At 41.5% G+C, this 250,662-nt stretch overlaps 4 protein-coding genes and 2 long non-coding RNA genes across 45 annotated transcripts; 4 read left to right on the top strand and 2 right to left on the bottom strand.

Annotated features, from left to right (window-relative positions):
* The first annotated feature begins 14,030 nt into the window (after window positions 1-14,030).
* Window positions 14,031-46,096, top strand: LOC306983499 (uncharacterized protein). 8 transcript variants are annotated; one of them, XM_079583961.1, is made up of 13 exons: window positions 26,541-26,835; window positions 27,346-27,568; window positions 28,401-29,149; window positions 36,723-36,837; window positions 40,119-40,314; window positions 40,437-40,713; window positions 42,907-43,087; window positions 43,180-43,256; window positions 43,452-43,632; window positions 43,825-44,073; window positions 44,289-44,460; window positions 44,551-44,699; window positions 45,395-46,096. In XM_079583961.1, the coding sequence occupies exons 3-13, from the start codon at window positions 28,868-28,870 to the stop codon at window positions 45,571-45,573; spliced, it is 2,058 nt and encodes a 685-aa protein (XP_079440087.1). In that variant the 5' UTR covers window positions 26,541-26,835; window positions 27,346-27,568; window positions 28,401-28,867; the 3' UTR covers window positions 45,574-46,096. The 8 variants fall into 8 exon arrangements, with proteins under 8 accessions (XP_079440086.1, XP_079440088.1, XP_079440084.1 ...); XM_079583962.1 differs by lacking the exons at window positions 26,541-26,835; window positions 27,346-27,568; window positions 28,401-29,149 and adding exons at window positions 21,095-21,130; window positions 21,302-21,406; XM_079583964.1 differs by lacking the exon at window positions 28,401-29,149 and having other exon boundaries at window positions 26,500-26,835.
* On the top strand, window positions 22,410-24,448 carry LOC306983500. The gene is made up of 4 exons (XR_013794372.1): window positions 22,410-22,475; window positions 22,852-23,455; window positions 24,027-24,187; window positions 24,300-24,448. It is a non-coding gene; the product is annotated as an uncharacterized lncRNA (long non-coding RNA).
* Window positions 46,097-52,856: 6,760 nt separating the features above from the next.
* LOC306983550 (uncharacterized protein) lies at window positions 52,857-64,354 on the top strand. Its single transcript, XM_079584056.1, has 10 exons — window positions 52,857-53,198; window positions 53,731-53,926; window positions 54,049-54,325; window positions 60,818-60,998; window positions 61,091-61,167; window positions 61,405-61,585; window positions 61,853-62,101; window positions 62,317-62,488; window positions 62,577-62,725; window positions 63,418-64,354. The coding sequence occupies exons 1-10, from the start codon at window positions 52,877-52,879 to the stop codon at window positions 63,594-63,596; spliced, it is 1,983 nt and encodes a 660-aa protein (XP_079440182.1). The 5' UTR covers window positions 52,857-52,876; the 3' UTR covers window positions 63,597-64,354.
* A 19,967-nt stretch (window positions 64,355-84,321) lies between these two features.
* Window positions 84,322-172,818, bottom strand: epb41l2 (erythrocyte membrane protein band 4.1 like 2). Of its 23 annotated transcripts, none has more exons than XM_079638947.1 (25): window positions 172,660-172,818; window positions 144,142-144,307; window positions 143,054-143,419; window positions 140,349-140,534; window positions 126,430-126,534; window positions 125,137-125,179; window positions 115,664-115,739; window positions 115,335-115,553; window positions 113,863-113,950; window positions 110,422-110,574; window positions 110,226-110,323; window positions 109,557-109,729; window positions 104,632-104,735; window positions 101,217-101,291; window positions 101,060-101,098; window positions 100,268-100,327; window positions 98,458-98,616; window positions 96,808-96,900; window positions 94,840-94,893; window positions 93,310-93,849; window positions 92,476-92,604; window positions 91,969-92,067; window positions 89,956-90,036; window positions 88,910-89,021; window positions 84,322-85,316 (listed from the first exon to the last, which is right to left on the bottom strand). In XM_079638947.1, the coding sequence occupies exons 2-24, from the start codon at window positions 144,292-144,294 to the stop codon at window positions 88,917-88,919; spliced, it is 3,198 nt and encodes a 1,065-aa protein (XP_079495073.1). In that variant the 5' UTR covers window positions 144,295-144,307; window positions 172,660-172,818; the 3' UTR covers window positions 84,322-85,316; window positions 88,910-88,916. The 23 variants fall into 23 exon arrangements, with proteins under 23 accessions (XP_079495073.1, XP_079495084.1, XP_079495085.1 ...); XM_079638958.1 differs by having other exon boundaries at window positions 101,060-101,095; XM_079638959.1 differs by lacking the exon at window positions 93,310-93,849.
* Window positions 172,819-175,579: 2,761 nt separating this feature from the next.
* LOC307012386 lies at window positions 175,580-185,688 on the bottom strand. Its single transcript, XR_013800610.1, has 3 exons — window positions 185,582-185,688; window positions 177,075-177,147; window positions 175,580-175,691 (listed from the first exon to the last, which is right to left on the bottom strand). It is a non-coding gene; the product is annotated as an uncharacterized lncRNA (long non-coding RNA).
* On the top strand, window positions 185,598-230,476 carry akap7 (A-kinase anchoring protein 7). 11 transcript variants are annotated; one of them, XM_079638974.1, is made up of 10 exons: window positions 185,941-186,430; window positions 188,509-188,640; window positions 189,636-189,784; window positions 189,981-190,117; window positions 192,740-192,900; window positions 195,171-195,283; window positions 201,654-201,755; window positions 201,911-202,058; window positions 226,508-226,543; window positions 228,942-230,476. In XM_079638974.1, exons 1-10 carry the CDS (start codon window positions 186,145-186,147, stop codon window positions 229,109-229,111), a joined length of 1,434 nt encoding a protein of 477 aa, XP_079495100.1. In that variant the 5' UTR covers window positions 185,941-186,144; the 3' UTR covers window positions 229,112-230,476. The 11 variants fall into 11 exon arrangements, with proteins under 11 accessions (XP_079495107.1, XP_079495105.1, XP_079495098.1 ...); XM_079638971.1 differs by having other exon boundaries at window positions 186,023-186,430; window positions 188,506-188,640; XM_079638979.1 differs by lacking the exon at window positions 201,654-201,755 and having other exon boundaries at window positions 185,839-186,430.
* The last annotated feature ends 20,186 nt before the right edge of the window (window positions 230,477-250,662 follow it).

Raw genomic sequence — 250,662 nt, 5'->3', positions numbered from 1 at the left:
CAGAAGTCAGACTGGACCAGAACAATCAGAATATTATCCAGTTCCATCTGGTTGAAGATCGGAGTCATCACGCCTGTATGGAGACGGGTTTGTTGAGGATCAGTGCCGATGGCTGTCGTGTCGATGAGGCCTTCTCGGGGGAGAGTTTAGTTGACACAATCTCTGCTGACACTTCAGGGATGCGTTATGGTCCTGTCTAGGCACAGGTCCTCCATCTGATCTGGATCAGGATATTCAGTTGTTATTAAGCAGCCAGATGGTAATTTGTGGGTTTCACATATCAAGCATATGTTCATTCAAATAAATTATGTAAGCACATACAGTATTTAGAGACAGTTAAAAGTAAACGTAAAAAAAAATGTTTGGAAACAATTACTGAGGCATAAACTCTTTCGTACTGACATGTTTTGTTTTGTTTTAGTTTCAGTTTCCTAGGACGTTAAGTTTGTTTTCCCTGTTCTGTATTCCGTTCCTGTTTCCTTTGTTCCCGTTTCGCACTTCGATCCTGTATTCTTCAACATGTACGCTGATGTACGGCAAAAAGCACAAATCTGCTGTGCCTTTGGACGTAAATGTGTTATGCCAGTAATCATCTCCGTTACATATCAGACATGGACCAATTAGAATCGAGATATTACTGGACATTTGCGCAGCTAATGTCATTACACCACAGCTAGCCTAACATGCCTAATACCCGCCAAATTCAAAGTCAAAATGACAGCACCGGCCGATATCACAGAGTTAAGAATTTTTTCCAAGCTCGCTTTTAATTCAAAATCTGAGTAAGAGGGAGGTCTACGGCAGCCTTATGGAGTAGAGCAGCAAAAGGGCACAAAAATTGTCCGATCGTTTCAGACTGGTATGGAAGAAAAGATTGGCTATATGGCTGTGCTAACAAATCAGCGGCTGTAACGTTACTGCTATTAAGACGAGTTTTAACGTTACAAAACTGTGATCGACGTCTTCGCGAGGAAAGAGCGGCAGATGGATTCTATGAACAAATAATTACCGATTGGTGAATCAAAAACTATTTTGTGCTTAGCCTAATATTGAATTGATAAATGTGGTTGAATTAATGCAAGCCATTTGCCTTCATATGTGCTTCATACGTGTGATTTTACTTTTGCTGACTGATTGGCCGCTGTGCAACAATTAAGGATTAAGAATGGTTGCATCTGATGCTGGAGTGGACACTACCGGTGTGTGTCTGTGCCGCGCTTGTGTGTGTGTGCGTGCGTGCGTGTATGTGTGTGTGCGTGTGTCAAGTCAAGTCAAGAATATTTGTATAGCGCTCACAATACAGATTGTATCAAAGCAGCTTCACAGTATTAAATTAAAATAATAGTAAAACGTCCATGTTTGGTAATGCTAATCAATAGTATTATTCATTGATTAATTAAATTGAATATCCCCAACTGAGCAAGCCAAAGGCAACAGTGGCAAGGAAACGAAAAACTCCATCAGGTGACCTAATGGTGACCTAAAACTCCACCAGGTGACCTAAAACTCCATCAGGTGACCTAATGGTGACCTAAAACTCCATCAGGTGACCTAATGGAGAAAAACCAGGTGATAAACATTTCGTAGTCCATCTAAAATCTCTGGGGGAATGTCTATCTGTCCAGAAAAGGATTCAAGTAGCCTATAACAAGCTCATGGTGGCTCATGAACTCCAAGTAATCAAGGTTAAGTGGTTGCTGACTTATTGCAGATTGCAATTTGTTCAAAAGTCTCTCCAAAAACTGCTTTTTCAGAATATCCTGTGGAATAAAGGTCAAATTGTGTTTCTGTCAAATTACATTTGCCTTGTCATATGTAAAGGTGGACCGTTTTGCATGTATTATGTATATTAGTCTACTGTAAAAATATAGATTATTAGTAATCTTAACTACTATTTAGGATGGATTGTATTTGGGATGCAGGCTTATTTTCCCTCACAACAAAAAAAATTTAAATTACCCCTCAGTAATGTTAATTAGCCTACATAACTTGCAGTAAGAAGTTAGAACTACCACTTGAGGTGTAGGAAACACTGGGACATGCCACTATACATTATACAGTAATAGTACGATTACATTTTGATTAAAAATAAGCTTACGTGTGGTCTTCGAATGGTAGACATTTGAACTTAAATTGAATTGATAAAAGTTATTAAACAAACATATCTTCGTTCCACCCTTCTTAGGCCTACTGCTTCCACCGCTCACGGCTGGTATGAAAGGAGCAATAAAGTGAAACTTTGCACACGCGAGAACGTCCGTGCACATCCAAATACTTATTTTAAATGCAAAATTGATTTTTCGTTCGCTCGCAATATTTTCTTATCTGCGAGACGAACATTTTTCCGCAAAGTCGGTTCACGCGCGTGCGAAATGCCCTTTTGCACGCTCAAAATGTGATCTTGCGCGCGCAGAATTGTGACCGAACTCTTACCCCATACAAATGCATGTTGATGTTGCTATTGTTTAAATCCAGAGTGTAGGTTAGCAGTAATGATTTTTCCTGGCATTGCTGTCTGCTTAACCCTTGTGCATTGTTCAAATTCCCATCCTTTCGTTATGTTCGTGGCTGAAAACAGCCACTACTTTAAACTGCTGTAAAAATTGATCAGATAAATATTTTTTTGCCATTTTTTTTGCATAAATCTATTAATCAACCTCAGTCCTGTTCAAAACTACTAAATGTTTTTAAAAAAATCAAGATTTTGACTCTTTAATTGCCAAATTCATAAATTATGTCACTGATTTGGGAGGGAAAAAAACACAAAATTACTTATTTTCAATATAAAATGTGATTGTGGACTGGATTTTTTTTTACCTTTTATCACAGTCTTGGACATGTCAAAGATTAGAAACAACATTGGTTTTGATGCATTGTTAGTTTTTGTGCAGCATCAGATTTTAACTTTTTCTCCCTCATTTACTGTTCGTGGCTGTTTTTGCCCCATTGACTTCCATTATAACCACATTTTTTGATTGCAAAGCCATGACACCATAAAATCATGCATTTTTGATTGTTGGTGGTTTTCCCTGTTGGGAAGAGGTAAAATTTGTAATTTTTACTGTTGATAACCAGGTGGCACAATTAACCCTTTATATAGGCCTGTGCAAAAAAAAGCTTAGTTTCTGGCTTTTACATGGAGTCATATGGAGTATAATAGCATAATAAAGTGTGTGTGTGTGTGTGTGTGTGTGTGTGTGTGTGTGTGTGTGTGTGTGTGTGTGTGTGTGTGTGTGTGTGTGTGTGTGTGTGTGTGTGTGTGTGTGTGTGTGTGTGTGTGTGTGTGTGTGTGTGTGTGTGTGTGTGTGTGTGAGAGAGAACTTGATGCGTCTGAGAAAATCAAAATATGCACCTCAGCTCTCAGAACTACATGGAGTAAACAAAAACAAAGTAAGTGTATTTATGCATCTGCCTTTTGATGGTGAGAAATGCAGACTAAACAAAAACTAAGCAAGTGGATTTGAACACTTGCATGCAAGCCTGCTGGTCATTTGATGGTGAGAAGAGCAGCAAGCAACATGAGAAAGGGCTTGACTTGTAGTGAAGTTCTAGAGATGATCATGCAGCCTGACCCCTCCAGCGAGCTGCAGGATGTATTGTCTTCTCCCTCTGACACCACAGACTCAGGAGAGTCAGACCATGATTTGGATGTGGCACCCTCATCATCCTCTCTAGCTTCCACTGAAGGCGAGGAGGATTCGGAAGATGTCTGGGTGGATTGTGAGAAACGGTGAAGTTTGGTTTTCCACCAACGCGGAGACAACTCCCTTTCTTCAGCCTGCCAGAGGCGTGACTTCATGGCCGACGCGCTATGCCATCGCAAGGGTCCAGAACATTGATTCTGTGTTCAATCTGTTTTTTACGGGTGCCGCACAATGAGAAACTGGACCGGGGTGGACTCCACAGATCTCCGTGCCTACATGGGGCTACTGATTTTGGCCGGTGTCTACAGGTCCAGAGGGGAGTCCACACGTTGCCTGTGGGATGATCACAGTGGTCGTGCGATTTTTAGAGCCACCATGTCCCTCTCAAGATTCAAGAAATCAGCAGAGCTCTGCGTTTTGGAGGTTGGTCATGCTGACAATGAGGTCAATCATCTCGTTGGCCCTGGAGTCACGCCTCTGGCAGGCTGAAGAAAGGGAGTTGTCTCCGCGTTGGTGGAAAACCACACTTCGCCGTTTCTCCCAATCCACCCAGACCCAGGATCTTCCGAATCCCCCTCGCCTTCAGTGGAAGCTAGAGAGGATGATGAGGGTGCCACATCCAAATCAGGATCTGCCTCTCCTGAGTCTGTGGTGTCAGAGGGAGAAGACAATACATCCTGCAGCTCGCTGGAGGGGTCAGGCTGCATGATCATCTCTAGAACTTCACTGCAAGTCAAGCCCTTTCTCATGTTGCTTGCTGCTCTTCTCACCATCAAATGACCAGCAGGCTTGCATGCAAGTGTTCAAATCCACTTGCTTAGTTTTTGTTTAGTCTGCATTTCTCACCATCAAAAGGCAGATGCATAAATACACTTACTTTGTTTTTGTTTACTCCATGTAGTTCTGAGAGCTGAGGTGCATATTTTGATTTTCTCAGACGCATCAAGGTGAGTTCTCTCTCTCTCACACACACACACACACACACACACACACACACACACACACACACACACACACACACACACACACACACACACACACACACACACACACACACACACACACACACACACACACACACACACACAATTATGCTATTATACTCCATATAACTCCATGTAAAAGCCAGAAACTAAGCTTTTTTTTGCACAGGCCTATATAAAGGGTTAATTGTGCCACCTGGTTATCAACAGTAAAAATTTAAATTTTTACCTCTTCCCAACAGGGAAAACCACCAACAATCAAAAATGCATGATTTTATGGTGTCATGGCTTTGCAATCAAAAAATTTGGTTATAATGGAAGTCAATGGGGCAAAAACAGCCACGAACAGTAAATGAGGGAGAAAAAGTTAAAATCTGATGCTGCACAAAAACTAACAATGCATCAAAACCAATGTTGTTTCTAATCTTTGACATGTCCAAGACTGTGATAAAAGGTAAAAAAAAATCCAGTCCACAATCACATTTTATATTGAAAATAAGTAATTTTGTGTTTTTTCCCCTCCCAAATCAGTCACATAATTTATGAATTTGGCAATTAAAGAGTTAAAATCTTGATTTTTTTAAAAACATTTAGTAGTTTTGAACAGGACTGAGGTTGATTAATAGATTTATGCAAAAAAAATGGCAAAAAAATATTTATCTGATCAATTTTTACAGCAGTTTAAAGTAGTGGCTGTTTTCAGCCACGAACATAACGAAAGGGTAGTGAATTTGCCCAGAGTGTACTGTTGAGTTTTTGAAAATTTTCAAAGCATTTTCCTAAAATATGTGTAAAAATAAGCTTTGTCACCAAAAATCATTCCATTTGCTGAAACACGGAAAAAGTTATGGCCAAAATAAGACTCAAAAATACCCCATAGTGGCTGAAAACAGCCACAACAGCACATAAGGGTTAAACGCTCGAATGTGAATATTATGTATTGTAGACTCTGGACTCTGTTCAAAACTACTAAATGTTTTTAAAAAAATCAAGATTTTAACTCTTTAATTGCCAAATTCATAAATTATGTCACTGATTTGGGAGGGAAAAAAACACAAAATTACTTATTTTCAATATAAAATGTGATTGTGGACTGGATTTTTTTTTACCTTTTATCACAGTCTTGGACATGTCAAAGATTAGAAACAACATTGGTTTTGATGCATTGTTAGTTTTTGTGCAGCATCAGATTTTAACTTTTTCTCCCTCATTTACTGTTCGTGGCTGTTTTTGCCCCATTGACTTCCATTATAACCACATTTTTTGATTGCAAAGCCATGACACCATAAAATCATGCATTTTTGATTGATGGTGGTTTTCCCTGTTGGGAAGAGGTAAAATTTGTAATTTTTACTGTTGATAACCAGGTGGCACAATTAACCCTTTATATAGGCCTGTGCAAAAAAAAGCTTAGTTTCTGGCTTTTACATGGAGTCATATGGAGTATAATAGCATAATAAAGTGTGTGTGTGTGTGTGTGTGTGTGTGTGTGTGTGTGTGTGTGTGTGTGTGTGTGTGTGTGTGTGTGTGTGTGTGTGTGTGTGTGTGTGTGTGTGTGTGTGTGTGTGTGTGTGTGTGTGTGTGTGTGTGTGTGTGTGTGTGTGTGTGTGTGTGAGAGAACTTGATGCGTCTGAGAAAATCAAAATATGCACCTCAGCTCTCAGAACTACATGGAGTAAACAAAAACAAAGTAAGTGTATTTATGCATCTGCCTTTTGATGGTGAGAAATGCAGACTAAACAAAAACTAAGCAAGTGGATTTGAACACTTGCATGCAAGCCTGCTGGTCATTTGATGGTGAGAAGAGCAGCAAGCAACATGAGAAAGGGCTTGACTTGTAGTGAAGTTCTAGAGATGATCATGCAGCCTGACCCCTCCAGCGAGCTGCAGGATGTATTGTCTTCTCCCTCTGACACCACAGACTCAGGAGAGTCAGACCATGATTTGGATGTGGCACCCTCATCATCCTCTCTAGCTTCCACTGAAGGCGAGGAGGATTCGGAAGATCCTGGGTCTGGGTGGATTGTGAGAAACGGTGAAGTTTGGTTTTCCACCAACGCGGAGACAACTCCCTTTCTTCAGCCTGCCAGAGGCGTGACTTCATGGCCGACGCGCTATGCCATCGCAAGGGTCCAGAACATTGATTCTGTGTTCAATCTGTTTTTTACGGGTGCCGCACAATGAGAAACTGGACCGGGGTGGACTCCACAGATCTCCGTGCCTACATGGGGCTACTGATTTTGGCCGGTGTCTACAGGTCCAGAGGGGAGTCCACACGTTGCCTGTGGGATGATCTCAGTGGTCGTGCGATTTTTAGAGCCACCATGTCCCTCTCAAGATTCAAGAAATCAGCAGAGCTCTGCGTTTTGGAGGTTGGTCATGCTGACAATGAGGTCAATCATCTCGTTGGCCCTGGAGTCACGCCTCTGGCAGGCTAAAGAAAGGGAGTTGTCTCCGCGTTGGTGGAAAACCACACTTCGCCGTTTCTCACAATCCACCCAGACCCAGGATCTTCCGAATCCCCCTCGCCTTCAGTGGAAGCTAGAGAGGATGATGAGGGTGCCACATCCAAATCAGGATCTGCCTCTCCTGAGTCTGTGGTGTCAGAGGGAGAAGACAATACATCCTGCAGCTCGCTGGAGGGGTCAGGCTGCATGATCATCTCTAGAACTTCACTGCAAGTCAAGCCCTTTCTCATGTTGCTTGCTGCTCTTCTCACCATCAAATGACCAGCAGGCTTGCATGCAAGTGTTCAAATCCACTTGCTTAGTTTTTGTTTAGTCTGCATTTCTCACCATCAAAAGGCAGATGCATAAATACACTTACTTTGTTTTTGTTTACTCCATGTAGTTCTGAGAGCTGAGGTGCATATTTTGATTTTCTCAGACGCATCAAGGTGAGTTCTCTCTCTCTCACACACACACACACACACACACACACACACACACACACACACACACACACACACACACACACACACACACACACACACACACACACACACACAATTATGCTATTATACTCCATATAACTCCATGTAAAAGACAGAAACTAAGCTTTTTTTTGCACAGGCCTATATAAAGGGTTAATTGTGCCACCTGGTTATCAACAGTAAAAATTTAAATTTTTACCTCTTCCCAACAGGGAAAACCACCAACAATCAAAAATGCATGATTTTATGGTGTCATGGCTTTGCAATCAAAAAATTTGGTTATAATGGAAGTCAATGGGGCAAAAACAGCCACGAACAGTAAATGAGGGAGAAAAAGTTAAAATCTGATGCTGCACAAAAACTAACAATGCATCAAAACCAATGTTGTTTCTAATCTTTGACATGTCCAAGACTGTGATAAAAGGTAAAAAAAAATCCAGTCCACAATCACATTTTATATTGAAAATAAGTAATTTTGTGTTTTTTCCCCTCCCAAATCAGTTACATAATTTATGAATTTGGCAATTAAAGAGTTAAAATCTTGATTTTTTTTAAAACATTTAGTAGTTTTGAACAGGACTGAGGTTGATTAATAGATTTATGCAAAAAAAATGGCAAAAAAATATTTATCTGATCAATTTTTACAGCAGTTTAAAGTAGTGGCTGTTTTCAGCCACGAACATAACGAAAGGGTAGTGAATTTGCCCAGAGTGTACTGTTGAGTTTTTGAAAATTTTCAAAGCATTTTCCTAAAATATGTGTAAAAATAAGCTTTGTCACCAAAAATCATTCCATTTGCTGAAACACGGAAAAAGTTATGGCCAAAATAAGACTCAAAAATACCCCATAGTGGCTGAAAACAGCCACAACAGCACATAAGGGTTAAACGCTCGAATGTGAATATTATGTATTGTAGACTCTGGACTCTGGGGACTGACATTGGAGAAGAGCTCTAATGTCCTGTCTTCAGTTCATCATTGACAGGGGGAAACTTACTCTATTAAATCAATAATTTAGAATTTTGTCTGAATAGCATAGACCAGGTAGTCCCTGTTGGTAGTCATAATTATAGCCTATATGAATGATTATATTATTGCAGATGTTTTGGATTTTTTTTTTAAAACACTAGTGCAAATGTGATAAAAATAGAATAAAAACCTCACTAATAACTACTACTATATACTTGACAAGCTCTAGATCAATAATGAAAACATAATAGGTAAAAAAGGCACAAGAGCAGTAATGTCTGACAGGTCGATTTTATCTCATTTGGTAAGAAAGTCAGGCATGTAATGGCAAGCGAGCTAATCAAGTCAACCTGGACACATCTCAGGCTACCATTGAAATAATTTACACACACTGCTGCCATGACAACTGAAAAGCAAATCCGTGTGGAAAACAATCCAATCCATTTGTAATGCGGAGTGTTTCAGAAATGAGGAAGAGGAGAATCTAAAGTGCAGTATAGCAGTTTATTAACACAACAAGAAACCAGAGTAAATCCAAAAGAGAACTGAAAACAACTCACATGATACATCTACTAAGGATAACACCAGACAAGAACACGAGAAACACATGTATACACAAGGGGGATTGGCAAGCAAGACACACCTGGGAACAATCAGGAACAGAGTTGGACAAGTTACTTCCAAAATATATTACATTATATATTACTAGTTACTGTCATTTGAAGGTATTTAGTTACATTACAATATTGCTGTCTCTGAATTGTAATGCGTTACATTACTTTTGCGTCACTTTCACCAAAATAGCCACAGAAGTATGACCAGGTATTCAAAAATGCAAAAATGTAGTTTATTGCCGCTGATTATACATACATACAGTGGAGGGCGATGTGGTATAGCCTAATGACTGTGCAGGCCTCGTGATTCCTTATTATTATTATTTTTAAACAGACCACTTAATTTCGGGTTAAAATGCGTTGTTGTAATGTGTTACTGAGATTGTAACGGATATAATATGACCCAAATTGTATTAGCAATATGTTATATTACTGCATTAAAGCAAAAAGTTGTATATTACTATGATATAATTACTTTTGTAATGCTTTACTCCTAACACTGATCAGGAACTAATCAACAAGAAAACTGCTCAGCGGATGATAAGTCTGCACTGAATAGGGTGGTTAGGACAGCATCAAGAATAATTGGGCTGGACCTTCCTAAGATCTGTGATATATACAACACCGTCTACTCAAAACTGGACTGAAAATACTTAAAGATTCATCGCACCGAGCTAATTCCCTTTTTACCCCTCTACCATCTGGCAGAAGGCTAGGAAGAAGTATCAGATCCAGAACCACTCGTTTTTCTTATAGTACTTACCCGCAGGCTGTGAGGGCCCTCAACTCACACCAACAATCCTTATCTGTTCTGCTTACACAGCTACGTCCTCATCCATAGGGTCACTAAATGCACTAGCACTTTGTCTGATCTGTTTGATTATTTACTATTCACTCATTTGTAGCAACTCAAGTATCTGTCTCTTTTATTTATTTATTTTATTTTATTTTTTATTGCATATGTCATGTTTGATGATGTGTCATTCTTGTCCAATACTGTCTTGTATTGTCTTGTGTGTGAGCCAAATCACCAAAATGAATTCCAGGCGATTTGTGTCGTTTTGGCAAAATAAAGACTTGACTTGATGGAACGTTGTTTTGAGCTCCTTGTCGAGGGCCAGCAAGAGGACTGCGAGAGGTTCCAGAGCTGGATGGGCCAGGAGGTTCAGACCGAAGCCACGTCGCCACTGGTCGAGGTCCCCCTGTCCATGAACAAGATGGGGTCCCAGAATGACCTGGAGGTCTTCGTGGACCTCTTCGAGAAAGCAGGTGGGTGGCCGAAGGAGCATTGGCCGGTGCGCCTCATCCCACTGCTGTCCTGGGAGGGGCAAGCGGCCACCCAACAACTGCCGGTCCAGAACCTCCTGGTCTTCGACGACCTCAAGAGGTCCATCCTGCAGCGGGTCGGACAGAGTACAGAATAACACCGCCAGCGATTTCAGTCGCTGATCTGGGCGACAACAGCCAGCCCTTCGTGATGGCCTTCGTGAACAGCTCCAGGACTCCTGCCGCAAGTGGTTACTGGCCGAGGGAAGCGATCCATCTGGCGGAGGATCAGCTGGTGCCGTGCTTCAGGGTCGGCGATACCCTCCCTAATGTCTCTCTCTCTTCTTCTTTTTCAGTTTCCCCCTCCTCTACCACCCTCCCCTTGACCTATCCCTCTCCCCAGGTCCCAACCGCCAGGACCCTTTAGAGGCTGGGGTGGGATGGCGCCGGACCAGGCAGGGGACGTACGGGGGCAACCCAGGGGATTCGCATCCGCCGGAGCGGAAGCCTCTCCTCATGCTTCCTCGCCCTCTCCACGCCAATCCCTTAGCCCACTTCCTGCCACTAGGGTGGCGGGGAGGTCTGGGCCGGCCTGCTGGCGTTGTGGGGACCCTGATCATTTCATTGATAGATGTCCCATGATGAATATAGGGACAATGATCCGGATCCCAGACGTCCAGCAGGCTGCCCACGATCAGGCTGGCCGGTACCAAATACCTGTGAGTATTAAGGGGGGTACCTATCAGGCTCTGGTGGATTCAGGCTGTAACCAAACCTCGATCCACCGAAGCCTGATTCAACCTGAGGCATTGGATATGAGCCGCATGGTTTGGGTAAGGTGTGTGCATGGGGATGTGGTTGAATTATCCGTTAATGTCAGCTGTGATTCAATTTAGGGGTCAAAAGCATAGGATAGAGGTGGCAGTTAACCCGCACCTCCGGCATCCGCTGATCCTGGGAACAAATTGGCCAGCTTTTAGTGAATTACTGAGGGGTTTATGTGCGGATGTCTCTTGTGTCCAGAAATCGCAGGATAGAGGGGCGGTGGTGCGGATGGGAGAGGCTGAACCGGGACTATCGAAACTGGATTCAGGGGAACCGAGCGCAATCGAGAGACAGATTCTGTATCATCGACGGTCAGTCTCTCCAACCAGACCGTCCGCTCACCTATCCTTATTTTGCGATTATTAAAGATAGGTTGTATCGAGTGACGCAAGACACTCACTCAAAGCAGATTACAACCCAATTATTGGTACCAAAAATAAGTTGGGAAATGCTTTTCCAGGCGGCTCATTCTAATCCCACGGCGGGAGATTTAGGACAAGGTACTACACTTAATCGTCTCATGGCCCATTTCTTTTGACCGGGCATTCACGAGAACGTGCGCAGGTGGTGCGCGTCTTATTGTGAATGTATGGTAATCCGCCGGCGCCCCAAAAGCGCCATTGCCGCCGCTTCCTTTAATGCAGGTCCCCTTCGAATGAATTGTGATGGACCTCATCGGGCCATGAGAACGATCCGCACGTGGACATCGGTTTGCATTAGTGATAGTGGACTATGCACTATGCATGAGTGGACTATATCCCGAGGCAGTGGCCCTCCGCACCATCTCGGCTAAGAGTGTTGTAGATACACTGTTTCGTTTAATCTCCCGAGTGGGGATACCGAAAGAGATCCTCGCTGACCAGGTCACGATGTTGAGCCAGCATCGCATTGTTATTGCTGCTTCCATAGACACTATTGTGTATTTTACATACTATAAATGTATTGTTTTGCTATAAATGAAATGTATTTAAATGTCTGAAACCCAAAATAAACATTATGTGGTTAAAGTACCTGTACCAGTAAAATACCAGTAAGTACCTGGTTAAGTCAGCACCTCCCTGGCCTCCTGCACTGCTGGCGCCACCCACACCCACGCTATGTTTGATCACGTTTTGTAAATAAACTGCACTTGGGTTCTCTACAAACTTGCCTCCAGTGGATGATTGTTACAATTGTTGTCTTTCAATGCTCATAAAGCATTTAAAATAAATGAAATGCTCAAAGCATTTATGATTCATACTCATAAAGTAGAACTGAAATGACATTCATTAAAAGATTATTAGTTAAAACGCACCTACAGACTATTTTTCCAGTTATGAATTTTGTCGTTGAGGATTTCTATAAAAATCTAGTCTCATCTCGTTCTTGTGAACCCTCGTGTCTCGTCTCTTGAGATAAGTGTCTCGTCACACCCCTAAATAATACTATTTTATTGTAAACCGATATGTATAGCCTTGTTAAAAATAATTTTCTATAAAATATAAGATGTAAGATGTATAAATATAAAATATAATATATTATTATGTAAAATATAACCTGTTCAATATTATTATTTTGCAACAATAACCAATAAAAAAAAACAAGACAATAATACACAATACTAAACAGTAGAGAGGGTTACATTACAAAAAAAAAGAATATTAAACTAGCTTAAATGATTTACACCATTGCAGAGTCTTACATGCAGTAGAGTTTTTAGAGTTCCTCAAAGAATTTATATCAAAATCTTTCTTAAAAAGAAAAAAAATGAGTTTTCTTTGAAATGTACATTTGTGAATGTAAAATTTGGCAAGAAAAAGTAGCAAGTTAAGAATAAATTTAAAATGATAAGGGTCTAATTTCAGAGAGTCACCAAAAAACAAAATTTTCTGGCTTATATAGAAGTTTAAAGATGGATATCTTTTAACAAAGTTTGAAAAGTCAAGCCAATTTTTTTTACAATACATACATTCCCAAAATAAATGAATTTGTCTCATCAAACTGATGACAGAATGAGCACAAAGGGGAAATACTATTATTAAATTTAGCAAATGTATAATTAACTGGGTAGCAATTGTGAATAATTTTAACAGAGACTTCAACCACTTTATTAGTTTAAACAAAATTCTGCTAAAGAAACCAGAAATCTTCCCATACTATATCATCAAATTTGTTATTCCAAAAGCTTACACAAGCAAGCAAAGAAATCTGATCTCTGTTTAGAATTGAGCGAATTTTCTTGTTTGGCAAGCTGCTTAGAGGACATTGATCAACAAATATATTAGTGCTGTCAAAAAAAGGTGGAGCGCATAAAGGACCTTTAGGGCCAGGTTTGACTAAAGGTTTCACACTATCAGGAATTGCACCAAAAACAATGGCATACTCTCTTGGGGTGACTGGAAAAAAAGAGATTTTTGCATAAAGTGTTCATAAGAGAGCAAGACATATCATCTAAAAGTTGACTCACTAAAAGTATATTTTTATCAAACCAATTATTTAAAAAAAGAGATTTATTTTTATATTTAATATTTTGGTTGTTCCAGATAAAATATCTATGAGGAGAAAAATTATAATTATATATTAAAGACCAGCATATTAAAGCCTGTTATGAAAACTAGAAAGAGTTAAAGGTATTTTAGAAATGTTACAGTTGCAATAAATAAATGCAATAAAAAAATGCAATGTTTTCCCCTGTCGCATATCGAGCTGTATGACCGTGTGACGTCACTCGGTCGGACGCCCCTCCCACGATTGTATTCAACACAGACCCGCCCTGAGCGAGCTGTCTGTGTCTGTCATCATAGTCCGCCATTGTTGATACGCTGGAGCAGAATGGCGTCTAAGCGATTGTGGTGTTCCGTTCTTGGGTGTAATAACGAACACAGCAGTCATTTTGATGTTCCTAAATCCGAAACGCTGAAGACGCAGTGGCTGAGTTTTGTTTTTAATGGGAATATTCCCCACGATCAACGTCAATACTTTCATGTTTGCGCGAATCATTTCTCACCAGACTGCTTTATAAACGCGGGTCAGTATAAAGCTGGTTTTGCTAAGAAGCTGCTCCTGAAAAAAGAATCGGTACCAACTATTCGTGTTCCTGCTGCACCTGCAGAAGAAGTGAGTGTAAAGTTTAATTAACCTTTACAGTGGTGTAGTCTAGTTTTTTGTAGTGAGTATACTGTTAGTGATATGGTAAGGGCGCGTGCTTGGCCATAATGTAGCGTGTGAACGCGCATCCACTTTGATTCTCTAATAATTATAAACAGACGCAGCAGTTTTCATTTTTGCAAATCATACATTATTACAAGGAAAAATATTAACACACGAGGGAAATAATTGTTGTGTCCGTGAAGATGTGAAAAAGATCTATCTAGATTACACATTTACCCAAATTATACGCCTGTTTAACCGAAGCTGATTTGTGTGTTTCTCCATCATCCCCAATGTCACTTCTCTGTGTTTTACGGCCCTGACGAGAACGTCGGTCTCCTCGGCTGTGAACCGCTCCTGGCGTGCGCTGGCAAACCCGCCGTTATAATAGCAATCCGCCGTTATAATAGCAATCCGCCGTTATAATAGCGATCCGCCGTTATAATAGCAATCCGCCGTTATAATAGCGATCCGCCGTTATAATAGCGATCCGCCGTTATAATAGCAATCCGCCGTTATAATATCAATCCGCCGTTATAATATCAATCCGCCGTTATAATAGCAATCCGCCGTTATAATATCAATCCGCCGTTATAATAGCAATCCGCCGTTATAATAGCAATCCGCCGTTATAATAGCAATCCGCCGTTATAATAGCGATCCGCCGTTATAATAGCAATCCGCCGTTATAATAGCGATCCGCCGTTATAATAGCGATCCGCCGTTATAATAGCGATCCGCCGTTATAATAGCGATCCGCCATTATAATAGCAATCCGCCGTTATAATAGCAATCCGCCGTTATAATAGCAATCCGCCGTTATAATAGCGATCCGCCGTTATAATAGCGATCCGCCGTTATAATAGCGATCCGCCGTTATAATAGCAATCCGCCGTTATAATAGCGATCCGCCGTTATAATAGCGATCTGCCGTTATAATAGCGATCTGCAGTTATAATAGCAATCCGCCGTTATAATAGCAATCCGCCGTTATAATAGCAATCCGCCGTTATAATAGCAATCCGCCGTTATAATAGCGATCCGCCGTTATAATAGCGATCCGCCGTTATAATAGCGATCCGCCGTTATAATAGCAATCCGCCGTTATAATAGCGATCCGCCGTTATAATAACGATCCGCCGTTATAATAGCGATCCACCGTTATAATAGCGATCCGCCGTTATAATAGCAATCCGCCGTTATAATAGCAATCCACCGTGGAACAAGCGCGCCGGCTCTTAAAGGGAATGTGAGAGGACGCTCTGATTGGTTTATTTCACGTTACGCCCAAACCACACCTATGAATAATGAAGCGACTTCAGACCAACACATTTTAGATTTGCGTCGGGCGCAAGAGTCGTTTATCCCGCCGGGAAAATAGCAACAGCGCCGGGATCCGCCCACAGAGTTACTTGCGCTTTGACACTTGCGTTTCAGAGCGCTACAATAGGGCCCCTTGTGTTATCAACATGTCAATTTATTATAAGCAACACAAAACTTTAACAGCCAATGACATTTATAGCTGAGGAGACTGGACTGATTTTCTACATTTAGCCTTAGATGTTATATGAATATGGTCCCTGAAGCACAGGTTTTATAGCTGACAATAAAATAAATAAAAATAAAACATTATAGGCACAAATACAAATTTACTTTTAGAAATGGTGCTTTTGAAAGAAAATTGTGTTATTGTTTTGGCAAGTTTACTGTTTAAATTAAAACATGTATGAAAACTTGTGTGATAGGCTATTCCTTTTTTTAAATAAGTTTTAATAGATTTCATCATTATTATTATTTTGCAGTACATTTTACTGTGCAATTTCTTTCATAATTTCTTTGAGTTTATACCGAACTTTTATTTTGACAGGTTGTCGTAAAGACATTACAGTTTCTGTGTGTGTATGATACGAATGAATGGCGATAGTTTTATCAAATCAAATGGTGAAATTCTCATGAAGTGATCGACTCTCATAGCAGCTCTGTGATGAAGTGCACATGTGTAGCCTACATCATGTCCTCATAGCTACAGTGAAGCGCTGACACAAGCACGCGCTTGCTTCAGTGTGTGTGTAGTAGAGCACACATTGAGCGCTCATTCCCAGAGACGCGTTGAGCAACTGCAGTCTCTTTGAGTTTTTAATATTCACGCGATTTGATCTGTGTTCACTGCAAACACAGACGCGGTGAATTTATGAATGAAAGTGTGAAAGTTCTGTCACAAAACGAAGTTGTTACGTATCCTCACGCTTTTTTAGTGGGTATACGGAAATACTTGGCATTTCCTAGTGGGTATACGGCGTATACCTGCGCGCATCACGTAGACTACACCACTGCCTTTATATTAAACTTTGCAAATCGCTGGCACGCTTCACGATGAATGCGGCTAAGGTTTACACTCAGGGTACATTACGGCATAATTTCTATACGACGTTCTCAGTATAATTCATAATACCACGTTTATAATGAACAACGCGTTATGGTTATTGTGTTATTACAAACTGTGTATGCAGGTGTTAAAGTTAACGTGGTAACACTACACTAAGCTTACTTTTGTAGATGGTTTATAACGGTGTCTGTACGTTTGCACAGATGTGTCCTCGGAGACTCCCGCTACCATTCTTTCTCCAAAATATACCCTCAAGTGTTGTCAAGCCAACACTCCACGTGTGTTGTGTCAAAACGCACCACAGAACAGAGGGGCGGGGTGAGCAAAGCTCATTATCATTTAGACACATGCACTTAGAGGGATAGTTCACCCAAAAATGAAAAAAACTGTCAGTAATTACTCTCCCTCATGTTGTTCAACTCCGTTCATCTTCGGAACACAAATTAAGATATTTTTGATGAAATCTGAGAGCTGTCTCACTCCTCCATAGGCTTCTTAAGGGATTGAAATTTGCCTGCCCATAAAGTCATTAAAGACAACGTTAAAATAGTCCAAGTGACTACAGTGGCTCAACCATATGTTTATCAAGTGACGAGAATAATTTGTGCGCAAAAAACGAACAAACCTAACGACTTTATTCCACTTTTCATTATATTATCTGTGGGCCTGAGTGTGTTTCGTAGTAGGCCCATAACTGCACAGCGCGTCTGTGTTGCATGTCACACGCATCACACATACTGTATGACCAGCGTCGGCCAATAGTGAGCCTACGTGGTGACGTGCAACACAGACGCACTACGCAGATATGCTATTACTACGTAAACACACACTCCGCCCCACACTGAAGATAATGAATAGTGGAATAAAGTCGTTAGTTTTGTTTGTTTTTTTGCGCACAAAAAGTATTCTCGTCGCTTGATATGGTTGAGCCGCTGTAGTCACTTGGACTATTTTAAAGTCCGCGTGAACCGGAAGTTGCAAACTACTTTTCTCAAGTGTTGTGACGCATTTCCGAGTGAAACGGAATATTGAACAGAGGGCAGGGTTTTACTTTAGCGCTCCTCCTCTCCATCTCTCGCCCATAGCAGAGTAACGGTTTGAGGGGAGTGGTTAAGCGATTGACCAACCCAAGCCGTCAAGCCTATGTCATCAGAAAAAGAACCATTCCAGACCCGGAAGTAACTTTTCAGACTATGATTAAAGATAACTTCGGCAAACTATTTTTTTCCGTGTATTAACTTGCACGGATTAATTGTTCACCACAAGACTAGTAATATCCGCTAACAAAGTAAATAGGGTCAATTTTGATTTCATGCCGACTTTAACAATGTCTTTACTAACTTTCTGGGCCGGCAAGTTTTTTAGTCCCTTAAGAAGCTTATGGAGGAGTGAGACAGTTCTCAGATTTCATCAAAAATATCTTAATTTGTGTTCCGAAGATGAACGAAAGTCTCGCGGGGTTGGGGCAACATGAGGGTGAGTAATTACTGACAGAATTTTCATTTTTGGGTGAACCCTTTAAATGGCGTGCTGAAAACAGAGCTGTTTTTGACCAGGTAAAATTTGTGTATTCTTATAATAACAATGAGAATTTTAAATTTTAATTAAAGTATATTACAAACTTTTCATTTAGACCCTAAATAATCACATTAACTTTTACAAAAATGGCATTATATGACCCCTTTAAACAAATTACTACTTCAACTTCATGAATATTTTGTAAATTTGTCAGATGCTAAGTTTAACCTAACCTTGTGAGGACTAGCTGGTCTTCATGAATTTATTTGATGGGCCATTAAGATGACACTACTTGAAATATTTATCCACTGGAGAGAAGGGATACTATTTTAATGCAGTCAAACATCTAGAATGAAAAACATCAGACAGGACAGAACAGAAGATGACAGAGGGAAATAGAGACTGGAGCGTTTGGCTGGTTTGCACTGCCCCATTAGCCCCTGCTGGTAGAGGCTGGAACTTCAACATTATGCGGAGGCAAATACAGGATAATAATCCATTTGTTTGGATTCGGAAGTAACTCAAGCAATTTTTGTGATCCCTCTTATTTCTGCAAGGTGTATGTAAACTTGACCTCAACTGCACTGTACCAGTAGGTGATGTATTTCAAAACTCCCGAGAGACTCGACACTATATATTTTTAAAGTTTATTCTCACACTGCTGTCTTTGAGTTTTTAGTTAAACGAGATTCAACAAAAAAATGTAAGTCAGTTTAATGTAATTTAAGTTTAAATGACTTGTGCAGCCAATTTGATTATACGTAAAAGGCAGCAACTGAACTTTTTTTTAACATAATTTTTTTTACAGTGTAGGCCTATGTGCAGCTTCGTCTAATATCTCTTTCATATTAGACTACTTTATATATATTTATATATCCATATACCTGTAACTCTCCATGTTTCTCTGTTCCCGTTTAATCTTGTGTGCTGTGTTGTCTTCATTTAGAGATAAATAAATGTTTTTATCTCAGTATTTTTAAAGTCACAGTATGATGTCATGAGCAGTTGTTTTCCATTGCCTTTGCTTTGCTATAAAAACTTCTTGATATAGTGCTGGTCAGATGAAGTCTGACTTAGCATCAAGAAAGAGGCAACTAAGATTATCAAATAAACTCATTTTTACCATCACTTCGTCTCATGTTTCCTGCTCTTCTCTGCCTCATGGTGTTGATTATACTTGATAACAAACCAACAGTGTGAGTAACATCAGCGTTCTCGATATCTAATGAGACACTCTCCACTGTCTGCAACCTCTAAACAAATATTTGCTGAAGAGCTGTCATCATGCTAAATTATGCTGTGATCCTATCCAACGCTGTTTCCATGGCAACTCATTCCCGCAACACCATCCCCACTACGGAGATATTTCAGTCTGCTTCATGAGAAGGTTAACATTCATTATACTACAGGGCCGTTGAATGCTTGAATCTGATTGGTTGACGAACGTTCTGAGGTGTGCAATTATTTTCAGGGAACTGCACGGCTAAAGTAGTTCCAGGCAGGTCTTGACCTCATTACAGTTCCATATCACTGCGCGTAGTCAACTGTAATAACGGAAAAGAGGATACAATTCATAACAAGAGACACTGCAGCCCCATGCGCTTGATCTGCAATTTTCAATGTCTAACTTCACAATCAATGGAAACATGCAGTTTAATTTTAATAAATAAAGTAGGCTATACAGTCCTATACATAATCAATAAAAAAATAAACTGAATATTTAAATAAATTGATAGTCCTGTTGCACGGGTTTTCGTAATTAGCCTATTGAAGATAATATAACAAATAAATAAAATTGATAGGCCTATAGCCTACTTGTTAAAAGGGCTTTGTGTTTCATTTATTAGTCTAGTCTACTGTCACTAATAGAAAAAAAGAATGAACGAATTAATTAAAACGAATTGAATTAATAAATAAATAATAATATTGACGCACATGCTTCTCTCTAAGGCCGGTTATGAATGTAATTTGATACTTATGACTGATCATGCACGCGTTTTCAGCGCGTTCAGTCTGTGTTCACAGCGGTGTTTAACATCTGCTGCATTCACAGTCAGAGAATGTTTCTAGTGGTTAAGTGTGTGCCCAGCATTACTCTGCTATCAGCGGCTCAAACCCCCGTTACTAACTCTACAATGACGTTTTGGAATTAGCAACGGAGCATGGGTTTAGATGCGCAAGGAATTAGTCCTACATACAAGAGCGTTTTAATGACAAAAACTTTACAAACGTCTTGAAATACATCATCTGAACAATATTTCGAGGTGTGGTAACTGTAGTATAAGCGGAATAATTGACTCCAGGCCGTTGAATTATTATAAAAATAATGCACACCCGAGGTGTAACGGCCACTCCGCTTCGCGTCGTGACCGCATTACCACCTCGGGTGTGCATTATTTTTATAATAATTCAACGGCCTGTCGTCAATTATTCCTTACGTATTCAATACACTGTACTAAACAAAACAACCACAAAAGTAACAACTATGATATAAACTATACAACCAAAAAGGAATGTTTGCAAAATTGTTCATTTTGTCATTTTAATAGTGACATTTTGTTAAAGGAGTCATGACCTGTGATTTTCACTTTTCCACGAGAATCAATATATGTTATGATGATTGCCTAACGATTATACACTGGCCGGGAAGCCGATATTTAAAAGTGAAGCGTTTGTTTACCCCAGGGTTCGTAAACCAGCGCACGTGCACGCGCACTCAAATACGAGATTTAAATTTCTGCCCCGACTTGACGTCAAGACGGGGCAGGATATACCATATATGGACATCGCAGACCTATGCTGCAGGAAGCCCGCCCTGCTGCCCCTCATATTCAGTCGAGAAAGATGCAGAAACGTAGTGCACACGTGAGTTGCTCTGTGGTTGACTGCCAGAATCAACATGTCAATGTGTTTTCTCTACCAAAAACGGACCAAACTATCAGGGACCAGTGGATGAAATTCATTTTTAATGACGCTGTTCCAACAACCCTTTCAACTGGCTTAACGTTAGGTGTCTGCGCTAAACATTTTACACAGGAATCATTCACAAATTTGGGGCAATATCAGGCGAAGTTGGCCTCGAAGCTCCGTTTGGAAAAAGGTGCCATTCCAACAATCAGGAACTTGCCTGAAATTGAAACGGTAAGACTGTTTTTATTGCTCTACTGTGTGTAACAAACAGCAGCTAACTGCTAATGCTGCTATTGTATGTAACGTTAGCTTCGAGGTAAACACGGGGAATGGACTAGGAATGCTAGCCACATCTTTCCACTTTGTTTTACACTACAGTAGTGACGGTACAGGAGTCCATCAGTGCCTAAAACTGTTTGCTCATTTGCATTATTAAAATGACCGTCCACGACAGCCAAAATATCGCATCAGATCTCGCGAGCCAATAATGCATTCAGAAATAAGGGTCAGAGTGTTTATTTATTTTTTCACTTTTCTTTTTTTATAAGGTCCTGCAAAACTATAATAGAGCGTGGGTATCCAAGGTAATATTAGGTTATGACTCCTACACTGTAAAATATCGCCAAACATTTCAAATATTTAGCAGTAGTTTGAAATCTGATTATTATTGGAATGATTCTTGGAGACTGTTATTTTTGGTCGTACCTGAATAAATCATAGTAAAAGAAAATGAATGCTTGACTATAGGCCTTATTTACTTATGCTTTTACATCGTTTACACTGGTATATTTTACAATACAGTTGGACAAAAAAAGTTCCAATTTCAGAAATGCAAAGCACTAAAAATAACAAGCTAATTGAAACAGGGTTTCCAAAATTCACAAAATCTGATAAAGTCCTGGAAATGTTTATTCAACTCTAAATTTTTTCATTGGCTAGAAATCTGTCAGTGCAATCTATATAAAAGGATTTTAAAAATCGTTATCCAGTAATCATAAAGGATTGGAAAAATATGGCAAATGTTTAGAAACGATAGTGTCAGGCTAAATGATTAAAGGGAAAACAGTGTACATCATGCCTTTTAGGAGCTGTGCTGTCTTAATGAACTGATCTAACTGTGTGTGCTGTGTTATTGCACGGACGTCTAATCTGATCAGCGTTCGTCAGTTATGAAGCAGCACCTGAGGACAGGTGTCGTGCCAATGTACTTACCCCTGAAAGAAAGTGTATCCCGGTGTATCTCCGGTCGCGGGAGCGCGCACGCATTCAGCAGTGAAGGTGGGCCGTTTGTTTGACCAAGGTAAATTAAACTATAACACGTAAATTATTTAAGTTATCGTTTTACTATTGTTGTTTTTTTCAATGAGGTTTAGCAAAGACAGCTATCACGTGGCACATCTATCAAAATAATTGCTTTTATTCTATAGGCTAACGATCGGACAAAATTTGCAATGAATTGACAATGTCTGTGAATACACAAAGCGAGTGTAGCTAACGTTACAGATGATGGCCTATCATCAAGTGTTTTATTTTGTGAATAATTCACATCATGTATAATAACAGCAGTGAATATGGACAAGTTTATTGTTTCCTGACAAAAGTTATAGTGGGATACAGATTTTTTCAGACTGTTTTTAAACATGTTATAAAAAGTATCTCCTCTCCATAATGCACAGATGATGGCCTATCAACGTCTCGACTTCCTGTGGCGCCTGAAGAAAGCAAGGAAAGTACCCCCCCACCCCACCACACCACATAGAGAGCGTTTCATTCAGCTGCATCACTTTCTGGCGTGGGAATTGTCGGGCCTCCGACCACAGCGGATAGTGCTCAAGCTAATATGAATTGTTCAGTTAAGACTGTTACCCTTAAATTATGAAGTTATTCACTGACAGCAGATTTATGTCTCTGTAACATGATTTTTTTAATGTAATCATAAAATGTCTTTTTCAGTTAAGAAGTTTTGAAAAACGATACTGTAGATTTTCCTGCTACGAAAGAGGCTATCATAAAACACAGGCTGCAAATCGCTGTCACTCTTCTCCTAGAGACTGGTAAAGTAATTTAGGGGATGTTTTGGGAATCCAAATAATTGTCCTTATAATTGCTGTAAAACATCTTATGCAGCTATCAGAATTATTCCATACTTACCTAAAAAGTATTAGTGTGAAAAATGAAGAATTATAGATGCATGCTCTGCATTTGTTTTGTTTCGAAGATGACTTGACTGACATATGTCACTTCTGTGGGTCAGAAGGGCCTGAGACAGACCTGAGTTGGGTAAATCAAACTTAAGAAATTAAATATGTTTTGTTATAAACAAACACTTTATTATTATTTTATCTCCACGTGAATTACTGTATGCTAAAAATATATCAATTACACAAGTGTAGTGGTGATTTTAATCTTTTATTTCTTATTTTGTTTTCTCAATGATAAAATTGAATGACATGTGCTCTGTATTTTGAGCTTTATGTTGTAACGTTGATACAGCTGTGGGTGTGACACTAAGACAGAGGTGAAAAGACCCTAGGCTAGGGAGGGGTTTGCTGCAACCATGGGGGTCCTTAGTCCCTGCCCTCTGGGGTGGGTGTTTAGAGAATGCTTTGATGAGAACAATAATAAAACTACCAGTAAAGCACCTATCTGGTCTAGCTGGCCTGTGTGGCTAGAATGGGAACTATTCTTGCAAGAATAAAAATATATTTTTCTTTTAAATACAATTTGGATCTTGACGTCTCTTTTGCCTGGGAATGCTGTGATTTGTAAAATATTGTTTTTGCCACAACAAGAAGTCAAGAATGAAAATTTGCAGCCTCTTACCCAAAAATCCAAATAATTTGTTTTCCAGATTCAGTGTGACATTTGTTTGCGGTAGTTCCACCATATGTACGTTCAAGGCCCACCAACAGAGGAGGCCTTCCTGTGTACTGCTTGTACTCCTTAGTTTTCTGTACATTATTGTTCTGGAGGACCAGTACAATACACCTAGTATTACATTACACCTTCCAGGTTTGTGTCTTCTTATCTTAAATAAAATTATTTATTTTGCTTGAAAAATGGCTTACAATATATTGATTAATAAAATAATTGCACAATTGCCAACTTTCCTTGCTTTCTTCAGGCGCCACAGGAAGTCGAGACGTTGATAGGCCATCATCTGTGCATTATGGAGAGGAGATACTTTTTATAACATGTTTAAAAACAGTCTGAAAAAATCTGTATCCCACTATAACTTTTGTCAGGAAACAATAAACTTGTCCATATTCACTGCTGTTATTAGACATGATGTTAATTATTCACAAAATTAAACACTTGATGATAGGCCATCATCTGTAGATTTTTTTGGGGGGATACATATTTTGTCTGGTCGAAAATACGGTCTGAAAAAATCTGTATCCCACTATAACTTTTGTCAGGAAACAATAAACTTGTCCATATTCACTGCTGTTATTAGACATGATGTGAATTATTCACAAAATAAAACACTTGATGATAGGCCATCATCTGTAACGTTAGCTACACTCGCTTTGTGTATTCACAGACATTGTCAATTCATTGCAAATTTAGTCCGATCGTTAGCCTATAGAATAAAAGCAATTATTTTGATAGATGTGCCACGTGATAGCTGTCTTTGCTAAACCTCATTGAAAAAACAACAATAGTAAAACGATAACTTAAATAATTTACGTGTTATAGTTTAATTTACCTTGGTCAAACAAACGGCCCACCTTCACTGCTGAATGCGTGCGCGCTCCCGCGACCGGGGATACACTTTCTTTCAGGGGTAAGTACATTGGCACGACAATATAATAATGATAACCATTGTGATTCTACAGAACAAAGCTGAAAAAGTCCTGGGAAGGCATCAAGCTTTAAATCTGGTGTCTTAATAATGAGCCCCTCAGGGATGAAGATACTTCGGAAACGCATGTCAGAAAGACACACACACACACACACACACTTTCCCTTTATTCCTCACTCTCACTCAATTAAGACAAACTTTATTTTAGGCTTCAATAGCTGTTTTCACTGTGAAAGGCCCGGCCAAAAGTGTGTGTGTGTTAAACACCACTGAAGACAATGTTAACATCTGTTAGATTTAATAGTAGGGCGAAAATGGTTACATTTTAAGATTTGTTCCGCTATTTTCGTCGTCTGGGTTTAAAATCTTCATCGTGTCCGCGCTGACCAGTGACAGTACTTTGATGACTCATCGGTGTCTCATAATTATTCATAAGACTGAGTATTCTTATCCTATGAGAAGACATTGTCTCTTAATTAGTAATGACAGCACGTGGATCTTTCCAATGACAGACATGTCAAACTGATCTCGCGACGCGTAATGGACAAGAGGGGCAATCATGGGACGCAAGTGTTTGTTTTCGTGGTGCAAAAGTTCCAGTGCGTTGCATATGTTTCCCCGCGATGCTACCAGGGCTAGACTCTGGCTCCGGGCGGTTGGTTGGCCATCAACCACGGACACATCTAAACTATGTGTGTGTAGCAAGCATTTTTGTCGAGAGAGCTTCGAGAACTGGAGAATGGTGGACTTCGGCATTGTTCACCAGTGCAGGTTGCGTCTTGCGAGTGATGCGGTACCGAGTCCCGAGGACTTTTCTATCCCTTCAGAGGTATGTGTGTGTGTGTGGGGATTCAGGAGGAGAGTCCTTCTCCCCCTCCACAGAGCCCATAGGCTTCTGCTGCCACTACACATTTCTGTGTCACTGTCCATCTTTATTATGAGGGTTCAGGGGGCGCGTACGTAGTAGCCTACTGATCTTTTTCTTTTTTTTCTTTTTTTGCGGAAAATTTATTATTTTCAAATATATGTATTTATAGTGTGTATAGTAGGCTAACCAAATATATAATGACATTATAATTATACATGTACTTTTTTAACAAAAACATTTATACTAATATAGAAAGTATTCTTAGAGATTATATACTTTCCACATTTATACAAATATATAGGCTATACATTTATTAACCAAACGTATGATTATTCCCCACACTTTATACTGGTCAACTTATCTAGTGATTGTATTTCGTTTCCTTTGTAACTGACTGACCTGTTTCTAGTTAGTTGATTATTTTCCTGTGCGTTGTGCTGCTATTGAGGGTTGGAGAGGTTTGGTGGGAATGGGATTTTCCGTGTTTAAGTGCCATCGGGTCCCCGCACTCCCCGGTCCATCTAGCAACCCAGAAAACCTTTTTTTGGTCAACCTTTCTCTGCAACTTGCAAGCATGTCAAAAAAAATAAACCGATTACTGGCGTAGGAAGAGGATCTTATTATAATATTAATCTGCACGTTTCGCACACGGAGCCGCCATTTGGTTTCGCAAGCGAGTAGCCAGTCTAAACAATGGCAAAAGTGCGAGCAAAGCATGCGAACTGCTCTGTCGTTGGCTGCACAGACGAGCACAGGACACTGTTTAGAGTCCCAGCCTCGGAGAAGACAAGAGAGCTCTGGGTTTATTTTATTTTCAGCGGGAATACCCCAGAAACAGTCAGCAAAAACCTGCTTGTGTGCGCGAATCACTTCAAGCCGGAGTGCTTTCGCAACCTGGGACAGTATAAAGCAGGATTTGCTTCAAAGTTGTTCCTGAACGAGGGGGTGATACCAACTGAACGAGGCAAAGCTGCAGACGAGGAAAATGTAAGTATTTTAAAAGGAACACGCCATTTTTTTTAAAAATGGGGGTTATTCACCGCCTCCCCTACATTTAGATGGGCAAACGCATTTTTGTCTCCGTGCATAACTTGCATTGTCTCTTTAGTCTGACAGCGCTGCCGCTAGCTTAGCTTAGCATAATTCATGGAATCCTTTATTGTTGCCGGATAGCATGTCGTGAGTAAAAGTGATCAAAAAATAAAAAGAATTACTTATTGTGGCCTGCGTATTCACAACGAGTGTACAAATAGCAATGCAGATATTGACTTGTGACTGTATTGGGGTGAAGCGCTGCTAACTTACTTGAGCGCAGAAATCACGCAACACCTGAAATCCCACTTCCGTCAACATAACGTTACCGGCTTGACCTGCACCGAGTATCTTCGCTTTTGGATTGTGTCGAGTTTGAGAAGTTACAGCAAACATGGTAATTACATGCATAGCAAAAGGTTGTGAGAACAAGCCAAGGACATACACAAATGTAATGTTTCACAGAATTCCATCGAATGTGGAACTGAGAAATCAATGGCTAGCTGCTCTGGATATCTGTACTTCAACACCGCTCGACAAAATTAACCAGTGTCGTGTTTGCGAAGAGCATTTTGCACCGGAGGACTACGTTGAAAAAATGCGATATGTGCCCAGAAAGACGGTACTACGTCTGAAGGATACGGCCGTCCCATCCATTTTCAAAGCACAGGCAGAACAAAGTGCACATGTAAGTTGTCTTTTATTACTCTTCCTTACATGAATCTGTGTCTTTATTAAGTTGTAAGATAGATGCTGAGAAGCTGCATAGAGTACGGTTCAAACTGCCTCCTCTAGCATAACCTCATGTTGAGTTCAACCTGTTTAGAATGAACTAAACCCTAAAACAACTTTTTTTAGTTAATGAGCTGTAAGACTGGGGCTTTATTAGTGCTGTTCGTTGATTCGAGTAAATCTTTTGACATTTGTGTATAAATTGTTTTAATTCTACAATATATGGTATAAGAACATCTTGTTCCTTCAAAACCACTGTAGTGTCAAATAAGGTTGTGATTTATTCAGATTCAGTGGCATCACTTACCAGTCTTCAAACATTTCAAACCGTTAGATGTATTTTAATTGCAATATTGAATGTATTGAATAAATTAAGTCTAGCTGGAAATAGTACATTTTGTCTGGGTACCAGCACATGTTGATATACCAGGAAATAAAAAATCTGATAAGATGGCTAAAGAGTTAGAACATTCATACTATAACAGTTTCTTTAGGTAGGAAGGAGGGAAAGCTATAATAAAAGAAGCTTGCAATCGGATATGGCAAGGAAATTGGAGTAACTGTGAAAACGGAAGACATTTTTTATAATAATATACAAAACATGGTAAGACAAAGTAAAACGATACAAAACTTAAGTAGAGAAGATCAGATACTTTTATTAGGACTAAGGATGGGCCATACAAAACGTAATTCTACACTGAACATAATAGGAAAACACTGTACAGGATTATGTGAAATGTGCCAAGTGATGGAAACAGTTGATCGATCATGTTGTTATTTTGTCCTAGGTATAAACAGGAAAGGAATGAACTACAAAGAGAACTACAGAACAGGATGCAATGAATTTACAATCTGCAGCTTATTAAACAAAACAAGGATCTGGCCAGATAATAAAGACGATTGAAAAATTCATTAAGAATAGTGAACTTAAGAATAGAATACAGATCTCATAATATACGCCTAGACTGAAATTTCTTTACACTCCAGTACAGGAGGTGGTGGTATACACCTTAAAAGCTGGTATGCGACCCGCCAATAAATCCACAGAAGAAGAATAAGATGAAAACCACTGTAGCCAGTTGGTATTGAAAACCGTCAGAATAGCGTATATTAGCATCTAGTTAGCATAGCATTTATATAATTATTTAGATTATTTCGTTGTTAGAAGTAGTTAGTTGGTAGCATATGGTATTGCATCAGTTAGGATAGCTTAAGTTTTAGCATTAGCTTTATCTGTATTAGTACAGTGGTTAGGATGGGACGTAGGTGTAGTGTTGCTGGTTGCAACAGCTCTGCTGGACTGCATAGCTTTCCGGCAGACTTGCACATCAGGCGCCAGTGGTTGCATGCACTTGGCCTGGAAGACCGTGAGTTCCCACCTAGAGCTGGAGTGTGCAACCTGCATTTCACGCGGGATTGCTTCTCCAACGCTATGGAGGTGGAAATGGGCTTTTCCACACTGCTTGCGCTGAAAAGCAACGCAGTGCCAATCACAGTTCCTCCTGCACGGACTCCACCACCGCAGCGGCGTCTTGTTGTGAGTGAGCATATATTTTTAATCACAATTTATGTTCCTTCCTATTAGGCTAAAGTTAACCCTCTGGGGTCTTGCTGGATTTTTTCACATAGCGGCAAAATAGACTTAAAATTTTCTGATTCAAAACGAAAACAAATATTCTTTATGTAATCTGTATGAAAAGATAGAGATGTCTAGCCTGACTTCGTCATACTCATATTGTAGGCAGAATGTGAGTCTGGTGCTGCTCCATAGGGCTTTGATTATGAGGCGTGTCTTAACCGAACCAGGAAAAAAAAAAACTGCACTCAATTGGATAGACCTACAACCAATCAGAGCAACGCAGTAACTGACGTATGTTGAGCGACGCATAGTTGTCAACAAAGCTCAACTGCACGCACGCTGGAAGAAGTAGCCTAGTAAATGAATGTGTAAACAATCTTTGCCATTGTTGTAAAAAGAATTTAAGAATTTGCGGAGTACTTACAAGCACGAATAGCATTTTTGTGAGAAATACAAAAGGTGTATGTGTATACGAACAAGTTCTCCGTTTAGGATTAGATCTCGACAATAAAGCAAATAAATCTTCTCGCATTTGTCAGCCCTGTCAACTTTATAACACGGTTTATAGCGACTTGATTGATTTAAAAAAATAGAAAGACGACGAAAGAGACCAGGCTGAAGAAGCGTGTTCATCTGAGGCTTCAGAGTAAAGAGATCGTGAGCCCATCCCTTCCATTGGTTTTCATTGCGTCCCATCTTCTTAGCGACCATCGGAGCCAGCTGATAAATTAAACTTTTGCCGAAACGCATCTTTCCGATCGACAAATGCCTTGATTGCGGTTCTCTGATCGTCTTTTAAAATTAATGCACTGTCGATTTCTTTTATAACAGACGCGATAGCGGAATCTAAACATCTAAATTCTCCAGCTGCAATCATCTTTGTTGAAAACCAATTCAACCCAACCGCTATTTGATGACATGGTGATTACGTAACGCAGATCATCTGTCCATCATCGATTAAAGCCCGCCCTGGCAATTTGATTGGCTCGGCCTTCTGGGAGCCGAGCATAATACTCCTCAACGGATAGAGTCCAGACCGAACTTCCCGACCAAAAAATTTTGTGGGCGGGGTTCGGGCTGGCACCCAGGCTAAGAGATGTCAGTCGTTCTCATGGCAACTCATTATCTGCTAATGTGAACACATCTACGTAGAGTGCGCGGCCGCGCGCTATTGAAACGCTAACCTGTGAACACCCACATCAGCTCGATAAAACTCAAGTTTAGAATCATGTACTTTACGTCGTCTTGCGACGCTGTGAGGAATAATAATAACGTAATAGTAATATAATCCTGGAAAAAATTACTATTTCAAATATAAAAAAAGATTATTTTGTGATGGTAACTCAGTTTGTCATGTTGCTAAGTTAGGCAAAATAATGAATTATTAGTTCATTAACTAATAGTATTTATAAACATTTTAAAATCTCTAAAATGACTGAATATAAGACTGTAATTGTAAACGATAACATTGTTTTTTTTTGCCTACGATGACCAGATAAATTGGGTGCCAGACTGAACCAGTCACTAGGACTAATCAGTAGGAGCTCGAGTCCCGAACGATTTAAATCTAGCCCCGAATGTTTTCGGCCTGGAACAGGCCCCTGAGTTTGGGGGAAATTTGATACGAAGTAAATATTGGTTGTTTAATCTTAGTTCGGAGCTGTCGATGACTGGTGGTGGTGATTGTTGAGATCTGTCTCTCCCGAGTCCCCCGCACAGGGGCAACACACACACACGCAGAGAGAGATACGTCACGTACCACGTGAGTGATTTCAGCCTATCCGAGAAGGGTCTGACTGCAGAGCCACAGGCTTGTTCGACTTGAACCGGCACTGCATAGCTATGTTTCCATCCACAGGTTTTTTTCGAATTAAGTGATATCGAATGAAAAATGCTTTATGGAAACAGTAAAATTCGATTGAATTTCATGAATATCGACTCAAATGAAATGCGTTCGGTCTCATCGGATTTTATCTTGATCGATATACGGCTTATGCGATAAACTCTGATGGAAACGTTATTTGCAGAATAAATAATGAATTGCATTTTGTCTAGCAAAACTTTGTTCGCAAAATGTTGGCTTGAATGTTGTGCGATTCAGTGCGAAAATGAATGGAAACACTTTAAAATGTCTTAAATCAATTCGATATACCAATTTGATCGCAAAACAGCATGTGACGTCATTACGCACAGGTTTTTATTCTTTAAAGTTTAAAGCCATTGGATGGAAACACTAGCCTAGAAATCTAGATGCACCCTAGCGGCAGCAAAATGTATTTTGCAGCCAGGGCAGTCTAGCAACTCTCCATAGACCTTCTAGCTGCAAAAACCTAAATTGGGTCAGGCCAATCACGTCGTGTATAGAGTAGGCGGGGGCGGGCTTAACATATGACGACAGAGTTGCGACGGCTGCCACTTGAAAATTCTTTCGAATCGGCTTTGGCCGCGACTCTGGAGGACTTGGAGTTAAGTTTTTCTTTAAGAAAAGAGCAAAGAACGGCACTTAAGTCATTCTTAAAAAAGGAAGAAGTGTTCGGAGTTTTGCTGGACCGGATCTTTGCCGCTCTGACTACGTCACCTTCTTCGTTGCTCTGGTTGGTTGTTGTAGCGCTATCCTATTGCGTGCAGAGGGATTTTGAAAGACAACCGTTTATCCCGGCCCTCGGATTAAGCCGCGTCTATGGAGAGTTGCCAGACTAAACATCTTGATGTAAGTCTGGCTTGCCAGGCTATGGAAACACACTTTCACCAGCTTTATTCGCATGCGTTTTTTTTACCGAACTTCAGATAATTCGATTGACAAGTGGATGTAAACTTGGCTACTGACAGACCGATCGGTTTGTGACATCAAAGTAACGCGAGAGCAATTCAAAAGCATAAGGAGCGTCAGCTCTCTAATCGCTCTCGCTGTACTTTGATGTCATTCACCGATCGGTCTGTGCAGTGCCGGTTCAAGTCGAACAAGCCTACAGTTTTACCCTTTCTTTTACTGTCTATGGTTTTACCCCACAGCAGTTTTGCCCGCGCATGTGCATTTCGTCGTGAGAGCGTGCACAATCACATCGTGACATTCAAAAACAAAGAGGACATGCACTTATTAATGTCAGAGGTTAGGGACAACAAAACGCTAGACTAGAGTGTCATCCTTTTACAACCCTGAAATTTGATTTTTTTTTTTTTTTTTACTTCATGGTGTAATTGCGCTTGTATAATTCTATAGTGAATGATTAATGGTAATATGGTAATGGTATGTCTGAACTGAGAGGTAAATGTAAATCAAATTGTATTCTTGGTTATGTCTCCAACAAATTAATAATATGCTCACACTTTCAGCCTGTTTGAAATGAAGTTTTATTGGTGTTCCAGTTTACGCATTAACCCCAGGCAGAATTAATTAACTTAAGGAATTAGAGTTATCTTGACTTTAGACTAATAATTACCCTTTGAATGTCTATTCGAAAGTTTGTTTGTTATACATATTCATGTATTCTCTCATTCACCGTTATAAAAGTTTACCCAACTATGGCGACTTCTGCTTGTGAGAAACCCGTAAATGTGAAAAGGGTCTATTGACATTTTGTGACTTTTAAATGGCCAGGAATCGGGTTTCCTGACATTTATATTTGCCTGATATAAACATTGGTAATGTGTATTCTTTCTTTAGTGTTTCAGTAGTCAATCATTGTGACACACACACACAGGCACAACTGGGTTTAGAAAACAGTGAATTTGTCCAGCTCTGTAAAACTAGATGGGGATGCCAGCTCGATGCCAGAAAATCTAACTGCTTTAAGTTGCCTGGAAAAAGTTGCCAAACCCATAGCAGTTGGACTGTTGTCAAAACTGTCCAGGTCTTCAAGTGTTTACATGCTTGTGATATTCAAGAGTTTGCTATCTGCACAAATATCTCCAGAAAGAATCTGTGTGTGCACAAGCATGTGTGTGTGTGTGTGTGTGTGTGTGTGTGTGTGTGTAGCTCAAAATATCCCACAGATATTTTTATATAGCATGTTAGAGTTGTCGCTTCCTCCAGGGTGAGCAGAAACGCACGGTTTTGTGTTTGGCCCTTTAAATGCAAATGAGCTGCTGCTCCCGACGTGTGTTCCCGGGGTTTATGTAAATTTTAGGGTTGGTGATGTCACTAACACATGAGGAATGTCGTGTAGTCCCTACCAGCTGTTTGTTGTAGTCCTTAAATTATTTCTTTAAAAGCAAATATCTTCCTTTGCTTTGAACTTTGAGTTTTGTAACTTTGCAGATGTTGTTTATTCTCAAACAGCAACATTACACACTAACTAAAGTTAGAAAAGTGAAATCATACTTAACCACCCCTTTAATGCGGAGCGATGAAGAAACCGCAGAACAGCTCTACAAGGAGACAAAGATCATCCGTGAGTCCAATATATCTCAGAGACCCTGTCTGGTCCCCGGCGTGGAAACAAATCATTACAGTGGTAAAGGGCAGTTTCTTTCATCTGAGATTGGCTGCAAAATTAAAAAGTTTCTACCTCCGAAAGATTTGGAGACCGTAATCCACGCTCTCATAACATCACATCTGGACTACTGTGATTCCCTGTACTGTGGCCTCCCTCAAACTGCGATCTCGTGCCTGCAAACTGTCCAAAATGCTGCAGCGAGACTTCTTCAAAAAAGAGGGATCACGGTTCTCCCATTTTAGCGACTTTACATTGGGTTCCTGTAAAGTTCAGAATTGATTTTAAAATGGCTGTTGCACCAAAACACATTAGTGACCTTCTGGTCTCTTACTCTCCCTAAAGAACACTTAGGTCTGGTAATCAGCTTTTCTTACCTGTCCCGCGTTCTTGCTGTACAGCTAAGCCTGGTCGAGCTTTCTCTTCTGCAAACTCTGGAACAGTCTGCCCTTAAATGTGCTCCCTCATTAGCCAGTTTCAAATCAGCTCTTAAATCGTGTTTGTTCTCTCTGGCTTTTGATTAGATTAGTTAAAGGTTTTTATTTTTACTTTTTATTAAAACATTTTAATGTTTATATTTTGTATGCTGCATGGTTTCTTTTTGTATGCTCAATGTTTTATTGTACAGCACTTTGGTGCAACTCTGTTGCTTTTAAATTTGCTATAGAAATACATTTTGATTTGACGTAAGCAGAGGCGGATGGATGATTACACAGTGGACTCAACTCTGGGTGCAAGGGCTTCATGTGATTATTGTGATACTGGCAACCTTTAACATCTTTTGTACCCATGTCTTGACTGCATAAGTGAGCTGAGCAAAATATTTTCTGGTGTTGGAGAAAAGTTCATTAAGGGCATTCAGGCTTGTAATCCAGCAACTGATGACTTTCTCATTAGGCATGTTTCCATTACAGATTTGCACAACTTGAAAGATTTTTCTAAATGTCATCAAAAAACTTGTGAAATGGCGCCGTTTCCATTAACCGATGTTATGCGAATAAACGTAATTTTTTTCATCTCGCGATGAATCATTACAAAAATCATGGCGACGGACATTGGTAGGTTTATGTATATCCCAGCCGCTGCACTGGCCATTATTATTAATGGAAGAAGACGTGTGTGTGTGTGTTATCCAATCTTTAATGGTGAGGAAAGACTGTTATACTGTGAGCAGCACATATGAGGAGTGGTGTTTCTCACTCGTATCTGCTTCAAGGTCTTGTTTGTGGCATTTTTTTTTTTTATGTTTAGAATCCAGTATTCCTGTAATTATTTTGTCTTTTATTAATTTAATTAATAACTCTGTCTCGTAATCTGTCCAAACACACCGCATCCTCTGCGTCAGGTGACTGTAAATGCGCAAAAGCTGTTTCCATTGCAGCTTTGCAAAATATTTATTTTTCGAATTGCCTGAAAAACCACCTCATGCGAGCGTAAAAACTTTTTGCGATACAATTCGCAATTCCAATTTGCGCAACTTGAAGGGTAATGGAAACGCGGCTAGTTATCATTTTCTCAATGACTTTCTCAACATTTGACTTTGTAAAGAGGAGATGCTGGTAGCAAAACAGTTCCTGGCATAAAATAAGAAAGAGGGTGCTATCTAACAATTGCCAGTGTTTACAGACTCCTTGATCCCGACATGTTTCCCACCCTGAGCTTGGTTCTTCAAGCAGCACTTACAATACCTGTCAGCAGTTCCCGTTGTGAGCGATCATTTAGTGCATTGCTCCGTCTACATACATGGGTTAGGCCGTAAAAGACTCAATCATTTGGCTGTTCTGTCAATAGAAAAAGAGGTTCTCAGCAGCATAGACACTAGCATGGTAATTGACCGTTTTGTTAAAGTCTCGGAGATACTCTCAGATGATTCCACCTTCAAAGAAATGGAGGATGAGGACAGAAAGATGGATAAGAAGTAGGGCTGGGTATCGATTCAGATGTTCCAATTCGATTTCGATTCACAAGCTCTTAATTCGATTCGGATTTCGATTATAAATTGTTTTCGATTTCAATTCCCGATTCGACTCAATGAATATAGATTTAATACAAATCTTTATCTATAAAAAAAGAACAGTGAACATAAGTTTACAAGTGGTTGATTAATATACAGGGTTGTGGCTCTTTATTTCTTTTTTATTAAACTCTTTATTTTAGGTACACTTGGGTACTTTAAAACAGAAGCCAACTTTAAATTTCAAATGCATACAATGGACAGGATTTTGATGCAAGATGAAACATTTATGCTGAAGATTTGACAATTTATCAAACAGGATAAGGTTATTTTATGTCTAAGATAAAACAAACATAAAATCTCTCAGCATTAGCTGTAACATGGAGGCTGCAAGCCTATGAACAATGTAGGAAAACTAATACTGGCTTTTGAGTGATGGATATAAATAAAAATAAAAAATATGGGGGGAAAAAAATCAATTTGTGGTCTTTGAGAATCGATTTTGAATCGACCACATTAAAAAATAAAAACGATTAATCGAAAAATCTAGTTTTTTGCACAGCCCTAATAAGAAAGATGAGAAACGTCAGCGACAACAATGACAGAGCAGATGAGAGACTAGTAAAGAACTGCACTGTTAATATATGTTACCTGGAGTAACTGATTGTGAATATTTTTTTTTACCTCCAACACTGAAATGATAGAGGGGTTAGAAACATGAGGCAAAACTGAATTAATTTAATTGAGAGATGTAAATAAAGTTACATACTGTATGATTAATTTGTGTTACTTTTTGTTTAACAATATTGCACTAAAAAAATTGTTCTTGCACATCATGTGATCTTACCACCAGCCCTTGATGTTTCGGGCTCAAGATTTTTAAAACCTAGAAACGACGCTGTTTTTAAGTAAAGCAATATGTCGGTTCAGGTTCAGCTCCACTTTCCCTTACGTTAGCCTCCACACGCTCTGTCTATTACTTTATGCTTGCACAAACAGACCTTGTGATATGTGAATGAAAATGTAAGAACTATATTGGTAAAAAAAAAAAAAAAAAAGGACTCTGTTATAAATACTTATAATTATGTATGCACTGTGTAGTGTGATAGAACATGTATTGATTATTGTTTGCATTGGGGTTTAGGCAAGCACATCTGTGCGGTTTGCTGATGTGGCCTGCCAGACGGATCAACCAATCACCCGCTCATGTGGCACACAGCACTCTATGAAGACTCACAGACCTCCTTTCAGAAGCACAGGTTTGATTTACATCTACATTCAGTCATTTAGCAGACGCTGATCTACCCTGACGTCGTCAAACGCAGGTTCTAGTCAGAATACGAGTCTGATACGAGTTCCGGCTAAGATGGCGGGCTGAACGTGTGTTGGTGCCGAGCTGCCTTGTTAATCTCCCAAAGTCTCATTTACACCTACCTAAAATATAATTGAAACACTCCGCGTGTATTTTGTGTCCTCAAAATGCGGGAATCTTCTCAGCAAGCTCCAGCTCTTCTCAGTCGATTCAATGGAGGTACAGACCGATCCTACAGTTAAACATCGTGACTCGTCTCATTTAACCCCTTCTAAAGCAAACACCTTGAAAAAATTACGGTCCTACGATGATGACATCACTAATGCAACTCTGCTACAAGCCATCACTTCATTGACCGCTCGTTTTGACTCACGAAAAATGAGATGAAATGGCAGCTCAAATGCAGAGGAACAGTGTCATGAATCATGATCGCAGAGATTTCCAAGGCTGTAGAGATCAGTGCCGCTGAAATTAAAGAATGCAAAGAAAAGTGCCTAGAGACGAGCAAATCGCTCCTGAATTGAACATCGCACAAAGACCTGGCGAGCAGAACATTATTTCAATAATAAAAGGTGAAACTAATATATTATATAGACTCATTACATGCAAAGTGAGATATTTCAAGCCTTTATTTGTTATAATTTTGATGCAGCATTATAATAATATCATTATAATAAAATCAGTATTAATGAACTCGTATGAAAATGGTGGTCTCAATTTCCTGAACTTTGGTACATTAAACAATACATTTAAAATCAAGTGGATTAGACAACTTGTTACGTATCCAGTCTCTATTTGGAATATAATTCCCCTCCATATTTTATCTGGTCTGGGTGGCATAAATTTGTTCCTTGTTTCCAATTTTGATATTAACAAAATACCTGTGAAACTTTCTGCATTTCATCGTCAAGCTTTTCTAGCATGGAGTTTAATTTACAAACACAACTTTTCACCACACAAATACTTTATCTGGAATAATAAGGACATTCTTTTCAAACATAAAACTATTTTCTTTGAAAATTGGTTTCGAAATAATATTGTTTTGGTAGACCAATTATTTAATTCAGATGGCCTTCTTTTTACTTATGAGGAATTCATGTTCAAATATAATATTCCTATACCACCAAGGGAATTTGCAGCTGTTTTTGGAGCAATTTCTTCTAAAATATGTATGTTATTTAAACAACAAAAAAGATTAATTACCAGCAATTTCCACCCCTCTCACCAAATCAATCCCTTGTAGGTAAAATATGTTTCTCCTGTCATTATAATTGTAATGGGTCAATAAGAGCCCTTTTCCAGAAAGATGTTGTTTCAAGACCAAATGTTATTGCGTACTGGAGTCAGTTTGTGAGTGATGTTGACTGGAAAAAAGTCTGGCTTCTACCCAATCACTATCTCTTAACAAACTAGGTTAAAGAAGTAACTTTTAAACTCCTTCATAGAATACACCATGCTAAACACTATTTAACCACATTTTAAAAGATATTGATGAAAGTTGTAGTTTTTGCAAAAAGAAGCCAGAGACAGCTGGTCATTTATTTTGGCACTGCCCTTATGCGTCTCTTTTTTTGGCAAAATGTACTTTATTTCATTGTTGGAAATGTTGATGAAAATTTTACATTACTGTGGAAAGTTGTTCTACTAGGTATTGTAAACTCAAAAGATAAACAACCCCGCACTTATTTTATTAATTTTTTATTTTGATGGCTAAATTTCACATTCATAAATGCAAATTTTCAGGGGAAAAGCCATGTTTTGTTGCATTTAAAAATGAAGTGAAGCTTTATATTGAGTCAATATTGCCCTCGAAGAAACAAAAAGCTATTAAGCATGTACACTCTTTAAAGTATTCCTATAATACTGTCTGTACCTCCCCCTAGCATTTGAAATGTATTGTATTTCTATTGTTTGTTTTGATTTTTTCTTGAATAAAAAATTTAATTAAAAAAATCGTATAAAGCCCGCCCTGACAATTTTATTGGTCCGAACAGCTCTGGTTCGAGCATAGTTGCTCCACAACGGATCAGTCCAGACCGAACTTCACAACATCAAATGTAGGCAACACACGCCTGCCGCCTTAACTACGTCATCAAAAAAATGTATATGAGCGATATCCGCCGTGTCACTCTGTCCTGTTTAGAGCTCAGATTCTTTGCCCGAGCCCGATATTTCCTGCCGCTATACTCGGGCCGGGCCCGTGATCTAGAGACGTGGGGCGTGGGACTAGATTTGATGGCTGAGTGCGAGCGCGGGCGGTAGCCTAATGCACGCAATCTGTGTGTGCGGGCTGTGGGAGAATAAAACTATTAAATAGAAATATCTATGAATAAAACATATAAAAACTAATAAATTGTTATTCATCTGTTGCAGAAAAGCAACAAGAAGAACAAAAACAAAATAGAAACGATTTACAGGCCAGAGTTTCTATTTGTAACATGTTTGCAGCGTTGAGCGATGTAGCCAATCACAGACATATGTGTTGATTTCTTGATCGCAATGGCCAATCAGAAGCATTTAAGATAGAATCCCCTCACCGCTCAAAACTGACTTTTTGTTCAGTGCTGAATTCTGCATGCTGGCAAATCCTCGGATTATAAAAGATATTATGAAAGATTCATTATGCAGTCAGCTTCATTGATAATAACATTGATGTATGAGATTGCGATGAACTGATGTCAGCTTTTTAGGAATTATTAAGGGAGCGCGCATTCAGTCATGGCAAACCATGCACGCAGCCTGCTTGCTTTTATGTAAAATTAACAGTGGATTGTGAATGTTAATGCTTTAATAACAAATCATTTATCAGGAGCATTTATGCTGATGTGTATGGCGACACATAGGCTAACACAAAGTTAAGTTAAGTTACACAGTTACACCTTAATTAACACATTTTCTGCGGGAGACCCTACACAATATAGCATAAAAAGCATATACCTGGGAGCCTGAATAGGCTAAATTAACAAAAGCCAGCGAGTCCAACAAGTTACCGGTCAGCAAGTTCACCAAGCTCCCGCGATCTCATTCCACATCTCATTCCACAGTCGCAGGACCAGCCAAACTATGAAAAAAAGGTGTGACTTATAGTCCGGAAAATACAGTGTGTGTGTATAATATATATATTATAGAGAGAGAGAGAGAGAATAGTAAGTGTTAATATTGAGTCAAATGTTGGCAAAATAGATGCGTCATAAGATGACACTGAATGCCTGTTTTGAACGATCAAAGGTGGCGCTGTGTCCTGCACCGATGTTGGCGGCGACACCTCAGCGGGCAGAGCTTCAGGACCGTCACGCAAGAGACCCCGCTTGGACCTGGATGAGGAGGACGAGCTTTCTGAACGGGGCTCGTCTATGATCGTTGAAGATCCACATGATGTCACTTATGATCCTCTACACTCGCTCACTTCAACCACAGATGTGATGTGAGTTACATGATATTTGTCATAATCATTTAGGATAAAAATCCTACAAATCTTCTATTAATTTCAGCTCGAGCACAGTGTGAATTGATTATTTTCCTGTGAAATGTTTTCTGTTCTGATAGAACTGAACCGTCCAGTCCGATCCACAAGATATCAAAGTACATTGTGTATGAGAAGTGTCTACTGGAGCTGTTCGAGGTGTGCCCGAGGTGTGGGCGCGCTTCGAGCCCAAAGACCAGGACCATGGGCACGTTCCTCAGAGTGGAGCAGAACTGCACACATTGTGCTTTCTCCCGGACGTGGAGCAGTCAACCGATCATTGGGTCCATTCCTGCCGGGAACCTCCAGCTCACTGCCGCAGTTTACACTTCAGGTGCCTCTTTCTTCACACTCCAAAAGGTAATGACAAACACTCAACTGTGTATTGAATATTACAATGCACCATATAAGTGGAGAAAATGTTTGTGTTTTATAAAAGCAATAAGCCCCTTGAAGCCGTGTTTTACAGTGGATGTAGAACAGCTAAGGGGCATTCTTTCATTTCATCTACCTTCAAACCGAAGCATTGAGAACTTTGACAGTGTCCAGACAGTTTAATAAGAAGATATTTTATACATAGTCAACTTTGCGTATACAGGCAGAAGCCATCTTTGAAAAACAGTCTCTATCAGTCGATCTCTGAACGCCGATACAAATGCGCTGGACCATATGAGATTCAACACAGTTCAGCGCATTTGGATCGGCGTTCGGAGATCGACTGATAGAGACTGTTTTTCAAAGATGGCTTCTGCCTGTATACACGAAGTTGACTGTATGTATAAAATATCTTCTTATTAAACTGTCTGGACACTGTCAAAGTTCTCAATGCTTCGGTTTGAAGGTAGGGACCCTCATTATGCTACCGTGTTAGTGTGGGGCTATTTTGAGCCTTGTTAGTGGTATTAACAAGCGATTTTTATTTGTCATTACTCAATGCCCCATATACTAGCGTTATACTAGCGTTATAGGCTAAACTGTATTTAGAGATAAAACTATTTACATTCGATAATCATGAAAACAAATCTCAGATAACGGTTGACTAGGTAACAATGTGTAATTAGACCAAAGGTTCATTTTGCGCCGGAGTTCTCCTTTAAATGTGAACCTTGACATTTATTTAGTTTTTCTTCCCGTTTTAGTCAACCCAATATTATAAAACAAATGTCCTTTAAGCTGACTACAATCATATCACACGGTCTTCTGTAATAAAGCTTTTATTTTTTATATATTAAAAATTGAAACAAAGAAGCAAATTACAAACAATAGGACAAATACAATAGAAAAAAATAAACAAATTAAATAAACTTTAGGTTTTTCAGGTACCGTAGCATAGGTTTATTTAACTGCCCTACTACCAACATTGAATAATGAAATGTAAAAAAATTAAAGGGGTGGTGTAATGCCCTTTTCAAAATATGTAAAATAAGTCTCTGATGTCCCCAGAGTGTGTGTGTGAAGTTTTAGCTCAAAATACCCCACAGATATTTTTATATCGCATGTTAAAATTGTCATTTTTTGAGGGTGAGCAAAAACGCACCGTTTTTGTGTCCGTCCCTTTAAATGCAAATGAGCTGCTGCTCCTGGCACAGGGGGCGGAGCTTCAAGAGGTTGTGTCCTTTTACCTCACACACACATGCAGTGGAAATTTCAAAAACTTTTAGCCAGACATGAGTCAGACAAAGATGGAGAGACTCAAGAAGAAGTGGAAACATATAGAATGCAACAGGACATTTCTGAACGGTTAGTTGATGAATTTATGTAGCTTATGTGTAGTTATCTTCTAGTCCTTGATTATTATATTCTGTCATGATAATCTATAAATCACATTCCCGGGGGCGGGGTTTATGTAAATTTTAGGGTTTGTGATGTCATTAACCTGGGAGGAATGTCGTGTAGTTCCTACCAGCCGTTTGTTGTAGTCCTTAAAAAACGATTTCTTTAAAAGCAAATATCTCCCTTTGCTTTGAACTTTGAGCGTTGTAACTTTGCATATGTTGTTTATGATCAAACAGAAACATTACACACTAACTACAGTTAGAAAAGTGAAATCATAATCAACCACCCCTTTAACATAATGTATAATCTTCACTGTGTTAATTCAATATAAATTGATTCATAGTGAAGATGAGAATTTTTTTTATTAAAATTAATGAAACGTATGGCAACAGTTTATGAGGCTGCTGTCACTTTAAAAATTAATGCACAGATATAGTTACACATCCTTTTCTCTCCCATTTGTTTTTGTTTTCGTAGGACATAACCTTAGGACATAACAGACTCTGTTTACATCGAATAGCTACTCCACAGTCCACGATGTGCATTTTGACATAATTCCACGGCTTATTGTGATTAACCTTAATAATTGTAAGTAACTTAAAGTAGTACTGCGAAGTTAAAGAAGTGCAACACTTTAGAAAAGCGATTTTTGAAATTTGTGAATAGAAAATGAATTGCGAATCATATATGAATAGATTTTTTCCCGCACCACTAATATTTTATACAGATCATGGTGTTGATGAATATATCTTATCCTCTTCTCCTGTCTGACCTCAGATCTTCCAGGCAATGAATCTGCAGCTGTACAAGTACACCACCTTTCGCAGACTTGCGCGGAGATTCGTCGAGCCTGCCGTCGTGTACAGGTGGAGGACGATGCAGGATGGCGCGCTGGAGCAGCTCATTCGCCAACAGCAGAACGGCATCCTAGCTGGTCACATGAGGCCTGACTCGCCAGGTGTGTATTTCTGAGTGTGTGTGTCAGTGTATAATAACGGGAAAGCAGCTCTTTACACTTGTAAAATTAACAGATTTATTTTATTTGCAAAGGTCATTCTGCAAAATATGGCAGCTATACGATGATGGACCTGCGGAACAACATGATCATTGATCTTCAGCTGGTTCAGGTGAGCGGAGGGTCAGCAGGGAGGAATATAAGAGGAGAAATAGCGGTGCCGTTGGTAGTAAGGGGGAGCAGTTCGGGTGTGCATGGGAGTTGCTTCTATCAAAACTGAATACACTGAGATGGGTAAAAATGTCATGAATGAAATAATGTTTTGCTAACATGGCGAACTACGCTATTTTTCTTTCTTTTATATCAGAGAAATGAAGTTGCTGGGAGGTGCCATATGGAGATGGAGGGTCTGAAGAGAAGCCTTGCTCTGTTGGAGGAACGTGGTGTTACTTTGAATAGTATTGTGACCGACCGTCATCCTCAGATTCAGAAATTCCTGAAGGAGACCCGGATCAAGCACTACTGCGATGTTTGGCGTATAGAAAAGGGTATGCTGTCCTCTTCTTTTTTTTAATAAGGGGAACAACACCCGTACAAGAGGGTCCCTGTTCACCTGTGAAAAATTTGTTTGGTTGATGACATTGTATCGTTTACAATATTAGAGGGACTTTGGTAATTAAAATTGTATTTCATATACAATGTATATTTGCATAACTGAAATACACTTTTTGTATTGTTAGGACTGTCAAAAAAGTTGGTTCTGATATCAAAGAACAAGGACTGTGACACACTGAAGAAGTGGATTCATAGTATAAAAAACCATATGTACTGGACCGCAGCTTCATCAACATCTGGGCCAGAGAGGCTGGCAAAGTGGACATCTATCCTAAACCATATCCGAGATGTCCACGTCCACGAAGACCCTGCTTTCCCCCAGTGTTTGCACGCACCACGGACATCAAGGGACAAAAGCAAATGGTTGAAAGCAGGTGCGTTTGCCCAATTACTAGTTGAAATATAAAGGTTGAGTGGACCCTCTTCATACAGAGACTATACACACTATCATAATTTTCCAAACTTTTGTCTGGTTGTGCATGTAGATTTCTAGATGATGGGAACGTTTTTAACCATTACCACTTACTCATATTTACAGTGATTCTGTGTTCAACACATTTAATATGTGGTATTACTGATGTTTTCATAGGAACAGAGGCCTTCATCAAAGTAGAGAAGGCCTTGACCAATAAGAGGATCTTAAAAGATGTGGAGAAGATGAGCCCTCACCACCTGACCTCGTCGCTGGAGGATTTTCACAGCAGTATTTTACACTTTGTGCCTAAGAACGCAATATTTCCTTTTCTTGGAACGTTGTGCAGGTATATACACCATCATTTTTGCCGGACTGAAATGAATTCAATTCATACACATTGTATTCAAGTTACACGAGTATTATTTTTCTTCCTAAGACTCTACCTGGCTGCCATGCACTTCAACGAAAATGCTGGGCGCCCCCAAGCAACATCATCAACCGGTGAGCTGCTATACAGATTGAACTTACCCAAGTCCAAGGAGGGGGAATTTTCCATGAAGCCAGTGAAAGTAGATCCAACGTACGGTAAGTTTTACAAGCTGTTATTGTAAAAACCAAACCAAGCCAAGAAAACGTGCAAAGAGACCTTGTACAACATGTGAATAATATAAAATGCACTATTTAAATGTACAAAAGGCCTACTTGGGCATTAACCAAATGATCGTTTGCAAAGACCTGCCCCCCTAGTTACTGTTGCTATGTCCGACAAGCTACGCCACCCTCATGCCACACCATGTTCTCACGCAGTGAAAAACACATCGCGGAGCAGAGAGGACACTGACACGCGCTGACAGACAGGACAGACCAGGTTACTTTTGATATCAAACAAAGTCTCAACTTTCAAATTTGGTAATTTTTTGAAAGAAATAAACAATAAATACTGTTTTGTGGCTCTTTAATGTGTCTGACAGATCGCTGTAGAGCCTCAGTTAAAACTGCTCGTGAACCGATCATCTCTTCCTTCTAGTTCATTTATAGCATCAAATAAACATGAATGAACATCAGAAGGAATGTTGTTTTAACCGCGGAAAGGCGTCAGTGCACTCCGTTTTTCAAGTTCAAATCCTCCAACGTTAATCTACTAACTCTCCTGACTGCTTTGTCGGACAAAATGGCGGTTTGGGCGGATGATGATTGGTCAGATCGCCTGTCAATCAAACTCCCTGCGAAGGGTCAATTGCAAGAAGTATGTAGTCACGTTTTTTTATTTTTTATTACAGATTATGTGGATGAACTGATGGACCTCATCTTTGAGAAGGTGTCTGAGGACCCTGGTCCATATGAGGCCGAGGTGCAGAAGATCCCCATCCCTGACGATCTCTCTGCCCAATTTGAAAAGCCAGACAAGATGGAAGTGATAGCCTCATATGTGTCAAGGTTCAATCAAGAGCTGGTCTGAATCCTGAGCGTCAGGAACTCCCGGCGTACACGTAGCACTACCAAACCCAGCTTACTAAGCTTCTGTTGGCCAGATATCTGTAACGGCTGAGCACAGTGAAGACCTAATCAGGACTGCTGGTTTGGTCAATTCTAACGTTGTTAATAAACGTGCATACAAGACTTTATGACGATTAAAGTTTTTTTTTTTTAAAGATGGTTTTTGTGTACTTTCAGTGTTTCATATACATGTTAACATTCATAAAGCTGTTCCCGTCTTGTTACACCTGTACAACTTACGCTAACGTTGTTAGTAACCCAGGGTGCGAGTTGCCTTCAGAAACCTTATGTAAAACACACATTGGTAGTGTGTGAGAAACACACACACTAACGTATTTTCCGGACTATAAGGCGCACTTTTTTCATAGTTTGGCTGGTCCTGCGACTTATAGTCCGGAAAATACGTTAGTTTGTGTAATGGATCACTGAATCCATTGAATTCTTCCTCTGTGTCACTTCTGAACAACTCCGCTAACTAGAGCGCTCTCTCAGTAATGTTTTCTCTTGGTTCATCTCAGTCAGTATGAATTAATTTTGATATATAAGTCGCACTTTTTTTTCATAGTTTGTCTTTGGGATCAGGCTTTCTTAGGTCTTTCTCAGGCTTTCACAGACACAATGGCCACCAAAGCTTTGCATATTGCCTCACATTCACCCATTCATACACTGACGGCGGTGTCAGCCATGCAAGGCGCCATCCAGCTTGTCGGGAGCATCTGGGGTTAGGTGTCTTGCTCATCACCTCGACACTTGGTCAGGTGGAACTGGGGATTGAACCACCAACCTTCCGGTTTGTAGACAACCTACATGAACCACTGAGCCACTGCCGCCCCAGTCATGCACAGCTTGGCATTTAAAGTGCAGGATAAACACAGGCTATGAGAAAAGGCACAGGATGTATGATTACTGATGCATTTAAGCACATAAGTTTATTTTATTATTCATACCACAACACCAAATAAGAGTGTTTTACAGAAATGTACATATAAAAACTATGTACAGTGAGGAGAACAAGTATTTGATACACTGCCGATTTTGCAGGTTTTCCCACTTACAAAGCATGTAGAGGTCTGTAATTTTTATCATAGACATTTTATTGCATGACATAAGTATTTGATACATCAGAAAAGCAAACTTAATATTTCGTACAGAAACCTTTGTTTGCAATTACAGAGATCATATGTTTTCTGTAGTTCTTGACCAGGTTTGCACACACTGCAGCAGGGATTTTGGCCCACTCCTCCATACAGACCTTCTTCAGGTTTCGGTGCTGTTGCTGGGCAATACGGACCTTCAGCTCCCTCCAAAGATTTTCTATTGGGTTCAGGTCTGGAGACTGGCTTGGCCACTCCAGGACCTTGAGATACTTCTTACGGAGCCACTTCTTAGTTGCCCAGTGGTTCATGTAGGTTGTCTACAAACCGGAAGGTTGGTGGTTCTTTCCCCGGTTCCACCTGACCCAAGTGTCGAGGTGTCCATGAGCAAGACACCTAACCCCAGCTGCTCCCGACGAGCTAGATGGCGCTTTGCATGGCTGACACTGCCGTCGGTGTATGAATGAGTGAATGAATGGGTGAATGTGAGGCAATATGTAAAGCGCTTTGGTGGCCATGGGTCTGTTAAAGCGCTATATAAATGAAGTCCTTTTACCATTTAACAATGCTCTTACTGAGAGAAGGAGGTTGGTGGCCAAGATCTCGCCGATACATGGCCCCATCCATCTTTAGTTTAGACCAAAAAGCTCTATTTTTGTCTCATCAGACCACATGACCTTCTTCCATTCCTCCTCTGGATCAGGTTACTAATGGTTTTCTTTGAGACTATGGTCCCAGCTCTCTTCAGGTCATTGACCAGGTCCTGCCGTGTAGTTCTGGGCTGATCCCTCATCTTCCTCATGATCATTGATGCCCCACGAGGTGAGATCTTGCATGGTGCCCCAGACCGAGGGAGATGGACCGTCATCTTGAACTTCCATTTTCTAATGCTGCCCTCACACCAAATGCGAATAGAGCGTCAATTTCACATCTATCACGTGTAGTTTGACGCTTGGACATTTTGAATGCATTCAAAAGTAAAAGTAAAAAGCAAGCGTTTGAAGCTAAATTGACGCGCGTCCGAGGCGAAATCCGCTTCTTGTGGGAAGGGCAAGTGCTAGGCGGTGTTCTGTTTGCAAGAAAGGCTGCGAAATTTTAAAATACTACTATTATTGTGTCACAAAATGAAGTTTTAAGAGTTGTTCAGTCGAGAATGTAGTTGTTTAAAGCTCAAATCTGTGGTTTATTTATAAAGATAGCGCCTATTTAAAAATTTTATCTGATGTTTACGGTTTGTGAGATCCAGGCGATCACCGGGCGCTCAGTACTCATGTAACCCGCCTGGAACAGCCTTGCCTCGGCTGGTCCTCCTCACGATTGCCGCTGGAAAACGAGAAATGTTTAAATTCACAATCTATAGCTTCGGTTTATATGAAAAATAGGTTAAAATACATTAATAACTCGTTATAACGTAGGTTAAACGACTTCTTTAATTATGTGAGTTTTTCTTCATCTTGTTCAGAAATGTACGACTGCAAGTGTACAGTGTCACATTCATATTTAACATAGCTGAACAATGTCATTCCTTCTTTCACGCAGGCATTTAGTCGTATTACAAAATAATTTATTGAGGCCAAACATATAAAATAAGTTATGTTACAAATTACAATATATTATTACAAACTAAAAAGCGGCCTGCCCCCGTTTATCACGAATTGACGGCAAAGTTCAAATTTTTCAACTCAGGTGTCAGACGTGAATTCGCGTCAAACGCGTGAATGCACAAAGCACCACTCGCGCTTAGACAACTCTGCTACAAGCCATCACTTAATTGACTGCTCGTTTTGACTCACAAGACGAAAAATTTGATGAAATGGCAGCTCAAATGCGGAGGAACAGTGTCATGATCACAAAGATTTCCAAGGCTATAGAGATCAATGCCGCTGAAATTAAGGAATGCAAAAAAAAGTGCCTAGAGACGAGCAAATCGCTCCTGAATTTAACAATATCGCACAAAGACCAGGGGCCTATACCATAAAGCCGGTTTAGGTGATCTATTATACACGGGTTTCTGTGCAACGTCATCACGTAGATGCGCGCGCATAGTTGGACAATTTCATACTAGTCAACTAACTAACTTTTTACATAATGTTATATTAATATGCAAATGAAACACAAGCAAACAGATCCAACTCTGAAATTGCAGTTTATTATTGAGTCAACAAGAATTTACAAACAATGCGAAATCTACGTTAATTACAATGTTCTTTTACAGAACTCGGCATAACATATAGCGGTCTTGCCTCTTGGATGCGCGCGCATCCGGTATTGTTTGTATACAAGAAACCTATGTATATGTTTCAGTTTAGTTTCTGCCAACCCTGGGTTTTAGGTACTATGAAAGTAGCTCAGCTTCAATCGTGTTCGTCGCCATGGTATCTTACGCTGCACGGCTAACCTGCTCCGGGGCAGGTTATGTTCTGGATTCAAGATCTCAGACTGAAGTTTGACCAATCAGCTGTGAGCAAAGAAACAAAGAAATAGGTGACGTAACTAATTCCCAGTGTCTGTTGCAATCAAGGGGGTAATCCATCCGCCGGAAACTGAAGCCTCCGCGGGCGCCGCCATTGTAGCAGAACTTCACCTGCTGTTAGCATTCCATTGACTCCCATTCATTTTTGCGTCACTTTGACAGCGAATAACTTTACATCTGAGGCGTCCAAAGACTCCATTTGTCCATTATTTATTTCTAAAGAAACTCGACAATGTATAAAAGGCTCCATTACCTTGTATCTTACGTTATGGCCCCGTAGAAGCCGTTTTTGTAAAAATAGGCTAACGATTGCGTCATAACTCACGCGACTCTCTGTCGCACTGTAGAGAAATTACCGTATAGACCGGCGTAGAAGCTCGCAGGCAATCGGGGGAACGTGGAGGCATTAAGTCCGATAAAGTGAAGGGAGAAGCCCACAGAGAGTGATAAAGTTGATCCTGCTGCTAGCTCATGGACAGCTAATGCTCACGCTCTCCGTCTCTGCGAGATTCGGAAGGGAATGATTCAGATTTCTCTCCGCACAGCTACTAGAAGACTGAAAACTGTCAGACACGTTGCTCACGTGACCAAGCTCAGTTTGAGCCTGCGCAGTTCGCCTGGCGATCAGGAAGTGAGTGCTTCAAATGGGCTTCACTTTTCTCCGTTGAAGTCTATGGGGTCGCTGTGTCCATCTTATATACTGTCTATGGTTGCAATGGCTTCACATTTTCTTCCAAATCCTGTGGACATCTCAGCGCAAATCGTTAGACGAGTACTTCATAGAGAAAAAGTTTTTAGGGACAAACAAAATCCCCTTGCCTTTCCTGATAGTTACTTGTATGAAAGATACAGATTTTCCGCGGAAGGTATATCTTATCTTTGCGAACTTCTTGAGCCGCACATGAAGTATTTGACATGTCGAATCCATGCTCCTGCTGTACCGCAAGTGGTATTGCATTGCGTTTTTTTGCAATTGGTACACACTTGCACGGTCGGTGATGCACAGAATCTAGGGGAAAACATGGTTTGTCGAACCATTCGCAAGGTGGTCCTAGTGTTTCCTGGACATATATCGACCATGTCCATAAAAGAGGGCTTTTATAAAATTGCCGGTAAGATATATTGATAGGGTGACATGAACACTTTTTTTTTTTTTTTTTTAAAGCAAATTTCACAAATGTACTATACAATACAGTACATGTTAAGAATTATAAAAAAATATATATATATATTATTCTGTTAATCTTATGATAGGATTCCATATAGAGTCATTGGAGCAATAGATAGCACACATGTTGCAATCTCCACTTCTCTAGGAGAACATGATGCAGATTATGTTAATAGAAAGTCCTTTCACAGCCTTAATGTTCAGGTAGAAATGATGAGAACATGTGAAATTATTATTTTCTGTGAGATGAATCTTTAAATTAATAGTAACATTAACAGATATAACAATTATCTACTTTCTGTGAGTCTGTGTTGTGTCAGCACTTTGAGGAAAGCAAGTTAAATTTGGGACAGTTCATTTTGAATTGGGACAGCAAAACCTACAGCATAACCCCCTATCATGACCCTCAGACAGGGCCACAGAACCGCTTCAATGTGGCCCTCAGTAAAACCAGAGTGAAGTTAGAGATGACCTTTGGCATCCTAAAGGCACGTTTCAACTGTCTTCAGTGCTGAAGAGTCACCGGAGCAGGCATCACAGATAGTGTCTGCATGTGCCATTCTGCACAATATAGCCTCCATTAGAAAGGAGCGAGAACCAACACAAAACCAGCTTCTCCCCGATGAAACTGAATGAAACATATATACTTCCAATAAATGTCTGAATTTAAAATGTAATTTTGAAAATATGCCTTGTCATCTTTGTAAATGTCTCTCTGAAGATACAGAGCATGTATTTTTTACACGTAACTTCGGTAACACTTTAAAATACGGATCCTTCGTTAATGAATAACTACACAGGAACAAATGAGTAACACAATGTTAACAATCTAGTAACTACAGTTAACTAACAAGTAACTCTGATTAACGAATTAGTAATTAATAGCACACAGATTTAAGTGGTAGTTCACTATTAACTAATCAATAACTACTATTTTTTTTAATACTTCCCAGAGAACTACTGAATTTTTTACAGATTTAAGTGGTAGAAGTATGTAGTAACACTTGAGTCATTACTAGTTAGTTAACATGATCTTCACTTTAGAATACGGATCCAAATAATTAATAATTCCTATAGAAGTATGCATTAACAATTAAGTCATTACTAGTTATCATGATTCCATGCTGTAGTTACTAATGAAGAGCCAGCCCAAAAGGGTAGAATCATCTAATCATTCACAGGATATACACACACATATTTATATATATATCTACATATGAGCAAAGAGACATACATAAAAACACTTTTGAGAAGTAGGTTAAATAATAAAATAACTGGTATTTGGATGGCTGATGACTCAGTATGTTCCAGTACTCACCATGATGAGTCTAGTTATTCAAAGCCAGTCCAGAGGAATGCCGGAAAATCGGCCACAGGATAAGTGTTCCAGACAAGTGCATTTATAAAAACAATTCTTAAAAAGTATTTAGTTTATGAATAGTTCTCTAAAAGACAGCAGTGCATAGGCTAATTATTGACAGCTTTCCCAAATCATAAGTCTGCTACGCTATTACATATTTATAATTAGTGTACAGTATCTAGCAGTAATGTTAATCTAGTGCTAGTAATTTTTCCTGCATTAGTTAAGTTTAGCATGAATTGTGCATTTTTTTCATTATTTCTCTGGGAAGTATTGAAAAATAGTAGTTATTGATTAGTTATTAGTGAACTACCACTTAAATCTGTAAAAAATTCAGTAGTTCTCTGGGAAGTATTAAAAAAAATAGTAGTTATTGATTAGTTAATAGTGAAATACCATTTAAATCTGTGTGCTATTAATGACTAATTCGTTAATCAGAGTTACTTGTTAGTCAACTGTAGTTACTAGATTGTTAACATTGTGTTACTCATTTGTTCCTGTGTAGTTATTCATTAACGAAGGATCCGTAGTTTAAAGTGTTACCGTAACTTCTCTAAATCCTTGTGGAGAACATTACAGGACTGGCTGACAGAAAAAGATGTGGTGGCTGACGGTTTCACCTTCACCTTACAAAATATAATGAATGGGATAACCAATGATTGTTGTAGGTTACTTTATACATAAATGTAGATTTTTTTAAATCCCCTCCTTTGTTTATTGTATTCAGAAACTAGTTAAAATACTTTTCAGATGCCCTCTCTGAAATGGAAAATCGAGGTGCAATAAAATAGTATAATTTGTTAGTATTGTATAACCTGTTTTAATGTATTTTTCTTATCTATTATTTTTTTATTTTTTTATTCTTTACTAGTGTTGAGCCTTCCACTCCTGCATTTTCTTTGTATAATAACTGTTTTGTGCCATTTTGTTGTATTCAGATTGTGTATTCAATAAAAAAAAATATAATAAATATATTATATATATAAAAATATGAGTCTGATACTGCTCTGCGATTATGGGGCGTGTTTCAACCGAACCTGGAAAGAAGACGCCTCTGCACTCAATTGGATAGACCTACAACCAATCAGAGCAACGGAGTAAGTGACGTGTGTTGAGCGACGTATAGTTGTCAACAAAACTCAACTGCACGCACGCTGGAAGAAGAAGAAGATGATAATGAGTGTAAACGATCTTTGCCGGTGTTGTAAAAAGAATTTAAGGTTACACAGAGTACTTTCCAACACGATCGTCATTTTTGAGAGAAATAGTAAAGGTGAAAGCACATACGAACAAGTTCTCCGTTTAGGATTAGACCTCGACAATACAGCAAACAAATCTTATCGCATTTGTCGGTCCTGTCAGAACTTGATAACACGGCTGGAACGCGACATGCCCGTGTTTAAAAAGTGGGCAGACGACGAAGGAGCCCAGGCTAAAGAAGCGCGCGCATCTGAGGAAAGACACCGGGAGGATTCGACCCAAGCGCTCTTCGGTGACGTGATGATTACGTTACTGTTGATCTGTCCATCATCGTATAAAGCCCGCCCTGACAATTTGATTGGTCCGAACAGCTCTGGTTCGAGCATAGTTGCTCCACAACGGATCAGTCCAGACCGAACTTCCCTACCGCAAATGTTGTGGGCTTATTTATCCATCTTATCTAACGCTTATCCTAAGCGACTTACTAATGAGGAGAGCAATAAAAGCAGTCAAAGCAACAATACAAATTATGTATTTGTGTGTGCATATATATATATATATATATAGAGAGAGAGAGAGAGAATAGTAAGTGTTAATATTGAGTCAAATGATGGCAAAATAGATGCGTCTTTTTTAGTTTTTAAAAACATTTTTTATTGTATTATAAATTCAATGTATTATTATGTTTTCCTGCAGTTAGTTTATGTATGCGATTACTGTTGTCATTCTTTATGAGTCAGCTGTAGTAAGTTGAAATGGCTCCTCCTTTATTTTAATTTGCAATTCCTAAGATGACACTGAATGCCTGTTTTGAACGATCAAAGGTGGCGCTGTGTCCTGCACCGATGTTGGCGGCGACACCTCAGCGGGCAGAGCTTCAGGACCGTCACGCAAGAGACCCCGCTTGGACCTGGACGAGGAGGACGAGCTTTCTGAACGGGGCTCGTCTATGATCGTTGAAGATCCACATGATGTCACTTATGATCCTCTACACTCGCTCACTTCAACCACAGATGTGACGTGAGTTACATGATATTTGTCATAATCATTTAGGATAAAAATCCTACAAATCTTCTATTAATTTCAGCTCGAGCAGAGTGTGAATTGATTATTTTCCTGTGAAATGTTTTCTGTTCTGATAGAACGGAACCGTCCAGTCCGATCCACAAGATATCAAAGTACATTGTGTATGAGAAGTGTCTACTGGAGCTGTTCGAGGTGTGCCCGAGGTGTGGGCGCGCTTCGAGCCCAAAGACCAGGACCATGGGCACGTTCCTCAGAGTGGAGCAGAACTGCACACATTGTGCTTTCTCCCGGACGTGGAGCAGTCAACCGATCATTGGGTCCATTCCTGCCGGGAACCTCCAGCTCACTGCCGCAGTTTACACTTCAGGTGCCTCTTTCTTCACACTCCAAAAGGTAATGACAAACACTCAACTGTGTATTGAATATTTCAATGCACCGTAAGTGCAGAAATTTTTTGTGTTTTATAAAAGCAATAAGCCCTTTGAAGCCGTGTTTTACAGTGGATGTAAAACAGCTAAGGGGCGTTGTTAGAGCGGAGCGGAGTGCCTAAAACCCCCTTACTTTTCTACATCTACTGTAAAACACGGCTTCAAGGGGCTTATTGCTTTTATAAAATGGTTACTCCATAAAAATATTACATTTAATATTTATTTTATTCATAAAATAAACACCAGCAACAAAAAAAAAAACATTTATTCCTCCGCCAAGCAATATAGTTCCAAAGAGGTTGCTAAGCAACACATGCAGAAACCAAGCATCACAAACAGCAGTTGCGCAGTTAGGCCGTGTGACCGCTATGGGCGCTTGGGAGCGTTTTGGCAGCACAGCATTTTTTCAGTTGAGACACTTTGCTTATTAAACAGAATATCTGCGAAAGTGTTACTAGGATCTAATTTCACACATTTTGTTTCTGTGTTGATTCTATATTAAAATGTTGATACAATGTAACGTATTTTCTCTGGCTCTTGTTTTAAATTATTTTGTTCCGTTATTATGCTTTATTGTTGTCATCTGTTGACTTTGTACAAGCAGAATGTGGTGGTTGGTCGGTGTGGTATTAGTCCCGCCCCTCCTCCACTGTGATTGGACGGTTGGGTAAAAAGTGACTGTGATGAGCGCTGCGTTTTACCCAAAGTTGAACATTCTTCAACTCAAGACGATTTGTAAAAAAGGTGAACGCTTAGCGCTTCAGCGTGAAAAAGACGCTCAGCGCCTCGTTACGCTCATGCCGTTTTAAAAATGCGGCGCTCCCATTGAAAAAAAAAGAGGCGTGAAAAAAAACCCGCTTTGGTGGACACACGGCCTAACACTAATGTAATATGCTCACAGGTGTGTTTGTTGAGTAATTTACAATGGCTTCGAACGCGGCTCAACCAATCAGAGTCAAGGACCGGAACTATCCGTTGTATAATTTGTATTTGCCGCGTACCAGGTGGTTTGGTCACAGGGGTACAGGTGGGTATTTACTTGGTAGTGTTTCCTGTTTTGTTCACATTGTGTAGAGAGGGGGTGAGTAGCGAGGAGTGCTCACTCTCTGTTGACCGTTTAAACGTTTTGTACATTGATACAGTAGGCTACTTTCTCATCATCAATTGTTTTGCGTGTGGATTGTCTGTTACATCATGTCAATAAACGTTCTTGAATTTTAAATGCATGGAAACACGTCACGGATCTTTCCTGCTGCTTAGCCTCTCAGCGGCCACAGGTTGCCGCTACATACCGAATACTCAACTCAACTCAGATTTATTTATATAGCACCACTAAAAACAACAATTGTTGACCAATGTGCTGTACATCAGACATCATCAGCATTCCACATTCCGTACAATGTAGATTACAAACGAAATACAAAACAGACCAAACACAGCACAAATCAACTACAGTTATAAGCCAAAGAAAAAAAATATGTTTTAAGTTTTGCTTTAAACTCAAGCAGTGAAGAAGCAGTTCTAATGGGGACAGGGAGGCTGTTCCGAAGTTTTGGTGCAGCGACGGCAAAAGGTCGATCTCCTCTCTCCTCCCCGCGACTCCGCGGAACAGTTAACAGTCTCTGGTTGGATGACCTAAGAGACCTTCCGGAGTTGTGACTGGATAGAAGATCAGTCATATATACAAGGGCCAATCCATTCAAGGATTTAAAAACCAACATCACTACTTTAAAATCAATTCTGTAACAAATAGGGAGCCAGTGCAGAGACTTCAGAACCTGAGTAATATGATTCAGTTTGCAGACTTTGCACACCCCAGTAAGGAGCCTAGCAGCTGCATTCTGTACCATTTGCAAGCAGATAAGTGGTGCACGGTTAATGCCCAAATACAGAGAATTGCAGTAATCGAGCCTTGTTGAAATAAAGGCATGTATCACCTTTTCAAGATCTTTGAAAGAGAGAAATGGTTTAACTTTGGCTAGGACTCTCAGATGAAAAAACTGGTCTTGACTACTATATTAATCTGTTTGTCAAATTTAAGGGCTTTATCGAACGTCACGCCCAAATTCTTCACAAATGGTTTAACACATGGAGACAGAGAGCCAAGATTTAAGCAACGAAGACTTGCAGCATATTGCAGCAGAATAATGTTGCTGTATTTTATAGGGGTGGGAATCTTTTGGTACCTCAGGATTCGTTTCAAATTCTCGATTCTTGAGGTCACGACTCGATATGTGCATAGATTTGATTGTAGTTTACTGTTTGTGTTACTTTTCTTATTTGACTGCGGTAGACAGTTTAATAGTTCTAGAAGAAAGAAATCCCACTGAATTAAATGTGAACCTTGACATTTATTTAGTTTTTCTTCCCGTTTTAGTCAACCCAATATTATAAAACAAATGTCCTTTAAGCTGACTACAATCATATCACACGGTCTTCTGTAATAAAGCTTTTATTTTTATATATTAAAAATTGAAACAAAGAAGCAAATTACAAACAATAGGACAAATACAATAGAAAAAAATAAACTAATTAAATAAACTTTAGGTTTTTCAGGTACCGTAGCATAGGTTTATTTAACTGCACTACTACCAACATTGAATAATCAAATGTAAAAAATTAAACATAATGTATAATCTTCACTGTATTAATTCAATATAAATTGATTCATAGTGAAGATTAAAACATTTTTTTTAATTAAAGTGAATGAAACGTATGGCAACAGTTTATGAGGCTGCTGTCACTTTAAAAATGAATGCACAGATATAGTTACACATCCTTTTCTCTCCCATTTGTTTTTGTTTTCGTAGGACATAACCTTAGGACATAACAGACTCTGTTTACATCGAATACTCCACAGTCCACGATGTGCATTTTGACATAATTCCACGGCTTATTGTGATTAACCTTAATAATTGTAAAGTAACTTAAAGTAGTACTGCGAAGTTAAAGAAGTGCAACACTTTAGAAAAGCGATTTTTGAAATTTGTGAATAGAAAATTAATTGCGAATCATATATGAATAGATTTTTTCCATCCATCCATCCATCCATCTTCTTCCGCTTATCCGGGGCCGGGTCGCGGGGGCAGCAGTCTAAGCAGAGATGCCCAGACTTCCCTTTCCCTAGCCACTTCCTCTAGCTCTTCCGGGGGGACACCGAGGCGTTCCCAGGCCAGCCGAGAGACATAATCTCTCCAGCGTGTCCTAGGTCTTCCCCGGGGTCTCCTCCCGGTGGGACGTGCCTGGAACACCTTCCAGGGAAGGCGTCCAGGAGGCATCCGGAACAGATGCCCGAGCCACCTCAGCTGACCCCTCTCGATGTGGAGGAGCAGCGGCTCTACTCTGAGCTCCTCCCGAGTGACCGAGCTCCTCACCCTATCTCTAAGGGATCGCCCAGCCACCCTGCGGAGAAAGCTCATTTCGGCCGCCTGTATCCGGGATCTTGTCCTTTCGGTCATGACCCAAAGCTCATGACCATAGGTGAGAGTAGGAACGTAGATTGACCGGTAAATCGAGAGCTTCGCCTTGCGGCTCAGCTCTTTCTTCACCACGACAGACCGGTACATCGACCGCATTACTGCTGAAGCTGCACCGATCCGTCTGTCAATCTCCCGTTCCATCCTTCCCTCACTCGTGAACAAGACCCCAAGATACTTGAACTCCTCCACTTGAGGCAGGAACTCTCCACCAACCTGAAGTAGGCAAGCCATGGCCTCGGATTTGGAGGTGCTGATTCTCATCCCAGCCGCTTCACACTCGGCTGCAAACCGTCCCAGTGCATGCTGAAGGTCCTGGTCTGATGTGGCCAACACGACAACATCATCTGCAAAGAGCAGAGACGAAATCGTGTTGTTCCCAAACCAGACACCCTCCGGCCCCTGGCTGCGCCTAGAAATTGTGTCCATAAAAATTATGAACAGAACCGGCGACAAAGGGCAGCACTGCCGGAGTCCAACATGCACCGGGAAGAAGTCTGACTTACTGCCGGCAATGCGAACCAAGCTCCTGCTTCGATCGTACAGGGACCGGACAGCCCTTAGCAAAGGACCCCGGACCCCATACTCCCGGAGCACCCTCCACAGGCCGCCACGAGGGACACAGTCGAATGCCTTCTCCAAATCCACAAAGCACATGTGGATTGGTTGGGCAAACTCCCATGAACCCTCCAGCACCCGGTAGAGGGTATAGAGCTGGTCCAGTGTTCCACGGCCCGGATGAAAACCGCACTGTTCCTCCTGAATCCGAGGTTCTACTATCGGCCGTATTCTCCTCTCCAGTACCCTGGCATAGACTTTCTGGGGAGGCTGAGAAGTGTGATCCCCCTGTAGTTGGAACACACCCTCCGGTCCCCCTTCTTAAAAAGAGGGACCACCACCCCGGTCTGCCATCCCAGAGGCACTGTCCCCGACTGCCACGCGATGCTGCAGAGGCGTGTCAGCCAAGACAGCCCCGCAACATCCAGAGACGTGAGGTACTCAGGGCGGATCTCATCCACCCCCGGTGCCTTGCCACCGAGGAGTTTTTTGACTACCCCGGTGACTTCAGCTTGGGTGATGGACGAGTCCACCTCTGAGACCTCAGCCTCTGCTTCCTCCATGGAAGACGTGACAGCAGGATTGAGGAGATCGTCGAAGTATTCCTTCCACCGTCCGACAACATCCCCAGTTGAGGTCAACAGCTGCCCACCTCCACTGTAAACAGCGTTGGTGGGGCACTGCTTCCCTCTCCTGAGTCGCCGGACGGTTTGCCAGAATCTCTTCGAGGCCAGCCGATAGTCCTTTTCCATGGCCTCACCGAACTCCTCCCAGGCCCGAGTTTTTTCCTCCACAACCACCCGGGCTGCAGTTCGCTTGGCCTGCCGGTACCCGTCAGCTGCCTCAGGAGTCCCACAAGCCAACCAGGCCAGATAGGACTCCTTCTTCAGCTTGACGGTATCCTTTACTTCCGGTGTCCACCACCGGGTTCGGGGATTGCCGCCTCGACAGGCACCGGAGACCTTACGGCCACAGCTCCGAGCGGCCGCTTCGACAATGGAGGTGGAGAACATGGTCCACTCGGACTCAATATCTCCAGCCTCCCTCGGGATCCGGTCGAAGCTCCGCCGGAGGTGGGAGTTGAAGATCTCTCTGACAGGAGACTCGGCCAAACGTTCCCAGCAGACCCTTACAGTACGCTTGGGTCTGCCGAGTCTGTCCAGCTTCCTCTTCCGCCATCGGATCCAACTCACCACCAGGTGGTGATCAGTTGACAGCTCCGCCCCTCTCTTTACCCGAGTGTCCAAGACATACGGCCGCAGGTCAGATGAAACGACCACAAAGTCGATCATCGACCTACGGCCTAGGGTGTCCTGGTGCCACGTGTACTGATGGACACCCTTATGCTTGAACATGGTGTTCGTTATGGACAAACTGTGATTAGCACAGAAGTCCAATAACTGAACACCGCTCGGGTTCAGATCAGGGGGGCCGTTCATCCCAATCACGCCCCTCCAGGTAACACTGTCGTTGCCCACGTGGGCGTTGAAGTCCCCCAGTAGAACGACGGAGTCCCCAGTCGGAGCACTTTCCAGCACCCCTCCCAGAGACTCCAAGAAGGCCGGGTACTCTGCACTGCCGTTTGGCCCGTAGGCACACACGACAGTGAGAGACCTATCCCCAACCCGTAGGCGCAGGGAAACGACCCTCTCGTTCACCGGGGTAAACTCCAACACATGGCGGCTGAGTCGGGGGGCTATGAGCAAACCCACACCAGCCCGCCGCCTCTCACCATGGGCAACTCCAGAGTGGTGAAGAGTCCATCCTCTCTCAAGGAGTGTGGTTCCAGAGCCTAAGCCATGCGTAGAGGTGATTCCAACTATCTCTAGTTGGAACCTCTCAACCTCACGCACGATCTCAGGCTCCTTCCCCACCAGCGAGGTGACGTTCCACGTCCCTAGAGCTAGTTTCCGTGTCCAGGGGTCGGGTTGTCGAGGCCCCCGCCTTCGACTGCCGCCCGATCCTCTAAGCACCGGCCCCTTACGGCCCCTCCTGCAGGTGGTGACCCCACGGGAAGGCGGCCCCACGTCGCTCCTTCGGGCTGAGCCCGGCCGGACCCCGTGGGGGGAGGCCCGGCCACCAGGCGCTCGCATACGAGCCCCAACCCCGGGCCTGGCTCCAGGGTGGGACCCCGGCTGCGCCATACCGGGCGACGTCACGTTCCTCGATGTATTTTTCTTCATAAAGGGTTTTTGAACTGCTCTTAGTCTGACCCGTCGCCTAGGACCTGTTTGCCTTGGGAGACCCTACCAGGGGCATATAGCCCCGGACAACATAGCTCCTAGGGTCATTCGGGTACTCAAACCCCTCCACCACGTTAAGGTGGCAGTTCAAGGAGGGGATTTTTTCCCGCACCACTAATATTTTATACAGATCATGGTGTTGATGAATATATCTTATCCTCTTCTCCTGTCTGACCTCAGATCTTCCAGGCAATGAATCTGCAGCTGTACAAGTACACCACCTTTCGCAGACTTACGCGGAGATTCGTCGAGCCTGCCGTCGTGTACAGGTGGAGGACGATGCAGGATGGCGCGCTGGAGCAGCTCATTCGCCAACAGCAGAACGTCATCCTAGCTGGTCACATGAGGCCTGACTCGCCAGGTGTGTATTTCTGAGTGTGTGTGTCAGTGTATAATAACGGGAAAGCAGCTCTTTACACTTGTAAAATTAACAGATTTATTTTATTTGCAAAGGTCATTCTGCAAAATATGGCAGCTACACGATGATGGACCTGCGGAACAACATGATCATTGATCTTCAGCTGGTTCAGGTGAGCGGAGGGTCAGCAGGGAGGGATATAAGAGGAGAAATAGCGGTGCCGTTGGTAGTAAGGGGGAGCAGTTCGGGTGTGCATGGGAGTTGCTTCTATCAAAACTGAATACATTGAGATGGGTAAAAATGTCATGAATTAAATAATTGAAAGAATGTAATTGAAGAGATGGCACTGAAATTCCTGACTGTTTTGCTAACATGGCGAACTACGCTTTTCTTCTTTCTTTTATATCAGAGAAATGAAGTTGCTGGGAGGTGCCATATGGAGATGGAGGGTCTGAAGAGAAGCCTTGCTCTGTTGGAGGAACGTGGTGTTACTTTGAATAGTATTGTGACCGACCGTCATCCTCAGATTCAGAAATTCCTGAAGGAGACCCGGATCAAGCACTACTGCGATGTTTGGCGTATAGAAAAGGGTATGCTGTCCTCTTTCTTTTTTTTTTAATAAGGGGAACAACACCCGTACAAGAGGGTCCCTGTTCACCTGTGAAAAATTTGTTTGGTTGATGACATAGTATCGTAAATGATCACAGACGTGTGTTGTCCATTATTATCAAAACAGAAACATGTAATGAGTGGTAAATGTACATTTTTTACAATATTAGAGGAACTTTGGTAATTAAAATTGTATTTCATATACAATGTATATTTGCATAACTGAAATACACTTTTTGTATTGTTAGGACTGTCCAAAAAGTTGGTTCTGATATCAAAGAACAAGGACTGTGACACACTGAAGAAGTGGATTCATAGTATAAAAAACCATATGTACTGGACCGCAGCTTCATCAACATCTGGGCCAGAGAGGCTGGCAAAGTGGACATCTATCCTAAACCATATCCGAGATGTCCACGTCCACGAAGACCCTGCTTTCCCCCAGTGTTTGCACGCACCACGGACATCAAGGGACAAAAGCAAATGGTTGAAAGCAGGTGCGTTTGCCCAATTACTAGTTGAAATGTAAAGGTTGAGTGGACCCTCTTCATACAGAGACTATACACACTATCATAATTTTCCAAACTTTTGTCTGGTTGTGCATGTAGATTTCTAGATGATGGGAACGTTTTTAACCATTACCACTTACTCATATTTACAGTGATTCTGTGTTCAACACATTTAATATGTGGTATTACTGATGTTTTCATAGGAACAGAGGCCTTCATCAAAGTAGAGAAGGCTTTGACCAATAAGAGGATCTTAAAAGATGTGGAGAAGATGAGCCCTCACCACCTGACCTCGTCGCTGGAGGATTTTCACAGCAGTATTTTACACTTTGTGCCTAAGAACGCAATATTTCCTTTTCTTGGAACGTTGTGCAGGTACATACACCATCATTGTTGCCGGACTGAAATGAATTCAATTCATACATTGTATTCAAGTTACACGAGTATTATTTTTCTTCCTAAGACTCTACCTGGCTGCCATGCACTTCAACGAAAATGCTGGGCGCCCCCAAGCAACATCATCAACCGGTGAGCTGCTATACAGATTGAACTTACCCAAGTCCAAGAAGGGGGAATTTTCCATGAAGCCAGTGAAAGTAGATCCAACGTACGGTAAGTTTTACAAGCTGTTATTGTAAAAACCAAACCAAGCCAAGAAAACGTGCAAAGAGACCTTGTACAACATGTGAATAATATAAAATGCACTGTATTTAAATGTACAAAAGGCCTACTTGGGCATTAACCAAATGATCGTTTGCAAAGACCTGCCCCCCTAGTTACTGTTGCTATGTCCGACCAGCTACTCCGCCCTCATGCCACACCATGTTCTCACGCAGTGAAAAACACATCGCGGAGCAGAGAGGACACTGACAATGCGCTGACAGACATCCAAAGGAACCTGGTCTGTCCTATCAAACAAAGTCTCAACTTTCAATTTTTTTTAAAGAAATTTAAACAATAAATACTGTTTTGTGGCTCTTTAATGTGTCTGACAGATCGCTGTAGAGCCTCAGTTAAAACTGCTCGTGAACTGATCATCTCTTCCTTCTAGTTAATTTATAGCATCAAATAAACATGAATGAACATCAGAAGGAATGTTGTTTTAACCGCGGAAAGGCGTCAGTACACTCCACTTTTCAAGTTCAAATCCTCCAACGTTAATCTACTAACTCTCCTGACTGCTTTGTCGGACAAAATGGCGGTTTGGGCGGATGATGATTGGTCAGATCGCCTGTCAATCAAACTCCCTGCGAAGGGTCAATTGCAAGAAGTATGTAGTCACGTTTTTTTATTTTTTATTACAGATTATGTGGATGAACTGATGGACCTCATCTTTGAGAAGGTGTCTGAGGACCCTGGTCCATATGAGGCCGAGGTGCAGAAGATCCCCATCCCTGACGATCTCTCTGCCCAATCTGAAAAGCCAGACAAGATGGAAGTGATAGCCTCATATGTGTCAAGGTTCAATCAAGGGCTGGTCTGAATCCTGAGCGTCAGGAACTCCCGGCGTACACGTAGCACTACCAAACCCAGCTTACTAAGCTTCTGTTGGCCAGATATCTGTAACGGCTGAGCACAGTGAAGACAGAATCAGGACTGCTGGTTTGGTCAATTCTAACGTTGTTAAAAAACGTGCATACAAGACTTTATGACGATTAAAGTTTTTTTTTTTTAAAGATGGTTTTGTGTACTTTCAGTGTTTCATATACATGTTAACATTCATAAAGCTGTTCCCGTCTTGTTACACCTGTACAACTTATGCTAACGTTGTTAGTAACCCAGGGTGCTAGGGTGCTAGCCTTCAGAAAGAAACCTTCTTATGTAAAACACACATTGGTAGTGTGTGAGAAACACACACTAGTTTAGTGGCCCGGCGTTCAGTGCTCTATGGGATCAGGCTTTCTTTGGTCATTACAGTAGAGAAGATGCAGTCATGCACAGCTTGGCATTTAAAGTGCAGGATAAACACAGGCTATGAGAAGAGGCACAGGAAACAAGCGACAGTTGTGTGAGAATAAACTTGACAAAATATACTGTCAGAGTCTCAGGATAAAAGCATCTGCTAAATAATTGAGAGCAATTGTAAATGTCATTCTAGCCTGCAAACATGTGCTGTCTGTATGATTACTGATGCAGTTAAGCGCATAAGTTTCTTTTATTATTCATACCACAACACCAAATAAGAGTGTTTTACAGAAATTGTATATGTATAATCTTTAAAAGAGAGATTCTAAAATATTCTATAAAATGTCTCTTCATTTCATTCTAAATTGACAGCAATATATTATTTAATGTCTGGAAACTTTAAATGGACTGTGCTGACTACTATCCCTCAGGTGAGAATCGAGGACAAACAAAGCATACCAGTCTTTTTCAGTCAGTCTCACAAGTGCATCATAATGATCATCCAGCTTCCTCGGTCGAATGTGCTTCACCAGTAGTGATCGTCTTACGTGTGCGTCTCCTGAAGACAAAGGTTGATGATGTGTACTTAATTTTCTGCCAATGATTTATTGGTGTGTTTACACCCGTGCTTCAGACACCGGTCACGCTGATTATGCCGTTCCCCATAGCGTCAATCCAAAATGCAGTGTTGATTTCCACTATGAAAGGGAACTCCGTACCGCCTCAAGACTGTTTTTTCATTGTTTACAGGTGCTGGTCATATAATTAGAATATCATGAAAAAGTTGATTTAATTCTGTAATTCCATTCAAAAAATTTAACTTGTATATTATATTAATTCATTACACACAGACTGATATATTTCAAATGTTTATTTCTTTTAATTTTGATGATTATAATTGACAACTAATGAAAATCCCAAATTCAGTATCTCAGAAAATTAGAATATTACTTAAAACCAATACAAAAAAAGGATTTTTAGAAATGAAAAGTGCCAACTGAAAAGTATGAGCATGTACAGCACTCAATACTTAGTTGCGGCTCCTTTTGCCTGAATTACTGCAGCAATGCGGCGTGATGGAGTCGGTCAGTCTGTGGCGCTGCTCAGGTGTTATGAGAGCCCAGGTTGCTCTGATAGCGGCCTTCAGCTCTTCTGCATTGTTGGGTCTGGCGTATCACATCTTCCTCTTCACAATACCCCAGAGATTTTCTATAGGGTTAAGGTCAGGCGAGTTTGCTGGCCAATTAAGAACAGGGATACCATGGTCCTTAAACCAGGTACTGGTAGCTTTGGCTCTGTGTGCAGGAGCCAAGTCCTGTTGGAAAATGAAATCTGCATCTCAATAAAGTTGGTCAGCAGCAGGAAGTATAAGGTGCTCTAAAACTTCCTGGTAGACGGCTGTGTTGACCTTGGACCTCAGAAAACACAGTGGACCAACACCAGCAGATGACATGGCACCCCAAACCATCACTGACTGGAAACTTTACACTGGACTTCAAGCAAAATGGATTCTGTGCCTCTCCTCTCTTCCTCCAGATGATGGGACCGCGATTTCCAAATGAGATGCAAAATTTGCTCTCATCAGAAAAGAGGACTTTGGTCCACTGTGCTTTATTAAATCCAGAGTCAACGCAGCTGTCTACCAGGACACTTCAGAGCACTTCATGCTTCCTTCATTTTCCAGCAGGATTTGCACCTGCCCACACTGCCAAAAGAACCAAAACCTGGTTCAATGACCATGGTATTACTGTGTAATTACTGTGAGATTTCATGTAATATTCTAATTCTCAGTTGGATTTTGTGGGTTTCATAAGCTGTAAGACATAATCATCAAAATTATAACAAATAAAGGCTTGAAATATCTCACTTTGCATGTAATGAGTCTATATAATATATTAGTTTCACCTGTTAAGTTGAATTATTGAAATAAATCAACTTTTTGATGATATTGTAATTATATGACAAGCACCTGTATAGTCAATTATATATAAAAAAAAATATTTTATTAAATGTTTCATTAAACAAAGTTCGGGAGGAGCACGTTCAAATAATGAATCCAATTAACTTGTCATCAACAATCATGTCTATCCCATCAGCATGAGAGGAAGCATATATATATATATATATAGGCACTCCGTCAACTCCCAGACATTCCTTGACAGTTTTCAGCATCCCGGCATAGGTCCCCCTATAGGACATGGGGGGGTACTCTGGGTTCGGGCCAATACCGAGCCCAGAGCGTCTCCTTTGACAGCACGGCAAATATGCACACCATTTATTCTATCTGACTTATTTGTAAGTGTGAATGGTGAATTGCATTGATTAGTATTATGGCAAATATACAGATCTGTTGTTACATTTATTTTAAAAAGCTTAGTGAATAAAAAGAGTTTATTGTGAGGACCACATTAGATTACAGTAATTACCTTGAGACAATGAATTTCCGCAAATTATTTTAGCATGTTAAACCCAGATGCATCTACACAATGAAACATTTTTTTTTTTTGTCAAATCATAAAGCAGGGCACACAAATGAGAATACACATAAGAATGCTCATTAAATCTCTTCCACTGACATTTATCTGGGGAAACTAATAATCTACTGCCAGCTGTGCTCTTCATCTAGTCTGCGAGCAGTGAAGACGTGGGTCTGTGTGTTCCTCAGGCTACGGGACACTGAAGACGGCCAGAGCTGATGTTCTGTCTTACACACAACTAACAGAGATCTGGAGGCTTAGAGTTGGCAAAAAGGATCTCCAAACACCAATAAAAACAGTATGAGAAAAGGTAAAATGCTGAATTCTGTTTTTCTGATCACCTACATGCATGTCACACTCAAACTGTGAAGAGAAACTGCCATGAAGGATGTAAAATCATTTTCATCTTGAAAATGCATGCAGAGAAAATAACCTGACATTGTATGGGATATGGAAGTGTAGAATCAACAAGAGAGGAGAAAACAGAAATCACATCTGTCCTCTTCCCAGTAATTACAGCTACAGCATTTTTTGTGCATGATTTTACTTGGATGACGTATTTATGAATGAGCTGGTTTAGTTGGAACATTTATGTCCTGATATTTCAGATGGGCCTTTTGTTTGGCTCAAATGCTTTTCTGACCCACTGATAATTATAATAAAGAACTGAATGTGGAAAAATGTACGTCATTCAGTTCTTACTGCTGGCAATTGCATTAGCATGCATGTCTTTTTTTGGTTTGTTTTTGAAGGCTGAGGCATTTTTCCAAATAAGCCTTGATAAAATTTCCATTTATAGAGGGGCAGTGGCTGCTAATTAAAGTCAAATCTCTTTTTTCTCTTGTTTGAAAGCTAAGCCAGTGCCTCCAGCAAAATAAATGCTTCAACCCCCTAACCACCTCTAATAAATATTTATTCAGAGAAAGCTGTAATTATGCTTTTCAGAACGCTTTTATGAGGGTTTTTTATTTTTGTTCATAATGAACCATTATCTCCACATAATTTTGTCTAAAATGGGGTCATAATGGAATCAAAGTGTTAATGAAGATAACGTTACAGATTATGTTTGTCATAGAATTTTATGTATAAATAGTTTTAATTGGAAAAAGGACTGTGCTGAACACTAGAGATATATTCCCACTGAGTGATTTCCACAATTATTAGTTTTACTAAATTTTAAATTTTCTCCTTCCATGAAATAGTAATCTGAGGTTAAACTGTCTGTGGATAATACAATCCCGGCTGTTTCTCATCCTAATAATGTCCACCCATGAACCTGTTAAAGTGGGCATTCTGGTGAACTGTAACTGCTGTCACATCATAAAAGTAGCTCATTCTCTTCGTCTTTATAAACTAATTTAAGTGGGGGGGGAAAGCGCTATATAAATGTCAGAGATGACTCACTGTATCACAAATGGCTTTTGTTCATCTGTGAGCTCCAGAAAACATACCAAAATGATGATGACACTAGACTAGACACCTCATAGTTACAAAAATACACTCTAAATTTACACTAGTCACATTTCCCGTCTTGTTTCTACCTGTCTTAGTCCCCTTGCTCATTGATCACTTTCAGTTCTGCTTTAGTTACTGATCACCTGCACCTGTCCTTCATTACCACACCAATATAAAGACACTCTCAGTCATTGTCTGTTCTCCAATACGCAATACAGACTCATCTTCACTAAACACTTTGGAATACCTACCTGTACTCCTGTGATCCACTGTGCTACTTACCTGGTCTGTGGTCTCCATCACAGTTATCCTGTTCACCAGCCTCATCTATATTCCCACTTTATGTGTGTGCGCGCTCACTCCCCTATACATCTTTATATTGCTACTCAACTGTTGCTGTTCTTAACCTCATTAATCTCATCTGGGTTTCCATGACAGAAGACTAGACCAACTCAGCAGGCAAAGAGATGGCTCCATTTCACCAGACGAACAGCTGCTCTTACTCTCCCAAGATGGCCGCCCTGTGGCAGAGTATTGAAATTCTGTGGATTATGAGCTATGGTGAATTTCAGTGAGGTTGCTTTAAAGGACTGTTTTCCTGCAGGTTTGGATGAGCCAGTCCAGTGGTCCCTAGGTCCTGGTAGTCCCTAAGTCTGTTTGTCCTGGGTTTGGTGGTCTCCAAGGTCCTGGGTTTGGTGGTCCCTAAGGTCCTGGGCTTGGTGGTCCCCAAGTCTGGTTGTCTTGGGTCCGGTGGTCCCGGAGTCTGATTGTCCTGGGTCCGGTGGTCCCCGAGTCTGGTTGTCCTGGGTCCGGTAGTCCCCAAGTCGGCTGTCCTGGGTTTGGTGGTCCCCAAGTCGGCTGTCCTGGTGCCGGTTGTCCCCAAGTCTGGTTTTCCAGGGTCCGGTGGTCCCCAAGTCTGGTTTTCCAGGGTACGGTGGTCCCCAAGTCTGGTTGTCCCTAGTCTCAGACATCACGCCCATGGACCGTTGGCTGAATGCCTGATGCATATGGCACACTTTAATGGAACCACTTCAGGAGTTTTGAAGTCGGAATCTGATTTGTTGAATTCTACAGGATGTCTGGGAGATGTGTGTCGCGTTCTTTATCGGTCCGCCTGGAAACAAATGCCATGATACCAAAACCCCTCGTGGAAGAAGAAAGCCATTGTGTTTTCAACTGTGACAATGATCGCTTACCAGGATCAACTAAACGCTGGATTTTCAAAAGTATGTGAAGTTCAATTGTTGCAGTAAACTTGCACAACTTTCTTGAATTAATAATTTATTGGATGCATGCCGGTCTGTTATTGAAGGGACATCTGCATTATATTGTCACGCCCCTAAAAATGACGTGAAACAAAACGAACTGTGGTTGGTTGCGTTACATGTCAGTCAAACGTCCTCTTGGCCAAGAAAAGCTGTGATAGAGTCCAGACCTTCTGCCGTCAGTCTGAATGTCTGGATACATGAGACTAGGTTGTCCTTGGTCCGGTGGTCCCCAAGTCTGGTTGTCCTGGTTCCGGTTCCCAAGTTTGGTTGTCTTGGGTCCGGTGGTCCCCAAGTCTGGTTGTCCTGGATCCGGTGGTCCCAGTGGTCTAATGTTCTTCTAGTCTCAGCCACGGAGGCCGTTCCATTCTCCCTCGCCATGGGAAAGGAGGCGGTCCCAACCTCCTTTGGCTCGGCCAAGAAAGCCACTTCATGCTCCCTGATCTCAACCAGAGAGGCTGTCCCATGTGCTTTTGTTTCAGCCACTGAGAACATCCCAAGCTCTATCGACTTGGCCAAGAATGCTACTTTAAACACCCACAACATGACCAGAAAGGCCATCGTCAGAATCCTCTAGCCCCCTGGTCCTGCATTACCGGCACAGATCACAGATCATTGGTGGACAAATGCATTTTGCATTTGCATTTTGCAACTAGCAACACGCTGCTAGTTTCTGGGTGTGACTATATAAAATAAATGAGCACATTGGTGAAACTGTTCTGTTCAGATCAGTAATGAAAAGACACAGGATGTTAATTTAAACCCGTCAACCATTCAGTGAAAGCATAAGAGAGAGTAGTAGTTAAAACACTAAACCAGTCATCTGAGCACTTCAGAAATCCGTGTTGATTTTCTGGCATTAGAGTTTGTTAGGGTGAATGAACAGTGCCATCACCAGTGAGGTAAATTTCCCCGTTCCCCAATTTCTTTGGCAGTTATTAAACTTTTGTTTGGCAACCAAAACTTTTATCCTTCAGTTCGTTTAGAAATTTGGAGCCAAATCAAAGTAGTTGAAAAGCAGTCGCTCAGTTATAGGTCATTCTGCGCTGACTGATGAATCACTGGAGTCAGACGCTTGGAAGCAGGTCTCAGTATATTTCAGTCCACAGCACAAATCCTCTTCCAGTCTGGAGGAAACACACCAAACACACTCCATGATGAAAAGCTGGAGCCACCAACTGCATAGCTGAGTGAAGGGAACATACAGACACATAAAAGCCATTTCATTTGCACATTCATTGCCGTCTTTCCTTCATTTTTCCCTCAAATAATTTCCTTCAATAATTCTAATAATTGCATGAATAGAAATATGGTAATTGTCTAAATCCAATTCAGGGACTGTCCTTCCAACTTTTACTGTGACGTTTACCAAGTCAAACCCATACGATTTTTGTTCTTTTTAAAAAAATATATTTTTAATGAAACATGCTTCACAGCAGAGACACGTGAAGCTCGAGCTGAAGGAGGACGTTTGTACAGTTACACTGAAAGACTTTTACTGGATAAAAGAGTCTGAACTATCAATCAGAGACAGAAGAACTGCAGGAGATCGAGTGACAGAAAAGTCTTGACCATGTTCATCAATCAAAAATTTGTGCATAACAATGTTAACACAAGGTCAAGGAAAATGAGATATTTTATTCTATGACCCTTGTCTGTCAGTCTATCAGGGCTGATTTGAGTTTTTACCTAGACCTCAAATTATAGTAAGTGCATGAGAAAGCAAAGCAAAAAAGCTACATTTAGAGAACAGAGTGTGATAGTCTATATATAAAAAACAATTAGTTTAATCGGAGCGGTTGGACTGATGTATAATCAGCGGAGACGCTCTGATCTCTGTGGAGAGTCAAGAAAATTCATTGATCTCTGCAGAGGAAAAGACACCAGAAGAAATGAGAGAGAGAGAGAGAGAGAGAGAGAGAGAGAGAGAGAGAGAGAGAGAGAGAGAGAGAGAGAGAGAGAGAGAGAGAGAGAGAGAGAGAGAGAGGGAGAGATCAAAGCTGCATTGGGCCGGTTTATCAAATGCCACCATATGTAAATTAAGCCGTCAAGAGCACAAAACACACAGACATGATCAAGGGTTTTTAATCCTCATGGAAACGAAGGTGCGCATCTAAATAACTGAAGACACACAGTCTTTAGAGAAAAACAACAGTGTTGTGGCGAACAGAAACATGTCAGACGCTGAGATACTGGATGATAAACCATTTCAAAATCTCATCTGATTCATCTGATGCTCCTCAGCTCAATGTCAGGATGACCTGAATGCTGCTTTCCACTAAAACCCATCCAGTTAAAGCGTTTGCAAGCAATCATACGGACAAGCGGCACGGGAAAACTCAACCTGAACAGCGGCTATTCTCCAGAAATCTTCTACTGTTAGTATTTCTGGTACCTCTGGTCTCCATTCCCTGCACAAGAGCACTGCTCAACATGTGTGTTTTACAGAATAATAAAATCACAGCAGTTCAGAATACAGTCATTAATGAACTTCTGCTAGTGTGTTTGTCTTCTCTGTTGATGTAATCTGTACTTCTGATAACAACACAGAACACACAGAGAAAGGCAGCAGCTCTTGAGTTCAGAGGTCAGTCGGTGAAGCATTAACCAGCCGCTGTAAATCCCTCTAAATCATCACGGGTTTCAGCTTTACCTCGAAGCCCAAAGCCCTGATCCCGAGCCGAGGATGTCCTCTCCGGCTGCGTTCCTGAACGAGGTCCCGGGATGGTTTCTGTGGACGGGGATCTTCTTGCCCGTGTCGGCGCTCCTGCTGCTGATCATCGCTTACCTGAGCTGGAGGCTACGCCAGAGTAAGAGCCGCAGATCTCTTACACACACACACACACACACACACACACACAGAATAGTTTTCTATGTGAATAGTTAAACAGTAATTTATTCCTGTGATCAAAGCTGAATTTTCAGCATCATTACTCCAGTCTTCAGTGTCACATGATCCTTCAGAAATCATTCTAATATGATGATTTGATGCTCAAGAAACATTTATGATTATTATCAATGATGAAAATAACAGTTGTGCTGCTTCTTATTTCTGTGGAAACCGTCATATATTTGTATTTTTCAGATTCTTTGATGAATAGAGTTAACACTTTACAATAAGGTTTAATTTGTTAACATTAGCTGTATATGCATATTTACATGTATATTTACTAACATGAACTAACCAGAGCAATACATTTGTTATTTATTAATCTTCGTTAACAGTTAAATCCAGCTGTTCATTGTTTGTTCATGTTAGTTCACAGTACATTAACTAATGTTAATAAATACAACATTTGATTTGAATAATGTATTAGTAAATGTTGAAATTAACTGAGATTAATAAATGCTGTATACGTGCAGTTCATTATTATTTTATGTTAACTAATGAAACCTTATAGTAAAGTGCTTCCAAAGCATCCTTGATGAATAAAAGTATACATTTCTTTCAAAAGTTTGGGGTCAGTAAGATGTTTTTGAATGTATACATATTATAAAGAGCCAAACATGACATAATAATTAATAATTATATGAAATCTCAATATAATTATAAGTCAGAATATATAAATGTAAATCATGAATATAACATACTATAGAGTTAGGTTTGGCTTAGGGTTATTAAAATGTTATTATGCATAATTTACAGTTAGCTCTATATGTAACGTAACAAAACACTGTAAAATAGAGTGTTACCAATTTTGGACACACACAAATAAATTATACTGTATCTTTCTAACAAAGTGAAACCATTTCTTTTTCTTCTTCCCACGATCAAAGAGAAAACCTCATGTTTTCTCATCCCTCTTATTTGTAATTAAAAATGAAAAAGTAAATGATATGTGACGGATGTGAATAATAAAGTTAAAGACACCCGACAAGCTAATATCCTCAGTGTGTGTATGACGTTAGAGAGGCTGTTTGATCACGCTACTGAACAATGAAAGAGTGTGTCTGAAGCATAAAGCTCACGTAATACACAGAAACTAGCGGAGAGCTGGTCTGATGGGAGAGCTCCTCAACCCCTGAACCATAGAAGAAGAGATCAGCCTGAGCTGGGGGTGGAGTGTACAGGGGTTTTGCACACGTTTTTATTGGTTTTAACTGGAGACCAGCAGCTAAACCCTCCAATAGCCTAGGCTGGTTTCAGCACCTCAGTGTTTAGTTTGCGACGGTGAGAACAGATGAGAAGCTGAGGGTTTCTGCAGGTCTTCTGTGGAGTGTGTTCGACAGCTCATGTGTGTGTGTGTGTGTTGATCGTGTCTTCCAGCAGAGGAAGAGCTGGCCATGACCACAGACCCGAGAGAAACCGCATCTCAGCTCAGTCACAGCAGGCCTCGATACACACCCCGGACAGAGACGAGGAGACGCACCTGACACACACACACACACACACACACCTGTGCTGAGAGAACCCGAGAGACACAGCGTCTCAGCTCAGTCACAGCAGGCCTCGATACACACCCCGGACAGAGACGCACCTGACACACACACACACACACACACACACACACGTACACACACACCTGTGCTGAGAGAACCCGAGAGAAACAGTGTCTCAGCTCAGTCACAGCAGGCCTCGATACACACCCCGGACAGAGACGCACCTGACACACACACACACACACACACACGTACACACACACCTGTGCTGAGAGAACCCGAGAGAAACAGCGTTTCAGCTCAGTCACAGCAGGCCTCGATACACACCCCGGACAGAGACGCACCTGACACACACACACACACACACACGTACACACACACCTGTGCTGAGAGAACCCGAGAGAAACAGCGTTTCAGCTCAGTCACAGCAGGCCTCGATACACACCCCGGACAGAGACGCACCTGACACACACACACACACACACACGTACACACACACCTGTGCTGAGAGAACCCGAGAGACACAGCGTTTCAGCTCAGTCACAGCAGGCCTTGATACACACCCCGGACAGAGACGAGGAGACGCACCTGACACACACACCTGTGCTGAGAGAACCCGAGAGACACAGCGTCTCAGCTCAGTCACAGCAGGCCTCGATACACACCCCAGACAGAGACGAGGAGACGCACATGACACACACACACACAGTCTCTCGATATGTTTGTTCGTCTAATGTAAAGTCATAGAAACACTATTGTGGATTTTGCCATTGGAGCAAAAGTGAACTCAAAAACAGCAGGCTAACAGAACGAGACCTTTCGACCTGGCGTGTGGGAAAGCTTCAGTTCAGTGTGATGGAGTTTCTGTGGACCACAAACAGACTCTCTTACCCTCAGATAACAAGAGGATAATAATCAGCAGAAACCAGGAGCTGCTGTGTGAAGACACGTGTGTGTGTGTGAAGACAGAGAGAGGACAGATCTTCAGACAGTTAGCCAGATCCTCTCCATATCCATTAACAACTGTATCCACTGACTTAATGAGTGCTGTTTGTGACAAGCTGGGCCCGAATGTATACAACTTCTAAGAAATGCTCTTAAGAATAGTCTTAAGCTTTGACTTAAGTGTCAAAAAATACTTAGTAAAAAGTAGGACTTCTCTAAGAGTAGGAGACTTTTATAAAGCAACTTTCAGTAAAGTATAAGACTGATTCTTAAAGGTTGTGTAGAATTGTCTAAAGAACTTTTTTTCAAATTGGCTTAAACTGTCTTTATATACCAATACATAATTAAAATGTAAGTACTTTGAAAAAGAGAGTATAAAAATTGAGTGACTCTAGTGTATTTAATCTTCAAAAAACACAGCTCATTAATTCCATTCGGGACGAAACAAGTGATTGGCTTGCGCGACTGTCACTCTCCGTCGCCATAGGTGGGAGTGAATGGAATTAATGAGCTGTGTTTATTGAAGATTAAATACACTAGAGTCACTCAGTTTTTTATACTCTCTGTTTCAGAGTACTTGCATTTTAATTATGTATTGGTATATAAAGACAGTTTAAACAAATTTGAATAAAAGTTTTTTTAGACAATTCTGACCTACCCTACCTTTAAGTGCTGACTGAAGTGGGACTTCAGTGCTGTGAACTAAGGACTACAATTATGTGAACCCAAAATGGCCGCCCTCAACCTCTGAATCAGCCAATAGTGAGCCCTGCAAGGGTGAGATCACAGCAGCATGACACCAATCATTTAATGTAATTATAATAATTGAATTAACTTTAATATTTAAATGTATTTTTTTAATTGCTTTGCATTGTGCAAAATTATCACAAATTAGTATTGATGCTGTGGAATCCCCTGTGGAAAAGTGAAGCAAAGGAAATTTGTCAGATTCACCCTTTATTCAAATAGTATTAAAAATGTGTTAAAGATTTTGTAAGCGCATTGTGTAGTTGTGCCTGGTGTCAATTGTTTATTTGTGATAACACAATGAAACATTCCAAATTGTACAGACATCATCATTTTTAGCCAGGCTGTCATACAAAGAAATCATGAACACATGAAAAAACAAGAGAAGACAATGAAATATTAATAAATGACTATGCTGCAGACAATGTATGATTTTTTTTTTCTCCTGTGAGCTTTTTAGTTTTTCTAAAACCTGTAGCTGTAGTTTGCCCTTTTTGTCACTTAATATTCAACAATATTACTGATCTGCCTACATTGACACCATTATATGAGAACTGAACTGAGCTGGACGATGAAAACACTGTTTTCTCTAGAGCGGCTGTATAAATGAACTAAATAGATAACTAATGCTTTTTACAATGGAAATGAAAGCTTTAGCTTAAGTTTCTGCAGGAAGACTAAATTGTCACGTCACTTAAGTCCGCTCGGGAACGTTACAAAGCGGACCTAGTGCGGACCTAAGGGGATGTTCGAAAAGTCCGGGGGACATCCCTTGTTTGCTGGGTTATTACCTTCTCATCTATCCAATCGTGTTCTAATACTTCTAGTATAAAAGATCGGTACTTACACACGTCTCAGATGCTGACGCCTACATTCCCCTCCATCCTCCCCACCACCACCAGGATGGTCCTTCCCCATACCTCCCGGGGGTCCTTCATCTGTCCATACCTCATACCTCCCGGGGGTCCTTCACTTGTCCATACCTCATACCTCCCGGGGGTCCTTCATCTGTCCATACCCCATACCTCATACCTCCCGGGGATCCTTCATCTGTCCATACCTCATACCTCCCAGGGGTCCTTCACTTGTCCATACCTCATACCTCCCGGGGGTCCTTCATCTGTCCATACCCCATACCTCATACCTCCCGGGGATCCTTCATCTGTCCATACCTCATACCTTCCAGGGGTCCTTCATCTGTCCATACCTCATACCTCCCAGGGGTCCTTCATCTGTCCATACCTCATACCTCCCGGGTATCCTTCATCTGTCCATACCTCATACCTCCCGGGGGTCCTTCATCTGTCCATACCTCATACCTCCCGGGGGTCCTTCATCTGTCCATACCTCATACCTCCCGGGGGTCCTTCATCTGTCCATACCTCATACCTCCCGGGGGTCCTTCATCTGTCCATACCTCATACCTCCCGGGTATCCATCATCTGTCCATACCTCATACCTTCCAGGGGTCCTTCATCTGTCCATACCTCATACCTCCCAGGGGTCCTTCATCTGTCCATACCTCATACCTCCCGGGTATCCTTCATCTGTCCATACCTCATACCTCCCGGGGGTCCTTCATCTGTCCATACCTCATACCTCCCGGGGGTCCTTCATCTGTCCATACCTCATACCTCCCGGGGGTCCTTCATCTGTCCATACCTCATACCTCCCGGGGGTCCTTCATCTGTCCATACCTCATACCTCCCGGGTATCCATCATCTGTCCATACCTCATACCTCCCGGGGGTCCTTCATCTGTCCATACCCCATACCTCCTGGCGGTCCTTCATCTGTCCATACCCCATACCTCCCCGGGGGTCGGCTGCGCCCCTGCCTTCATCTTCAGGCAGGAAATGCAGATTCCGTTACCCTCAGATTGTGAGCTACGGACGGGCCTACGCCAAAGAACTTTATAACACAATACTTGCTTGCGGGGCTGTTAATAAATTGATACTTTGTCACGTCATTTTGCCTCCCGAGTCTTTCTGGTAGAAATTAATCAACACTAAATTTACTTAAGCAGGACAATGACACTATTTTCTTCTAGAGCTGCTGTACAGCCAAGACTAACTTTGTTGCATTATTTTCCTGTAATCTGTGTAAAGCTGCTTTGAAACAATCTGTATTGTAAAAAGCACTGTAGAAATAAAGGTGACTTGAAATAATTTTGTCAGACAAATACCTTCACTAAGTTTAGTGTTTTGTTCTTCCCTCATTTATAAAAATATTTTCCTCATAATTTGATGGTTTAAGTTTAAGCAAACCTGTAGGGTAATTTAAGAAAAAAAACTTTGCACATCACTTTTGGCCACCACTGTATATTTGGTGTGGTCACCAATAGCACAATAGTGCTATTCAAGAGCCTGCTAACTGTGGACTGAAGGGTTCGAGTCATCACCGGTGCACTGCTGCATTTTTCCAGTCGCCAAAAATATAATTATTACTTTCATTTCATTGCTATAAAATTTCTTAAAGGTAAGTTACAAAAAGAATACCTTGATGATTCAACTTTTTATCATTTGATCAACTCATTTAACTACAATAAATCATATTTTCGTTGAAAAGTGCATGGCTGCGTCCTGTCTGCTGCCATCTTGTTACTCCTAACTAGGTTAGGAGACCTCTCCAGCTCTCTTAAATAATTTAACACTTAGGAACCTTTATGAATCACACTTATTCTTAAGTTTAGGAATAAGAGTAAAATGTCATTCTTAGAATTTTTACAGACTTGTAAAATTTGTAAGTTACCGGCCATTCAGAACTTCTACTAGCCGAAAAAAATTATAAAATAAAATAAAATACACACATACACACACTAAAGTTTTGGATTTCATCAATTCATTTCTTATTCAAACAAAATCCTGTCATCAGCATCTCCTCCATTCCTCTTTCATCAAAAAGGTATTTTAGGAGGAAAGATCAATACAATCAAAGAACATTAAAAAATGTAGGACATTGGAAAATAACAATGTCTTTTTAATCTTCGCTATTGCTTCATTGCTCATAAACAAGCGTGCCATTATTTGTTGCGTAGTGACGTGTGTGTTTAGTCAGATATGAGCAGATTCTGCGCAATACGCTGTATTTAAGATATAATGATCTCACAAGTTGAGTATTTGTGCTAAATCTGCGCAGATTTGTTTTACATGAACGTTTCCCACCACAGCTGATTTTTTCCTGCATTTGGCGGGTGTTCATTTCAAACCCTGTATACAAGGTATACAAACCTATTGAGGTATACTTGAATGCATAGGTGAAAATTCAACATCACACACTCATGTTTGGACACTGTGTTCAGCAAAATGCCTAGGAAAAACCTTAAATACACTGTTATGTGAACTTTAAACCGATAACCCTCATTATAGAGGACATTGTAGATCCTCTGACCACAGCAGCCAATCACAGCGAGGCAACAATCTGCACATTCGTCAGGAGTGACCACAGCAACCAATCACAGCAAGGCAACAATCTGCACATTCCTCAGGAAGGATTAAAAGGTTAGTTGCTAACCAACACCAGCAGAGCAGGCATAGCATGTACATAGTCTGAAGTTAGCTGACATGGCTAAGGAAACAGAAACCAACAGGTCTAGGGGGTCCATACTGTATATAAAATGTATAATTTATTATCTATACTAACTCTTATTCCTACATATATTTATGTTAATCTATAATAGTCCTACTGCATAACCATATTCCTTTAGGCAATATCAGTAAAAATGTTTTTTTCTATATGCTTAGTAAAATGTTTTGATTATTAAAAATAACTACAAGTCCAACGCATACTCAAATCCTTGATATTCGGCTGAGGGGGAAAGATCCCTGATGTAGTTCACTGCACAGGATAGGATCGGAATCCTATTCCTCCTTCTCAAATGTCTCCTCGCCCAAAGAATGAACTGCCGGTACGCTGTTAACCTAAACAGTCTGAGAAAAGGATATTATAACAAGTTAGCCTAGCCCAGTCGCCAATTCGTAAAATACACTGTTACATACCTGCTACTTATGGGGCGCTCCAGCGTCTCAGCTCGGACATCCCTTAGCATGATGGCAGCCACCTCCAACATATCTCTCTCACCGCACAGCATCCGAAATGAACGGTGCATGGTGATGCGATTTTCCCCTTTCAATAATTGTTCCAGGTTGACCTCTCTGAAAGATCCCGGTGCAGTGTCCATGCTCCGGCCGCGCCCACACCAGTCACTTCCCCCCAAACTCATTTTCATGTGTATATAGGACCTGCAGCTGCAGCTGCCTATATACCTTCGCAGGTCCTACCATGCCAGTGAAGTCATCAAAATTGCCAGCGTTCTTATAACAAACACAATTTTTGTGTTGCTTAAAAAAAAGCTATATTGATATTTTTCATACAATTTTTTTTGTGTAATTTACTTTTAATTGTCATAATTATGATCACGTTATCAACGTTGATTTTTTCAGTACAGTTTATCTTTAATGTTGTATCAAGAATCTAAGTTGTTGAAGTTCTGAAAAAAGGGAATTTTTTGGAAACCGCATGACGACTAGCAGGAGCCGCTGGTTTCCTACACGCTTCTGCATCTCCTCTCCTCGGGATCTTCTGCATCTCCTCTCCTCGGGATCTTCTGCATCTCCTCTCCTCGGGATCTTCTGCATCTCCTCTCCTCGGGATCTTCTGCATCTCCTCTCCTCGGGATCTTCTGCATCTCCTCTCCTCGGGATCTTCTGCATCTCCTCTCCTCGGGATCTTCTGCATCTCCTCTCCTCGGGATCTTCTGCATCTCCTCTCCTCGGGATCTTCTGCATCTCCTCTCCTCGGGATCTTCTGCATCTCCTCTCCTCGGGATCTTCTGCATCTCCTCTCCTCGGGATCTTCTGCATCTCCTCTCCTCGGGATCTTCTGCATCTCCTCTCCTCGGGATCTTCTGCATTTCCTCTCCTCGGGATCTTCTTCATGTCCTCAGGATCTTCTGCATCTCCTCTCCTCGGGATCTTCTGCATCTCCTCTCCTCGGGATCTTCTGCATCTCCTCTCCTCGGGATCTTCTGCATCTCCTCTCCTCGGGATCTTCTGCATCTCCTCTCCTCGGGATCTTCTGCATCTCCTCTCCTCGGGATCTTCTGCATCTCCTCTCCTCGGGATCTTCTGCATTTCCTCTCCTCGGGATCTTCTTCATGTCCTCAGGATCTTCTGCATCTCCTCTCCTCGGGATCTTCTGCATCTCCTCTCCTCGGGATCTTCTGCATCTCCTCTCCTCAGGATCTTCTCAGACCTCAGGCTTCTGTCTCAGCGCTTCATGTTCACACAGACTCCAGTGGAAGAACTCACCGTCACCAGCCTGATCCCTGAAGATCACTCCACCAAACCTCTTCCAGAGACCTTGGCATCAGTGTGCACTATCAGTTTATGTTTTTTAATTTGAAGTAGATACTGCATAGCTGATATTCAACAATCTTTTTGATTGCTCTTAATGGTCCAGGTGAAATTGCTCAGCTGGTGCCCAGTACAATTGACCGTTCGCAAAGACCCGCCCCCCTTAGTTACTGTTGCTATGTCTGACAAGCTACACCGCTCTCACACACACACACCATGTTCTCACGCAGTGAAAAGAAATTTAAACAATAAATACCGTTTTGTGGCTCTTTAATGTGTCTGACAGATCGCTGTAGAGCCTCAGTTAAAGCTGCTCGTGAACCGATAATTTCTTCCTTCTAGTTCATTTATAGCATCAAATAAACATGAATGAACATCAGAAGGAATGTTGTTTTAACCGTGTTAAGGCGTCAGTACACTCCGCTTTTCAAGTTTTAGGGCCGCAACTAACGATTATTTTAATAATCGATTAATCTGTCGATTATTTTTTTCGATTAATCGGATAAAAATAAAAAAGCATTCATTTCCAACCCTTTATTCAAAAACAGAACTGACAAATCTTTAGAAAGTGCTCAAACAGATTGCTCCTTGAACATCCCTGAGCTGTTAAAGTAATACATTTTTTTTAATTGACTAACACAAAAAACATACACATGTGCTTTACATCTGCCAAATATATAGGACTTTTTTTTTAAATAAAGTGCACAAAAAGATGTATATTTTTGTTTAAGGGACCTGAGCTGTCAGAACAATAAATAATTTTTAAAAAATAAAGAAAAATACAAATCAGAAAACTTAACAGGATTTGTTTAAACGTCAGAACTTGTTCTCCACACTACACTCACAGACGCACACACTCACAGACGCACACACTCACAAATTCTCACACTCACAAAAAAATACAATGGATTGACCACCTCGTATGGTGTGTATTTTGCAGCTCATCCTTTCCGAGCATATAATGAAGTTTCTCTGAGTCATTTAGACTTAGAGAGTAAAGAATGAAAAATTCAGTGCTGCTCGGACACACTCGGTCTCTATCGTGGCTCTCAGATGCACTCGGACGGTCTCTATCGCGGCTCTCAGATGCACTCGGTCTCAATCGCGGCTCTCAGATGCACTCGGTCTCTATCGCGGCTCTCAGATGCACTCGGTCTCTCTCTCGCGCGCGCGCAAACACACTCTATATCGCGCGCTCTCGGACACACTCGGTCTCGCGCGTGCAGACACACTCACGCGCAAACACACGTGTCTCAATCGCAGTGTCGCCTCATAGCTCTGCGCTCAACTAAATTATTATTATTATTTTAACATCTCCGCGTCGCGCGACACAACGAATCGATAATGAAATTCGTTGCCAACTATTTTGATAATCGATTTTTATCGATTCATTGTTGCAGCCCAAGAATCCTCCCATGTTAATCTACTTTAATTAACTCTCCTGACTGCTTTGTCGGACAAAATGGCGGATGGCGAAATATGATTGGTCAGATCACCTGTCAATCAAGCTCCCTGCGAAGGGTCAATTGGAAAGAACCATCCGACACACTCATTTACCTTAAATTACATCTCCTCCAAACCTCACGATATTAATTTGGTACCATAGACTGTAAAAAAAGATGGACGACGGCCCTTCGCTCTTTTCCATTGGTGAGAACTGAAGCCGCCAGTGTCCCGATATGGCGCTGACATCTTGGTACTCGAGTCTGCGCAGTAGCGGTCTCGGGACCAGATCAAGGGGGTAATCCATCCGCCGGAAACTGAAGCTTCCCCAGGTGCCGCCATTGGCTAGCGGACCCCCACCTGCTGTTAGGATTCCATTGACTCACATTCATTTTCAGCGAATAACTACATCTGAGGCATTTAAAGACTCCATTTGTCCATTGTTTATTTCTAAAGAAACATGAAAAAGTATAAAAAGGCTCCATTACCTTCTATCTTACGTTATAGCCCCGTAGAAGCAGTTTTTGTAAAAATAGGCTAACGATTGCGTCAACCACGCGACTCTCGCACAAGTCGAGAAATTACCGTGTAGACATGCAGAGAAGCTCGCAAGCAATCGGGGGGACGTGGAGGCATAAAGTCAAGGGAGAAGCCCATAGAGAGTGATAAAGTTGATCCTGCTGCTAGCTCATGGACAGCTAATGCTCACGCTCTCAGTCTCTGCGAGATTCGGAAGGGAATGATTCAGATTTCTCTCGGCACAGCTACTAGAAGACCTACAGGTTGCTCACGTCACATCTACGTCGTCAAGCTCAGTTTGAGCCCGCGCAGTTCGCCCAGCCATCAGGAAGTGCTTCTAATTGACTTCACTTTTCTCCGTTGAAATGGTCGCTTCAGTTTATACTGTCTATGCCAGACCTGCGCAGTAGTGAGCAGGAAGTAAAGCCGCGAAATCAACGCCCCGCCCTCACTCTCGCAGAATGCACTCTCCCTGCACTTTTTTAAGTGGCCTTTGTCTGCTCCAATTTTGATGTCTGTTGATTGCAGTACGACAAGAGGCTTGTTAAAATAAAGTAAATGCAATCAGTCCTCCGAAGATCCCCTCAAAAAGTCTGTTGGTGCTTCAGTGACTACTTTGCTCAGAGAACCTGTGAATCACAGCTGCCAATCATGACGTTACACCACCGTTTTTATAGCATCACGTAACGAACAAATTTATTTAAAAAACAGACACTTGAACTTACATCAGCGTGATAAAAACGACAGCAAATTACAAAAACCACCTTTGCAAAAAAGATATTTGAGGTGTAATTGAATTGTTTAGTTGGTCTCATGTCCCGTTGAATAACATGGGGAGGCGGGGTTTATGACCTATACTAGGACCAGCCACCGGGGGGCGATCGAGACGCTTTGGCTTCACTTTTCAAGACTTGTGCGGCACGCTTGTTTGGTACAGGTTGCGAAAAGGTTAAAATATATTTATTGTCCACCAGGTTGAAAAACGTGTCTTTGGAAACTGCTAAAGGGCTCCTGTAAAGTTTGGGTTGATGAGTAATTTCCAGGTCTGGATAAGAATGAAAAAAAAAAAAAAGTCCTGCACACTATCAATACTTGGGAAAGTATCAAAATTACCAAAAGAAACAAAGTTTTGGTCACATGACCTTCATCAGCCATTTCCATATGCCAATAAAGTCATTTTGATACTTTGGCAAATAATTGATAGTGTGCAGGACTTTCTTGTTTCTGGTCCTTTCTCCTACGCACCTCTTCATTACCTGTAGGTGTGCGAGGGTAAGTGTTAATTGAATGGATAAGAAAGGACAAATATTTGTGCTTCTAGACTATTGATGCTATGGGTCTGTTTTCAAATGATAATGTGTCAAACTAGGCAGACTTACACTGAAACAAAACCTTACAATCTGTTAGACTGTTTTCCACTATAGAAGTTTACCCGCAAATGTGAAAAGGGTCAATCCAACACTTATTATCGTGAACCCCACCTGTACATGCGAAAAAGTTGAAAAGCCAGATAAAGACAAAACACAAGCATAAACATCAGTAGGCTACAGCAAACACATAGGGAAAGATTAGATGGAGACAACCCTGAGAATTAAAACGCTCTCTGAAACTTACTAGTGTCTGTCATTCACAGAAATCTCAGAACAGCAATGCTAATGCTAAAGAGCTACTGACATCAAACATAAACCAATCACAGAAGATCAACTACACAGAGCAGGATTATTAGAGAATAAACAAACTTTATTTTGAAGAGTGTTACACAATGGGTTGGGTGGGGCATAAAAACATGACAGATCATTCAAAGCTGCTTAAAAAAAGAACGAGAGAGTCAATTCTACAATGAACTGCTATACACAGGGTCCATGAGGCAGACAGGAGGGGAGAGAGAGAGAGAGAGAGAGAGAGAGGGGGAGATAGAGAGGGGCGCTGGCAGTTTTGGTCGCGTTTGATCATTTCATCAAAAGTATCAGAAATCGGAAAGAGATTAAAAAGATTTAAAAGGGCAAACAGGCCGACTTCCTCAAAATCATCGGATTTAAAAACAAAACAAAAAAACATGTTTCTACAAATATATATGAAGATTGGTGCCAGGAAAGGGCTGGAAATCCCAAACTTTCCAAAGAGCTGCCTAGGTTTGAAGTTTTCTGGAGTTTGTAAGGTTTCGACTTGTTGCTCAGAGAGGTAGAAGGCGTTCCTCCTCCCCTCGATGGAATGTGTGTGTGTGTGTGTGTGTGCTTGACTGCATAGAGGAAAGATTGGCACTGCCGTCCACCAATGAGAAATCACACAGTGCCACTGTCCTGTGCTGCTGGTCCCTTATAAAACACATCATGAAAACCAATCAATCAATCTTTAGCCCCGCCCCCATCGCCCCCCCACCCCCTAAAGGTTCAGTATCACCTTCATATGCTCACGCTCCTCATATTATTATTATTATTACACTGTACTCCTCCACGACGTGATTCTCCTCCAAATCCAGACTAGGAATGTGAATTACTAATTAACAATAAAAATAACAGAAATCTAGCCTTCGCAGATGGTCAAGACAATCTTTTGAGGGAAAGAGATAAAACAAACACTAAAAAATTAAATGCTACAGATGTTAGCGAAGTGGTTCTGAATGATAGACGATGAAGCCGTTTCTGTACAGGACCAGAGCTGCTCTTCTCCTCAGATGACCTCTGACCCCTGGAGGAACGTGCTGGACTTCAGCTCTGGGGAAGAGCAAACACAGTTATTACACACACATCCAGACGCTCAGGGTAAATGAGATCAAACTAATGCCTGCATGTTCACCACACCATTACACTGCGTCATGTCCAGGGAATCATTGAGGAACACGCATTACATTTCAATTAAAATGGCAAAAAAGGCACTTTTCCTGACCTCAATCTCACATATTTACATTTTCATAAAGCAGCCAGGAACAATCAAATCGTGAATAATGGTCAACATTTCCCTGGCACATCTTACCCCGACGCTCCTGACACACTTCCATTCGTTTCACACACTGAAGTGTTGTAGTGCTGGATTAATCTGGACTCATTTGTCCTGCCATCATTCACTGACTGTAGTGTTTCACTAATTATGCACTTATTTTATTACTTGATACTGCCTGAGATTTTAAGTTATCCAATATTTTAATGACACATTCGCAGGTTCACGGTTCTCCGATGTCGATAATAATAATTATTAATAGTGGTATGTTCCAACGTTAACTATAAAAATGAAGACAGAAGTACATTACTGTGGTAAATTACTATTGCAAATGTGAAATTTTTTTTTTTAAAGAGTATCTGATAATGAAACACTGTGTGCTTCACTCTGAAACACACAGCACATCAGACTATACAGTTATTTAACTAAACAGCAGCCTTTGATGTGATAATCTCGCCAAGCTATATCACGATTATTGTGTTTAATTGATATACTCATTTCCTTCTCCAACTCACTAACCTCCATTTGGGAAAGCTTGCAGTGAACGAGGACACTTCTAAATACACGAAATCACGCAGTTTGTTAGATTAAGGTGATGACACATCTAAAGGTCTTTGCGCACTGAGTCCGGAATTTTCTCGTATTCGTCATCCTAAAAACGCACAGAAACTGCGCATTAATGAATCTGTTGCGATAAAATTCACAAAACAATAAAATGGAGTCTTGAAGCAGTGAGAATGATTTTGTTTTCCTTTCTCTTTTTAAAAAGACCACCAATTTCCGTGAACCAATTGATCCTGAACAGTTCTGGATTTGGCGTTCACTTGTACGGTGGCTCTGAATTGTCAAAACACCTCAAAATGCTTACTACGGGTTAAATTTTCGGTGTTTTTCGCATCCAAACATCCGAATGCCGAAAGTTTCGGAGGCGGAGTGTAAACGTGATTGACAACGTGAGGTCGTATTTATTTTTTAACGTGCAAAATTTCGGACTCTGTGTGCAAGGAGCTTTACCCCGTCTATCTTCTTGAACTAGTGCACTAGAACAGTGTGCAAACAGCAAAAAGTGGCGGGAGTGTTTAGTTGAGTTGTTCTGAGTGTTTCGGTGGAGGCGGATGCTAACCCACGCTAATCTTCCACTGCAGATGAAGCTACATACAGTCAGGCTCGCTCTACGTGACGTGCTGTTAAACAATCTGACACTGAGAAACACTGAAAGCTCAGCTTTACTTTATAATGAACGAAATCAGTGGCAGAGCTGTGATGTTTCTAATCCCAGTCTCCCACTGGTGACACATGCGGAGGGAAGCGTATCAGGGAACGCTTTCATCTCTCAGACGCTCCGCTCACAGAACTTCATTGTGTCTTCAGGGCAGAGGTCAGCTGGAGACGTGACAGCGCTTCCCCTCAGAGCTGCGCTGGTAAATGATACGACAGCTTCAGCAAAACCCAACTAATCTAAAGGGCTTCAAAACTATGTCTCCAGTCATAGCTGCAAATAGAAGAATTGGAATATTGCATAAAACGGTTGCGAATAAAGCAGCATTTCCATCTCACGTGTTGAGAACAAAATCATCACTTCCTGGGAAATTGGTGCAAAATATCAGTTCTGTCATGACAGCTCTCGGGAGATCGGTATGGTAATAGAGATTGGTATGGTAATAGAGATTGGTATGGTAATAGAGATTGGTATGGTGATGGATATGGCAATGTTAATGTATGTGGTCTTGGCAGACTAGATATGCACCGCAAGTACCAAGACTTTCTACTGCGAATATATTCAGAGATTACTGTGAGCCTGTAAGACACGCTGCTGCACATGTAACAGACATGATTTAACCCCGTAGCAGAACTATACAGGTGGAGCTGGGGAAGAGGTAGGGCTTCTGAAAGAGAGCTGCACTGCTAACAGCAACACACCGGACAAAAAAAAAGAAAAGAAAAATCACTCACTGCTCTTGACTGATTAACTTGTCTAACTTTGTATAAATTAAACAGATTAATCCTGATCAGTGAACATTATGCAGTGTTATTTTACATTTGATTACTTTAAGCTTTCAGTACCTGAAAATTACTGTTATGGCGCTTTTCCACTACACAGTACCAGCTCGCCTCGACTCGTCTTTGTTTGGCTTTCCACTGTGTAAAAGTTGTACCGGTACCTGCTTCCGTATCACCTTCGGCGAGGTTCTAAGCGAGCTGAGGCGATACTAAAATGTCACGTGACACACGGCAGACTGCTGATTGGTCAGAGAGAATCGTCACTATTCACTGCGCCATCATTGCACGCGCCAGGCGGAGTATCCTGAATAACCCCGGCATTTTTAAATAGTTTTGCCAGAGACTGCGTGATATACCCATTACTAATATTATGTAAAACAGCATACACTCGATGTCCTCCATTGTTCTGTGTGTGTGGGTAGCGGGTGTGTGTCGCGTCACTATGACGACCAGGTACTAGTCAAGTCAAGTCATCTTTATTTATATAGCGCTTTTTACAATACAGATTGTATCAAAGCAGCTTCACAGTGATAAAATCAAAATAATACAAAAAAAAACAATTTCATCATCATCCACCTTTAAGGCAGATCTATAATATTGTTGAATATTAAAAGTCCCCAACTAAGCAAGCCAGAAGGTAAGGCAACAGCGGCAAGGAACCAAAACTCCATCAGGTGACAGAATGGAGAAAAAAACCTTGGGAGAACCCAGGCTCAGTCGGGGGCCAGTTCTCCTCTGGCCAATGAGTGAACAGTGTATGAAGTTCAGAATGAATCAGAGTGGTGTACTATTGTGGTGTGTGTGGGTAGCGGGTGTGTGTCGTGTCACTATGACGACCAGGTACTATTGTGGAGGTACTATCTGCAATGGAAAACGGAGCGAAACGAGTCGAGTTGAGTTGGTACTGGTAATGGAAAAGCGTCATTAGACCTACCTGAAAAACCTGATCATTTAATTTGCATCTTTGTTCTATTGCTTGTAATTTCAATTATTTGTTCTTATTTTATTACTGATTGTTTACTTATATTTAATCATGTTTTAAATGTATATTAGGCTAGTAGTTTTAGCTGTGGTACTGCTTTACTGGTATACGAGTCATACGAGGAACCTCTAAAATAATGTAATTTTATGGTAAAATTAATACAGATCCAGTTTGTTCAGAAAGGAAGCCCTGAGTGAGATAAAGCCCTGCTTTAACATGAGAAACACTGAGCAGCTGGCAGATCCAGGACAGAGGAAATAAAGAGACAAACACAAGAAAAAGACACAAAGAAAAGGGGAGAAGCGAGAGGCTCTGGGCGCAGGAGGAAGAGGAGGAGCCAGTCGTCAAGAGCGCTGCTGTTGCCATGGTGAGTTGCCATGAGCTTACCTGTCCTTCAGTCCTCGTCCTCAGCCAGCTCAGTCTCTTTGTGGACCACCACGCGAGTGACCGACATGTCAGGGTGCTGCTCTTTGGCCTCCTTTATAGCCTGGGCCAACGCCTGACCCAGAGACACACACCAAACACACACACACAAACCAAACAAAAGATTCAACTGAAAAAATGAACTCAACTCAACACAAGAATGAAAACTCAACTGAATGACACACAGATGACGGGGGAACATGCATCCGCAACGCTGGACCTGCGAGAACCACGTCTCAGTCTGTGAGGATGGCGAATGTCTGATCGCTATGGTAACCGGTGTATCAGGGCAGTGTGTGTGCGTCACAGAAACAGCCCAGGGTTATAATGAGCAGCTACTCTACAACTGTTGCCCGTTACACTGAACACCGTGAGCCCAGCGAGAGACAGACTGTACAGTGATCACGCCATCTGCGGTTAGAGATATTACAGTATCATATATGATAAGTTCAGCTGCGGTCGTCATTAATGCTCAAACTGAGGAAATCACTAGAGATTAATCTACAATCAACTCATACAGTGAAGAAAGACCATGCCAGGTTTTATTTTTACATTTGATTATGACATTTTGTATTTAAGTGCTGCTGATAAATAGACCTACTATTTAAAAAAGCACTGTTTATTTATTTTGTATCTTATATTGTATTTTGTCCTATTATTTGTATTTGACTTATTTGATCTTATTAATAACAAAAATAAATAAAACAAAATAAGATTTTGGTCTTATCGCCCACCACTACTTTGGCCTCAATGGTCAGTCAATCTTTTTTGTTTTGTTCTTTAAAAAAAATACAGATGAGAGTGTGTGTGTGTGTGTGTGAGTGAGTGAGAGAGAGAGAGAGTGTGTGTGTGTGTGAGAGAGAGAGTGTGTGTGTGTGAGAGAGAGTGAGTGTGATTGTGAGAGTGTGTGATTGTGTGTGTGAGACAGAGAGAGAGAGAGAGAGAGAGAGAGTGAGTGAGTGTGTGTGTGTGTATATGAGAGAGTGACTGTGTGTGTGTGTGTATCTCACCTGATCGTGATCAATATCAGAGTCTCCCGTGATGACGATGCGCTTCTCAATGCGAGTTTCTGACAGCCCGCCCTTTAGTGTCTGTCAATCATTAAAGAGACACAGACATCATGTGACACATCTGAGTCAAACACAACATTCAGCAGGAAATAATGGAGGACAGAACATGATTGGATTAAGATAAAAAATATATAGTAGTTTTAGAGGATCAGGAATATGAATTAAAGTGCAACTTTGACCAAAATAATTTTAACAGTGTAACGGTGTTGCTTCAAAGTTTAATGTTGCTATATTTAAATTATTTAATGAGTTTACTAGCAATTTCTGAGTGAAAATTGTTCAAGTAAATCTCATGTTTTTAAACACTGGCCCTAGATTAAACCCACTCGTGACATGAAGGAACACAGAGGAAACTACAGTACAAGGAACAGAAAAGAAGACTGCGTTCTGTCAGTTCTGCATCAGAGTGCAGCAGTTGCTTCTGGAAGTAAAAATGTTGTACTCATTTTGTCCATAACATAAGGAAGCTGATTTTTAACGGTAGCTACTAAACCTTTATTAAAGTCAGCTCTACTGTGAGCTACGAGGATGTTAACCGATGGCATTTGCTTCTGTTGAAGTCCGCATTATTTTAAAATAATCATGTTTAACAGTGGAACTTGTGGTGAAAAACTACATTACCCATAATGCTGTGGAGAAAAATCCACCAATCAGTAACAAGCAAATGCACCAAACAATCTCTTTAGCTCCACCCACACATGAAGCACTGCAGGTTACGCAATTAAGTCAATGTCCTCACACTCTCAAAATACTTTTATATATGCATATTTTGCAATAAACTTAAAATATACTAATATATATATACATCTTCTTGTAAGTGATGTGTGTGGTGGTGGTGCAGAGTGACTCAGTGGTGATGTGTGTAGTGGTGGTGCAGAGTGACTCAGTGGTGATGTGTGTAGTGGTGGTGCAGAGTGACTCAGAGGTGGTATGTGTGTGACCTTGGTGATGTGTGGTGGTGCAGAGTGACTCAGAGGTAGTGTGTGTGTGTGTTACCTTGGTGATGTGTGTGGTGGTGCAGAGTGACTCACAGAGGTGGTGTGTGTGTTACCTTGGTGATTTGTGTGGTGGTGGTGCAGAGTGACTCAGAGGTGGTGTGTGTGTGTGGTGGTGGTGGTGCAGAGTGACTCAGAGGTGGTGCGTGTGTGTGTGGTGGTGTGTGTGTGTGTTACCTTGGTGATTTGTGTGGTGGTGGTGCAGAGTGACTCAGAGGTGATGTGTGTGGTGGTGTGTGTGTTACCTTGGTGATGTGTGTGGTGGTGCAGAGTGACAGAGGTGATGTGTGTGGTGGTGGTGCAGAGTGACAGAGGTGATGTGTGTGTAGTGGTGGTGCAGAGTGACTCAGAGGTGGTGTGTTACCTTGGTGATGTGTGTGGTGGTGGTGCAGAGTGACTCAGAGGTGGTGTGTGTGGTGGTGGTGGTGCAGAGTGACTCAGAGGTGGTGTGTGTGTTACCTTGGTGATGTGTGTGGTGGTGGTGCAGAGTGACTCAGAGGTGTGTGTGTGTTACCTTGGTGATGTGTGTAGTGGTGGTGGTGCAGAGTGACTCAGAGGTGGTGTGTGTGTTACCTTGGTGATGTGTGTAGTGGTGGTGGTGCAGAGTGACTCAGAGGTGGTGTGTGTGTTACCTTGGTGATGTGTGTAGTGGTGGTGGTGGTGGTGCAGAGTGACTCAGAGGTGATGTGTGTGTGTTACCTTGGTGATGTGTGTGGTGGTGGTGCAGAGTGACTCAGAGGTGGTGTGTGTGTTACCTTGGTGATGTGTGTAGTGGTGGTGCAGAGTGACTCAGAGGTGGTGTGTGTGTTACCTTGGTGATGTGTGTAGTGGTGGTGGTGCAGAGTGACAGAGGTGATGTGTGTGTAGTGATGGTGCAGAGTGACTCAGAGGTGGTGTGTTACCTTGGTGATGTGTGTAGTGGTGGTGCAGAGTGACTCAGAGGTGGTGTGTGTGTTACCTTGGTGATGTGTGTAGTGGTGGTGGTGCAGAGTGACTCAGAGGTGATGGTTTGAGCTGTCATAAGCACTCCTGGCTCCCCGTCTCCATTACCATCCAACTGTCAATCACACAGAACAAACACACACATTCAGCACTCAACAAAACTCTCAACACAGACGCATGAGTCCGCATTAATGGCAAAGATGAAGCTACGTCAAAATTATGGTTACAGTTCCAAAGCAGTTCAATGACAGTCAAGCTGCTCTTTTGAAAACATACTGAGCTAAACTACAAGATACTGACAAACCACATCAAAGAGTCCGCAGGGGGCAAATATAGATTTATCAGATAACAATGTATATATAGAAATAAAGATCAGATCAGTTTTTTTTTGGCAAACAACAATCAGAACCTCATCCCTTCAAAAGCCCTACTTTCATTGTTTTAATATGACAATAAAAGTGGGTTGGTTTGTTTCAAATACGTCTGTAATATAGTGCTGTAATACCAGGATCATGTGACTTACCTGTGCGGCCTCGTAGGTGATGGTCTTGGTCTCCGTGTGGACAATGGGCACCTCCTTCGTGGAGATCTCAGTCTTCTGAGCAGCGAACGTGTCTGAAATCGTGACCATCTCGGTCTTCACCACAGGAGGCTAAGGAGAGACAGAGGCCGTGAGTGTGAGGAACACACACTGCTCTGACGTCACTACACACTAACACCACGCAGAGATCAGGCTCATGCGATTTAAACAAACACACCACTATAAACTACATGTCTTTGGGTATAGCGCATGCAGCAAAACCCAGATACTAAAAGCCAAACAGTGTGACGGTACATGAGTGCAGTTTTGGTTTCAGTGATCTTTGGCAGTGTTGGTAGGACCGCTCACACATGCAAAAGCACTATCTCTCAAAAATCACGACTCTATTCCTATCAATGAGATCAAATCATTTCAGTAACATTACTGAAGTTACAGAATCTCTACTAGCAGAGTGAAGAATCAACGTAAGCTAACTTATAATTAGCATATCAAGTATGAAACATGCGACGATACACATGCAGCACACAAAATATAAGCTCCCGCATGCAACTGTGTGTATGTGTGTGTGTGTGTGTGTGTAGTAGAGTAGGATGGAATATAAAATCAACTTAAAAGGCGAGAGAATGGAATGACTGACGTTAAAGCGGACAGAACCACTTTCATTTATACTGATTCTCTTCCTTAAGCGAGTGTTAGAGAGACGGATGCGCAGATCGAGCGGGATCTTCCTCCAGGACGAGGGAGGAGTGGGAAATGGAAGAGGAGATGAGGAGAAGAGCAGGGAAAGCGTCTCCGCTAGCTCACGACGTCAATTACCTCCGAGCAACAGATAACCTGCGGCAGGAGCTCTGCCTCCACGCGAGAGACGCTGCCGTTGACGACGGGAGGCTCCTCCTCCACGGCTCTGAGAGGGGGCGGTGCTTCGGCTGCGTGTCCATTAGGAGCGTCGTCCTTGTCTGTACGCTCTTCCTCTTCAGGCTGTGCGGTTGCTTGCTCTTCCTCTGCACTAGGGGCGGAGTCAGCTGGTTCTGCTTCTGTGATTGGCTGCGACTCTACCACAGAGGGCAGGGCTTGCGGTATAAGCCCCGCCTCCTGTTCTTCCTCGGGCTCTTCCTCGATCTGCTGAACGGAGATGCTCGCACTGGGTGTCTGAGCGTGATACTCCGCCTCTTCTTCTTCGCTCTCACTGTCCGAGGATAAACTCCTCTCCTCCTTGACCTCTGTCTCCACGGTAACTGGGGTCTCTGGGGCGGAGCTTTTGGGCTTGGCTTTGATGACCTCCTCGATGACGACGGTCTCTTCCACGACCTCTACGACCTCTGGCTGGCCGTTCACTTCAGGTTTGACCTCTGTGCTCTACACCAGACAACGACAGACACACACGAGGGATGGAGAGAAAAGCAAAAAACATAAACGATGACCACAGAAAAAAAACTGAAGGAAACAAACTTCCTGCAGACCTTAGTCAAAGTCAATGCCATTTCGATGCAAGTCAGAGACGTACAGTCTGTTCAGTGTGTGAAAACACATTAAATTGTGCGATGTGTGCTTGAGAATCAGCAAAATGATAAATAATATTTTAATCCTAACTTTCCTAGACTGATACCCAAAATAAGAAATAAAACAACAGATAACAATAGACCTTTCACATTTGAAGGGTGTGTCACAGTTAAACTTGTGTAGTGTTGAATGGGAGATGACAGCAAACATAATTTCCAAATATAAAATTCCATGATAGTGTATCTATATCAGAAGAAAAAACGGATTACGTTTGTCAGACTAGGGAAAGATGTCAAATTTGAAGTTGTGTTAGAAACTCTCAGCAGATGTAACTAGTTTACTGTCATATTAAGCAAAGGTAACAAACAAAGTAGTGTTTTTTTTTTAATTTCTCAAAAATTTTACTCTAGATTTATGATGTTAATAACTCATGTGAAAAGGGTCCAGTCAGGATTTATTCTCTGGAAACAAACCTAACAACTGTATTTCACACAGTATTGTCTCTCAGTTAAATCTGTCTTGGCGTAAGGATGTTTAGATACTGTATATAAATCTCACTGAGCACACTGTACATCGTCTATCGCTCACAGCGAATAAAACATGGCATCCGCTCCAACTAAGGTCCATAAACACTGCAACACCACACATATATAACCAAACAAGCAACATAAGGAGGAGAGAGACAGTCATAAGCTGAAGATGAAGAAAGCATGGCTGGACAGACAGATGATGATCTCTGAAGGTGGAGTCATGATGTCTGCAATGGAAAAGGGATGAGATGTGTGTGTGTGTGTGCAGTGTTAGGTATGTGTTTGCTCAGGTGATGTTAGGTGGCTGAGCGAGGACCTTGCTGACGTCTCTGCTGTCGGTCTCGGGGTGAGGAGGGCTGTTCTGAGGAACCTGAAGGCAACCATAGGACACAGTCACTCAAACACACACTCTCTGAGGAACTGCTGACACCTGCCACTCACGGTGATCTGATCTCAAGAGGTCTCCGGGTCTACAGTCTCAACCCCACACTTGTGATTGGATCGCCTGAGACAGCAGGTGTAAACAGGGTCTGAGCGGGAAAAGGTTCGGGAAGGTGAACAGGACGGCAGTTAGAAGATCTTGTACACACACACACACAGGACGGCAGAGGTGAAAATGACTGGCCAATGAGTGGAAGTTGATGTAGAGTCTGGCAGTAAAATAACCTCTAGAGCTGCTCTCATGGACATGAACTCAGACACTATACTGATGTGTGCTATTCTGATCTTATTACACGGCTCTGGAGAATGCTGGATTCTGATTGGTCAATCACACCATCCAGCGGTGTTATATCCACCGATTACAACCAGTAACAACTCATTACACAGGCTCATCCGGGTCACTGTAACTAAAGATGGCGCTATAGGAATGCTAGGAACAGTTTTTCCTCGTGGAAGTTTTGCATTTGGTGCGGTAATAAAATATTAAAACTCAAATAAATGTTTGTGTACAGCTATTTAAGTCATCGCAGACTCACTCTCGTTTTGTAAAAACGCAGCTGCTGCCATTTTGCGATGATTATTTTGTACATGGTTGGATTATAAGATACAAACAGGTACGATTTTAAAACCGTTTAATCTCAAATCAATATGTCTCATCTCCATAATTATTTATGAGCCGAAATGCTGTGTAATAAGTGGTATGACTGTATACCGTAACTCTGAACTTGCCGCACTAGCAACTGCTTTCTCCACGGAAGCTTTGCGTTTAAAGACCTAATAAAATATTTCAACTCAGATCAATATTTCATGTCTAATTATTTATTTATGTGGGAAGTAGCCGTGTAATAAGTGTGTAGAGCGTACTAATCTGCGATAACAACCGGCAAGATGTACATTATCCCTTCCTCACTACAGCACAAAGGGATCATTTAGAAGGTTGAGAATAGTAATGTGTATATATATGGCACATAATGGCATGATTGTTTCTCGATTTAGACGTTAAATTGTACATTTTGTTACTTTTGTTTAGCATTTCTGAATGTTTATTTAAAACCCTGTAACTGCTGTGAACTAAACACAGTTTGCATGGTTTGTAGCTCTTTGTCTTTTGTTCTTAATGACAGACAGCAGCAGGTTTATTAGGCTGCTGCCACTTTAAGACCTGACGGACATGACATTTCTGAAACATTCAGAAATGTGCATCAGACATGTAAGACTTCATTTAACTAATTTAAGACCGTGCTTGCAAAGGTACTCAATCAAAATGGACATTTGATCCATGCAAGCGCTGTCCGAAGCTAACTTTCTGTGCGCATAAGTGTGTGTGTGGGTCTCTGCGTCTTCTCACTTACATGGTTTAAGATATTTACATGAATAAAAGCATGATCATATAAAATGTAATGCTAGCCAAAGGATTACGGAATAAAAGGATACTGCATTAATTGCAATAAATATTGTTAATGCATTAAAGTAAAAAAATTATCTTAACGCTTTAATTTTGACAGCAGTAATATATAAACTTGTAAATCAGTTTATTTGATTGCACATTGATTTCTGCTTTGGTATTGAAATTGGTATCAAGAATTGTGAAATTTCTATTTGCTATAGTTATCGACAAGTAAAATAAATGTTTAAATACCAAGAAAACCATTATTTTAGCTTATGCCGTTTTTTGAGTTGATGAGTAAACAAAACTTGACTAAACAGTATATGTAGCGCAGTATATGTGAGCATGAACTGGGTTTGTTTGAAAGAGAAGGCAGAGCCATGAGCAGTGGCACAGAGACAGCGAGCAGAAGCAGACGGAGAGCAGCAGATTTGTGAATGCTGAGACTCTACTGGCCTCTGCTGGAGCAGCAGTGGTACTGCAGGAGCCCGCCAGCCCCGAGAAGCACGCCTTACTCAGAAAGAGAGAGGTGAGCTCCTCTTCCAAACTCTACAGGCGTCATGAAAACACACCGAAGGGACAGGAATGAAACGAGAGGGTGCGAGGACAGAACAGACACAGAAACAGAAGAAACAAGAGAGAGAGAGAAACAGAAAAGCACTTCAGTGTGACTAGAACAGCTACTAACATGCACACACACACCCACACACAACAGAAATGGCAGTAAAAGCATTTAAAATGAACACAGAGAGCATATGCAGAGAGGAGCGTTTCTAAACCAGAGATTTAGAGAATCACACGGTGACAGCATCAAGAATGTCAAACGGTGCAAATAAAACGCAAAAAAACACACATCACGCATGTCAAAAGTCTTTGGCAGGAGCTCATCATTTACATTGACTGATAAAAGCATGATTTAAAAACGCATACAAATAAACAGAAGGAGCATGTGCGCAGCTGTAAGAGACACAACGTGATTGAAAACTGCAACTGAGATCAGCAAACCTAAACAATGAGAGAAGCTTTCTGCTAGAAAACACAAGAGTTCAGTCGCAGTAAGGAAAACACAACACAATATACATGAGCAGTGATGAAGAAACCAAAGGACAGAAAGAGCCATGAACAACAGAACTCAAAGAACCAGACATACTGAACTGATGCACCGAGCTGCCCTGCCATTGGCCAGTGTAGAGGACAGGAGGAGTGTGTGCGTGAGACAGTTGGGATTATGAGGCTTTTTAAATCTACTTAAGACTCGATAAGACAATAGCACATTATGACGTCAGGAGTGACGGGTGTCAGCAAGACGTCTCACGCTGGGAATGCGATCTTCTACAGGATTTCATTAGGAGACCCAAAGGCATTGAAGGCACTTCTAATCATATCAGTCCCGCTCTGCTCACACATGCATGTTTTTAGAGGACAGTGTGGATGTGGATACCTTAGAGAGCATGACTCAATGATAGTAATTTATATGCACGGGTGTAAATCTTCGGGTACACAGTGATTAGATTCATGACTCATAAGTTGTCACCTTGATTCAGGAATGATTTTTGCAAATTCAGAATGATTTGATTCGACCCGATTCTGTATTTTGCATTCATAGGATTATGTAAATGCTTCCAATGTGCATTTAAAAAAAAAAAAAGCTAGGTAGTTTTTTTCTGGTTTTTATCTAAAACAACGTGAAAGCAAGCACATTAAATGCATGTAAATGCTACTTGGAATATAACAAAGTCCAATGTGATGATAAAATATTTTAGAGTCGATCACACCTAGGAAAGTATTCTATTATATTACAAAAAAAAAATTATTCTTAAAGGCCGAAACAAACGATTCACCAAAAATCCACGTTTCTAAATCGTCGCATTGGCAGGATTTGTAATAGATGCATCTACAGGAAACGTTCCTACATGATCAGGAAACGATTGAATGGATACACACCTAATTTACTGAGATAAAAATGAACACTTATTGTGAATATGTTCCCAACTGTCCCACCGTACAGCAGAAAGCCCCCACAGTAAACCAGCGGAGGAGGAGAGCAGGAGGTGAAGAACAGCGAGGGCATGCCGGCGTCTGAACCCCGAGCACAAGCACACGTACCCCTTGAGCCTGCAAGCGCAGGGTGGTGGCAGGGCTGCCCGTCAGGCGTTTGTCCCACTGACTGGGCCTGGGCTCGGGCGTAGCCTCCATAAAACTGCGTTTTAGCTCGCTAATGCTAGCCTGATGCTTCAATACATCCTCCTGGGTCTTATCCAAGTCCTGAAGGGCCCACCGCACCAGGGAGAGGCAGGCAGGGGGAGGACAAAGGGACAACCAACAACCAGCACATTAGTCATGGAGAGACCTGAACCCCGTTAACAGTCCAACCTCACTGCTCGCCAGCGGCCTATTGAGCCCTGAGCTCTGGGCAAACACCCGATCGCACCGCAGCACTCCTGACAGCAGGGTGGCTCGAGGTCTGCAAGTATACCTCAGTGCACTCATGATCACAGAGGGGCCGATGCCCATGTAGACAGTACATTTGGTACATCTATAATAACTAACCACTGGAACAATAACTTGGGAAGCTATGAGGTTGTGAGGGACAGAAATACAGACTGTGAAATTCTTCAAGTGAACTCAAAAAAGGAACAGGTGTGAATGAAACTTGGCAAATTCAAAATCATGTCACACCCATTATTTTTTTGGGCTGTTTCGAAACCACCGAAACAAACTCCAAACGAACTTCGTTTTAGCCTATGCCACACCCAATCAAACTGAAGAATGAATGGGTGTGATGTAATATCTAATAAAATATGGCTAAAACAAAGTTCGTTTGGAGTTTGTTTCGGTGGTTCGAAACAGCCAGTGAAGACTTTACCAGGCCTTTACATGTTGTACAATGATAATGTCTTTTCACAAATGTTCTGCGATCAAAAAATGAGCTTAAAGCTGTCTAGTAACTGCAGGAAGTCCTGAATAATATAAATCAGTCTTCCACATTTGAAGGACCCTGTTAATCCCACTGATGGATTAAATGGTCATATAATGAGGGTCAGGTGAGGTCAGAGGTCAGAAGCTGTGGGGAGCAGTGAGACAGGACTTGTTTAAATACTGAGGACTGGAGCGGTGCAGTGATTCACTGCCTCAATGCCAAAGACACACAACCAGATATCCACTGAGCAGGTGAGCAAACCTGGAGAACATCACTTCAATTAAAGCTGAAGTGCGCCATAATGAGAAAACTTACTCTTATTACGGTTTCATTTGTAGAGAAAATTATGGGTACTTTCACACTGGCAATTTAGATTGAAACAGGGCATGGTTCGCAATAAAAATGGTTAATGTGCCCAAACTTTAGCCATTTTTACACCAAAAGGAATAAAAAATGCCTAATAATGTATCTAATACTAGACAATGATTTCAGCTTTAAACTTTTAGGCCACAAATTTTATTGTCAGCCATTGTCAAGCGATTTGGCAAGTGATCATGAGTCGGGTGTCTTTAGCACTGACAGGGTCACCCCAGGATGAGTAACTTCATTTAGTTATAAAGTCAGATGTAAACAATCACCACAACCAAAGCAGAAAGTAACCTGTCTGGTTAGGGAAATGCTATTAGTGTTGTTATAAAAACCATTCCCAAAAGACATTTACACAAATGTTACAATCACCACGCATCACGTACATTCAGTTCACCTGCAGACATGCACCCGGTGTAACATGCAGCCTATGCATGGGTGTACACACATACATACACACACACACACACACACTAATGCATGCACACAAAGCCTGAGAGAGGAAGAGTGAGAGGCAGCCCAGGACAGTAGCCAGAGAGGGGACACAGGTCCACCATCCATTATGCTTTTGCTCTTTCTTTTGTTTTCTTAAAAAAAATAATAATAATAATGTTTTTATCACATACGAACCTCCAACATTAAATTGCTATGTCTGACATATATATTTTCCCCCTGCACTCTCAACTTGCTCTGTGGATTAAAAATGAGAACACATTTCAACAAAACGGAAAAAGACAGATGGTAATGAACTGTAGTGTTAACAGGCTCAAATCTGATGAGCATCAGAAAATTTTCTGTAATGGGAAAATTATTACAGTACATGTACAAAAGGCTCCAAAAGTCTGAGAGCACCAATGGAAATGCTTCTAATGGGCATTTGTATCATTGAATACCATTTTCATTACAAATTATATTATCAGCATATCAATTTGAGTGAAATGTTGAATTGAAAACCGCAGCATCTAGGTTTAAATTGGACCTTGAATATTAGATTCTCAATGTGCTCTCAGTCTTTCTTGATCCAGTTTCGTTCATGTACGACACTTCAGATTTCCTGCATGTTGATTTGTACCAGGGTTCTTCTAAGTAACCAACCAACAGGAAAATCAGCATTTGATTATGATGACAAGTCATCAAACAAGCACTGCTTAGCCAATCAATCAGCAAATATATGGCCTTTTGATCACTCAAGAGAGCTCACGTGATTTGTGCCTCATTCGCAATCGAAATAAACAAACGTCACATTACAGAAAAAGCACAGAAAAACCAGAACAAAAGCAAATAAAATGAATCAACCAATAGCACAGTAAATAAAGCAAAGATTTAACATCAAACAACCATGATGCAAGAACCCCATCACTTTCATTTGGACATAAAAAAAGACATTGAATTACAACAATCGTCATCTCAAAAGTGAAAGACCTTTCTCTCAGGAGCGCCAGTGCCACCTTTATCCGTCTGCTAATGCCATCAGAGATAAGAGATGAAGATTAGTTCAAAACATGTCCTACAATACCTTTAGATTGTGTGCTATTTATATGAATATGATAACAGATGCATGCTGGGAAGGTTAGCAGACCTCAATGGCCGATTCATAGGTGACGGATGTGGCCACGTCCATGTCTGGCTTCTCCACGACCTCCACCTGTGGACTCTAATTGGTGGAATAATGGACAAAATTGTCGGAAAGGTGAAATGGATGATGGGAAGGCCTGAATCCCCAATCAAAGTGCACACAGGGTGTGTGACGTCATAGTCTGAGTGTGATGCAATGCCCATTCTGCTTTTCTGATATCCAGACTTTTTATTAACCTTAGAAAACACCTGAAGGACTACGATGAATTCTCATCTAAGAGGAGAGGGAAATCGATCCAAATGCGTATAAATCTGAAATATAGTATAAGTTTAGAGCTGGTCGAGTGATTCGGTTTCAGGTCTAATAAATGAGGGGAGTTTTGAGACAGGATGTAGACTATAAATAGGTTCCCACTGGAATCTGGCAACAAGCTGCGAGCAGGAACATATTCTGCATTTTACACTAAAACTCTGGCACTGGAAGGTGAAGCGGAACCGTTGAAGGCGGCAAACTGCAACGAAATGCACATGGTAGCATTTTATGGGCAGACATGTGCCTCTAGTGCTGATCTGTCAAGTTTTGGTAGTAAAATCAATGGCTTTAGGGAATTCTGGGAGGTCATAAGTCATCAGTATTCGATTCTTTATGTTGGGAACCACATTCGAATCCATTTGGGTCCGGTTCATATGGACTCCAGTACAGCGGGACAGATAAAAGGGCTACAGGACGGGGGGAAACAGCAACAAAATGCACATGGTAGCATTTGAGGAGGCGGCAGACATGAGAAAGGAACAGGGGGGGGGGGGGGGGGGGGTTAGGGGTCGGGTTAGGCGGCGGGGTCACACTGCATTTCCTCTGAAGAGGTGGTCTCAGCCATGGCCTCCGCCGGCCTGAAGTGAGCCAGCGCTTTGGGCTCCAGGTAGCAGAGGGACATGGCCAGAGGCAGCGCCAGCAGCAGAGACAGCACCAGCGACTGGCAGGCGGAGAGGAACACGGCGAAGATGAGGAGGAAGGAGGGCAGGAGGGAAGGGTACGAGAGGGGCAGGTCCTCGGGAAGACCCTCACAGAGCCGGAGCAGGGACACACCCAGCCAGGGCGGGGGGTCCTCGGACCCCGAGACACACTCCACGGGCAAGGACGACAGGGCTTTAGATGAAGCAGCCTCTCCGTCTAAAGAGACACCACTGGCGCCTTCGGGCACCCAGGTCAAAGGGTCAGGGTCAGGCTCATGCTCGAGGTGAAGGTCGGGCTCGTCCTCGGAGATGTCGGACAGCACGTCCAGCTCAGAGATGGTGTCGAGTGTGGGTGGGAGTGAGGAGAGGGTGGAGGAGGACGGGGAGAATGGGAACATGAAGAGAGACTGCATGGGTGCACGGACACGAAACAGGAATGTGCATGGAGAAAAAGAGCAAGAACACATGGTGGAATGCGCAGGGAAAGAGAAAGGGAGAAAGAAACACAACATTAGTCAGTGAGCCGAGTCGAGGTCAGGTCAGCAGTGACTGGGTGTGAGGGATGACACATTAGGAGAGACTTGGTGTGTGTGTGTGTGTGTGTGTGTGTGTTTGAGGGTGGGCAAGCATTAGACAACATCACAACTAAAGCTGGCAGTGTTGGGGCAGAAGCTCAGGGGAAGAGAGGAGGGCGTTTTCACACCAGGCTGAGGAGTTCGCTTCATTTCACAATTCGTTTTCTTCAGTGGGCATGAAACTGCTTCTCTCAACAAGTGTGCATGCCATGTACTAGTGATCAGACTCTCGGGTACGGCCGTTTAAAAGCAATACGGGATAACTTGTGAAAGTTATTGACCATTTATGGTGTATTGTTTTAGTTAAACAGTTAATATTCAGAATATTATCGACTTAACTGCACTGCTACCATCAGATAACAAAATGTGTACTGAGCTTAGCTGGATAATGACACCAACTTTGCAACATTTGCACTGTTTTTTAACTGAATCCACACTGAACTGACTTCTGTAGAGCTGCTTTATAATTATGAACTTGTTTCATAATTGATGCACTTTGCACTGGTATTAAACTGAATCAACTGACTTGATCTGAATATAATATAAAAATTATTGATGAATTTTAAAACAATACTTAATGTAATAAGGTAATACATAATGATATGTTTTGATTGAATGAATGATATTTAATTAATGTGAAGGAAGTTTGAATGAATCTGTATTGTATAAAGCGCTATATAAATTGTCTCCAAAAAACTGCCATTATTGAGCATTTGATGCATGTTTTGCAACAAGTCCACAAGTGCCGATCTGCGTCAAGTTTTGGTAGTAAAATCAATGGCTTTAGGGAATTCTGGGAGGTTATAAGTCGTCAGGATTCCATTATTTTAACCACATTCGAGTCTATTTGGGTCTGGTTCATACGGACTCCAGTACACTTCAGTCGTTATAAAAGTAATCTGGCTTAATTTGAAAAGGTGAACTGCAGAAATAATCATGACCTGATTATGTGATTTTCTTATCTGTGATCATCTTATGCTATACATCCGTGGCAAACAGATGCCAGTTTTGGTAGTGAAACCCATTAAGTCATTACCTTGCTACATTGGTGAACCGCTGCCGCTAATGCTCACAGCGGGATTAACGTGGGCAGCGTGATCAAGAGTTGAGGGGAGAACGTGAACTCTGGTTCATGCAGAGTGTGAAAACGCCCTGAGAAAAACACAGAGGCATCTGTCGGGACTCAATCAGGGGTGGTCCTACATCATTATAATGAACAGGCCAGTGACGGGACGGGGGGTGGAATGTCTTTCGCCATGGAAACAGGCAATATCTGGCTAGATAACGCGGTTATTGTCACAAAGATGGTTTGTGGGCAGTTAGACAGACAGGATGAAGTTCTCAAAGCACTTCCATCCTCCATTGGTGTGTGTATAGGGTGTCTGTGAAAGACTCCCTTCATGTGAGAGCTGTAGGTTACGGCAAGAATGCCAGCGCTCCTTCAGGGCTCGTGGACCGCATGAATACAGGCCTTTGACGGACAGGGAAATGTCACGTCTGGGAGGCAGACAGTCGGGTCAGCTGGGGATGGAGGTCCCTCCGGGTATTGCTCAAGAACTGGACTCAGCAGTGTGAGCCGTGTGTGTGTGTGTTTCCAAACACTAGTGGATCCAAGTGTATTAACATTTAACTAGCATGATTCAAGGGTTAGCTTGAGTTATCAGAACCAATCAAACCAGAACCAATATTCTCATGTCAAAATATGAAATCAATGGGGAAGTAGGATACCCCAAAAACAAATGCATTTCCAAATACTAAATACAAATGTATTTTCATAAAACACTCGTTGTTGAAGTACGAATAAAAACATCGGAGATGGGGGTAATAAGCAGTTGTTATTGTTCCTGTAAGTCTGAGGCCTGTGATGAAGATCATAAAGAGGTTTCTCACCTTTGAGTCAGAGTTGAGCTCCAGGGCCGGTCCGTTCTCCCCAGCGCCGGCAGTCAGAGCAGAGTCCACAGCATGACTGTAATCGCTCACGTTCACCATAGGAGCTGCCGCCACACACACACACACACATACATACTGTTGGCCCAGCAGTTCATATCTTTACCCACATTACGCATATGTTCATATTTTTAAACAGTGGTGTCTGAGACCACACAGGAAATCTGAGACTTATTTTTTAAACCTGGAAATGAAAGTTTGTAGGATTTTTGAAGGGGAAAAAAGATTTATAATGAGACTGTGCACTATTTCCAAGTGACCAATAAAATGTCTCAAATTCAGGTTAAAAATTTAAATTAAACTTTTCCCTTAAATTGGTGTGCTGATAAATTCTGGGTCACACTTTATATTAGGCGTCTTTAACTAGGCACCTAGATTAAAAAACAAAAACAATTGTCAGGTAGAATATACTTAGTGTTGACGTTGTATTGTAAAACACTTTGTAATGCTGCTATTGAGGTGTGTACGGGTAAGATGGGTCAGGCTTGGTGGGATGAGTAGGTTTAAGGGTGGGTCAGGGAGTAAAGGAAGTGTCAACAGTATAATTATAGTACATTTTAAAAACAGACACAATAACGGCATTGTATAAATTATTAATTTAAATGCTAGTACATGGTAGTTAAAGACACTTAATATAAAGTGAGACTGAATTTTGTATTCAAATAAAAATAATCTGCAGTAGAAACACTTGGTGGTCTCAGACTTGTGGACTCCACTGTATGCCTAAACATTTATATCTTTCATTAAACATCAGGCTTATTCGAATTCATATACATATTTCATATTCATATTTATTCAAAGCAAATTCATGAACACATATGGCATATGTTGTAATATGTATGCGCACACTTATTTTGCAGTAAGCAGTTATTTCTGAGCAGGGAGTGCATGCAGAAGTGCAACCAGACTGCTTACTGCATTTGCCATAATATGTAGTGGACTAATGAGAGCACACTATGATGACTGAGGGCGTTTTCACACTTGCCTCGTTTTATAATTTGGTTGGGCTGAATGTTGTGGTTGAGTGTGTGTCGGTGTCCCGATGCTGGCTCTTGTCAGTCATGTTAGTTTGTTTTTGCAGCTTCAGGACCATCTGAATCAGGGCGCTTTTTTCCAATGTTCGTTTCATTGCTTTGAAGAGCTTTACAATTATAAGAGTTGGGGTCACTCATTTTTAGATGCTTCTACCCCAGTTTCATATACTACAAAGATAGTATGGATTACGTAGTATGCTAGCATTTCCTTTCAAACGCGGCCTCAGCTGGGACTCTAAAACCCCTGAGGTCAAATGTCATTTACATCCAAAGACACCAATCTACGCAACTCCTACAAAGCAAACAGGATTCGGACCTGGTTTATGCAAGCGTTATCATGGGAGTGTGTTACGCTACACACTTCTGAAAATGGAGTAAAAACCCGATCACTGTAAGATTCAGCAGTTCTCAGTGGCGCTGCTCTCCATCAGGAAGAGGTGAATAATGAATGCGACAGCATAGAGGAGCGGGACATCAGCATCGGCATGACCTGGTTTGAGCTGTGGGAAAGTAGGCTAATGTGGCCAGTGCTGCTGGGACGTCCATGTCATCATGAGTCTCGGAGACGGCAGCAGATCTGGGGCACTGGCAGCGCCTCACGCGTCCACCAGGGGGCGACCGCAGCGTTATTAAAACTACGCGGCCCTGTGACTGTGAGAGGCAGGATTCCCAGCAGCAAGAGGAAAAATGGGGTCATTTAATGGAGAGGAGCTGGGAAAGCAGATTCTAGGAAGCTTTCATACCGACTGTACATGAGTCGATGCATGCGTTTACATCCTGCACTTCACCGGTGGCAGGGGTGATGGATTCTGTGTGTTATAATGGATTATTGAGTGTCAGTCGTATGAGAGATGCATAATTCAGCACGTCTAAGAGCGCCACTGCCGGAGGGCGTTTACACACTGGCCTCTGAACAAGGTGAACGCTGAAGACCGTTAAACAGTCAAGATATAAAGAAGCCGACGCACCACGGTCACATCCTCAGACTTCGAAAACACAGCTGATGTTGTGTTCTCCCGTCACAAATCTCATGCAACAGAAAAGCAGCTTCAGTGTTCAAAGATTTGGGTTTGGAATGATAAGAGGGCGAGAAATTGATGACAGAACTAACTTTTCTTTTTTACAAAGACGCATGCAAAAAAAGAAGGGCTGGGCAACAATTAATAGCATCCAATATAAAAGTTTGGTTTACACATTATTTATGTGTGTGTACTGTGTATAATTATTTTATGTGTGTATAATGTGTGTGTATATATATATATATATATATATATATATATATATATATATATATATATATATATATACATGCATGTATATATTTAAGAAAAATATGTTTATTTAATATTAAATATTTCTATTACTATGTAATATAATTTATGTATAAATATATACAGTACATACACATGCAAATATTTCTAAGTACACTGTGATGTGATTATAAGTACACACACATATTATGTAAACAACGATTAATCGCATCCAAAATAAAAGTTTATAAGTAAAATCTAACAGTCCAGAAGGTATAAAGTGTGAAGCTCATAATTTAATACATTAAAAAAATGATGATGATGATGTGACATCTGCAGTGTCATGAGCTTCATCAGCCTGACGCTGATGGTTTCTGTGCAGTATCAAAGCTCTCTGCCTATAAAACCCTCATTTCCTCCCGCACACACACACACACTGAGCTCATCTCTCCTGCTCGCTCCACAGACAGGAAACAGATGTTCCTCATTTCCTGTGTCTGTGCAGAGAGCCGGGACAATGTGGCTACATCCATCCACAACAATACAACACAAGATCACCGCTCCGTGGAAAACATATCTGGAAACCAGAACGACAGCGACGGACAAACCGCAGAAAAACAGACCTGGGTTCATTGATATGGAGAGAGAGAATGAAATCATGATAAACGAGAGATGAACAAACGAGCGTAATAAAGCCCCGCTCACACGTGCAGTGATTCACTAGACTGCACTGACCTCAAGCTAATTCATCTGCTTTTAAGGATGTTTAGATTGGAAAACAAGACAGAAGTAGCAGTGATGTTGATAAAACACTATTGATGCAGTGTTTGTGTGTGAACTGCAGTGAACTGCACTCACTTCATGGACAACAGGAGAAGCATACACCCGTGTCTTAATTCTGCTGCATTGCATCACTGCTCATTTGCATAAAGGCAAACTTTGACGAGCGCTGTCACTCATGTCACATGGAATCATCAGAACGAGGTTGATTTGTAGCTGCAAACGGATGTCAGTAGATATGTTTCCTTCACCCTGATTTATTGCGCATTTTGAAGCATCGCATCAGAAAAAAAAAAAAAATCTGTTTTTGCGAACTTGGAAAAGATTTGCTTCACGTTTGGATGGAAACCCAGCTAGTGTGAACGTCACTCAACATATGAGCCATAAATACCACAGGTATTCATTTAACAAAGTCTTTCCATTGACTTCCATTGTTTTTATACTGAGCTAGTAAAGTTTCCTTTTGTCTAAACCCTCACAAAAACCTTTCAGCATTTTTATAGGATTTAACACATTTAGTGTGTTCAGTAATCCGTCTTGCTCAGGTGAAGCCCACAATGTAGCCGATTTAAGTTTTTACTATCCTAGTGGGGACATTTGAACCCCAGAATGTGTGTTAATCTTGTGTACACACACTGCTAGACCTCAGATGACTGGCCTCATTTACCACTGGGAGATTTCCTGCAGATAAAGAGTTCATAACCTGGAAGTCCACAAGAGTTCAGTGATAAACATGCTGCTTCTCGTCTTCGGCCGTCACGCTTGTGTTCTGCTCCTCTGATGGAGGACAGATGAGATTTGGGCAGAAAAACAGACGCTCTGCCTCAGTGCGTTTGTAAGTGCCGACGCGATAAGACTTCCTGTGTGTGTGTGTATATGAGGGCAGTGAAGGACGCCAGAGCGCTCAACATCACATGCTCACAAGCAATTCACACACAAACACAGATCATTTCAACACCTGGCTTTGGCCAAGAGTATTTACAATAGGCATACATTGAATATTAGCAATAATTCTGCTGACAATATTAAATTAGGGAATATTGTGTATATCATGATAAAGTTTAGCTTATAAAGAGTAAACCAAAGTTCTTTCTTATCTCACGAGTAGCGGCTGCTTTCAAACGCGCCCGTGTGTTTGTGCTCTGTGAAGAGTCTCCCAGGTTTTCACAACCTGTTTTTGCAGCGTTGAGCCAATCACAGACATGTCACGTTGTGAGCACTGAATGCAATGTCCAATCAGAAGAGCTTAAAGGGATAGTTCACCCAAAAATGAAAATTACCCCAAGATTTACTCGCCCTCAGCCGGAAGCTAGTTATTTTACTTTATGAAGTTTTAAATATGGATATCTTTCTTACACGAACGCATGGCTTCACTTCAGAAGGCCTTAACCCTTTGAGCTTTGATGGACTTCAAAACAAAAACCGGCTATTCACTAAAGCTTGGAAGAGCCAGGACATTTTTTTATATAACTTCGTCTGAAAGAAGAAAGTCATACACCTAGGATGACTTCATGGGCTAATTTTCATTTTTGGGTGAACTATCCCTTTAAGTTAATCAGTGGCACATCCACTCAAAAGTTTTCATTCAGCACACTTGTGCTCTACAAGTTTAAACACTATTTGATGTCATTGTGAAGTGTAGACAATTTAATTGATTAAAACGAGTGTTTTCACTGAACTCTACAGCGACGGACGGTTTCAGTGATTATTGAGGATCAGGGACGGGCGTCTCTTCAGCTAGAAATAAGAAGAAGTGTTACTGTGACCCAGACCACACACACACGGAGCACATGCAGAGCGGTACCTCCGTCGAGACTGCGTGAGATGCGTTTGCTGGAGGTGCGCTGGAAGTAGGGCGCGGGCCGGTCGATGAGGGAACTGGCCTGTCGCGTCTGCGCTTGCGTTCGCCCGCTGTAGCGAAACTTGGAGCCCAGGGTCAGGAACTTGCTCTTGGTGGGGTTTTCAGGAGACATCAGCCTGTGAACAGAGCAGTGAACAACAGCGCTCAGAGGACACACACTACACACACAGACACCAACATATGCTCAGATGTCAAACCATTTGCTCTTTCTCTCCAAAACACAAATAATGTTGCTGACATTAAACCACAAAAACAAGGCAACTGATGCAATGATCTATGACAGCTGGTGGTAAAAACAGAAGGAAAGGAGGAAGGTTGAGCTGAGATAATCCACATCATGTGTTTCGAGAGTGTGATGTGAAACGCAGAGGAAACACAAGACTCTTTGACATAGACTCTCAGCTCGAGGTTTTTAGCCTATTGCCCTCTCTCTTCCCAGCCTTGCCTGTCTGATCTGTACGGTCCTATCCATTACGCATATTTATTATCTTGATAACTCCAGAAGCAGTTCAAATTAACAAAGTCCAGTCACCTCACATACAGACACACACCTAAAGCCTCTCAACTCATCTAAACATACGTTAACATGGGCTGATAAAGATGTGTGTTCACCTGAAGAAGGTGTGGTGTTCAACACACACTTTCCAAACTCTTTTGGCAGCCCGATGGTTGGGCAGCTTGAAGCCGACGGTGCTCTCGAACTGCTCCGCCTGGAAGACAGAGAAACGACAATATCAGTATTACAGACACAGTGATCATTCCCATCCATCTCAGACACGCGGTGTGTGTGGGGTTTGCTCAGTCGTACCTCTCCTGGCCTGATCTTGATGTAGAAGTTACTGCGTTTGTAGGAGATCTTGAGGATTTTGGGCCAAGCGAAGCGATTTATCCGCAGACGATCCTTATAGATTAACAAACCGTTTGCACACACTCCCAACATGATGTCCACTCCCTCAGAGTCCTGAGAAAAGAAAAGACCACCAGTCTCTATCGGCATCCAAAAACATTTCATATCCACTTCCAGCACAAGATCTGCTCATATTCAGGTACATAACAGTGTAACAGCAATAACTCAACCCGAAGAACTACAGGGAGTATTTGCTAGAACAGCCACTCACAGCCCTGTACATGTGCATTAAAGCCTTGGAAAAAGTCTTGATATTGGCTACATACACACTACAGTTAATACACTTGTCAATTTACATTTTAGTGCTTAATCCTGTTCTGTACACATACAATTCATTTATGGTACTGTAAACCACATAAAAAAATTCTGCTCAGTGTGTACTGAACTGAACAATTAATGGAGTAAAATGAGAGATGACAGACGAGAGATTCTAGTCTCTATGAAGCCCCTCCTTCTGAAAAGCACACTGTGCTCTGATTGGTCGGCTGGAGCAGTGTGTTGTGACTGGTCTAGCACTTCGAGTGTGTTTGGGAAATGTCCTGCCCCTTACCATAACCGCCAGTTTAACACACTACTAACTCAACCAGGCCCCGACCCTTTATTCTGCGTATTAATTATTATAATGAGGAATATTGTGACGTGTTCGTTCCCAGAAGAAACTCAAGACTACAATGGAGGCGTTTTAGGAGTTCAGAAACATTGACAAACAGACACTGATATAGAGAAGAACTCCTGTTTTCATGCTCAAACAGCAACATTATACACTATAGACAGATGAACATGGAGAAAAGCAGAATATGTGCTCTTAAACATATTTTTAGACAAAGGGAATATGCATTTCAAAATGTTTTCCCTGTCACATGCAAATAAATAAAAACTAAAAAGGGCACGAATGGTTATATGTGATTGTGTTGTGTTTTGAAAGCTGGTTTGGTGTGTTTTAAAGGAATGTTCTGGTTAATCATTACTATTTCTGTTAATAATGTCCATTAACCTATGAAAATAATTTGGTTTCGTCCCTCAATTTTACAGGAATACTTTACAATGGTATAAATAAAGCAGGTCAGCGCTCCCGAGAGTTTGACAGGAGAAAAGGGAAGCTGGTATTCTTTTGTTAAAGCACACAAACTCAGTGCTCACCTGTCAGTTTATCCTTGTGAATATCATATGAACGTTACCAGCATATGTTGAAAGGTTAGACGTAAGTTTGTACATATAGGGTTAGAAAGTTTACTTTAATTGTAACTGTACATGCAGCTCAACTTGAACCAAGAACATTCCTTTATGGCAAAACTTGAAAACAAGTCATTTTATAATCTCTCTGAACACAAACAGTTAAAAGATACACAGATTGAAAAAAGAATGCGCACACACTCATATATAATAACAATGGATCATTTCAAACTCAAACTCTTTCAATGTCTTAATGTAATTACAAAGCGCATCCATCACAGCATCCACTCCGCCTCTCAAGCACTTATCTGAATGCTTTTAAATGGATCTTGATTGCCGGGGCTTTTGGGACGTCGAGCACTGGTTATTGATCTGTCTGTTAACTGTAGAGCTCTTGCTCTGAGAGGAATCAATAGCACTGATAAACAGATTGAACTCAGACTATCTGTCGCCACAAGAGGCTTTTAACAGTACGCAGCTCTCACACATCAGCGAGAGCTCGAACCCGCAGCTCCAGTGAAGAGACTGAAGAGTGCTGGCCCTCGGGACATTCATAACGCCTTTCTGTCCAGTGAAGCTCTCTACAATATTGGATTTGAGTTCAAGTTTTTATTGTTTTAGCAAACTATTTTAATACGGCACCATTTGTCAGTCCTTAAAGGTCATGAGATGAAGAAAACTGAACATCACAAGCTTCACCTTCAGTCTTCAGAGAGATAAAGACACACAGTTTGGACAAGAGACTTCCATCGTTCCCACTGGGGAAAGTGCCGGAGAGCTGGTTTTCCTGTGAGGGTTTAAAAATGGCAACAACATCGTTTTCCCAGTTTTGAGCATGCTCTCTCTCTCTCTCTCTCACACACACACACACTCTGAGTGTTTGTTCAGCTGGAGTCTTCCTCTGCTGCTCTTGTCGGGTCTAGAGGTCACAGGTCACAGATCTTACTGATAACCATAACGCACTCAAATAAAATGGCTGATCCATGTAAGCAGCCGAATGTGTGATTAATGTGAAAGCAGATCATGCTGGAACTGGACTGCTATAGACTATGAACTCTTGTACATTCATTCAATTTCATCAAAAACAGCAAAGGACTGAAAAATATAGACTTCCTGAAAAATAATCTGCAAACAGCGTCCAATCCTGCTCCTAAAGGGCCACCGTCCTGCAGAGTTCAGATGCAAACACAGTTAACACACCTGAACCAGCTCAGCTGATCAAGCTCTATAGCCCTATTCACACACTAATGGTTTCTCATGTGGACGTCTGTAAAAATACATTTGCATGATTACAAAACTCATGCATTCGGTCGGATGGCGACTTATTAACGGCTGAGGAGCGAGTTTTGTAATCCCACGAACCTGTGAACGCGCTGCTCACGTGGCATAAATAAAATGTCATATGCTTGGAATAATACGAATAAATTATTATTTAATTTAATAATTGGAAAAATTATGTTCTAATTATTTAATTCTCATTTTTAAAAATAGGAAGCTAGACGCATGTATGCTATATATACGAAATGATTCTTATATTCTTGCATTTTATCTAAAAAGGATGAAATATGGAAATTAGCAGAAACAAGTAAATGCAGCCTCTTATTTACATGAGGTAAAAATTAAGCTGCATGGTTTGTATTTTTAATCTCGTGCATCAGGGCATAATAGCCTACATATTTCTCTTTTTTCTTTTGTATTTTGTGTTCGCTGAGGTGGAGCGATGATGAAATATTGTTCTTGTAAAAAATGTCCCAGAATTTCAGTAAAAAAAACTACATCTTTTAAAATGCATGCAAATTACGGTTAAGCGCACCAGTTATCGTACGGTGCTCGGCAGTGGTCAAAAGGGTTTAAACAGTGATTTTTTTTATTGATCTCTTCTTGTAAACTCGGATATGTGAATTCAGACGGCAAATAAACCCCTGCAAGACCTTGGTTTTTGTAAAAAAAAAAACAGGGATTTTTCCGGGGAAAATCACAGACTAACCCCTGTAAATGCTGAAAATACCTTGCGACCCCATGAGAAACAATTAGTGTCCGAATAGGGCTTCACTAGGCATGCTAGAAGCTTCCAGACAGGTATGTCGAGGCGAGTCGTATCTGAACTCTGCAGGACCGTGAGAGAGCATTAGAACAGGAGAGAGCATCATACATCTGGAGATCGTCTACCTTGGCGTGATGCAGGTCTACACCGTACATGGACAGCTTCTTCGCATTTTCCAAAAACTGGGCATCTGCTTGGGCTGGAGTCATTCCCCTGAAAAAACAGGTGGAGACACCAGATATCTGTCATTAGCGCAGATTTACACCTGATGATCCTGACACACATGATTGTCTCCTCAACATTCAGCTCTTTTCATGTAGGAACTACATCACTATTTAATATAAGAACACCAGTGTAGTGAATGAAAAAGATACTCCAACACTGTAGGAGGACAAATATTCCTGCTGTCCAGCCAGATCAGAGTCTAATCATTGGATCTGGGCTGCCAGCAGGAGCATGATGCCATTAGTGACGTCACAGTCAATCAGTTTACAGGCATTATTTCAACATTTAAATATTAGACTTTTTGAGATCCGTTTTAAGGCACCGTACGTCTATTGAGAACAAACTCATACAATCTTTTACAATGCAGCACACACTCGATTGCATACAGGGTAACTGCACATTTAAAACACCTCAGACATGTTTTATTCAGTATATGAATTGAAATTAGTTTATTTTGTATGCGATGATAAAATAGGTTAAGTGATATGGGATTCTGCTAACATATTAATAAGAAAGTATGAAGAAATGCAATAAACAGGTGATTGTGTAGTAAATCTCTATATAAAATGTTTAAAAAAAATCGTATTCATTCCTGTGACAGGGTGGAAGTAAATGCCAAACAGTTTATTGTGTAACCAAAATACCAATAATATCCAGGAAAAAAGGCAGACTATATTATTTAATTATAAAGAAGCCTGAAATACACAGGACTCTTATTTTGAAATCCCCTGCTCATTAAAACAGATGAGTAAGATCAAATACACACTCTTTCAATCATCTACAACATATTACAATGGTCACAGTTCATCAACAGCAGATCATAAGCAATCGTTTGGCATAAATATGTGGTATTCAGTGATTCTGAAATGTTCGTAGAAGCAGCAACAGTGCATTAATTTAATTATATCATAATTTTGAAGTTTAATAATCACATTAAACCATGCTCAAATTTAGGAGCTCTTAGAAATGATTAAGATTACTATACCGCTTAAGATATTTATGACCTTAAAGGGGAATTATTATGCAAAATTCACTTTTACATAGTTTTTTTAAACATAATTATGCATCTGCAGTGTGTGTACACAACCAGGCTATTGTGGTAAAAGTCCATAGGTTTATTTTCACCATAAATCAGAAACGGTCTCAAACTGAGCCGTTCAGGAATGCCCCGCCCACGACGGGCCCTATTAGCTTAGCTCCTCCCCCGAGTGAGTCGTACACCATCCGCCATGTTTATGCCCTCGCTACAGCATCGAACAACAGCATTCAAGAAAGTAATTGATGCAATTGTACAATATCTTGTAATAAGGGGCATAACAGATCCCCTTAAACTCGAACTGAATGAGACATTTTAAAGAAGCCGCCGTCAGACCTGTGAGACTTGTGTAGCTCCACCACCTTCTCCTCCAGCTCCTTGGTCTGGTTCGGGGCGAACTGGAAGTCGGAGATGTAATCCAGGCGATGCTCTTCCGGGTCGTAGTCGCCCAGCTCGGCCTGCAGGGAGTACGAGCCCAGCAGCGCGTGTGTGACGAACGAGCACGGCAGACGTCCCGATGCAATGTCCTGCCTCAGCTGAAGGCATAGCAGATACCTGGAGAGAGAGGACCACACGTCACACTCCTATTGGACACCTTCTCCAACCAAACTAAATATTATTGACCACAATTAACAAGCATGCAACTGGTGGGAGATTTCATCTACCTGGTGATGTCCTCAGTCAGCTGGGACGGGTCAGGAGGGTAAAACTTCACACTGAACGCAAACTGCCACTGAGAGTCTAGAGCCACACACAGAGAGAGAACACGAGTCGATTAAAACAACATCACTTCCTCCAGTAGAACGTCTCTGGCTTCAGTCCTTCCTGACAACTACACTAAATATTATATCACAAGTGTGTGTGTGAGTTCTCTTTCAAGCATACGTTTCGGTGTCTCACTATGGGATACGCCCCTTCCGCGTATTCCTCAGAAGCCCTATTACATTACGCCAGCCCCAATTGGCTGGCAGACGTGACGTAGTGTCTGGGAGGGGCTACCCCACTCCTCGGTATAAGAGGAGCAGCACAACGTCATACGACATTCAAAAACCTCTTCTCGCTTCACACCAGAAGCCTAGAAGCCTACAAACCTTAACGAACTTCTGGACGGATTACTGGCCACCACGCCATTTTTCGCCTGGCTCCTTTAATCAGCATTCCAGCCGATTGTAAGGACTGTTCGACACCAAGATGGCTGCAGCAATGCAGACTACCCCGGCTGGGGAGGGAGATTCTGTGCGACTCTGTTCATGCGGGAACAAAATTTCATGCAAAGACACACACCAGGTCTGCTCTGCATGTCTCGGGCTGAAACACGCTCAATTGGCGATCGAAAATCCCGGCACATGTGAACACTGCGCACGCTTCACCACGAAGAGCCTTCGTCGCAGGCTAGCACGCCAAGCTAGCCTGTCGGGTCAGGATCCCCTTATGACACCTAGCCCCTCGCCAGCTGCCACTCCACAGGTATCCATTCCTGTAGAGTTGCCCACCATGGCAGCTCTATCCTGGAGCGAGCAGCTCGACGTGTGCATGCCTCTGCCCGGTGTGCTCAGCACAGACGAGGAAGAGGACGCACTCGATCTCGAGGAAGAGGGACAATCGGATTTTCTTCTCTCTGATGAGGAGGAAGACTTCGAGGACTCCCCTTTCCTCCCCCCCGCGCACCCGGCACAACTCCTCGCTGCGGCGGGATCCACGGAAGAGGCGGGCGGGGCACCATCCCCCCCGCTTCTCAGTGTTGACCTGCAAGATGTGTGCAAACGCGCTGCAGGGAAACTGAACATTCCGTGGCCGACCGTGGTAGCAGAGACTGCGAAGTCTCGCTATGAGGGCAAGAGGCTGCCGAGTGCAAAACGGGCAGCACGACAGCTCCTTCCTGTTTTCCCAGAGCTCCTCGAGGAGGTCGCGGTTACATGGAAGGACAAGCCGTTTACCAGCAAAATGCCCGTGCAGGGTGGCTCCGTTCTCGACGTAGAGGGGATGGAAAAGGAAGGCCTTCTCCGAATGCCCCCCATGGAGCCATTAGTTGCCGCGCACTTGCAACCGAGACGCACGGCGGCCGCAAATCCGACGTTGCCATCAAAAGCTGACCGTTTCCAGTCGAGCATGACGGAGCGCGCCTATAAAGCGGTTGCGCTCTCTGTCAGGGCTATGAACGCGATCTCTCTGCTGACCGCATACCAAGCGGAGCTGCAGGACGAAGTGTCCACCATGCCAGGTCAGGCACACTGGGAAGAGATCTGTGTCGTCACGGATCTCTCTCTGCGTCTTCAGAGATGCGCGGTTCAAGCCGCTGGGAAAGCCATGGCCACAATGGTGATCCAAGAGAGAGGACGGTGGCTTAATCTGGCGAATCTCTCCGACAGGGAAAAAGAAGCCATCCTGGACGCACCGGTCGTCGCGGAGGGCATTTTTGGCTCAGCTTTGACGCTGATGCAAAGGAGATGCGAGGAGAAAAAGAGGGATGATGAGGCGCTGCAACTCTGTATGCCGAGAAAGACGCAGACTGCACCACCTCCGCCACCCCGACAGACCTTCGCACAAGCGGCGGCTCGCCCACCCCCCACCTTTCGCATTCCGAAACGGCAGAGACCTTACGTGAATGCAGCGGGTCAGAGTGGAGCGCAGGAACAGAGATCTGTCTGGCCTAAGAAGAACTATCCGCCTGCAGCAGCTCAGACGGCCCAGCCAGCTTCTCAACCTCTTCCTAATCCCCATCTTCAGGGAGCGAGGAGGAAGAAGAAGACTGTTTGACAGGGTAATCCCCGGGGAAGGGAGTCAACAGCCCCCCAGTTCGCTAGCTCCCGACCCTCGGTCGTTCAGCGTTCGACAAATCAAGAGTTCCACTGTTCACGGATGTTCTGTGGGGAAAGCAGCGCCCGGTTGGGCCAGGGGAAGCAGAGCGGTGAAACGGAAAAGATACGGTGCAGTGGTGCACACCCACCCACTAGTCACAAGCACTTTTCATGTTCAAAACTCAATAAAGTTTTCACTGTACCCCCAGAAAATGTTGCAAAACACAATGCCCCAAAAAATGTTGAAAAACATATGCACAGAACAAACTATAACATCACCTCGGGGAGATTTCGGTCCCTTAGAGGTGATGAGCCACTCGGACTCTGTCCAAACGCTAAGTACCCACGCATGCGCAGTAGAGACCACAAACTCGTTCATGACTCAGCCACACGATGGCGCCAGAGCGCTGCGAATAAACAATTGGCGAGAGTGCACACAGTCCCGATGGGTATTAAAGACAATACAATACGGGTACAGACTGCAGTTTGCCACTTCCCCTCCGCATTTCAAAGGGATAATTCATTCTCAGGTGCGGGGAGAGTTAAAACATGTTCTTCAGGACGAAATTTACTCCCTATTGAAGAAAAGGGCGATAAGAGTGGTCCCGCCCGAGCAAAGCCACAGTGGGTTTTACTCGAGATACTTTCTAGTCCCAAAGAAAGGGACTCGTGCTCTTCGTCCCATATTAGACCTACGTGCACTGAACAAATACTTAAGGAAGTACAAGTTCAGAATGCTCACTCATTCTACACTCCTAAAACTGGTGCGCCCAGGCGATTGGTTCACATCGATCGACCTGAAAGACGCATATTTCCACATAAAGATATACCCGCCCCACAGGAAATTCCTGAGATTTGCTTTCCTTGGAGTGACATACGAATACCTGGTTCTACCGTTCGGCATGTCTCTCAGTCCAAGAGTATTTATAAAATGTACAGAAGCGGCCTTGACCCCGCTCAGGGAAAAAGGCATTCGTCTCGCTACTTACATAGACGACTGGTTGGTGACAGCTCAGTCAGAGCGAGAAGTGAGAAATCACACGATCATGCTTCTGGAACACATACAGAAACTGGGCTTAAAACTAAACACCGAAAAGAGTGTTTTGATTCCCGCACAGTCTATAACGTATCTGGGGTTGTCACTGGACTCAGTGACATTCAAAGCACGACTGTCAGAAGACAGGGTGGGGAAATTCACCAGATGCCTGGCCGAATTTCAGAACGGAAGAATTGTCTCTTTCCGCACATGCCTCAGGTTATTGGGACTGATGGCCTCAGCCCTAATAGTTATTCCCCTGGGCAGACTGTTTATGAGAGAATTTCAACGTTGGGTAGCGTCTCTGAGGCTGGACCCATTAAGGCACTCCCGGAGGAGAGTGAGAGTGACGTCAGAGACAGTCTTGGCACTACGAGAATGGAGGCACCAAACCTTTCTGGTTCAAGGGGTACCCATGGGCGTGGTTCAAGCCAGGAAAGTCATAACGACGGACGCGTCGTTGTCCGGTTGGGGGGGCGTTCACGAGGGCAGGATAGTGAATGGAAGATGGGGTCAGCATCTGACCAATCTTCACATAAACTATCTGGAAATGCTGGCCGTGTTTCTAACGATAAAGCATTTTCTCCCTTTTCTGAAAGGGCATCATGTTCTCGTGAGGACGGACAACACTACAGTTGTGGCATATATAAATCGACAGGGAGGTCTCAGATCACTTCCTTTGCACATGCTGGCGCGCAAACTGATTTTGTGGAGCAATGCCAATCTGTCATCCCTGAGAGCGACGCACGTACAGGGTATCATGAACCGGGGTGCGGATCTGCTGTCCAGGGGCAATCCACTTTACGGGGAGTGGAAATTGAACAGGGAAGTGGTCGAACAGATCTGGGAGATATACGGCAGAGCGACAGTGGATCTGTTCGCGTCCCACGACAATGCTCAGTGTCCTCTGTTTTTCTCAATGAAAGATCAGAGCGCGCCTCTTGGGATAGATGCGCTGGCACACGACTGGCCCCGCACTCTACTGTATGCGTTCCCTCCGATAGCGTTGATATCCCCGACACTCTACAGAGTGAGAGAGGAGGGACTGAAGCTGATATTAATAGCTCCGAGGTGGCCAGGGAAATACTGGCTGGCGGAGATCATACATATGCTGTACGAAGACCCGTGGTCTCTCCCGATACGCAGAGATCTACTGTCACAAGCAGGGGGGGAAATCTTTCACCCCCACCCAGAGCGCCTAGCACTATGGGCTTGGCCAGTGAGTGGTTCAATCTGAATACAGCTGGTCTGTCTGAAAGTGTTATCAGAACCATACAGAATGCTAGAGCGTCGTCAACTAGGTCTCTCTATGAATGCAAGTGGGGCGTGTTTGAGCGCTGGTGCGCGGCTAAGCACGAGATTCCCTTTCAGTGTTCGGTGGCAGTCGTTCTAACATTTCTCCAGGATTTGATAGAACAAAGAAAGGCATTTTCAACCATAAAAGTGTATTTGGCCGCTATATCTGCTTGTCACATAGGTTTTGATAATAAAACCGTCGGGCAGCATCCCTTGGTATGCAGGTTCATGAAGGGCGCGCGTCGCGCTTTGCCAGTTTCAAAACAGCTTTCCCCTTCATGGGATTTAGCACTGGTACTCGATGCTCTCTCAATGTCCCCGTTTGAGCCACTGGACAAGATTGATCTAAAAATATTGTCGTTTAAAACAGCGCTGCTGTTAGCATTGGCCTCGGCGAAGCGCGTAAGTGAGATTCACGCACTTTCTGTGCATTCAGCATGTACACAGTTCATGCCAGGGGATGCAGGGGTAGTTCTGAAGCCTAATCCTGCATTTATGCCCAAGATAGTTAATTCTATCACTCCTTTTGAGTTAAGAGCTTTCTATCCACCACCTTTTGCTTCATCAAAACAGCAAAAGCTAAATGAGCTGTGCCCAGTACGTGCTTTACGCATTTACATGGAGAGAACCAGAGGGTTCAGGGCAAGTGATCAGCTGTTCGTATCTTGGATGAAGCCACGTACGGGAAAGCCGATTACGAAGCAGCGGTTGTCGCACTGGATAGTGGAGGCGATTTCATTAGCATATTCCAGTAAGGGCCATGCGCCCCCAGCTGGTTTACGTGCACACTCAACAAGGGGAATGTCAACTTCGTGGGCTCTCTTTAAAGGAGTCACGATACAGGATATTTGCGATGCGGCGAGTTGGTCTTCGCCGCATACATTTGCTAGGTTTTATAAACTGGATGTTACAGCTCAAACTTTAGCACATGCAGTATTGAGCGTTGGAACTGAGTCATGACTCATGACTCGTCTGGCCCCGGAGGCGGTGCTGTGGTTGGCAGGAGACTTCGAGACAGGCTATCTGGCAATACGGGAGTTAGGATATCCCATAGTGAGACACCGAAACGTATGCTTGAAAGAGAACAATAGGTTACTTGCGTAACCCCGGTTCTCTGATAGCATTAAGTGAGGTGTCTCACCAGATCACCCTCCTTGCTGTGTGAAGCGAGGAAGAGGTGTGCTTGTTTTGAATGTCGTATGACGTTGTGCTGCTCCTCTTATACCGAGGAGTGGGGTAGCCCCTCCCAGACACTACGTCACGTCTGCCAGCCAATTGGGGCTGGCGTAATGTAATAGGGCTTCTGAGGAATACGCGGAAGGGGCGTATCCCATAGTGAGACACCTCACTTAATGCTATCAGAGAACCGGGGTTACGCAAGTAACCTATTGTTTCTTTTCCCTTTGCACTTGGTTTTCAATAAGGGACACAGGAAAACAAGCAGATGTGCAATAAAGCTCTAGGCTGGAGCGATTGTGGGATACAGCAGCGGGTGTCTGTTCAGTCCATTAGCAAACCAACACTTCACTAGTTGATCACTCAGAAATGAGAGTTTTAAAGGCTGAGCCACACTAGTGATGAAGATGAGGATCTCGAGACTGCATTAGATCAGTGGCTGCTGCTGCTTCACATTGACTCAGATATGGTTAGTTGCCTTAGTCTTTCGGTTTCTAGAAGTCTCTGAATGTCAGTGGTTCATGCTTTTGGCAGCCATTCACAGCATAAAACACACTGATGTCAACATAACACTACCTGTATTTAACTGTATGCTGTGTAGTTTTGTTGAGGTTTTTTGAAGATGAGGAGTTTGCCACAGAACCTGTTCATGTTGACATCCAAGCATGATCGGGGGAAAAAATCATATGAGAAATTATGCAACACTAGACAGATGAGAAAGATGATGTGAATTATGTTGCAAAACCGACGGATTGCTCATTATTAGTGATGCGACCAAAAATAAAAAAATCTATACATTCTGGGCACACAGGGGCAAAATGCTCATTTAATCTGTCTAGAGTAATTCTATTCATGTTATCAATCTGGGTTATTACACTGACTTCCTTCAATAAGTTTGACTTTATAAGAACACAGAATCCAACAATGTTTGGACAAATTGCCAACAGTATAGATAACACTATAGTTTTACATTTAAAGGACATTTCCTGTGAATCAAACAGGTGAAAAGTTTCTGTTATCAGATCTGATGTAAATGTTCCTATTTATACTGTATTTCCAGGCAATTGATAATGCCATTTCATATAATTGATAACTTTTCTCTCATGAATCAGTCTGCAATGATTGATCTCGAGCTGGTTGGTTTGTATCATGGCTGAACCGAATGCCAGCGCGAACACACTGAACAGAGAATAAGGTAGCAAAAGTGCAGAAGCGGGACGGCTGACGCTCCCGGTGATGCTCTGCTGTGCCAGTGGAAGGAAATGAGGTTATTATAATCCATGAGCGCATTTACAGAACAGACATAAAATAATAAATGCAAGAATGAGTGGAATGAACTCTCGGCATGTATGCTGGCTCACTGATCATTCTGCTGTGGCTGACTCGGGGTCAGAGATCAGAAGAACGCAGCTAAACAAAGTCAACCTCATTCTTTCTGAGACTGTCTTTGGAAACGAGGACACAGCTGCCATTTTTATAGACGTGTCCTTCAGAAGGAGAGCCTCTCTCTGTCTCTCTCCCCCTGTCCTGTTTTTCTATTTTCAGCTCTCCTCCAGACGCTCTACAGACTGAGTCATAAAAGCAGATAAGACATCTGATTCACCTGTGTGTGTGTGTGTGTGTGTGTGTGTGTGTGTGTGTGTGTGTGTGTGTGTCAGATATACAGCACCTGACTGGATGTCAAACAATGGCTCAGTTTATAGTGTAAGAGGAAGTGTTCTGCACACATTAATCTTCAGTGCTGTAAAAGCAGATTTTAACCCTTTAAAGCTACAGTATTATGTTTGATTCACATATTTCTAAGGCCTCTAAATGATCAAGACTTTTGTGTGTCACTCGATCTCCTGCAGTTCTTCTGTCTCTGATTGATAGTTTAGACTCTTATCCAGTAAAAGTCTTTCAGTGTAACTGTTCAAACGTCCTCCAGCTCGAGCTTCACGTGTCTTTGTGTCAAATCTGTCCTGATTTATCAAGGAAACGCAACAATAACTTTGTAACATTTCACCTGAGATAGCCACCTCAATATTGCGCCTGAGGTTTACTTGCTCATCCAGACATCATTTATTAGAAAAATCATGAGTTTCAAATATGATCATCAGCCTTTTGAGGAAGGCGTATTTGTTTCAGTCAATCATCATTGTATTATCATCATTATATGATTTAAAGGGGTCATGATCTGCATTTTTTTAATTATTCCTGAGGTGCATTTATAATGCACTCAGAAATCTCACACAGACACACCCCTTCAAACAGTGTAAACGCCCACTGCTGTGATTGGCTGTCACCTTTGCATATGGAATAAGTATAATATGTTAGAATTCACTATTATAGCTCTCAAGGTTTACTAATCGTGAAGTGTTGATTATGGCATTATATTTAGACCTACTCCCGTGGCATGAAAGGTTGCAATGATGAGCTTGTAGCCAATGACAGACGTGACTGTTGAGCACATGCATGCAGTGATCTCATCATTGCAACTCGATTTCTGCACTCTCACGAATCCTATCATCAACTAATAGTGTAAATAAGAGATTTATTGGGCAGTGTAGACAGCGTCAGATTATAACAGGAGTTTTGGCGAGGGCCCAGAACTCAGTCACTGATAAACTCACACTGTTTGATTAACAGCTCCAGCAATTATGATAGACTTTGGTCACTTTCTGTATAGAATTTAATCACTATTTAAAGACATTATTTTCATGCTACTAAGAGAAACAATGTGAAGTTGATCGTTTAGTCACTGACTTTTTTTACTGACGCATGATTTGAGACTTGTATGAATCATTACATATCAGAAATCACTGGTCACAGATCAGGCATTAGAATTAACAGTTACTTACTTACTGTTGTGGCGTTACTGTTGCCTGTTTGTAAAGCTAGCGTAAAAGATCCTTTGGGAGTGGCAGGGCTAAAGAAGTAGGCGTAATGTAGAAGTAGGCGTAGATGTAGATTCTGCAGAGTCATAATGTGACAAAATCCAAAACGAGTCCAAAACTAACCCTTTTAATGAAAGCTGTTTTTGGAAAAACGAGGACATTGAGTTCTGAAACTTACAAGATGTTTTTTTGTGCAATGACCTCTTACATGACAAAAGATCAAGGAAAATTTATGACCCCTTTAAAACTACAGAGCTTCGATCATAAAACTAATCATTTAAATATCATCCAAGACATATCATTGGTATTTATATGCATTTTATGCAAGTATTTGCTATACTGTTATAAAGATTTCATGTACTCTTTATCTTGTCCATATTTATATAGACAATTTACTCTTTTTGTTCATATAAACATTAGCATCTGCAGCAAATTGCTTATTTTTGTAATAAAATGTAAGCGTTTTTCCGCCATATTCTAACTTTATCAGACTATATGAAGCCTGGTGTATCAAAAATGATACACAAAAACACATGCAAACTTAAAAAAGTATGTGGTTTTTTTTGGACAGTGATTAGATATGTCAGGCTCCACAGGGTTAAAGGCTTTAAAGCAGCACAGCTCAACTGAAGTGTGATCGATCCCTTTAAGGACAGCAGTTTGAACAGACTTCTGCATGTGCAGTATGCCTTTCTGAACACATCAGTCAGCTGACAGCACGCATCAGTATTGTCATGGTTTTGCTTGTGTTTCTGAGTGCGGTGAGAATGAGGAATCCTCTCTCACTCCACCCTGTGTGCGTCATTCCAGGGCTCTGATCATTACAGCTGTTGAATCTGCAGATGTGTGAGAAGACGACGGAGCCAGAGACTAAATCACACAAACCCACCCAGACCAAACCCCCATCATCCGCCTGACTGATCACATGTAGAGAAAGAGAAAGAGACGGCACGTACTGCGGATCTGACGCTTGATTTCCTTGGTAGGGTCCAGCCAGCACTGCAACAGGAAAACACAGAGTCAATAAAGCAGCTGCACTGTATGATCAAGATTTGAACAAAATAAGCCATTCTGTGACTGTGAGCTCATTCCCTGCAGAAACGGACAGTGTTTGTCTTTAAGAGAGTCCACGATCTGACATCTGGGTCCCTAAAGAAAGCCGACTGAAAGTTCACCATTGCACCTGATCTTGACAGTGGACTCTTCTGTCTACTTTGTGACGGCATCTCAACCTATTTTTTCCTTCTTTTTTTATCAACCCAGACCATTGTGAATATTAGAATTATATAATTTAATACTACCGGTAGTATTTCTCTTATTAATTTTGACAGCTTCATTATTATATAATAGATTATATCACATTACATTTCCACTGCACATGCACACGTGGCTTTGTATGGCAAGTCTGTGTAAACAGCCTTAAAAGATTTTGGTTAATGAATCTCTTTGCTATTTGCATAGATATAGCTGAACTAGGGTCCTATGATTTCAGTCACGCAGCAAACAGGCGGAATCACGAAACCCAGTCATAAAATGGAAATTGAATCAACCGTGTAACGCTGAATATCATCAATATTCAAGTGACTCAAAGACATGCGTCTAAAACATAAGGTCTCTATTATTGGCTCAATCAGCTGCACAGAGACTGATGACTGAACAGATCGAGAAAACAACATGCCTGACCAATCCCATGATGCACCTCACAAGAACATGTATACTAATGCTTTTAGCATCAACTTCATCACCAATGGCCGTTAAAGGACTGCTACTGATCACAGCTAATCAATATCAGTGTTTGTTCAGCATCAGTGCTTTGGATTCGAGCTGAATCAGAGAGTCACATGAGCTATTCGTTTAAAAAGTAGAAAAACACTGTAGGACAGATACCTTTTTATTTTTCAGTTTGTGCTTGTTAGACTTGGTAAGGCATGTTCTTTGTGTAGTGCGTTTCACACACACCGTTAATTTATTTTCGCTTTGAAGATGAAATGTTTCAGCTGCTTTTGCTAATGTTTTATTTAATATTTAACCACCACACCACCAGCAGTAGTTGGTCCGTTACCACCGCGGTGGTAAAAACGGCCACTGTGACGACCCTAGTGCCAATGTGACCTCACAGGATAGACCGTTTAAATCTGTCTCTGTTCCTCATAAAGCATCACAGGAACACAGTGCTCGAGTCACATGGACTGCTGTCCCCATACTGGTACTGTGTGTTTGTTTTATCCATGTCTTGTGTGTAAACTCACCCTCTGCTCAGCGTTGTCTTTAAAGCTCAGGCCGAAGTAATCCTTCTCTACCAGATTCAGTTGCTCGCAGACTTGAAAAAACAGGTACTGGCCTTTCGCCCGTTTCTGAAAACACAGAGGAACAAAAATGAGTGGAATATTTGGACATTGTTTATAGACAATGCTGTGGTGCTCATCCAAGTCGCTTCGTTAGTTGTAGAACCATTTATCATGAAGGAACAGTTCACCCAAAAACTATCATTCTGTCAATCATCACTCGCATTCACGTCGTTCCAAACCTGTGATATTTTGAGGAATGTCTTAAGTTTTAGTGCATAAACAATCCAAAACAATTTTATAGAAAACAAAAGGCAATCCAGTTTGGAACAACATGATGGTAAGTAAATGAGGGCAGCGTGGTTTTTGTGTGGCACTTGAAGTATTCCCGTAAATGCCAGTGCTGGCGCTGTAATGAGTCTGAATGGAGACTGTGTGGAGTCTGAAGCGCCGGCTCATAATGGGCCTGTTTGAGCCGCTCCTCACATTCTGTTGATTCATCTCGATAGCGTGAGTGTTGGTGTGACTCCTGAGGAATGAGAGGCCTGGTTGGAGCTCAACAGTCCCTCTCTCCTCTCCAGACACCAGGAGCTTCCAGCATTAGTCATTGAGGAAGATCTGCATTCTTCAATCTGCTCGGGCTTCAGCCCACCCATACTGCTCATGCATTTTATACATCAGTCAAGGTTTCTTGCACCAAAAAACTGTTAAAAGTGTCTATCCACATTTATCCTACGTCCCATAAAGCTCTGCGCAAATTATGGGAGTCACATAAAAAGGAAGCATGAAAACCTACACAAAGTAATTCCGTAGCATTACAGACATGTTAAATATTACTATACAAGTCAATATTATGTAACGTGTTTGTATGATGCAAAAATTAAAAATGTTCCGTCATTATCTGGAACATGCTTGTGTAATTTTGACAGACAAACAAACTATTTTCCTACTTTAAGACTGGTTAACACCAAGGATGATAACAATAAAGTTTATTCTAAATAAGAAAGAATAGCAGCATCCACGCCAAAAACAACAGTGTTACGGCAAAGAGGAACGATACGATTTCATTTGAATCACTTTCAGAACTATTTTTTCCAGCTGATGAACGATAAAAACATTGCAATCAGCCAATCAGAATCCATCTTGCTTTAAAGAGCTCGAGCATTTAAAGCGCGAGCAGACGACAAAACTGCAACTCGCTTTTAATAAGCAAAACAATATTGTGTTGGAGTGGATGCTAATATAGTTCCTGTTCTTGGTGTGAAGAGAACATTTTTAATGCGGTGTGTGAAAACCAGGATGGGAATGAAATTTTGGGAGAACATTAGAAATTCTTACTGCAAGTAAATTATTTGTATAATATGTTCATTAATCAGGATCGTAGACTACGATCAGTAGTATCTAAGAGAGCAGTATATGTTGTCTTATACATATTTTTAGAGCAAATATTTCAGATAGAAATATTCCAGAGGAACAAAAGACAGCTAGCGTACTTAAAAGAGCTCATCACAGATATTCTTATGAAACCAACAACACGTTAAAATACCAAACGTTACTTTATTTTCCCCATGGATAAAATGGAGCATGACGGAAAACGTACAGCTCATTCAGTCAAACTGAAAAATAAGGATGACTTATAATGCAACCTATAATTTGAAATGATTCGTTTCAGTAATTTTGAAAACGGTTTGGGACGTTTCCCAACCATAGGCTCCAACAATAATTTGAATGGAACGCAGTAAAGCATTCAAAATAAGGTGGATATGACCATGTCAATTAAACTGACTGCTTGTGCTACTGTACCTTTAAGACTTGGACTGTATTTTTAAAAGATGATTTTATGATTGTTGTAATATCATAAACATGATAAATGTCCTTGTTCTTCAGTTCGGTCTCAGTAAATGGTTTGGATGGATTGGAGAGGAAGCGTTGAGTTGTGAATGGTTCAAGTACTTAATACGCGTCTTACAAAACAGCAGGGAATTTTTGTCCCATTTCTACAGTACAAGTCTAAGTCTCAACTAGACAGAAAACAAAAACCAAAAGAGTGCTTGTTTAAGGTTTTAATGTGTCTTGTTATGACATGACACAAAACCCCATAAGCTGCTGTTATGGATGCAATTACACCGACTAATTCATTCAGAGCGTCCATTCGCACTAGATTTAGATTTACACACACACACACACACTTTCCAGTGGATCAATACTGGACAACAGCAGGCCTGCATTAGTGAAAAGTGCATTAGGGGAAGGACGAGTGCAAACAAACACCGACACTCATCTCACTGCACAGCTGTCTGATGATAATGTGTTAATGGCTGAAAAAAAAGCCACAGGTGGAGACATGTTCTCTTGGTGTCGGAACAACAAACCAGAGAGATTTACAGCTACTGGTGAATCTATGAGCCACAAGGAAGAGTGAAGCATCAATTCTGCAGCTCAAAACACACGAATGTCAGCTGATCTAGAGCAGATCACAGAATTTAGTCATTACTTCCTCTCCTCTAGATGTAGATCTAAGAACTAAATTCACCACTGCTGTCAGGCATCAAAGAGAGACAACTACGAGGATAAAGACACATGGATGAATGAGAAAATGGAGCAGGAGATGCTTGATATTTAAAAGAGATACACACTCTCCTGAGGAGAATTCAAAACTCAACTTTCACACACATGTAGCACACGCAGATAGTCCGAAACCGTTCTCTTTCATGGCATGAAGAGTCAAATACACACAGAAAAATGTCAAATTCACATAAACAGTCCGTTACGTCTCAAGTGGACATCAACCGTTGAATGGATCTTTGATTAATTGTTTTTGTGACTGATTAACTCCAAATAAATCTCAGCTGTTCTTGTAAGACATTTCTGACATCTTGGTTGCTGCTACTACAAGAGCCATGCCCATGAGCTTACGAAGCATCAACAGGATCTCATTCAGTACATTTAGATGAACAACAATATTCTGATATTGAGCCGATTAAGACAATACTCTGATTAAGAAAATACCATGTAAACAGGGATTTATGATTGCCTTCATTCGTCAAGTCATACTCGAAGTAAACAAATCGAATTAAGATATGGAGAATTCCTATTATAGTCGCATTATGCACACCTTAAATCACACTAGTAAAGTCGTGTGGGAGTTCTCGCCGCATTTTGTGACCGCACACATACACGCACACAGCAGGGGTCACCCGTTTGACGGGAACCAGAATTTGTATCCGCCCTCGTGTATTTGCACGTATAGCATGACAAACTATTAACTGCACTTGAAGCTTTTGTACAATTAAAAACGAAACACCCAGAACTGTATATGGTGCCATAAGGAAGACGGACTGTGTGTTGATACGGAGGGAACGTCGACCTGCGTGGCATGGTGACGTAATGACGTGTGCCATTAATCGATCCATGTTCTATTACATGTGAAACGGGAACATGAAAGAAATATTCTAAAAGCAACTCATGTAAACCCCTTAATCAGAAGAAGATTGTCTTATTCAGAATAAGGTCAATAATTAGATCACTGCTGTCCATTTAATCAGTTATTGTTGAATGGTAACGCTCAGGTCAGGGCTACAAAAACACATCCAAGGCATTAGATAGTTGAAGAGAAGACCGAGAAAACCGGTCAGAGAGGCTGTCAAGAGGCCGACAGCAACATGACAAGAGCCATTACAAACATCCAAGCCAGATCTCTAGAACCGTCTGCAAGAAAGCTGAACGAAGAGGACTTTCACCTTCCAACAGGACACTGATCCAAAGCAAACGTCAAAATCAACAAAACAATGGCTTCAGCAAAGAAAGATGAATGTCTTGAGTAGCCCCAAACAAAATCATATAGAAAATCTGTGAAGGACCTTAAGACAGCTGTTCACATTAGATGCCCTCGCAATTTAACTACTGCTAAGCATATACAAGACATTCTTACGCTAGTTTTATAAAAATCTGTGCAGATTTCACTGATTTCCGAAGGTGAATGTTTTTACAGTAATACTAAAAGGCCTTTTGCTTGCTGAACTACAGATTCATTCAGTAGATTGTGTGTGATAGAAAGACTAGGTCTGTATGAAAGAAACTAATGGATCAGAGAGTAAATGAACGACAGTGAAAGCCTAAAAGAACATGATGAAAGAAAGAGCAACATGAATGAGAACAAAAGGAGCTCCAACTGCAGCCTGAACAATAAGATGCATAATTGAGTTGTAAAGTCACAGAGAATCACTGATGGGATGTTTGAAGAGGGTTTATTCAGGATCAGCGACGTACAGGAGGAATCACAGAGCGTCATTGTGAAGGAGCGTCCGGAAGCATTAGCGTCAAGCGCACACACACACACTCGTGAGAGCTATGCTGTGGCCTCGTGTGTCCCTCGACTAGAGACCGACCCTGATCAGGAGAGTCTCATGATGACCAGGATTTTCAAGAGAACTCACACGCGCTTAAACACATCCGGATTCTGCTTCCAGGAAAACACACAGCTAGATCTCTGCACTTATGGCATTAAAAACACAGCGCTTCTGTTATATAGGTCACTGCGCTGTGATTGGCTGAAGGTGCGTGCGCTGTGATTGGCTGAGTGTTTGTGTGGATCATCCATACGCTCTCGTCTCAGCCAGAGAGCAGAATTAATCCTGGCATCGGAACAGAAACACAAAGCAGAAAAGCAGTAAGGATGGACAGAACATCCATGAGGGGTCGTCCAGCAGTCATGAGCCCCTCTTTGTCCAGATAAAGCGTCCCGTCTGGAATGCTTTGTTTGGAGCTTCGGCTTATGCGTACGGGTGACCCGGAGACAGTCGCGCTCATCTCTGAGCAAACATGCCACCGTCTCGTGCATGAACACACCAGGACAATAGCGCTTAGTGATGCCTCAGCACTTTCCGGTGACGGGACAAAGACGAGCCTGTTGAAAGCTCTCAGAGCGGCCAGTAATGAGATCCCAGAACATCATATCCCAACACTCACCTGCATTCCAGCATCTGCAGATAACTCCTCCTGTTCACTCCATTAGACAAACTGTTAAAGACATCAGTGCAGGTGTTCTCGTCGTGGTTTAAGTATATTTACATGCATATCAATTAAGGGAGTCACAATCTCGAACTTCGAATTAAAAAAAATGGAATCGTCGATGCTGCCACGCCCCCATGTCACGTCCGGTCGGCTTGCCAAGCAGAAAAAAAAACACGCATGTTGAAGTGCAGCGAGTCAACCTCCTCAGCTACAGCCAAGATAGCATGGCAACTGCAGATGGAGGAGACCCATTGACAGAACTTGAACCCCCTCCTCCTTCACTGAAGTCGCCGGTGTGGAAGTATTTTGGATTTCCAGAGAGTTATGTTGACAAAGTTCACGCTTCAAAAAAGCCACAGTTTGCAAGCTCTGCTATGTGCGTGTGTACCATATTCTTCCACTGGCAGCACGACTAAAGGGGGTCGCAAACCGGACGAGAAGCGCAGCGCCGCGTCTAGGACAACTCGAGGTATCGCACACCGGACGCACACTTCCTAAAGCCCCGATCACACCTGACGCGTTTTTCAGGTTCGAAAACTCGAGGTGCACAGCACTGGCCAATCACACAGAATGAGCAGTGCGCTGCATTTTTGGCAGGGCATTTTTGGCCTAATATGGCAGGGCATCTCCGCAGGCACCACAAAAACTTAGATTTATCTGTTAAATCTGTTTGTTTGTTTTTGTTGTGAACTTGAATGTCATCTTCTGTGAAGACTGCAGTTACAAAAGAGAAACTAGATGGCAGGCTATTTTGCTTAAGTTTCCAATTGACTGAAGATATACGTTATTGTTCCATTATGTTATTAATAAATGTTTTAAATTTGACAATGTAGTGTGGTACATTGCGAACAAAGGTCAGATATTATATTGCATAAAAGTCTAGTCTAAAAATGGCACAGCAACATGTGCTTTAAAAAAACAATGTAAAAATCGAATCGAACCGTGACCTTAGAATCGAAAATTGAATTGAATCGAGGATTTGGAGAATCGTGACACCCCTAATATAAATGTTTAAAAAAAAAAAAATCTATTTATTAAAATATTGTGTAATCTAGATTTTATTGCAGCAACTGAAGAGTCAAAGGTTTCTATTTACGTGTGTGGGCTTGTGTGTTTTTTCAAGCATTGTTCACTGTAGCCAATCACAGACATGCTGAGTTGAGTGTGTGAAAGCAATGACCGATCAGAGGCGTTTAAGTTAGCCCGAATCCACTCAATACCACACTACACAAAGCTTTTGTTCTCCATGCTTGGGATTATAACCAACAAACTGTAAACACAATGTAATAAAGACCTTGTTTGTGCAGCTTCATTGATTATAACAGGAGATTTGGAAGAGTGAGCTTGCGCTGAACTGATTGTAAAGAGAGTGCTCTTTGCTTGAGATCTGAATATGATCCATTCAAAATAATGATGTCATATTTTCATGGTGCTACGTACACAATGGAAAGTTGCAGGGGTGAAACCCATATTAAAATACATGAATGAATCGTAAACAGTCATAACTGAGTGATAACCAGGGATGGACATTAACTTTTTTGCTCACCAGTCACAGTGGCTAGCGGTTTTCCAAAGTTACTAGCCACTCAGCATTTTCACTGGACACAATTATGACATCGATACCATGGGGAAAACTGCAATATAGATATTTTCAATAGCATCTCATAATTTGGCAGCGAGTACATTAGGCTGCTGTCACTTTAAAGGAGTCATGACCTGTAATTTTCACTTTTCCACGAGAATCAATGTATGTTATGATTGCCTAACGATTATACAATGGCCGGGAAGCCGATATTTAAAAGTGAAGCGTTTGTTTACCCCAGGGTTCGTAAACCAGCCCACGTGCACGCGCACTCAAACACGAAATTTTATCTTGACGTCAAGACGGGGCCGGATACACCATATATGGACACCGCAGACCTATGCTGCAGGAAGCCCGCCCTGCCCCTGTCCCCCTCATATTCAGTCGCGAAAGATGCAGAAACGTAGAGCACACGTGAGTTACTCTGTTGTTGACTGCCAGAATCAACATGTAACTTAAATGTGTTTTCTCTCCCAAGTAGGCTACGGACCAAGCTGTCAGGGACCAGTGGATTAAATTCATTTTTAATGACGCGGTTCCTACAACCCTTCCCACTGGCTTAACGTTAGGTGTCTGTGCTAATCATTTTACGCCGGAATCATTCACAAATTTGAATGTCTAAAAAACCCACAACGTGAAACAAGGCAAAAACACCACATGATAGCAAACGTTGATCTCAATAACTACTGTAAGCTGATAAAAAAAAGTAGACTACATCTCCGTTAATGTAATCTACATTAAATAAAAGGTAGCCTATAATGTATGTCTCAGTCAAAATTATTGTCTTTACCATTCAGAGACATCTTGATCTAGACGTCCTTCCATCGACTCTACATCTTCCCTTTCCAGCTCAGGTTCAGAGTCCGGCTCGTGCATATACGGTTGAATCCCGTAGGTCGCTGCCAGGTCGGGTTCATTCACAACTTGCGCCATGATGTCATTTTGGAATGATATGCTGATTATCTGCGGTGTCAACCTTCTTTTGTTTATGTTTTGTTTATGTTAAAACACCTGCAATTTTGGAAACTGCACAATATGTTATTGTTATAATGGGGATGAAAGTTCCTGTAAACTGTGCAATTGTTGAATAAAAACAAACAAAAAAAAAACCTGCGGTGTCAACCCCCCTCCTTCCTGCCACCAATCAACGCGCCCCTCATTTGCATTATTAAAATCACCGTCCACGACAGCCAAAATATCGCATCAGATCTCGCGAGACAATAATGCCTTCAGAAATAAGGGTCAGAGGAGCTCTGTGTTTATTTTTTTTCCACTTTTCTTTTTTAGAAGGGCCTGAAAGACTATAATAGAGCGTGGGTATCCAAGGTAATACTAGGTTATGACTCCTTTAAGGCCTGACACACGGATCCATTACTGTTTTATATAGCCAATATACTTGTCTTTACATTTCCAAAATCAACGTATCTACAGTGCGTTGACGGTTAGTGTGAGTGAGTGAGTGAGTGAGTGAGAGTGAGTGAGCGAGCGAGCGAGCGCACATGTGTCCGAGTGTGTGTCTGGAACCCAGCAGCAGACGCACACATTGGTGATTGAACACTGACAGCAGGCCCCCAATTATCTGTCCTCCGAAACACTTCACACACCCACCAAATCACTGCAGGGTCAGAGGTCATCATGCATTTAAATGCTCCTGTCAGCACAATGACTGATCCTATTACAGCTACTGAACACACACACACACACACACTTCTGCACCACCACCCACAAAACTAAATAATTTCATATACATAAGATATCCATATATATATATATATATATATATATATATATATATATATATATATATATATATATATATATATATATAAAATGTATATACAGTGAGGAGAACAAGTATTTGATACACTGCCGATTTTGCAGGTTTTCCTACTTGCAAAGCATGTAGAGGTCTGTAATTTTTATCATAGGTACTCTTCAACTTTGAGAGACGGAATCTAAAACAAAAAGCCAGAAAATCACATTGTATGATTTTTAAATAATTAATTAGCATTTTATTGCATGATATAAGTATTTGATCACCTACCAACCAGTAAGAATTCCGGCTCTCACAGACCTGTTCGTTTTTCTTTAAGAAGCGCTCCTGTTCTCCACTCATTACCTGTATTAACTGCACCTGTTTGAACTCGTTACCTGTATAAAAGACACCTGTCCACACACTCAATCAAACAGACTCCAACCTCTCCACAATGGCCAAGACCAGAGAGCTGTGTGAGGACATCAGGGATAAAATTGTAGATCTGCACAAGGCTGGGATGGGCTACAGGACAATAGGCAACCATCTTGGTGAGAAGGCAACAAATGTTGGCGCAATTATTCGAAAATGGAAGAAATGACGGTCAATCTCCCTCGATCTGGGGCACCATGCAAGATCTCACCTCGTGGGGCATCAATGATCATGAGGAAGGTGAGGGATCAGCCCAGAACTACACGGCAGGACCTGGTCAATGACCTGAAGAGAGCTGGGACCACAGTCTCAAAGAAAACCATTAGTAACACACTACGCCGTCATGGATTAAAATCCTGCAGCGCACGCAAGGTCCCCCTGCTCAAGCCAGCGCATGTCCAGGCCCGTCTGAAGTTTGCCAATGACCATCTGGATGATCCAGAGAAGGAATGGGAGAAGATCATGTGGTATGATGAGACAAAAATAGTTTTTTTTTTTATTGAAGATGGGCCGTGGCTGGGTCTTCCAGCATGACAACGACCCGAAACCCACAGCCAGGGCAACTAAGAAGTGGCTCCGTAAGAAGCATCTCAAGGTCCTGGAGTGGCCTAGCCAGTCTCCAGACCTGAACCCAATAGAAAATCTTTGGAGGGAGCTGAAAGTCCGTATTGCCCAGCGACAGCACCGAAACCTGAAGGATCTGGAGAAGGTCTGTATGGAGGAGTGGGCCAAAATCCCTGCTGCAGTGTGTGCAAACCTGGTCAAGAACTACAGGAAACATATGATCTCTGTAATTGCAAACAAAGGTTTCTGTACCAAATATTAAGTTCTGCTTTTTTGATGTATCAAATACTTATGTCATGCAATAAAATTCAAATGAATTACTTAAAAATCATACAATTTGATTTTCTGGATTTTTGTTTTAGATTACATCACTCATAGTTGAAGAGTACTACCTATGATAAAAATTACAGACTTCTACATGCTTTGTAAGTGGAAAAACCTGCAAAAAATTTTTAACACACGCTTTTTTTTAAACACGCGATTAACGCGCCGCGTATTTTCATTTTGACCCGTGACCCAACCCCTAGTTGGAGAAATGGAGATACAGTGTTGCCAACTTACCGACATTGCAGACCCCTTTAGCGATATTTATTTATTTTTTCAAAAAAGCGCCAAAACCTTATTTAATCTCTCTCTTTCTCTCTCTCCGCTCTCTCTCTCCTCTCTCTGTGTAGATTAACATCTTGGAAGGGAGAGCTGGTTATGACTTAATGTCGTGTTTCAGTCACTATTTCATATTCCGTTGTTTAACAACAAAAACAGTAAAATATACCAATGCAAACAGTAAAATATACCAATGCAAACAGTTTTGTTGAGAATTTAGCTTCATCAAAATGGTCACAGAGAGAGACAAATTAATGTAATAATAAATGTACATTTAGCATATTCAGAAGAGCTGCCCTGTCATGCAAAAATCTAAACGTGTGTTTTAGTAGATTGCTCAGTGCAAAGAGAGAGAAGTAATATAATGGGAACCTGTTATTTCTTTGTTCTTTCTTCATGTGTCATTAACAAGTTCTTTGAAAAACATCTATGACCTTTGAAACATGTCTCGTCTTCATGCTCTATGTTGACTATGGTTTCAATAATAAACATACATTTGCATAAAGCATCCATATTTATCCATGCCCATAATGATTAGAGTATTACAAACTTGAAAAGTATTAATTAAAGGTACATTTAGAACAAATAAAAAAATGAATATGAATATATATATATATTCATATTCTTTTTTTTTCTTTTTTTTAATATATATATATATACACAAATAAAATACAATTTGGATTTCATAAATTAATTTCTTGTTCAAACAAAATCCTGTCATCCAGCATCTCCTCCATTCCTCTTTCACCAAAAATGTGTTTCATGTGGATAGATCAATACAGTCAAAGAACATAAAAAAAATGTAGGATTTTGGAAAATAACAAAGTCTTTTCTGTTAACTAAATGCTTTTTAGGGCCCAAGCCCTAAAAAGCCCTTTTTTTCCAAGGTTTTTGCCACTTTTGGGGGCCTTAACGTGCTCAAAAACTCTTGAAACTTTGCACACGGGTCAGAACCCACGGCCATTAGAGCCGGACTGAAGCTGGTACCCGGGTGTGGCAGGGGGGCTCGACAGCGCCCCCTGGAACGGGGTCCAAAAACTTGGTCCATAAATCAAACACGCTTGCATGTAATAATATGAAACTCGGTACACTTATAGATCTCATCGGTTCATATATCCTTCATGCTCTGACTTTTTACCCCAGCCCAACAGGAAGTCGGCTATTTGGGGTAGTTTAAAAAACACATGCAATGGAATTTAAAATACTCCTCCTAGACGATTCAACCAATCGCCACGAAACTCGGTGTGCATGAAGTCAAGACATGGAGGATGATAAATTGCGAGGGGATTTTTGATATCTCGAACGGTTTGGCCGTGGCGAGGAAACGAATTTATGGCGAATATTGGAAACAGGAAGTGTGTTATAACTTCTGCATACATTAACTGATCTTGATGAAACTTCAGCAGTGTGTTCGCTGTAAGAGGCCGATCACATGGATGCGACTATTGTGAGTCAAAGTTATAGCGCCACCAACTGGCAGCAGGAAGTGTGTCACTTTCGAAATGCTTTGAAATCACCCTCTTATTTTTACCCGATTTGCTTCAAACTTCATCTGTATAATGTAAACACAGGGCAGATGTAGACCTGGGAAAGGATTATTGATATCTTTAATACTGTCGCCATGGCAACGCTTTAAACTTTTATATTCTTTTTGGATGCATTTGAGGCTCTTAACATGCTTCAAATTGCATGAAACTCAACATGCATTTGACATTTATTGTGTAATAGACATGTGCGAAGTTTCAGAAACGGGCGTGGTAAGGGGCTCAGTAGCGCCACCTTTAGTCAAAAATGGGGTATTAGTTTTACCTACAGTAACCAAACTCGGTACGTATATTCTTCTCTTCGATCCGGACAACTTTCTAATTTACAGTCATTAGCTCCGACCAACAGGAAGTCAGATATTTTGGTTTGAATGTGTACTTTTTGGAGCATTTTCCCTCTGCCCCTCTATGTGTGTGTGTGTGTGTGTGAGGAGGGGGGCTAGTTTAGTTTAACCCTTTCTCTGCTGTGTGCAAAATCTCTGGCACTTTTGAGGGCCTTAACATGCTCGAAAACTCTTGAAATTTTGCACACAGGTCAGAACCCGAGGCCATCAGGGCCAGGCTGAAGCTGGTACCCGGGCGTGGCAAGGGGGCTCGACAGCGCCCCCTGGAATGGGATTCGAACACTTGTCCGTATATCAAACACGCTTGCATGAATTAATATGAAACTCGGTACACATATAGATTTAATCGGGCCGAACAACTTACCCTGGGTCAAGTTTTACGCCAGCCCAACAGGAAGTCGGCTATTACGGGTTGATTGGAGAACGCTTGCTCTCGCATTTGAAACACTTCTCCTAGAGAATTCATCCGATGACCACGAAACTCGGTCAGCATGAAGTCAAGACATGGAAGATGATAAATTGCCAGGGGATTTTTGATATCTCGAACGGTTTGGCCATGGCGAGGAAACACATTTATGATTAAAAAAGGATGCATAAAGTGTGTTATAACTTGGTTATAGTTTTACCTACAGTTACAAAACTCAGCGTGTATATTGATCTTATCAAGCCGAACAACTTTCTAATTTACAGTCATTAGCTCCGACCAACAGAAAGCCAGATATTGTGGTTTGAATGTGGATTGTGTCTCTCTCTGTCATTCTGTGTGTGTGTGTGTGTGTGTGTGTGATATTTTGGTTGGGTGACAGTTGTAGGTTACAGTTTGACAAGAGTTTATAGTTTAACAAAAGCACAATTTTGTCCTTTATTGCGAGTGTACACAAATATAGAGAAACACTTTGAATGATGTCCTGTGTGAACAAAATGACGGAGTATGTTTTTATGTCTCCATTCGATCGAGCCACACACACACACACACACACACACACACACACACACACACCACACAGCATTCCAATCTTGACATCGCAGCATGTTCATTATAGCCTTAATAAAATTTAGTAATAAAATAGTAAACCTAACATAAAAAAATTACACTGCTCTGTTTAAATAGTCAGTTGTACAGTTTGTACCGATCACAGTAAGCAACGCTCCACTGTGATGTTTCCAAGCATATATATATATATATATAATTAAAGCTGCAAGCAGCGATGGAGGGCCCAAGCCGGTAGCACCGCCACCCGGTGCCTTTAGTGCAATGAAAAAGCGTGCCATAATATGAATGAAAAAGCGTGCCATAATATGTTGCGGAGTGACGTGTGTTCAAGTAAGCCAGATATGAGCAGATTCTGCGCAATACGCTGTATTTAACATATCATGATCTCACGAGTTGAGTATTTGTGAAATCTGTGCAGATTTGGTTTTCACAAACTTCCAGCAAAGTGAGTAAACATAATAAGTAACACCAGATTGGCTAGTGATTTGACAACGTTAACCGCCACAGTTGATTTTTACCCACATTTGGTTAGTTGGCGGGTGTTCATTTCAAACCCTGATTATATTATATTATATGAATTTCTAGTTCCTCCACTGAAGGGTTGTCATATATTTATAAGAAACATGTGTATGGGGCTGGTGGACACGCACCATATACATGAGCTTCATTAACAACGCATGCTGCTCAGACTAGTGCACACACACACACACTCACGCGCACTGCTGACAGATACAGTTATGATGAGTTGTTTTGCCATGGCACCCATGAGGGAAGATGATGCGTACATGTCAGATTTCACCGGCACTGCTGGAGATTATCAGAGTATATATAGACACAAATCCAAGCGACACACTTATCTCCATCCACAAAACAGGATTATTGTCATCCTGAGTTATCATAAAATAAAGAAGAGTGAAACACAGACAGACAGTATTAGAGCAGTACACTGAACGACCAGTCAGCTGACCCCTCACATACTGTCAACAGTGATGATGCGACACCAAAAACTTCAAACACCACAAAAACAACACACCGATAGAGGGACGGGTCTCACCTCCACCTCGCAGGAGAACTGGGTGCCGTCCAGTAGAGTCACGTGACACACAACCATCTTCATCTTCTTGTTGAGTCTGAGGGGCGACAGCACACTCGTCTCCTGCTGAATCACTTGCTCTTCCTCTTTCTTCTCTTCCTCACGCTCCTTCACTTCCGATTCTGCCTCTTTCTCCTCCCTCACAGGCTACACACACACACACACAGAATGAGAGAGAGTTAACACACACACACACACACACACACACACACACACACACACACACACACACACACGTGCGAGCGCCCTCATGTTTTCCAGCTGAGCGGATGGCTGCTTGATGATGTCAGCGGGCGGATGCTGATGTTTTCTGCCAGAAGCATGTGGTTCAGTCTGACAGCGTCCACATCTGACCTGGATTAGAGTCCGATCACACACAGGTTTATCTGAGCTGATCCCAGTCATACACTAGAAGCTGCTGCAGGAAATCAGCTCACACACCACGACTCCAGGTGCGGCTTGATGTCTTTTATTTTGAAATTCTCACTTCCAGTTTGTTGTCACTTGGTATGGTCCACACATTACCTGTTAGTTTGCGTGTGGACAGCATGTAGGATGTGGGCGAGTAGCTGGGACGCTCACTCTTGACCATTTTCATTTCATTCAGTTTAATTCATTTCATTGCATTTTATCGTCATCTTCAATCATGCTTCTGTTCTCTTTGATATAACAATAAAGCACCTGGATTTGCAGCGTCATCTTTTACTCCCTCTACTCAGCCTCTTAGCAGACACTGGCTGTCACTACAACGACATCATGACCCTGTTTCCAGCGTCAGTGAATGAGGAAGACACACAGATGAGCTGAAGCATCAGTGTAATAAAGGCCGTGAGTTTAGACTGCTGAGGTCACTTTGATGCGATCCGTTCGGTTAAATAATAATACTTATGACTTCATTCCTTCACTTGCCAGTTCAACCAAACTGCAGGAAGACCGTTAAGTGTCTGTGAGCGCAGGTTAACAAACACTTCTTATTATAAATCTGTGGCTGAATCTGAAATCGCCCCCTAAACCCTCAATCACTAGTCCCTACATTAGTCCACTAAAACACTTTCATTCACTCCTTCAAGTGAACCAAGTCAGTGAATTTGGACAGCCATTGAGCTTACATTGGCTGTACAAACGTTATTGCGGTGCATTGTGGGATTGAATGAGTGCACTCGATAACATCCACTATGGTTTCAGACACCACTACAAATGGCTGTTGCCACAAATAACGCCCTGTTTAAGGGTATGGGGGCGATTTCGGATTCAGCCTGTGTGAAACCGGAGACGACAGAGCGAGGAGGTCACCTGACTGGGGTCAAGGGTGACAGGCTTTCAGGTGTGAGGGCACTGTCTGAAGAGTAAAGCTGTGCTGCAGTGATCTACACAGAGTCTCTTCACTGCTTTGAATTGATCAAACGAGCACTTCATGATGATAATGATTAGGGATGCTCCGATCCACCTTTTTTGTTTCCGATACCGATTCCGATACCTGCAATTCAATATCGGCCGATACCGAGTACCGATCCGATACAAAGGTAAAATGTTAAAAGAGCTAAATTACTTAATAAGCTGTATGCATTACTTTGCAAGATATCATGCTCAACTTAAACAATATTTTTTTAGCCTTGTAAAACAAAATGACAAACAATGTATTCACAAGTTTAGTGATTTATTAAACCAGCACCAGAGCAACAAGTGCAAAATAAAATCTAAAAAAGTTCAGTAGCTTAAACTTGTTGACATTCAAAATTAAAGTGCAAAATTTGCACAGGATGTTTAATGGATGCTATTTGCACTGCAAATAGGAATGAAACATCCAAAACAAAAGCAGCTGAATAAAACTACAGCTTCACTAGCTTGGTAAATGGATACAAATAAATAGAATCAAAATCTCTTTAACTGTTTAGTTAGTGCAAATATATGCGGATATGTGTTTGCATATTTTTTTGTACAATTCAGGTAAAGCAGTCTCGGATAAATATTTCCGTTTCACCATATCGTACCGTGGCTCTAGATGGTTTATTAGGAGTCGGAAGCCCTTGTTCTCAACGACGGACAGCGGTTGCCCATCCATAACAATGAAATTCAGTATGCTTTCAGTGATTTTTGTTGCTTTCACACTACCGTGTGGAAATGTCTGCTTTCTTTCCGTTGTCTCCTCCAAAGTTAACTGCTTGCCGTCGCGTTTTTGGTTTTTTTAGCTCGTTGAACTCTGCGTGCTCTTTGGGATGAAATCTCTGTAAATGCTTAATTAAATTTGTAGTATTAAAATTTGAAGTTTTATCACCACCCCTCGGAACATTCACTTGGCATATACTGCAAACCGCATTGGAACTCGTTGGGATAACTATTGTGAAATACCTCCAAATCGCAGATGTTTTGGCTCGCTCCATGCTGTTCGCTGTTAGCTTGTTAATGTGCTGCGTACAGTGCACGTTGCTATGATGTCACGCAGTGCGCACAGCGGCGGCGCGAAATCCTTAAAGCGCCGGCATCTCCATAAACTTTTATATCGACTAGCAGATCGGGGCAATTGTCGCCGATACCCAATCTAGAATTTTATTCAGTATCGACCCCGATACCCGATACAAATATCGGATCGGCGCATCCCTAATAATGATTGTTGATGAAAACGACAGGAATAAAAGTGGCCCGTGTGTATGAGCAGTGGCTCTCACCTGTGTGTCAGCACTGCCGACTGACTTCTCCTCCTCTTTCTCGTTCTCCTCCAGCTGCACCTCCTCTGGCCTGCTCTCCTCCTTCACCTCCTCGGTTTTCTCTGTGTTTGGGGCGGCTCCTGCTCCGTCCGGCTGGTCTTTCGGCTCACTCTCCTCCTCCTCCTCCTTCAGGCTCTGGGGCTTCTCTGCGCTCTCCGCACTCTCCGAGGCTTGGTCTTGACTCTGTGACTTCTGCCGTTTAAGCCATGGAGGCAGGAAGCGAGAGATGCCCTTCTCCTTCTTCTGTCCGCCGATGGCAGGAGGGCTACTGGGATCGGGAGACGAGGACTCCTCCTGTGGGCTCTCCGGCTCCACGCTCCGGCTCTCCTGCAGGACCGACACATGCAACACTGAAGACACTAGTGTCAAATCAGTTCAGACACTTGTGTCATTATTACCGCACATGGCTTTTAAATTGCTAATTTAAAAGCAAAGTAAAATGCGCACGTCCGAAAATGCCCGCATTTTCAATTAATTTCTATGGAAGTAGGAATTAACTAAAAACGCTCGCTCGGTTCTGCTTGCTCCGCGCCCGTGGACACACCGCTATGAATGCAGGTGCAGATTTTAGTTTCACTTTCAAATTAGCACCAATTAAGGGGCGGATTGCTTAAATTGTGTAGAGTTCATTAGCCTATTATTCTTAACGAAAAACACAACAACAAAACAGTAGGCTATGACAAATTCGCTTAAATAGGAGCTTTTACATTTCACTTTGACATCAAATATTGCGCCATTAGCTTGTTAGTCAGCGCGTCACTCTCAATAAATTAAATCTGACTCCTGTTGCTGATCTGTGACTCTCCTTCGGCTCACGATTTATTAACCAGACACGTTAAGTTTTTAATTCTAGTGTCTGTTCTCTAACTGAACTAAATTATTTTATTACAAAAAAAAAGACGGTGGGGGGCGGTGGGCAAGTGATGTAACCGGTGTTGCTTCTGAACACCAGTAACACCGGCAACACAGACTATCATAGCAAGCCTGACGCATACAGTATTTATTCAAAACATTGTGCTGTCGTATGCACTGAATGATCTCAGCACTACCTCTGGTTGGGCGACACTGGCCACAGGCTGGGGGTCGCTGTCGGCGGGTTTGTCGGGCTGGTCTGTTTGCACAGGGTCCGTCTGATGCTGAACTTCAGGAACCTTCTCTGGTTCCTTCTTCACATCTGTCTCTGATCCCACCTCTGTCGTCATCACGCCCGGCACACTGACACACAAGAGTCGAGAAGACAGAGGTTAAGAGTCATATCATGAGCAATCACATCTGCCTTCATCTTCTGAGATCAAGCAGACACGACTCGTTCCTGACGTCACAGATGAATATCAACACGCAAGTAGGGCTGGGCAATAAAACGATAATGATAATTATCGCGATATAATTTCTCGATAAAACGATATCAAGAGCTCGATAAATGTTCGATAATGTTTTTGCGCCAAAAGCGGAACGAATCTCATTTGTCAAAGATTTCTCAGTCCAAACGGCAGCGCAGCGCGAGTTCACTAGAGCAGACCAGACGGGCTCTGAGCAGACGCGTTTACTCTGATCGGCCTCGGTCACGAGATCCAGTGAGAAGCGCTTGTATTCAGCGAGGAACACAAATGTCTCAGTGATTTAAACCAGTTTAAAGGCAGATGAAACAGCGCAGACGAACAGGAGAAACACTGTGCGCAACGATACAGTCAGAAGCTTCTCCGTCTACACATTCCCATCATTCACCACGGATTTAACGTTACTGTAACGTTAGCCTAGTAATATTAACTGCACCATGAAATGTGGGATATATTGAATTGTAAAATATTATTAATGTAGACAATGTATTAAAGGACTAATGGAATATAATTACAGTTTTTAATAATGTATTTAGGCTACTGGTTTTCATAAATACCATAGAAACCATAAAGTTACATTTTATCTGTGGTTATCATGATCTAAATGCATGATGCTGGATGACCAATGGTTAATTTTAATAAAACTAAAGAATATTACATTTTACCAAATAAAAATAATGTTGTTATTTTTTTTAACAGATTTTACTGTTTTTGTTAATGAACATAAATTGTATAAAGTAAATCTGCATCCTAACTCAAGCTAATACTACTGAAATAAAGATATTTATTTTGTTAAGGAAAAATGTCAAATGTTTGAATGTTCTACCTCGGATTTGTGAAATGTTCACCTGTTTGGCAAGTGTTTGTCATGATATGTTCTGACAATAAAGAGTAGTTTAAAAACACAACTCTCTGGTTTCTACAGCTTTCACTTAGGAGTAGGGGTGTGCGATATTACGATTTTTGATCGTGGACGATTAAAATTTCTCCACGATCTGCTTTTGAAGAAATATCGTAGGATCGTGCATTTTATCAGTTTGCAGTTCTGGCGCCTCGGTCTCAACATACTGTACAGCGCGACGTATATTCACATGAAATGCAGAGGAACGGGACACTGTAGTTCATAATTAATTATTTGCATGTGCTTTAAAGCCTTGCCGGTTAAACATGTCATTCGCTGCTGATGCGCTGTTCTAATGTGCGCTTTTCTGAGCGCAAACACCCGACGCGCACATGCACTAAACCTGTCTAACAGCGCCTGGTTACTGGACTAAGTTATCTTTCGAGTCTTATTGCGCTAATACTGTAAAATACACACAAGGTTTACATAAAGTTGGTTATGTCTAAAGTGAAAGAACAATAGAAAAAATTAAGAAAAAAATCTGCCTTTCAAATGCGTGTAGACTCGTTGCGCGCAGATCTTAAAGTGACAGTAGCCCTAATAGTAAACATGCTGCCGCTTGTCCTTAAAGGGACAGTTACCCCCCCCCAAAAAATTGTCATTATTTACTCACTCTTTAATGTTGTTCCAAACCTGTATTAATTTCTTTCTTATGCTGAACACAAAAGAAGATATTTTGAGGAGTGTGGCTAACCGGGCGGTTGTTGGTCCCCATTGACCATAGTAAAAAAACTATTATGGAAGTCACTGGAGTACATCAACTGTTTGGTTACCCACATTCCTCCAAATAACTTTTTTTTTTCAACAGAAGAGGGAGACTTATTCAGGTTTAAAACGGCTTGAGAGAATTTAAATTTTTGGGAGAACTATCCCTGTTAATAAAACAACAAAATACAAAGAGCATCTCACTCACTCTTGACTGAGAACTTTAATAGTAGCTTTAATAAGAATCAATGTACAATTTATACAGTGAAGTCTATGTTGTGTTTTATTTTCATATTTGTTCATTTAATTACTTTCTTCAATGCTGTTAAATACACCTGTAGCTGAAAAAATAAAGCACTGTTTATTTAATTTGTATATTAAGTTGTGTATGTGTATCTTTGTTCTTAATTTTTAATAACAAATAAATTTTTTATCTTCGCCACTTTGGCCTTAATGTCTGCCATTATTTTTTATTTTATATTTTGTTACCTAAGGCTTTGTTTTTTAAATAGGGACATTAGTTTGGCTGTGATGCTCAGTCACTTGCAAAATAGTAAAACCAACATGAAAAGGAATCGTGATAAAATCGTGAATCCTGATTTTCCTGAAAAAAATCGTGATATGATATTTTTGCCATATCGCCCACCCCTACTTAGGAGTACAAATCTGTCTTTAACTTGAAATAAATAAAGATTTGACATTTATCGATAATTATCGATATCGACTGATATAAAAAAAAATATCGTGATATTTTTTTTGGCCCATATCGCCCAGCCCTACACGCAAGTGTCCACATTTACTCCATAATACCTCAGAAGTGTCCATTTCTGATGCCTTATTTAAAGCCCATACATACGATCACACAATTTATTTTAAAGACAATAAATAAAACATGCATAGCATTTTTTATAAATGTTAATAAATCAATATATTATTTAAGTATGAATTCAATTGATTAGATATTATTTTTGAGTATTAATTTAAACCTTAATTAAACCATTAATTTTACAGAATCTAGAAAAAAACAAGGATATAAGATTTTTAGGATAAAAATCAAAAAGGATTTCATAAAAATGTAATTTATGCTAAACTTCTAATTGTTGTTAAATTGTTTGCAATTTCGTGATATCAATTGGTTAAGGCATGGCTGATTACTAAAATGTTATTAGTGCAGATAAAGCCATATGAAATCTGTTTGAGGCACATTCACACCTCAATGGAGAGTTTATGAAGGCGCAGCAAAAAAAAAAAAAAAAAAAAAACGTTTATTATTTCAGCAGACCTGGTTGTGAAAAACTAATCAGCAATACTCATATCTTTCATCATCATGGGGGGTCTTTTTCACCACAGTGAGTCTGATACCGTGAGAGACAGAGAATCACTGACTGAAGATTGAAAAGCATCAAAACGCTCTTTCATGTTATCAGAGCATCAGAACAAAGCCTGTATGAGTGAATCGTCAAACCCCACCAAGAGCAAACACACACTCAACACACACACATGCTCAAAGCAGCGCTCATGCCACTTGGGACGTACCAATCAGCTGAGAGTTTGATGACATCGGCAACAGTCAAATGAGTGAATAACTCAATCCTGCACAGTTTACCAGGTTTAAATCCAGAATTCTGCAGGTATTGATTTTGACTGATATGAGAAATATCATCAGGGCTCAAGACCTAATTGTTTTACATGGAGCACTGTAACCCCTTACTGAAAATGTTAGGAGCACAAGCAGAAAATTGATGCACACCTTAATTCGTCCTGGACCTGCAATAAAATTATTCACATTTAGAGCTTTGAAATGCTGGGAAAAGTTGTGTGAAGCACTCCAAAGTCCTTAAAAAGTGCTTGCATTTCACTCTCAAAAGGTTGTACGCACCCTGAAATTAATCATAAAACATTCTACTATTTCGGCCACAATACCATGATTACAGTTAGCGTTACTAAATCTACTAGTGCCATCAAAAGTAAAAAATTATGGCATTGTTTTCACGCACTAAACATATGTCTGTGATTGGCTAGTGGCTACAATGATCAACCCTTCAATCTTTGACGCTCTTCACGGAGCGCTTCGGGAGCGTTTGAAAGCAGGCATCTATCAGCGGATCCGTCTGGCAGTGAATATGTTAGGGAATCCGCTGATAGACGCCTGTTTTCAAACGCCCACGAAGCGCTCGGTGAAGAGCGTCAAAGATGTCTATCTATTTACAACATATTTGTGCCATCAATAGTATAAAACCCAAAGTGGGTCCAGAATTTGGACTTAAACGTGGTTCGGACATCTATTATTTTACTCCCACTGCTGTCCGCCATCCCATTATAAACTCTTTTTCTTAGGCTAGTTAACTTATATTTCACGTTTATGTGTTGATACTTGAGAGCCACCTTGAGGAGCCATGAAGTAGCAACGCTGGGAGCAGGGAAATCTAGGCCTATATAGAACGCCTTACTTTATTAATTAAAATATCGATATTTGGTGCCAGCGTATCGATTCTTGTATCACACGGACAACTAAAAATTGCCCTATGGATATTTTGTCCCACCCCTAGTTATTAGCGACTCAAACTCCGTGCTTTCAGGTGGAGCAGCATTTACTACTGATAATAGAGCTGTACGTCACTGACAAGCTGCGCATTCAAAATTTCATAATCGCACTAAGCCAAATCGGTTTATGCGTGATTTCATGTCACTTGCGATTAATCGAGCAGCCCTAAGCCCTAGTGACTATAGAGCTTGATCAGGGTAGACGTCATATTGAATGCTATGTGGATGAAAACGTAGTCCTCTTCCAGTCTCTACAATGGCATGAGATGTATAAGGCTCCTCCTAGTACATACGCCATTTTCACAACATGGTTTCATGAAAGAAAGAAAAAAAACAGTACAACTGTTTTGTCCACTGAACACATTGTACTTCAATCCCTCTCAGCCTTGTTTTCATTCCTGTCCAAAAATGTATTATGCCCCTCCGACTAAGATCTCTCACACACACACACACACACACACACACACGCTGGGAGTTTCAGAGAGCACACAGCTGTCACAACACACACACACCAGAGACGTCCAGCTGACCCACGGCCAGGGGAAAACCACTGATGAAAGACAACAGCAAATATGCTGTGAGAAAGAAAGCATGCATGACATCATCATCATCATCACGTGTGGGGCACGCCCTCAAACGCACATGTGATGCGTGTACAGAAGTATGGAAGTAAAATAATGGCAAATATTTTTTAACTAAAAAAAAGCCTGTTGAATTGCACTACTTAAAAAAAAATGCATTGCATTAACCATGCTTGCATTTTAATGCATTGTATTTTTAGGGCTTGCATTTTTATGGGCTGAAATTCAACATGGTTGTATATTTAAGCTGTGAATATTTCAATTCAAAACATTTCAAACACATTTTCATTAATAAAAAAAAAATCAATAATCAATAATTTAAAATGACGAATAAAACACGACAGAAACTGTATTTCGCAACACTTTTTGTTTCTGGAACATCAACTAACATCACTAATCACTCGGTGAGTTGCACAGTTTTGAAAACTAATGTTAAAGGTTGTTTTAATTACATTTTCGGACATGCCCATTGACTCAAATGTTAAATGGGTCCATGGCCAATTCTTTTATAGTCAAAAACTCGAGAGAGGAACCATTGTCAAAAAAATGTTGTCCACCACTCTTGTTTATCCAAAACAAACTACAATATAGACTCAAGGTGTTAAATACCGGAATTATCCTTTAATGCAATGCATATTTTTTTCCAGTATTGCAATTCAAAAGGCTTTTTTAGTTCAAAAACGTTTGGCATTATTTTACTTCCATACAGGAGCATCAGAGCAACGGCCCTCTGGGTAAAAGCATCAATGTAAATGTATAACATTAGACAAACACTACCTAGAGTTCAGGATCAGGAAGACTTTTGTTCTTTTGAAAGAAAAAACTTTTATTCAGCCTGATGCAGACTTGATTGCGCGCGCACGTGTGTGTGTGTGTGTGTGTAATACACTAATCCCCAAACTGCAATGCTTGCAGATAACAATCAACAAGCTGTCAAAACTAATCAGGATCCAGAGCTACACAACACCCGTGTGTGTGTGTCAGTCTGTCAGTCTCCAACACACACTACACGCGAGTATGAGGCCGACGGGTTTGGCCACAATATATCTGAGTGCAATATGGGGTGCAACAATATAGGCCATCACAATACAAAAATGCAACAATATGTCTCATGGATAGTGACAATCTGTAGGCTATTGTGTACAGTTCACCCAAAGTGAAAAAAAAAATCAAGTTTTAGTGTCAGTACTACATAAACTAGTATAACATTAGATATTATGTACAATACAGCAACGGGGGAATATTTGTGGGTCCTCCTGATAATGCCAAATGTCTGATATTAGCAGTAAAAAGTGGCCTACATTATTTTAAATACATCTAGCCAGTGAAAGAGTGCAAGTTCATCTAAAATAGTTCAGTATTTTCAGCTTCAGAATCATGAATATTGTTATTTGGTGTCTTTATTGTCCTGTGCTTTGGGTTTCAGTACCAAGTCCAGCCTATTCATTTACACACACAATGTAATATTAAAAATCTAGCATTTACATCAGTAGATTTTTTTTGTTAACCTTTTATCATATGTCTTGGAGTAGGCCTATCCCAATAATATGGTATCGTGAGTTCAGTGTGGTGATGTATCAAATTGTGACATGAGGGTATCGTTACACCGCTAGAGCAATCACATAGCAGATAATGTTGAGCATGTCAGACACAACACATGAAACACTGCAGCCTCATGTGTTCTGATAGTTATCTATATCCGCTTTTTCAGACGGGCCAGTGCAAGTCAGGGCTGCCCTAAAACACACCTCCACAGACCGACAACACACAACCACACCATTTCACCAGCTGACTGAAATAACTAGATTGGGCTTGCACATCAAACAACAAGCTGAATCAAACTATCATTATTTCAGATATAAAGAAAACACTAATTCAGTTGTGCCTGTTTGATCACAGCATTGCACAAAAAAAGTCCAAAGACTTACACATTTAGAAAAATACTATTACAATATCATATTGTAGCCTACAATATGATATTGTAATAGTATTCTAAGTGTGTAGCCTAAGTCTTTGGACTTGTTTTGTTGCTCACTCTTTCTAAAGAAATGTGACCTACAATTTGTAGGTCAAGGTCACATTTCTTTAGAAAGAGTGAGCAGCATTTCTTTTAATTTTCAGTCAGAGCATCTGGAGGCTCACCAGAAGAAAACAGGAGTTAGGCTATGAGTTAGCCGGAGAATGTGTCATTTATGACATACAGGGATGCAGAAGAAACAAAGGCGCAGAGGAGATAGATGAAACATATACAAATAAATACACAATTATAATCATATATGTTAAAGTTCTTCAGGCAGCCTCGTGTATTTTCTATAATCATATGTTTATCATGACTCCCTATTCTAGCATGATGATACTCGAAGCAATGTCTGAAACTTTGTATTTTGAGCACTTGTGTTTATTTGCCTCTTCACGATGAACGCTTGCTGTATTCCTCATTGTAAGTCGCAAAATTAATAAAAGTAATGTAAATGTATGCATTTATGGTTATTTAGCATGGCATATAAATATATTTCTGCATCATACTGCGATCATAATCCCCATCAGATCGCAGATAAGTTATTTCAAAAACTCTGGTTTCGGAAAGAGAGTTTTGAGCTGAAAATGGCTTAAAATGTCTTAAATGTTGAGGTTAGCTGGTAGGCTGGTGTGATAAATTAGGAAATGAGCAGCGGTGTCGAGCGTCTCCTGACTCAGAGGAACTCCTCAAGCCCCAGGGGACACTTTCGGTAGGGATTCATAGGGCCAAACCCCCCCCCCCCCCCCCAGAAATGTAAAAGCCCCAGACATGACAGAAGAAACAAGACGTGCCCTGACATGCACTACCACACTTGCTTTTGGCCCGACAGAGTGTGTGAGTGTGTGTGTGAGAGTGTGTGAGTGTGTGAGAGAGTGTGTGTGTGAGTGTGAGTGTGTGTGTGTGTGAGTGTGAGTGTGTGTGTGAGTGTGAGTGTGTGTGTGTGTGTGTGAGTGTGAGTGTGAGTGTGAGTGTGAGTGTGAGTGTGTGTGTGTGTGTGTGTGTGTGTGTGTGTGTGTGGGGCAGGTGTCCTGGATTTGCATCTATTGTGTGATTGTGATAGCTTTATGAATGACATTTAAAGCACTGGATGCCGTGTGTGTGTGTGTGACTAAAGCTTTTAAAGCAAACATTTCCCATCTCCATGAGTAAACACCGTCAGAACGCTTGTTTGTGAGAGACCGCGCTGTGAAACTCACCATCAGGAAACTCATAAAGGGACATTTTCATAAAAGGAAAAGCAAGTTGTGTGTTGGAAAGAAGCCAGATGAGATCTACACAATGTTCATCATATGTGACCCTGGATCACAAAACCAGTCTCGAGTCGCGCGGGTATATCTGTGGCAATAGCCAACAATACATTGTATGGGTCAAAATGATAGATTTTTCTTTTATGCCAAAAATCATTAGGACATTAAGATCATGCTCCATGAAGATATTTTGTAAATTTCCTACCGTAAATATATAAAACATTTATTTTTATGAGTGAATGCAGCACAATCGTCTCTACTATATAGCCTAGTGGGTGAAAACCTTACGCCAACACAGTAGTTCATTCCAATACAGTATTCATAAAACAGCAGGTGAAAAATCCCATGATGACCCGCTGCTTCCACTGAGATACTGGAGTGTGCATTTGATGGACACTTTACTGTGCCACGAGGCCACAGCAGTGGATTTGTGATCGACAGTGAAACAACTGACGCTGGTAGGTCATGTGACAGTAACAACATGACAGATGAAGTATGTCTTTCATACTTTTAAAAATGCAAATCAAACATACTTTAACACTTGCCAAATAAGTTGCAACTTGCAAACCAAATGTAGTGTCAACTATAGTAGGGATGGTCCGATCGATCGGCAGATCTCATGAACCAATCGCAATTTGATGATGTTAAACCTTCAAACGTTGCAACCGACACACTTCCAAACAGTATACAGATGAGGTTTTTGAGCCACGTTCTGCTTTGTAACGTCATAAACACAAGTAAACTATAGTAAATCGCACATTGTCGATTCAAATGAGCCCACACACACAACATAACATGATGCGTAATTCTTGAGAAAATCCTCACGAAGGGAGTCAAGGGACATTGACATGCTGTTTGGCTAAAGCTATCAAATAAATCCCCTTGAACATCACAAGACAATGTCTCTTGAGCAATAATGCACGGCACATAACCCAGTGCTCCGGTCAGCTGATGTCCTCTCTCATCTGATCTGAATCATCACAGCACTCGGACAGATGGTGATGGTGTGTGTGTGTGTGTGTGTGTGTGTGTTACTGCCGGACATCCACACAGGAATGTGATCTGAAGGATTCCAGCGGTTTCATTTCAAACACACACTCACTGAATCTGTGAGCAGTCAGTGAAAACCCTCTGAATATGAAACTACACTCACAACACATTAAACTTCTCTATGTTAAAGCTTCATACATCCAGTTACATTGACTGATATTTTACTGGTCACACGGTTTCTAGTTTTGTGGCTAGCCCCGAACACAGCAAAACATAATTGGTCCAAAATAAGGTTAAATGTTAAACCACCAGCCGCTTTCTTAAGCCATCATAAGGTCAGACTACAGCACGTCAGTAACTGCATTACCATTTCATCACTTGTCCAGCTCATTTCATCAGAAAATCTGAGTCTTGTGACGGCAATAACAGAAGTGATTAAAGTCATCTGACGGCAGCTAGAGAGATGGGTGAAGAGAGGCTCCCATCGTACTGGGCTTCACTGTCTACACAGACACAGACACCCCAAGTGAAGCAGTCATGAGCACTTCATACCCATTTCAGTCACTGGGCCCTATTATAACGATATTCATGATCTGAAATGCAAGTATCAAACGCATATCAAAGTAACTTTATGGGCGGATCCCGGGCGCTGATGCAATTATATTGGCGGGAAAAATGACTCTTGCGCCCGACTCAAATCTAAAATGGGTTGGTCTGAAGTAGGTTCATTATTCATAGGTGTGGTGTGGGCGTAACGTGGAATAAACCAATCAGAGCGTCCTCTCACATTCCCTTTAAGAGCAGGCGGGCTTGTTCCATGGCGGATTGCTATTATAACGGCGGATTTGCCAGCGCACGCCAGGAGCAGTTCACAGCCGAGGAGACCGACGTTCTCGTCAGGACTGTAAAAGACAGAGAAGAGCCATTGAATGGGGATGGGAGAAACCCACCCAAATTAGCTTCGGTTAAACAGGCGTATAATAATTTGGGTAAATGTGTAAGCTAAATTTATGCCTATTTTTTTCACATCTTCATGGACACAATGATTTCCCTCGTGTGTTAATATTTTTCCTTGTAATAATGTATGATTTGCAAAAATGAAAACGGCTGCGTCTGTTTAGATTAGAGAATCAAAGTGTATGCGCGCTGTTTTCGCTGAACCGCCCCCGTGTCCCGCGAGCGCAAATTCATTCCCTAATGTACCGACGTGCGTCTGTGGAGGGAAAGTTCGCTGTGCGCGGGTGCAAAATAGGAATGATACATGCGTCGGTGTAAGATAGGGCTCACTATGTTGCATGCTTAATTCAGTTTAACTTGCAAATAAAAAGTTGTGCATTTTAAATCAATTTGCATTTCAAACATTTCATGCATACTGTACATTACAAGTGCTTATGGGTTTACAGATGCTCACAGCTGCACATTGTGAGCCCAGTATGTAAACTACACAGACGCAGGCACATCAGGACAGATGTTTTGGGTCAGCAGTGTCACCACACACACTCATGCGGAAGTAAACTGAGCTGTTGGACACTGCAGAGAGGAAAGTCACACACTTAGCTAACCGTTTCATGAGTGTGTGTAACTCGTTCATAATGTGTGATCAAGCTCACATAAGACTTCATAAACATCCACAAGACAACTCCAGCAGACACTAACACTATTACACCGTTCATCCATCAAGATCTGATTGGATTATAAAAAGCGGATTATGATATTTATTGGTTAATATGGTTCACACCCACTCGGCCTTGATGATGTCAGCAGACGGTTGTTGAAAGATTGTGAAGATGTTTTAATAACATGAACTGGTTAACTGATATTAAGAGGAGCACAGAAGTTAGCCAATTATACCAGCTCATTTGCATATACAAGTCTTAAAGATGCAGTACATAATATCAGTACCATTAAGGGAATGTGAAAAAAATTGATTTTTAAATCAAGACTACTATTTATTAATAAATAGTGTGAGAAGTGTATTCACACTGAAATTTCCAAAGGGAAAGGGTGCACTTTAAACACCGGGATGATGCAATTACCCGGGAAAAAAATGAAGAGTGGAATGATGAGCACTTCCTGCACTCAACCGTCACAGGAGGGGCAATCAGACTTATAAAGTTGTACACTAGATGCTAGAGTCCACGGTGCTTCATTTGGGACACAACTAGACTCCGCTTGGTTTTTCACATTCAGCAGGTTAAATGGACCCTGAAATGAGCCCTATATTAACATTTCAGCATCATGTGACCTGTTGCCCAAGACGACAGCTGCATCATCTTTACACATCATCCATTCATGAACCAGCAAGGTCAGTGTTTGACAGTTCAAAAACAAACTGTTCCTCATGGATGTGGTGGGGGGTTTTTTTTCAGTTGCCGGGGCTCAGGGTTGCTATGGAGACGGGCAGTTCCTGGTTACGCATGCACTTAGTGTCATGTCAACTCAGCAGCAATAAAAGAAGGTCAGCGCTGAATACAGAGGGCCGCACAAAAACACACTGAATCTGTGATACCACCCGCTGGGCTGGAACTAATCGCCCTCGTTTAAGAGTTTTAAATAAACTGGAAACATCTCTGAATACACTCCACTCTAGTGAGCATGAATTATTCATCAGGCGTTAGAAACATGCACATTCGGCCTGGATTGAGGAGAATTTCATCAGTAGTGTGTGTACCGATGAAGAGTCCCTCACAGTCTTCATCAAATCAACACTGACCCGTCATTTAGCAGCACAGTAGACTATTCCAGAGAAGAATCACTCTCCCACAAGCAATTTACATTATTAATCAAACATTTCTAAACTTCAAGAACCTGCTTGAGGTTCTGTGGCAAATCTGAGAGAAAGTTCAAAGATATCAACTAAAGGTGCAATACAAACATTTAACACCAAATGCATTACATTTTCACTCAACTGTTGGAAAACTGGTCAGCATTTACAACACAGCAATATTAATTATTGGCATAACGAAAGAAAAAAAATCTGTTTTTATAGTGTTATCAGGGTCATAACTTCAAGGTAGGGCTGTGTATTGGCAAGGGCCTCACGATTCGAACATATCATCATACATGTGTCACGATATGACATATTGCCATATGATACATTTTGCAATATATTGCAATACTTAAAAAAATAAAAAACATGTAAATAATAGAGGTGAAAATACTTGCTGTTTACCAGCTGAGGTATTCTGGCATGTGGATCACATTATGATCCGCCTGCATTGACACCATTATATGAGAACTGAACAGAGCTGGATGATGACATCACCGTTTGCTCCAGAGCAGCTATATAGCCTATATAAATGAACTAAATTAGTAACTGATGATTTTTACAACCTAAATGAATCAAGTAATGAACTTAATATGGACTATGATACTATTTTCTTCTTGAGCTGTAAAGGCCAAACAAACTTGGTTCCATTGTTTTCCTGTTATCACTGTAAAGCACTGTTTTTAAATAACTGACTTGAATATGCTGTAAACCATTTTTTTATATTTTGATAACTCATCTGCGAGTCGGGACCACAGGACGCGCATCCATAGAGTTCACCATATTCCTGAAGCCGGGGTTTTCAACCACACTATACGGCCGCAAATCCTTAATGAAGTGTGCCACCGACTCCACTATCTTCTTTGCACAAGCTGAGGTAGACGGAGGCTTGTTGGTGTTATTATCCAGTTAACTTGCATTGAATCAGCAGATTTCAGCGGAGGTTGCAGTGCCGTTATGTCATCTGCATGGTGTCTTGAATGATAACGCAAGTTGGTCGTTTCCTGAATATTTTAGTGTAGCCTGGCAAAGCTTTAAAACAGCATTTGTTTTAAAATAATGATAAGACGGGCAACTGTTAGCGTTGTAGACATCGAGTCAGCGATCTACAGGAACAGAGGAGGTCCTTTGACACAGAGGGATTTAATGATATGACGACATTTTAAATCGGTTTAAAACATGATTTAAAAAAAAAAATTGTATTTATATAGAGTAGGACTGTGCAAAAATATCAAATGTACATTTTTGGATAAGCGCATTTGCGTGAATCAAAACATTAACTCGCGATCGTGATATCGCACACCCCTAGATCCTCCTCAAATTTCAGGGTTCTGGGCAAGACATTTTTTTTAACTTAAAATATAAAGTTATATTTTTTACATTTTTTAACTTTATATAAAACAAAGTGTCCCATCGTACATCATTTCCCCAGTTTCTCCTGGAAATATATCACATTATTAGTAGGGGTGGAACGGTACACAGAAGTCACGGTTCGGTACAATGGAGGGAAAAGCAAAACAAAAATGCAGAAGGCAATTATTTGTATTGTGCATGTCTCAAGTCTGTACCACATGCAGTCTCTCCCCTGAGCAGGTGCAACAGCCTGGTCTGACGTGTGTAAAGTAAGATGTAAACAAAATAAAAACAATCAGCTATACAACTGAAAATACAGCATCTCTTATGTGCGGACGCACGAGCGTGAAGGTGCGCGGCAAAAATGTCGTCATTGCGGTGTGGGCGGTCGTGCAGTGCACGGCTTTTTTTGTAACAGCGCGCGCGGCTCCACATCCGAAGATGCACGACTTCAAGCCGAATCTGGCCGAGCATGTACATCTCACAGCACCGGCACCCAGTTATTGCGTCTAAATTAGTTGCTTACATTAACTAAATGAGCCTACAATCGCATACATAAGCCCTTTAAATAAAAATAAATGGCCATATTTTATAAAAAGGTTCACTTAACTAAATTATTTTTTTTAGAAATAATGTAATATAACGTTCATTTAGTTGTAGGTTACGTTCTCATATCCATTTTTTGTTCTAATGTCACAAGGAATAATCTGGTTTAGCTGCTTTGCATGATTTTTTTGTGTGGTTTTGGTGTACTAAATAAACATTCACAAGTGTAGCCTACCTTCTTCTCACCGCTGATTCCTGATGGTTTAGAGGACAATTACACCGAGTCGCACCCTGTCGTTTTAAAGAATAGTACACCGGCGAGCGGGAAGTATAAATGCCTCCTCCATTTAGGGAGGAGCGCGCGCAATCAGCGGAGGCTCGCAAACCCATAGGCAGCGCAAACCTAACAGGCAGGGCTACATAACCCACGTTTCTAACAGTAGTTTCGCATTACATTAATTAATTTGCACGCGAGTTATATTTATTTTTATACCGTGTATTCTCCGTGTAAAATCATGCACCGAACCGTGAAGCCCGTACCGATTCGGTTCAATACGAATACATGTACCGTTCCACCCCTAATTATTAGGCAAGCTTATGTGCTGCGAATTCAGTTTAATGTAGTTTCTGATACAAAATCTAATGAGCTGCTCACGTAGACAGCCTTTGTAGCCATCATGGCAGCAATATAATATATATATATATATATATATATATATATATAGCCTATATAAAAAAACAAGGGAGAATATTTGACCTAAGAGATTGACCTTAAAATGACCCTGCCATGAGCTCAGTGGAAAAAATCCATCCAATATGACAGAGGAAGCAGGAGAAACTCAAAGCACAGCCGGATATAATATGAGCACACACTCATCTGTGTGAGGAAATAGAATTCAACTTGGCGTAGATCCAAAGTTTAGTCTAACTTCTATTGCTTTTTATGTTTACAACCCTTCCCCACAGTCACAGCGCTAGTAAAGGTTTAGTAAAAGTGCAGTCCACATCTTGAGCTGATCAATGAGAGAGGAAGACTGATGTAAAGATCACAAAACACACACACAGATCCTACACATGAGCAGCTCATACATCATCACATCAGCCCGAACGCTTCCAGCTGTTTGGATGAACTCGATCAGTTCTGGAGCGCGTACAACATGACATCATGGCGTTCCAACCCATCCGAGCCGGACTGCTCCGGCACACGTGCATCCACAGAGGATTGGACTCCAGATATCTGACCCAGGATTCACTGCTCTCCACAAACACAAGAACACCAGCCAAAGCCGTGAGAAGCACAAGCGCAGTCAGATGCACATTATGGGCAAAACTAGAGATGCAGTGATCTTAGGACGTGCTTTTTAAAACTTCCTAAAAAACACACCGGCCAAAGACGTGCATCAGGACGGGTGAGACTCGACAAACTCACGCTTATCTGCATCAAAACCACCAGTGGACGTTAAAAAGTAACTATTAAATGTAACTATCTGACCTCACACATTTCGGCCACCCACCTGCTACTAATAAGGACATCCATCAGAAAACAAACTCATTTGTTAATGGAAGCCCATCCCATGAGCAAACGCTTGAAAACATTACGCTTGATGTAATCTGCGCAGCCATCTGTCACTCACGGCCTTGCGTTTTTGGGTGCCAGTGTTGAAAATGTTCATGTCATCAGTTTGGCCTCCCATGTGATTCCAACATCAGGAGATTACACAGGAACCCAACACAACGCCAATCAATCACATTATGAAACACAGAGAGAGAGAAGCTCTGCGGGTCAATCCTGAGCCGGCACACAGAATCAGCTTGAATCCCGTCACTATTTGAGCGTGTGTGTTGTGTGTTGATGTGGTTGGTGATCCTTCGGGAGGAGAGTTGTTTTTCCTGACGGTCCCTGTGGACACTGCTGTCTCCATGCGTTACAGCTGACATCATCCATTGGCTAATCGTTAACGTGATACTGCTGGCCACATCAAAGACTGATCATGCTCTTCACACAGGCACAAACACCAAGAAACTGCGGCCCTACGTAAAAACATCGCAGAATGAAATCATAAAAATGGAATTTACTGTGTAATGCAGAAGGTCACAAAATTCAGATTAAAATCAAACGTAGGGCTGGAAACTGAATCAAATGGTGATATGTACTGTAGGCGTTTGGTACTCTCAGCTCGCTACTTTGTGTAGCATTTTGTTTGCCAAAGATGGCAAATCTAATTAATATTGAGATTAATTCAATTGTTACAGTCCCCCTTTAGTCACTTTCATCCCTTAAAACTCATCTTTAACCACCAACATTACACATAAAAAAAAAAAAAAAATTCTTGCAAAAAATAAATCTTCATGCCTTAAAATAGCTTGAATGCAACTCTACACCCTTGCCTCATTTAGTATACGCGGTTCTATGAATATGCAAATGAGAAATTGTCTTAATTTCAGAATTTATTACATTCGTTTTAAGAATTCAATTGATTAGGCAGTATATCCAAAATATTCAAGATTTGTAACAACTGGAAGTTGGAAATGTCATTTTCAGGTCTATGCTCAAAGTTGGACTAACAGTCAACAGGTTAAACTAGTATATAAGCCAGAAATAAATTTGAGGAAAAAAAATAGAAATGAGGAACAAATCAAACTTCCTGGGGTCCTGATAAAGCAGCGGCATCTTTCTGCACTAGACACTTTCTAAAGGCAGGTCTCGTCGTGTCCTACTTTACAGCAGAGAAGTAGAGCTTGATCTCAGACGTCACTTCACTGAAGCGTTATGCTGTTATTTTAATAAGGTGTGTGGAAACGGGGACAGGTCTGAGGGTGCGCTTCCTGTCAGACTGCGGTGGCATGCTGGGACAGCGATTGCTCAACCATTCGGAAGGGTTGTGGGAATCTGTACGCGAGAGCCGGCGCTCGACCCATCCGCCCACAGAGACCCGGGACCGTCACACACACACACACTTCAGTCCACTTCAGCTGCTCACTACACCAGTGTCTGAACACTGAGATGTTATGGATCTGATATTAAATGGATGTACTTTAAGGCTTAATATAATTTAAACGGATGAGTTCTAAAACAATCCCCCCCCCCCCCCCATCACAGTTGTCATGAAGGGCAAAATTAGCTATATAGACCAAAACCACTTTTTGCACCAGTCTGTAAAAAAAAATTCTGCTGTAAAGTTGGGCATTTTGACATGGGGGTTTATGGGATTGACTCTTCTGCAGCCAGTCTCTAGTGGCCAGTGGATGAACTGCAGTTTAATTCACTTCCGTGTTGGCTTCAACAGAGAGACTGGAAGGTTGCCGCTTGGTTAAAACATGTTACAGCTCATTCACAGACACACACTGACGGTAAGACCATTCGACAGAGGTTTAGCTGTCCATCCCCGTCCTAGTGTGAGGGTTTCTCTCAGACTGATTAGAAAGAGAGAGGAGGAACGGCCTGGGGTTTGGCTTCTTCCCAACCATAGTTAAAAACAGCTTATCTGCAGGAGGCCAATTTACACAGCCAACCTTTCACCTGAAGCCCAAGAGATGAAGTCATTTGGGTAAAATGTGCTCCTCAAATCATAGCGCTTTAACAGCACGTGTCCTGTCGAGCACTGCTGGATTTGTCTTGCAAATACTGTTGTGTGCAGCAGTCGTTGGGCTCTGAAACACACAACCTTCACAAGATGCATTTCACGAAAGCATCATTAGCCATATGTAGCAGTAAATCCCATAGTTTGACAAGTGTGTGTGTCCCAAAAACATTCCCAGACAGCATCATCGACCCGTGTAGCTGAACTACAGCTACAGCTCTCGGCCTGGGATTAGGAGTGTAGTTTCGTGTTACTACGACAAACTCTAGATCATGTGCTGGAGCAAATAAGCAAGCTAATATGCAATACATTCTTTCATTCCATTTTTTAAACAAATGTTGTGTTTTAGTGTGCGTATGCAATTTAGTAAAACCGCTGTAAATAAAGTGAAATAATCTACGGTTTCAGGAAACAGTCGTGACTAGCTAGTTAATTTCTCCAATGATGCATCTTATAATGGTAGTTTAACAGACATTGGTAAGTGACATTGTTGCACGCCGGTGAACAGGATTGGACAACAACATGACCTTAAGGTTCGATTACAGCTGAAGAAGAAACAAATGCTTGTAATTAGACTACAGTGTTTCCGCTACATTCATTCAGCCGTGGTGGGCCGCCACACCAAAAATCCTCCCGCCACGGCTACAGCTTCTCAGGGAGGTCCGATATTGTGCATACTATTGTGTTATTGTTAAGCCCCACTAAAGGCATAAAAAACATTGTAAAGCACCATAAAGTTTTCGTGCACTATATTCCAAGACTTTTAAAGTCATTCGATAGCATAATGTGAGGTAAAAATTTATATTGAAGTCGTTAAGTTAAAGTTAATGAAAACTCATCTCTCCTCAGTCATTCTCCATTCCGCATTTAAACAGCTCATCGCGTTCGGTTACGAGTAACACGATGACACTCTCCAAGATCAATGTTCTCATTATTATACTTTATTTGTAGATAAAGGTCTATGGTTTGCATAAAATGACTTTATCTTACTGGAGTTTATTATTGCGTTAGTTCTGTTAGATTACAGCACTGGAGTAGAGAGCACTATGAATTGTTCTTCATGCGCACTGTAACTGAAATTTAAAACTGTTAAAAGAAAAGGCTCAATAAACTGTTGCATAGATATAATACAGTAAGCATCAAATATCTCTTCGCTTTGTGCTTTTAACTTTTCAATGCGAAGCGCTGCACGCTGTGACTTCGAGTTGCTTCAAGTGCATCATTCGGCGCACGGGATGCGCATAATCGCTTTGCCGCTGTAAATTGGAACCTTTCATATTATAACTAGAAAAACTATTTTTTCGATTAATCGTTTTTTAAAATGTGGTCAAATCTATATCGATTCTCAAAGGCTATGAATCGATTTTCCCCCCCATATTTATTTATATATCACCCAAAAGCCAGTATTAGTTTACATTTCATAGGCTTGCCTACATCCATGTTACTCTAATGCTGTGAGATTTTATTTTTGTTTTATCTTAAACATAAAATAACCTGATCCTGTTTGATCAAGGCGTGAGACTGTTCTGACTTTTTCAATAATCGATTTTTCATCTTGCATCAAAATCCTGTCTATTCATTGTATGCATTTGATATATATGGTTTGGTTCTGTTTTAATGTACCCAAGTGTACCTAAAATAATACGAGTTTAATATACTGGCTCTTAATTTATTTTTATTAATTAACCACTCGTAAACTTATGTTCACTATTCTTTTTTATAAATATAGGTTTTGTGTTAAATCTATATTCATTGAGTCGAATCGAGAATCGAAATTGAATCGAATTAAGAGCTTGCGAATTGAAATCGAATCTGAACATCTGAATCGATACCCATCCCTAATTATATGGGAATATCACTCATGGGCGGCGCCCCCTCCCCCTGGGGAAATGGGCCTGCCACCACAGCTGGAAAAAATCCTAGAGGAAACACTGGACTAGCAGACCCTAAATGATCAGAGCTTATTGCCTTAAAAATATTGGCCTCTGTCGGGCAGAAACATTGCATTTCCAATATTTATTTTTTCCATAAATCGTTACTATCGGCAGCCCTTTATGTCTGTCTGTGGGTTTTGCAAATGTTTAACCAATGAAAAGTATTAAAAAAAGCTTGTGACTAAACCTTGTAACTCCAATGGCTCCTCAAACTGTCAGTCAAACCTCATAGCTCCGCCCACCTCTATCATAAATGAAGTGCTGAAAACTAGGATACACAGCATTTAATTATTTTTAAATACTTTTTTCCCCCTTTCATGAAAAGCAGTGTTTGAGAAACAAGGTTTCCACTCGACAGCGCCTATGCCTATAGTGGATCCCACAGATTGTTCAGAAATCTGCTTCAGTTCTAGGCCCGTTTCTGGACCCTGTGTGTGAAGTATGTGAATCTTCAGGATGCTGAACTTGGCCAAATTTTGACAAAATGTTTTATATCGACATCGATAATTAATCACGATAAATAAATGTAAAATCTGGATTTCTTTCAAGTTTAAAGTCAGATTTTTGCTCCTGAGTGAAAGTTGTAGAAACTAGACAGTTAATTGGTTTTATCATCATACCATGGCAAACAGGTGAGTATTTCACAATTAATATTATATATGGTCTCGTAGAAATGCACATTTGACAGTTGGGATGCAGATACATGTTCATCAACAAAAAAAAAAATCTGTAAAAATTGTAACAACCTCAATTTTATACGAAGAACCTATAAAATGTTATAGGGTAAAATGTGGTCTTCCATAGTATTTGGATCATGTTAACCACAGGTAAAGCCAAGCTTTGCACCTCACTACCATGGTCAAATCTATATGGTTTCTATGGTATTTGTTATGAAAAACAGCAGCCTGAAGACATTGAGTATAATACAAGTGCACAAAACTGCTAGGCTATAGCTTAACAACAAACATAACATATACTGTAATTATATTCCATTACTCCTTTAAAACATGTATGGCTGGTTTCACAGACAAGGCTCAAGCTAGTCCCAGAATAAACTCATGTTTGAGCGGTTTTAACTAAAACATATCTTAAAATATGTCAGTGTCATTGTTTTGTCTGAAGATGAACATCAGTAATGTTTTTTTCTAGGGCACATTTATAAAAGCTACTTAAATGTCCTAATTGACCTAAAGCCTAATCCTGGCTTAATCTAAGCCCTGTCTGTGAAACCAGGCCTTAATGTCTAGCTACATAATAATATAATAAAATTCAGTATGAATATCCCACATTTCTACCACAATCCCATGGTTTCACTTAGTGTTACTACAATATATCATTGTAAATGTTGACGACTTGTCAATTGAAAGGTTCTGCGCTGTTTCCTCTGGCTTTAAACTAAGCTTAGGCTAAATCATGAGGCATTTGATTAGTGGTTTGTATGGGAGAACTGCACCGGACTCTAACGTTTTTCACAGAATCACACAGCACTGATGAATGTTTCGTGTGGCACGCGGTTCGAATGAGCAGCATCGTTTCAATCCGCTTATGGCCGTTTGCGATTTAATGTTTCTCATACACAACAGAAACGGCAGCGCTTCTCAGTAAAAGCAAACTGGTACTGGCACCAGTGCGACAATCTGCAACACGCTTAGCATTATTTGCATAAACATGATATACAACACTAATCGAACTTAAGGAAAATTCTATGGCATTATCGTTATCACTTAATCGCCCAGCCCTAGCTGAACGAACCCTTTCTGCGTAAATGAGTATTCTGAACTCGTTTCTGTTGCACTAACCCCGCCCACAGGGAGATCTGATTGGTCCATATCATCAGACATGATCTGATCGGCTCATTTTCAGTGAGCACACAATAATCCTCTTTGAAAGCAGATTCTTGTGTCACTGATCAAATGAAGCTGCAGGACTGCAACTGTATGGAAACCTGTGCGTTACAGGGTTTGAATAACTTCCTGACAGACCATGAGCTCACATCACCCTGCTTTCCCTACACTACAATCCAATAGAAGTTTCCATTGGTTTTTGGATTATTGCAGAAAATAATCTGAGATTCTCTGTTTTGGTCATCATGATTTTGAAGCTCAAATTCAATCAGCAGAGGTAAAAGGCTAAACGTAGGCTACAAACAAAATACGCTACAGTCACATGACACCATCATCAAGCTTAAGGACAATGACCGCATGGTGAAAGTTACACCTGGCTGAGAGTGTGTTGATATCACAGTGTCAGCGACTGCGGGTCTTTCCTCTCTGTATCATGGAGATGATGGCGCTGTCTGTGCTCTGATCAGGGGGCTTTTCTCTGGCCTCTTTATAGCAGTGAATGCTAATTGGTCCAGTTCCCACTGATGCTGCTGACTGTGTGCCATCATCATCATCATCATCTTCACCAGAGGAGATTCCCGCTGACCATCTCGTCTTCCTCGTCCCGCTCAGACCGTCGGCTCAGTGTGATGAAGCTCCTTCAGGTTACCAGCAGCACCTTTCGTGTGTGTGTGTGTGTGTGTGTGTGTGTGTGTGTGTGTGTGTGTGTGTGTGTGTGTGTGTGTGTGTGTGTGTGTGTGTATATATAGAGAGGAGCATGGATGAGAACGGGTCAGGACGCTGGCTCTGTGAATGGAGCCATTGTGCTGTGTGACTCAATGGGCCGCAGGAGAGGGAGTGATGAGAGAAAGAGAAGATTGGACTGTTCCCTAACATACAACACTGGCCATCACAATACATGAGAATACTTTTTCATGTACGGTTTGCTTTCTTTAATAGTTTGGTCCCCGAGACGGGGCGGAACCATAAACTGTAAAAAAGATGGACGACGCACCTTCAATCTCTTCAATTGTAGAAAAGTGCTCCCGAACACTTGAATTTACATCAGTGTGATAAAAACCACCTAAAATGACAGAAACCATCTTTGGAAAAGTGTAATTTGATTGTGTAGTTTGTCTCAAAGATAATTGTGAAATTTCACTGACATTTAAAATGACTGGTATCATGAAATAAGACTGATAATTTTGCACACCAATAACTGTGAAAATAATCATGATTGATTTTGTCGATCACTAGTTGAGCCGGTGTGGTGTGTGTTGAACGTGTCACGGTCTGTTGGCACAAACATGGACATTCGGTGTCATTTGAATGAACAGCTGTTAAAGCATCTGTTCAGATCCACATGAACGTTTGCAGGTTTTTATATGGAGAGCTGGATTTCTGCTTTTCCGGAAGAACCACAAAAGCTGATTTTTCTCCTTAACAGCATACAGCCATCATGCAGTTTGAGCACACAATTAATATATAATAGTAATACAGTTGTTGCACTAAAATCATCTTCCTATGAGCTAAGGGATTTGCTTCAGGGTCTCTGACTCTTCCTTTTACTCCTCTAATTTGGACATCCAAACAAAGCCGGATGGTTTTATCTCATGTAAACCCAGATGTGGTGTGTTGACAGCGATTTGCCAGGTGACAGTTGCTATGGTGATGGGCACCTGTGGGACAGTGAAGCCATCCCGCCCACTGCACTGACATGAGGACAACAGAGCAAACAAGACGTCACTCTCGCCTCAACCCATGTTCTACATGTGTGCTTTACTCTGATCTCTACATGAACAGCTTTATCCTGCTCTTCCTTTCTCAAATCCCAAACTACACAGACAGAAACCAGTGTGAACATGACAAATGCCCTGCCTTTCTTCCTCACAGTCCGTCAAACACAGACCGCTGCACATTCAGCACATTCTTCATTCAGGAACTTATCTAACTAGGATGGATTAAACAGTTAATTATGGAGTAAACTATTTAATTACATGGCATGCAGATAAATGCATCAAATTACTTGTCGATCAACATTTGCTGTCATTTGAGAATCATTACTGGATTGTTACTACATTGCATGTGTGAATGTGTCTATGAATGATGCACTGTGTATTATATCTACTCAATCCTATTCATAGATCAGTACTTCGGTATTTAGCAGATTGGTGGGCAAGTAGGCCTACTAGTTACTTTTTTAATAGGCGAAGCGGCTAGCCAATCATAATCATAACATGGGCATTTGCATAAACAAGTCTTAAAAGGTACAGTATCAAACAGCATGTTTAATTGTAATGGGCAGAGAGGGTGGAAAAATGCCCATGAAAACTAAATTATGTCTGTTTCGTGGCAATAAACCTCTCAGTTGTCTCAAATTATAAGTGGACAAATAACTTATTAAAATTTATCAGTGATCAAGTCAGATCAGTCGTCACCCTATAACTGCCAATAATATGTCTTACTGTAGTTTTAAAACATATAGCCTAATGCAGTGCAATACAGTGATGATTGACAGATGAACAAATAAGCCTTCCTCAAAAGCCTGATGATCATTTTTCAAGTAAACCTCATATAATCAAGTAAACCTCAGTCGCTTCAGTCCAGGCTAAATATTACTAACAATATCAAAGTTGTTGTTGCGCTTCCTTGATAAATCAGGACAGATTTGACACAGAAAGACTCGTGAAGCTCGAGCTGAAGGAGGACGTTTGTACAGTTACACTGAAAGACTTTTACTGAATAAAAGAGTCTAAAATATCAATCAGAGACCGAAGAACTGCAGGAGATCGAGTGACACAGAAAAGTCTTGATCATGTTCATCATTTATAGGTTAGAATTTTTTTTTCCATAATCGGAGTTATAATATCATCAACACAATAAGAAATCACATGAAATCCAAACAGCAGTCGATTGAGGAAAGACAGCTGTCCATCACTGCATCACGACTGCAGGTAAGTGCAGCTGTAGCGCGGGTGATTAGAGATAACTTATCTAATAGCAATTTTTTTTTTTTTGACATATACTTCCCTTAAAGGGTTAGTTCACCCAAAAATGAAAATAATGTCATTAATGACTCACCCTCATGTCGTTCCAAGCCCGTAAGACCTCCGTTCATCTTCGGAACACAGTTTAAGATATTTTAGATTTAGTCCGAGAGCTTTCTGTCCCTCCATTGAAACTGTATATACAGTATAACGTTACTGTCCATAAAGGTAATAAAAACATCATCACAGTAGTCCATGTGACATCAGTGGGTAGTTAGAAGTTTTTGAAGCATCGAAAATACTTTTTGGTCCAAAAATAACACAAAATAAGACTTTATTCAGCATTGTATTCTCTCCCGGGTCTGTTGTCAATCCTTCACAGTTACGCTGATGGCGTAAGACGCTGATGACGTGTTATCCGGTGCGCCCAAGCTTCATTTACAGTCTGAGGGAAACGCACGCTGTAAAAGTGTCTCATCCGCAACATGCACATTTACGCACCATTAAAAAAATTATATCCACGCAAACAATGTAGAATAGCTTGAATATAGCGTGCGTCTCCCTCAGACTGTAAACGAAGCTCGGGCGCACCAGATAACACGTCATCAGCGTCTTCCGTCAGCAGCGTCACTGCGGAGTCCTGAACGCAGATTCACAACAGACCCGGGAGAGAATACAATGCTGAATAAAGTCTTATTTTGTGTTATTTTTGGACCAAAAAGTATTTTCGATGCTTCAAAAACTTCTAACTAACCCACTGATGTCACATGGACTACTGTGATGATGTTTTTATTACCTTTATGGACAGTAACGTTATACTGTATATACAGTTTCAATGGAGGGACAGAAAGCTCTCGGACTAAATCTAAAATATCTTAAACTGTGTTCCGAAGATGAACGGAGGTCTTACGGGCTTGGAACGACATGAGGGTGAGTCATTAATGACATTATTTTCATTTTTGGGTGAACTAACCCTTTAAGTTTCGTTGAGGGAGACCGGTTTAAGAACAGAAAACGCACAGTGCTGTTAGAAACTTAGAACACCGTTATCTTTGTGTCTCTGAAACATCTGTCAGCGGAGCGCGTTTTCTCACTCGAGCATCGCCCTGTGGCCTATGTGGATATTATTGTTTTTCTCAACATAAACGTGAAAATATAAACACGATAATCATGCTGACTCGAGTATATGTGTACGTTCTGTACGATATCTGGCGCAGTCTGCTAGGCTACTCTGCTTTATTAGGCATTTTTCCCCAAAGCCAAATAACCCTGTATGGGTCAAACCAGACAATTCCCTTCACTCCAGACGTCTACAAACAGTGATACGGAGTGAGCAGACAAACAGACGGACGGAGGGGGTTTCACACTTAAACATGGCTCACGCTGCACTCATGCAGTAATCTCACAACACACTAGACATACAGGAAACACTACAAACACATGATGCTTTTCCTTTGTGTGTGTGTGTAAATGTGTGTGTGTGTTCATAGAGACGCTACATGGATCTGACAGATGGTCTGGGATAAAGCTACACTGGTGACCAGCGGAAAACCATCCAATTGGAAGTAAACCCTTCAAACCTCACCCAATCGAGGTCCGAGACCCGAGCTCCACCAAACCCTGACGCTCGCCACAGGCTAATCCCAGCGCTAGCACGGGCTTTCAGCGGGCGGGGGACACCTTCTCATGACAGACCGTGTGTGTTTGGCAAAACAACACCTAACAGCGTTTAACGGGAATGAAACCATGCACCGGCTGCTCTCGTCAAACATTAGCACATACACGTGTCACATGACCTGATGCACGTCCACACTCTCACACTTACAAACGCAAATATTTGCTCCAGAAACCTGCAGCACGTTGATATACGCACTTCATTGTAGGACACAGACCCGTATGCATTGGAGACGAGTATGAAACCGTGTGATTGACACAGGAAACCTGTGCTCCGTCTGCATCACACTATCATGTGTAGAAGAAAGCACTGTGTTTTGTACAGAACTGTGTGTACAGAATGATAAGAATGTCTGTATCACTTTGTATTATACTAGGGGTGTAACAATATATCGTGCCACAATATATCGCAATACAAAAATGCAACAATACGTATCGTGGATAGTGACAATATGTATCGTGGATAGTTCACCCAAAATAGAAATTACTGTATAAGAAAAAAAAATCATGTTTTCAGAGTTTTAGTGTCAGTACTACATTAAACTACTATATAATGTTGATTATAATGTATAATAATGCAATGGTCAGCTTCAGAATCATGAATATTTTTATTCTGGTGTCACCATTGTCCTTGAATTACAAGCACCAAGTCCAAACCTGTTCATTTAAACCCACAATGTAATATCAAAGTTAGCATTTTAATCAACAGTACATTTTTTGTTAACCTTTTATCATATGTCTTGGGAGTATCGCAATAATATCGTATCGTGAGTTCAGTATCGTGATATATATCGAATCGTGAAATGAAGGTATCGTTACACCCCTATATTATACGCACACAGTCTCTGTTTGACACCACAGATTTTCTCTTGTCCAATGCAGCTACGCATACTTGCATTGCATTATAGTTTTTGTGCATGTAATGGAGCAGAAAATCGAGTTTGTGTAGATAAAGGTTTCCCAAACTGGGGATATTGAGAGGGAAATTAAGGGGATTTGCAAATGTAAAATAAACTCCATGTGTGTGTTTAGTCGCATGGCATGTGACCATTAATCAACATCAGTGAACCATGAACAAACAAATGTTTTACATGATTAAAATACTCACTTAACATCTCAACTTCAAAACAGATAGGCTGTTTTACTGCAAGAGGTTCTGCCTGACAAGAGTGTTTGTGAATCCTGGTAAACACAGGCGTGTCTGCATTCACACACTAGGTTTGGGCCTTAAAGTCACCATGAAATCAAAATTCACAATTCTTATATTTTATGGAATATTGAATAAGTTCCTCTTGCAGCATCTCTTCTCTGATGACGAGGGCGGGGCCATAACCTGTCAATCACACAAGATCCACCAATAGCAAACCACAACCATCCAATCAATTCCTCAGACAATCAAGCCCCGCCCAGATTTGTTATTGTTCTAGAAGCATTTCACTCAGATAGGCAAAATACTAGAGACAAAGATGATTGCAGCTTCTGTTTCATGCAGCTTTTACACACTTTGGGAAAGCATCACCATCAACCAACTAAAAGATGATTTCCCTCCAAAATTTGTTAAGTTGTCTGTGTCTGTAAACTGTCCTTTAACTAATGCAAAACCAAAATACACCGCTTTAAACGGTGTAAGACGTCTTCTGATGTACATAATTTCGCATTTTTACAGCATTTTGTAAATTTTAAACAAATCAAATGACATGCTGCAGTGTTATTAATATTTTTGCCGTCAACTACAATATTTTAGTGAAGAAATTTTTTTAATTATGCTTGACTTTCAGTGTGTGTAACGTAAAGCACATCTGGACAGAAGGTTCGCGTCACAGAAACGCTGCAGAAGATGGCGCCGCGTCATCCACGCGTTTATTCTTGCGTGTTAAAAACACTACCAAACCAAACACTTAAAACACACAGCGAGGACGACACAAACACAGAGAGAGGTGTGATCGCGCGCCAGCCACGCGGGCAACTCGCTGCATTAAGGGCACGTGCCACTGAATTCAACGAACAAAACACGTTAACGTGATTATTACGGCCTCCAGCTGTTCGGAACGCCCTGTTGTTCTGCCGTCCATCACCAGAGGAGCGAAACTCATGAGTTCAGGCGAGTAACGTGCTGCTAAAGCAGTGGTCGCTGTAAACATCACGATTGGAGATTATAGCCTTATATAAAGACGCCATAGGGGATTTGACATGGCCGTGGAGAATGTGTCCATATGTTAGATTATGAAACACACACATTTAACTTAACTTACATCATCACACAGTAACGTGGACCAACGACATTTAAGTTAACGTACAAACACCACAGCAATGCGATTAACACGCGAAAGGCTGTAAATCATCATTACACGATTCATTCAACACACAGATTCACATGGATCTTACTCAGAGTGACCATACCACACACATAAACGAGTATTAATATTACACTGAACAGTTTATCGTTTGAAAGACGTGCCATTACTAACGGCTCACAATGACGTGCTCCTGCAGACTTCAATCAGATCCATGCGGGATCATCTAGGGAAATACACACAAACACCGATGATATGTTTAAAGCAGCCTTAATCGGCCTACCTTATTCACTCTAGACGAGCTCAGCGAAACTTTCAGGATGAGGTCTCCGGGAAAGAGCTTCCGACAGGCTCAGAAATGTAAAATTGAAATTCCCACACCGAAATCTTTCTGGGAGAATAGCCAACGTAGTGAACCAAGCGAACCCTCCCCTAGACAACCGCACTCAAACCCCGCCTCTGCGTTATGATTGGCTGGCAGAAATCGAACTCGAAATGTAATTGGTAGGACTCGCTGTCTGTCTGGAATACTCGTCTCCTATTGGTGGGCTCTGGGAGTAGTTTATAATAAGGATGTTGACTGCCGAACTGCGGACAAAAGGAACCGCAGCGAACACTGTTGACTTTCAGTGAAATAGCGCTCACTAGTGGATAATATACTCAAAGACACAGGAGCGAGAGAACTAGTCAAATAAACCAGTCTAACTGAGTACTTCACCTACACGATAGTCAACTGAGCACTAAAGTAACTTATTATACAGGTTATATTCAACATGAAGTTATTGTAACTGCTCTAAACTATAATAAATTAAACATGGGATCTTCTTCAAACCCAGTAAAAACCTTTCTTTGTTTAATTTCTTTAATGACACAGCGACCAAAATACCATGTTACTGCATAGGGGCGAATTCAGGTTGATTTATTTTCAACACTTTTTGCTATTGAGATGACTGGAAAAAGATGTCCCAATAAACCTGAATTCACCCAATATATTGTAATAACTAATATTTGTATAACTTTAAAAGTAATTATATTACTTTAAATATGTTCAACAGAGTTGAGAATACTAAGGTACAACAGGGCTAAAGGCACACCGTAAGATAAATGTGATTTTCACTGCTCCCATAGTGTATGATGGCAGAAATTGATGGAGCAACAGAGCCAGTGTGAAAATAAATATAATAGTGGTTTATTTAGTTAAAAATCGTATAAATGTATGAGGTGGCGAGGAGGTCTTTTACCCCTCAGACACACGAGGCAGACACACAGTACTAATACTAATACTTCAGCTAAAATAATGTGTTTTTAATAATGTCTAAGTTAATACTTGTTCAAAACAATCACTTTTGAAAAGTTTGCACTATTTTCTTTTTATTTTGATAAATACAATTATTCATTTTTGTTCAATAAATATACTGTCATTAAAATATGTTTACTTTAAAAATACAGATACAAAACTATTCTGATATCTTATTATATGACATGATTAATGTCATATTTATTTTGATAGTTTGATTATAAATATTATAATATATATAAATGGTTTCAATATAAATATCTCTAAGACGGACACCCAACATAGTGATATTTCCCATCTGAATCTAATCATATCATGTCAACAGGAAAAGTCAGCAGCTGTTTATTATCATGTTAATTATTGTGCCTTTCACCCCAAATACCATACTTTACATATTCTGCCCTTATTGAAAAACTATTGTTTCAATTACCTTGAACAAAACTGAAAATGATTAACAAGAACTTAGTCTCAAAATATCGTCAATCATTTTTACAATTCTCATTTGCTACATAAATCTACAACATAAAAAAATAATACATCAAATTAGCGCAGAATCAATTTTGCGTTGCTGCCATGGATCAGACAAATTTCAAAAATGTTGTGCATCTAGTGGTGAATAAAATCAAAGGCGCCTTTAGCCCCGTTGTACAGTATACTTTTACTTGCAGCTGAAAGCTTCATCAAATAAACCATAGTATTTTATGAACAAAGGGTTTTCTCAGCTAAAGGTGTTTGTCGTAAGCAAACCCGGGTCATCAGTCAATGACGAGCAGCACAACGATTCCTGAACACATGCAGACCCATAATGCACCACACCAGTGCTCTGTGTTTCCCTCCAAAACAAAACATCCAATGTAAAACAACATGCCATTTCGCATCACGGTGTACGTCTTATTTAAATTCCGCTCTAAATCAAAATTGGCAAAATTGAACAATGAATGTATGTTAATCCAGAAATCAAGCCACGCCCTCTTTTCAATGTTCCCTGTCACTCTGTCCCAAGTCACTGACCCCTTCATGCACACTTTCACCTGCTCACACGTCTGAACACAGAGGCTGTCTTTCACCAGCAGAAAACCCTTGCAACACTACATTCTGCATCGTTCTCAGTGATGATGACGATGATGATCAGTATTCAGCTGCAGTCACTGATCAAAACACTCATTCATCAGCCATCTTCATATTGATGATGAGCACTTCACCATGCTTCTGTTTCACCATTAAAATCTTAAATCACAATCAAATGTGTCTACACTCAAAAAAAAATCGTATTTTTCCAAATTTTTGTTAAACGAGCTTAAATGTAGGCAGTATGTGATCAAAACGATATAAAATATACTGTAAAATATGATCAAAAATAAAGGAATTATCATGCAAACCAATGGTTGTGTGAAGTATTTTTTTTTTAAGTTTAGAGGATTTAAGTTAATCGGTAAACATTAATTCATGTATGTATACAGTATACTTGTATACAAGTATAAAACATAAAAAACTAGTACTATAGTAAAAATGAAACAACCCATTATGCTGGGTTAAATAACTCAATTTGCTGTGTAAAATTAACCCAACATGTGATCTGTCCTATATTTACCCAGCTCTTGGGTTGTTTTTAACCCAGCGATTTTTAGAAAACTCAATTGTTGCATGTAGATGAGAAGATTTTATGATGATGAGAAACATGAATAGTGTGTGTGTGTGTGTGTGTGTGTGTGTGTCAGAACAAAACTTGCACTCACCGGAGGACGGCCAGATGTCCCGCAGAGAATATGGCCATAATCCATCCGCATCCGGTGTGATTTATGGTGAGACACACAGACAGAGAGAGAACGGAGAGTTTAGAGCAGAGGTAGACACTGAGTAGATGAAGAGGTGTGTGTGTTTGTGTGTGTACCTGTGTGATGCTGTTCTCCGTGGCTCAGACGACTTCGGTCACCTGCACACACTCATTAGCCTGATGTACTGTATGCTAGCCTGTGAGGTGTTCTTCCGCTAGTGCGCGTCTGCTTCCTCTGACGCTCCTGTGAAACCCCAGAGCATGACTGTACAGATCTCAGAGGATTATCACTGTCCAGCACTGTCCTGGACCGCACAGATCCGACAAACACACACACAGATCCTGCTGAGTGTGTACCGCTGGAGAGCTGGGCTAATACCTGAGGGTAAATATAGCCTGTTCTGATCTGAGCGCTGGCCAATGCCTGAGGACCACAGTAACACTACAGCGGATTTAGGAGACGGTGACTCTTATGCTTTTAAAGCCTCTTGATGCTAAGATTGGCCTTAGTCACATTCTGTACACTGACACACACACACACAAACACACAAACACACACACACACACACACACACACTCACTCGAGAGTCACACACACACCCATGTCTGGTTTACTATCTTTGTGAGGACTCTCCATAGGCGTAATGGTTTTTATACTGTACAAAGTGTATATTCTTACACTGCCCCTATCCCTAAACCTACCCATCACAGGAAACATTCTGCATTTGTACATTTAAAAAAAAACTAATTCTGTATGATTTATAAGCGTGTTTACCCATGGGGACCTCAATTTAGGTCCCCACAGTGACACGAGTCCCCATGAGTCTGTGTGCAGTCTCCACCGGGACAGAAAAACAGGTACACACACACACACACTGACAGTCACATAGACTTTATACAGTGAGTCTATGGTTCGTGCGCGAGGGCACCGGTGTCGCTAATCACAAGCGTTTCTCAACGTTTCTACATAGAGCTCGTTTAACTAAAAAACAATTAAACAAATACAAATGTTGTACTCATTATGGAAGCCTGTTTCCATGAAAAAAAAAGGTAAAACAATTCTGACTTTTTTTTCACAATTATTTTTTATTTTTATTCTGTGGCAGACACAAGCTTCCATAGTCAGTCGTGGGAAAAAGATGATTATTCCGGGATAAAAGTACACAGATTTGTAATGACTTAATTTCCATTTTTTGTTTGAACTGCTCCATTAATGTGCATCTTCTTCATAGATTCTCTCTCACTGCATGAATCGTGTACATCAGGAAAACATGCAGGTAAGAGCCTGGACGAGTAAACCATCATGTTTCAGAATAACGCACCTGGTTATTTTCACAGAACTGTGAAGGCATTCAAATAAAGGCCATACAAGGTTAGTCACATGATCAAGCCATTCTTTAAATATTTGCTCAGCACAGCTCTGTCAAAACAGCATCAGTGGAACCGGAGCTTTGTAATCACTGAGGAAAGGTTTTCTAGCATTGTTATCAAGCAAGCACTGCATTGATCGGAGAGAATGGTGTGTAACTGAAGCCTGTCCCGCTAAACAGGCTCACGATTGGCTCACCTCAAACTCCAGCCGGAGGCTCTCAGGCACACATCAGGCCACGAGCCGTCGCTCTCTCACCTGGATGAGCGGGTCGGGAACCGGTCCTGTCCTGACACCTGTTTCTGTGAACTTCTGGGCCCAGGGAGTTGTGCTGAAACCCAAGCGGACATCTAGTGTTACACCACACACACAAACACACCAGGGTGTGTGTGAGAGAAGCTGAACACAGCCAATCACAGAGCAGCACTGCAAACAATACTCGTGCTATCACAATACATATGTGCTCACCTACACACACACGCTGAGTTTCTTCCCAGTGTGTGTGTGTGTGTGTGTGTGTGTGTGTGTGTGTGTGTGAGAAAGTGAAATAATCCGGCAGTAGTTCAAGGTCTGAACAAACAAAGGCTTTCACGGCTTACTAAATGAGTTTCTGTTCCGCTCTCTGGTTTATTTAAACTGTGCCTTTGTCTTTTTCTGGGCTCTGTACAACTCTTTGAACTTCTAAATTTATACTAATAATTTTTAATAACAAGTTAATAGTTGGATTGTGAGGTACATTTCCTTTTTACTTTGTCCGTGTCATGTTTTTTGACAAGACGGAAGATGTATTTATGTTTAAAAATAAAGGCCTCAGTGTGGCTGAAGGAAGCACTGCATACAAAGAACAAAACAATCAATTCAAGACACGAAAATGCAGCTTCTACTGTGGCAAAGACTTCGCTTATTAATCTGCCTGAACTGAATCTTGATATTAAAAGTCACACTACCTTTTTTATTTATTCCGTGGATACAAGCTTCCACACATATATCATCGCAAAATAAATAAAAAGTTATGTTAGCCTATTTTAGGATCATAACGATTTTCGTATGCGGTTTCCCCAAGTTTTGATGCACAAAAAGTTTGAACATATATCAAGAAGTCCACATGATATATCATATTTACAGTACAAGGAAACAGTTTATAGCCTGGAGTGAGAATTATGTAAAAAAATATATTGTAAAAAAACAACAACCTTGCATCACAACAATAAGTGTATTGTGATTGTCAAAACATTTGGTAACTAAACAGAATTTTATTAAGTTTAGTGACAACATGTTACAATGTTTGGTCAATGACTGGTACTGTTTTTATTATTGCTTGACACAAATTTCACGATTTTAATTAAATTCAATTGTTGTGATTTGATTCTGATCATGATTCAATATCGATTAATTTGTATCAATATTAGGTAGCCTACAGTAGATGAAAAAAAAAAAATACCTCAGCTAATGCTGTAAAAATACAGAGAACCCATATAGCCTATTATTATTAAAGGTTAAAAATAACAACTCAAATGAAATATAATGCGTTCTCTTACGAGAGATTCTCTCGTACTGCGTTGTCGTAGCAACGCATTGGGGAAAATCCTTTTCCACGAGAATACTGAAGCAAAAAATTATCCTTAATTTTGTATCAATGTAAAGCGCATTACCACAGCATACAGACCTAGGCGAGACTGCTTGCGCGCCTATTGGCTGCTGTGCGGCAAATGCTTAAGCCAATCGAGCGAGCCCTTGAGTGACGTCACACCCAATGAGTCACTGCGTCACGTCCCGCCGAAACGGGCGTGGCTTAGGGCTATATATTTCGCTCACAGGCTTATGAACTCTGATTTTTAATCCTTCAGCGAAGACACCTACATCGCTGATCCGAGGAAGAAGCTGCGCCGTCGAGAGAGCACTTCAGCGGGAGAGGACGTGAAGCCGCTGGCACCGCCGCCTTCTTCGCCTTCCAGCTGCGTGTTCCGGCGCTTATATCCTTTTGCCTCTATTTGAGTGTGTGTGAGTTCGCCGGCGCGACTCACACTTGTTTTCCTGTATCTGAAGCGCCTCTTCTCCGAAGATGCCTTCCTGCGGCTCGTGCCGAGCCACAGTCAGCGACGGGGACCGTCATGTTATATGCGCTTCCTGCCTGGGTGAGCAACACGCGGCTATCGCTCTTGCGGATGGCAGCTGCCATCACTGTGAACTTCTGCCTTTGGCGACTCTGCGGACTCGCCTGGCGTCGTTCCAGGAGCCTGTGTTTTCCGCTGTTGTGCCGCGCCGTAAAAAGCGCCGTGCACAGCGGAACCCTGAACCATCCCCTAGCCGCCAAAGTTCGCCGGTGCGCCCGCAAACTATTTCCCCGGCTTCTTCAGCATCGATCCCAGACGGACAGCGGCCGCAGATTGCCGCCGCTTCCGTCGACGACATCGACGAGATCGACGCCATGCTGAGGGATGAGGACTCGTGCTCTGTTTTGGCGTCTGGCAGCGAGGATTAGGCGAGCTCTGCGGACCTCGCGCCCCCTGCCCCCGCGACCAAAGGAAAGAGAGCAAGCATCGAGGCGGAGCTCATCCGCGTGCTCACTCAAGCCACGGCGAGCCTTGGCCTTGAGTGGGTTTCGCCCGAGCAGCCCGCCCACAACCGGTTGGATTGCTATTTTCTGCCCGGGGAAAAGTCTACACCTGCGTCTAAGCCCGCCCCCTTCCTTCCTGAGCTTCACGAGGAGGTCGCGAGAGCTTGGACTTCCCCGTTCTCCACGAGGACGAGGTCATCTGTTTCCTTAGCGTTCTCTGAAGTTGACGACGCTAAGAACAGAGGCTACCTTTCCCTCCCGCCGGTCGAAGAGCCTATCGCGGCCCAATTATGCCCGCCCTCCGCTGGGCGGCGAGCTAAGATGGCGCTGCCCTCAAAGGCTTGCCGCACGACGTCATCCCTGCTCCGTCGCGCTTATACCGCCAACGGACAGGCCGCGTCAGCGCTGCACTCCATGGCGATGCTGCAGATTTTCCAGGCCGATCTCCTCCGCAAGCTGGATGAGAACGGGCGGATCTGAGAAGCGCTACAGACCTGGCTCTTCGCTCTTCGAAGTCTGCGGCCCAAGCCATCGGACGGAGTATGGCGGCGCTCACCGTGTCTGAGAGGCACCTCTGGCTCACGCTCTCAGACATGCCAGAAGCGGAGCGGACCGCGTTCCTCGACGCCCCGCTCTCCCCTGCTGGTCTCTTCGGGACATCGGTGAAGGAGTTCACCGACAGGTATGCTGAGGTGCAGAAGGCGACCCAGGCGATGAAGCACTTCCTGCCGAAGCGCTCCAACTCAGCAGCAGGCCGTGCGAAACCGCCTGCTCAGAGTTCACAGCCCAGACCGCCGCCCAGCTCCTCTTCTCAACGCCGCCAGACGCAGAGCTCGAGACCGCGTTCTCGCTCTTCCGGTCGCCGCCCCACCGCCGCGTGGCCCGCGACAGAAGGTAGCGTTGAAGCCCTAGCCCCCGAAGACATCCTAGCACTGCTAGGGAAGCGTCGGTGTTCAAGTCCCGCTGCGGCCGGACCCTCACCGAAGCTCACCGCTCGTTCAGTCCCAAGCGAAGTGACTGTGCCAGCGATCATTGCAGCCAACAGGCGTGTCTCACTGGCCGCTTGCCTGCACACAACAGCCGCTTTCACGGCTACCCAGATAAATCCATTAAAGAGTGCATTTTCTGGTGTCCCGGCCACGGCCGATGGTGTTTCTTGTGTAGTAAGACTGCCCACTGTAATGTGCCCATCCCTACACACAAACACGGCCCCACACACAGGGCCCGCGCACATAAAATCGACCCAGTTCGATTGCGCGTTAAAAGTAGCACATGTGCCCACTACCCAGTGCCCACTAATGCTACCTCCTGCTCATCGCACGGTTTCTGTAAAAACGAAACCTGCGTGCAGGCGCTCCTCTCCGGCGAGCGATGCTATAAAGGTGGTAAACGTGCCCGGTCCCCAGTGCCCGCGTTCCCACACAAGCATCACGGTTCCTACGGAGCCCGTCCAGCCCTCCCTCTCCCGCCTAAATGCTGTCAAGGGGTCGAGCGCGGACATTCTGCCCGCTATTATAAGCGCGGCCCCGGCCTCAGATGTTGCTAGCGAGACATTTCTATCGCAGCTCACGAAAGCCGCTGTATCGCGAGTCGATCAGAGCGCGCTTTTCACTCAGCCCCTAGCTACACGTGCAGATGCATGGGAAAAGCTTCCCGGGGTTTCAAAATGGGTGATAAACATCATAAAAGAAGGCTATTCGCTGCAGTTTCACAGACGCCCTCGCCGCCACGCGGTGCGCGTCGAGACTTCGGTAGATTCTAATGTAGCACACCTACTTCGACCCGAAATTCAGAAACTTCTGAGAAAAAGGGCTATCGAACCTTTATCTCAGGCTCAGAGCGAAGGGGGGCTTTACAGCAGATACTTCCTGGTACCCAAGAAAGACGGGGGTCTCAGACCCATACTAGATCTGAGGCAGCTGAACAGAGCGCTTGTGAAACGCCAGTTCAGAATGCTAACGACCAGAAAAATCCTCGCGCATGTTCGCCAAGGAGACTGGTTCGTGTCAGTAGATCTAAAGGACGCGTATTTTCAAATACAGATTGCGTCACGTCACAGGCGATTTTTGAGATTCGCCTTCGAGGGCCAGGCATACCAGTACAAAGTCCTGCCGTTCGGCTTGTCTCTAGCACCCCGTACATTTACGAAGTGCATGGACGCAGCACTCGCTTCCCTTCAAACTGCAGGGTGTTCGAGTGCTGAACTATTTGGACGATTGGCTCATTCTAGCCCAATCTCATTCAGAGATAGTGGCGCACAGAGCCCTGCTGCTGAGTCACCTCAAGAATCTCGGTCTCACAGTAAACTGGGAAAAGAGTTCGCTATCCCCCAGACAGAATATTTCTTTTCTGGGACTGGAACTGAACTCGCTGTCGATGACAGCACAGCTGTCACAACAGCGCGCGCTGCGCATTCAGCGCACAGTCAGCTCATTCCGCTGCGGCGCTGTTCTCCCTCTAAAGAGCTTTCAGAAAATGCTAGGTCTGATGGCCTCAACATCTGCAGTACTGCAGCTGGGCCTGCTGCGCATGCGCCCGCTGCAGATATGGCTCAAAGGGAGGGTGCCCTGCAAAGCATGGGCCACCGGTCGGCTTCGCCTCAAGGTCAATCAAGCTTGCGTTGCAGCTTTGAAACCTTGGAAGTCAAAAGACTGGTACCTGTCAGGTGTAAGCCTAGGGATTTTTTGGAGTCTGAGGGTGGTGTCTACGGACGCATCCAACGCAGGATGGGGAGCGCTGCTCGAGGGCAGACCGCTGTTTGGCCTTTGGTCAGAGCGAGAGAAGCTCTTCCACATAAACTGCCTCGAGATGTTAGCAGTGTGCAAAGCGCTCACTCGCTTTCGTCCCCTGCTTATGGGCTGCCATGTACTGATACGTTCAGACAGCATGTCAGTGGTGTCATACATAAATCGCCAGGGCGGCCTCAGGTCCCTGTCATTATACAGGCTGACCAGACGCCTTCTGGTATGGGCGCGCTGCAACCTCCTTTCACTAAGGGCAGCGCACGTGCCAGGGCACCTGAATGTTGGACCAGATATACTGTCCAGGAACCGCGTTCCGGCAGGAGAATGGTCGTTACACCCACACACAGTGCAACTGTTGCGGAAGAAATTCGGCAGAGCGGAAGTAGACCTCTTTGCGTCTCCTGAAAACGCGCGTTCACTGTCCGGAATTTTACTCAAAAAGCAGGGACGCGCTGGCTCATCAGTGGCTATATGCTTTTCCCCCTGTCTCCCTCCTGACCCAAGTGGTGGAGAGGATCAGGGAGGAAGGATGCTCAGTGCTGCTGATAGCACCGCTGTGGTTGAATCAACCCTGGTTCCCAGCTGTGATACAGTTAGCCAGCACCGCCCCGTGGCCAGTGCCTCTGAGGAGGGATCTCCTTTCTCAAGCAAATGGTTCGATTTGGCATCCTCACCCGGAACTATGGTCCCTTCATGCGTGGGCCATCAACGGGTATCCGCTGACCTCCCGCAGGGAGTGCTGAACACGATCACACAGGCTAGAGCTCCGTATACGCGACGGCTCTATGCGTCTAAATGGTCTGTTTTTTCTGGCTGGTGCACGTCTCGTGGCGTGTCACCCCCAGACTGCGGAGTAACAGAGGTTTTGTCCTTCTTACAAGAGCTGTTGGATAACGGGAGATCCCCTTCCACGCTCAAAGTATATGTGGCGGCTATAGCGGCTTTTTCTGAAACCGCACACGGCCAGTCCATAGGAAGGAACGATTTAGTCATTCGGTTCCTTAAAGGAGCTAGGAGACTTAATCCACCCAGACCTCCCACTGTTCCCATTTGGGACCTTTCTACGGTGCTGGACGCCATGAAGGGTCCTCCTTTTGAGCCTCTTCAGGAGATTGATATGAAACACTTGTCGCTCAAGACGGTGTTTCTCCTGGCTCTCGCTTCAGTGAAGCGCGTTGGGGACTTACACACGCTCTCTGTGAGCGCGTCGTGCATGGAATTTGGGCCTAATGACTCCAGAGTCGTGCTCAAACCTAAGCATGGTTACGTTCCAAAATCCCTAAACACACCGTTTAGGGTAGTGTTGTCAAAAGTACCGACTTCGGTACCAAGTCGGTACTGAAATTTAAAAAATGTGACGCTTTGAGCGCTGCTGAGCAGAATCGTTAATACCTCGGAATGGCCGGCCATTGTCACGTGCTCATCAAATATGTCTGTGATTGGCTACAATGATCAGCGCTTCAAAAACATGTTGTAAATATACATCAATAACGCTCTTCAGCGAGCGATTACACAGATACACACGGGAGCGTTTGAAAGCAGGCGTCTATCAGCGGATCGATCCACTGGCGCTGATAGACGCCTGCTTTTGCTTTCAAACGCTCCCGCTTTCAAAACACTTTCAAACACTTCCGTGTGCTCTCAAACGCTCCCGTGCGTTGATCATTGTAGCCAATCACAGACATATCCGATGAGCTCGTGAACACAATGGCCAATCAGAGGTGTTTATGATTCCGCTCAACAGCGCTCAAAGCGTCACATTTTTAAAATTTCAGTACCGACTTGGTACCGAAGTCGGTACTTTTGACAACACTAGTTTAGGGCGCAGGTTATTTCCCTGTCTGCCCTTCCGGTCACCGGGGACAATACGGACGATAATTTTCTCTGCCCAGTGAGGACATTGAGAGCTTACGTGTCGCGCTCGTCTGCTTTCAGACAGACGGAGCAGCTTTTTGTTTCGTTTAGTGGGCGTCTCAAGGGACTGGCCACTTCGAAGCAGAGTCTATCCAGATGGATAGTAGACGCGATAGCCCTAGCGTACGCATCCAAAGGCATTCAGTGCCTTTTGGGTGTTAGAACGCACTCCACGAGAAGTATGGCTTCTTCGTGGGCTTGGTCGAGTGGGATTGCCTTACAGGATATTTGTATGGCGGCAGGCTGGGCCTCACCGTCTACATTTATCAGGTTTTACAACCTCGAGGTGCCCGCCTTACAGGCCAGGATTTTATCGGTTTAATTAACCGTGTTTATATTAGACTGAGATTTTCAGTCACCGTTTTATGGCATTGTTATGCTGAACTGCTGAGTGCAGTCAATTTGTGCTGATCTGCTATGTGCAGTCAATTTTGTGAGAGATGGTGGTAGAACCCACCTCTTTCAGGATTCTCTGTGAGTCCTACAGGTGATTATGTACTATATGAACCCCAGCTCAGTGCTCTGGGTCTATGGTGTCGGATCACTGCATACACGGCGTCTTAAAGGGTGTTCCCCAATGCGTTGCTACGACAACGCAGTACGAGAGTATCTCTCGTAAGAGAACGTACTCGGTTACTGACGTAACCTCGGTTCTCTCTAGAGAGAGGAACGAGTACTGCGTTTCTTTCCGTGTATGCGCTCTGGTTGTTTCGCTTTAAAAATCAGAGTTCATAAGCCTGTGAGCGAAATATATAGCCCTAAGCCACGCCCGTTTCAGCGGGACGTGACGCAGGAGGGCGCGAAGCGCCCTCATTGGGTGTGACGTCACTCAAGGGCTCGCTCGATTAGCTTAAGCATTTGCCGCACAGCAGCCAATAGGCGCGCGAGCTGTCTCGCCTAGGTCTGTATGCTGTGGCAATGCGCTTTACATTGATACAAAATTAAGGATAACTTTTTGCTTCAGTATTCTCGTGGAAAAGGATTTTCCCCAATGCGTTGCTACGACAACGCAGTACTCGTTCCTCTCTCTAGAGAGAACCGAGGTTACGTTAGTAATATAATACGTTTATATTATAATATAATACGTTATAATACGTTTTTTATTATAACGTTATAACTTTTTAATGATATAGGCCTAAGTAAAACTATAATAAATATATAGTGCACTGTGCACTGCTCATATTTAGCAAAATACTCCTCTCTAATGTTTCCAACCAACTAACGTGCTAAGGTCATTAAATATAGGCCTATGTATGTGCCATGTGGCTTTCCTGAGGTAAATGCAAGCTGTTTTATTGACCTCTTTCCACGTTTGAAAAACACTGATTGGTCGATATTATGTATGAGGCATTTGCATTCAGGTAGGCTAAGTTATCTTTAAAAAAACCTTTTGTTCATTCGGGTTTATTTACTAGAGATGATTGGTTCACGTGGCGCTTGAGAGATCTGTCACATTTACAAGCGCCAAAACGTTATTATTTGAATTTCGTACTAAAATTGACAGAATATGAGAGCGTACTGAGAATTTGTTTCACATCAAAAGTAACCACCTCTGTGTTGTCTGTCGGTGTCACTGTCCTCTTTGCTTCGCGATTTTTCTCTGCATGTGTGGATGTGGCGTGAGAGCGTGTGAAAAGTGTCAGTTGCGTGAGTCTCACACTGAATGCGTAGTTGGCAGCCCTGCGTGCACGAGTCATAAATGATCAAAAACACAGCGTCTGAGACCAGCATTCTTATAAAATATATAAGTTTGTGTTACACTTAAGAAATTGGGGTTTAAAATCTAGTAAAAGATGACAGAAACTTCAGTAAAGTACCGTCCATCACCGTTGTTTTTTAAAACGCTTTTCTCGTCGAGCACCGCATGTCCTCTCTGACTGCCCGTACCATGTGTGTCGTGTTGTGTTTTGGTCTGGTTTTGGTGCAGTAAACACTGTGATCTTTTTTTAGCACGCAAGCTGATCCAGCTGTGCAGTAAATGCAGAAATACGCCTGACGCCGCCTCAAGATCATGAGCTTATTTACATTATTAACACTGCGATTAAATCACTTGCGACATACATTACTTCTGTATCACTATAACCATCAGACTTCAGCACTAGTTTGACTGGACATGATCAGTCGCCAGTTTCTGCTCGCTACAAGGTTAAATCGCTTGTCAGGGGTGTTGAATGCTGGTGTCCCCTCAGAAGTGATCAAGTGTGTTTCTGAGGTGGGGCTGCGTGTCATTTCTCAGTCGTCTCGCGCGACACAGATCATCATATCTCAGTCACACACACCCAGTGTGAGTGTGTGGCGGGCAGAAGCATGTGCTGAGGGTCAGGCGAGCATCATGGAGGACAACAATAACACCTCTGTGTCCACACTGACCGCCAGACAACACACGGACACTGCCAAGGGTGAGACATGCACACTGACTGAACGAAGAAATTACTATATAGCTGCAAGTTATCGGGTTCAAGCGCTTAGGTCTTTATATGCACATGCGCAAAAACTTATTATGTTTAATTTAGCAAGCATGTAACCATCTCGATCATGGTAGGAAAAGACCATAACAGCCAATACAGGCAATGCTATGGTTGTAAAAGCTTTTTAACAGTTGTAGCGCCACCTATGGTCCAATCTTCATAAAAGTTTGCATACTTGTTTCTAATAGCATGTGCTCACATGTCGTGAAGTTTTGCGTTTTCGTTTTAGATTTATAGGCTTTCGAGTATGTTTTTGAGTATGTTTTGCCAGACCCTTTTTTCTAAATGACCCTTATAGGTATATATTTAAAGGGTAAAGTTTAAAAAATATATAATTATTGATCTATTCTAGAGAATCCAGAATTGTGCCACAGGGGTTGTATCGAGGTTGAGCCAAAAACCTAGGACTATTTCTTAAAAGTAGGTTTTTGGAATAATCTCCAATATTTAACGAACGACTCAATTGACAGCAGTGGTCCTAGGCAAAGATACTCAGAATTTCTTTGTAATTTCTCACTGGCCTCGAGGGCTGTGAGTCAAACAGGCCCAGCGAGTTTTGTTCCGATCGGCCTCCATTAAAGGTGAACTATGCAGGTATTTTACCTTAAATAAACAGCTTCAGAGTCATTGGAATGGTTATATTACTTTTTTCGGGTTGAATGGTGGTCGACTCGCACCTGTGAGCGGAAAAACCACCCTTGCAACTTTGGGCCGGCAGGTCAGAAAGTATCGCGTGATATCAGGCAAAAAAATCTGCTAAAATTATGTCATTATTGCGCTCCCTCACGCTGTTCGAACCCGAATGAAGACGACGCTGTAAAGAATGTCCCGTCTGCTTTGATGTCGTTGAGCCTCTGGCTTTGGTATCTGAGAGTCGACAACCAGTTTTTCGACAGTGCTGTCAAATATCTATTCTGAAGCTGTAGGGGGAGCTCTGTAGAGAAACCTGTGAGCAAAAAGCGAGAATACAGCGAAGAAATTCCCGAAACTGCATAGCCCTGCTTTAACTTTTTCTGACAGCTGCACAAACTTCACTGGTCGCCACAGGCCGCTTTTTTCGAGATACTGTCCTTGGACGAAGACACCGCATACAAATTGTCTCTTTCCAGAGGGATAGCCGGTTTAGTAAAACTAAAAGTGGCTCCGCCTACTTCAAGTTTTTGGTGTCCCGTCGCAGATGTCAAATTTGAAATTGCTACTTTTTTGATAATTATGGACAATCAGACTCCAGAGAATCTTGCTCCACTGGTTTGGTTCTGATCGGGTGAAAAACATAGGACTACATTGCAAAAGTATGTTTTTCAAAAAAATTAAAAATACCCGAAAGTTTCGCCATCCGTGCGTTTTGTCCATATTGAGCCAAGGATTCCAACGATATAAGACACTTGAGCCTCCGCTAACTGTTAGGGGTTATGACCGATTTCGCACTTTTAAACTGCTTAGCCCCCGTCGGGCCGATCAGGGCGAGCCTGAAGTTTCAAGTCTAAATGACTTACGGTTTGGTCTGCCTGATCACTTTTAGGGGAGAATGATGATCCTGGGAAATTTTAACAATTACAATAGAGTTTCGGTGCTACAGGCTTGAACCCCTAATAAACAAATACAGCCTTTTATAAAACAAGCCGACTTGATAAACAGCGACGACTAACAGTGTTTTTTGACACTATAAAACTTTCGGGTATTTTGGATTTTTTGAAAAACCTACTTTTGCAATGTAGTCCTATGTTTTTCGCCCGACCGGAACCAAACCAGTGCAGCAAGATTCTCTGGAGTCTGATTGTCCATAAATTAGCAAAAAAAGCTGAAATTTCATTTGATGTCTGCGACGGGACACCAAAAAGTTCGGAGGCACTTTTACTAAAACTGTTATGCATGTCTAACCAAACTGTGTTCCAAATATACAGTTGATATCACACAAATTTGCTTAGCTAGTTAGCGATCGGCAGGATGCAAACCTTTTCACCAACAGTGCTAGTCTTCATTTGCTCTGTTTGTTTTCTCTCCAGCAGTCAAGACAGTCAATAAAGCAAAGAAAGAGCCCAGGAAAGCGTCAGGCAAGAAGAAGCAGAAGAAGGAGGAGGCAGAATGTCTGATGTGCGAGCTCCCCTTCACAGACGCCGGTGTCTGGAGAGATCTGGGCTGTGAGTCGGTCTCAAGTCAAGTCACCTTCATTTATATAGTGCTTTATCAATATAGATTGTTTCAAAGCAGCTTTACAGACATAATAGGAAATTAAAGTAACAGAGATTGTTTTGGCTTTACAGCAGCTCTAGAATAAAGGTATTGTCCAGCTAAAGTTAGTTTTGATCGATTCACTTCCGTTGCAAAGATCATTAGTTATTAACTTAGGGGCCGCTAACACAACATCGTTTTAACAGAAAACCCTTAATGCGCTCGGACCCGTTCACTCGCACAACATCAGCGCCTGGTGGCTCGAGAACACAAACCTTGAAATACGTTCCAAGGAGCAAGCGTTGAAAAATGTTTCAGAAAAATCGGACTCACCTCTACAGTGGCGGTGTGGTGCGGCTCCGGTCATCCTCCGGGAGCAGAGGCGTCTCAGACCGTGAGAGAGGCACTGAGGCTCTGGTGTCGGTCTGCCAGGCGATGCGTGGATCGGCCCAGCACCGCAGCTGCTCCTGCATTCACATCCACAGCTGCTACACGCTATGAATAAAACATTTGTTGGGAGCATTTCTGCTCCGCGGCGTCTCTCGCCGACTGCTCAGAACTGCCTTTGCTCCTCCATCAATAGCACTGACACTCTTAGATTTACTGTCCGGCTACTGAACGTGCTCCTGTTTCTCATTTAATGATGCTAATGTTTTCACCACAGATGATAATGCCAGCACTGCAGTTTGAATAGAGACATGCGTATGAGCCTGAGAACGGCTCAGTGTTCTCCCTCATTTACTAACGGTTTCTGTTTTATACATTTTCTTTGTTTTAGGTAAGGTTAGGGCTGGTTTGGTGCTATGGATATGGTTAAGGGGTTAGGGAAGGTCAACTAATTAATTGAAATGTTAGTACACAGTAGTTAAAGACACTGAATGTAAAGTAAGGGCTGGTTTAAATGTGATGAAGCTTCGACTCTGATCATTACTGTGATGCTGAATGCTTCTCTGTGTGTTTTCAGTCGCCGGCTCAGAATCCAGCGTGAAGAAGAAGCGTAAGAGAAGAGACGGCAGTCGAGTGGAGAGTGAGGAAGATGGAGATAAGAAGAAGAAGAAGGAGGCGGTCGCTCGGCCAAACTACTTTATCTCAGTGCCAATCACCAATCCAGAGGTACGGGAGTCTGTTTACTTTACTATCCTCACTATACTCGACCGTGTGTTCCCTGCTATCTGTGAGCCATTGGTTGTGTGTGTGTGTGTGTGTGTGTGTGTGTGTGTGTGTGTGTGTGTGTGTGTGTGTGTGTGTGTGTGTGTGTGTGTGTGTGTGTGTGTGTGTGTGTGTGTGTGTGTGTGTATGTGTGTGTCAGATCAAGCAGGTGGTGCAGGACGTGCAAAAGCTGGTGCTGGAGAAGGACTCTCGTCTGTCGCGAGCGCTGATACCTGTGGATACTCTACACATTACTCTACTAGTGGCTCACCTGAAGACAAAGGAGCAGGTTGATCTGTAAGAATAAACACACACACACACACACACAGTGTTAGGAGCTGCACACACAGGACACAGTGTTCAGATGAGCTGAATGTAGCTCAGGGGTCTCCATGCATGGATTCAGTTTAAATATGAACCACAATTACGACGCCATAAAATCAATCCAAAATCACAGCCAATCAGAAGAGAGTGTGGGCGGAGTCTCTCTGCAAACGCACTGTACTCGCTACCAAATCAATCACAAATCACAGCCAATCAGAAGAGCGTGTGGGCGGAGTCTCTCTGCAAACGCACTGCACTCGCAACCAAATCAACCCAAAATCACAGCCAATCAGAAGAGCGTGTGGGCGGAGTCTCTTTGCAAACGCACTGCACTCGCAACCAAATCAATCCAAAATCACAGCCAGTCAGATGAGAGTGTGGGTGGAGTGACATAAAGTGACATTAAACTTTTAAGTATGACAATAATAAAAAAATGCACTTATTATGTATGTCATACTTTGTAACAAAATGTCAAAATGACTTGAGATGTAGTAACCGTGGTATAAGAGGAATAAATTACTTAAATTATTGCTAAATAAATTTACCTTACCGGTAATTAAATAATGTAACAATCTATTATTGGACAGTTTTTAATAATTCACCAATCTGTTGTCCAATATTCCTTATTATGTAACACACGGCTTATTGATCTTTAAAACAGCAGCGACAGCTATATGATAAATTACACTAATTCTGTTTATTAGTAATGTTAGTTGTGTTCACTCTTTGTTCTTGGCAGTACACTAGGCAAATCTCCCTGAAAGCACGCTTCCTACCGGCCTGACCCCAGTTAAAGGGGTGGTAAAATGCCCTTTTCACAAGATGTAAAATAATTCTCTGATGTCCCCAGAGTGTGTATGTGAAGTTTTAGCTCAAAATACCCCACAGATATTTTTATATAGCATGTTAAAATTGTCACATTTTGAGAGTTAGCAAAAACGCACCGTTTTGTGTCTGTCCCTTTAAATGCAAATGAGCTGCTGCTCCCAACACAGGCGCGGAGCTTCAAGAGCTCATGTGTGTTAGGCTACGTTTACACGTGGACGGCTATTTTCATAAACGGACATTTCACGCCTCTCCGTTTTCAAAAATAACATTGTGCACACCTGTCAGTTTTCAGAAAAGTGTATGCTGTCAAGAGCATTAGAGTTCTCAACGGGCCTGAAAATTACAACCCGACCCGACCCGGCCCGTGGCTTTTAAAGCCCGGACCTGATCTAACTCGACACATCAACATTAATTATCTGCCCGAACCAGGCCCGCGGCCCGACGGCCGTGTATTTTTTTTTCTCATAAACGTATTATCATGACCAGCAGACGGGAATTCAAATCAAACTTTAATGTTCACGCCTTTTAACAATACAAACAACTGAAACAATAAACTTTAAATATATAAATAGGCTATATAAATATGCCTTAGTCTAAATAAAAATCTTCACACAATAATAAATAAAAAGAACTCAAACATGTACCCAGCCAGCGGGCGGGCTGTACATAACCTGTAAAATTTCCATCAGAATCCAGCACCAGTCCAAACACTTTCCAGACCTCTGATTTCCCACTCCTGTAGTAGCGATGGTGAATTCACCTGCGGGAAGTTTACTTTTCACCAACTCCATCTTCTTCTCCAGGCTAAAGGCGTGCACGTAGCGGCGTCAGGTCTGCCCCCACCCCTCTCCATGTTGCACGCCACGTTACACGCAGCAGCCAGACTTTCTTTACGATGAACAGCAGCGATGATTAATAAATGTTTTTTTTGTTTTTTTTTTCACTGAGCGGAAAAGATTAAGCCCGAGGTCCGACCCGACCCGAGTCATTTGCTTATATTTTCGACCCGAACCCGGCCCGGGGTCTGTCGGGTCTGTCGGGCCGACCCGACCCGTTGAGAACTCTAAAGAGCATGCCAAACCTGTAGGTGGCAGTGTAACGAGAAGCTCAAGCGTTAGCAAATCAGAATCCCGAAAATAGTCACATTCTGTGATGTCAGCTGCCTAAAACTACAAACGTGAAGAAGTGACAACATGTAGAAGCAACAGGACGTTTCTGAATGGTTAGTTGATGAATTTATGTAGCTGATGTGGAGTTAACTATCTTCAATTAGGATATTCTGTCATGGTAATCTATAAATCGCTTGTATAGGAACTGTTGTGAGATGCACACAGAGTGACTTTCTATTGCATGTGAAAAGATGGATGCTAAAGTTTGAGCTGACTCACAAATGTGCTCGACTACAACAACTCTCCCTCTTCTCAACATGGACTGCGTGTTCCCGGGGGCCGGGGTTTATGTAAATTTTAGGGTTGGTGATGTCACTAACCCGGGAGGAATGTTGTGTAGTTCCTACCGGCCGTTTGTTGTAGTCCTTAAAAAAACGATTTCTTTAAAAGCAAATATCTACCTTTGCTTTTAACCTTGAGTGTTGTAACTTTGCAGATGTTGTTTATTCTCAAACAGCAACATTACACACTAACTAAAGTTAGAAAAGTTAAATCATAATCAACCACCCCTTTTGTGTGTGTGTGTGTGTGTGTGTGTGTGTGTGTGTGTGTGTGTGTGTGTGTGTGTGTGTGTGCGCGTGTGCGTGTGTGTGTGCAGTGCTGTGTCCACACTCTCAGCGCTGGAGTCTCCTCTGAACACACTGCTGGCAGGACACAGGCTGATCCTACCCTTCTGTGGAGTCGGACACTTTAAACAGGAGGTGGCGTTTGTCCGGATTGCAGAAGGAGAGCATCTGAACACACTCGCGCTCATCGCAGGTACAGCGCTCTTCCTCGCTCCTCATCCTCTGCTCTCCTTCACAAATAAACACACACCATTCATTAAATAGTTTAAAAGCTGTACTTTATTTTTTAATTGATAAATGCGCTCAATCAGTGTTTCAGCGGCAGAACAATAATGCCCACAGAGCCAGAGAATATATGCTGTGTGGAGATAGAACAGGTATAGTTCAGTTTAATTGCGATTATAATGTATTTGTCATCTGCTTTTATACACTATTAATACAAGCCTGCATTAAAGTCTTATCCAACTCTCTCTCTCTCCCTCTCATTATCATGGAACATACACAGCGAAGTACACAAAACACTCGTTACAACTAACAGTAAACAAATATGTACACACCTTTTCAGGGGGTGCTTAATAAACTGGTAAACTTTATATCCGTAAAACGACTCAGATGAAATGCAATGAAGTGTGCGCTCTCACTTTTATTTCTGCTGTGATCAGTGACGTTAGGCCTGTCGCTCTGGAGACTGTAAGCTGGATCATGAACAGTTGGTGAGATCCATCCTCGAGGAACAGCGAGACGCAGCGAGAGTAAATGAAGACTGCTATGTTCATTCTTATATCCAACAACAAAACACCTCAATCGCTTAGGAGACATTCTTGTCTACAGCTGCTCCAGCGTCGAAAACAATGGCAGACTGTGTCCAGCTAAAACAGGTCTTGCGGGTCTACACTAAAACTGCAGTGTCAATCAACAGTTGTGGGCGGGGCTTGTGCAATGTGACGTCACATTGTTCCGAATCTGAGAACGGCTCGTTCTGAGACACTGCTTATGATTTATGGGGATTTTAAAAAAAGCACTGGGTGGATTTTTATCATTATAGGGTGGTTGTGTACACACACTGCCAACACACATTTATGTTCAAACGCCATGTAGAAGTGAATTTAGCATAATAGGTGCCCTTTAAACATGACTTGCGTTCTTCTGCGAAATGTAACAGAAGATATTTTGAGAGATGTCTCATTGTTTTTGTCCATTCAGTGAAAGTCAGTTGAGTCCAAAACTGTCTTTTGTGAAGAACGAGCATTGATTGATTGATTATTCAGATATTCCAGATATTACTTTCGTATGTCACAGAGTAAAATATTTGCATAACGCCGCTCAAAGACATACGCAAAGAAAGAAGGCGTTTCGTGAATTATAATGTTGTCGTCCGATGTTGGTTACAAGCGATCTGCTTGATCATCCGCTTTATATAATCCGACTTGGCTCGAACTGATACGGTAAAATCAACGACTGAAGCTTACGGTTATGGTTAGGGGCGTTACGTTCAGGTGTTTGGCCAATCACAGCACACCGGGTCAGCAGGCCAATCACAGCTCACCGGGTCAGCTGGCCAATCACAGCACACCGGGTCAGCTGGCCAATCACAGCACACCGGGTCAGCTGGCCAATCACAGCACACCGGGTCAGCTGGCCAATCACAGCACACCGGGTCAGCTGGCCAATCACAGCACACCGGGTCAGCTGGCCAATCACAGCACACCGGGTCAGCTGGCCAATCACAGCACACCGGGTCAGCTGGCCAATCACAGCACACCGGGTCAGCTGGCCAATCACAGTACTCCGGGTCAGCTGGCCAATCACAGCACACCGGGTCAGCTGGCCAATCACAGCACACCGAGTAAGCTGGTCAATCACAGCACACTGGGTCAGCTGGCCAATCACAGCACTCTGAGCTCTTCAGAAGGCGGGACTTTGTAGAAATCAGTGTGAAATAGAGGAGCTGCAATAATGTACTGATTGGCATTAAAGCATGTTAACCTATTCTATTACACCCCATAAATAAAATAATGAGAATGAAAATCTACATCTGTGATCTGCGTCTGGTGTGTGCGATTGTCCCATCAGTCTTCAGATTCTCTGACATAATCATCCATTGTACCAAAATAAATCCAGCTGAGTTGTGGCCAGATTTTAGGTTTTACTGCTCCCAGTATTGGCGTATGACGTAAAAAAAAAGCCTCTAATATTCATTGATAATTGATATGAGCACAGTATTTTGGATCCCTACAGGAAGTGGAGTGAAAACACGTTGAAGATTTAGATGCACAAGACACTAAGAGCTCAGTCTGCTAATGTCATCTCTCTCTTTCTCGCTCTCTCTGTATTGATTATGTCTTGTCTTACATTGAGGACGGTGAGACAGTCTCGGTCCGGTCCGCGGGAGGCTGTAAATAGACTATCCCAGGATGCATCTGTGTCTCTGAGGCTGTGTGTGTGTTCTTTCTGTCCACCCAGAGAGTGTGAGGAAGGCATTTGAGGAGAAAGGCATCGTGTCTGGAGATGACAAAGCCTTCAAACCTCATCTGACGTTTCTCAAACTCTCAAGAGCTCCCAAACTACGCAAGCAGGTAAGAAGTGCTTGGGTTTGTGTGTGTGTGTGTCTGTGTCTGTGTCTGTGTCTGTGTCTGTGCAGAATTAATTTACTGTAACAGCATTGAGTCAATGGCAACTGTGATCAGTAGACAATTGTAATTTATTTTTAGAAATCATGATGAATTATTCTTCCACTAAATAATATAGTGTATCTGTGCAGTCACAGTTATAATAATCATAAATGTTTCTTGAGCATCAAATCATCATATTAGAATGATTTCTGAAGGATCATGTGACACTAAAGACTGGAGTAATGATGCTGAAAATTCAGCTTTGAAACTTTTGAAAATTACACTTCACTATATATTCACATGTTTTTTGTTTTCATTGTTTTTTTAAAAGTTTTTAAGTTATATTAACAAACACAAAAGCATAAAGCAGTCAGGACAACATAAGGCACATTAACACAACGGAGAAAAGAAAGAAAAAAACATCTGGATTGCCTCAGTCAGCAAATATATGCAAAATAATTATTGAAAATAAAAACATAAAGTACGATTGTAAGGCTGGAAGCTTACGCTGCTATTTTGAACCAATAATCGGAAACAAAAGGCAGTTGAAGGATGACGTGTATAATTCAAATATTTATCTGACTCCAATATAATTAATCTGACTCCATTAAAGTTGTTGTTATTCTTTAACCTCTTATTCTTTAAAGCTAAAGGTCTTTCTTAGAACTAATAGGAAAACTTAGGATTTAACCTGAACGTTTAGATTCAGCTTTAGCTTTCACATAATCCATGATAAAAGGAAAGATTTTTAAAACCTTTAAAGGAGAACTCCGGTCAATTTTAACATTGAGCTCAATTTTTAGTAAATTTGGAGTGCTGTCAATACAGAGAACAACGACAAAAATCAGTGTTGCCTACACCGTGTTATCCTCTTTTTAAAATTTGCACCCTATTGACTTCACGTTTTAAACCTGCTTTTATTTCTCTTATCATCCTTGATGTGTCATTACAAGTGCCCAGCCATGTTGAGTGATTCCTTCAGAGGGAACACGAGTGAATCTGACTGCAGGAGATGTGAAAGATATTAATAAAAATGATGTTATATCAGCCAGTTATATCAGAGTTCTCCTTTAAAGCAGGCAAAGTTATTTATTAAGTAGAATGGAACAACATACTGTATAGAAAACCTAGTAATTTGTAAGAAATAATGCACTTTTGTCCAAACAAGGCCGTAAAAGCCTTTCTCATAGTATGAGGTTACGCACCAGTGTGCGGGAGTGGCGGGGTTAAAAGGGGGGGAAGGGGGGGCTTACAGAATATATCATTGTTAAACTTCTTTTACAGATACTAGACACGTGACTTTCAAATGAAAGATTGTTATCAAAGAGCACACCCAGGTTCCTAACCAACGACGAAGACTTAACAGAGCAGCCATCAAGTGTTAGACAGTATTCTAGGTTATTACGTGTGGAAGTTTTTTGTCCAATAATTAGAATCTCTGTTTTTTCTGAATTTAGTAGTAGGAAATTACTAGTCATCCAATTTTTTATATCAGCTATGCATTCCGTTAATTTTGTGAATTGGTAGGTTTCGTTACAGCTGAGTATCGTCGGCATAACAGTGAAAGCTAATTCCATGTTTCCTAATGATATCTCCTAATGGTAGCATGTACAGAGTGAACATCAGCGGTCCTAGTACTGAGCCTTGTGGTACGCCATACTGAACTTGTGATCGATAAGACATCTCTTCATTTACTGCTACAAACTGATAACGGTCAGAAAAGTATGATTTAAACCATGCTAGTGCAATTCCACTAATGCCAACATAGTTTTCTAGTCTATAAAAGGATGTTGTGGTCAATGGTGTCAAATGCAGCACTAAGATCGAGTAACACTAATAGAGAGATACAACCACGATCGGATGATAAGAGCAAATCATTTGTGACTCTAACGAGAGCTGTCTCGGTACTATGGTATGGTCTAAATCCGGACTGAAAATCCTCACAGATATTATTTCTTTCAAGAAAGGAACACAGTTGCAAGGATACTGCTTTTTCTAATATCTTTGACAGAAAAGGCAGATTCGAGATCGGCCTGTAATTGACTAATTTTGTATGATCAAGTTGCATTTTTTTAACATGCGGTTTAATCATAGCTAGCTTAAAGGTTTTTGGTATGTATCCTAGACAAAGACGAATTAATGATATTAAGAAGAGGATCTATGACATCTGGAAGCATCTCTTTCAGTAGCTTAGTCGGTAATAGGTATAGGGTCTAACATACAAGTTGTCTATTTAGATGAATTAACGAGTTTGCAAAATTCTTCCTCTCCTATACCAACAAATGAATCAAATTTTTCCTCAGGGAGACTACAATGCACTTCCCTGATGCGATAATGTAGTAGACGGTTGCATAGTTATAATTTTGTCCCTGATATTATCAATCTTACACTGTATAAGTGAAGAAGTTCATAAAGTCATTACTGTTGTGTTGCTTGGAAACTTCTGGGTTTGAAGCTTTCTTTTTCGTTAGTTTAGCCACTGTTTCAAATAAATACCTAGGATTATGTTTATTTTCTTCTAATAGGGTTGAAAAATAAGCAGATCTGAAAGCCTCTCTGTAAGCAATCGAGCTCTCCTTTCATGAAATCCGAAACACCTCTAGTTTTGTTTTCTTCCAGTTGCGCTCCATTTTTCTGGCTGCTCTCTTAAGGGCCTGAGTGTGCTCGTTGTGCCACGGCGTTGGACTATGTTCTTTAATCTTCTTTAAGCGCAACGGAGCAACTGTGTCTAAAGTGCTGGAAAAGAGAGAGTTAAGTTTCTGTTGCAATATCAAGTTCTTCTAAACTATCCGGGATGCTGAGATGATGAAACTGATTAGGAATATTATTGATAAAGCAATCTTTAGTGGCAGAAGTGATAGGTCTAACATATTTATAACACGGAGTCAGCTTTGCAGCCTTGGCTAAATGTAATTTTACATGAAGCATAAACCGGTCGACACTGGGAGTGTTTCGCCTCTTATTCCGACTTTGCGCGCGGCATGTAAACGCATTAACCTGCTTTCTGTCGGCTTATTGAAGTGCGCATGTGTGTAATGTGACAGGAACGCATCCTTACTGCAGATTTAAACCTCCAGACAGAGCGAGCGTTTCACAGGAAATATATCACAGACTCTTTCATGATCCAGAAAATGATCAAACTGAACCTCATCTCGTGCAGCAGAAGTAAAGCGGTTCAGTGAAAACACTGCATCTGTCACTGCATGAGAGGATAAGACACGAGCTGACGTGTTGCAAACTTTATTCAGCATAACAACTGACGACATAAATTAAATACTGATACACAAATGATTATGTTTTGACTTCACACAGGGGCACTGATTTATTAATAAAGTCATGTAAACGCGGTTTACTTGTGTTGTCAGGTTACTGGTTTACATTTACATTAAATCATTTATCAGACGCTTTTATCTAAAGCGACTTACAAATGAGGAGAGCAATAGAAGCAGTCAACCTAAGAATAGGACAGCATGTAAATGGGGAAAACTGGTTATTTCAATAAGCTTAAAGGTGCTATAAGCGATGCCACGCGTTTTTTAGGCCAAAACATACAGCAAACATCTCCTCACTATCCGCAAGCTGCCTGTCCCCTGAACACACTGTAAAAAAACACGGTCTCTTTAGACAGCCCAAGCTCCACAAACGGCAACAAAAACAAACTGGGGCAACCCGCACCACGAAACATAACGAACAGAGTTCCAGCCAATCACTGACAAGCAAGATTTGGGGGTGGGGTTTAAGGGGCTAGTGTGCGTGCACACAGGAAGGGGTGTGTGAAGGAGGAGATGGAAGCATGAAGAGGGAAGTTAGAATTATATTCTCTTAAAGTTTGATATAGCCGACACACAAAGGGATGAGGTTCAGATGAACAAATTGCAAAGAGGGAAAAGGATAAGGAACGCGCAGTCCCGAATTTACATTTGAAAAGTCTGCGAAAGGTGGTGAGAACTCCGCCGGCAGAGGGGCTTCCAATCCGACATCCAAGTAGCTCTGTTTTTGCTGGACAGGTGGGCATATACATTTTTTTGTTTTTCTAAATGGACGTTCGTGTTCTCCTAACCAACGCAATAATTAGCTAGATCTATGCAGTCAGCGCAAACTTTAGTGGAGAGGCAGCTAGCAATTGATCTCTATTGTAAATTATCAAGCAAACTCACAGTTGGGCGACAGCTTGTGTGATTGATAGTATTTACCCACTGTTTGTTATGAATTTGAATATTCATTTATAGGCTATTGACAACTTTGACTAAATTTGTTATGACGGAGCCGTTGTTTATGCTCACCGGGAAACGAAGGGAGGGGGAGGAGACGGGGTGAGGAGGAGGGGAGGGTCTAGCTAGCGTCCGTTTTGTTTGACAATACTTTGAATGTCAACAAGAAGTTGACGTCACCCAGCATCGCTTAGAGCACCTTTAATTATTTGTGTGTTACAAGCTTACTGGTGAGCATGTGAACGTACTCTTTGTCTCCTAAAAGAAAGAAGTGATTCTGAACTGAAACGAGTCGTCGGTAACTCCAGTCTCACTTCCTGCTGAACCTGCGTAGGTTTGTAACTAATCTGCATAATGCCAGACTCTGGTCTCCATTGGCTGAATGAGAACAGCGTCTGCTTTGCCCTTCAAACACTGTAGTTTATCGGAGACTGGAAGAGTTTGGTTCGTGTTGTTCATGTCCAGAAGACGCTGTTTTCTGCCAGAGCAAATCCACCAATCAGAGCAGAACAATCACAACAAACTGGGCCATCTGCCCAATCAGAGCAGAGTAGACCAATCACAACAGACTCTGCCATCTGACCAATCAGAGCAGAGTAGACCAATCACAACAGACTCTGCCATCTGACCAATCAGAGCAGAGTAGACCAATCACAACAGACTGGGCCATCTGACCAATCAGAGCAGAGCAGCTCCCAGAAAGGCGGGCTTTAAAGGGGTATGAGTGTAAATGTAAAGATAATATAAATATGTCTTTGCAGTGTGTGGACACAACCAGCATACGATGAAAAAAATCCATTCACTCCTTTTTTTTATCCTCAAAAAGCCTTAACACTCTCAATAGTCAGACCGTTTGGATTTTCTGAGCAATATGATGTCATATTGCTCATGCTCCATCCACAACCGCTGATGGACTGTCCCGTATTATCATATTTCCCATATTAGCATATTCCCCGGATTAGCATATTCCCTGGATTAGCATATTTCCGCCCTCAGCCATTTGTATACTTTCTGAGCAGGTTGCCAAGGCAGCACTTTATGTGTCTTGTGTCGACATGCCCCATGGAAGAGAGGGGTGGTCATTTGAGCAGTTGGTCATTAGCATTTAAAGAGACATACACCGGAACGGGTCGCTGTGAACAGAGCTGTTTTTGAGGAGGTAAAAGAGTGTTGTTTTACACAACCATTAAGGAATTTTAACCAAGGTATGTTACAAACTTTACATGAAGACCCCAAAGAGTCATACCAACTTGTGGAAAATGGGCATCCGATGACCCCTTTAAAGAGACTGAATCCTTGATTAGAGAGAAAAGAGCTGATGCTGCAGTGGATATTATGAGAAAATTAACTCTTTCCCCACCAGCATTTTTTTTTGCAGTTGCCAGCCACTGCCAGTATTTTTTATCCTTTTCACAAAAATTTCTTGGCCCCCAGAATATTTTGTTGTATGAATATCTGAACATGCAATAAAAAAACCCCAAAAAACAGAGCCTCTGCTTTTTTCAAAATAAAGTTTTATTCTAGTTTTTTTATTCTAGTTTCATGCATTCCTTTTTTCTCAACACTTGAATGTGGGTAAGTTTCATAATAAAGCAACTTTTTGAACAAAAAGCTGAGGAAATCATATTTTTGTCCAAGACTACACCGTGCATAATCAGTGCTACTGTTGCTTGTTTCTGCTTGTTTGTCTGTTTGATCCGTAGATTCAGCACTCTTTCAGTAGATGTGCAACAGAGCCCCATACCCTATAACATTTTCAAAACATTTGAACATTTCTGTCAATGGCGAGGAAAGAGTTAGTGTTTTTGACCTTGGATGCATGTAAACCTATTGTAGGAGAACTATTAGGAGCCTTTAAAATAGCATAATGGTACTGAAATAATATCTTACAATATTACAGTTTTTACTGTAATTTTGATTAAAGAAATGCAGCCTTGTTTCAAAGACATTAAAGCCCTAAAGTGCTCTAGTTAGATGGTGTTGTGATGATGAAGCCTCTGTTCAGACAGTGAGGGGGTGAGACTGACGCCAGATCATCACTCACACACACAATTAGATCAAACACACATTACACCACTTTAACCTGCTCAGACTCTCCCAGTGTTCACGCTGCTCTTCTGAAGACAGGGACTGGGTCTGAAACTCTCTCCACATCTGCTGTGCTGTGTGTGTACGTGACAGACGGACTGACGCTTCTTCTTCATGTGGAGGACACAGATAGGGAGGTGTGTGTGTGTGTAATCTTCCCACAGCTCAGCTTCCTCTCGAGGTTATCGGCCCCGACACACACTTCCAGCCCCACATGACTGTCTCTTGAGTGTGTCCTTCTGCTTGCTCTGGACTCATTGTGTGACGTGTGTCTGTGTGTGTGTCTTCGCAGGGCGTTAAGAAGCTGGATCCGGCGCTGTTTTCAGACTTCGAGAGCCGTGTATTCGGAGACGAGTGTGTCTGTAGAGTGGACCTGTGCTCCATGCTCAAGAAAAAGACCTCAGATGGATACTACCACCGCGAGAAGAGCGTCACGTTCAGTGAGTAAACCTGCTCTAGAGGAAAGTGTGTGTGTGTGTGTGTGTGTGTGTGTGTGTGTGTGTGTGTGTGTGTGTGTGTGTGTGTGTGTGTGTGTGTGTGTGTGTGTGTGTGTGTGTGTGTGTGTGTGTGTGTGTGTGTGTGTGTGTGTGTGTGTGTGTGTGTGTGTGTGTGTGTGTGTGTGTGATGAAGATGCCGCTGTGCATCAGCAGTGCTTCTGGACTGGATGTGTCTTTGACATCATCGTCTTCATCAACATCTTCTGGCTTGTGATTTGGGCTCAGGTTTGCAGGTCATTTCCAAACTCTACATCTTTTATTTGAGCCTGGTACTGTGTGATGGTATCAGATAGTATGAGTAAATGAACAGTGTTTCCTCTTTCTGTGTGTTACCTGGACCGAGTAATTCACGTTGATTAGTCCGTAAAAGTCTTCGTGAAAACTACAGATTATACTTCCTCATGTTTGTATTCCCGCCCACGGTCTGTCGGGTCAGCAGAGGGTTATTAACAGAACAGTTATTGTAAGGTTAGGGTTAATATCACTGAAAATTGTATCATACTTTGTCTACTCTTTAAACCGCATTATGGTAAAACTGGATCACTATGGCAATGGCAACATCTTTCTTACCTGAACGCGACCGTTTTGCTTCAGGTGGAACTGGCAGAACGTCGGTTTCTTTCAGTTTTCCCCTTCGTTTGGTCTAAAACTGTGTTTGTGCTCATCCAGTATGTAATGTTGACTACAAGCATGAAGGTTTATCATATTTTCCGTCTCTTTACTCTCTCTGTATTGAAGATGCTCTGCAGCCTTTAGTCACTGTCTACAAAGCTCTGGACCCTACTCTGGAACACAAAGTAACTCATTCCTGCTGAACGTTTACTCTTTGAATTCTTGCACCCGGGAGCAATACAAGTCGAAACCATAATGATTAAAAGTTTGCTAAGAAGTATGTCCTACTAAAGCAAGGCAGTATTTGACTCTGGTTAAGCGTATCCAGAGCAGACTGGTGGGCGTGGCCTTGAACTGCAACAAGCCCAGTGCATTATGGGGGTTGAAGTTCTACTACCTGTTTGGCAAATGGAAAGAAAACAGCATTTTTCTCAGTTTTCTCTAGTCAGGTAACACCGATGTTTTGACCTTTTTACTGCATAGACAGTTTTATTGAAAGCTCATTCTGCCAGGTGGTGAAGTTTCCCTTTAATGAGTACCATATGTTTAAGGCAAGACACTACAGGTTAAAACCCTTGTTTTTTCAGGCACTGGTCAATCTTGAAATTTTTAGCTATTTTGTTTCTTCCATAACTTGACTTCTTTCTGACTAGTGGAAAGAAATGATCCAGCCGGTTGTTAGCGCAGAATACACTCTGACAGGAAGATCAGGACCCTGATGTGCTTATTACGCAGGCATTGGCCTCACTAAATATTGAGATATTTTATTAGCTCATTAATTACACTATTAGCAAGCAGCTTTGAGTTAGAACAGACATTTAAGAGATCATGTTCAGACCAATCACTTATTACACTGCTTTTCACCACATAAATTACAGAGACATGAAATATTGAGATTATTTTATGATCCTTCACAGTGTAGGCTACACCTGTAGTGTAATTGTACTTTATTTCATTTCTAGAAAAGCCAACATATATATTCATATCCATATATTTACATCTGTTTATTTGTAAGCATTATGTGAGTATTTGTGTATTAGAGTAGTTGTAGAATCCATTGTGCGGATAACAAATCCGGCAGGTAAACTGGGTCCAAGCACAGGTGAGCAGTATGTGGTGGAAGTGACTGGTGAAGAGGTCAGTGTTGGGCAGACGGCTCCCTCTGGTGGCTGGATGAATTAATCTCACACTGAAATGCTACACTATTCATTTAAGCAGTGTGTTTCGGGGCTTCTGATCACCACAAACACACACACACACACACACACAAACGTATAGGCTACATGTTACATTACAGGCTCACGACATTAAGTAGAGCTGTTAATAATAATCTGCATGATGTTGATGAACTGCCTGGAGTCACACACATCAGTGCTGTTGATAATGCCAAGAACAACAACAGGAACAAATAGTGAAATTGGTCTTCTAATGTTGGAGAATTAATGCATTGCTGATAGTACAGGATACTTGTTTGAGGACATGAACTCTTAAGGAATATATTCATCTTTATTTATTATACATCTTTACAATAAGGTTTATTTGTTAACATTAGTTAACATGAAGTAACAATCAACAATAATTCTGCAGCATTTATTAGTCTTAGTTAACATGAACTATTACTAATACATTTTTAAAATCAAATGTTGTAGGCTATTTGTTAATGTTAATCTAACATGAACAAGCAGTGAACAATTGAATGCTGGGTAGAAGCACAGGAGCTCAGGCTGGGAAGAGCGATAATCACATAATAATAATAAACGAGAACCGACGAGGTACCAAACTGAACAGGGAGTAATAATGTATAAGGTGCGTTCATGCCATGTTGTGATTACAGTAATTACGAGATTTCAACTTGTAAAAACCGCTCACGTCCTCGTAGAGCTCGTAATTGGAGCTTGTCAGATGTGAGTTTTCTGAGAGCTCTCCTTGTACCACCTGACCGCTCATTCATTTAGGCATTGATAATGTTGCCATAGAAACGCACAAATCCCAGTCGAAGGATGTGAACAGATAAAACAAGGCAAACATAATGAGAAACAGGTGCAAATCATACGTAACCATAGGAACAAACAAGGACATATTCAATAACCAAGGAAACCGAAACTAAACCTAGCCAAAGTCTCTTTAAGGCGAGTCATTTGACTCGGCGGCCATCTTTGAAATGCCCCTCGTGCAGCTTTTTCAGTCATGCAAGTGTGATAATGTAGTTTCTTATGCTCGCATAGCATTAAAAATGCTTCTTTTTCAGGTTGGATCAGCCAATGCGTAAGTGCTGACCTAAACGCGCCTCTCAGAGTCCGAACACTGAAGCTGTGTCTGAAAACGCCCCCTATACCCTCATTCACTACTCCCTACATTACTCCACTAATATAGTCCACTCGAAGGAGTGAATGAAAACGAGTTAGTGACTTCAGACACTGACTGCTGCTATTGTATAGTTTCTGTGGCAGCTCCAGTAGTAATGAAAAGATTTATCTTGAACTATATCATGGAAACGGGACGGATCGATGGTTCGGCTGCGGCGCCATCATATGGTCTGAATTAATTTGACCTGACCGTCACAGTGCATTATGGGTATTCTCTAGCCTTTGAGTGTACATCAGTTGTACACTCATTATTGCAATGCATTGTGGGATTGAATGAATTCACTCGATAACGTTCACTATGGTTTCAGACACAACTACAAATGGCTGATCCCTCAAATAGTGCCCTATTCAATGGTATAGGGGGCGATTTCAGACACAGCCAGAGCAGGGATACAGGAACTACAGGAGACAAGACACAATATCAACACTTACTATAGACTATAGATAGATCTATCTATCTATCTATCTATCTATCTATCTATCTGTCTATCTATCTATCTATCTATTTCTCCCATTGTTTTCTCATCATCTGCTATATCAGCTTAAATATGAGTCCTATAAATGTACAGTATTTTTTCTTGCATTGGATTTAAGCTACAGACTGACAATAACTGTATTACTAGTATTGATGTGTAATATCTGACAGATGAGCTCTGTAATGGAAAGTGTTTCTCAGCTCAGATGCAGATAATGGCTGTGAGAATGGGAAAGACTGCTGGTGTAACTGATGTGAAGGGTTTCAGTGTCAGTCAGCAGGGTACGGTCCTTGATATCACACAGATGACAGCAGGGGTCAGTGTTGATCCTCCAGTTCACCTGAAGCTGTGTCTCTACAAGCACTCATTACCTCTGACACAAGCCTGATGTGATGGACATGGAGTGTGTGCAAATATCACTACAGTAGAACTGTGATCGTCTTGTGTTAGCATCGGTCTTGAATGAATCCTATGGTTAGTTCCTGCTGTGGTTGGCGTAGTATACTGTGTCAGTATTATACCACAGAAGAACTGTGATTTATTATTAGTCAGGGTCTGAGATGAGGGTGGCTGAGCTGAGAACAGTGACCAGCAGTGTTTCTGACAGTAATATGATTATTGAGCGATCAGGTGCTCATCACATGAGGTCAATCAGTGTCGGTCTTTCAGTCAAACTGCTAAAAACACAAAGTGACAGTGATTTTGTTTCAGTGGGTTAATGTGAGGAATATTAGCCTAGATTTTAATTGATTATGCATCTACGTTTACATGCACAATTCGACAGTGGTCAGTCTGAAGGCTCAGTCAGACTCGATCAGATTGAGTTCAATATAAAATGGTGGTGTAGAGCTGAAGTAATCTGATCAACAGCTCAGAGCTTGAAATCGACTGCCTTCTCAATCAGATTCAGTAATGTCTTGCGCACTTGCATATGTTTATTTATGTTAACTTATTTTATTTATAATACCGATGTTTTGACCTTTCTACTGCATCAGTTTTATTGAAAGCTCATCCTGCCAGGTGGTGGAGTTTCCCTTTAATGAGTACCATATGTTTAAGGCAAGACACTACAGGTTAAAACCCTTGTTTTTTCAGGCACTGGTCAATCTTGAAATTTTTTGCTATTTTGCTTCTTCCATAACTTGACTTCTTTCTGACTAGTGGAAAGAAATGATCCACAATACATATGTAAGGGATAATATACATCCTATATGTTCATTTATACATCCTATATGTATACATCCTATAATATACATATGTTTAATATCTTATGAACAGTTACTGGTCCGTGGATGTTGACTGTACTATACATTTCTTTAAAAAAGCTCTTACTGATACATATTTCACTTTTTTTTTTAGTTATGTCATCAACGAAAATAACGACAATTGCGCTCATGATAGCTCCACTTTCTCCAGTTCACATGTAAACGGGATTCACGCCTCTTTCTCCAAGATCAGTGCATGTCAACAACAATCTGATTTAAAGTCACCATGAAATCAATATTGAAAATTCTTATTTTTATGGAGTATTGCAGTATTTCTCATAAATGATTTATCGATGCCATCATTATTGTGTTAAATTCATGTCTCATAATAATCTTGAATCAGAATATGTTCCTCTTGCAGCATCTCTTCTCTTCTCTGATGACGAGGGCGGGGCTATAACCTGTCAATCACACGAGATCCACCAATAGCAAACCACAACCATACAAACAATTCCCCACAGACACAATCAAGCCCCGCCCACATGTGCTCTTGTTCCTGAAGCGCTACTCTGGGATATATACGGCACAATAGGAGAGAAAAGACTAGCGCACGATTTATTTACTAGTTCCTAATAAAACTCCAGGCCCACCGTCCATTTTATTTACTCGCCACAGTCAAGCGTTTCCCGTCATTTGTCTGTGAGTGTGTGTGTTAATGGAGACTCAGAGCGTGAGGTGAGCGGTTCATATATCCGCTCTGGTCGAGTTACGATCAATAGTCTCTCTGTGAGTGTCTCCTGCTGCTCTGATCAATACGCTCGTCTAATTTTAGCCCTGAGGTGTCTTTCTAAAGCCCAGAATACTGACACACATTTGTTGCTCGATCGCTTCAGCAAGCGTGTTCGTGTGGATGCAAAAGCCACAGCACATCTGCACTGGAGACTTTTTCTTGCTCTTTTATATAGACAGTATAGACACTGAACTCAGACTTCCCCTTTACTTCAGAACATGTACTGAAATCAATCTGAGGAACAGCTTGTTCAGAAATTATGATTGACAAAACAAACACCAGCTCATCAACATGACCACCATATTTACATAGTTGCTCATTTCACATGCGAGGAAGTCAGCCAATCATAAGAGGGCATTTACTTGAATTGTTAGGGTCATGCGGTGGTGATGGTCATGTGAAACTAAAGATGAGGCAAGAGACTTTGATTATTAACATAGACAGACGAGCAGCCCATATGATGTGTAAAGTCATCAGAGGCTCATTATTCAGATGTGATGTTCCTGCCGTGAGATGATCATCTGGACTGGCACACGCTAATGAGGCTAATGAGTCAGATGAACATATTAGTCGTTTCCTACAGCTACAGCCTGATGAAGTATTTCCAGGGCGGATATTTATAGAAAACAACACGTTCTCCTAACATACAATGGGGAAAAAATGGTTTTATTTTATCAAGGATTTATTTTGAAACCATTTCCACTCAGAAATTGTTTGCAAGTTTCACAAATAATGATAAAGAAACAGCAAGGAACATGAATTAAACATGAAGTTTTGAAGTAGAAAGACTGAAATCGTTTTTTCATGTAAAGCATACTCCAGTTATTTAGCACGCAGTTTATTTACATGTAATTTACAGTCATTTACTAGGTGTTGTCAAAATGCTAATAGCTGCAGTCTATTTAAAAATGTTGTTTTAATTTGAATGAATTATTCAATGACTCACCCATAAATACTGAGGCTGCGTCTGAAACCGCATATTCTCTTGAGTAGGTACTTATATTGAATAAGTAATTTACAAACGCTAAAAAGGTATGTTTTGTATAGTATGTGTGTGTATTATGAATGTAAACTGGACTTTATCATGTGACCTACCAGTGTTTTTTTCTGTCATTCATAAATAATAATAAGTAAAGTGTCCATCAGATGCACCGGAATCTCACCGGAAGTAGTCGGTCATCCAGAGACTTTTCACCTACTCTTTAATGAGGACTGTGAATTCAGACACACTTCTTTTGTCACATACTGTTTTTCACCTACTATATAGTAGGCAAGTGTGTGATTGCAGCCTGAATCAGCATTTTTGAACAAATCTCTTGAATTAATTAATCAATGACTCACTCATAAAGACTTCACTTGTTTCATTACTGGATGAATCAGTGTTTTTGAACGAATCTCTTGAATGAATGATTCAATGACACTGCTAAAGACTTCACTTGTTTCATTACTGGATGATTCAGTGTTTTTGAACGAATCTCTTGAATGAATGTTTCAATGACTCACTCATTAAGACTTCACTTGTTTTATTACTGGATGATTCAGTGTTTTTGAACTAATCTCTTGAATGAATGTTTCAATGACTCACTCATTAAGACTTCACTTGTTTCATTGCTGGATGAATCAGTGTTTTGAACGAATCTCTTGAATGAATGATTTAATGACTCACTCATTAAGACTTCACTTGTTTCATTACTGGATGAATCAGTGTTTTTGAAAAAATCTCTCGAATGAATGATTCAATGGCTCACTCATTTAGACTTCACTTGTTTCATTACTGGATGAATCAGTATTTTTGAACAAATCTCTTGATTCAATGACTCACTGCTAAAGACTTCACTTGATTCATTAATGGATGAATCAGTGTTTTGAACGAATCTCTTAAATAAATGATTCAATGACTCACTCATTAAGACTTCACTTGTTTCATTACTGGATGAATCAATGTTTTTGAACAAATCTCTAGAATTCAATGACAAACACATTTTTAACATTCTCTTGTCTCCACCTACTGGTGTAACGATGTAACTGATACAATCTTTATTTGAAGCATCAAGTATCTTTCAAAAGGTGATTTGCTCTATTCCGATCACTACCGTAACATCAGTGTTTATATCTGAACTATAAACTTGTATCCAGTACTTCTGTGAGTTACTGTAAGATATAAATAATGATACTGTGATGCTGAAAAGACTGTTAGTGAAGCGGTTTCATATCTATACACGACGACTGCTCTCTCTGGATCAGATCTGAATGTTCGCTGTGATCGCACTTGTCTAAGCTTTAATAGACAGAGAGCCGAATCACTGTCATTTAGAAATAAGATCTTGTGGGTGTTTGAATCGAGATCGCCGTATTTTAACGATTAATCATACAGCTCTAATTTCTAGCTTCAAAAATGTTTTTTTTTACAGTGTATCCATTCCAATCACAGATCTGGTGTTTTGTTACATAGGACACAACTGTATTGTACATCAGAACACACAACCACATACAATCCTCTCGCTCAAACAGTAGATCATGCTGCTTGCAACACAAGGTCATGGGTTTGATTCCCTGCAGGAACTAATCAAATCTGCGTCATGAATTCAAGATAAAAGCGTCTGCCAAATGCATGAATGTAAATGTAATATTTGAATGCCCATTAGTGCTGGGCGGTATACCGGTTCATACCGAATACCGGTGTTTATTTTTGTTATGATAGGAATTTTTTATATACCGTAATAAGTTAAGTATGTCGGTCAAACAACGTTGGGAATGCGGCACTACACTGTTTGAGAGGATCTTTTCACTGTTGCACAGCTGTGTGTGTTACTGAGCGTGACGTGAACATGGAGAGGTTAAACTACAATTGATAGCTTTCAAATATTACAGTGTTTCCCAGACATTGGTTCACAATATCAACACTGCCCGCCACAAATAGATTTTCCAAAAGGCTTTAACATTGTTGAATAAACATGAGCACTACACGTTTCAAAGTCAAAACGCGTGGGTGTTTTTATATAAATGTATCATTAAAAGGAACTAACGGCCTTTAGAAAAGTTTTGAGGTTATTTTAATTTAATTCGTTTATGAGCGCTGTGCTGCTTTGTGTACAGCCGTTACCGGGGAAACTGCTTTGTGTACAGCCGCTACCGGGAAACTGCTTTGTGTACAGCCGCTACCGGGGAAACCGCTGTATCTGTCGCTCCTAGAGCGCCTCCTGCTGGTGGCTCTTTGCTGTATCAATACTAGTGTGGGATTTTTCTACAATATTCACTCCTGACAGTAAAATAGGGCATTCTAAGTCAATCTACTGCAGTATTGCTCTCTCAGTCAGTAGAAAATGTGGATAACACACAGTCATGCTTGAAAAAAAATATATATATATCGTCATATACTGTGAAACTGGTATAATTTAGAAAAATACCGTGATATAAATGTTTGCTCATACCGCCCAGCGCTAATGCCCATCATTGGCGACAGAATGATGTAGATATTCTGCATGTACGAGCATGCTCTGCCCTGATCCCCTGCTCAAGATTCCTAAAATCCACAATTTAATACATTTAGTTTTAGTAAATTGTCCTGTTGTAACAGCTGGTGACCGTATTATTGTAACAGTTGCTTCATATATGTTTTATCTTCTTTGAGATTGAATCCAGTCATGCTGTCACTACTGCAACACACACACACACAGCGTGGTTAATATATGACAGTGTCTGACCACAGCTCATCTAGGATAAGCTCAGCTCTCTAATCCCTCGATGACATGCGTTCCTAAGAACCAGTCAAGTCAAGTCACCTTCATTTATACAGCGCTTTATCATATAGTTTCAAAGCAGCTTTACAGTGATCATAGCATCTCTCCGGAAGGATCTCGCTTCCATGTAGTCTTCAAAATCTCTGCTTGTTTGAGGAAATACGTCTTCATAATGCTTCTCTTGTGCGTTTCTGTTTAAGTTTGCCGTTCAGTTCACGCTCTGAATATTAAGTTGCAACATGCAAATAATGTTGTCCCTGTTAGTTTTGGTGAATGATGTCCAGATGTTGTGTCACTTGTGCATCATCTGTTTGGAGGCAGACGTTTGCCTCTGGTTGACTGCAGCCAGTGTTCAGTGTGAGGTCAGATGAACTGTGTGTTCGTGATGTGGCCAGTATTGATCAGCGTGTGTGTGTTAAAGCACAGATCAGAGAGAGAGATGAGCGCGTCTGTTTACAGGAGCCAAACGCTGCAGGATTCAGTGCTAGTGTGAGGACTGAGGTCTTTATCAGAACAGCTGGGAAGAATCAGCAATGACTGTTTCAACATTTGCTTATGATAATGGGGATGATTGAGGGTGCGTTACTTGTAATAATGGCGGAGACCTTTGGTTTTCATGCGGTGATTCCAGTGGTGTGAATATCCAGGGTTAGTGTCGATATGTGGCGTGTGTTTGTGAAGTAATAATGTCAAGAGTGCTGATCAGTTTGGTCTTTTGCTGTGCTGACTGTTGGGCTTTGAGTGGTGTGGTAATGAAGTCCTGATGGACAGATTGAATGTTGTGCTGTTTACAGGGCTCGTACATGGCGCTTTAAGTGCTCGGAGTACTTCAATTTGACTTTTTTTATTTGAGGTCTGGAAAACCCTTGAAAACCGACATATTTATGAAAAGGTACTTGAAAAGTGCATGAATTATTGAAAGACAATATATGCGAAATTAGTGTTTCATTTTATTGATAAAACTATCTTTTCTTTGATAAAACTATCCACAAAATCAACGCTGCAACCTGTCCGATATATAGAGCCGTTTCGCATGGCTATGAGCGTGATATTGCTCATATATGGTAAATATCCAAGTATATGATACATCTTTCATTCTTCAAGTCAATCATATATTCATGAGAAAGAAAATCAGTTTGAATAAGGAAAGCCATATCTGACTTTGTCATAGTATCCTATCATTGGTTAAAGTTACCGCAGTCATTGCATCTGCTGCACTTTATTTGTACCATTTTGTTTTATTAGTTTATTTTTTATTGATCTGTTTACCTTTTTTAGTTGAAAGATAAAGTCCTGGAATTACATTTGACCGTATCTGTACAGACCCTGTGTTCAGAAATGCAGTAATGAAATAATGTGGCATTGAGCGATGCTTTCACAACACTCATCGTTTCACTGCAGCTTTACAGACTGGATTACTGTTGTGATGTGTGTCATTACTGAGATAGGCCATTACTCAACTGACATCCTAAAGCTCTCTGTTGGTTAGGCAGGAAAGTTATACTTTTAAACATGAAACTAAACCGCCAGTAGGTGGCAGCCAGTGGCCGTCTTAATGAGCGAGTCATTGAGTCAGTCATTCAAACGACTGATTCATTAAAGAACGAGGCAGCTGTTTATAAATGAGTCGTTGAATCTTTGACTCAATCGATTCGTTCAAAACGCTGAATCATTTAGTAATTTAGTAGTGTTGCTGTGAGATGCGCTGTGGTTCTGCTGTGATCTTTGTTTGGAACTAATTTTCCTGCTGAAACTGAACAAAAACAGCCAATATTGGGTCCAAAATATAAGTGGCTTAATTCTAACTGTTTATTGAACTGCTGTATGAAGTGGTATTCAGGAAAACAACTCTTGGTCGCGTGAGGTTGCTTAACTGTATCATATGGTATTAATATAAAAAATCCACATTTACATTTTTTCACCGCAGTAAATTAACTGAGTTTCTTGTGTGCTGCGAATAACGCAACCTTGTAATCGTCAGTATATTATATATTATTATATCCACTAGTTCTAGTTGTATCCACTAGACTAGTTCTCATGACTGTTTGTTGTTGAATTGCCTTGCTTTGGAAATGTGACAGAAATGGATTCAAATATCTCTCTTTCTGCGTCAGTCTTCAGATTGGCATGTATACTTCAGCTCCACTAGAGCAACGGTCCAGAAAACATGATAATTATTAGTCTGCACAGTTATTTCAGTGACGATACAGTGAGGACAAAAGGCTCAATCCTGAACTCAATAAACCAGTGTGCAGCAAAGGTGTTACTGTAAAAAAATATTTAGTTGTTAAATGTTCATTTTTAAAAGCGTATTATCTTTTCTGTCGCCCCTCTTGTTAATCATAGATCTAAATTTAGATGGTTGTATATATGAATGCTAGAATACATGGTCGTTTTTAAAGACACTAAGCAGAAGTGAAGCACTTCAAACCATGAAAGTGTATTACAATGAAATAAACTTTATTTTATGCAAAATATATATTTTACAAAATAATGTGGACTCTAAAATGGACAGAAAATCAAAGCCATACGTCTAACCAAGTTATTAAAGTTATTATTAAGTTAACCAAATTGAGCCGTAAAAGGTTTAAATGAGCTTTTCCATGATAATAATATTAATGCGCCGTCTGGTTTCACAGGATGCATTTCGAGTGTTCAAGCTTTCGGATGATCATTTATGATGATTACTACAACATGTGACAGGGAAAAACAGTAATAAAGCACTATATAGGCCTGTGCAACGATTAATCACATCCAAAATAAGTGTGTGTACTGTGTTTAATTATTTTGTATATATAAATACACACACATGCATGTGTATATGTAAGAAAAATGTGTTATGTATATTTATATATAATATAAATATATATACAGTATATACTATTTATTAAATATATACATGCAAATGTGTGTATTTATATATATATAAAATAATTATACACAGTACACACACATATATTATGTGTAAACAAACTTTTATTTTGGATGTGATTAATCGTGACAGCCCTAGTATTTATTACAAAGAGAAACTTTCGTAAACTGAACTAAAATTGACAGCTAAAATACAAACACAATGTAATGAAACCTGCATGAACCCTGCAACAGTGTGAAACGCAGAACAACTTGATGATCTATCATAAACAGACTCATAATGCTCCCAGTCTGGACTTCGGCTTCATAAAGTTTGGACTGTGTGCACGTTATGTAAGATTGCATAACATTTATGGCATTAGTCAGTAGCAGCACGAGTCCGAGGCGTGTGACACTAGAGGCCGGATGCGGGCAGGACGATCGATCTGATCGGCTGACGGGTAACAGGACAGAGCTGGAGATGAAACCTGCAGATCTCACATCTAATCCTCACATCACGCTCCTTCAAGGGTTAGTTCCCCCACACGTGAAGATCGCCTTCGTTCACTCGCCCTCATGTCACTCAGATGTGCCTCTCACTGTTTTGTGGGAACACAGGAGATATTTAGAGGATCAGTGATCAAACGAACCGTTTTGGTCACCATTGACTTCCATTGTACATGAGTAACAGCACTGAGGCGTCGCTCTTCATGATGACAGTCATTTACAGCTTTATGTGAAGTTTCATCTTCACTCATCACACTGTGTATAACTAGTGTATGAGTATCTGTGTGTGAAAACAACACAAGTGTATCGTGTGTGTGTGTGTGTGTGTGCTGTTGCTGATCTTTGCTCCAGATTACTCTCACAGGCTCTTTGTTGAAAACACCAGTATTGTTAATGAATCGTAAAACCCAATTAGTTGCTATGTTGTGTCGTAGTCTAATTAGTAATGTAATGGCTTATAGTCACTGTCAAATGTAATATGAGTAATTTAATTGTCAGAGCATTTGATGTCAGATTAAATTGTGATTTAATGAAGCGAGTGCAAACACACACACACGCGCACACACTTTTATTTGTGCAGAAATCTCTTGCCCTGGATTCTGGGTGTGTGAGCAGCAGCCAAATGCATGTTTAAAGGTCTGTTCTAGTTCACTAAGCACTCACACACACACACATAAGCACACACACACATAGACACACACACATAGCAATAAGCCTCTGTCCGTTCCAGAGCCATTATTCAGGCTGGCATGAGGATGGAGGTGGAGCTACAGACGTCCAATCTCCCACCAGCCCCCTCCACACACACACACTTGCATAATCTCTGCGGAGCGAGAGACAGGCACACGCTCTCTCCCTCTCTCTCAGCATGGCTGGGTCTCCGCGCTCCTGCTCGTGAACACAGATTGCAGAGGATCATGGGGCAGTTGTGCTGCTTCCCGCTCTCCCGGCCGCAGGACAAGCTCAGTAAGTGTTCGGGTGTTCAGGGGTTCGGGTGTTTCTTCCCGCAAACGCGACCCAGAGCGCTGTGTGTCCGTGAGGAGCGCTCCTTTCTTTCACACAGACCGTGTCTCTCTGCAGTGCATGGATATGGAGGCGTGCGAGGCTTTGTGTGTGTGTTTGTGTGTGAGAGAGGCTGTGAAGCATGTTGGTTATCAGAGGACCCTGCCAGGAATTTCTGCACGGATCGGGATCTTCAGGTGGGGAGTGTGCGTGCTCTGGGTGTGTGTGTCACCAAACCCACTCAAACAGCAGTTAGATGTGATGGCATCTAGGTCTGGAGTTAGGGTGAGGATCGTTATGTTTCTATGGATGGATGCTGGCACTGTACTGTGACTGTACTGGACGCTGGTACTGTACTGTGAAAGTCAGCTGTCCATCTGTGAGAGAAATGAGCTTCCGCTCGAGTGTGCGGAGAAGTGTTGTGAGGACATGAATCAGCAAACAGTGTGTGTTTTCATGAGTGTAGATGATTCACGAGTCACCGGGTTGTGGCGCTGGAAGGGGCGTCTCGATGTGAAACACTGGTCTATTATATAGATAATATCATATGATGCATCTGTTTATAGATCAGTGAGAGGAAAGCAAGTCTGTAGAGTTATGATGAGTTATAGCGGTGTAACGATACTCTCTCATGTCACGATTTCATACATATCACCACACTGAACTCGCAATACCATATTATTGCGATACTCCAAGACATATGGTAAAAGGTTAACAAAAAATCTACTGTTGATGTATGCTAGATTTGATATTACATTGTGTGTGTAAATGAATAGTTGGACTTGGTGCTGAAACCCAAAGCACAGGACAATAGAGACACCAGAATAACAATATTCATGATTCTGAAGATGAAAATGCTGAATTATTTTAGATGAACTTGCACTCTTTCATTAACATTTATGCATTTGGCTGATGCTTTTATCCAAAGCGACTTACATTGCATTTCAATGTACACATTTACATTCTTATCAGTTCTTGCTTTCCCTGGGAATCGAACCCAACTCTCTACGGTTTGAGCTACAGGAAAGCATGAAACCTTTCACTCACTGGCTAGATATATTTAAAATAATGTAGAACACTTTTTACTGCTAATATCAGACATTTAGCATGATCAGGAGGACCCACAAATATTCCCCCGTTGCTCTATTATACATTATATTCAACATTATATATAGCAGTTTAAGAAGTACTGGCACTAAAACTCTCAAAACGTGATTTTTTTTTTCCTCAGTCATTTTTATTTTGGGTGAACTGTACACAATACAGACTGTTGCCTTTTTGTATTGCGATATAGGGATGTAACAATATATCATGTCACAATATAAGGTATTGTGTGTTGTGTTGTAATTTTACATGCTGTATTTCAATCATTTTAAATGTGTGATGCAGAGAAGCTTATAGAAATCACTTGACTTTCACGGCGCAAATATTTAGTTGTGATATGATGTGATAGAAAAGAAAAATAATTTTGTATTTAGTTGCGATTATTCGTTTATTCTTCACATTATACATACATTTTTGTTTACACACTTAAAAATCAAGGTTCTTTATCTGAACCTTTAAGTTCCATGATCTTCTCCGTTCCACAAAAGGCTCTTTATAATGGAAGAAGGTTCTTGAGCTTATTAAAATGCTTCTTTTAAGGCATCTGCCGCATACTTCCGTGTGATTTCAACACTTCAGGCCTCACTGTGAACCCCCGGTGTGTGTGTTGTTAAGAGCGCAGGCTGCTTCTGTGTTATGAATGCCCATGTGCTCTTGAAAACTGCTGCATACTTCCATGTTATTTCACCATTAGCATGTCGCAGTCGAGGGAACGGCATCCATCTCTGTTCAGATGAACTCGTAATGAAGGAGACGAGTGCACATGTGTACACTAAACCCGTGCCCTACTTACAGCTCAGTGACGGCAGCAGACACACACACACACACACGAGAGAGTGTGTATAGAGGGAAGATCTCAGGAATACTTACCCTGTTCATGAGGCTGACGGGTCACAGCGAGAGCCCAGCGTGTGTGTGATGGTCTCAGAGAGAGAGACTTGTGCTAAAGCAGTGGGATGCTAATAAATAATACACATTCACACACATACACACACGTTCACACTCACATACACAGCGCTTTCTGACGTCCTGGAGAGAGCTGAGCATCATCCGATGCAGTTCTGCTAAAGACGTGCGTGTGTGTGTGTGTGTGTGTGTGTGTGTGTGTGTGTGTGTGTGTGTGTGTGTGTGTGTGTGTGTGTGTGTGTGTGTGTGTGTGGAGAGATGAACTGAAGGACAGTGATGCATCACAGCAGAAACTGCAGCCTTGAGTTCTTGAGTTCATCTCTGTAAGGTCAGATTTGATTACCTTGTGCGGTTCTTCTCTAGAGATACACACACACACACACACACACACATAGACGTAATGGTTGTCATACTGTACAAACTGTATATTCTCTCCTCTTACACTAACCTACACCTAAACCTACCCAGCACACACACACACACACACACACACACACACTAACCCAACCCCTAAACCTACCCATCACACAAATGACTTTATTTTTATACTAGATTTACAAATGAGGACGTTTTTTGGAGATTTTGGTACAAATTTGTCCCCAAAATATAGTTAAATTGGTACACACACACACACACACACACACACACATTACGCAGAGATAAGAGCCGCCAAACGCACAGGGTTGTGTGTGTGTGCTGTTCGCTCTCAGAGGCTCGCCATACGAATGCTGGACACGCCTGTGTATGATTCACGTTTCTGTTGGGTTTTATTTCGAGCTGTGGCTGATTTGCCAAACTTTCAGAATTAAGACAAAGCTAAAACACATGATGAATCACCAACAAAGATCTGTTTCCAGATTTAAGGCTTGTTCACACAAACAAACAAAAGCTGAAGCAGCTAAAAATAAATCTGCATTGCGTAAAGCTCTATATAAATAAATCGGACTTGGCATGGAATAATATTAAAGAAATAATTTTAACTTGATAAAGTAAACCTGAAAAAGAAACTGATTTAAACTTTAAATTAAATGACAACTATTTGATTCTGTAATCGTAGTATAGTATTTTTCACAAATAAAGAAATGGTTAAAAACATACAAAGGAAGTAAACATTCTAACCAACACTATTCATGCAATTAAATATTAAATATATCCAAAGACTTGTTTAAAGGATATAAATGGGTATTTGCTGAATGTCAGTGGTAAATGAGAAACTATTATAGCGTTAATAACAACCTGATCTCACGGGGAAATGCAACTATTAAAAGGCGGCGCTTTCAAATGAATTCATACGATGTGTACAGAAATGTATGATTATTATAAAGAAGTGAGCATGGCGCTCCACCCCTGAACACACCCGTCACTGGGCCAGAAGCATCAGACGCAAACATACGAATGAGGTCATACGCAAACGTAAATGAGTTATGATGAGATTGTGTTAGCCAAACTCTTGTAAAAGCCAAACACTACAGGTGCTGGTCATATAATTACAATATCATGAAAAAGTTGATCTAATTCAGTAATTCCATTCAAAAAGTGAAACTTGTATATTATATTATTTAATTACACACAGAATTACATATTTCAAATGTTTATTTCTTTTAATTTTGATGATTATAACTGACAACTAATGAAAATCCCAAATTCAGCATTTCAGAAAATTTGAATATTACTTAAGACCAATACAAAAAAATGATTTTTTTTAGAAATGCTGGCCAACTGAAAAGTATGAACATGAAAAGTATGAGCATGTACAGCACTCAATACTTAGTTGCGGCTCCTTTTGCCTGAATTACTGCAGCAATGCGGCGTGATGGAGTCGGTCAGTCTGTGGCGCTGCTCAGGTGTTATGAGAGCCCAGGTTGCTCTGATAGTGGCCTTCAGCTCTTCTCCATTGTTGGGTCTGGCGTATCACATCTTCCTCTTCACAATACCCCAGAGATGTTCTATAGGGTTAAGGTCAGGCGAGTTTGCTGGCCAATTAAGAACAGGGATACCACGGTCCTTAAACCAGGTACTGGTAGCTTTGGCTCTGTGTGCAGGTGCCAAGTCCTGTTGAAAATGAAATCTGCATCTCCATAAAGTTGGTCAGCAGCAGGAAGCATGAAGTGCTCTAAAACTTCCTGGTAGACGGCTGCGTTGACCTCAGAAAACACAGTGGACCAACACCAGCAGATGACATGGCACCCCAAACCATCACTGACTGTGGAAACTTCACACTGGACTTCCAGCAACGTGGATTCTGTGCCTCTCCTCTCTTCCTCCAGACTTTGGGACCTTGGTTTCCAAATTAGATGCGGAAAAGAGGACTTTGGTCCACTGTGCTTTATTAAATCCAGAGTCAACGCAGCTGTCTACCAGGACACTTCAGAGCCCTTCATGCTTCCTTCATTTTCCAGCAGGATTTGCACCTGCCCACACTGCCAAAAGAACCATAACCTGGTTCAATGCCCACGGTATTACTGTGTGATTTCATGTAATATTCAAATTTTCTGGGATTTTGATTTCGTGGGTTTCATAAGCTGTAAGCCATAATCATCAAAATGATAACAAATAAAGGCTTGAAATATCTCACTTTTCATGTAATGAGTCTACATAATATATTAGTTTCACCTGTTAAAGGGATAGTTCACTTTAAAATTAAAATTCTGTCATCATTTACTCACCCTCAAGTTGTTTCAAACCTGTATTAATTTATTTCTTCTGCTGAACACAAAGAAAGATATTTTGAAGAATGTCAGTAACCAAACAGTAGTCTGTACCCATTGACTTCCATAGTATTTTTTTTTCCTACTATGGAAGTCAATGGGTACAGACTACTGTTTGGTTACTGACATTCTTCAAAATATCTTTCTTTGTGTTCAGCAGAAGAAATAAATTAATACAGGTTTTAAACAACTTGAGGGTGAGTAAATTATGACAGAATTTTCATTTTAAAGTGAACTATCCCTTTAGGTTGAATTCTTGAAATAAATAAACTTTTTGATGATATTCTAATTATATGACCAGCACCTGTATAACACTTTTTCATTTACCGTTTATTGTAAAACTTCTCTCTGGTAATGTATTAGACACAACCCGCTGAACTAATGAAAATGGAGAATGAGAGCTTCTCATCACACAAAACCACGTGTCCTGATGCCGATATATATCGGTGTCAGACACCACTGAGCATTACGGTCACTGTTCACAGCAAGAGCTGAATAATTCTGCAAGTACACTGCCGGTCTTGATCCCCATTTTTTGACTCTTTCTGTATTTTTTTGATGACCCGCTTACATCTTCTTTTAAAAGTGACCAATATCTGATATCTGCATTTACACTACACTTGGCGATATGAACAAAAAACTTGCATTACATTATGATATCAAGAAATCAATTTCAATAGTACATTGAGTTTAATTAATTGACATATGACAATAATTTCATCCTTATATCAAATGTATTTTATACAAATTCTTCAAGACAGTGATTATGTTGAGTATGACAGATCCGCACAGAGGTTCTGGGTTCGAATCTGCCCTCATATAGGTTTTTTCCTCATTAAAACCAAATGTGTTTATCTGAGATTGTATATCAAGACACGTTTGTGTGTATTTTATTTAGTGATTTCACTGAAATGAATAGAGTCTCCACAACGGGACTGATAACAGCGGCAACGAGCACTCAGGATGATTATAAACGCATTTCAGCGCCAGGTCGCCTCTTATTTAACACAAACGGACTTTTAATACTCTGTTAGTTAACTAGAGATGTTTAATTTGTTGTAAATATATCTACCGCAAAATGTTTTCAAAAGTCACTTTTTTCAATGACGTACGACTCGCATTGACGGGAATATCTGTCCGCTTACTCGGCAGGCGCAAAATGCATATATCAGATTCATATCATATTTATATCAGATTTATTTCCACATGTGAGTGAGGCCTGAAACCGATCTGAGAATATATTGGAATCCATGCGCTTTTTTCCTGCTTACCGGTAATCGTTCATGATTCATATCCGATATGTGCCACATTGGGAGGAAACCATCAGATTTTGGTCACTTGAACCATGCAGTGTAGATGCAAGATCAAGATGAATTTTGTGCAGCTGAATGAACACCAGCTTTACTCCAGTACAGGAGGCTCTAATAGACAACCAGACTATTTTAAAGGGTAACTAAACCCTAAAACAACTTGTTTTAGTTAATGATCTGTCAGACTGGGGCTTTGTTAATGCTGTTCATTGATTTAAGTACATTTGTTGACATTTTGGTATAAAGTGTTTTAATTCCACAATATACGGTGTAAAGCGTCTGAGTGCTGCCCTCTTCAGGTTGAATGGTGGCTACTGCAGTTGAATTTTTCTATTTCCTATTGGTGCCGTGTGACGTAAGCAGGAACCAGCTCACTACGCCGTTACCTACAGAGAGACGGGTCTCAGGTGCACGCCCCCCTCCGCTGGGCTCTGCCCACTTTTCCAATATTGCCAGTGGGTGGAGTCAGGCTCTGACCAGGATTTGAGTTACCCTTTAAAAATCTTAGCTCATGGTCTAAAGCTCACGGCGCAAGTGCACTTAATGCGTGTCCAAATCCACTTTTGCTAGTTTAACGAATGGAAAAATGGTCGGCGCTCCTGGTCGGCGCATGGTCTAAAAGGGTTGGACCAAGAGGAAATTGCAAGCAGAAAGACTGAACACTTGTCTAGCGAGGAAACGTGTGTGTGTGTGTGTGTGTGTGTGTGTGTGTGTGTGTGTGTGTGTGTGTGTGTGTGTGTGTGAGGCAAGCAGACCATCTACGGGACAAGCCGGATTCCACCATATCTTTACAGTATGTACACAATAATAATCTTTTACATTGTAATCATTTTATTTTTAATATTTGGCATGTTTATGTGCTGCTGTGTGTCCCTGTGTGTGTAATAAGCAGAGTGTGTGTGTAATAAGCAGAGTGTGTGTGTAATAAGTAGAGTGTACGTGCATTGTGCACCAGCCTATATGCGCACATTACTAACGCGCTCTTTAACAAAAAAAATATTGCGCTATTGACTTTAGACCAGGTTGCAGTTGGTCAATGGCTCAGTCTATTTCAGTTCCTCAAAATAGCATCTGTCCATCAATGCACCTGAACACACACCTGGTTTTCAGACCAGCAGCCCGTGGGCACACAGATAGACGCAAAAGCATTTGCTATTTTAACAACGAGGCGCAGGACGAGAAAATGATAACCGCGATGGGCTGAAACTAGCAAAAGAAACTTGCGTCGAGCCTGGAGCTGCATTGCGCCAGGTGTATGGTGGGCCCCAGTACACTAGATGGGTGTAGAAACAAACACCCTTACCTTTTTTTAGCCGTTGGCCATTCTGGAAACATTTCACTCTTGCACAGGAGAACCAAACACACCAGCTCTACACCGACCCCATCAACCTTGTAGCTTCTCACCATCCAAACCGTCTTGGTTGATTGGTTAGATACTTAAATATATGAGCATTATATCAAAGTCAGCAGCTCTTAACGCTATAAAGATGGCAAATTAAACTCATTTGGATATTACAAATGTAAAATGCAAAAAGCCAAGGCTGTGATGTGGCATGTTGGTTGTTATGTTGTATTTGTGTGCCGGTTTTGAGAGACTCTGGCCGCATTCCAGCAGCATTTCTCTGAAGACGAGTTCTGGAAATAGCAGCTGGCGCATTGCTCACTGAAGTGGGCGAAGACAAACAGACGTCCTCAGTAAAGCACACTGTTCCTGGATGGGAAGCTCAGGCTGATCGGAGAGAGGTGAGGTCGTGACCTCTGCGTATGAAACCCCTCCCAGATCAGCTGACAGGAGATGAAGCTTCCTGAGGAAATGCCATCCGCTCGTTCGGAAACGCCTCGTATCCCTGTGTTTGGCTTGCTTCAGGGATGCTTGGATCTTTAGACTAGATAAACCTCTGAACACAGGCTCAGTGGAAAAACATGGCTCCACTTACGGTTTTACAAAACACCAATACATTAAATGCACTGCTATGAACACTAGTGGCAGTAAAACACCAATAACTATATTATTCCTTTTCACACAAATTATGATTACAGGGGTAGATTAGCGATAATTAGAAACTTATTTTCACGCTCATGTGCTCATGCATGAGTGCATGATTTATGAACTAAAACATTTATACATTTTCATCATATGTTAAAGCTGCAGTCGGCAAGTGTGGAAGATGGAGGGGACTTAGCCAAAATGTTGAATGTTTACAGCTCTCATGCCCCTCCCCCACTACCGCGAGCACCCTCCCATCGAGTTCGTGCTCGTCAGTGCGTGTGCTCCAGATTTTCTGTGAACGTGCCCGTCTCTTCAGCATCGATTTCTACAGGCGTTTTCTTTTCCTTGGTTGTTTTGGACCTCCTAGCTCTGGTTGTTAACCGAGGAATGGGAAGCTTGTAAGTAGATTTTCTCTCCGCCATCACGCTTCATACAATCCAACACACCTGCGAACTTGCATGTGATATTGTAACATGCGCGAGAGGGAACGGGGGGGATCTGTGGTGTGTGCACGAACTGTGATTGACAGTCAGATCTCACACAGCCCTGCACTGACTGGACCAGAAGAACCGGGAGCGGTGGATTTTTGCAAAACAAATAACAGGCTCTAGGGGGAGGTAGAAGCGCACGTTTTTTTCTAAAACCGGCTGATTTATGTTGTTCGAGGCATAGTGTCGGTTTCAGTGAATATGATCAAAAAAATCTTGCCGACTTCAGCTTTAATCATGTGTGTGTTTTCTGCTGTAGTAAACTCAGCTGGTACAGCAGTGCTCTCGTGATGTGAAGCGCTCTGGTACGAGTCTGAGAAACACCAGTCGTGATGAAAGAGCTCAAAGGCTTGTGGAAACAAGATGAAATGGCATGTTGCTTCAGTAAATGTGTTTTTACCTCACATTTAACACTATTGGGTATACAGGGGTTTATTGTAGATGGTACATTATTTCTAACGCAAACATTAACCTTTTTACGCCACTCACCGGACATTTAGTTTCTGAACTGCTGTGATACATACAACAACCAACATAATATCATTAATATCAACATATCATTTTCCAGTAATGTCACCGCATGCGTGTTTTCCCAATGAGCCTTTGAAGCATGAAGGTGTGTTAAAGATTAAGATTTGTCTTTAAAGAATATACCTCTGAATGAATTGTTGGCAGTGTAGTAGGAAAAGAGATCTGTGGCCTCATTTATAAAGACGTGCGTAGAATGATCCTAAAGGTGAATGTACAAAGGTTTCTGAATATTTATATGATTCTCTATCTTTGCTTTGTAATAAACAGTGTTGGATTATTTTAATTACCAGTATAGATGAGCACAGAATGCACAAGTACATTTTCATGCCAGCTTTGGCCTTTATAGATCCTGATTTGTTCCTCACTTTTGACGTAGGATCCGTTCGTACATGCGTTTTATAAACGTGAAGATGTCAATCAGTGTTTGTTTCTGTGGGTGTTCAGTGATCAATGTTTCTGTGGGTGTTGAGTGATCAATGTTTTACTCTGACTGAATACAGGAAGATTTGAGAAGTCAGTGTTAAGTTGTTCTGTGTAGCAGGAGATGAACAGAGAGACACTAGTTGGTGTGTTTTGGACTGTGACTCTATGATAATTAAATGAACACCACTCAGTTATTGTGTCAGTTATTGTCAGTTATTGTGTCAGTTTTTGTCAGTTGTAGACTCACATGACAGTGTTTTGATATGAGTATCAAATCAATCACAGAATCAAATTGTGCTGCACAAACAAATAACTAATCAAAGTTGGTCAGATGGTCCAGTCTGTTGGGATTGGTCTACTCTGCTCTGATTGGTCAGATGGTCCAGTCTCTTGGGATTGGTCTTCTCTGCTCTGATTGGTCAGATGGCTGAGTCTGTTGGGATTGGTCTACTCTGCTTTGATTGGTCAGATGGCCCAGTCTGCTGTGATTGGTCTTCTCTGCTCTGATTGGTCAGATGGTCCAGTTTGTATTGATTGGTCTACTCTGCTCTGATTGGTCAGATGGCCGAGTCTGTTGGGATTGGTCTACCCTGCTTTGATTGGTCAGATGGCCCAGTCTGCTGTGATTGGTCTTCTCTGCTCTGATTGGTCTAATGGTCCAGTCTGTTGGGATTGGTCTACTCTGCTTTGATTGGTCAGATGGCCCAGTCTGCTGTGATTGGACTTATATGCTCTGATTGGTCAGATGGTCCAGTTTGTTGTGATTGATCTACTCTGCTCTGATTGGTATGATGGTCCAGTTTGTTGTCATTGGTCTACTCTGCTCTGATTGGTCAGATGGTCCAGTCTGTGATTGGCTTGATTGTGTTGTGATTTTTTTTTTTGCACTTTGATCTGTGAAACTTTGCAGACCTTTTACATTCACAAACCGCTGTATTACACACTGCATGAAAGGTATATCTGAAAAAGCATAATCGGCCCTTTGAAATGATTTGGGATTTACTATTGAATGAGATGCACTGTAGACAATGCGTTTTCTCCAGTGACATTCGAATCAGCAAGGAGTAGATTTGGTGTAATATATTGTGCATATTGAACATTATTCATGATAATTGCAGTACCAAGGGAAATAATCAGCAATGTCATTTTTGTCACAATCATGACATGCAGCTCTGGAATCAAAGCTGTCCTAATTGTTCATAAATCTACAAAGCATGATCTCAGGAGTGTTAATCAGCCGTGATTGAGCAGATGCGTGCAGGTGAATCAGTGGGATCTCGTCATGCTTCATCACAGACCATCTGTGTGATTCTGATGGTTTCTGATGCTGCTGTGGTTGTGGTGAAATCACTTCAGGCTGCTAAATGTGTTGTTTATCTTGCAGATCTTCTGCAAAGCAGGCAGCGTGCTGAACGGACAAGTACGTGCTCCTCCTTCACTGTCTCTGTGTAGTGTACTTCAACCCCTCACTACCCTACTACTGAGGGCACTAGACGCAGATTCACCCCCACTGTGTTTGTTTGCAGTAGTAGAGACTGTGACGTTTTCCATTACTTTAGGGATGCACGATATATGGGTGCGCAAATCAGCATTGTAACTTCTCAGCTGATGTGCTGGAATGGAAGCAGAGAATATTATCAGGGATTATTTTATTCATTTCAAACTGTGAATTACATTTCTGTGCCAGCTAACAGAAGTTCTATAAAAAGCACAACAAACATTCATGTGCAATTATCCATTGTAGATCCAGTGTAACAGACACTTAGTTTTATCATATCAGCTATTACAAATAATTATAGATGAATAATTCAATAAAATGAGGGGTTATTCTATCTATTTCAAACCGCAAACTGTGACAATTTTTTTTTTTTATGAATACTGTTTTAAAAATCTACTGTTCACCACCAGTGTGGGGTCAGTATTGTATTTTTTTAAATAAATGAATACTTCTATTCATCAAGGACACTTAAAACTTGATCAACATTGACAGTAAAGATATTTATAATGTTACTAAAGATTTCTATTTCAAATGAATGCTGTTCTTTTATAAAATTGTATTAATCAAAATAATCCTTCAAAATAAAATGTATGATGGTTTCCACAAAAATATAAACTGTTTTCAACATTGATAAAATCATAAATGTTTCTTGAGCATCAAATCATCATATTATAATGATTTCTGAAGGATCATGTCACGTGACACTGAAGACTGGAGTAATAATGCTGAAAATTCAGATGATCACAGAAATAAATTCAGAAAAATACACAGAAAACAGCTATTTTAAATTGGAATAATATTTCAAAAATGTTCTTGTATTTTTGATCAAATAAATGCTTGAAATACATGAAGATACATTAAAAAATCTCACCGACCCCAAACGGTAGTGACCATATCAGCTGAATAATTGTTAGTTATTATGTCTATATCTGTGCATCCCTACATTGATATTCCTGTTTATATAAACCTAAAATATCTGAGAAAAAGAGTCATTGTGATGGTACATGATTTGCAGCTGTTACCCTGACCTTGCGTCTGACCGACAGTCACTGAGTAAAGGCCTGTTCACGCCAGGGACAAATACGATAAAGATAATGATAAAGATATAGGGCTAAAAATCATTCTCAATATTAAAGAATTGCAGAGTTCACACCACAACTACAACGATAACGATATAGAGAAACGATATCATTGGGATCACTTTCAGAACTATTTTTCCCAGCTGCTAAACGATAAAACACTGACAGCCAATCAGAATCCATTCTAATTTAAAAAGGCTTGCGCATTTAAAATGGCAGACGACATCGTGGAGAAGTTAATCGCCGAGGTCCAGTAAAATCCAGCACTGTTTGACAAGTCAAGCCCCTTTTCAAGAAAATGTATATGGAAAACAATCGTTCAGAATAAACAGAAGATTTAGTTATCTTTAAGGTTATCGTTCTTGGAGTGAACACAAATATACCGGTAGTTATCTTTATAGTTATCGTTCGCTGGTGTGGACGCAAATATCGTTATAGTTATCTTTCGTGGGTGTGGACGCAAATATAGTTATTGTTATAGTTATCGTTATAGTTATTGTTCGTTGGTGTGGAGGCAAATATAGTTCTTGTTATAGTTATCTTTAAGGTTATCATTCTTGGTGTGAACGCAAATATAGTTATCTTTATAGTTATCGTTCTCTGGTGTGGATGCAAATATAGTTATCTTTATAGTTATCGTTCTCTGGTGTGGATGCAAATATAGTTATCGTTATAGTTATCGTTCGTTGGTGTGGACGCCAATATAGTTATCGTTATAGTTATCTTTATAGTTATCGTTCGTTGGTGTGGACGCCAATATAGTTATCGTTATAGTTATCTTTATAGTTTTCGTTCGTTAGTGTGGACGCCAATATAGTTATCGTTATAGTTATCGTTATAGTTATCGTTATAGTTATCGTTCGTTGGTGTGGACGCCAATATAGTTATCGTTATAGTTATCGTTATAGTTATCGTTCGTTGGTGTGGACGCCAATATAGTTATCGTTATAGTTATCTTTATAGTTATCGTTCGTTGGTGTGGACGCCAATATAGTTATCGTTATAGTTATCTTTATAGTTATCGTTCGTTGGTGTGGACGCCAATATAGTTATCGTTATAGTTATCTTTATAGTTTTCGTTCGTTAGTGTGGACGCAAATATAGTTATCGTTCGTTGATGTGAACAGGCCTTTAGATGTGTGTTTGCTCATCTGATCTATGTGTGTGTGTGTGTGTGCGCAGGTCAGCGTTCAGCTTTCACTGACCGCTCTCTCTCTGTGTGTGTGTGTGTGTGTGTGTAGGTGTTAAGAAAGCGGATGATGAGGAGTTAGTAAGTCTGAGTAAGCGGCTGGTTGAAGATGCTGTGTCACGAGCTGTGCAACAGTACATGGACGAAACCCAGCAGAATGGCTCCGCGCCGAAAGACCAGGGTCCGCCAGGGTCCGCCGGCACACTCAACAGCACCAAATGACCCCGCGACCCCTGACCCCACCGCCACATGCGGCGTAGAACCGCAGCACACAGGGAGTGTGTAGAGAAGCTGGAGTCAGCAGACTGTGAGTGTGTGAACACTAGTGAAGCGGAGTCGAGTGTGCCGATCCACACCGGACTCAAACACACACTGATTCCCGTCTTCCCTCTCCTGTTCATCCCGTCTCTCACGCTTCGTGTGTGTCGGATCCTTCCCAGAGTGCATCAGGAGTCTGAACCAGTGTTGCTTTGACATCTTCACATGGACAATCACAGTGAACTGTTCAGTGTGACCTGCAGACCTGCAGCCCAATCCAAAGCCAGACTCATGACCTGCGTTACCAACATGCCTGTTGATCTGTGTGTGCCACATGATGATGATGTGTGTGTGTGTGTGTGTTGTGCCATAGGGCGTGTGTGCCCTCAGAGCAGGATGGATCAGGAAAGAGAGCGCGGGCGGACACAGGTACAGGCCATAAAGACACTGTTAGCACAAGCAAACACTCGAGCGAAGATCCTGCAGGAGCTCCACCTGTCCAGCGGAGGAACTGCACACTGACCTGGGTGACACACACAACCATCCTGGCGTAAAACACACACACACACACACACGCACGTACGCAGACCTTCACTGGCGTAACATACCAGCAAAACCTCTAACACACTCTCTGTGAGGTTTAGAAAGACGCAGACGCAGGCCTTCACTGACGTATAAACCAACAAAACGTCACACACACTCTCTGTGAGGTGTAGAAAGCCACACAGACACATACTCTCTCTCTCTCTCTCACACACACACACACACACTCTCTCTCTCTCTCTCTCTCTCTCTCTCACACACACACACACATACTCTCTCTCTCACACACACACAGATTCACATACTCTCACACACACACAGACACACACACTTACTCACTTTCATACACACACACACACACACACACACACACTCTCTCTCTCTCTCTCTCTCTCTCTCTCTCTCTCTCCCTCTCTCACACACACACACACACACACACAAGCACACTGAAGGGAGGCCGGCCTGAAACAGGCTTGGCGTGATCTTTGAGCTGATTTGATTGGAGCGTTTGATGTCGATGATGCGTCAGACGAGCACCCACAGTGGCCTTAGAGACATCACACCTTGTTATGATATTACTGAAGAACATTTCTTTTGTTTAGTTCACGGATTCATATTTTCACCAGAACCTTAAAATGTGTGTTTTTATGCTCCTTGTTTCCCGTATCGATGAAGTGTTGAAGCCGCCATGATTCATGTAAACTGTACTATGATGTCATCATTTAGTTTTTTGTTTCCCATCTGTCACTTTTTTACTCTTAAAAATAAAGGACAAGATGACGGCGACTCGGCGTGATTCATTCACATTGATGTTATGTTTGTTCTTAGAAATGATTTTCTCAGGGTGTATCTGAGCGTTGGTTACGCCTCCATCTTTCCTGTGATGAGCGTATTGCCTGCCGTCTGCCGACCACGAGAGACGATCTGGAGGATTACTCGCGGTGAATGTGTGTTCTGGAGCGCAGACGCAGAAATAAACACTTTCTTCAGACTCATCCGCTCATCATTTGACTGCAGTTCATCTATAAATCAGTGTTTTATAAAACAGGCTCCTACAGGATTAAACTCATGAATTCAGGAGTTTTTAAAACTTAAAGCAGAGCTAAGCAGTTTTGGGAATTTCTTTGCTGTATTCTCGCTTTTTGTTCGCAGGTTTCTCTACAGAGCTCCCCCTACAGCTTCGGAAAAAAATAGATATTTGACCTCACTGTCGAAAAACTTGTTGTCGACTCTCAGATACCAGAGGCTAGTAGATCAACGACATCAAAGCGGACGGGACATTCTTTACAACATCGTCTTCATTCGGGCTTGAACTGCGTGAGGGAGCGCAATAATGACAGAATTTTAGCAGATTTTTTTGCCGTAAAGCAATTCGTTACATCGCGAGACCTGATATCATGCGATACTTCCTGACGCTGTGGCCGGCGGCCCAAAGTTGCAAGGGTGTTTTTTCCGCTCACAGGCGATAGGGGGTGCGAGACGACCACCATTCAACCCGAAAAAAGTAATACAACCATTCCATGACTCCGAAGATGCGTAGGTTCGGGCTAAACACAGAGCCCCCGAGCCTCTCCTCGGACAGCACGCCAAATACGCACACCATTTACTCTATCTGACTTATTTGTAAGTGTGAACTGGTATTTAAGAGTCACATAAATATACATTACTGTTCAAAAGTTTGACATCAGTAAAAACAATTTTAAAGAAATTACTACTTTTATTCATCGAAGACGCATTAAATTGATCAAAAGTGACAATAAAGACATTTATAATGTTACTAAAGCTTTCTATTTCAAGTAAATGCTGATCTTTTGAACTTTATTGATCCATTTTATTGAAGAATCCTGAAAATTTAAATATATGAACAAAATGTTTTCTTCTGTTCAATATTGATATAATAATAATAAATGTTTCTTGAGCTTCAAATCATCATATTATACTGATTTCTGAAGGATCATGTGACACTGAAGACTGGAGTAATGATGCTGAAAATTCAGCTTTGATCACAGGAATAAATTACAATTTACTATATATTCACAAAGAAAACATATTTTAAACTAATAATACAGTATTTCACATTTTTACTGTATTTTTGATCAAATAAAAGCAGCCTTGAAAAGACTTTGTTCAAAAACATTAAAACATCTTTCTAACCCGGGCCCGAGCGTTAGAATGATAGAGTATGATGGCACGTGTGAACAGCTCGGGATTTCTGAGACCGTCCCCCATTATAGGCATCGAGGTCAACGCAGTGGGTTTGAGCACACTCTTTCCTCCTATAAAGTCTGAGATGAAATGACCACCCAACTCTGGAGATTCTCTAGAAAGAGGAAGCATTTGGCAGTCATGGGACGCAATAATTGAATTACTGTCATAGAATTACTGTCATAGCTGCTGTTGATGTCCTTTCTCAGGAAACCCTGTCTGCTTTTATCATTTCATTTGAGACGCATTTTCTCTCAGTGAATCACTGTCTAAAGCTCAAAGCTCAGAGTCCAGCATGGGTTCCTCCCAGGATAATCTCACAAGATGACGTGTGTAATATTTGAATAAATACCTTATAATATATCGCACAATACAACTGGAAAATATATATATGAATAATTGACATGATTAATGTTGTTAATATTAGCATTTCTCTTTCAAAACATGGTTTGTGCAACGATTATTCAAGTCAAGTCATCTTTATTTATATAGCGCTTTTTACAATACAGATTGTATCAAAGCAGCTTCACAGTGATAACATGAAAATAATACAAAAAAACTAAAAAACAATTTCATCATCATCCACCTTTAAGGCAGATCTATAATATTGTTGAATATTAAATGTCCCCAACTAAGCAAGGCAGAAGGTAAGGCAACAGCGGCAAGGAACCAAAACTCCATCAGGTGACAGAATGGAGAAAAAAACCTTGGGAGAACCCAGGCTCAGTCGGGGGCCAGTTCTCCTCTGGCCAATGAGTGAACAGTGTATGAAGTTCAGAAAGAATCAGAGTATTTGTCCAGTTCCGGTTGCTTGAAGTCGGAGTGGAGAGGAGGAGAGACTGGTTGACACTTCAGGTCGGCGGCGTCGTCGTGTCCTGGCGCTGGTCCTTCATCAGATCTGGATACGGCCTGGTTCCGGTGGACAGCAGTAAACCTCGGGATAGACAGAGAGACTAATATTAGCGTAGACGCCATCCTTATTATGATGTACCAAGTACATCAGGATTTACGGGAAGTGTTCCCGGTCCCGGCTGTTCTAAACTATGCAGCCTAATTATATAAGTCTATAATGTGTTATGTGTATGCTAGGTCGAAGAGATGTGTTTTTTAGTCTAGATTTGAACTGACAGAGTGTGTCTGCTTCCCGGACAATGGTAGGAAGACTGTTCCATAGTTTTGGTGCTAAGTAGGAAAAGGATCCACCGCCAGCAGTCGATTTTGATATTCTAGGTATTATTAACTGGCCGGAATTTTGAGATCGCAGTAGACGTGAAGGACTATAATAAGTTAAGAGCTCGCTCAAGTACTGCGGAGCTAAACCATTTAGTGCTTTGTAAGTGAGCAGCAATATTTTAAAATTTATACGATGTTTAATAGGCAGCCAATGCAGTGTTGACAGAACAGGGCTAATATGGTCATACTTCCTGGTTCTAGTAAGAACTCGAGCTGCTGCGTTTTGAACTAGCTGTAGTTTGTTTATTAAGCGTGCAGGGCAACCACCCAGTAGAGCATTACAATAATCTAGCCTTGAGGTCATAAACGCATGAACTAATTGTTCTGCATTATTCATTGAGAGCATATGACGTAATTTAGATATATTTTTAAGATGGAAGAAAGCGGTTTTACAGATACTAGACACATGACTTTCAAATGAAAGATTGGTATCAAAGAGCACACCCAGGTTCCTAACCGACGACGAAGACTTAACAGAGCAGCCATCAAGTGTTAGACAGTACTCTAGGTTATTACGTGTGGAAGTTTTTTGTCCAATAATTAGAATCTCTGTTTTTTCTGAATTTAGTAGTAGGAAATTACTAGTCATCCAATTTTTTATATCAGCTATGCATTCCGTTAATTTTGTGAATTGGTAGGTTTCGTTAGGTTTTGAAGAAATATACAGCTGAGTATCGTCGGCATAACAGTGAAAGCTAATTCCATGTTTCCTAATGATATCTCCCAATGGTAGCATGTACAGAGTGAACAGCAGCGGTCCTAGTACTGAGCCTTGTGGTACGCCATACTTGTGATTGATAAGACATCTCTTCATTTACTGCTACAAACTGATAACGGTCTGATAAGTATGATTTAAACCATGCTAGTGCAATTCCACTAATGCCAACATAATGTTCGAGTCTATTTAAAAGGATGTTGTGGTCAATGGTGTCAAATGCAGCACTAAGATCCAGTAATACTAATAGAGAGATACAACCACGATCGGATGATAAGAGCAAATCATTTGTGACTCTAACGAGAGCTGTCTCGGTACTATGGTACGGTCTAAATCCGGACTGAAAATCCTCGCAGATATCATTTCTTTCAAGAAAGGAACACAGTTGTGATTATTATTTACAACACAGCACATTCTTACAGTCAGTATTCTGACGTGTGAACCAAAACATGGTGAAATTATACATATATCCACACGGTATGATGTCACAGGGATGAAGTGGCTGTTTTTAAAGGGAGAAAGGTCATAACAGGGTTGAACAAGAGAGCAGGAGCTCAGATCATCTCACCGAATCTGAGGTCAGTAAACGCTTCCACGTCATCACACACACACGGGTTGTACTCCCAGCACAGACTTTGGCTTTTCTGTTCCAACTATCACACATGATGACATGTGCCATAAACATCAACTCACGCACTAATGAATATCTGTCTTCTGTCAGCACCATAAACTCAGTCTCTGCTTATCTTCAGCTTGACTCATCATCTCACGCATGAATTATGAAACATGCAGCAAAACATTGAAGGAAATATGAGTGTCTGCTGGAGAATCTCTGACTGACACATCGCTCATCAAAAGCTCTGTATACAACATCTCATCTCAGGTGATCCTTCACACACGTGATGAAGAGATAACGCTAATAGTTATTTTAGTGAAATAAATGTACTAGATGTACTTCACATTTATTCAAACATGCATACTGTAAAGTCTTTGTCACTGCAGCAGGTGAAGTCTGTGTCCGAGATCTTCCAAAATGTACTTTCTAAATACCTGGTGGAAACAGAAACATAAACACATTCACAGCTCAGCCTGATTGGAAAGAAAACTATTTATTAATAAAGGGGTTATTAATAAATACAGCTTTCTGTAAAAAAAAAAAAACTTACAGAGAATGTGAATGAGTCTTTGAATCTCCCTATAATAATGTTTTTTCTTGTTCAACGAATGAAGATTTAAAGAACCTTCATGTCAAGAGGTCAATCTAAACAGTAGGCCTATAGGCCTATAAACTGTTTTATTTAGATTATTTGTTTTATTTGTCTAAGCACAGTTTTAAACCCTGATTTGTGTAATTTCATTTTGTTATAACATAAGAAATAAAAATGAAACCTACATTTTTTTTAAAAATGTCACTTCTTGGTTGTCACAATTTTAAAGAACGTTAAAACAATTTCTTAATGGGCAAAATTATAAAATAACAAAGTTGCACTCAACATGATAAAGACAGGTAAATATGTTTTTGGTAATTTAATCACTTAAATATTTTAGGTGGAGCGATTTCAGACGCACAGTTTCCCTCCATGTTCCCTTCAAGGCATGGTAAACTCAACAAAAACATCCAGCGATGTAAATATTTTATTGTTACCCTTACCCAATCTCTAAAGTGTATTTCCCCAGCTTCATGCAAACATGTATAATATGCAGAGCAGAATCTAAGCCCTCGCGAGTTGTCGCGACCCCTGTGTGTGCGTTTGTGTGTGTGTGTGCAAACATTGTCACTTTATATAAAAACAAGGGTGAAGGACATTTGTCTATTTGTAGCAACAGTATGAACAGTACGAACTATTTGTAGCAACAGTCGAGGTATATCGCTGCTAGCTGTCGCAAGTAAGGTCCTGGCAAAAATCATGCTACAGGCTGGTGGAAAACCTAACCGAACATTTGTTGCCAGAGTCACAGTGTGGCTTCAGAAGGAATCGGAGTACTGTGGACATGATTTTCACTGTGAGACAGCTCCAAGAAAAATTGCGTGAACAACATCAGGACCTCTTCATGGCATTTGTCGATCTCTCCAAAGCATTCGACACTGTGAATCGAGAGCTGCTCTGGGACATCTTAACAAAATTTGGCTGTCCAAAAAAGTTTTGTAACATCCTGTCACAGTTCCATGAAAAGATTGTAGCTCGTGTGACCACAGGTGATCAGGAGTCAGAGCCTTTTAGAGTACGCACTGGGGTAAGACAAGGATGTGTGCTGGCTGCTGGCACCTGCACTTTTTAATATCTACCTCCTATGTGTCACAAAGCTTCTGCGTGATAAGCTTGAAAGCAGTATTGGGATCACTGTTGACTTCAGGTTGGACGGAAACCTCTTTAATATTCGAAGGTTCCAGGCCGCCACCAAGATCTCTGCAATGCGGGTCTTTGAGTTGCAGTATGCTGACGACTGCGTGCTCATGGCACATACCCCAGAAGACCTGCAAATTATCCTGGCTGCTGCTGTGAAGACCTACAGCAGATTGGGCTTGTCAGCTAATACCACCAAAACTGAAGTGATATGCCAATGGAGGCTCAGCCCTCCACCTACTATGCCTGTTTTTACCATAGAACAACAACCAATTACAATAGTGCCATCCTTTAAGTATCTAGGCAGCATTGAATCAGAGGACTGCAATCTCGATTACGAAATAAAAAATTGGATAAGGCAAGCTTCTGCAGCCTTTGGCAAACTTCGACACAAGGTCTTTCAAAATAAGCACTTTTTATTGTGCACTAAAGTTACCATCTATAAAGCTGTCTGCATCAACACTCTTCTTTACAGCTGTGAAGCCTGGGTCATATACATCCATCACCTAAGGTTGCTGGAGCGTTTCCATATAAGGTGCTTGCAGCAAATCTTGGGGATCACATGCTATGACCATGTACCACATTCTGAAGTGCTTGCTAGAACAAACTGCAAGAGTATGGCGCTGGCTCGGGCATGTTATTAGGCTGCCTCAAGATCGTCTTCCACGACAAATCCTTTATGGCCAGCTCCATCCGGGCCGTTGTTCTGCAGCGGGTACAAATACCAACTAAAAACATCACTAGGAAAGTGTCAAATCAATCCATCATGCCTGGAAAAATTTGCAGCAAACCGAACCACCTGGGAGCAATTCTGCCACACAGGAATCGTGCAGCTGGAATCTGGGAGAAATATAAGGAAACAGCAAAAAAGAGACATACAACCATGCCTGCCCCAACAAACTCAGACTTTAATTGTCTAATATGTAATAAAATTTGTGGATCAAGGATTGGACTCTACAGTCATGAAAGAGTACACCGCAAATGAGGTGCAATGTCATCATCGGATACGATGAATGTGTGTGTGTGTGTGTGTGTTTCACTCATTCATGATGATGAATGTTTTAAAGCTGGTGTTTTCCTCAAAATGATTTTTGCGGTTACCAAACACACAGGCTACATATAAAAGAGCTGGACGTCTGTTCCTCACCCGTCTCGTTCATGATGACTGCAGATCGATCAGTCGTTTAATTACTGCTGTTCCAGTGAAGTTGTGAGGAGATGTGTGACGCCGCGTGTGTTCATGTGCTTGCAAATACACTGCATGACGTCCAAGAGAGAACAATATCACTTCAGCGTGTCCAGCTGGACGTTTTCTGACAGAGCAGCTTCAAAACATCCTCTGAAAATCACTCACACGTATGCCTGAACACACACACAAACACAAGTCATGCTCACAATACACTGGATGTCTATGGGCCAAGTGTACCAGAGGATTTCAAAGCACAAATTATTCTATTAAAGGACTGAAATGCATTAATGTAAATGTTTTTTTATTTTGATCAACTCTAGTTCACCATGACCAGGACGGTGTCAAGCTGCAAAAAATTAAGTAATTTGATAGTGTTGTGTGAGAAAGAAACAGAAATTGTGGTTCCCTTTCGAGAACGGTCACTTCGTATTGCGTAGTTAATACGCAGTGGGGGAAACTCCTTTCCTCGAGAAATTTTGAAGCAAATAATTTAAAACGCAGTGCAGCTGCACAGTGAAAACAGCAGACCATCTAGCTCGCTCATTGACTAGCAGAGGCAACTGCACATCTTTTAGCCAAGTGCCTCTGACGCGCGACCCAATCAAGTGACTTGGCGCCATAGCACGTCAGAGCGTGCCTAAATGGGCGTGGCCTAAGCCTATAAAGAGAGCCCATTTGGCCAAAATAGCAGATTTTATCTCCTTCAGCGACTCTTCACGTCTCTGACTCCTCTGAAGCCTCCGTGGAAACAAGCCAAACAGCTAGAGCGAGCCTTTAATACAGCGGACAGCACCTTCAACTCACCTCGAAAGCCGCTTCCCTTCTGTCGCCGCCGTCAACAGAGGAGAGCGTAGCGGAAGTGCTCGTACGTGCTGAGTATGACGTACCATGACTTTGTGAGTTCATCGTGGACGTCAGGGAAGAAAGGCGCTGGTTTGTGACGGGGGGCCTGCTGGTGCTAGGCGGCTCCTCAGGCGAGGCCCATTCGAGACCGAGGTCTGAAACGGTCCGCTGAAAGAGACGAGACCCGCCGCTTGAAGGGAGGGGCGCTGATCTGCCTGAGTGAACAGGACCGGCGAAGGTGATCTTCGCCAGGGTCCTCTCAGTATGATAATTAGACCCGACGGTGTCTGGTCGTATCAGTATAACATGTTACTGTCCATAAGCACTGAGTTGTTTTAGGACTGTTATAAGTAAGAAGTGGTTCATGCCCCAGCCCCTTATTATGAAACCCAACTTAGGTCCGGTTATGTCCCTTATTTTGGGGAATTTTATTATGGCTTGTTTCTGTGAGCCTCGGGGTCTCCCTGGTACAGCCAGTTGCCAGGGTGCCATGGCGCAATGCATTTTACATTGCGTCCCCACTGCGTATTAGCTACGCAATATGCAGTGACAGTTCTTGAAAGGGAACGAGTATTGCATAGCCTGTCGCACTATTGCATTCTGTCAGAATTTGTCGCTTCAGTCGATTTAAACCTGCAATTTTGGCCAAATGGGCTCTCTTTATAGACTTAGGCCACGCCAATTTAGGTGCGCTCTGACGTGCTATGGCACCAAGTCACTTGATCTGAGGCGCTTGGCTATAGGATGTGCAGTTGCCGCGGCACAGCCAATGGGCGAGCTAGACGGTCTACTGTGTTCGCTGTGCAACTGCACTGCGTTTTAAATTATTTGCTTCAATATTTCTCGAGGAAATGAGTTTCCCCCTCACTGCGTATTAGCTACGCAATATTCGTTCCCTTACTCTCAGGGAACCAAGGTTACGTTAGTAACGGAGTACGTTTATTGTGAATCTTCCCCCAGAAATCCTCCAACAGTTTCCAAGCTCTTCTCTCTTTTATCTTGCTTTTTTGTGCTTAAGAACATGCTTTACCCTGGTAAAATCACTGTAACGCACAGCTTGTCTCTGTAATGCCTTCTGATTCAATGTGGACTTTACATTACTCCAGAGTAACTCAAGGTATCTGATACTATCACGTGATCAAGTGTCTGATACTAGAGGAGTGCCTGAGAAAACAGCTCGTCTGAAGAGAGAGATAGACTAATGTTATTCTATTGTAATGTAACACTGACTAAATATCTTCTTAAGCCTTAAAACTATCAAAAAATCCTTCAAACCATACGAGTCCAGCTGCTTTCTGAACAAAGCCACGTGTGCACTAGTAAAGCAGTATAAACACCTGTATGCTGAAACTCTACAGTGCATCACTCTTTTTTCTCATGCTCAGGACGTCCATCTGTATCAGTCTGACTCAAGCGCACATTAAACTGAAACTCCTTAACTCATAGTTATAGTTCCTGCGTTTGAGCCGTTGAGCTGGAGTCACTGGCCTCATTATCAGAGCGATTTCACTCATGAAGCACGAGCAGAATGAGGTGTAACTGTTTATAAAACCATTCTGCGTTCGGTTGACATTTGTTGTTGGATTCACACCGATCATCCGCTGGTGTTTGATGAATGATCTGTTTAATCTGTAGGAGCTCACGACTCCAGAAACAGCTGCTGGGACGTATCCCTCATTGAGGAGGATTCGTTTCACATCTGACACGCAGTTTCATCATGCTGCTGTTCCAGAAACTCACACACAGTGAGTGTTTAATAGTGCAAAAGTTAAAATTGCTTTGCATTCAATTGCACACAGAAAGTGCCCATATTGAGCGCAGTGTGTGCTATTGAATGCAATGCAATTTGAATGACTCATTATTTGACCAGTCTGACCTTCTTTTTAGTTTAAAACTGCAAATTAGAATGTATAAAATTATAAAATGGCCTAATGTAATGAGGTCACACGATAGTGTACGACTGCATACGATCTCAGTTTCACAGCATTAAACTTGAACTTTCTGTACATTTACAGAAAGTCACAAACAGCAGCATTTATCTAATTATTCTGCTGTACAAAAGAAGAGCTCATGCTTTGACATGCCATATCAGCATAATGTTGACATTCTGCTGTCCATTAATTCTGGGTCTTCTGCTGTTCTGATACCTTTAGATTTGAGTGCCGCATTTGACACTATTAATCATAATATTCTTCTGGAATCATTTTGAATGTGTTGTTGGGTTCCAGGGCTTTACAGTGGTTCATCTCATACTTAAAGGGGAGGACCTTCTCTGTAAATTTCTGGTCATTTACTTCACCCTCTGTGCTGATCCATTGCGGTGTTCCACAGGGATCTATACTTGGTCCTCTTTTGTTTTTCCTCTACATGCTGACCCAACGCATGACGAGTGACCTCTGACCCGATGGATGACGAGTGACCTCTGACCCGATGGATGACGAGTGACCTCTGACCCGACGCGTGACGAGTGACCACTGACCCAACCCATGACGAGTAACCTCTGACCCGACGCGTGACGCGTAACCTCTGACACGACGCGTGACGAGTAACCTCTGACACGACGCGTGACGAGTGACCTTTGCGTGACGAGTGACCTCTGACCCGACGCGTGACGAGTAACCTCTGACACGACGTGTGACGAGTAACCTCTGACACGACGCGTGACGAGTGATTTGCGTGACGAGTGACCTCTGACGCATGACAAGTGACCTCTGACCCGACGAATGACCTCTGACCCGACACATGGCGAGTGACCTCTGACCCGACGCATGACGAGTAACCTCTGACACGACGCGTGATGAGTGACCTCTGACCCGACGAATGACGAGTGACCTCTGACCCGACGCATGACAAGTAACCTCTGACCCGACGCGTGACGAGTAACCTTTGCGTGACGAGTGACCTCTGACCTGACGCATGACGCATGGCGAGTGACCTCTGACCCGACGCATGACCTCTGACCTGACGCATGACATAGCTCCTCATTTCTTATATTGAAATCCTCCGACATATTTCCTTTAAACTCGTTTCAGTTCCAATCCATGACCGTCTATCTCGTGATCTATTTGACTGACCAATAGCAGGTAAATGTTGAGGACAGTCATTATTATTTTTGTAATTCTGTTTGCTGATGCTTGTAGCACAGAAATGAAAGTTCAGCTTTAAAAAATGTTGGACAAATAATAAATTGTAGGAAAAAAATTGTTTTGATCACTATCAATGCCATGATGATTATTCTGGCATATAGAAAACAGTCAAGATTGCACCCCAGAACTGTGTATGGCAGGAGCACCTCTTCGTTCACTCGACATCAGTGTGTCCTCGTGAGTTCACATGAGCAGGAATGCTAATGCAGTTGCGGTCCGGTCCTCCGCTGGCCTGCCGACGGATACTGGTCCCTCGTCTCCATGGAGACCTGAACAGGCGGTAATCAAGTGCATCTCTTCTGAATGCATTCGATTAGTGCTGGCAGCACATTTATTTACTCAATAAGGAGGTGACAGAGGAGGCGAGCCAGAGATCTCCTGAGAGCTCTCGAGAGCAGCAGCAGGGCTTCATTTGGGTCATGTTGATCATCATTTGAACCTGTGCTGCCTACAGAAATGGCAACTAAAAAAAATCATCAAAATGCCCCTATTATGCTATCTTAAAGTCTCTTTTGTTTTGTTTTCTCCTTCAATAGGTTTACGTGCATCCAAGGTCAAAAAATACTTTAATTTATTCATAATATACACTGCAGCATCTGCTCTTTTCTCAGTGTCTGAAACAGTTCAATCAAGGTTTCAGTCTCTCTAAACCCCTCCTTTCTGAGAGCCTACTCTGCTCTAATTGGTCAGATGGTCCAGTCTGTTGTGATTGGTCTACTCTGCTCTGATTGGTCAGATGGCCCAGTCTGTTGTGATTGGTCTACTCTGCTCTGATCGGTCAGATGGTCCAGTCTGTTGTGATTGGTCTACTCTGCTCTAATTGGTCAGATGGCTCAGTCTGTTGTGATTGGTCTACTCTGCTCTGATTGGTCCGTTGGTCTAGTCTGTTGTGATTGGTCTCCTCTGCTCTGATTGGTCAGATGGCCCAGTCTTTTGTGATTGGTCTACTCTGCTCTGATTGGTCAGATGGCCCAGTCTGCTGTGATTAGTCTGCTCTGCTCTGATTGGTCAGTTGATCTAGTTTGTTGTGATTGGTCTTCTCTGCTCTGATTGGTCAGTTGGTTTAGTCTGTTGTGATTGGTCTCCTCTGTTCTGATTGGTCAGATGGTCCACTCTGTTGTAATTAGTCTACTCTGCTCTGATTGGTCAGATGGTCCAGTCTGTTGTGATTGGTCTACTCTGCTCTGATTGGTCAGTTGGCCTAGTCTGTTGTGATTGGTCTACTCTACTCTGATTGGTCAGATGGCCCAGTCTGTTGTGATTGGTCTACTCTGCTCTGATTGGTCAGATGGCTCAGTCTGTTCTGATTGGTCAGAAACCAAACAGCCGTAAGCATATCTGAATTTCAGCTTTTTCTCAGCTCTTGATACACAGTGATACGACCAGTAACGATGGCGTCGGTTTTACCGTATTTTACCGTATCTCATCAAAGTGGATTTGTTATGGCAGCAAAAAACAGCGTCTTCTCGATATGAACAACACAAACCAAACTCTTCCAGTCTCAGATAAACTACAGTGTTTGAGGGGCAAAGCAGACGCAGTTCTCGTTCAGCCAATGGAGACCAGAGCCTGGCATTATGCAGATTTGATACAAACCTACGCAGGTTCAGCAGGAAGTGAGACTGGAGTTACTGACGACTCGGCCGAAAACACAGATCTCAGTCACAAACTCGTCAGTGTTTCTCGATTGTCAGAGATTATGACTAATACTATTATTTAAATATTAGTTTTATATAAGAACTTTACTGAAGTCCAAACAATAATCAGCCTCTTCACCTGAGGCCTGAAGTAGCAACGGCTTCTCTCTCTCTGCACTCTTGCTGTTTTTAATGGCAGTGTTGTGAGTGACTCAGCTGTTCAGCTCTTTAAACATTTCACCATTGTGTTAACAAACATCCACTTAACAACTCGTCCATAAACCAGCGGCAGAAACGATAAACACTGGAGCAAACATCTCACCAGCCACGCGGGGATGATTATATTCCACAAATCAGTGTTATAGGAGCCGCGGGACCCTCAGTCGGCCCCGTTGAGCTGTGTTTACTGTCCTGCACCATCTCCTCTGTAGCAGCACGCCTCGAAGATTTCAGTTCTATCAGTTGTTTGGTAAAAACAAACTGCCAACATTTATGAAGTGCTGCAAAAAAATCTCACTTTCAGTAAGAATGCTAAAACCAACGGGGTAACACTTTATTTCGATAGTCCACCTCAGATATTCTATTAACTATAAGTAACTTTGCAGTTACATGTCAACTAACTGTCATTAGAGTATTAGTAGACTGTCTGCTTAATATCTGCTAACACTTATTTTGTTGGTCCCCCAACAGACATTCTACTGACTATAAGTAACTTGGTAACTACAAGTCAACTTATATACCTAACCCGAACCCTAACACCTAACCATAACCATAACCAGTCTACTACAGTCTACTAATACTCTAATGAGAGTTAGTTGACATGTAGTTGAAAAGTTTTTTATGTTTAGTAAAATGTCTAAAGTGGACGATTGAAATAAAGTGTAACCAAAAACGGTCCCAGTTTACATTGTGTCTATGTACTAACATTTAAATTACTAATTTACATACATGTTTTTATATTGTACTTATATCTCAAGAAAGGTCTCATTCTAAGGAATATGGTGATGTAGTTTATTTCATTGTGAGAAAATCAAAGATCGAATAATCTTCAAAAGAATCGCGCAGTGAAATAAGATCAAACTGACATAACAGTGAAAAGTATTACATTCCAGCTTCAATCAGCCACAAACCACCACACAATCTATATCACCTTTTAGCTTAGGATGTTATCTTTCAAATGAGACCATTTCCAAGTTTCTGTGAGCTTTTATTGGTAATAAAAACCTTTTCGAATGAACTGAGATCATAGCATCATATCTCCAGGAGGCACACCGGTGATGCACAACACTGGTGTGGTGACACAATTTTTTTATTTTTTATTTTTTATTATACAGAAAAAAATATTTTTTCCAGTGTTTGCTTGCATCTAGAGGAAACAGCAATAACTGTCTGCATGGCCCTAGAGTCCACAGGGCCTGAGTTATACACTTTCAATAATGAATATAAAATAAAAAAATAAAAAGCGCCTCTTTTTTGTTTGTTTTTATTACAACTCAGACAACATATACTTACATGTTTATCACTTTTAACACTGTTTTATGAAACCTCAAAAGGGTTTCCTGTAAAATGACACCAAAATTGTCCATTTTGACAAAACTATGTTGAAATGGTAAGCTTTTCAATTTGGGTATGCAAATCCAGGCGGAAATCCCAAAAAATGGTCTCGGATCTTAAGAGGTTTGGTTCATGACTTCAATCTTGTCATTGGCAGTTTTGGCCATGTGTTCCCCATAGTTTAGTATTTAGCCCTCATGTTAGCCATGATTGTTTGTCGTGCATTGTTTAACGATTAAGTCCACTGAGAGGCGAGTTGAGCGAACCCAAGTGCAGTTTATTGAATTGACATATTTTGCTGAAGGCAGGGTCAAACGGTCGGCTTGATGATCTATGTGCATGTTTAGCCCCGCTCTCTGACCCACTGGCCTGTCTGTGTACAGAAGAGAACAGTTTGTTTTTGTTACAGACTGAACACTTGCACTCAGTCACCAGCTGTTCCCTGGGGTCCCGATAAGCTCAATTATTCAAGCAAAACTGGGGCAAAACATTAGGTGCGTAACACTCAGGAGTGCATGAGCAAAGAAAGAGATTTAGAGCGAAACTGACTGGAAAACTAGACCTGCCTGCAGAAAGGGGGCTATATATGTTGGCTAGCTAAAGGAGACATAAATGGAGGAGATTAACTCTCACCAAGCTGGAGACACACACACACACACACACACACACACACACACACACACACACTGTGTTGCCATGGATACTCGGAATGACTAGAAAATGGAACATGAATAAAATAGACGGGGTGTTCGTTCTTCAGCTCAATCAAAGACAAAGGTGTGGAGGCAGACACGACTCTATTGTGAATCTCATTCTGGGTAAAGAGGAGAGTCTTTTAAACAGCAGGAGGATGACAGCATGAAAGAAACAAGGAATGCTGGAGCATATTCCTGTCAGCTCGTACAGAGAGTCGAACGCAATGGAAAACAGAGAAGCGGAAAGCTGGAGGATTTAGTGGCACAAGAGTTTACCTTTATGACCCTGTCTGAGTCTTAAATCACAGAGATGGAGGGTGAGCTCTTGAGTGCTAAAGGTTGAATTTACTTTAACTTTGTATGCAGACATAAATCAGAGGGTTGTGGAGCAGATGGGCCTCATAAAACCCGAGCTTGAGCGTTAAACACCAAACATGGTAAGCATCACGGTCGCTCAGATCGCTTCTCGTCCAGTGCCCACAGCTCACGTCCTCCTCCATCCAGAAACTCCTCATTACGACGTCACTGAGCTGTAGTCCATCCAAGAGTGGGAAAAATGATGACAGAACTTAATATTTGGATGAACGATTGCTTTAATGACATTAACTCTTTCCCCACCGTCGATAAGATGTTCCATCATTTATGATACCACACCATTGACAACATGTAATAGTGAGATATGAATATGCAACACTGGCATAAAATCAGTTTTTAAGTAATCCAGAAAAAGAAATATTATTATAGACAAAAATGTATAAAAAATGGTGTGTTGGGTCAAAATTCCATTGGAAATGAATATGGGTCGATTTGAGTGCCTTTATGCATTCTAGGGTTAATCAGCATATGAATCAAAACTGCCTAATATTACTGAATGAAAGGTTGAACCCATGAAGAGGAAAGGACTGTGACGTTTTGTGGGTGTTGATGGACTCGATCTACTCCATCTGTGTTTCGATCATCGCTCTGAATCTGATCCGAACAAAAACAAGATTTTCACACCTTTTTGTTCTAAATGTTTTTTTTTTTTATGAAACTTACTCACATTCAAGTGTTTATAAAAGCAAATAATGAATGAATCTAGAATAAAACGAGTTTATTTTGTTTGTTTTAAAGCAGAGGTGCTGTTCTTTCTTTTGATATATATTGTCTGTTTACATGATAAAAAATCCTGGCTTTTTTTACAAACACTGGCTGGCAAAGAGTTAAAGTGGTGATTATTGCAGTGATTCACACTGCTGGTGAAAAACGCTCGACTCAGTATCGAGGTTGTGCGCCTTCCACAGGTTTGGCCAGTTCTGGGATCAATAGGAGTGAAACTTTCTCTGAGAAAAGGCCTGAAAGCAAATCTGACTGTTCAGACTGTAGGTATTCCAGCTTTTCACAAGTTCACACTTTCATATAATCAGATATAGACATAGTATAAAATATGTGTATTTGCCGTCTTGTCCGAGGAAAGGGCTCCAAACTCTGAATTTAGCCCAAACCCAGAGTACTCCCCCCAGTACTAATAATAGAAGGTGAGGGATGCTGGGAAACTTTAGAGGAACAGTAAGCCAGCGCTATATAAGCCACTTCTCGCGCTGATTGGGTTGATCATCTGAACGTGCTCCTCCTGAACTTTGTTAATAAAACATCATTGACCCAGACAGCAACATCGGCCCAGATCCGGCCCAGATCTGGGACACGCTTTTCCACTGTGGGGCCAGTGTGAGGCAGGGCTTTTATCGGGCTGTGCCGGGCTAGCCCCGGGTCTGTAGCACGAGCCCAAACCCTGCTGTGTTTCCACCGTCGGGCCTGAAGCTCCACAGCACTTCACTAAAACACACCCGTGAGACGCATCTCTGGAACAACGTCACACACACCCATCAATTCACCAACAAATGGAAGTTTTATCAGAAAACTAATCAGAAATAAATCAATGGAAACTAGCGAGATCGCAAAACGAACATGATAAAAGCAACCGTTTTTGTTGTACACTTAAAAGATTCTTAACCCAAGCAATCAATATTTTAATGTTTCAAACACGCTGCTGTCTGAAAGTGAGTTTTGAGCTAAAATGATGTTAAAAGTCTTTAATGTTGATGTTAGCTGGTGTATGGACTCATCCGGCACTGTCGTCTGCAGACTCAGGTAAACTCCTCCTCTGTTCATGACTCCTCAAGCCCGAGTCGGCCCGCTTCAGACCAAGGTATTCGGTGGGCCAGAACCCCCCAGAGGAAGCCCTGATGAGGCCCGATCAAGCCCCGGACAAGAACGTGGGAACACTACTGGCCCTGACACACACTAGCACACTCGCTTTTGGCCCGACAATGGAAACGCGGCTAGTGACTCCCCCCGTACCAGATGTGGGCCGGATCTGGGCCGACACTATGCTGCTGTCTGGGAAGTGTCCAGTCCTGTCTAGATGGACACACAGAAGCATCTTCAGTTCAAGCACATGCTGCCAGTTTAAGGGCTCGTTTCAGACAAAGACATGAGAGCACACAAACATGACAAGCCATGTGCTCACACCAGACATGACATGAGCATGCAGCCAATGAGAGCTCTGTGTGTTCACACAACACAACACAACATAACGCGCGGACAGAAGAGCGAACTGCACTCTCAAACATTGAGACCAGAGCACACGAGGAAGAGCCAATGCAACAGAAGATGAACACACGGAGCATGAATGTCCGAATAACGACACAGAACTGAAACCAAACTAGACCTAGTGCCGGGATCCGGACCGCACATTCACGAAGACCAGACCAAACCGAGAGCTACAGAGCGAAGTCACACTACCCTGATCCGCCTGTTTATTGGGTAAGCAAACGTTTGAGACACTGTGTTGCATCTGGATGACTTTTCACAGCTCCAGAGCTTTTGTTAAAACTACAGAGCAAACTTTTCAGTTGGATTCATTCACGCCCACTTACAGTTGGATCAAGCTCAGTCAATTACGGGTGTTGAAGTTTCTGGCAAAAGGGAACAGTCATTTTTCTGTTTCCTTAAGTCATGTATGACTATTTTTTTTTTTTTAAATCCTTTCTTCGCCATAGATAAGTTTTATTAAAAGCCCATCTTGCTTGCGGTGAATCACCTCTTTAAACAGACTAACTTTTTTTGAACATTATGGTTTTTCAAACATCAAAATAAGACAATAACAAAGAGACCGTTCATATACTGTAACAGAAATCTGTGCAATATGTAAAATGAAACAAAAATAAAAATAAATAATTTTTTAATTAATAAATGAATTATTAGTTTGTATGGCTCGATTAACTTTATTTTGAAAAAAGAAAAATGCTACATGACTTTAATGTGAACAGATAGTTGAGTTGCTCAGCTGAGCTTGTAGTATTCAGACCAAAGCCTGAAAACACCAACAACTGTGAGTCCTATTGGCCAGCTTTATTCACCGTGCTGGAAAGAGATTAGATCAGCTCTGTTGAAATATCTGTATTACAGTTTTTTCCAACTGCTTACACACGTTTTCAAAAATATGTCACCTTTTTTCAAAACTCTACACACAATTCCCAAAACTGCACACACAAAATGCAAAATGCCTCACATCTCCTTCAAAATGTAACACTGCATTCAAAATGCCATAAACACATGTCAGAATGAAGCATTTGCATCAAATGGCAAACACTTCTTTCATAATAGTACATTTTTGGATATACCATGTAAACACTGTTGTTCTAAATCTAAAGCTCTTTGGTCTTTCATAGGCTTATATCTACATTTCAATACAATGTTCTACAGTGACAGTAATCTGCTGAGAGGGGTAACAAGTACACTGTAAACACCAATGCAATGTAGACACAGAAAATATTTATTAGGCCAAACATTACTGTTGTTTACAGTAGCATACAACAAAACCATAACCATATGTAAACCAAAACTATATTCTTTAGAATACAGTAAAGAACACAATTGTGTGTGGGGGGGGGGTCTCTGTCCGTTGTTGGTATCCATTGTTCATAATAGGTAATCTTACCTTTGACCTATTTATAGGCCTATACTACAGTAAACCAGTGATTGGTTATTGATCAGTAAATAATAATAATAACATGTGAGGAGTGTGTGTGTGTGACCTGGTGAATAAGTGTAGCATTTTGATTGGTTGTGTTTAGAAAAGGAAAGCAAGTCACTTCCTGTTAGATTTTTGTGTTTTAGGTAGAGAATTGTAGCTATGTAGTGTTTTGAAAAAAGTGTTTTATGGAGTTGAAAACTGAGTCAAAGGCTGAGAAATAGCTTATAGTTTTGGAGATTTGGTGTGTAGTTTTGCACTTTGAGAGAGAGGTTTTAGAAATCGAGTGACATGAAAAGATTTAGTGTGTAAGCAGTTGGAAAAAATTTAACTCTATTGTAGATGTTTGTGTCAATCTGAACAGACACATTACCAGCCGTTCATTCAATATCTCACTGATCCTCCTGCCTTTCGTAGTTTCAAGCGCTTGTTTCTGTCTCTCCACTGGAAATGAGGTCAAAGGTTGTCCCTGATCTGCCAGCTCCCATGCGTACAGATCAATGTGTGTGTGTGTGTGTGTGTGTGTGTGTGTGTGTGTGTGTGTGTGTGTATTCAATTGAATCAGATGAGAGCAGACCTTTGGACCTGTCAGATGGCATACAGAGATTCAGTCAAAGCTCTGGCACTTTCAAAGCCAATAATATAAAAAGAAATCCACTCTAACACTTTTATATAACAGAACAAGGAAGACAATATTTGATAGTTTCTACAGGGTAATAATGGGGATTAGTTCTTTCATTGTCAGATTTTGTCCTTGGTTGAATGTAATGTTGGTGTTTTCAGTTTTCTAATCCTTGGGCTTGGATTATTGTTCTACCAATGAAAGCTGCATTTAGTTCCTGCTCTGCTGTGGCACTTACAGAAAACCTGATCTAGCGGCTGTTCATCTGGACGGAAAACTGAAACGGCAGTCAGCGTCCAATTGATGTTTAATAAAAACAAATTTTATTAATTTTATTTGCAAATGTGCAAATAAAAACAGGTGTGTGTGTGTTAAACAACAACAAAGGTTATTAATAAAGAACTCGGTCTATAACTGTGCTTGTTTTTCTCCAGGCCGCAGAATATCCAAAATGCTTTTGGAACATATACATAACCGTATACATATACGTAAACATATACATAAGCATATACCTAAACATACACATAAGCATATACCTAAACATACACATAAACACCAACTCTTGCCTAATGCATTTTATTCAATAAATAAAATGACTTAAAGCTGCAGTCCGTTGTTTTTCCTCTTTGTCGCCATCTCTGTTTGAAATCTGCAATGGCAGTCATTCACGGAATTACCATCTTTACGTGGGTTGTGGCTCGGCATGTGGATGAATCTGATGTTTTGAGGAGAATGTGCGGCTGTCAGTCACCGCGCCGGTGTGGATACTGGCA

Source organism: Phoxinus phoxinus (assembly GCF_949152265.1).
Source record: "Phoxinus phoxinus genome assembly, chromosome: 16".
NCBI lineage: Eukaryota > Metazoa > Chordata > Actinopteri > Cypriniformes > Leuciscidae > Phoxinus > Phoxinus phoxinus.
Note: the sequence above shows the minus strand (reverse complement) of the source record. Positions and strands in the feature narration are given on the sequence as shown.

Excerpts from the sequence above, each read along its gene's own strand:
- LOC306983499 (XM_079583958.1), top strand. The coding sequence starts at position 21,110 with ATGCAGAAACGTAGTGCACACGTGAGTTGCTCTGTGGTTGACTGCCAG. Across the intron at positions 40,714-42,906 it reads CTTTCTTCACACTCCAAAAG|ATCTTCCAGGCAATGAATCT; the intron begins GTAATGACAAAC and ends GTCTGACCTCAG. Across the intron at positions 43,633-43,824 it reads TGTTTGGCGTATAGAAAAGG|GACTGTCAAAAAAGTTGGTT; the intron begins GTATGCTGTCCT and ends TTGTATTGTTAG.
- LOC306983550 (XM_079584056.1), top strand. The coding sequence starts at position 52,877 with ATGATAATGAGTGTAAACGATCTTTGCCGGTGTTGTAAAAAGAATTTA. Across the intron at positions 53,199-53,730 it reads TTCGACCCAAGCGCTCTTCG|GTGGCGCTGTGTCCTGCACC; the intron begins GTGACGTGATGA and ends GAACGATCAAAG. Across the intron at positions 61,586-61,852 it reads TGTTTGGCGTATAGAAAAGG|GACTGTCCAAAAAGTTGGTT; the intron begins GTATGCTGTCCT and ends TTGTATTGTTAG.
- epb41l2 (XM_079638947.1), bottom strand. The coding sequence starts at position 144,294 with ATGACGACAGAGGTGGGATCAGAGACAGATGTGAAGAAGGAACCAGAG. Across the intron at positions 115,740-125,136 it reads AATCAAGCGTCAGATCCGCA|ACTCTCAGTGGCAGTTTGCG; the intron begins GTACGTGCCGTC and ends GTGTGGCTCTAG. Across the intron at positions 90,037-91,968 it reads CCACTACACACATCACCAAG|ACACTAAAGGGCGGGCTGTC; the intron begins GTAACACACACA and ends AATGATTGACAG.
- akap7 (XM_079638971.1), top strand. The coding sequence starts at position 186,145 with ATGATCAGTCGCCAGTTTCTGCTCGCTACAAGGTTAAATCGCTTGTCA. Across the intron at positions 189,785-189,980 it reads TGCCAATCACCAATCCAGAG|ATCAAGCAGGTGGTGCAGGA; the intron begins GTACGGGAGTCT and ends TGTGTGTGTCAG. Across the intron at positions 226,544-228,941 it reads GCAGCGTGCTGAACGGACAA|GTGTTAAGAAAGCGGATGAT; the intron begins GTACGTGCTCCT and ends GTGTGTGTGTAG.